Raw genomic sequence first — 288,358 nt, forward strand, 5'->3', positions numbered from 1 at the left:
GTTGTCAGTAGGAAAAGCAGCTTCTCTTGCAAGAGGGAGAACCTAGCACCTTCCTTCAAAATAGCTGCTTAGTTATTGGAAATAAAGGGGGGAAGCCCATGCATTTATTATTACTGCTTGTGAGGGTCACCTGGATGCTCTTAATCAATTGATTACTACATATTTTTCTACAGAGTACAGTGAACCTCAACCAACTAAAGCAAACAACCCAATAAAATATCCACAAGAAGGGAATCCCATCCCTGAAGGACATCTGATCCCTACTGCACCCATTTTTCCCTCTTGCTAGGGCTTTGGCAAGGCTGAGAGTGAAAATGGGAGAAAGAGGTGGCAAAAGAGAAACATCTTAAGTGTTTGCCATTTTTGTTGTTCTTCTTGTTTTGTAGTTGAGGGCTTTTAAAAGCCATCAATCTATTTCAGTGTTCTCAAATTAACCTACAGCTCTTGGCTGTACATTCAGCATTTCTGCAACTTAGGCAGCATGCCTCTGTCTGAAAACACACCCCAGTTCTTAAATGATGAGGTAATGCAAGGTAAAATAAAGTTTTATTTTGGTTTTTAATGGAATACTTCTTGGCTTGCTTTCTGTGAAAGTGGACAACTGCTTGTCCGAAAATTGATGCCCTCAGTCATCTAAGAGATGACTTCAGAGTTGATATCAATGACTTTAGGGCATTCAGCAAAACGGTCCCTTTTGCTGGAGATGGGACATGGAGAGAAAAATAGAGATGGTGGAAAACTGAGTAGGGAAAGATTTTTTTTTTTTTCTCTAAAGGTTATTTGTAATAAATAAGTATGGATCCTACACGTAGATGAAGATCCACAAGTGCTAAGCAAACAAACAAACAAACTTAAAAATTCCTAAAGGTTGATGAATCCTTCACAGGGGAAAGTCACACTCTTACACTATAGTATTTTATGGCATCTGGTAAATACCAATGAAATCCCAGCTAACTTTTGTGCAGACTCTCTATTAGCAAAGAAAATATGGCAGGGCATTCCCCCACCTCCAATTTAACAGTGACAACAGTGTGTTTAGTTTTGGCTGTGACTACTGAAGGGTAGTTCAAATTGAACTTGGTCCTACCATGATTCAGGTTAAATTTTAAGAGCAGAATTTACTTCTTGGAGTTTGGCATGGCTAATCTATTAATAGGAAACCATAGTAGTAACCTTGACCATGAAGGGGGGGTGCGAGGGAAGGCTTGAACTAGATGATCTTTAAGGTCCCTTCAAGTCTAAGGCATTCTGTGATTCTATAAGATTCTATGACCTCACTTTCCTCCTCTGCTCTAGAATCAGTCAAAACATTGTCACCAACCATGAGAAAAGCACAAGAGCCCTCTGTATGGATGTCAGGATTTGTACCAAACTATTTATTTGATATGTCTTGTCTTATTTTTAGTTTTTTAGGGAAAGTTAATCACGTGGGTACCCTATCTGTTTTGGAAAGAAAAATAATTGCTTTGTATCTTTGTATTTTTTCATTTTAAGTTGTACCTACACAATCAAATTTCCTACAAACAAAAGGCGTTTATGACCTCGTTGTCTTCAGTGTAGTCACATCCACTTACATTAGTAGGCGATTTAGGAGCTAAAGTTAGAAATCGAAAGATGAGTGGACAGCTGACCAGTCTTACTTTCAGATTCTGAGTGTGCGTAGCTCTCATTTCTGGCAGGAAAAGGATCGACACCTAGATGATAATAGATCTTTTTTGTCTTTAGGAATCCAAAAAGCTTTAAAGCTGGCTCCCTTATTTGAAGATCTCCAAAGTTCCCTCCAAAAACGTATAAAACTACTTCTTCAAGTCTTTTCAGATGTAGAACTCAAACCTCTTTGTTTTTATCTCCACAATTCAAATAGCAGATCACAGATGAAGCTAATGCTTTGGAAAAAGAATCAAATGATGCAGTCCAGAGCTCTTGAGCTAATTAATAACAAACACACATTAAAACTGAGAAGATATGCTGATTTTGTTTTAAAGGAAGCACTTAACTGACCACAATCACACAAAAATTTTGGATTTAAATCATGTCCAGGTCTGGCACAACCCTGAGCCCAAGTAAACCATGCATGACTGATTCATCTCCTTGCAGTTCTGCAATGCAACTTGTAGTACTTCTTAGGAATGCATTAGAGTAAGCCCTGTGAATCACTGAAGCACTACTCTATTTATACCAATTGCAAATTGTAAAAACAAGTGAATTTGGGGACTTTTAGGACCCTGACTGTACACAGGATGAGGTCATTGTAAGGTCAGATTTTCCCAATCTCAAAATACACCAAATTAATTATTTGCAAGCTTTAATGTATTATTTTGTCTCCTGTTTTACAATGCAAATTCAAAAGTGAACCTCCTTTTTAGGAAAATGAATGCTCAGCACTAACACAGTTTCTTCTCAATTGAAAGAAATGCATAAGCATGTTGCGCTTCCATAAATCCTACTCTCTTTAGACCAGTGATATACTTCAATGGGATGACTAAATTCAATGCCTGAGTTAACTCTTTTGTCTTCTTCTTTGTTCACTATCTATGTAGTTACTGACTTCCCCATGACAAGATGAGCTTAACACTCAAGACAATGGCGTCTATGGACTTGAAATTACAAATTCTGACATTTGTGAACTTACTTTGGACTGGTGTACAGCACACCTTAACTCAGAGCTGGCCTTCCATCTATATATGCAGGTAATTCTGGTGCTGCAAGGTGGATAAATATGTACACCATGCCCTGCTGCAGGTCTCCAATTTGTAGGTGTAGCCTTTCCAGGTAATCAGAAAGGTCCACGAAGGTACCCCTTGGTCCTGAATACATCCCTCAAGGGCACATACACCCTTACACAAAGGCTTAGAGCAGAAAACATGAGAAGTTTGGTGGGAAGCAAGAAGAACATTCTACTTGTGTCCTGCAGGTGCTTTTGAAAGCATAGAATGAGAGTAGGTCATGCATTTTTCAGCAGTGGTAGCTCCGGGTTAACAGTGATAAGACAAAGAAGCAAGCTGGCAAACCAAGTGGGGAAGGAGCTGATTTCGAAACTCTAACTTGTGCAAGCTGCCTGGCAGGAGGAAAAGGGACCGCTCACACAGGTCACTGGAGCAGCTGGCCCTATGAGAGTGATCGTGCAAGAGCATAGCTCCTCTTTGTGGTCTTTGACATGTCTCATTGGCTCCTAATCACATAGGCTACAGTTTTTAAAAACAAAAATCCAAACCAGTAAGCAAAAGCATAAAACCCCAACCCACTTTACAACCTAAATTTTATGCAAAGCACCTAAGATGGGTCCTAGATTCCACCAACCACAGGATATGAAGCCACAGGTTGAATAAATAAATAAATAAAAACTAGGCTGCAACCTGGAAAACACAGCAGGAACGCAACACCATAATGTATCTGATGGGAGAAGCTGCGCAACAACAAGTAGGTAATGAGTAGTACATATGCTGCGGCATCAACCCTTTTGTTTTTAAGCTGGGAGCTGTAACTACCTGCAAAACTGTACAGCTGCATTTCTAATTGCATCAGTTCATCTTGACCTAATAGAACCAAGCCTCTCACATCCACTCAAACTGATGGTTTTGAAGCAACAACCAAGAGAGGGGAAGCGTAAAGACAGCCCTGTTGAAGAATTTAACCTTAACTTTCCTTTACTTAAAAAAAAGACATCATCTAACTTTTTTTTAGTGGGCTTTTTTCCTTCACATACAACTTCTCCTCCTACAAACAAGTGAGCACAAAACAGGAAGGCTGTTACGTGTGAGTAAAAGGTAGTATGTATTGCATAATCAGTGCAAATAGTTGAAGAAAATTGCCAGAGTCCTACAAACTAGCTTCAATTAAAAGTGTTCAGTATCTCAGCAAGCAGCTGATAATTAGCTTTATTATTACAATTTAATATGCTACACTTCACAATCTCGTGAATGACTCTACTTTAGAATCATTTTAATTCTATTCTTAATTTCCGCCTCATCACACTGCCCAATGTAAATAATAACTACAGAGATGAAGGGTGGTCCTTTCTGAAAACTAAGATCTGAGACTGATAATAAGCACATCGGTGTCTTTCCACTCCTGTTTCAGAAACACTCTTGAGGTCCTTTAAAAAGTGCATTTAAAACTAAAAATGTTTAAATGAAGTGCATTGGTATTTTTTCTCCCTTTATTCCTCTCCTTCTCCATTAATTCCATATTCAGCACTTTCTGTGAAGCCTACGGAGATGTTTAGTTTATTCAGTCTCTTCTCTAGTGTAAATTCTGGTTAACTACATGAACTGACAATACAATTATAAGCATACAGTCAAATTTCAATGGAGAGCTCCTGTCTGCAAAATGAAGGAAGCACTGTAATTCAACACACAAGATTAAGAAAAGAACTCTGCTAACAGTACAGATTTGAAACATTTATATGTCTGGCGCATGTAAAATTAATTTCCATGTTAGTGAACAATTGTGAGGGTGTAAGAAAAGTCGTCTCAGAGATCCTACATAATTCTCAGTTCTTTGGGAATTCTTTGTACAAGCACCATCAAATGATAAAGAGTGTATTTTGCATGCATTTATGTGTTTCCCATATGTAATCCTATTAGCATCTGACTGTACTGACCTATATTCAGGTAACAATTCCTAGTTAAAGGAGATTTTGAAAAAGTCTTTCAGTGACTGTGTGCAAATTACTCGATATCACTGCAAATATGAAAAAGGTTCTTCTTTCAAGTTTTCAAATAGTAGCCAGTCATTAAAATCGGTTGCACGATATGAGAAAAATATGGAGGTAATTTTCCTAATTAAGGCCACATTTTATTAACTCATTAAGCTCTGTCACCTTTTTGCTTGATTTTTAGCGAAGACAAGAGGAATAAATTCACCACGACAGAGAAAACGCACACATTTCCATCATATAAATAAGATGACTAAAAACAGTGAGATCTGGAAATTGAGGCACTCAATCTAAGAGCATGGCACGTTCTCCAGTGACCCAAATGAGCTTCTGGGTATTCTTCCAGAACTCTCACTCAAGAGAAACCAAGGAGCAGATGCAAAACTGCACTTTATGTATCCCTTTAAATAAGTATGTGTGATTTAAAGGCACAGGTTGTCTTCAGAACAGCCTATCTAAATATGCAATAGAGAAAAAAACAAAAGGATCTCTTTACATCTAGAATTGTTATTGCCAGGTATCCCCAACAATATATCAGTAGCTGATTTGTCCAAATTATAGGAGGTTTCAATAACTCTGCTTCACGATCTCAGAATTGCTTCCTAATTTCTCTTCTAACTGTTCAAGCTGTTACGGATTATTAAAGAACATTATCAGCCTGAATGAGCATATTAAAGATCCATGTGATTTTTTCTTCCCCCTAAATAAACCTAAGAATATCTCCTAAAATTACTATAATTGAAATGAATTAGTAAGTTTCTCCACGCTACGTTTCAGTTAACTCACTCTGCTTTTGCAAACATTTTGGAGCCAATCCACTACTGATGATTCCAGCTTTATCATGCAATTGCTCCACTGTTCTCAGTGAGTTGACACAAGTGGAAAAATGAAGCAATGCAACGAGGAATCAAACCTATCATACAAAAGAAGTTCCTCTTTTACTACGAAAGCCTGAGCAACTGGGATCAGAAGAAATTTAGATCACTCATATGGAATATATTCTTTAAAAGGTGAAGTAGTAGACATTCTCCATGCTGAAAAAATAAAAGGCACTTCTAGTGTAAACGCTCTTCCAAATATGCAATCTGAGTGGCCTTCTCAGACTTTCACACCAGAAGCAGGAGTGCACCATGCATGTCCCAAACCTGTGTTGTCCCATTCACATGAATTTTCAGTGGTACAAATAAAGTTCAGAACGTTCACCTATCTTTCCAGGACTAGGACCTACCTTTGCAGTCATCGCACTGTGCTAGCAGTGACCTGCCCAGTACAAAAAAGCAACAACCCAGCAGTCTTTTATCCACGAGCTTAAAGCATCGAGGAAAGTGAGTCTTAAAGAAAAACGGTGAGGCAGATGCTGGGTTTTTAATAACGATACATCACAGCGTAACCTCTGGGACCAACATAATTCTGTTTAAATTTAGGGAGCAAACACAAGTTTTGCTGAGTCCAAGTTGTAGTTATGTTTATGTACAGATTACAGTCTTAGGAACAACACATCACAGCTGACCTGGAAGCAGGGAATTTCCCAGCTGGAGTCAGTTTTGCTGGATAGCCACCGGGGAGGTGAGACATGCATAGCCTCTTTGGATGAGTGGAAGGTGCTGCTTAAGAATCACTATGAAACTGAGAAGATCAAGGCTGCCTATCTGGCCTCAGATGCAATTCACACTTTTCTCTGAATGCTGTATCTCTCCAACAGGAAAAAAAACAGAATATGTGCATTAAGGAATAAATGCCCGTGAGGAATGGCTCTTTCATCTTCTGACTCTTGCACTCAGTTTCAGGCACCTAACAAAAATATTTCCTGAAAAATCATATTCCCAGAAAAAACTTTAGGAGTCCTTGCCTTCCATCAACATAATCGATTCCTGGCATTCCTTAGAACGTATCTAGCAAATACATTTAACCCAATGATGTATTTCCAGCAGCACAACCTCCATTTCTCTTTGTTTCTTGGGAGAAGGATTCTGGGAAGGAAACATCATTCCCAAACCCTTCTTCGGTGGAATTTTTAACTTCCTAGAAAAGCATGGTTTGTCACTTTGAAAAGGGGAATTCCATGGGAGTCCACTACCATGTCAGCCACGTATCCTTCTTCACACGCATAAAGACAACAACTTCTTCTAAAGACCCCATTATTGCTACACTACATTTTACTACTTTATTATGTTTTCTTTGGTCTAATTCTATTACTTTTAATAATAGTAGAACATAATGACTGGTCAAAATGTAATCAAGTACATATGTGAGTCTTGACTGTAAAACAATAAAATTCACTGTGGACCCAGATCTTTTTACACATAAAACATATTAAAAAATCCCACAAGTCCTCAGTGGAAGTTTTTCCTGACAAAGAGCCACACAATTAGGCTACGATCCACGACTTTTGATATCCTTTGGACTGTAAAAAAGTTGCCAAAAATGATCTGCCAGAATAGTATTCGATTCATTATGCCTTTCCTTATTTTCCATCGCCTGAATGCAAACTGGACCCATTTCCTTGTTTTCTGTAAGATTGCACTGATAGTCTAAGAAGTACCTAAGCTCAAATAAAACAAGCCTGGAAATTTTTTGGCTTGATTTTGGAGTTATCCAATTTTAATGATGAGAAGCAAGCTTTGCATTGCTGTAAAACTCTGTGGATTGATTCTCCTCTTACATTTTTGCATAGCTATGCAGTCAGTGGAAGTGGCAAGCAAACCAGGTTTTTGGTATTAACCTCCACAAGGGAAAGGAAAACTGCTACGGTAACACTGAGATGGGGACTATTGCATTTTTATTGTACTCTGCATGTAGCACAAATGACAAACATGTCATTGATGCTTGTTTAATGAAAAATACAGCTATTTCTAGGTGGGAAATTGCAGGTGTATGGCAGCACTCTGTCCCCTTTACTACTCATACTGACTCACTTTGCTTACCAGGAGCTGGGCGAACCAGTCTGGGAACGCTCAGCTGGCACAGGGAATGCACACAGGACCTATGTCAAAGCATCACCTAGTCACTGTGAGCACGAAGGGCAAAGAGAGATGCAAGCCCCATACTGTCTCCCCAGAACTATGCTAGGGTCAAGAGATCAAAGCCTCCTTACCGAGGCCCACCACTCATTCCCACCTGAATTAGGGCACTAAGCGGAATTCCATGTTATGCCACTGCCTTCCTGTTGCTTTCCTGGAAGTCATACCCCGGAGATGGGTGACTCCTTCAGATAGTGCAGCAGGGTTGAAACCCCGGCTCTGGAGGATGACCAGCACTGTGCTTCCACTGACTTCCATATGGTTCCCATTCCCACTCAGTGTATAAGTTTGCTTTCTCCTTGGCTTTTTATCCTCAATTTACCTCATATTAAAGGACATCTCTCACAATTCTTCACATATTTTCAGATATGCTGTATATTGAGTTCCAGGTTTAGGTTAATTTATCCCTTTCCAGCCTGTCCCTTACTCCCCAAAAATAAAGAACATTCAAATCAGTCAACAAGTGTAATATTTGTGAGAAAATCTTTAAGGCTGGAAGTGAGTCTGGGATAAGAGAAAATGTGAACTAAGGAAAGTGCAGAGCTCTGCAGTATTTTGGACACTTCCCCCATGCAGTTCTGCTAAGGACAGCTATCAGTTTAAGAGTGGTAGCACATGGTCTGTGCTTGGTTTCTCATGTCCACATGCAGAAGTTTCAAAGGCTTTTGATACAGCAGTAAGGCACACAGCCATGTAACTCCAGCCTGGGAGAGCTCTGTTCGGGATGGAGGGATCCATTTTGGGGAGTGAGAGGGCTGGGAACAAATATGCTGCACTCTAAACAGCATACCCTGTTTTTCACTGAGTCATAAAACAAATGTAAGTTAAAAATCAAAGGAAAGCATATTGATATTAGAAAGAAGCTCCTCAGTGGGAGAGATGACACCTTTTGGAGAAGGCACATGCTATGAACTACCACTGTATGCTACTGTTACATTAACCTCGAAAGAGGAATATTGGGCTTTTGCATGGCAACATAATCAAATCTATTTTCACTTTTTTTTTTTTTATCTTAATTCTTCCCTCACTACAGGAGAAAAAGAATAAACAAAGTTACTTGAGGCTAAAAACTTCCTCTGTATAATCCAAAAGCAATGACATTTTGATGTTAGAAAGCCACTCCACCCCTGATTTCTCCATTTCACCAAGACTCCGAACCCTTCAGCTATGCAGTTCACCAGCCAGGCGAGAGCAGTGCAGTAATGCAGCCACAACATCCCCCGGTAGAGTTAATTCAGACAAATTCTTTCAAAGTATTTGGAAGATTTTAACAGAGTATTTTATTATTATTTTTAAACACGTTTTTCTTTATATTTCATTTAAAATGTTTAATAGACAGCCACACTATTTGGCACTCCAGTGTGCATGTGAGCAGTCAACTGAAGCTAGCAGAGTGCGTCTTTTAAAGGATTTGGCCCTTACAATGCACTAAAGCCTTTAATTTTAGAACTAGATTATTAAAGTCTAGCAAATGACTTGTAAAGGTGAATGCGTGAATTAGAATCAGAATTAGATATCTCCTTTTTTTCCCCCCCTCCTTTTTCTTTTGGACTGCTGGACAGTAAATGCATATGGATGTAACATTTGTGGCATCCAGTTATTGAAAAGAAAAACATGTGGTCGGGAAGGTCTCATTCTAACTTCTCATCCCTGCCTCAAAGCCTTTGAAAATGCCACTTGCAGTGCTGTGTGTTAGCAGACTTGATGCAGGACAGAAAAGAAAAAAAGGGAAGAAAATAAAAGAGGAAAGAAAGAAGAGGGGAAAAGAGACAAAAGGAAAGCAGAGAGGAAGAGAAGAGAAGAGAAGAGAAGAGAAGAGAAGAGAAGAGAAGAGAAGAGAAGAGAAGAGAAGAGAAGAGAAGAGAAGAGAAGAGAAGAGAAGAGAAGAGAAGAGAAGAGAAAGGAGAAAAGGAAAGGAAAGAAGAAAAGAAAAGAGAAAAGAGAAAAGAAAGGGAAAGAAAAAAAAGAAAAGAAAAGAAAAGAAAAGAAAAGAAAAGAAAAGAAAAGAAAAGAAAAGAAAAGAAAAGAAAAGAAAAGAAAAGAAAAGAAAAGAGCCAAAATTATTTTCCTTTTCCTATTCACCCAGTATAAACCAGTGGCCATATTAGTCTAAGAATTCTTGCATTCCACAAAAAGTCAGTTTTTTAGGGTAATTTCAAGCCTAAACTCCAAACGCTCACTGACACGGTATTACCACCATCCCATCTTCCAGAAGTTTTGTCAGCAGAACACTCCGCACCACACCTGGCAGCATTACCATACCTTCCAGACCAAGGTAGGAAAGTAATCCAAGAAGCGATCAGGTTTCTTGAAGCACAAAATTAAAAGTTTCCTTAGCACCAAGCGCTGCAGTGGGAAGTCGCTCCTTCACACGCGCGGTTCCTCACTACACACATCTTCCTTAATACTTCCTACGGAGTGAAACAGCCCCTTCGCAGAAGGGGTAACTTTGCGGAGCAGCGGGAAAGGAAACCTCCGGCTGTGACAGGCTGTGCGCCAAGACAAGGAAGGGAACTTCTGGCGGCCCCGCTCTCTGGGAGGCAGCCAGCTCTCAGTGACACCGCTTCCCCAGCCCCGACCCGGCCGGTCCAGCCGCTCCCAGCCCCGCGTCGCCTCCACTCCCGCAGTTAATACAGCCGGCGGCGAGCGATGGGGCTGGGGCAGCGAGCGAGAGCGCAGCGTGGACAGAGCTCTCGCCGTCCCCTGCCCTGCAAGCTTATGCCCACCTCGGCTAGCTCCTCGCTTCTCCGACATTCAAAGCAGCCTCCATCTCGCCCAGCCCAGCGCGCGGCGTTTTTAAACAAAAAGCGGGGGAGGACGGGAGCGCACGGGGAGGCAGCACGGCGGGCTCCCGGCAACTTCTCCCCGGCCCCTCACGGGCACCCACCCGCTCCCCGCTACCTGCAGCTCCGGGCGGGCGGCGCTCCCGCTGCCGGCGCTGCCCCCGGTCCGCTCCCGCCCGCCCGCAGGTGCCGGTACGCGCCCGCCGCGCTGCTCATGGACGGAGGCGGCGGGGGGTCCCCGAGAGGAGGTCAGGGGGTAGAGACGCCCCGGCGCACCCCTCGTCTAGCGGCTCGGGGTCGGAACTTGAGCAACTTACTTAAAAACGGCGGCGGCTGAAATCCAGAGCTCCCGCTTCGGTCCAGAGAGCACGGCGGACCCGGAGGGGATTACTCAAACGCGCAGCGATGAAGCGCGTCTACCCACTGTGGTGGTGGAGCAGGATCTCATTTTTGCTGTGCTTCATTCAGTTCCTCATCTGCAAGATGAGGATAATGGTACTTCCTTTCTCACATCCTATCTTCATCTGCGCTTTCACAGTGCAAGAAAATTAGGCACGGTGATAACTTTACACGTGTGAGTCACCTCACTGACTTCAAGGGGATCATCCAGAGATGCACAGTTAAGTGAGCATATAAGCATGTGAAAGCCCAGGGCCTGCCCTCTGGGCTCTGCAGAACACGAGTCTGTTACTAAAATTCTACAATGAATGGTAAAATGTGGTCCCCAAGGCAAAGCCGGCCTTCTTTTAGAGCAGGAATGACAAGGCTGCACCTGGGGGATTCTTTCAAGGCCTCTTCCCTCTGGAAAGCCCTGCAGATGTGTCCTTCACTTTCCAGGTAACGTCTAGTCACACTCCAGATGAACCAGGTACACTCTATTGCTTCGCAAGTTTGTGAGCCATCATTTTTTCTCACTGCAGTTTTGCAGAAGGGCACAACACTCCTCATATCACAACTTCTATGCGGACCTTATGGATCTGATAGGATTGAAACCCAGAGCCAATTATCAGTTATTCCAGAACACCTCTACATGTTCCAGCACAGGGAACGAGCAGCATTTTACTTGCAGAATCACACATGTGAGAGAGAAAGAAAGAGAGAAAGAGAGAAAATTCACAGAAAGGTGCCACCATAGGCTCAGCAGGCAGTGTCTTTCTCCAGGAAACTCAGAGCTCTGCCTTAGTGAGACCAGGAGATAAAGGCAGGGGGAACTTCGCAACCACCCTTCAGAAAGGGGAACCTGTTTGCCTCGAGGACACAGCAGATTTCCACAGATACGTGCACTCCATCCAGATGCTCTGAAGCAAAAGGAGGAACATTTCTCAGAGTGGTTGTGCTTTCAGAAGGTCTTGTGTCCCTTCTGCCTTCCAGCTTCCATAGGGCCTGCGGGCCAGTGGGTCTGAGCCCTCTCCAGCTATGATTCCTCACTACTCAAGCCACAATTTCTCATCAAACATTTGATAAGAGTTTTTAAAATCAGAATCAAGTTGCCAGACATACACGAACTTAGCTGGCTGATATTGGGCTTTCTGAGATGTTGAGCATCTTCTGCATGTTGCTGTGTTGCTATTTATCATCAGCCCATAGGAGCTCTCAAGACACAGATCTTGTTATGGCTGGAGCCTGTGATAATTGCTAGCAGTACAGCACAGCAGCACTGAGCTTTCTCTTATCCGTAGCAAGTTCCTTGCTGGTAGCAGTGGGCAGTCAGCCCAAAGAGAGCTGTGACGCCCCTTCAAGCAGGTCTGTTAAGGTGTAGCAGCAGATGCACACTTATGCCCTGGCTTTAGGAGCTGCATTCTACAGCTGTGCTTCTGGCAGTATTTTGGCCACAAAGATGATCAGAGAGATGGAGCACCTCTCCTATGAAGATAGGTTGAGGGAGTTGGGCTTGTTCAATCTGGAGAAGAGAAGGTTTTGGGGAGACCTCATTGAGGCCTTTCAGGACCTGAAGGGAGGTCAAGGAGCAAGAGGCAGACTGACTTTTTACGTGGTCTGATAGTGATATGAGGGATTTCCTTCAGGTTCATTCATAACTGTAAAGAAAAATTGTTATTAGAGGAGGTACACTGTTTCTATGGACAACATTACCATTCTCTATTCACTGCTTTTCCTATAGCAGATTTACCAAACTATGAAACGCAACATTCAAGCTGCTGCACTCTGTTATCAGGCAGGTGATGACGATGAAACAGAAAAATAAGTAAGTTTTGTAAATTGAGGTTCAACAGAGATGTTTTATGCTCAGAACGTTCACATTCTTTGTAACTACCGGAATGCAGAGGGCAGGTGCTTCTGTAGCTACTCTGCCACAAGATTTATGCTCCAGTCTTATTTTTTCTGAGGAAAAATGGAAACTGTGTCCGCAGGATTTGCTTGTGGGATTGTAAACTTGTTGGGTGAGCAGTTCTCATTCGATTTGGAAAACAGAAGGTCTGATCAAAATTAGGATCGTAAATCACTCAAAGCATGGGAAATTTCCAAAGGCACAAGTGGCCAATTGGTGGTGTTTTCTATGGTCAGAAATCTCCCTCAAACACTGAATTCAACCACAATGCTAAGTATGACAATCTTTGTTTCACAATCTTGCATGTAGCGCACAGAGGCAGCAGTTATTAGGTGTCACTGTTTCCATCCCACATAATGTCTAGCATTAAATGGATTTTCCTTTGTTTTTAAAGTCTTGATCCACTAAGCCGTAGTCTCAGTTTCTTAAATTCAGAGCATATCTCCTTCACCTTTTAGCAAAGTTGGAATGCATTTACCTCACTGGCACCATGATTTCTTCTCCTTCCAGATCATGGACATACCACCTGTGCTACTGACATATAAGTACCAAGCACTAGCACTGAGGCACTGAAATCCTCTTTCTTTTACAGCAGTCTGCATCATTTTCCTCCTTGCACTGCTGTGCTGACTTCTCAGCTACTGGTGCCTCAGATTTATTGTTCACCTCTCCCTTGTCTTAGTTTGACTTCCCCCCTGTCCATTACTTCATCTCTCCCAGGTTTGTGTTCTTTTTGCATATGAGCACTTTAGGCCATTGCCTCTACGCTTTTTTCCACTCAACTTTTTTTTCACTGACTGCCTTCCTTAAACTCAGTGACAAGTCCCTTGCTCTCTCTTGTCTCTCTATTTTTCACTGACTTCTACCACACTGCCTATTTTGAATCACCTGTATATAATTAGAAGCCCTCCTTGTTGCACCTGGGCCTCTCAGTACTTTCTCTGCAAGCTTCTTATCTAGAGGCCAGAGGAACTCTTAGTGCCATACAGATGCTACCATAAACAGAGAATAATTAATTGTTTTTAGCAGTACAAGGAAATGTGGATGGCAGGTGAGAACAGAAATGCCTAAGAACAGGACCACAGACTTTTCTGCACTTATACATATCAGCTCAGCTACCAGAACACTTTGATCAGACATAGAGAAAAACATGTCCAGTCCAGCATGGAGTGACCAAGATGATTAAAGGACTGGAGAATCTTTCACAGGAGGTGAGGCTGAGAAGTGGAATGGCTCAGCCTGGAGCAAAGATGGCTCCAGAGGAAGCTCATAAGTGTGCACCAACACCAGAAGGGTGTGAGCAGGGAAGACAGAGCCAGACTCACCTGACCACAAGACAGTAATGTTTTTTTTACTGTGAAGATCATCTAATGTTGGAACAGGCTTTCCAGAGAGGTTGCAGAGTCTCCATCTGCAGAGAGATTCAAAACCCATTGGGGCGTGTCCTGGGGCAAATTACTTTAGTTGAACAGGACTACATAATCTCAGGAGTCTCAACAGTTTGTGATTACAGAAGGGCAGTCATCTACTTTCTGGATATCACTAAGCCTATGTATAAATCTTAAAAAGGAAATGCCCCACCACGTTGGTTCTGCTGTTACTGTGAATTAAGTGTGGTGATAGCTGTACTTCAGTTAGAATCTCTTAAGTCATTGTCCTTAAAAAAACAAAAGAAGAGAGTTAAACATTCCTGCCTACATAAAAATGGGCTGAGCTAAGAGGGATTATTACACTTCCTTATTGTTATCCCTCACATTCGATGTTCAAGGGATTTTATTTTTTCTCCTATACATTTTATATTTTGGAAGATGATGGAGGTGCTATGGCTGTGTGCCCACCAGGTGAAGATCACAGTGGTTAGAAGCTAAGGTAGCCAGGCAGAAATAAAGACAACTCAGTAATAGATTTAGATAGGAGTTTACACTTGTTTCTCTTGAGATACTACTAAAAATATTAATCCCACCTGAAAAGTTAACTGGAAATAGAACAAAGATAGGCCTATTTTTGTTGTATAGCTTTCATCTTGATTTAATAAAGAAGGAATTAGAAATTCAGAACGACAGTTGACAGACAAACGGAACTACATCCTTTTCCACAACTACTCTTATGATTACTACATAAAAATTCATAGGGAAAGGTTTTAAAACGTGATGGTAGATAACTACTGGATTTTCCAGCACATGTGAAATGAAACAAGCCTGCTGTCATTTTATTACTGTTTACCTGAGGAGCAGACGGACAGAAAGGAAAGTTGTGTTAATGAACAAATGTACTGGATGCAGAAGTTTACTTTCTCATTACTATATTTAAAATCCATCTCTTAGAGTCTCCTGGCTGTATCTTCAAATTACAAAGCTCCATTGAAAAGAGATTAGAAAGATTCAGGAGGATGTTATTTTTGATTTCCAGAAAGAGTAGACTAATAGGATTGCTAGTACTTTGAAGGACTGATCAAACTCTACTGCTCAAGAAAGCCTCAGTAACAAATCCTGATTGTATCAAGGTTAATTTATTACTGTTAATTATTTAGGAAACATCTCCGATCACTTGCATTGCATAGTGATTCAACTCATGTTATTTGAGTATGTAAATCATGTAATATTGTTTCTGAACTGCCTAAAAGAGGCAAGAGTGTTGATGTATGAATCTGGTATTCATTCTGTGAGAGATCTGCTTTCACTGAACATTTTTGTTAGCAAAATACAATTCAGATTTTCAATAAGCATGCTTATTTGTCCCTAGGAAATGCCACTAGTGCCTCTGAGGTCTGCCATCTTCTGCAGGCCCACGTTGTTCAGTGTCTGTCCATTCAGCTCTCTGTAAATATGTAGTTAGTGAGGAATTATAACTTCAGATACTCATTGCACTGAATAACCTGACTGGAGAAACAGACCCATTGAAAAGTAAAGTCCTTATCTTTGTGCCTTCCTATTCCGATGTGTTTCAGTATAGCTGAGGGTACACATCTCCTCTCTGGATTGTCTTATGTATAGTTAATGATGACAGGTATGTGGTCAGATTGCCGTTGTGGTCAGAGTGCCGTTGTGATCTCTATCACTTTGAAACCTTTTTTTGTTTAATTGCAGTTTGAAATGTCTGTTAAGGGATCCAAGGGAGAGCTTTCTTCTATAACAAACAGAGCGACAAAGAGAGCTCTATAGATTAGGATTCCAGTTTACGAGTAAAAGGTTTATGGTAGGTTCATGGTGCAGTTTTAAGTGAGCCATAGTTCTCTGGGGAAAAAAAAAAAAGGAAATATTAACAGTTCTTATTTCACAAGGGTTCTCACAGGACCCTATAAATGCTTTGAAAGTTTATTAAGTGTGATGAAGGAGTCCACTATACAAGCATGTCTGCAGGGCAGGATCCAGTTTCTGTGCCATCACTGTGAGCTGGCCAGCAGGCCAGCCTGCTGGAAAACCATCACCTTGCTGAAGCTAGCCTGAAGGCACCGACAAGGCTGTTTGGCTCCCAGTGTGCAGCTGCTTGCTGCAGTGAATCCACACTGTACCTCTTCCCCTCATCTGGGTGCTTTTGACTTGTAAGCAACACTTAAAAGCTGGGTTTCTAAAGAGTTGTGCTTACACATGGGCTGATTGGAGCGGTCAGGGATACAAGAGCTTCCCAGAATTATGAGTAAGTAAAGAAAATCTTAAATTAGCCTGAGGAGAGAGAACCAGGAACAGACACAGAAATCCAAACCATGTGCTAAGGCAATGTTTTCAGTGCTTCGAATGGGTAAGGACAGGACAAGCTTGGGTCTGTCAAGAGAGAGGCAAGGCAAAGGTGAACAAGACACAAGATGATGAGAATTCAAACACGAATTTCCACTATGTGACGGCTTAAGAAAAGCCCCACATGGGTAAAGTAGTGCAGAAAGAATCCGCAGCTTTCAGGCATATTCTTTGTAAGGGGAGACTGTAAAAGCATTTTAAAGAGAGCCGTGTAATATATGCTGGTCTGAAGCAACATGTATTATACATTTTTATTATAGAGTTGATCATGTCAAGAATAAATATTAACTGCGTAGCTGTCACAGCTTCTCTTTGTCCCAAGCCTGCCCCTTCCCTGGGTGTGTCCTTCATTGCCTCAGGAGACTCAAGATGGAGACGAGTGATATTAGGGTGAAATTAACCATAAAGAAAACATTTAAATAGAAATGATTAACCCAGTGTTAGAGCTATTATGGGACAGAAAAGAAATGTCAGAGAAAAAAAATGCGTACCGCAACTGCCCCATTACTCTATAATTAGTTTATCTTTGTATAATTTATGGTTAGTTCTATGTCAGTGAATTCCAGCAAGAAGAAACTCCTGGCTTATGATGAGGCCAAAAGAAATGAAGTGGTGACGCCTGGATTGCTCAGAGTTTAAGGATATTCTGGGAACCTAGACATGCTCTAACTTTGGAAATTAAAAGGAAACCGCTCCTTTCTGTACCAATTGACACCGACATTGAAATAACTACAAGTTACGCACCTAAATGTCTTCATATGTGTGCTTAAATTTCCAAATTCACCTCAGTGCAGGTAAGCACTCTTAGCATTTGGCAGAATTATAACTGTTTATATTATATAATCAATCCGGTGGCTCTTGATAGGCATTAGCTGAGTTTAATGAAAAATATTCTTTATCTCAAGGGAAGTGAACAATTATTCTTTTTCTGGTCCTTTACTCCTTCTTCCCTTTAGAGACTAATATTTGACCAGAAAAATAATCATTAGGAGAATTTTTACTGTTAGATGGAAATCTAGCCCGGTTACCTGACTTAATGACACAAACATGTAGTAATGTGTATGTATTGATGCCTTGAAGTGAATATCAGGATGTTTTGTCCTACAAGTTAAGTATTGATCAACATGCACAGTGTATTTTCCCTTTGGATCGATATGTCTGCTTGTTCTTAAATCAATAAGTACTTATTGTTACATAGAGAAAAACTTTGGCTTATAATTGGATAAAAGTGAGTATGCAGCAAATGAGAATATTTTTCTTCCTTACCTCCAGTAGTTGTGGGGCTCGGGGTTTTAAAAGAAAAATAAAAGTCAAACTGAACATTTAGGATGTTGTACAAGAATTTCAGAAAACAGCACTACTCACAAGTGCTGAGCTAATATAAAACATCCGCGTATATGACTCAATTTTCTAATTAGAGAACAGTGGTTCTCACTGAACTCAGCTGAAGTAGTCGATATTCCACATACATCGCTCCGCTTTTTGGTTATTTTTTAGCTTCTTGGAGAGTACCTGTGTGTGTTTAAATAATAGGTATGCACATTCAAACAGTTATGGGACCTACTTTGTAATTATACATCTTTGCTCTACGTATCATAACCAACTACTGCTCAATTGTAACTAATAGCCTGCTTTTGAAATAAGAGAGATTTGAATATGACCATTATTTCAGAATCTGAAGTTCTTCTGAATTTGGGAAATATATATATATATATATTTCTCATTTGCTTCAAATGCATGCAGAAGTCCTACATTCCAATTTTTAGTTACTAAAAAAGCTTTTTTTATACCACTTTTTTTTTTTCTTGTGATTGCCAGTACAGAATATTAGTAGTAATAAACTTCAACAAACTCTCCACTCCCAAACTCCAACACAGAAAATAAAATCCACACAAGTAAGATGAACGAGCCAGCTGTAAAAGTGCTAGTCTGATCTACCCTAGGTGAGAATTTGGCCTAGTAGATCTCAGTCTGAATACTGCAATATTTCATGATAAACTGCATAGGGAAACAGAGTTAAGAACATTATTTAAGCATCCAAAATTTTACTAGGAAAAAAAAAATACTTTAAGATTATTCTGTCAGATATTTGTGTGTGTGTCACATGAAGAGTCAAGAAGACAAACTATTATCAGAAGTATTAACACATTTTACCATTTCTATAAATTAAAGAACAGAAATGCATTACAGATTTAATGTAACTTAACATTATTAACTACATTAAGGAAAGGGAATTTAAAAGTTCTTAAACATACACACCTTGCAATATATCTTATAAATAAATGCACAACTAAGTAGAATAATCAAAACTCTACTTTTACCCACTTAAGAACTGAAATCAAGGTTTTTATTTCTCTCCTATTACAGCAATGCGTAACTGCAGTTAGAAACTATTTGTTGAGTTTGGCTCTTGGGGGAATCCTGGATTTTCAATTTCCCGTACTGACACATGAAAACACCTCCCAATTCATCTGATACGTACGTACTATTACACTGCAACTTGCATTCTGCATCCAGAACTGGGGCCCCCAACACAAGAAAGATGTGGAGCTGTTGGAATGGGTCCAGAAGAGGGCCATGAGGATGATCAGAGGGCTGGAGCACCTCTCTTATGAAGAAAGGTTAAGGGAGCTGGACTTGTTCAGTCTGGACAGGAGAAGGATGCAGGGAGATGTCACTGCTTCTTTCTAAACCTAAAGAGTGTCTACATGGGAGCAGGAGAGGGACTCCTGATCAGTGGAGTGTAATGATAAAACAAGGGGGAATGGCTTTATATTAAAAGAGGGGAGATTTAGGTTAGATGTTAGGCAGAAATTCTTTACTCAGAGGGCAATGAGGCGCTGGCACAGCTGCCCATAGAAGCTGTAGTGCCCTATCTCTGGAGGTATGCAAGGCCAGATTAGATGGGGACCTGGGCAGCTGAGCTGGTGGGTGGCAGCCCTGCCCATGGCAGGGGTTGGATGATCTTTAAGGCTCTAACTCAAGCTATTTGATAATTCTGTGATTCCCTGAGTTAGGATGTGAATGGATTTTGCATAGTTTTGATTGACTGCTTTGTGATAGAATAAGGAGCTCTTATTATGACCAGTGTGCTATTAATTTACAGTTTTTTGTCAGGAAGGAATTTTCAGACAATGTAAATTAGTGCCAGAGTACAGTGGTACAGGGTTCCTAAATCTTTTACATCAATCTAGGCAAAATGTTCTCCCTAAGTATTCTTTTACCAACAATTTTATGCTGCTCCATGAAGAACTAAACATAACACATCTTCCAGCCCTTGCCAGATGCCTGACTCCTTAGACCACACTGCTTCATATTATCACTCTGTGATCACGTTAAATGTTTTTTGATTCAACACGTCTTTCCTTTTATACCATGGGTTTTTATGTCTTAGACTGTTCAGATCTACACAAACTGTACACCCAGTCTCCTGCTGGCCAGGCAGGTGGAAAATGAGAGCAGAGAAAGTTGCTGCAGTTGCTGCAGGGTTTAGGAAAAGAGAGCCCCTCCAACAGTCCCCAGGGTAAATGGGAAAACACTCAGAAAACTGCACTTCCTTTACCAATTCAGAGGCCACGGCAGCAATTGATCATGTGCAGTTGGTTGCAGTGTAAGTACATTAACATTCTTCGTAATGTGTTTGTAATTTCACTATTGTTACATAAACAAAAAGGGTGAAAAATAATAGCTGATGCTTCTTGCACCTTGCTTTGCTACTCCACTTCAAAGATGTAACAACCTCAAATTGACCCAACATCACCCCTACTCTTCTGACAGCACCACATTTTTTCATTCATGTCCTGCAAGTCTCCTTCACCACTCCAGATACAGGAATTGTTCACTTATTTTTACAGTTTCCCAAGGATCTCCATCTACCCTACTATCTCTCTATCTATCTCCCTCACACTCATTCTGACTCCCTTCATTAAGTTTCTGTATATGCCCTCTCTCCCATTCCCATGCCAGTTTGACAGCAATCTCCCCCGTCCCTGTCTTCTCTTGCCTGTCCTGCTACCTCCTACATTTCTTTTTCTATCTAAACATGGAGCGCACTGTCTCCAAACCCCAATAACATTTCCTGTGATCCATTTCCAACCTAGAACATTTAATCCAGTTTCTGCACCTTTTTACTCCACTGAAATTAAGAACAGATGAACTTGGTCAGACCAAAGGTTCATCTAACCCAGTACTGTGTCTTCCACAGTGGCCAAAACCAGATGCCTGTGAAGTGTTATCAGTATAGGCAAGTACAGGCCAGCTGTTCTGGTCAAAATCTCTAATGATCACTTCCCAGCCAAGTTTCAAAGCCAGCACTTACTTGTTCTTACTCTTCTTGTCTGCACCCTTCTAAATAATCTGTTTTTTTCTTGATGACTTGAAAACCAGTGCTGATTCTTGGTTCTCCTCCTTGCTTCATCACACTTTTTGGAAACCCCTGTTTTTCTGGAGATGCTGCTGGACTCTATCCTAAGCCTTTTTATTTTCCTCCCAGAAAAGAAACTGCAAAATGCTCTTGCAATGGCAATTTCAGCTACCAATCCCGTGTTGGTTATTGACAGACTTATCAAGCACACCTGTCATTTTCTTTCAAAATTGAAATTTATCTAATAAGTCTTCGTGGATATTTCTATATGCTCAAGTACAGCTGTGCCAAAACAGGTGTCATTCCTTCCTCTGAAATACAGCAGACAAAATAAGTATCCTGCCTTGTTACTCAGTCCATAACCCAAAACCTCCTCCTCAGCTCAAAACTCTGTTGTGTTTTTCACATTTAAACTATTGCCAATTCTTGAAAACTTCTTTTTTAAAGCGTTTACAAAAATGGTCTTTGCTATGCATCCAACTGATAAAATAGCTGATTTTGATCTCTTCTCCCCTTGTATCTTGATTACTGTAATATTATTCCTTCTCACCATGACAAAAATATGGTTAGGTTTAGTTGTGTTCACTCAGAATATGGCTACAGAGAACACCATCCTTGCCCACCCCTGGATACATCCTTCCATTAGCTATTTCTTGTATCAGTTGAAAAAAGAGAAAAGGTATCTGTTATTTGTTTGAGTCTCTTCTGGCCTATAAACTGTCATTCTATCACAACATAAACTCTGACAATCAATGGGCCTTTAAATTTGCTTCCAGAATCCCACAGTTCCATTTTCAAACAAGAACCCTTCTCCTCTCCACACTGAGAATGGCTCCTGAAATCCTACCTGTTTTTTGCAACTCCACCTTGGCAGGTGATTTGACACATATTGTGTGCTGTGAACAGGTTGAGAAGATAGCACTCTGAAGGGTTTTATCATTTCTCAATACTTCCTCTTCTCTTTAGGACTTTAATAAACAATTAAAGGACCCAAATACTTAAATGTCGATCACATTCTCTGAGAAAAAGTTCTTCTCTTCTAAGAAATGTAAGCCTAAGACATGTATGCCTGAGGTAGCCCTTAGAGTCTAAAATGGATAGATTTTGAATGAGAAAAAAAAATGTGTTGTAGACATCTTTGATGAACTTGTTCTTTTAAATATTGATTTATTTATTATTTTTATTCATTGAAAACATCGAAGTATTATGCTGCATACCATATCAATCTAGAAACAATGCACATCCCTCATTTAGAGTTAGGGCATGGTATTTAATAAAGTTAATAGGGTTAGGAACAACAGGCTATGTTTTAAGAACAGACCTCATGGTTCAAAGCAGAGTGAGTATGAGCAGGTTACAACTCATATCGTTACTACTGAAAGGTTTGAAAACAATGAAGTATTTTAAGCAGGCAAAGCCAAATTGGGCTGTGAAATCCTTGCCCCAGAGAAACCAATGGGAATTCTGCCTTTTCCTTCACTCTTTCCAGGTTCTCAGCTGTGGCTTCGTGTGAAACCTGAATCTTAAAGTTAAAATTAACGACCTATTTGTAACAGTCGTAAAAGCACTAGAATTTATAGTTCCTGTATGATAGGGAAGGCTTCATGTGGGATGCAAGATTGTTATTTGAAGAATAAACTGTATGGGACTACTTATCATTAAGAAATTGATTTATGGATGCTTTCAATGTGGTGATGCTTAATTCTCTTAGTACAACATCTATTATTTCCAATATCTATAGACACATAGGCAGCATTTTAAAGGCCTTCAGCAGAGAATAGTGATGATAAATGAAATGAAAAAAATCTTGATTTAAATTTTTTTTTATTGCAGTATGTGAATGATTTGCTTCCAAAAGTCAAAGATTTTCTACTGGCCTAAGGACAGATTGTATGAATTCCACTTCCTTTTTTTTTTTTTTTTTTTTCAATTAATGAGGGCACTACTAAGTAATGAGACAAAAGATAAAACCCAAAGCAAGCAAGAAAATTGTGAATGAGGGTGACCTTTCTCTGAGGGCCAACATGTAGCCTCCAACTGCTTGTCCCAGCATTGCAAGAATCACTACAGGAGGAGGAGAGGAGCCAGTACTGCCTTGATTAAATGGGTGTGTAGAAGTTTGGGTACTTTTCTTGAAGCATGCGCACAAAACACAAGACAGAGGAAATCATATCATTACCCACATGAGCCTGTGGTTTGGAAAGACGAGCAGTTGGCTTCCGGCAGCTGCAGGGAATGATGGAGAGCCAGATAGAGTCCTACCTGTCACACACTCCATACACTTTTTTGTAACACTTTTTCCCCTCATTTTTTTTTTTTGTTTGTTTTTTGTTTTCCTTTTCTTTTGTGTGTGTGTGTGTTTTTTTGTTTTTTAATGCAGTAAGCATGCTGTTCAAGGCTGCCAGAAAAATGAATTACATAGGTGTCCCCTCACTCAGCTATCAAATCCCTCTCTTCCAACCTACTAAATAAAGAGAGGGGCTGTTGAATTCATGTAAAAAAAAAAAAAAAAAAAAAAAAAAAAAAAAAAAAAGAAAGAAAGAAAGAAAGGTAAAATCATTTTTATGCAAGCCCATACCAGAGAATCGGGAAGGTATTCATTTTATTTTGTGTATCTAGACAGTGATTTTAATGTTATGTAAATGCAGCAGGCAATTCCTAATCTATCCTGAAATGTATGTGTCAGAGCTCTTGTGTAGTACAGGTTACTGATGATAAAAACAAGATGTGTTTTTATACAAGGAAGGCGCATGATTACCAGCTTTAGAATTTTTTTTCTTTCATTGCAAATTTAAAATAGAACAAGCCAGAGCAATGGAAACCGAGCAGTACCACTGCAGAAAAAGCTAGTATCTTTTCAGAGAGTCAAGTTTGACAAGCATTGTTTGCCTCTGTTCTTGAAACCAGAACAGCTAGACATGGTATCACAGCATTTTAAACTTTAAAACTGTTTAGGTTGAAAATCTTCTATTAATCCTTAGAGTATCAGTGTTCCTCATTTCTTTTCTTTTCTTTTTTTTTTTTTTTTCCTTGCAAAAAAAGGAAACTTATCTTGTCTAAAGAATATTTCCAAACACTCAGTTGTGTTGAGGCTGTCACGATAAGGCAATCTTCACATCAGGAGGCTTTTTCAGAGAGGAAGAAGAAACACAGATACAAGTAGGGTCCAAGCTTCAGATCCAACTGTCAAGGAAGCTGATGCACACAAGATTTTAAATTGACAATTATGAAGAAGTTACATGCTTAGATATGTTGGCTGGACAAGATCCTCAGACTGAGCCTCACCTGACACCTCAAACTGGCAGCATCGCAATTTGTGCACCCTGCTGGTTGAATGCTTGCAGCATCAAGGCACTCTTGAGGATGCATGAAAAGCACTTTTATTGAGCCTAGGTTCAAGCCACTTGAAGCATTGCCCCAGCTGGTCATTATCTCAGCTGTTAACCAGCTGGCAGTGCTCCTTCATTGCAAGTGTGGGCTCTGTCCTACAGGTAGATGGGACATTTGAACTCAGGTGTCCTCTACGTAGCTCTAACAGGGATTGGCAGATAAAAGGTTGCATGAGGAGAGCAGGAAGCAGGGTGAAAGGAAGAGCTTCTGCTGTGTTTTGTCAGAAAAAGCAGACAACATAATGCAAATCTAAACTATCAAAGGGGATTTCAAGACTGCAACTATCAAGTACCAGCTTGTGTTTCCCAGCAGACTGGAGTTACATGCATGACTGACTAAGAGAGGGATCTTGAGTTAGTCTACATGAACAGTGCTGATATGCTGCCCTCATTGTACCTTTTCTAAGAAGTGCAGCAATACTGCCCATACCTTCTGTGCCTTTTGCTTTCAAATGATCCTACAACCCTCCCCAAAAACTAAGGCTCATTAACCTCCGAGGCATCCCAGAAAACCTCCAAAGAGCCCTGATACTAGAACATGATGGTGTCTTCCCTACCTCCTGGGAATTAGACAGCATGGCCCAGAGGCAATATTTTCTTCAGCAGGCAGCAGTACATGGAAATTTAGATTTTTCAGCTATGTTAATTCAATACTGTGACATGGTTCTGTTGGAGAGAATTTCCAGTAAGGCCAAAGTAGGCCAAGGAACCAGCTATTAATTTCAAATCCAATTTCAAACTACAAGAAAACCGTGCTCTCGCATCCACTACCCTTTATCATGAGATAAACTGGGAGATTGTACACAGCAGTACCAATACAATCCAGAATCAAATCACAGAACTGGAGGGGTTGGAAGCAACCTCAAGTGAGGATTATCCTCTTGTGAGAATCAAAGGTAATTTTACTGGTTGGGTTGGAAAGGAAGTCTGCAATTCAGTACAAGTTCTGTAACTTTTGTTACAGAGAGAAAAGGCAAGATCTTGAATTTCTCCTCTGCCATGCCATTATTATAGACAACTAATTATTGCTCATGTTAAACTCATGTTAGCTACCGTTAGCTAGTTTGTTATCAACCTATGCCTTTTTCTTATGCATGCAAATGGCAACACACACTGAATATTTTTTTAGAAGCGTGTAGGTTAATAGTTAGTGGGAATTCTTTCACATTTTGAACCATAAGTAGACTCAAGTCATTTCCTTTCATATTTACACATTGTTCCATATACTGACAGTTCTGCACTGAAAATTAACTTCTAAGCAATGGTCTCCAGAAGTTCCTTATTCTCTCCAAAAACATTGGCTGCCAGTCAAAACTCGTACCAGAGAGTCATAGAAAAACTGAACAGCTTCAGTTGGAAGGACTTGGGAGGCCATCAAGTCCATTCTGCACTCAGAGCAGGTCCAATTTTAAAGCTAGGGCAAAGATGGTCATCAAACAAGGAGAAGAAACAGCACAAATAATCAAAGTTTAATAATACAAACAGGCATTCAAATGTTTATGTGATTTGTCCAATTACAGGGAAGGTAGCTAGTTCAGCCATGGAATAACTCATTACAAGGTCAAATTAATTCTTGTAAAGGCAATGCAATTTTCATTAAGTTCCATGGGGCAAATCAAATTTTAAGTCACAAAACTTAGATGCTAACAAAGTAAATCAATAGAGTAATTGTTACCCCAGGCATTATCAATGCATGTGGATGTTGAAGCATGAAGTGTCATAGAATCAATATGCAGACTAGAGCTTTGATTCCAGGTAGTAACTTCTGCCACAGTGTTTTTATATTAATATTTCTTGCTTATTTGAATTTCGACCTGAGTGTTTCTGAGGATCAGGTCCATACATGGTGTGAGAACCAGCTTCATTCCATCCTTGCTACACTGGCACCATCTGACCTGATCTGTTGCTATTACTGACAAACCAGGAAAATACTCTTCCTTCCTTTAGCAAAGCAGGTTACATGCTTTCACGTACTTACCACAAATACGTATGCAAGACCCCAAATTATTGAGGAGTAGGCCCCAAAGTAGGTTCCAAAGATTCTACCAGGTACGTTATACAAATGATGCAGAAGAGGCTTAAGCAGTCATGTGAGACGGTGAGACTGACCACCCAAGACTAGCTACAGTCTGATCCTGGTAAAAAAGATAGAAGAAACAAACCTCAAGAAAAAAGATCTGCAGCACAAAGTTAATGAAAACCACTATTTTTGCAAATTGCATCATCTATCTGATGCGTTCACAAGACACTCAATTGGTGGCCACAAGACAGATCAGTTCTGAGTCGTATTCATCTGGCTCCCACCTCTTTGGGACACTTCATTCTCCAAATTCTGCTTCTTGAAGTGACCATGGAGTTTTTGTTTGTTTGTTTGTTCTCATAGAATTAGAGGTATATATGTAAGATAGGGTCACTCGCTTTTTAGACCTGTAAAACCAGTAAGTAGAAAAAATAAAATAAAATGAAGTTCTTCACAACTTTGAGTTATTCCTGAAAATGTCATATTATGAAAAATACTTGAGGAAGCACAATTCCCTCTCCTCCTCTCCTCTCCTCCCTTCTCCTTCCCTCTCCTCCCTTCCCCTCCCCAGATTCCAAAAAGTGACAAAGGACTAAAATACAAGCTCATATTTAAAACAGAGATTTGTGAGACAGTTTGTATTGTCATTTGTTATGACATCTGGTCTGTACAGAAGTGCTAGCAAAGCAGTAGAGAAGCACATGGAAGACATATGTATTTACAGAGCAAAATTACTTGTGAGTGTATATCAACAGAGGCTTACTAAAGCAGCTTGAACTGTGCAAGGATTCTGTAGGTCCTGTGCCATTAGGAGAATTCATACTTCTCTAGCCTAATTCCTATGCCAGAATTGGGCACAGTATCTGCCATAGCAGAAGATTTGATCTATTATGTCCCATGTCTGTGAAAAGAAAAAACATATCTGTTCTTAATCTGAGTGAGAGTTTCAGTCTTAGGACAAAAGAAGCTGGTGTGTAAACAAGCAGGCACAATTCGAAATTAAGAGGCAGGAAAAAAAAGCTTTTGTGAAAGACACAAAAGACGTTTTCATTTTATCAGAATGATGGTTACTGTTTCAGTTTTAGATCAACACTTAAAGTATTTACACAGTATTAACTTTTGTAATGTTTTAAAGGGGTTTTATGCAAGGCCAAGTAGAATGTAGATATCTGCAAAACAACCCGCCAACATGGCCTCTGTGGTGTGTTTTAATAAAAATGTGAAAATTCATTTTAAAAAGTCCAAATGCAAGCTTTCCAGTACAGTCAGTAAAAATTTACCCAAGCAAAACCAGTACATTTGATTTCAAACAAGCTGTAAATACACAGTATCTGGGGGGAAGCTGTAGAAGCAATATATTCTATTGCATATGTTAAAAATTAGATGCTTTGGGGAAGGTAAGGCATATGGAACCTGTTATTTTATATGAGTTCTGTAGCATGGACGACTTAGTTTGGCTGATAGTGTCAGTGGTGTTATCAGAAATACAACCATTCATCTACGTAATTGCACAGAAGAAAACATTAAGAACTTGGCACACGTTAAAAATGATTCCTAATTAAAATGTTATTTAATAAACAGGCTCATTTTATTACTCAAGGACCTAAAAAAAAATTTAATAAGTGACTGCTAAACAAGTAATTATAAGGGTAATAAAGCTCTCCACTCTGATTAGGGAAAATATTCATTTCACGACCATCCAACAATCCATTTTCTAGCACAGCTGTCAAAAGAGGCAATCTGCAGCCATTTAGAGATGTACTACTGTTATTATGCTTATGTAATACTGCTATTACATTTTGTAACAGTAATAATGATCTGAAACTAGTTCTTAGGGTAATTATAGACCAGTTTGCTAATACATTAACTGCTCCTGATTCTTCGTTCAGTCCCAGTAAATTGATGGTGTTTCACGACTAGGGTTGTGAGGCACAGGGGTGGATTTATGGCTTTCTGCCTCCTACCAACATCACTCAAAGCACTGTGCACTCCTGGCCGGGTTGTAGTGTAAATGGTTTCCACCTGCTCACTGTCTCCAACCATTAATGTCTTGGTAGAAGGGACTAAAACTGTAAGATGCTGATCACCCACACTTCTGTTAGCTGAAATGACTCACCACCCCCTGCATGCAGCCTGCAGTATGCTCTAAAACTATGAGATAATTAAAATAGTAATATTAATTTAAAATATATATATATATAAAGAAATTGGGTTATAAACAGAACAGGGCTAATAGCTGGCAAACTAAGATATTTTCAAGCTAAACAGAAATCAGGGGGCCTCTAGGTTCCCTTTCTGTCTCTAGTTTAAGACCACAATTCTATTCAATTTTCCCCATTCTGGACAAACCTCCAGTAATGTGCACATTTTTCCTTATCTTTTCTTTCTCTGTATAGCTTGCATCAAACTATGGCAAAGGAGATCTATATGATACTATGGTAGAAAACATCTTAGGCTTCCAAACCTTTTTCCACCTTGCTTGTTCTATCTACTCTTGGACTTCCTGTCACCAAGAAGACTGATTTCATTTACAGACAGATTTTTTGTAACAGGCTGTGAGCTGCCCATCACATTTGTCTGCCCTGTTAGAAACCAGTTCAACTTCAGGTATCAACATAGATTTCACAACTGAGATTGCCCACAAAATGTTATTCTATCCTTTTTTTCCTAAGCATCTTACTTATGGTTCAATATATAACACAGGCAAGCAACACCTCTTAAGATCTATCGACACTCAGCACTGATGCTGTACTCCTAAACAGGAATAGTCACTGCCCTTTTCATGGCAGTGTTCCAGAAATAGGAGGTGTTACAGTAGGAGGCTATTTTTCTGATATCATTATTAAAGAGTACCTGAATATTTCTTGACTTTTGTATTTTGCTGTTGGATTTGGTTCACTTGAAAAATGTTGCAGTGTACTTGCACTTAATGTAACCTCAGTGATGTTAGAATCTAGACAGCAAATGTTATGCTTCCTCCGCAGTTAGTCCTCAGCGTACAGGAACCTATGTAGGCTGACGGCCTCTCTCAGCATGAGTGTTCAGCTATGCCACATGAAAGAATCACCAAGTAGAGGAAGCCAATACAAAGGTTCTTACTGCTCCAGGCGGTACAAGCTCAGTCAGTACTCTCCTTTGGTATTCCCAGTTTTGCATGGCCTCCAGACTGCTGGTTAAGAGATAAAAGCTAAACAATTACTATTTTACCAAGTAAAAACAGTGTTTTTCATTCACAAGGTTTCATTTAATCTGAGAACCACAAGGTCATCCATACTTCTGGAAAAAAAACCCACTCAGTCTAAGATGGGATTCTAGGAAGTCGGTCTTCAAACAAGATTAAAATTCTGGAAATAAGCCATTTGTTGCTCATGGTTCAACCTACCTTTCTTAATTCTTACTTATTTGGACAAGTAGGAACAGGGGGGAAAATAAAAAAGATTAAGAAGAGGTAGAATGTAAAGCCCTACTATGTCAACCCATCCATGTTTGATACGGAAATGATAGCATCTGTAAGGTTAGTTCAGAACTTGTTTTTTAACTGAACTACCTTAGATTATTAGTCCTGCTACCACACTTAGAAGGGAAATTAAAAGCGTTACTATCTTTGTTCTGAAGCACAGGAAAAGGGAAGAAATTCTTAACTATAAAATGCAGGAGATGAGTTCTCAGAATTAATAACTTCTTGCCCAATGTCCTGATTCCCAGTATTAGATAGTATTGAGGAAGTGGCTGATGATATTTACATGGTTTTTCTTAATGTATTTACCTGTGTTCCTCTACTGTGTGGGCTGTCAGTTTTGGCATTCTGAAAAAGTATCCTGAAGATCAGCAGCATTTCAAGGGATTTAATAGCAAGATACAATAAATTTGCTAGTTGCTTACATTTTTGAGTGATATTTGTAATTTTGGTTGTATTTTAAAAGCACTACCTTTCAAAAACAATTTAAGAAGGTGAAATTTATAGAATTACACAATTGTAAAAGTTAATCAAGAAATTTAGGCAATAAAGTGAAGAAAATAAATAATACAATAATTACATCGTATCCTATGGGGTGATCTAGAATCCTAGGGGTATCCGGATTATTTATTTTTGTCTTTTTCTTTTCTTTTTCTTTTCTTTTCTTTTTCTTTTCTTTTTCTTTTCTTTTTCTTTCTTCCTTTCTTTCTTTCTTTCTTTCTTTCTTTCTTTCTTTCTTTCTTTCTTTCTTTCTTTCTTTCTTTCTTTCTTTCTTTCTTTCTTTCTTTCTTTCTTTCTTTCTTTCTTTCTTTCTTCCTTTCTTTCTTCCTTTCTTTCTTCCTTTCTTTCTTTCTTTCTTTCTTTCTTTCTTTCTTTCTTTCTTTCTTTCTTTCTTTCTTTCTTTCTTTCTTTCTTTCTTTCTTTCTTTCTTTCTTTCTTTCTTTCTTTCTTTCTTTCTTTCTCTCTTTCTCTCTTTCTCTCTTTCTCTCTTTCTCTCTTTCTTTCTATTTCTTTCTTTCTTTTTTTATTTTCTTTTCTTTTTTAATACTGTAATGAAAAATATTCCATGTGAGGAATATGCCCCAAACAGTATTCCATGCAAGATGAACGCAGGTGCTCAGTTTCTCACTCTGATGAGAGAGCAGGAGACAATTAGCATTGTCCTCTCTACAAGAGGATTGTTTATTCCTACTTGTTTTTAATCCAGCACAAACCTGGAAGACCAACTCACCTTCTTTAAGAATTTTCAATTTAACAATTTTTAATTATTATTTAGAACATACTGTATTTTGCCAGGTAAAACTATAATGAGAAATTTATATCTCATTTCCAGGAGCATCTTGGAAACTAAAGCAATTATTTCTCTAAATAGACTCCGGTTCTCAATTGTATAACAGCAGCAGCTGCTCACAGTTTGATACAATAGATGCTCTACCCAAAGATCCATGCTTATGCAGTTCAAAAGGGACAAGAGAGGTTCTTTTATTTGGACTCCCACATACCTATCATTGCATTCAGCTGGTGAACTTCTATGGAAAAAAGTATATGTAGCTAGAGCCCACCTCCTTTGTCCACTTATTGCCATAGTATTTCCTCCTCTTTGAAGTACTCGATGTTCAAATGCACTGGAGGCAAAGAGACCAAATACACCAAAGAATGGGAATTTCTTGTTCTTCAGTCTCTATTCTTAGACTTGATCATTCTGAACTCATGCCTGCTCACCCCTTGTAGCACCAACAGAGCTTGAAGGCAGAAGGGTTCACTCACAAAAGCTGTCCCAGCTACAAGGGCTGGGCATGCGCTGGGAAGGCCACCTCTATCACCCTTACCATCAAGGCATAAGTCTCACTAAGCTAAGGTCCAAATGCCAAAATGCCACATATTTCATGTGCAGCACAAAAGGAATCTTAAAAATTATACAGTGGTAATGTGTCACAATTGTTTCTTTACAAAATTTTTATCCAAAATATTGTATTCTTAAAGCAGAGTTCACTAGTTTAGCTGGTGCGTAATGTGATATCATCTACAGAATATAACCACGTGTTTCCCTAGGATTTTGTCTGGAAAACAGTCAAGAACGTAAGTCATTCTCTGCATTCCCACACAGGCACTTCCCACCTATAATCACTTCCCTTAATAAGAAACATAAGTGAGAAGGTATGGATCAGTATCTTTGCAATCAAAATAGAAGGGTGCACTTAGCCATGTGAGAGTATACTGCAACTTGTCTTCCTCAGAAACCAGCTTAAAAGAAGGGAAATTTGAGACTTCATAGAACCATAGAATCATTTGAGTAGGAAAGGACCCTTAAAACTCCTCTGATCCAACCCCCCTGCAGTGAACAGGGACACCTACAACTACATCACATTGCTCAGAGTCCCCCTCCAACCTGACCTTGAATGTATCCAGGGACAGGGCCTCCCACCACATCTCTGGGCAACTTGTGCCAGTGTCTCACCATTCTTATTGTAAAAACTTCTTCCTCATATCCAATCTAAATCTTCCCTGTTCTAGTCTGAAATCATAACCCCCTATTTATTAAGTTATACTTAAGTTCCACCTCCTGGTAATTTGGTAATCGGTGATTTTTTACAGGTTCTTTATACACTACAAGTAAAATATCATTGTTTTCTCTAGACATGAGTGCATCAGCTTCTTGCTCTCTGTAGTGATGTCTGACAGTCATCTATTAGATCTCAATTCTTTTGCAGAAAGTGTGATCTTCATTAGTGTAGGATCTATTGGCAGTCACTTAAATACCCACCTCAGCATTTCTTTAGCAAACACTGCCAGGACTAGTGCCTGAAGAGCAGGAAGTTCTGGTAGTATTTTTGATCACTGCAGTAATCACTGGAAGAATCAGGCATCCGAATAATCTTTGAGACTTTAAAGAGGTTTTCTTAATTTTAAGAATCATACAAGAAATGAGCCTTACTTGAGAGTAATTCCAAATAACAAGTTTATATGTGCTGATCAAGAAAATGCGAACTCCAACAGGGACTAACTCACTCCAGACAAAAAAGAAGCCCTTGTAGCAGGGCAAATGCAGCCTGGCAGAGAATGTGTGTATATGAAGTGGAAAAATCATGAAAAACAGAAAAAAAAATATTGGAACCAAACTGCTCTAATATGCGGGTAAGGCTCTGCCTTGCTAAGCTAGGAGTGATGACAGACACTGTGGGCAGGACACACTTTGTGGGCTAAGAAGCAGAGGGCTGTGGAAAAGGAGAAGGATGTGTTATCTTTTGATGACACACCTCTGTGTCTCACTTAGGAGTCAGGACAGAGTGCAGCCATGTGCTAGAGCAGCTTGAAGCTGGTAAAGTATCTGCGGAACAGAGATAGCTCCCTATATGGATGCAGCAGGGCCTCAGAAGAACAAAATCTGCAGGGAGAAAGGGAAGCCATCTTTCCAAATTTAAGAGTGGATGTAAAAAATCTGTCAATTAAAACACTGGCACAAAACGATTTCCCCATGATGCCAGGGATGGCACGGGCTGTCCCACACAGCTGGCAACTCACACAAAGGTAACAGCTAAGAGTGGCACTCAGTCCAAAGGCACACCTTGAGATTAATTGCAAGGAACATCTACTGCTCTTTGGTGTATAATGTAGTGATGGGAAGGGGAAGATGTCTTCTGCTCACGGGGGGCTGTTTTGAAAAAGACCTGATATCAAGTCATGTGAAAACAAGCAAAGAATGTCAAATTGTCCATGATTGCCAACAGACATGCAAGATGTGTTCTGTAAAATGCTTGGGCAACAGGAAAGGAGAGAACATTACACTACAGTTAGGAAATAGGAGGTAATGAAATAGATGCCAAATAAAGAATGCAAGTTGCAAACTAATAAAATGGTTCCTCTTTTCCACCCTCCTTTTCCATTTTTCTCTTCTAATTCCAAAACACGATGTTTTGATCAATGCACTCACTCTTACTTTCACTCATTGTGAGTGTAAGAAACACTTGTGCAATTAATGCATAGATATTCTTCTGAAATACAAATTATGTGAAAGTTATGACTGTTCTCCCCCCTAATGGTGCTTCAGGTTCCTTGAGTTGGAAGTGGGCACTATTTCACTGGATGCTGGTTGAAATATAAACCCACAAGCATTCCTTGAATGCTAAGTGAACCTAGAAAAGAAGTATTTTTCAGTTAAGGAAACCTGCATCCTGTTCCTCACTTAGCCTTCCTTCTGTGAATGCAAGCATGTTCCCATCATAAAATTAAGATGATACACATTCCTTTCCCACAGAAAGAATCTTATCTACCTGAGAAAAAGAATATGTCTGAATGCCATGTGACAGGCTATGTACAAATTGCTTTAATCCTTGTTCAGTAGTCATGGTTAGCCATCAAGTTTAACTTATCATCTACAGTGAGAAAAAATGGCAGTTGCCATACAAAGCTGTGCTAACTTTCCCCTGCAGCCCCACTGTTTATTATATCTTTAATTCAGACTCCTTATTCTAAAAGTTAATAATGCACTGCTTCTTTTCCCCTTAAGTGGAAGCACAGTTTGTCTCTGATTCTCAAAGACAGAGATGCTCAGAGCAGGGATTCATCCTTTGTACCTATTTATGAAACAATTGTCCCTTTCAGCTAGAAGAAACTCAGAGCAAATAATAATCATTAGCACAGGTAGAAAACTGGCAATTTAAAACTTTGTTTGTTTATTTGTCTAGTACACAAACACACACACACACACACCATACAAAACCCCAAACAAAAAAGCCCTGTTCAGAAAGAGAAGTATTCAATAAAAATTTGTGTTGTTTCCATCAGATTTCAACTTGAAGGGAAAGGACTTGTCAGAGCTGAGGAACATTGTCTTATCAACTATTAAGGTGTTAATGATAACACGCATTACAAATGAAATATTAGCCCAGCTTTCAAGCATGGGAACCTCTCTGCCACATATGGCTAGAGGAACATATGACTCTTTTTTACATTGTTCCTACACAGCCCATATGGATATGGTCCCAGCACATTGCCAGCTCACAAAGAGAGCTGCAATGCATTCACAGTTTCCCCCAGCCCGCCTCTTTCAGCCCCATGTTTCCCACACAGCTCAAGCTTCCCACTAAAGCAAACTCCCCACTCCACCTCCACACCAGTACCAGCTCCTTTTCCCTTGCCTCATTCTCTGTCTCCACTCCTACTGATGGGCTGTCTGGATGACACTGCCCAACACGACCCACCTCTTCCCAGAGCTCCCCAGCTCCAGGACGTGCCTTCTCACTCCCACTCATTTCCCCCATGAGGGTTTTAGCACCTCCCACTGACCTGCGCAGGGGAGAACTGAGCCTTGACTACTAAATATAGCAAAGCTTGGGCAGCTCTTGCACTGCTGGGGTGGGCAGCAAGTGGGGGTAGAGAACGTTTCCACCATGTGGGGCAGGGAGCATGTTCAGAGTGTTTCACACAAGCAGATCAGCAGTCTTGCCATAAACATTTTTGGGTTTACCCCCAGCTACTGAGTACCTGTTCAACTCCAGCTATCGTGCATCTCCAAATGGCCTTATAATGATGAACACAGCATTCTAATGTCTCCAAAGGGAATATGTAGTTATACCAAAAACTATGCATTGCTCTAATTATGAAGATGCCATTTAGACTATGTCTTAAACATTGCTTATTGTACTTATCATATCATAATAATACTAATTGTCTCACTTCCACTCAACAAAAGACCTTGGAGGAAAAACATTCTCTCAGGGAACTAAGTGAAAAGACACACACACATACAACCCTAAAGCTTTTTACTAACACATTGCAAAATATGGACTTTTTCACATTATTTTTTTTTTTTCTAATCCATACTCTAAATATATACCAGAAATGGACATTTTGTGCAGACATATTTTATCTCAATGAGAGAAATCCACACTTTTCTTCTTTTGTCGTCACTTTCTCCACAGTTCCTCTGATCATTCTTTAGATGCTTCCGCTGCACTATGGGCAGTGTCTGCTGATGGCATCTTGGTGCTGGCAATTTCAAGCTGCCTTCCCCAAACCCCACACGTGTCACCATAGAAGGGTTGGTGGTGGTTGTCTGAAGCACCCTGACACATGTGGCACCACCGTGGCTAGTTTCTTGCCCTTTACTAATGCAACAATACCAGCAAAATACAGTGGTGAGTGCACTCACAGCCCAAATGTGCTACCATTTAAATAGTTTTGCCACTGATTTCATTGAACCTTTCTCAGGCTAAAATTCCTTCTCTCAGCATTACAAGCAGAACTTCAGCCCCCTACTTCATACAGAGGGACTTGGGGGAGGTGACACTGAGGAAGAAGGAGGCCTAGCTTGTGTTTCAGGAGGAGCCGAGGTGGCTGGGGATTACAGCCTCATATCTGAACATAACTGACTTTCTTGAGGTGAAAGACAAAAGCCACCCAGGGACCTGCAGACCAGAAGGTGGGGGCAGGCATTCCCAGAAGTGCAGATGCACAACTAATATCAGCACATTAACCATATCCCCTCAGCGACCTGTGCAACAAACACTAAGCAGTGCACAGATGCTGAAGATTCATTCTTAAAAGTGTCAACCGCTGTCAGTAACAGTGGTCTGGATTCTCTAAGAAAAATGCAAAGCATAAAATTGCACTCTTTTTTCTTTTTTCTTTTTTTTTTTTCTTTTCTTTTCTTTTTTTTTTTTTTTTTCAGAAATCATGATCAGCTATCCTGTTATAAGCTGATCTTATCAAGGTTGAGTCATACTGACTATAAACTAATCTCCAGGAAACAAACCCCCCCATTACACTTACCCTGGAAACTATTTGTGAGCTACACTTCATTTTTGCCTGCGTAAGTGTCACTTAAAGACCATGTGAAACAGTAGGGAAAGCAAAACTCAATGGCAAGGCAACAGACAAATGAGCTCAATGGAGCAAGGTAAGTTCTGAATTACCAACATGTTATTCTTCAATCAGATCTTCCTCCAACAACACAAAATCTGGTTGGATGGTCCATCCAGCAACACCCCCTGACCCTACACGCATAGCACAGGGGAGCCACAAACACCTGCAGATTCTCCCCAAAGAATGAATGTCTCTTTCCATGGGGGCCTTCTGCAGCTGGGTGCTGGTAGAAGTTTCTCCACATCCTACTGCAGCTTCACTGCTTTCTGCACTGGGTCCAATTCTACAAGACATGAGGAAAATATGTACTAGGTAGGAAGCACTGCAAGAAGGAAGCATAGGCTGAAGCTTTTCAAAGGTAAAGAGAATCAAAAAGCTAAGTAGCAGATCACTAGGGAAGAACTTGCACAGTGGTTTTAGCTTTTTATATGGTAAAAACAATGTTCAGAAGCCACAGGGCTGTAACTAACTGCTTTCAAAGCACAGATGAGAGTTTTAGGCATTGGCTGCTGTTTAGAGCAGTTCCCGACAACCAGTAGAAATAAAAGCACTGCTATAACCACAGCAGAACTCACGTGTTTGAAGAGATTACACTGAAACATTACATGGTGGGCAAAGAAAGAATATATTTGCCTTAGGAAGATAAGGTCAAGGGCACAATGGCATAAACTCTGTTACTGCCATACACTCGACAATTCTATACAGGTCAGATCCAAAAAACAGTGCTCACTATGTTTTCTCAATTAAGTCATGGAAAGAAGACACTACGCCCACACAGATCTTTGTTTTCCCCACCTCCTCTGAATAAAATAAACTGGTATGCTATGGATTTAATACTGAGCTGATGTTTCTGCTGCTCTTCTGAGCACTTGGAGGCAGGCAACTGTTCCCCATTGTCTTTCCTCCTAACAAACTCCATGAAAACCAAAAGTAAAGATCGCACAAACCGCCTGAGACTTAGCAAATAGCTGAGCATAAAATACTTCTGACAAGAGACTGTCCCCTGCTTATGTATCTCCTACAGTGGATTAGTTGGTTATATGTTGTATTCTGTGGCTGAGTAATTCCTTCCATACAGTTATACAACTACAATTATGTAGCACAGACATACACAGGGGGAAGCACATGCCTTTATTCGTTTACAAATTTATTTAGTTCTGGATAAAATCCCTGCAGCAATGCATTTGATCTTCAAGTTCCATCCAGTTTCAATAGAAAGTGGTTTTTCTCCTCCTTTTTAGATACTATGTGTCCTCAGGAATGTGCAATAGAGGCAATTAGGATTTAATTGTTGGGTTCCAAAGCCAGACTTTGGGGTCCGTGGAAAGAAATGTCAACAGACAAAGCAGAGCTGCCTATAGTGTTAAGCCTCACTAGATGTGTGAATTTGGGCAAATATCTGCCTGTTGCCTTAGTTTCCCTATTTGTCAGGCTTAATCAGCAAAAAGTACAGAAAACAGACCAAGCAATTATTATTGCTATATGCTAATTGACCCTTCAGGGAACAGTAAGCAATAAGCATAAAAAGAGTCCCATCTCTCACTGATTTGACTTGAGCCACTTTGGCAGGGCATTCTAGAAAAGCTGTGAACTCACCAGAGGTTCAAGTGAATCCTGCATTTATATGCCGGTGGTATCCAATCCACTCAGCAGCTGCCTAACCCTACAAGTCTTTCTGTTTATTCCAGAAAAATCCAGTGTCTCCAGCCATGGCATTACTATTCAGGTAGCTAAGGAAACCTGCATCCTGATGCTTGCTTAGCTTTCCTTCTCAGTCAGCAGTATAGTGAGGCCTAGAGAAAAAAAAAAACAACGGATGGCATTATTAAGATCCTTTTGCACAAACTGAATAAAATGCTCAGCTGGGAAATGGCAAACTCAGGTTTGGGCCCTTCTCAGTAAGATGAAAAATAAGTGCTTTGAATCCGCTGCCAAGTCTGCTGAGGAGACAATTTTCTACCTATGAGGCACAGACACTGGCCTAGAGGAAGAACGAGTGCAGTACTTGCAAATTGTCATTGCTCGTGGTTTCCATACCTGCCCCACCTTGGTTTAATTTCCAAGAAATAAAAGTGGTTTTGATGTAAATATTTTTTAACCTATAGCAAAGGGCAGCAGCACCACCTGTTCCTATCGTGAGAGTTCTGAGAAGGTTGTATCAATACTAATACTAGTCTAACCCGTGTCTTTGCTTTCAGGTCCTTGCAGTGCTTTTGCCCAAATGAGTTCTGTGAAAGCAAGCTCATCCTTTCCAAGACATTTTTAGAGCCAGATGAGGTGACATTCTTGCACATAAACTGAATAGCAGGTGTCTCAGGTGGACACAATGTTGGCTTTTAAAAAGTGCCCCTACCAACAGGGCAAACCCAGAAATGTTTAGCCACCATCTCTATCCAGTGCTTCTTTGGCATCCATTCTACTGACTTCCTTAGGTACACTGTGCTCACACAGGATCAGCCCGTGTTTCCATATGACACCTAATATTATTGAAGCTGAAGTCAACCTTGGGCTGTGTGGAAGTAACTGGAGGGATGGGTGGCCATATGTTGGAAATGAAGCATCACTTGTCCAGGATAGAAGAAACAAAGCACAATGCTGAATAATGCATCAGCTGGGACTGACTGTCTGAGTACTAATCACAGCTTAATTTGCATTTTCCTGCTTTTTAGTGCGTGCACTGTTAGGAAATCTAAAGAAAATGACTCAAGGTTGGCAAGTTATTTTTGATGGAAAAGCATTAATCTCACATAAAAACCTTAACAAATGCATCAGAATAGACATTTACTGAGTTCAGTAGATCTCTGCAGGGACGCACATTATCTTTTTGCTGCCATGAAGAAGAAAAGCTGGTTCTAACCAGTTGGTTTGCCTTAAAAAAAAATATGAAACAGCAGGAAGAATAACTCAAATCTGTCTGACTGCTTCCTTTCCTCGTCTCTAATGGCTCATCAGGATGACATGCAAAGTCTGATCAGATCATTCTCCTTCAAATAAGACTATTCTCACTGCCCAGCAAAAAAGGAAGCATCCAGAATCAAACAAGTTTTTTTTCTAGCACCTCTCTTGTTATCAATGAGCAGTTTTATTACTGAAAGCTGTCCATAATTCCCAATAGGCCAACCAGTTTTGGAGAGCATAGAATCATTTGTATTCCTCACAAATACTTGTGACCCTTCTTTGCTCATGGTAACTACCAATAGTAATGTCTAAATCTTTCTGGAGGAAGAGAGTGACGCTTTTTGGCTGCTTTGCCACTGACATGCAATTAGTAAATGAATCAGCACCTTCTTGTAAAACAGTAGTAGCCTCAGCGTGCTGAGTCACAGTTTCATAGGTACTCTAAAGTTCTCCTATCTGCACAGCCAACACATTTTCTGTTTGCTTCAGCAGTGAGGCTATTACTCTGAGACTTAAAAAACGGGTTTTGTGGTCTCATGCCTTATTCTGAGATCAGCATGTAACAGTTTCAGTTCACTGCATCTACACATGAGAATTCTAATTTATTTTTCCAATGGTAAGAATGGCTAAAATCTTCCTGAAGGAACCGTACAGCCCACCCAAGCTGCTAACTCCATGTTGTCATAGGCATGGCTAAGACAAGTGGGCAGGGAAAGGTCATGCAGAAAAGAAAGCATGAAAAAGAAACAAGAGGTTTAGTTTGGATTTTTAAAAAGCATTTCAACAGTTTCCTTGAGCGTGAAGCATCGTTTCTGGAATTAAATATCCTGTTCTACGAACACTCCGCTCTTAAAAACCCCAGCGCCACTGTATGCCACATAGATTCTCCTGCTCACCTCTCCATCACTCCTGCTGCCATTAGGCAACATAATGACCCATTTCCCTCTGTTTTCACTTCAGGCATTAACCTGGAGCTCTTTTCTCTGCACAAGCATGAATTCTTCAGAAAGGCTTGTAGTAGTACAGCTGAACTGTAGTCCCTGCATCACATCAAGTTTAACTGAAAACCACCGATGGTTTGCATGCTGCCTGAGGTGGTGTAAGAGCACAGCCTCAGAATCCTCATGTCCTTAAGGAGGCTGAAAAGTCCAAAAGACCAACTATAAAATCTCTACAGATAGGGTAGGTACTGGAAAAAAGAAGTTGTAGCAGTGTGTTAATCTTACATTGGCTAAACCTGCATTTTACAATCGTTTTGCATAGCTCTACAGAGGAATCAAGAGAAATAATTGCACAGACTGTTTTTACTTTTTTTCCTACAAACTATCCAGTTCCAGATGAAAACAAATCCACTTTTTTTCCACTTCATAGTGGGACTTCATTATATCACAACTTGTCCTTTCCAAGCCAAACCCCCCTTGTGCTGAAACCACTGGCAGAAGAGTCTTTGCTGGGAGTAAGAGGTTCTTAAGTCTACACTGCCAAATGTATCCAGAGTTCGGGCTGTGAAGTCATTCTCAACACCAGGGCTCATTTCCAAACTCTTGAAATCAATCCCATGTAATTTTCCCACCATCTTCGTGTGTGTGAAAAGAACAAACGTTTATTTCCCTATAGAGGTAAAAACATGCAATCACCCCATCCTCTATTCAGGTACAATAGAGCTCGTTCATTCTGTAATCCAAAGCCTTTGTATTAATCATTTTGTTGCCTGTTTTTACTTAGGAATCTCTTTGGTAAAACTTTTCCTTCATATCCTCAAAGGAAACTGGAATAAATGATTGCCAAATGTGACATCTCCCAATGCTGGGAAACAGCATTCTCAACCATCTAAACACTGTGTACCACTGAACAGCAAAGTTACAATTCAGATAGTATTTGTAGTACCTTTTATGAGACCAAAATGTTCAGTTTAACCACTGGAAACTAATAAATGGGCCTGGTGTTATTTTAGCTATCAACAGGATATAAGCTGATATAAGGGGAACACCTACATTTCGTAGAAACCTTTTGTAGGAATAAATATATAATTGATAGTCATGCTTGACTTTCAGGGAGTATTTTGAGTAAAGAATATATTAATTTCCTCCACTGCATCAATAAGGATTATCACTTCCCTAAGAGCCATTTGTTATATAGGTATTCTTGAACTTGATGATGCGCAGCACAATAACATCTATTTTAGAGTATGTCTTCCCACATGTGGCAATTTTGTTTAGTGAGAGAACTAAAAACAGGAATTTTGTTGCCATGTGACAGATGGCAGCAGAGGGGCAGTCTGAAAGAATGGCGTCTGAATTAGAAGTGCATATGGAGCAAAATTGCATCATTGAATTCCTCAGTGCAGAAAAATAGGCACCTACTGACATTCACTGACACTTGCCGAACGTTGATGGAGACCAAACAGTGGATGTGTGCACAGTGAGGTGGAGGGTGGTGCGTTTCTGCAGAGGCAATAGCAACAATGGGTCACTTCCACTGGTGTAGATTATTGCAATTATGACATGCAGGATCCTGCTCATTGCTGGCAAAAATGCATAGCTAATGGTGGTGACTGAGCTGAAAAATAGTGTTTCATTGCTGAGAAGTCTCTCTATCAAATAGTGTTATTGTGCTCTTTGTTTCAGTTAGAGTTTCCATGGAAATATATATGAGACACTACTTTCAGAGCAACCTACAGCTCCTCTATAGAAGTAGATCAGTATCAGAAACAGAGGTCCTGTCTCTGATAGCATCCTTCTATCATATAAACAGAGCAACGAGAAAAGGGATGAAATGGAAAGCTAACCAAGGAATAAAGCTTGATCACACGATTTGAATCTGCTAGATAAAGTACTCTCAATGCCAAGATGTGAAGCTACTTCTTTGTTCATTTCTATTTATGTTTATGATAAACATTTATCTACAGGATGAAAGAAAGTCAGTTTTAATTCCATATTCCCCAGGGTAAAATGCATTTTTATTTTTATTTTTTTTGGTTTGTGGAGATGGAAAATCCTCAAATTTTCACTTCAAGAATAGCCTGTCACTCATATTTTAAAGTTTTGCAAGTTTAACACAAACATTTAAGTGTACCACATCACTTCCTCGAGTTTCTAAAGCGCAGGTGGCACCCTAAAAATCTAAATGACTGTCTGCATTTGCTTTTGAATGAAGGCAGGGATTTCCCTGAAGAAAAAAAGAAAAGGGCCAAAGTGATTTCCTCTACTCATACTTCTTGAGAAGTAATCTGTGCTGTGCTCTTCTTGGTTTAGGAAATATATCTTAAAAATACTGTGGGAAAGATTTTTCTAGAAATATATCAGGTTGTCAGAAAGAAGGAAATAGTGAGAATTTCAGCAGGCAGCAGGATTTTGTAAGATTTCTACTATTAAAATTTAGATAGGGTTCAGAGTGTCCCAGGAGCCCTTTAACTGTTCCTCCATCATCAATTATCTTCAATTCAATATACAGAGAGGCAAAACACTACATTATTCACTATCAACTCCAAGCTTATCCCTGGTTATCTAAAAAGAGAGGCAATTTGAGGAAATCGGTGTTTAGAAATTATTCCTAGGTCTAGGAAAAGTTCAGTCAATCAAGGGAATATTGGGGCTGCAATCACACACAGCACATCCAGCCTTCAATGCACAGCATCCATTCAGCTTGCGCTGGGCTCAACTGATTTTCCTAGCAGGGAGGAATCTTCTTCATACAGCACTTCTCCACCCATGGCCCTGCTTTCCCAGGGCAGTCAGCACAACTTAACTACTTTACTGGATTCACTGCAACTTAGGGCTTCTCTGATGTAAAGATTTCAGTCTTTCCTTGGTGCTCTTGTGCAGAAAAGTGCAAAGCAGCTTGATCAAGAATGCAAGAATAGATATATACAAAGGCAAGGTGCTTTTCAAAGCAGCTTCATGGGAAGCCCTGCCAGCTTAGGTTAGCAGTGAAGCTGGGTGGCCATGGATATTTGTGCTTTGCATAAATGTGTAATTTTGTCATAGTCAAATAAAGAGAAATGAGTATCGCTAAATATATATCTCTTTTTTCTCTCTTATATTGCTTTGATTCTCTTTGCTCTGGAATGAACACAGATGCACCCATGTCAGTAATTTTGAAACTAGAGATATTAATTACTGAATACAAATGACTGATCTTTAAAGCTGCATACTACTCCTCATTGAGTACCCAACTGGAATGAGTCACCATCTAGGACATTTATCCAACCTCTGTAGTCTAGTTTCAGTTCATAAAACCTCAGGAAGTAATAAGCTTCTCTGAAAAAAAATATTCAATACCAGGAAGTATTTCTATCAGCAAATGGAGAATCAAGACACACAGATGAAAGGATTGAGTTACAGAACGAAGGCTCACATTGCAATCTAGAAGTGTTTACGGCTCTGACTTGTCCACCTCAAATCTTTACAAAATACATGCAGAGAAATCAGGTGCTCTTGCACAGGACTCCACACAAAGCAGCATCTACCAAGGGCTTGGAAAAATCAAGGAAGAGAGTGCAGATACGACCCCAGGCTAGGAGAGCATAATGCATTTTTGCTACATGGAAATTCTGTCTGGAATTCCAGAGTACTCTGACTAGTTCTGAATCAGGGACCTAAGAAGAGCTTCTCTACAGAAAGTAAGCAATGTTCTTGCTAACTAAATGCTTACAGGACTCTGCCAGAACAGCAAAGTTTTCTCCACTTGAGGACTTGAACCCAATTCTCAGGCTGAAATCCCTTAATGATAACAATCAGTTCCTTCTCGGTCCCGTCTTAATCACATGCCCCATTTTTTAGTGGACTCTGGGTACACTTATTGACTAGATTTTTTCTTGTCAGGCTCTAAGACATCTACTTGAGTTCATACAAAGAAACCTTTCTGTGTTGTTTTTTTTTTTTTTTAAGATATCTGCAAACTGAAGGCTATGACAATGCAATTTTACATCTTCATTTGCAGGACATTTCTTTGAAAATAAAAGTAATTAAGATCATGGATAGATAAAATTTCCTACAGAAGAGGAAGAAAGTGAATATAAATGTGAGTGAACGCTTGTTCTGAAGGGAAGTAGCAAGATAACAGAGAGCAAGGAGAATCTTAGTGTGTTTTAATCTTTTCCCTTATTTATTTATGAAGATGTATTAACTTTAAAAAATAACAGAGTATTCCTTGGAAGGACTGTCCCAAGCAGTTCTCTATCTGTTACTTACTACTTGGCTATCAATCATCTATTTGATTCCTTTTTCACCTCCCACTGTCAAACAACTGCACTTATTTTCATGACTTGTAACAGAAAGACTATTTCAGTGATTTCACTGCTTGAATTTTGTGCCTTTGGTGAGAAACTAGTTGGACTGTCTTCTTTATCAATTGGTTCCATAGCATGACAGTATATACCTTTGTCCCTGATCTCAGTGAAGTTCATGGTTCTGGTACCTGATCTGCCTGCCAGCGAATAGGTCTGTTCCAAGCCCAATGAAAACAGCACTATCCTTTCTACTTGTTGACCACGAGTTAATTGCAATTAAATCAAATCCTGTCTCAAATAAATGAGAATATTTAACTGGATATGTGAATGCTAAATAAGGACAGACCTCTCTTGAGGAATTGTGTTTTTTCATGATTATAAGTCATCTCTTTGTATGAGGAAGAGATAAGACTTTAGGCCACAACAATGAAGACTATATTACATCAAAGTATTAGTCATATAACTTATTTGAGCAATTCTTCTTCCAGCTCCTACGTACAGCGCATGCCTGGATGAAAAGACTATTAGTCATAGTCTTAGCTTTGACTGATGGAGTTCAAAACACAGGCACACAGTTCACTGCTGCAGGTGTTACAGAATGATGGCTACTGTGACAGAAGTATAGCTATTTCCCCTTGTAGTTCCCAGATGTATGATATTCCTTTCCTCTACTTCCTGAAGCTAATATCCTATGTGGAAAAAAACCCCAAATCCCAGACCTCTTTCTTCATCTAGCTCCATGAAATTTTAGGCAGCTTAGTGAGCTGATTTTTTACTTTTATTTTCAAGTTCTCAGTAGTTTTCTCTAGATAATGTGTGTGTGATTTTCAGTCAGCTCCTCACTCATTGTTTACCAGTGGATTTGACAGTAGCAATGTTTCTATGTATCTTTCCTTATTTTTTTCCTGCAAATCTAAGACCATCTACTAGTAAAACCATGCAAGTTTTGTCTGTGACCTTAGTAGAATCAAGATTTCCCCTAATACCCCCTACACCCATCTTTTCCTTCCTGTTCATACACTCAGACACGAACTCCTCTCCTTTGAGGAAGAGATGTTTGTGCTCTAATCCTTAATTCACATCTAGATCCCTTTCCTTTACTGTTTCACTGCTGTCACTTTTATCCTCATCTCCACTTCTTCCTCCAGTCATACTTTCCAACCACATCTGCCTCTCTCTCAAAGTTGTCAAGGTCCCCAGTTTTGGTTACAATCTCTCCCACAATGTTAGCACGCTCATTTCCTGTCCTACTCCAAACCTTGATCTTCCCTTACTGCTTCTTCCTGGAGCAGGGAATTTAATTAACTACAAATTGAGGAGGAAGGCCATGTCAAATGTTTGCCATAGCCAAATTCCCTCCCTTATGTTTTGTTGCTTTTCTGGAGCAACTGTGTTTGGTGTGCAAAGGCTTGCCAGCCTGGCTGTGCTGATAATGTCATGGGAGAAAGCAGCAATGGTTCCCAGTGAGTAATATTAGCACAATTATCAGAAACAGCTAATGTGGTGTCACTAAGCACGTGAAACATGATTTGTAGTATTAGATCCAGTGACTGATCGCTTTGAAAAAAGGACCACGTTTGCCTGTACTTTACCATCACCACCACTGCTGAAATACCAACAGCAGAAGATGTCACAACTGAACTTCTGAGAGGAATTAAAAAAAAAAGCCCACCCCATCCTCTGTTATGCTGGACAGCCTCAGTTATAATCAAACATAATTATTAAATCAAAAACTGATTTACTTAATGGCAAGAAAACAGAGTCAAAATATCTATTTAACTTTGAGAAAGCCTTAAGGACAGCTCTGTTACAGGGTCTTTTCTCTTTTTTTTCAAAACAAATTTAATCTTTTTGCATGCCCAATATAAAACACGTACCTTCCAACAGCACGAAGATCTGTGCTGTCTGCAGAGCTTAGCTGTCAGATAAAGCCCTTCACTTCTGTTTGCCACCCCCAGACTGCATCCTGCTCTGTGCAGCTGGGGTTGAAGCTGCTCAGAGCTCCCTGGGTCCTCTCCCTGGGCTGTGCCCTCGACCTGAATCAGTGACAAGGTGACACGAGGGAATGAGGTGTCCCCTTGAGGCGGCTCTCAAATTTTATCTTCTTTCCAAAGTCTCAAAGGCAATATTTGACTGAAGTAAATAAAAATTAATTTTACTTTCTATGATTCATAGGTCAAAAAAGGGAGAAAGACACAGAAAAGTAAACTTTCCTTCCCTGTCTCTTTCCTTTTTCCAAAACTGAGGCACATAGGAGTCTCCATGTGAGGCTGCTCATGGCCATTACGTGCTCTCTCTTACAGCTTTCAGGGCCCAGGCACCACCTTACAGACACTCCCCTAAAGGGAGTCCCTAAACTCATTCTGTACCCAAAATGGAGCTTTCTCTCCTGGATGCTGCTGCTGTGCAGTGATAAGATCTCCCCCACACAGCTCTATCAGACAGCATCCTGGAATACAATCACTCACAGTTAAAGTACGTCCAACCTTAGTTGGGGAAAGATGACCATGGCATCACTTTCTTCAGAGCGGTGACAACAGCTTTTGCTCACAAGATGTTAAACCCAGCAGAAGCCTTGAGCCTTATTTTTCTATGTTTCCCCCCATTTTGGGTGTGCTCTGCCTGCACCGTAGCAAAACAGTTGCTGTTTACTTGCTTAGTGTGTGATACACTGATGTCTTCTGAATTCTAATTGCACAAAGGCCTTGGGTGGTAAGACAAGAAATATTTTTTTCCTGTCCTAGCTCTGTCCAGGCCCTGTGGCCCATTCAGGGGATAAGGCTTTTCCTGCTTTTACTGAAAGAAGGGGCATTGAACTGCTCACCCTTTAAGCGAAAGGAGAGGAGAGGAGAGGAGAGGAGAGGAGAGGAGAGGAGAGGAGAGGAGAGGAGAGGAGAGGAGAGGAGAGGAGAGGAGAGGAGAGGAGAGGAGAGGAGAGGAGAGGAGAGGAGAGGAGAGGAGAGGAGAGGAGAGGAGAGGAGAGGAGAGGAGAGGAGAGGAGAGGAGAGGAGAGGAGAGGAGAGGAGAGGAGAGGAGAGGAGAGAAGAGGCCTGTGATCTTTCAGTTGAAGTTCAGGTTTTTGTTTGGTTTGGGTATGGCACGCTGTGCTAAATATTCACATTAATAAACCCAGTCTATTACATCAGTGGCACCCCGCTACGTGTCTGCCAATGTTGCATAATAATTTCCACCCTAACCCACTCTTCTCCATCAGTCACCCACCAAAACCACTCTTAAACTCTCACCATTCAGGTTAAAAATTTCCATACCTGGCCTATATCTGAAGCTACAACTTTTTGGAAATGTGCGGTCAAACTGCCTTCTGAGTATAAGGGGAAAGGAAAACAAACTTCTGTGTGTCAAAAAAAAAAAAAAAAAAAAGAAAAAAAAAAAAGAGAGAATAAAAGAACCTCACTTTTTTTTTTTTTTTTTTTTTTTTTTTTCACAGCTTTTGGGATAGCACAGATGAAAAAATCATAAGAGGAGGTCTCTTAAAAGAACAGAATATTTCCTACGTTCTGAGGCTACTGATTCAGATTCAACAGTAACGAACTTCTGAGCAGGCCTTAGAAAACAACTGAAATGGGTGTGCATTTATATGAATTTCTGTATATCTTTTACAAAATATACGGTTTACACCACATATATACATCTGTATTAATGTATAGTTAAAACATGTATGACTATGTACGAATATGCAACTACAGACATTTTACACATAAGTTTACGAAGTGGCTAGAGTGAATCATAGGATTGAGAGGAGGTGGTGCTTGGCAAAGACAGATCTGGGATGTTATAGACTAGGCAAATTCCTGTCCAGACTGTCTAAGGTGAAACATGATTCAGAAGTTACAATTATCACTACTGATTGAGAGCCCATTTAATTTCATAGTTTTCCTCCTACTTATTTTGAAAGTTTTAAAACTGTTTCTCTTTTGTTCAAGTTTGCAAACACTTGTACAACAGAAGCCTAGGTGTGCTTGCACAGATGATAAGTGCATCATCCCTGTTCACTAAACTCCTCAGCTGTGAAGGCTCCCTTCTGAACTATGGACAAGCCATGCTCAGTGTTTGGGCAGGTAACTCTTAGGCAGGACCTCTTTTCAGAGCAGGAGATTTTTATGCAAGATGTGGGACATTTGGTAAGCTTCAGAAAGAGAAATCCTTTTAAGCTATTGATTTCTGTTTTTTTCTTTCTTATCTTTTCCCTTTGTTTGTTTGTTTGTTTGTTCCCCCTAAGAAATTCTGTGGAAGAATTTTGCTAATAAGATCACAGAAACATAGAAGGCTTGTGCTGGGAGGGATCAAATGGTTCCAACCACCTTGCAGTGGGCAGGGACACATTCCACTAGACCAGTTTGCTCAAAGCCCCATCCAACCTGACCCTGAGGGTATGTGGCATGCACAGTTTCTCTGAGCAGCCTGTTCCAGTGCCTCATCACCCTCATCATGGAGATTTTTTTCCTTGTTCCTGATCTCGATCTATTCTCTTTTGATTCACAACTGTTGCCCCTTGTCTTCTTGTCACTGATGGTTCTTGTAAAAAAGTCTTAGTGGTTTTTAGGTACTGAAAGGCAGCAATGAGATCTCTGTTGAGCCTTCTCTTCTCCAAACCGAACAACCCCAACTCGCTCAGTCTTTCTTCATAGGAGAAGTACACCATTCCTCTGATCATTTTTGTGGACTCACTCTTACAAGTCAATGTCTTCTACTGGGGGATACTTTCCAGTATGCATGGACCTACTTCCTTTGATAAGAAATAACCTGAATAGAGTATCACAGCTTCCTGTTAAAGCCACTGACCTTTCCACTTTCTTCCTCCAACCCCATTAGCCATCCTCCTAAGGTAAGCCATGACCTGTGCGAGATGGTGACTCAAGGGATGTGCAGATGGCCTAAAAACACAGCTTCACATCCTCAGTGCTTCCGCTGTTATTTACAGATTCTTTTCTGTATTTTGAGGCATTCTTCTAAGCGCAGTTCTTCTCAAAAACGACTTCTTCAGAGTGAGTGCTGATGTCATTGCTGACATTATACTCTTTCCATTTAACATCTGTGTAACTATCAGTGTAACTAAAAATGGCATGACCCTTTATTTTAGAAATAATACTGAGTCATATAATTCTCTTATCCTATTTACAGTTTCTTACCTTCTCTTTTGCAGATATGAAAAGTGCACATTCGGCAAAGATCTTTTAAGAAAATACAGAAGCTATTTCAGAGTTGATTATCCGAAGCATCAACAACTGCACTTATTCTCTCCTTACTGAAATAATTCTTTATTTATTGAAAGCCTTTTATTTAAATAATTCAGAATAAGAGAAAACTCTGCCTGATGAGAAGCCCTCTGTGGAGCACCTAGAAACGCTTGTCAGACTGCTGGTGACCAGGTGTTCATCAGCTCTGTTCCATTTGGGAGTAGGGCAAAGACTCTTGTCCAGACTTCCTTTCTGGGGTTTGGTTTTCAAAAGACTCAGCGTTTTGGGCCTTCCTTGTTGCGTTCTATGCAAGAAGGAAAATTTTCATATGGAAAATAAACAGTTTCATAGAGATCGAGTTAATATAATGCTAAACCCTATGGGTTTTGTTTTGGAAGTTATCAAATGCTCCAAATTAAGCATGAGTTAAATCATCTTGCTTAATTGGGATCTCAGCAACTCCTTCACGGTTCTATCATTTTTTGAATTGTTAGAGGTAATTTGTGTTTGTGAATAGAACTAAAGAATCTTTCCTGACCAATGGAGTGGAAGTGGATTAGGCTGATAACAAAGGATCTATTAAAACATCATTGGAAAAAGCTCTATAGTTCAAGTATTGGCTCAGTTAATCTCTATAGATTTTTTAATGCTGCTGCTGGAAGGATGGTGTTTGAGAGGGGGAAAGAAAGAACGCAACTCTCCTTTTTCATATACTTCATGGGTCCTTAACCCTTATTTAAAGACAACTTTGGATTTTAGACCAAATAACTTTTCTTGTAATTATATCAAACAGTTAAAAAAAAAAAAAAAAAAAAAGCTAGTTAATGATGTTCAACATAAGTAATCATGTTAAATAGTGAAATTTAATTTCTTAAAAACTTAAATCCTCATATCTTTTGGAATGCATTGTACTGTAGGATGTCTGAGTAAATTAAATTCTCCCCTGCACACTAAAGCATCAATTTCCTTATGGTAATTATCTGCTAGATTGGATCTGTCAGTAGCAGGGAAGCATGCCTGACATTATACCCTCTTTACAAAAAATGATTACAAAAAATTAAGACGAATGAGTAAAATTAAGGCTGCGGCTGGTAAGCCTATATAAAGCTCTCATAGATCACTTTACATAAGCTACCATTGTACTGGATACTAAGCTTTTAATGACTAGTTGCATAATGAGGTGAAGGCCATTAAAGAACAGCAGAGGTAACTGATCAGAGAGATAAGAGCTAAAAATGATTTTCAGCCAACTAGAAGCAATTTATTATACACAAAAACACAGCTCGAACTGAAATGTCTGTATAGATGAAGAACTTTTGAAAGTTGACAGGATTTCCTTCCTGGGAAAGTTTTACAAATATGATGGGAGACCGTCTCTGTCATATTAGTGTTTTTCTCCTGGCTATTCACCACTCAAGGCTTGGGGTAGTTTTCTTTAAAAGTCTGGACTGTAGCACTGCATTTCATTAGCTCACTTGAAAGATGGATTAGAGTGAGGCATAGCTGATAGGAAGGGAATTCATGGCACACTGCCAGTGAGCGGCGCATGGAAGCAGGTCAGTTGTTGCAAGTCAATAGATACCTTGTCCTGGGCTGAAAAATAGCATCCATGCAACAGAGCTGCCTCTTGGGATAGAGGTTTAGGATTGCAAAGTAACATATGGCTCCCAGGGCAGTTAAAAAATGAGTATATAAGTAACTTCGCTTATAATGAGCACTCTCAGCCAAATGAAAAAAAAAAAAGACCAACAAAAACAAAAACAAAAGTGTAAGTGCCTTAAAATGGGGGATCGAATTTTGAGGCATTCCCATCTCATAGGGGAAATTGTATCCCTGATTTAGGAAAAGGGAATGTGGGACAGAAAATGTAAAGAAAGGCAGGAACTGCAGGGGCGGGTGAAAGCCTGGGCTGGGCTGTCTTTCAGACACTTGGTGTGCAGGCACTTTAACCAAGCCAGCAGGATATACAACCCCTACATAGATTCACACACAGGCACACATATGCGTGTGTGTGTGTACAGTTATTGACACACGCATGTCGGCATAAAAGAAACTTATTGTTTATTGGTGAGTATAGCCTTTAAGACAAAATAATTCAACAATTTCTAATTGACAACAACTTGGGGAAGCAGCTTTCCCTTCTTCCATCCCTCTTTCCCACCTTTAATTAATTTTTGTGGTAGGAATGTTCTTTAGTGTCCTGACTAAAAGGATTCAGCAGGACATGGAGAAAAAGGAGGTCAATACGGACAAGTTGGAGAGGATCCAGGGGAGAAATCCTAACTCCTGTGGGGCAGGCTGATTTGGAGCAACTGTTTCTTTACCATCATTACTGGTTTCTGGAATTTGTTCTGGATCATGCATTCATTATGCCAGCTAATTCTGTGCAAGCTCGGAAGCAAATTTCTCTGTGTTTATGCAACCAAATTAAACACTCTCAGGGAATATTCCTAACTGTGCAACTGCTCCAGCAGTACTATTATTAACAGTTAGCATGGTCCCTGGCATAGCTTCGGTTCATGCTCTACAGCATCTCTCTCCACCCACCCAAAAACATCTCAGATCAGACATAAATTTGGAAACTGGAAGGAGTAGCTGATTCTTCTTATGTGTGGCCTCCTTGTTTTGGAGTCTCTTAGAGTGAACAGTATGGATTTTGGTGTTCCTTGACCCTTGTCCCTGACACATTTTAATTCACCAGTATGGTGGCAGCCTCAGTGCCTAAGGAGGTAGCAGGCCAAAGAGTCAGCTTCAGGATGCATGGGCAGCTGTGCAGATTGATCTGTGCTCTGGGGGGAAACTAGTTTTGGTTTTTGATTTGAATAATTACATCCCATCTGACTTCTGCCTTAGGTATATATACCCTTCAGTTCACCTAGTCCCTGGCCATTAGGAAGCTATAACCTAAACTATATAGCACTGAAGTCAGTGGATAACTTTGCATTTTTTTTTCTGGCTTATTTTATTTTTGCCTGGCTCCCATCCAGTTTACTGACAAAGTAAATAGACTACTTCAAATTTAGGCATCTTTATCAGGGTTTTGATTAAGAGTTTTTAATCGTTTATATTTGTGACGTGGTTTGCATTCTAAGATATCTTCAGTCATTCCAGTCATTTCTCCTTTATTGTCTAATTATTTTAAGTATAAATTAGTCAGATTTACAGCCTGCTGACTGAGTCATTATTTGAGAAGTGTACATCCTAGAGTATTTACTGTATCAAACTGATGGTGGATAATACAATTATATGCTTTTTTTCACTCATATCTGACCTGCTAATTAACTGGAAAATATTGTGATTGGGGTGACTGCTTACCCAAATTATTTAATTGTCCCACACAAAGCTGTCAGAAAAAATAAATAAATAGTAATGATATGGAAATAAGCCTAGGAAGCTCAGTGAAATTTCACACTAACAGTTCTTCAGGTTAGGGGTGGAACTAGATCATTGGAGAAACTGTGAGAGACACGTGGAGCCTGAAAGAAAAGAAATTAGCGCCATCTTAATTTCAGTAGGGAATAATAGTAACATCACTTAGGTCTTGTCTATCGCTTTTTCTCCTTGATTTTCTTGGGGTTTTTTTTGCAAAGCAAGGTGCTCATCACTGTACTAAAACTGTGTGCATGGAATGGGGAGATAAACGTAAAGAGAACTGAGAGCATGATGCAGGTAAGTTGGAAAGCCCTAATTCTCAGGTCTGTGTCTGGTTACTAAGACCAGACTTCTTTCATATCTTGGGTACCACTGAACAAAATAGAATGCTGCAAACAGCTATCGGTTGAGAGTTTGATTTACATCTTGTGCAGAATATGGACGTAAGTCACACTCAGATGTTCTTATTGAAGAACCCAACTATGCATAACTTCAGCATTTGCATTTTATTATTTTTCACTGGTCACTGACATAAAATAAGAGGTTTACATTAGAAGATTCAGCAAGGTATACACTGTTTTAAAACTGAGTGCCAGCAAAGTGCTGGCGCCTGGCTTTCTAAGTAATTTGTTACACAGGGATAATTTTTTGAATCAAAGGCCCACATCAAAGATGAGAGGAGCACAAATGTAATTATATTCATGTCAGTAGTTCCATTGAATTCCTTCTTACTGTTTGCGTGTGTTATTTCCTTATTAGAAAGTCCTGGGAATTTCATTTTGTTGTCCAATTGTGAAAATGCTGAAGGAATTCATGGCAGAAGCTAAACTTAATGTCTTTACATATCATTTACACGTACAGAATTGTTTCATGCAGAATGACAACAGGGAGGCATACAAAGCCTTTTATTTAAAGACAGAACCTGATTAATATCTTTGTAATGGCAACAGAGAGAAGTTGCTGAAGTGTGCTGTCTAAGGTATGGTAAAAGGGATGCCACTGACAGCGCTCTGATGTTATCCAGCTGTTGAGCCAGTGATGCTCCCAAGGCAAATGAAAACACTGGTCAGTGAAAAGGCCTTTGACTTCAAGGTTCTATATGTGTATCTGTGTAATAAATACACTACATATGATTGTTACTAGAATTAGTATGTTCATTACTTCACATCCTCATTTCTAGGCTTAGTAATGAGCACACAATAGCAACAGTGTTTTTGTCAGGTCCAGTGGACAACTACAGTTAGGCCTGATTGATGTTCCTCTGAGAAGCCTCCAATAAAAATAATGAAAATCAAACATAACGAATGAGGGATGATTTGGGTGCTTATTTTCCTTATCAGCTTTTGCTGAGACACATTTCCTCGGGTTGATCTCAGAGAAAACGTGAGGTGCAGTCTTGACTTCTTACTGTCAGCATAAGGGATGAAGTAGTCACAGTATTCACAAGAGAAGGAGTGTCCTCAGTCCATACTACAAAACCAGCAGCTATGATTTCTAAGTGCACATGGACCTTGGATGAGTCCTGCTTCACTGAATAGGATGTGTCAGTATTTTGGAAGCAAATGCATCTGGGACATGCACTCCAAATATACTTAACACCATTGTTTTAAATTCTTTCACTTCAGGGAAAACCCAGACAAGGTCCCTGAGCCTGGCATTGGCTGAGGGAGAAAAAAGATGGCAGAGGCTGAGAGATGCTCAGACTCCAGGTAAGAGGCTTTTAGCCACAAGCAGAAGGGAATACTCCACTTAAATGCTTCACCCTCTGCTCCAAGCACATCAAACTCTGTCTTAAACAATTCCTTAAAGCAGCAGAAATTTTTGTCTATAAGTATTTACGTATTTATGATGTTTTTCTGTTCTTAATTGCATTTTATTAAATGAAAAATGCTTCCTTCTACAGTTAAACAAAACAAAGTTTGCAGTTATTGCAGGCTTTTGCTTTCTGTCTCCTCTCTAAGTGCCTATTTTCTCCAGTCATTTTCAAGATTTCAGGCTAGGATCAACACAGCCTTTTACATCACAGTATTTTCCTACCATGAAGTTGTTTGTGTGCACTGTTTACCCAACAGACATTTCTCTTTCACTTGCTATATTCATTACTAAATAATTCTGTGAGAAGATACAGGCCACTGATTTTTTGCAATTTGCATCACCATACTCTAAGCTATGCTGAAAGCCGAGCTTTTTGGTCCTCTTGCTTTGGAAGTACATTAATATTTCTATGACCTTTACTAGATGGCAGATGAGAAGCATTAGGAATAAAATAACAAACAAACCAAAGGAAACCAATTTTTTAAACTGCGTATTTCTGCTCCTTGACTGGAAAGGAGCAAAAGAGGAAAGAATCTAATCTGAGGAGAATATTACCTTTAGTTAGAGTTAGGATAATTGTTTTATGTAGACTATTTTTCCACGTTAAAATGTTTTTTGTTTGTTTGTTTGTTTGTTTTAATTACTCTATTTGCTATAATGCAAATATGTATTTGACTGCTTTTAATAGCTACGCATATACAAAACATATAGACATGATTTAGAAATATAAAAAGCAATAGGAAGGTTTGACAAGTTTCTTTAATGTGCACATGGAAGACAGACTATTAAAAGCACAGTCGCTGTTCTAACAACTACTTTACACAAGATTGTTTCAAATCAGTTCCCTTTCAAACCTTGTTATGAAGAGAAATTCTGTGAAACGAGCTGCAGATGTAGTACATTTTTGTGTGGCTTAAGTGATCTGCTTTAGAAGTCTGCACCACTGCAAGTCTTCAGAAGACTGTAGAAGGAGAGACAAATACATTCTACCCAGGAAACCATTTCTCTCACAGCAGCATTGTTTTTCAGTGGTTTTACTATAGAGCGGAAGCCACCTCTGTTCCTGTCATCTAGATGTCAATGCAATAACTCACACAGAATCACAGAATGGCCCAGGTTGGAAGGGACCTCAAGGATCATGAAGCTCCAACCCCCCTACCTGGCAGGGCCACCAAACTTCCATGTTTACTAGATCAGGTTGCCCAGGGCCCCATCCAACCTGGCCTTGAACACCTCAGGGATGGGACATCCACAACCTCCCTGGGCAGCCTGTTCCAGGACCTCACCACTCTCCTAGTAAAGAACTTCCCCCTAACATCCAACCTAAATCTTCCCTCTTTCAACTTAAAACCATTTCCCCTTGTCCTACTATTATCGGCCCTTTCAAAGAGTTGACTCCCCTCCTGTTTATAGGTACCCTTCAGGTACTGAGAGGCTGCAATGAGGTCACCCCGCAGCCTTCTTTTCTCCAGGCTGAACAAGCCCAGCTCCCTCAGCCTGTCCTCAGAGGGCAGGTGCTCCAGCCCCCTGACCATCATCATGGCACTCCTCTGGACCTTCTCCAACAGCTCTATATCTTTCTTGTACTGAGGGCTCCATACCTGGACACAGTATACCAGATGGGGCCTCACAAGAGCAGAGTAGAGAAGGTCAATCACCTCCCTATCCCTGCTGGCCACCCCTCTTCTGATGGAGCCCAGGATCCCATTTGCTTTCCAAACTGCAAGAGCACACTGCTGTCTCATGTTAAGTTTCTCATCTATCAGGACCCCCAGGTCCTTCTCTGCTGAGCTGCTCTCAAGGACTGCTCCTCCCAGTCTGTACAGGTGACTGGGGTTCATCTGGCCCAAGTGCAAAACCTTGCACTTTGCCGTGTTGAACCTCATTAGGTTCACCTGGGCCCACCTTTCAAGCCTGTCAAGGTCCCTCTGAATGGCATCCCTTCCTTCCTCTGTGTTGACCGCACCGCTCAGCTTGGTGTCATCAGCAAACTTGCTGAGGGTGCACTCCATTCCATCGTCGATGTCACAGATAAAGATGTTAAAGAGCACCAGTCCCAAGACAGATCCCTGGGGATGCCGCTTGTTACCAAACTCCACCTGGACATAGAGCCATTGATCACCACCCTCTGTCGGCAGCCTTTCAACCAATTTCTTATCCATCGAGTGGTCCTCCCATCAAATCCACACCCCTCCAATTTGGAGATGAGGATGCGGTGGGGGACCATGTCAAAGGCCTTACTCAAGTCCAGGTAAATGGCATCGGTCGCCTTCCCTTCGTCAACCAATGCCGTCACTCCATCATAGAAGGCCACAAGTAACCACTTCCATCAAACCAGAGTGATGCATTAGTTTCACAATGAACAGGTTATTGTCTCCCACTATTTTTATATATTTTGTTGCTCTCTCTTTCGGAGGTATTTCAATGAAAACATAAAGAATCTGTTGGTTGAGTACACTGGATACATTACATGTATTATATGCAGCCCAAAACAATTCTTCTTCACCAAAGAAGAAATCACAGCCTGTGATGTATGTATGTTTTATCATCACTCAAGGATACCAAAGCCTGGAGACTGAGAGAAAGGAGGCAATGCGTCAACCAACAGAGCCAAAGTCAAAACAGGAATGGCGCACTTTCTTATGATAGGTGTGGCAGGATGTTGTAGATGATGAATACCAAATTACAGACTGAACGTGAAACCTTTGTGAGATTAATCTGATAAAGGAGAAGAAGAATTCTTGGAATGGAACCCAGAATGGCAAACTGCCTTTATTCAATTGAAAGCAGCTCTAATGTTTCAAATCTGGAAAAGCCTTTTGAATGACATGTGCACAGAATGCGTCACACTGTTCTGGACGTGCTAAAAGAACACACTGGGTCCTGGAAGATATTTCAGGCCTGTGGGATATTTCTGCAGACAGTTGGATCAAGTGGTGGGTGGTCATCGTGTGTACAAGCAGGGTAGCAACCATGGTGTTCATACAGGAACAGAGTAGTAGAGGATTCTGCTCCTCTACTCTCCTCTTGTGGGTGTACCACACCCAGTTCCAGGGCATCCATCACAAGGACATTGGAAGAGGGCCACGAAGATCATCAGAGGCTGCAACACCTCCCCTCTGACAACAGGCTGAGAAAAAATTGGCTCCTCAGCCTGGAGAAGGCGCTGGGGTGGACCTCATAGCAAACTTCCAGTACCTGAAAGGGGCCTACAGGACTCATACGGGAAGCATAAAAAATGACTGTGGTACAGAACTTAGTGGTTCAGGCACACGACACACTGTAGCATCCCCAAAGCAGAACCACCACTCAGAGCTGCTGCCACTGCAGCAAGGCCATTGCAGGCGTAGAGTCCAGGCAGGCACTGGCCCAGCCCACAGCTGGCTGGTGGGGTGGGGTGGGAGGCAACTTGCATGCCATGAATGCAGTGACAACCCCAAGGCCAGAAGCACTACCAGAACAGGACTGCCCCTTCTAGCACAGTCTTGACCTGTGTGCACTGGAGATATTGAGACCCAGTGGAGTTGGGGCTGGAACCCAGCACTGCCTAGGCCCAGGCACGGGAAGGAAGGTATGGGGGGATAGGTGCCTGGAAGAAGACAACCCTGTGCTTTCTGCCCCAGAGGCATCACACCTTCGGAAAAGCGGAGAAGTACCATACTGAGAAATGTCTATGAGATCTTCAATTTTTATTGTGCTGGCCTCTGAGGACCAGAGCTAGCATGTGGGGCTCACGTTCGCCTACTTCTGCATCTCTGGGGCCGGCTGTGGGTATTCTCAGCCTGACGTCCCCAGGTGCGGCTTTGCACCTGAGCTGGCCCTTGTCGCCTGGACTGGCTCCTGTGGTGTCTCTGGAGCTGGCCCCGGGATTCTGCAGGCCGACGTTCCACAGGGGAGCGGCTTCGTATCTGGGCCCGCTGCCTGGTCTGGCCTCTGCAATCAGCCGCTGGGGAATCCCCTGATGACCTTAGTGCTCCCCGTCTGGTGTAGCGTTGGGAGCCACTCTCAGCCCCTGCAGCTGGTACCTGGCTCCTCCTGGAGAGCCTCCGGGGATGGCTGTGGGAATCCAGGGCCTGAGAATTTATTGGGGAGCGGCTTCGTGTCCGAGTCCGCTCTCCCAGTCTGGACCTGCGGCTGCCAACTTGCAGGGAAGCCCTTGAGGTCCGTGATGCCCTCTGACTGGATGATGTTGGGGGGCATCTGTCAGCAGGGCTGCTCCCACAGCAGCCTTGGGGATGATTACAGATGTCTTCATCCATTTGGGCTGTCCCAGGCAGGCTGGACTGGCTGCTGCTCTCAGGCACCTGGGAACTGTAAACAGGTCCTGTTTCTGCCTGGCTGGCAGTGCTGGGGCTGCTGCTCTCAGGAGTTGTGGAGCTGTGGGATGGCAGTAGTCCATGTTGGCTGGCAGTGTTGGGGCCGTTGACCTCTGAGTTGACACTGGAGGCTGTAAGTGGAGGCAGGAAGGTCAGCAGGATGGGCCTCTAGCCCTGGTGTGGTCAGACTTTGGCCAGGCTGCCCCACACACCCACTGCCAGGCCTTGTGTGGCCCTCGCCTGGCTATTTGCTTCTTACCGGTGCCCACGCCAGCACAGGCCTCGCACTCCCAAGCGTCTGCGTTGTTGCTCAGGTAGGAGCAGCGCCGGTGAGTGCCTTCTGCAGCACAGGAGCTGCACAGGAGCAGCTCCCAGGGCCTGGGGAAACAAACGGGTTGTGTCTGTGAGGACAAAGGGAGCTAAGCCAAGGAGTGCTTGTTCCCGTAGCCTGTGGTGAGGCTGAGATCCCATGCGTAGCCCAAGAGGGCTGCTGAGGTAACTCACCCCTCTCCTTCTGCCTGCTCCCTGCCTAGTGGGCAAAGGCACTCACTGGCATCGCAGCGCTCGTGTCTCAATCCCAGCGATGCGTATGCATCGTCGTCCTCCCACATTGGCCCACTGCCAGAGAATGGAGAATACGTGATGAGCTCCCGCTGCCTCTGGACTACGGCTGACCCAGAACAGCACTGTTCTTCTACCTCAATCCCATTTCCAGCTTGTCTGTGAGGCTGAGGGCAGCCAGGGTTCATGGGCAGCCAAGGGCCCAGCCTGCCCAAGCACTCCCTGGGCAGGTGCAGCTCTGGTGCCCTCGTGTCTAGAGAGCCGGCAGAAAAACACCAACCTGAGCGGGATTCGGATGCCCATGACAAGCATGTCGGATAGAAAGGCATCCGTATCTCTGCAGAGGGGGCACTGAAAGCAGTTGATGCCTGCACGGATGGCCTGTCCCTGTAGCATAGAAGAAACACAGTCAGTGGGAGCGGGAGCAGGCTCAGGTGCTGCTGATTGCCCACTGCTGCTTGCCCAAGGTTAAGGGGAGGGCTCCTACCTGGATGCAGGCCCGGTGGAACCAGGCGTGCTTGCAGGCTGGGCATACCAGGGTGAAGTAGGACTTCTTGTCCTCCACTGGCTCCATGCAGATAATGCAGTTGGTATTCTGCTCTGGAGCCGTCTCCGCAGCCTGCTTAGGGCTGTGCTTCCGGCAGAATGAACTGGGGGAAGACGGAAGGGACAAGCAAGGTGAGAAGAGCTGCAAGGAGGGCAGAAGAAAAGGAAGGAGACCTGGGCCTTGGCCCTGGCTCTGCAGGCTGCTGAAAGGTGTCACAGCAGGTTCCTTACTGTCTTGGCTGGTACTGACAGCAGGGGTTGCAGGCGAGGCCTGGCAGCCCTTACCTGTACTCTCCAAAGTACTGGGTGACACATTCACCCTGCCGGGTACAGGGCAGATGGAAACTCTGTTCACAGCCCATCTCTGCACAGGTGATGGGTGCCCCCAGTTCGCCACAAATGAAGCAGTGCTGGAAGGAGCAGAGCAGCGTCATCAGGAGCAAGCTCAGGGCCTTTGCTGCTGGCCCCCATGCCTCTGGGCAGGGCTCAGGACACAGGATGCAGGCCGGGATTGCTTCCTTGGGCTTGAGGAGCCTCTCCTGGCCCAAACCAACCTGCTCCAGTCAGGTCCTCACCTTGTGCTCTGCTTCCTGGATTACACATTGGACGTCCTCTGGGGTCACCTCTGCCGTTCTGTCGACTATTCTTGCCTGCTGGAAAAGGCCGTTGGAAAATGCCTGTTCAAGAGAAAAGAGCAGGATCGTGTGAGGACAGAAAGGAAGGAACCATTGCTTGGAGGAAGGCGAAATAAGGGAGCCCCGGGGGGAACTCACCATACAGAACACATGAGCACATATCCCAAAGTCCAGCTGCTTGGACCCACAGATGTCCGGGTCGGCATCTGTCTGGCCGCACAGCATGCATGCTGGAGGGGAGAGAGCAAAAGCAGTGAGCACGGTGCAGGGCCAGCTGTCCCTGAGGGCTGTCCCCAGGGGCCTGCACTGTGCCTGCCCTGCTGGATGAGGGGTAGGGCTGAAGGCTGTGCAGGGGAAGGGGGCATTGAGAGCCCATTGGTCCCAGCAGGCAGCCACAGGCAAAGCGGGTCCCAGCACACCCCTGCCGCCCCAGAAGGCCTGTGCCAGGCAGCATGGAGCTGCAAGCTGGGATACTTGTCTCTCACCAGGTTCCCTCAAGCTGGGAGCCTCCTGCATCCTTGAGCACATGGCGCAAATCAACAGTGAGCACTTGCAGAGTTTCTGCTCCGGCAGCGCTGGGCTTTCACCTCTGCACGCTCCTCTGCCAACTCTGAGGGAGAAGCAGGACGAAGGTTAGTTTACAGCTCAGGCCTCTGAGGGATGGGAACCCTCCTCCCACTATCAGCCTCAGGCAGCCCCTTCGTGCCTGCCCTCTCCGCACCTCACCAAGTCGCACTGACACAGGGCCTGAGCTTGGCAACGTTTGTTCTGCTTGCAGGCCCTATGGTCACAGTGGCCGCTCCCTGCCACCCACTGTGACAGAGTCACCACTGCCCAGGGGGGTGAAGGTGAGGGCCCTCAGCACCCAAGCAGGACGCTGTCGGCTCTGCCTAGACTGAGGGTTGGGCTTCTCCCTGATTTCTGCCCCGATGGGCCCAAGTGTGTTTGTGCTGCTACAGGAACTGCGTGACTCACGCACCCTCCTGACACATCCAGGACGTTTTAATAAAAACAATATTAAAAAAATATCGACATTTCTTCTGTAACCCACCTAGAATGTGTATTTTAGATGTGGTGAAAGACCATTCTTCTTCACTCAGTATGGATTAAGCAAGTCTTGCATGGCTTAAAGGACGGACATGCATGCTTTAAAGGATTATGGCTGCACAGAGCAGCAAAGTCTGCTTGTTGTGTGCTTGATTTTCATTGCAATACCCATGCAGGACCTCAGAAAGCCCACTGTTTCACCCAAGGAACAGAATATTTTATAAATAATGTGTTTTTACTTGGTTCCATTTAATGAGTAGAGCTCCTCGTGGTTTTATTTTATTTGAAACGTGTTGATTTTCCAGTGACAGAGTTGGAAGAGGTTCCTTCCTGTAGGATTTTTATTCTTCCCCAAAACCTTGCCAGGAATGCCAAATTTCAGTAGTGGAGAGCACCTGTTAAAGTTAGGGCTGAGGCTTTGAAAGTGCAAAGTTCTGGGTTACCAATTTTAGATTTCTGTTTGGTAATTTCTGCATGTGAGTACTGCGTAAATATGAATTACATAGATTTGACAGATTTGGTTGAGACTTCTGCTGTGTAAAGCAGCTGCTGGACTCAGTTATTCCCTTTACTGTTGTCCAGTGGAACAATGCCTCTGTGCAATGACTCGTTTTTGGGATGCTGAAAGAGCTGGTCAACCGTGTTCCATGGAAATCTGTGTAATACAAGCAAACACAGACCTAGCCTCTATTGGTGCTGCATAGGTAACATCACTGTATGTCGTTAAAGAATGAAAGACCATATTATCTTTTTCTTCCCAGTAAGTTAAGATTGCTGAGAATTGCCTATTTTGATCATTTTTAGAAAGATGTGCTTACATAACCAGAATTTGCTGTTTTTGATCTTTCTGAATCACCTCTTCACCTCGGGTCTATATGATTATTTCTGCCATCATTACGGTTAGTTTCCACAGGAAGAAAAGAGGATGCAGCATTCTTACAATATTTTCTCCTTTTTAATTTTTTTGTTTTTCTTATTTATTTATTTTCCCTGAAATACAGCTCCTAATACATTAGGTCTAGTCCCTTTATTAATTTATTTTTTCCTTTTAATTAATTTTAAGACATTTTCGGGGTTGTTATTGTTGAATGGAATGACATCTAGTACTGTTTTGAACGTTCCGTAAGTTCTTGTCAGCAAAGTGGTAGCAGAGAACTGGCTAGGGCAAGTTATTTGATGTCCTTAAAAATCCACACATCGTGGTGCTTTACATTATGATACTTAGTCATGGGTGTTGGACCTGAAGTGTTGTCATTATGTATGTAGCCTCTGTTAAGAATCCATGAATTAAATACAAATCTAAATGCCCAGTAGCATTGCTGAGGACTCCCATTGTCTATGGCAGCTCGTAGTTGGCAGTGTTCACTTTGACAGTGAAGAAAAAAAGAACAGATATTTTGAAGAATATTAGAAGGTGCTATAGAAACACAGGCCAGGTGGCTGGAAAAGCCTGGGAGAGCTTTCATTCAGAGCACTAACTGTTCACCTGTGACCAAACATTGACGTGTGATCAGTACCGGCTGGGCTGCAACCAGGGCATGAGGAGGGCGCAGTGTAGTGCTAACTCAAATAGTGGCAAATCATTTTATGAATTCTGATACACTGGATGAACACAGTCCTGTGAATAGCAAAACATACACACCCGTGCATTCCATTTTAATTAAGGAATTTGGGAATGGGTTTCAAGAGTGCCTAAAAAATAACGGATGTTTTTGGAGCATTTGTGTCTCCATTGTCAGTTGACTTAAACACATTCTCAAATGGAATGTAGGGGGTTGCCATCAGATATTCAAATCAAAAAATTGCTTGTGTCTCTTTACCAGGTTCCTATAAGCCCCATCCCACCAGAGAAACAATCTTTGGCCTCCCAGTTGTGCCTTATATGTGTCATCGCTTTTTGACCTTACGTACATTTGGGACTATTTTCAAAAACGAGGCACAGAGAGAGTAAAATCTCATCAAAGATCTCTGACCAGCAACTCCTTGAGACCTGCCTAAGAACTGTAACGGAATCACAGAATCACAGAATGACCCAGGTTGGAAGGCATCTCAAGGATCATGAAGCTCCAATCCCCCTGCCTGGCAAGGCCACCAAACTTCCATTTACTAGATCAGGTTGCCCAGGGCCCCATCCAACCTGGCCCTGAACACCTCAGGGATGGGACATCCACAAACTCCCTGGGCAGCCTGTTCCAGGACCTCACCACTCTTCTAGTAAAGAACTTCCCCCTAACATCCAACCTAAATCTTCCCTCTTTCAACTTAAAACCATTTCCCCTTGTCCTACTATAATCGACCCTTTCAAAGAGTTGACTCCCCTCCTGTTTATAGGTACCCTTCAGGTACTGAGAGGCTGCAATGAGGTCACCCCGCAGCCTTCTTTTCTCCAGGCTGAACAAGCCCAGTTCCCTCAATCTGTCCTCATAGGGCAGGTGCTACAGCCCCCTGACCATCCTCGTGGCCCTCCTCTGGACCTTCTCCAACAGCTCCATATCTTTCTTGTACTGAGGGCTCCATACCTGGACACAGTATTCCAGATGGGGCCTCACAAGAGCAGAGTAGAGACGGTCAATCACCTCCCTATCCCTGCTGGCCACCCCTCTTCTGATGGAGCCCAGGATCCCATTTGCTTTCCAAACTGCAAGAGCACGCTGCTGTCTCACGTTAAGTTTCTCATCTATCAGGACCCCCAGGTCCTTCTCTGCTGAGCTGCTCTCAAGGACTGCTCCTCCCAGTCTGTACAGGTGACTGGGGTTCTTCCGGCCCAAGTGCAAAACCTTGCACTTTGCCATGTTGAACCTCATTAGGTTCACCTGGGCCCACCTTTCAAGCCTGTCAAGGTCCCTCTGAATGGCATCCCTTCCTTCCTCCGTGTTGACCGCACCACTCAGCTTGGTGTCATCAGCAAACTTGCTGAGGGTGCACTCCATTCCATCGTCGATGTCACAGATAAAGATGTTAAAGAGCACCAGTCCCAAGACAGATCCCTGGGGATGCCGCTTGTTACCAAACTCCACCTGGACATAGAGCCATTGATCACCACCCTCTGTCGGCAGCCTTTCAACCAATTTCTTATCCATCGAGTGGTCCTCCCATCAAATCCACACCCCTCCAATTTGGAGATGAGGATGCGGTGGGGGACCATGTCAAAGGCCTTACTCAAGTCCAGGTAAATGGCATCGGTCGCCTTCCCTTCGTCAACCAATGCCGTCACTCCATCATAGAAGGCCACAAGTAACCACTTCCATCAAACCAGAGTGATTCATTAGTTTCACAATGAACAGGTTATTGTCTCCCACTATTTTTATATGTTTTGTTGCTCTCTCTTTCGGAAGTATTTCAATGAAAACATAAAGAATCTGTTGGTTGAGTATACTGGATACATTACATGTATTATATGCAGCCCAAAACAATTCTTCTTCACCAAAGAAGAAATCACAGCCTGTGATGTATGTATGTTTTATCACCACTCAAGGATACAAAAGCCTGGAGACTGAGAGAAAGGAGGCAGTGCGTCAACCAACAGAGCCAAAGTCAAAACAGTAATGGCGCGCTTTCTTATGATAGGTGTGGCAGGATGTTGTAGATGATGAATACCAAATTACGGACTGAACGTGAAACCTTTGTGAGATTAATCTGATAAAGGAGAAGAAGAATTCTTGGAACAAAACCCAGAATGGCAAACTGCCTTTATTCAATTGAAAGCAGCTCTAATGTTTCAAATCTGGAAAAGCCTTTTGAATGACATGTGCACAGAATGCGTCACACTGTTTTGGACGCGCTAAAAGAACACACTGGGTCCTGGAAGATATTTCAGGCCTGTGGGATATTTCTGCAGACAGTTGGATCAAGTGGTGGGTGGTCATCGTGTGTACAAGCAGGGTAGCAACCATGGTGTTCATACAGGAACAACAGAGTAGTAGAGGATTCTGCTCCTCTACTCTCCTCTTGTGGGTGTACCACACCCAGTTCCAGGGCATCCATCACAAGGACATTGGAAGAGGGCCACGAAGATCATCAGAGGCTGCAACACCTCCCCTCTGACAACAGGCTGAGAAAAAATTGGCTCCTCAGCCTGGAGAAGGCGCTGGGGTGGACCTCATAGCAAACTTCCAGTACCTGAAAGGGGCCTACAGGACTCATACGGGAAGCATAAAAAATGACTGTGGTACAGAACTTAGTGGTTCAGGCACACGATGAGCGGTAGCATCCCCAAAGCAGAACCACCACTCAGAGCTGCTGCCACTGCAGCAAGGCCATTGCAGGCGTAGAGTCCAGGCAGGCACTGGCCCAGCCCACAGCTGGCTGGTGGGGTGGGGTGGGAGGCAACTTGCATGCCATGAATGCAGTGACAACCCCAAGGCCAGAAGCACTACCAGAACAGGACTGCCCCTTCTAGCACAGTCTTGACCTGTGGGCACTGGAGATATTGAGACCCAGTGGAGTTGGGGCTGGAACCCAGCACTGCCTAGGCCCAGGCACGGGAAGGAAGGTATGGGGGGATAGGTGCCTGGAAGAAGACAACCCTGTGCTTTCTGCCCCAGAGGCATCACACCTTCGGAAAAGCGGAGAAGTACCATACTGAGAAATGTCTATGAGATCTTCAATTTTTATTGTGCTGGCCTCTGAGGACCAGAGCTAGCATGTGGGGCTCACGTTCGCCTACTTCTGCATCTTTGGGGCCGGCTGTGGGTATTCTCAGCCTGACGTCCCCAGGTGCGGCTTTGCACCTGAGCTGGCCCTTGTCGCCTGGACTGGCTCCTGTGGTGTCTCTGGAGCTGGCCCCGGGATTCTGCAGGCCGACGTTCCACAGGGGAGCGGCTTCGTGTCTGGGCCCGCTGCCTGGTCTGGCCTCTGCAATCAGCCGCTGGGGAATCCCCTGATGACCTTAGTGCTCCCCGTCTGGTGTAGCGTTGGGAGCCACTCTCAGCCCCTGCAGCTGGTACCTGGCTCCTCCTGGAGAGCCTCCGGGGATGGCTGTGGGAATCCAGGGCCTGAGAATTTATTGGGGAGCGGCTTCGTGTCCGAGTCCGCTCTCCCAGTCTGGACCTGCGGCTGCCAACTTGCAGGGAAGCCCTTGAGGTCCGTGATGCCCTCTGACTGGATGATGTTGGGGGGCATCTGTCAGCAGGGCTGCTCCCACGGCAGCCTTGGGGATGATTACAGATGTCTTCATCCATTTGGGCTGTCCCAGGCAGGCTGGACTGGCTGCTGCTCTCAGGCACCTGGGAACTGTAAACAGGTCCTGTTTCTGCCTGGCTGGCAGTGCTGGGGCTGCTGCTCTCAGGAGTTGTGGAGCTGTGGGATGGCAGTAGTCCATGTTGGCTGGCAGTGTTGGGGCCGTTGACCTCTGAGTTGACACTGGAGGCTGTAAGTGGAGGCAGGAAGGTCAGCAGGATGGGCCTCTAGCCCTGGTGTGGTCAGACTTTGGCCAGGCTGCCCCACACACCCACTGCCAGGCCTTGTGTGGCCCCCGCATGGCTATTTGCTTCTTACCGGTGCCCACGCCAGCACAGGCCTCGCACTCCCAAGCGTCTGCGTTGTTGCTCAGGTAGGAGCAGTGCCGGTGAGTGCCTTCTGCAGCACAGGAGCTGCACAGGAGCAGCTCCCAGGGCCTGGGGAAACAAACGGGTTGTGTCTGTGAGGACAAAGGGAGCTAAGCCAAGGAGTGCTTGTTCCCATAGCCTGTGGTGAGGCTGAGATCCCATGCGTAGCCCAAGAGGGCTGCTGAGGTAACTCACCCCTCTCCTTCTGCCTGCTCCCTGCCTAGTGGGCAAAGGCACTCACTGGCATCGCAGCGCTCGTGTCTCAATCCCAGCGATGCGTATGCATCGTCGTCCTCCCACATTGGCCCACTGCCAGAGAATGGAGAATACGTGATGAGCTCCCGCTGCCTCTGGACTACGGCTGACCCAGAACAGCACTGTTCTTCTACCCCAATCCCATTTCCAGCTTGTCTGTGAGGCTGAGGGCAGCCAGGGTTCATGGGCAGCCAAGGGCCCAGCCTGCCCAAGCACTCCCTGGGCAGGCGCAGCTCTGGTGCCCTCGTGTCTAGAGAGCCGGCAGAAAAACACCAACCTGAGCGGGATTCGGATGCCCATGACAAGCATGTCGGATAGAAAGGCATCCGTATCTCTGCAGAGGGGGCACTGAAAGCAGTTGATGCCTGCACGGATGGCCTGTCCCTGTAGCATAGAAGAAACACAGTCAGTGGGAGCAGGAGCAGGCTCAGGTGCTGCTGATTGCCCACTGCTGCTTGCCCAAGGTTAAGGGGAGGGCTCCTACCTGGATGCAGGCCCGGTGAAACCAGGCGTGCTTGCAGGCTGGGCACACCAGGGTGAAGTAGGACTTCTTGTCCTCCACTGGCTCCATGCAGATAATGCAGTTGGTATTCTGCTCTGGAGCCGTCTCCGCAGCCTGCTTAGGGCTGTGCTTCCGGCAGAATGAACTGGGGGAAGACGGAAGGGACAAGCAAGGTGAGAAGAGCTGCAAGGAGGGCAGAAGAAAAGGAAGGAGACCTGGGCCTTGGCCCTGGCTCTGCAGGCTGCTGAAAGGTGTCACAGCAGGTTCCTTACTGTCTTGGCTGGTACTGACAGCAGGGGTTGCAGGCGAGGCCTGGCAGCCCTTACCTGTACTCTCCAAAGTACTGGGTGACACATTCACCCTGCCGGGTACAGGGCAGATGGAAACTCTGTTCACAGCCCATCTCTGCACAGGTGATGGGTGCCCCCAGTTCGCCACAAATGAAGCAGTGCTGGAAGGAGCAGAGCAGCGTCATCAGGAGCAAGCTCAGGGCCTTTGCTGCTGGCCCCCATGCCTCTGGGCAGGGCTCAGGACACAGGATGCAGGCCGGGATTGCTTCCTTGGGCTTGAGGAGCCTCTCCTGGCCCAAACCAACCTGCTCCAGTCAGGTCCTCACCTTGTGCTCTGCTTCCTGGATTACACATTGGACGTCCTCTGGGGTCACCTCTGCCGTTCTGTCGACTATTCTTGCCTGCTGGAAAAGGCCGTTGGAAAATGCCTGTTCAAGAGAAAAGAGCAGGATCGTGTGAGGACAGAAAGGAAGGAACCATTGCTTGGAGGAAGGCGAAATAAGGGAGCCCCGGGGGGAACTCACCATACAGAACACATGAGCACATATCCCAAAGTCCAGCTGCTTGGACCCACAGATGTCCGGGTCGGCATCTGTCTGGCCGCACAGCATGCATGCTGGAGGGGAGAGAGCAAAAGCAGTGAGCACGGTGCAGGGCCAGCTGTCCCTGAGGGCTGTCCCCAGGGGCCTGCACTGTGCCTGCCCTGCTGGATGAGGGGTAGGGCTGAAGGCTGTGCAGGGGAAGGGGGCATTGAGAGCCCATTGGTCCCAGCAGGCAGCCACAGGCAAAGCGGGTCCCAGCACACCCCTGCCGCCCCAGAAGGCCTGTGCCAGGCAGCATGGAGCTGCAAGCTGGGATACTTGTCTCTCACCAGGTTCCCTCAAGCTGGGAGCCTCCTGCATCCTCGAGCACATGGCGCACATCAGCAGTGAGCACTTGCAGAGTTTCTGCTCCGGCAGCGCTGGGCTTTCAACTCTACACGCTCCTCTGCCAACTCTGAGGGAGAAGCAGGACGAAGGTTAGTTTACAGCTCAGGCCTCTGAGGGATGGGAACCCTCCTCCCACTATCAGCCTCAGGCAGCCCCTTCGTGCCTGCCCTCTCCGCACCTCACCAAGTCGCACTGACACAGGGCCTGAGCTTGGCAACGTTTGTTCTGCTTGCAGGCCCTATGGTCACAGTGGCCGCTCCCTGCCACCCACTGTGACAGAGTCACCACTGCCCAGGGGGGTGAAGGTGAGGGCCCTCAGCACCCAAGCAGGACGCTGTCGGCTCTGCCTAGACTGAGGGTTGGGCTTCTCCCTGATTTCTGCCCCGATGGGCCCAAGTGTGTTTGTGCTGCTACAGGAACTGCGTGACTCACGCACCCTCCTGACACATCCAGGATGTTTTAATAAAAACAATATTAAAAAAATATCGACATTTCTTCTGTAACCCACCTAGAATGTGTATTTTAGATGTGGTAAAAGACCATTCTTCTTCACTCAGTATGGATTAGGCAAGTCTTGCATGGCTTAAAGGACGGACATGCATGCTTTAAAGGATTATGGCTGCACAGAGCAGCAAAGTCTGCTTGTTGTGTGCTTGATTTTCATTGCAATACCCATGTAGGACCTCAGAAAGTCCACTGTTTCACCCAAGGAACAGAATATTTTATAAATAATGTGTTTTTACTTGGTTCCATTTAATGAGTAGAGCTCCTCGTGGTTTTATTTTATTTGAAACGTGTTGATTTTCCAGTGACAGAGTTGGAAGAGGTTCCTTCCTGTAGGATTTTTACTCTTCCCCAAAGCCTTGCCAGGAATGCCAAATTTCAGTAGTGGAGAGCACCTGTTAAAGTTAGGGCTGAGGCTTTGAAAGTGCAAAGTTCTGGGTTACCAATTTTATATTTCTGTTTGGTAATTTCTGCATGTGAATATTGCATAAATATGCATTACAGAGATGCGACAGATTTGGCCAAGACTTGTGCTGTGTAAAACAGCTGCTGGACTCAGTTATTCCCTTTACTGTTGTCCAGTGGAACAATGCCTCTGTGCAATGACTTGTTTTTGGGATGCTGAAAGATCTGGTCAACCATGTTCCATGGAAATCTGTGTAATACAAGCAAACATAGACCTAGCCTCTATTGGTGCTGCACAGGTAACATCACTGTATGTCGTTAAAGAATGAAAGACCATATTATCTTTTTCTTCCCAGTAAGTTAAGATTGCTGAGAATTGCCTATTTTGATCATTTTTAGAAAGATATGCTTACATAACCAGAATTTGCTGTTTTTGATCTTTCTGAATCACCTCTTCACCTCGGGTCTATATGATTATTTCTGCCATCATTACGGTTAGTATCCACAGGAAGAAAAGAGGATGCAGCATTCTTACAATATTTTCTCCTTTTTAATTTTTTTGTTTTACTTATTTATTTATTTATTTTCCCTGAAATACAGCTCCTGAAACATTAGGTCTAGTCCCTTTATTAATTTATTTTTTCCTTTTAATTAATTTTAAGACATTTTCGGGGTTGTTATTGTTGAATGGAATGACATCTAGTACTGTTTTGAACGTTCCGTAAGTTCTTGTCAGCAAAGTGGTAGCAGAGAACTGGCTAGGGCAAGTTATTTGATGTCCTTAAAAATCCACACATCGTGGTGCTTTACATTATGATACTTAGTCATGGGTGTTGGACCTGAAGTGTTGTCATTATGTATGTAGCCTCTGTTAAGAATGAATTAAATACAAATCTAAATGCCCAGTAGCATTGCTGAGGACTCCCATTGTCTATGGCAGCTCTTAGTTGGCAGTGTTCACTTTGACAGTGAAGAAAAAAAGAACAGATATTTTGAAGAATATTAGAAGGTGCTATAGAAACACAGGCCAGGTGGCTGGAAAAGTCTGGGAGAGCTTTTATTCAGAGCACTAACTGTTCACCTGTGACCAAACACTGACGTGTGATCAGTACCGGCTGGGCTGCAACCAGGGCATGAGGAGGGCGCAGCGTAGTGCAAACTCAAATAATGGCGAATCATTTTATGAATTCTGATACATTGGATAAACACAGTCCTGTGAATAGCAAAACATACGCACCCGTGCATTCCATTTTAATTAAGGAATTTGGGAATGGGTTTCAAGAGTGCCTAAAAAATAACGGATGTTTTTGGAGTATTTGTGTCTCCACTGTCAGTTGACTTAAACACATTCTCAAATGGAATGTAGGGGGTTGCCACCAGATATTCAAATCAAAAAATTGCTTGTGTCTCTTTATCAGGTTCCTATAAGCCCCATCCCACCAGAGAAACAATCTTTGGCCTCCCAGTTGTGCCTTATATGTGTCATCGCTTTTTGACCTTACGTACATTTGGGACTATTTTCAAGAACGAGGCACAGAGAGAGTAAAATCTCATCAAAGATCTCTGACCAACAACTCCTTGAGACCTGCCTAAGAACTGTAACAGAATCACAGAATGACCCAGGTTGGAAGGCATCTCAAGGATCATGAAGCTCCAATCCCCCTGCCTGGCAGGGCCACCAAACATCCACATTTACTAGATCAGATTGCCCAGGGCCCCATCCAACCTGGCCTTGAACACCTCAGGGATGGGACATCCACAACCTCCCTGGGCAGCCTGTTCCAGGACCTCACCACTCTCCTAGTAAAGAACTTCCCCCTAACATCCAACCTAAATCTTCCCTCTTTCAACTTAAAACCATTTCCCCTTGTCCTACTATTATCGGCCCTTTCAAAGAGTTGACTCCCCTCCTGTTTATAGGTACCCTTCAGGTACTGAGAGGCTGCAATGAGGTCACCCCGCAGCCTTCTTTTCTACAGGCTGAACAAGCCCAGCTCCCTCAGCCTGTCCTCAGAGGGCAGGTGCTCCAGCCCCCTGACCATCCTCATGGCCCTCCTCTGGACCTTCTCCAACAGCTCTATATCTTTCTTGTACTGAGGGCTCCACACCTGGACACAGTATTCCAGATGGGGCCTCACAAGAGCAGAGTAGAGAGGGTCAATCACCTCCCTATCCCTGCTGGCCACCCCTCTTCTGATGGAGCCCAGGATCCCATTTGCTTTCCAAACTGCAAGAGCACACTGATGTCTCACGTTAAGTTTCTCATCTATTAGGACCCCCACGTCCTTCTCTGCTGAGCTGCTCTCAAGGACTGCTCCTCCCAGTCTGTACAGGTGACTGGGATTCTTCCAGCCCAAGTGCAAAACCTTGCACTTTGCCATGTTGAACCTCATTAGGTTAACCTGGGCCCACCTTTCAAGCCTGTCAAAGTCCCTCTGAATGGCATCCCTTCCTTCCTCCGTGTTGACCGCACCGCTCAGCTTGGTGTCATCAGCAAACTTGCTGAGGGTGCACTCCATTCCATCGTCGATGTCACAGATAAAGATGTTAAAGAGCACCAGTCCCAAGACAGATCCCTGGGGATGCCGCTTGTTACCAAACTCCACCTGGACATAGAGCCATTGATCACCACCCTCTGTCGGCAGCCTTTCAACCAATTTCTTATCCATCGAGTGGTCCTCCCATCAAATCCACACCCCTCCAATTTGGAGATGAGGATGCGGTGGGGGACCATGTCAAAGGCCTTACTCAAGTCCAGGTAAATGACATCAGTCGCCTTCCCTTCGTCAACCAATGCCGTCACTCCATCATAGAAGGCCACAAGTAACCACTTCCATCAAACCAGAGTGATGCATTAGTTTCACAATGAACAGGTTATTGTCTCCCACTATTTTTATATATTTTGTTGCTCTCTCTTTCGGAGGTATTTCAATGAAAAAATAAAGAATCTGTTGGTTGAGTACATTGGATACATTACGTGTATTATATGCAGCCCAAAACAATTCTACTTCACCAAAGAAGAAATCACAGCCTGTGATGTACGTATGTTTTATCATCACTCAAGGATACCAAAGCCTGGAGACTGAGAGAAAGGAGGCAATGCGTCAACCAACAGAGCCAAAGTCAAAACAGGAATGGCGCACTTTCTTATGATAGGTGTGGCAGGATGTTGTTGATGATGAATACCAAATTACGGACTGAACGTGAAACCTTTGTGAGATTAATCTGATAAAGGAGAAGGAGAATTCTTGGAACAAAACCCAGAATGGCAAACTGCCTTTATTCAATTGAAAGCAGCTCTAATGTTTCAAATCTGGAAAAGCCTTTTGAATGACATGTGCACAGAATGCGTCACACTGTTCTGGACGTGCTAAAAGAACACACTGGGTCCTGGAAGATATTTCAGGCCTGTGGGATATTTCTGCAGACAGTTGGATCAAGTGATGGGTGGTCATCGTGTGTACAAGCAGGGTAGCAACCATAGTGTTCATACAGGAACAGAGTAGTAGAGGATTCTGCTCCTCTACTCTCCTCTTGTGGGTGTACCACACCCAGTTCCGGGGCATCCATCACAAGGACATTGGAAGAGGGCCACGAAGATCATCAGAGGCTGCAACACCTCCCCTCTGACAACAGGCTGAGAAAAAATTGGCTCCTCAGCCTGGAGAAGGCGCTGGGGTGGACCTCATAGCAAACTTCCAGTACCTGAAAGGGGCCTACAGGACTCATACGGGAAGCATAAAAAATGACTGTGGTACAGAACTTAGTGGTTCAGGCACACGATGAGCGGTAGCATCCCCAAAGCAGAACCACCACTCAGAGCTGCTGCCACTGCAGCAAGGCCATTGCAGGCGTAGAGTCCAGGCAGGCACTGGCCCAGCCCACAGCTGGCTGGTGGGGTGGGGTGGGGGGCAACATGCATGCCATGAATGCAGTGACAACCCCAAGGCCAGAAGCACTACCAGAACAGGACTGCCCCTTCTAGCACAGCCTTGACCTGTGGGCACTGGAGATATTGAGCCCCAGTGGAGTTGGGGCTGGAACCCAGCACTGCCTAGACCCAGGCACGGGAAGGAAGGTATGGGGGGATAGGTGCCTGGGAGAAGACAACCCTGTGCTTCCTGCCCCAGAGGCATCCCACCTTCGGAAAAGCGGAGAAGAACCATACTGAGAAATGTCTGTGAGATCTTCAATTTTTATTATGCTGGCCTCTGAGGACCAGAGCTAGCACGTGGGGCTCACGTTCGCCTACTTCTGCATCTCTGGGGCCGGCTGTGGGTATTCTCAGCCTGACGTCCCCAGGTGCGGCTTTGCACCTGAGCTGGCCCTTGTCGCCTGGACTGGCTCCTGTGGTGTCTCTGGAGCTGGCCCCGGGATTCTGCAGGCCGACGTTCCACAGGGGAGCGGCTTCGTGTCTGGGCCCGCTGCCTGGTCTGGCCTCTGCAATCAGCCGCTGGGGAATCCCCTGATGACCTTAGTGCTCCCCGTCTGGTGTAGCGTTGGGAGCCACTCTCAGCCCCTGCAGCTGGTACCTGGCTCCTCCTGGAGAGCCTCCGGGGATGGCTGTGGGAATCCAGGGCCTGAGAATTTATTGGGGAGCGGCTTCGTGTCCGAGTCCGCTCTCCCAGTCTGGACCTGCGGCTGCCAACTTGCAGGGAAGCCCTTGAGGTCCGTGATGCCATCTGACTGGATGATGTTGGGGGGCATCTGTCAGCAGGGCTGCTCCCACGGCAGCCTCGGGGATGATTACAGATGTCTTCATCCATTTGGGCTGTCCCAGGCAGGCTGGACTGGCTGCTGCTCTCAGGCACCTGGGAACTGTAAACAGGTCCTGTTTCTGCCTGGCTGGCAGTGCTGGGGCTGCTGCTCTCAGGAGCTGTGGAGCTGTGGGATGGCAGTAGTCCACGTTGGCTGGCAGTGTTGGGGCCGTTGACCTCTGAGTTGACACTGGAGGCTGTAAGTGGAGGCAGGAAGGTCAGCAGGATGGGCCTCTAGCCCTGGTGTGGTCAGAGAGACTTTGGCCAGGCTGCCCCACACACCCACTGCCAGGCCTTGTGTGGCCCCCGCATGGCTATTTGCTTCTTACCGGTGCCCACGCCAGCACAGGCCTCGCACTCCCAAGCATCTGCGTCGTTGCTCAGGTAGGAGCAGCGCCGGTGAGTGCCTTCTGCAGCACAGGAGCTGCACAGGAGCAGCTCCCAGGGCCTGGGGAAACAAACGGGTTGTGTCTGTGAGGACAAAGGGAGCTGAGCCAAGGAGTGCTTGTTCCCGTAGCCTGTGGTGAGGCTGAGATCCCATGCGTAGCCCCAGAGGGCTGCTGAGGTAACTCACCCCTCTCCTTCTGCCTGCTCCCTGCCTAGTGGGCAAAGGCACTCACTGGCATCGCAGCGCTCGTGTCTCAATCCCAGCGATGCGTATGCATCGTCGTCCTCCCACATTGGCCCACTGCCAGAGAATGGAGAATACGTGATGAGCTCCCGCTGCCTCTGGACTATGGCTGACCCGGAACAGCACTGTTCTTCTACCCCAATCCCATTTCCAGCTTGTCTGTGAGGCTGAGGGCAGCCAGGGTTCATGGGCAGCCAAGGGCCCAGCCTGCCCAAGCACTCCCTGGGCAGGCGCAGCTCTGGTGCCCTCGTGTCTAGAGAGCCGGCAGAAAAACACCAACCTGAGCGGGATTCGGATGCCCATGACAAGCATGTCGGATAGAAAGGCATCCGTATCTCTGCAGAGGGGGCACTGAAAGCAGTTGATGCCTGCACGGATGGCCTGTCCCTGTAGCATAGAAGAAACACAGTCAGTGGGAGCGGGAGCAGGCTCAGGTGCTGCTGATTGCCCACTGCTGCTTGCCCAAGGTTAAGGGGAGGGCTCCTACCTGGATGCAGGCCCGGTGGAACCAGGCGTGCTTGCAGGCTGGGCATACCAGGGTGAAGTAGGACTTCTTGTCCTCCACTGGCTCCATGCAGATAATGCAGTTGGTATTCTGCTCTGGAGCCGTCTCCGCAGCCTGCTTAGGGCTGTGCTTCCGGCAGAATGAACTGGGGGAAGATGGAAGGGACAAGCAAGGTGAGAAGAGCTGCAAGGAGGGCAGAAGAAAAGGAAGGAGACCTGGGCCTTGGCCCTGGCTCTGCAGGCTGCTGAAAGGTGTCACAGCAGGTTCCTTACTTTCTTGGCTGGTACTGACAGCAGGGGTTGCAGGCGAGGCCTGGCAGCCCTTACCTGTACTCTCCAAAGTACTGTGTGACACATTCACCCTGCCGGGTACAGGGCAGATGGAAACTCTGTTCACAGCCCATCTCTGCACAGGTGATGGGTGCCCCCAGTTCGCCACAAATGAAGCAGTGCTGGAAGGAGCAGAGCAGCGTCATCAGGAGCAAGCTCAGGGCCTTTGCTGCTGGCCCCCATGCCTCTGGGCAGGGCTCAGGACACAGGATGCAGGCCGGGATTGCTTCCTCAGGCTTGAGGAGCCTCTCCTGGCCCAAACCAACCTGCTCCAGTCAGGTCCTCACCTTGTGCTCTGCTTCCTGGACTACACATTGGACGTCCTCTGGGGTCACCTCTGCTGTTCTGTCGACTATTCTTGCCTGCTGGAAAAGGCCGTTGGAAAATGCCTGTTCAAGAGAAAAGAGCAGGATCGTGTGAGGACAGAAAGGAAGGAACCATTGCTTGGAGGAAGGCGAAAGGAGGGAGCCCCGGGGGGAACTCACCATACAGAACACATGAGCACATATCCCAAAGTCCAGCTGCTTGGACCCACAGATGTCCGGGTCGGCATCTGTCTGGCCGCACAGCATGCATGCTGGAGGGGAGAGAGCAAAAGCAGTGAGCACGGTGCAGGGCCAGCTGTTCCTGAGGGCTGTCCCCAGGGGCCTGCACTGTGCCTGCCCTGCTGGATGAGGGGTAGGGCTGAAGGCTGTGCAGGGGAAGGGGGCATTGAGAGCCCATTGGTCCCAGCAGGCAGCCACAGGCAAAGTGGGTCCCAGCACACCCCTGCCGCCCCAGAAGGCCTGTGCCAGGCAGCATGGAGCTGCAAGCTGGGATACTTGTCTCTCACCAGGTTCCCTCAAGCTGGGAGCCTCCTGCATCCTTGAGCACATGGCGCAAATCAACAGTGAGCACTTGCAGAGTTTCTGCTCCGGCAGCGCTGGGCTTTCACCTCTGCACGCTCCTCTGCCAACTCTGAGGGAGAAGCAGGACGAAGGTTAGTTTACAGCTCAGGCCTCTGAGGGATGGGAACCCTCCTCCCACTATCAGCCTCAGGCAGCCCCTTCGTGCCTGCCCTCTCCGCACCTCACCAAGTCGCACTGACACAGGGCCTGAGCTTGGCAACGTTTGTTCTGCTTGCAGGCCCTATGGTCACAGTGGCCGCTCCCTGCCACCCACTGTGACAGAGTCACCACTGCCCAGGGGGGTGAAGGTGAGGGCCCTCAGCACCCAAGCAGGACGCTGTCGGCTCTGCCTAGACTGAGGGTTGGGCTTCTCCCTGATTTCTGCCCCGATGGGCCCAAGTGTGTTTGTGCTGCTACAGGAACTGCGTGACTCACGCACCCTCCTGACACATCCAGGACGTTTTAATAAAAACAATATTAAAAAAATATCGACGTTTCTTCGGTAACCTACCTAGAATGTGTATTTTAGATGTGGTAAAAGACCATTCTTCTTCACTCAGTATGGATTAGGCAAGTCTTGCATGGCTTAAAGGACGGACATGCATGCTTTAAAGGATTATGGCTGCACAGAGCAGCAAAGTCTGCTTGTTGTGTGCCTGATTTTCATTGCAATACCCATGCAGGACCTCAGAAAGTCCACTGTTTCACCCAAGGAACAGAATATTTTATAAATAATGTGTTTTTACTTGGTTCCATTTCATGAGTAGAGCTCCTCGTGGTTTTATTTTATTTGAAACGTGTTGATTTTCCAGTGACAGAGTTGGAAGAGGTTCCTTCCTGTAGGATTTTTATTCTTCCCCAAAGCCTTGCCAGGAATGCCGAATTTCAGTAGTGGAGAGCACCTGTTAAAGTTAGGGCTGAGGCTTTGAAAGTGCAAAGTTCTGGGTTACCTATTTTATATTTCTGTTTGGTAATTTCTGCATGTGAGTACTGTGTAAATATGAATTACATAGATTCGACAGATTTGGTCGAGACTTGTGCTGTGTAAAGCAGCTGCTGGACTCAGTTATTCCCTTTACTGTTGTCCAGTGGAACAATGCCTCTGTGCAATGACTCGTTTTTGGGATACTGAAAGAGCTGGTCAACCATGTTCCATGGAAATCTGTGTAATACAAGCAAACATAGACCTAGCCGCTATTGGTGCTGCACAGGTGACATCACTGTATGTCGTTAAAGAATGAAAGACTATATGATCTTTTTCTTCCCAGTAAGTTAAGATTGCTGAGAATTGCCTATTTTGATCATTTTTAGAAAGATGTGCTTACATAACCAGAATTTGCTGTTTTTGATCTTTCTGAATCACCCCTTCACCTCGGGTCTATATGATTATTTCTGCCATCATTACGGTTAGTTTCCACAGGAAGAAAAGAGGATGCAGCATTCTTACAATATTTTCTCCTTTTTAATTTTTTTGTTTTACTTATTTATTTATTTATTTTCCCTGAAATACAGCTCCTGAAACATTAGGTCTAGTCCCTTTATTAATTTATTTTTTCCATTTAATTAATTTTAAGACATTTTCGGGGTTGTTATCGTTGAATGGAATGACATCTAGTACTGTTTTTAATGTTTCATAAGTTCTTGTCAGCAAAGTGGTAGCAGAGAACTGGCTAGGGCAAGTTATTTGATGTCCTTAAAAATCCACACATCGTGGTGCTTTACATTATGATACTTAGTCATGGGTGTTGGACCTGAAGTGTTGTCATTATGTATGTAGCCTCTGTTAAGAATCCATGAATTAAATACAAATCTAAATGCCCAGTAGCATTGCTGAGGACTCCCATTGTCTATGGCAGCTCGTAGTTGGCAGTGTTCACTTTGACAGTGAAGAAAAAAAGAACAGATATTTTGAAGAATATTAGAAGGTGCTATAGAAATACAGGCCAGGTGGTTGGAAAAGCCTTGGAGAGCTTTCATTCAGAGCACTAACTGTTCACCTGTGACCAAACACTGACGTGTGATCAGTACCGGCTGGGCTGCAACCAGGGCATGAGGAGGGCGCAGCGTAGTGCTAACTCAAATAGTGGCAAATCATTTTATGAATTCTGATACACTGGATGAACACAGTCCTGTGAATAGCAAAACATACGCACCCGTGCATTCCATTTTAATTAAGGAATTTGGGAATGGGTTTCAAGAGTGCCTAAAAAATAACGGATGTTTTTGGAGTATTTGTTTCTCCACTGTCAGTTGACTTAAACACATTCTCAAATGGAATGTAGGGGGTTGCCATCAGATATTCAAATCAAAAAATTGATTGTGTCTCTTTACCAGGTTCCTATAAGCCCCATCCCACCAGAGAAACAATCTTTGGCCTCCCAGTTGTGCCTTATATGTGTCATCGCTTTTTGGCCATACGTACATTTGGAGCTATTTTCAAGAACGAGGCACAGAGAGAGTAAAATCTCATCAAAGATCTCAGACCAACAACTCCTTGAGACCTGCCTAAGAACTGTAACAGAATCACAGAATCACAGAATGACCCAGGTTGGAAGGCATCTCAAAGATCATGAAGCTCCAACCCCCCTGCCTGGCAAGGCCACCAAACTTCCACATTTACTAGATCAGGTTGCCCAGGGCCCCATCCGACCTGGCCCTGAACACCTCCAGGGACAGAGCATCCACAACATCCCTGGGCAGCCTGTTCCAGGACCTCACCACTCTCCTAGTAAAGAACTTCCCCCTAACATCCAACCTAAATCTTCCCTCTTTCAACTTAAAACCATTTCCCCTTGTCCTACTATTATCGGCACTTTCAAAGAGTTTACTCAAAGGAAGAGTTTTTTCAAAGAGTTTTACTCAAAGGAACAGATCCAGAAATGATTTTCAGTGACTTGAAATTTGTCTGTTTTATTGAGACCATGTATAGATTGACAGAATCTGTGATTCAGCAAAGTGTTCAGCCGATGCAAGGCAGAAGTTATTCCATGAACTGAAGTGTTTCTTCTTTGGTTTCCAGTTGGAGGAAAAAGTGAGATTCTTTAATAGCCATTTTCTTTCATTGACTTTATACCATATGCCACAGCACTAGGTAATTGTAGACATTACTTTCTATTTCTCTTTAGGATGGTGAAGAAAACGCGAAAGCTTGAAAATAATAATAGCTAATACATTCTACCATAAATCCCAAGACCTTAGAAGGGTTCAGATTAAAGCGGTGCTCTTTATTGGATTGACATAATGTCAAGAGCCCCCACCCATCTTCACTAACAGGAATGATACCATTGTAGCCAACAAAAGCAGATATAGGCCTTATACTGAGAGTGTCATACTACTCTTGTAAGGTTTTGTTTCAATACTTCAAATTTTGTCCTCCTTTGGATTGCAAGGCATACTGTGTCATAATTGTAGGATCAAAAATACAGATTTGTTAAGATCATAAGAACTTCTTAATGGGAAAAAGCTGTTTGATAACTTGCATGTTATGGATTTAGTTGATTTAATTTAAGTGGAATGAAGAGCTTTCTATCTTGGATGCAAGCATTTCCCTTCCATTTGCTAGTTAAGCCCAAGTGCTTACTGCTCTTTGTCCAAGCCTCGCAGAAACTGAAAGTAAGTAGGAACTGACTTTTGAAAATGCCTTTCCTCCTCCTTTTAAATAAATAAATATTTATTTAAAGAAATTTCCTCTAGCAGTATGGAGAAATATAAAGCTTTTTTCTTTTTCTTTCTTTCTTTTTGTTTACAATTTTGATTTATGTAAAGGTGTTCTGACACACAGCTTTCACTCATTAAAAGTAGAGATTCTGACTCTTAGTCAATCTGTACGGTCAGAGAAAACTGCACTGAGTTATCTGCATGATAACCCTTCCCATTTTAAATGCAGTTCCCATCTCTTTAGATTATTGTGCTTTAATTATGCCACGTGTAAAATGTTTTTATACAAAGCATCCAATCTGAACTTACTCAAGCGATGGCATCTCTTTGCAGTCAACGTTCTCAGCCCACTGCTGGCTTAAAATGTAATCAGTTTTCATCTGCTCGTTTGAATGAAATTTAAGTCTCTGTTCAGGATGCAGCCTGTGATGCTGCATTGTGCTGCACAAAGACAGTTCCTAGATTATTAACCAAAGCCAGATCACTCCCCCTGCACTGCTGAGTTGGGACTCTGAAATATTTGAGTTCTTCTCAGGCACATAACAGTATAACCTTTGTATCCAGTAAAAAAAAAATTGCAAATATTTGTTGATGTGGTACCTATGTAACTTCCATGAGACACAATATGCCAAATTTGCAAAAGAGTCCATGTTCTTATCTAAAATGTTCACCAGCTTATATGAAGTTACTTACATGCATCTCCAAAATGGGCAAGCATAAAAGGCAAAGGCAGATTGCATCCTTTCTGTACATCTATACACATGCCTTAATTTCACATGCATAAATAAAGTTCTAATTTAATGCAGACAGAGAAACTGGTTGGATGAGAGCCTCTCTTTAAAATAATCTGGTATCTGTGATTTTTATACAATGAAAATACAGACAGCCAGAAGTGATAGAGCTTCCATGTTGGGTCAGACACTTTAAGAACTGGTGTCTTTCTGCTCTGCTTTGGGATAAGCAATCTGCTGCTGTCTTACTAGGAAAAATTGTTTACTTTAGTGTCAGTGCTTTCCTTGCTTAGCTGTCAGCTTCCTTTCCCTAGTAGTTTGTATATCCTTTATGACTGAGATTTGCACAGAAACATTAGGTATTTGGATGCTCAGTTTCCACTGTTGTTGCCAAGGACCTAATCTTTCTGCTGATGGATGTTCTTTTCTGAAGAATTGCTTTTTTTCTGGCTCTGTGTATTTTATTCCCTACATACTTTTCAGTATTTCCAGTGAAGTCGTCATTCTTCTCTTGAAAAGGCCTTTGGCCATAGCTACATGTTACAGTCATTCACTGAAAGCCCTTAATTGGGCTGTTTCTTATGCACACATGTCCATCAAAAGCCCACAAACAGGTAACTGAGTAGCAGTATAGATAATTTGGGTAATACAGCACAGAGACCTCAAGATAGTGGCTGTCCAAATTACAATAAACTGTTCAGCATATTCTGACCCTTGGCATTTGGTTTTCTCTTTCTCAGGAATGCAACTCCCTCATGCTGTCTACACCAACATGGGAAAATAAAACAGAACCATGACAGAGGCTTGAAAACTGGTGCTCCATCTTCTCTGTTTAATTACTTTTAATTTTAGCATGAGAGTTTAAGAATGGATGTGAGATGCATGGAATTAATTAGCCTCCAGACCAGAGAACATAATCTGACTCCTTTTACTTGCTACTATACACGGAGTTAGCACATATAAAGTTTAAAATCTCACTCTGTAATGATTAGCCATCTTTGCAAGATACAACCTGGTGAGAGGGATTGCTTCTCTGTTATGATTTACTAGTCAATAATACATTTACATAAGTGTGATTACATTGTGTTTCTATGCGTATATATATCCAGATATATGTGCCAATTGATAGAACTTTTACACCATCAGGTTCTACCTTAGTTTGTAAGGCAATCCAATATAGAGAGCAAGTTTCAAACCTTTGACTTACAGTTCCTCTTGTTTTTAGTACAGCTTTAACTGTCAATGGTAGGAGGTCACATATCTGACAACAATGCAATAAGACTACCACAAACACCCATTGTATGTTATTTTTGTTCTTTATTTAAAATACCCACACATGTCATTCCTCCTTGCTTTCAGACACCGCAGCTTAGTAAGGCAGGTAAATATGACTAGCCCTTTTTAAACTGTAATAGTTTCTCGTTGAATCCTGTTGAAAGGATTCTGAGGACTAACTGGAGTCATCACCTGAGAAAGAGGTCCCTGGTGATTATACTGAGATGATCTTCCATATTTTGCTATGTATCTGCAATTACAAGAAGAGAAATAAATACAAAAAAAACCACTTTAAAACGAGTTCTCATGTTGCTAAACATTCCCCCTTCTTCCCTCTCACTGCATTCTGAATAAAGACATCAATCTGCCTCAGAAATTAACAACTTTCAATATCCTGTATTCTTGGAATCAGTCACTTTAAGAACAGTGGTGAGAAATCTTCCTAAGAGTTTTAAATCTTACTTTTTGTGATGCGCTGAAAGATTGATCCTTACAAGAACTGTAAGAGGGGTAAGTCTTTCCTTTTGCCTCTTTTCATCCTTTTTTGGACGTAGAGTCCTTCACAATTAATATACGCCGCATGTGGCAAAATGCTATGAGTAAGCTGAATGCATCCAGGCATGTAAGGCCCTACAGCTTCTGGAGGGCTAGCCCTGGTGATATTGGAGGTTTGGTTAATTTGGCTATAATCTTCCCTCTTAACCAGTGGACACTACCTTAACATTTAAGTAGCCACAAAGAAGGTAAAAAAATGTCCCTTATAATGTTGCAGCCAGAGCTTCTAATCTCATGGGAAGGTACCACACAGCTCAGAAAAAGAATGGAAGAACTTTGTGGGCAGTTTCTGAATGTGATTAGGCATGCTATCTGTTTACTATATATCCATCTTCGAAAGACCAGAGGATTCTGTCTTGATTCTAGAAAGACTCCACTAGCACAGAAAAGAAAGTCTACTCTTCCTCTCCAGTAGAAACTAACAAAATTTATCATCTATGGAACACACTCACACTAACACCTGTAGAAAGTAAAATGAAGTAACAGACGTGTTTTCCTTTCTTAGATCCTACTGGCATCTGTCTTTTTGCTTTTGAAATTTGGTATCTGTCTAAAGCCTGTAAAGGATCTTTGCTAAGATGCCTTTGCCTTTTCTTTTTGTCTGACATTTAGAAGCAAGTTAGTCTTGCATCAAGCTGAGTTCAGTTTTATTAGGTTATACAGCCTTGAGACTGCTGCGTATTTTCATTCCCTGTCAACAGCAAACTGACTACTGGTGACTGCCTATTTTCTAGGGATAACCACAGGAGAAAAAGAGCAGAAGTGAATAGCTGGTAGACAGCAGAAATGGAAGTCAGTGCATTTTGTACAGTGATTAAACTGTTGACGTGTTGATTTCTTCAAAAGTCAGGCAGCTCCCTAAAGCTTCTTATGGTTTTTTTTCTAGGCACTCATCATTGTTAGTAGTGAAAAAGACTTTAAATGTGTTGTGAACAGAATTCCAAGGGAGAATTAAACTGTTTAACTGAAGATAAATTTATAAGGACTACGCGGAAACTTGGATAGTGTCACCATGTCCTAAATCATTCTGGAAAATAATAGATCAGAAACTAATGGGAAGTACAAAATCATAAAGGAGGAAGGGAAAACAAGTAGTGACTAGCAGTTCTGATGCTGGGAGAAAGGCCAGACTGGCCATATGCTTCTGTCAGACTCTTTGTACTAACTGAAGGAACAGAGTTTTTCAGGTGCACTGAAGAGTCCAGTTCTGAGTAAACCAACAGGAGTTAAACACATACATACTTCAGAAATGTGGCCCATAGTTTTAACAAGCGTTGTACAGAAGAGCAAGAAAGTATAAAGATTATTAATTTCTCCACGATTTCATGGTTACAGAATCTTGAGCTGCATAAATGTCGGGCTGTGCCATGATTTATCATCTCACTGCCTTCTGAGTAAATCTTTTTGTAACAACCATTTCTGTACAGCAAATGCCCATTTCATGAGAATCTGCCAGTGCCATGTTGGAAGTGCAATACCACACTTTAAAAAAAACAACAACAATTTGCCTCTTTTGGTCAATTTTGGTCTTCTTTCAGAATGTAAACAGATCAATCAAAAAATAAAGTTTTCTGAAGCCATGACTTCGTCATCTTAGTTAGGGAAAATATACATCAACGCAGAAACATTTAGGAATCATTATTTACCTCAGTGCTAAGTTATCTTCCCAATATGCACCCTATGTATGACATTACAGGAAATTTAAGAAATCTCAAGATGATTTCAGAATTACCACCACAGTAACGCTGTAGGATCCAACACAAACTGTTCTGTATATATATATTTTTAAGCCAAGGGAAAGTAACACTTAACATTTAATTGTTCTTTAATTAAATAAATGCAATTAGGATTCTCCCTGTAACCTTTCTGAACATGCCGAGAAATATACCTCATACCTACCCATGCATTTGTGAAATTGATGGTGATGTTGATGGAAGATTAGAATTTGCCGGATGGGTTGCCAACCAATGAACCTTGCCAGTATACCCATGGATATTTGGAGTCCTAAATAAATAAGTAAGTAAGTAAATAAATAAATAAATAAGGAAAGGGTGAGGGGCAAGAAAGAGTAAATTAAATGACAACAGACTTGAAATATGATTTACGGATCGTCTTAAAATAGCTAGTGCTTCTCTATCAAAAGTGAGTAGGGTAAAAGACCATTATAATGCAGTAAATAGTCCTTAAAATATGTAAACTGGCCTAGCTTCCTTAAGATCAATGAGACAAATTCATGCTAGTCTTGCTGATGATCTGACCCAAAATACTTGTTAGACATGACAGTATCTTTTTTCCTGATTTTTTGAGTTCTTGGAATATCTGTATAACATTTGCAATTATAAGCAACAGTTCATTATTTCATCTCAATGAAATTATGAAGTCATGTGGTTCACAAAAAAGCAAGGAAATGTTTTTTAATTGTGATACAGATTTATCCAGTATTTACGTTCCAGATCTAAACGTGGGATTGTGGTAATAGGCTTTCAGCCAACAGGTGTTATTTCTAGTGACCTAAAATGCAAATGCAGGCATTCTTAAAGTTTTCTGAATTCACATGTATGTACGATATCATTGACAACTGCTCAGACACATACACTTCAAATCTAGCATGAATGCACAAGAAGACTGCAAGTCTATCATATCTTGGAACACTAAATACTTTCCTTAATTCTGAAGTAATGTTTTAATGTGGAATTCAAAAATAAAGTTTCTTAAAGAAGCTTTAAGAGGATTCTTTCTTTAAAGAGCAAAGAATTCTACTTTGTTGAGGTAGTGCACAAAATTTTACCAGTATTGGATAGGAGATAAAACAGAGATGGACAAAATTAATGAAAAAAAGAGAGAAAGAGAGAAAGAGAGAGAGAGAGAAAGAGAGAAAGAGAGAAAGAGAGAAAGAGAGAAAGGAAGGAAGGAAGGAAGGAAGGAAGGAAGGAAGGAAGGAAGGAAGGAAGGAAGGAAGGAAGGAAGGAAGGAAGGAAGGAAGGAAGGAAGGAAGGAAGGAAGGAAGGAAGGAAGGAAGGAAGGAAGGAAGGAAGGAAGGAAGGAAGGAAGGAAGGAAAGGAAGGAAGACAGACTTAAGGTACTAATATGAATTCAGAATGACAATCCGTGAAGATTAATAATGAAATAATCTAATGCCCCAGTTTGACAGGTGTTTTTTTTTTTTTTCCCTGCACATTATTCAGAGAGTACTGACAGTACTATTCTATGTTGGCAGTTCAGAACAGGATACCACTGAATAATAAACATATTCAGACTCCCAATATATATGTGTTTATAAGTGGTCGTGGCAAGCTGTTTCATCCATTGAATCAACATAGTAAGGATTGCTAACCTAGACTGTATTATACTTTTGTGAGCCATTTGACTGCAAGAACAGCGAGAGTGCCCTCCTTAAAATAATCTCTGAGATATTTCTTTGTTTCCTTGTACTCTGGGTAAACATAAACAGTTCCCGTATTTATAACGCAGATAGAGCTGTTAGTTTTGGTATGGTTGATTAGCTGTTCCCCCACAGTCAAGTACAGCACAGGACGCAAAACTGGACATGTGCTGTTTTATCAGGTACTTTTTTGACTGGTGTGCTAGGAAACCCAGCTCTGAAATTCCTTACCACAATAGCTGAGGTAATGACAAGATGCTGTATTGACCCTCCTTGGCTACAGCAAGGAAATGTGGGTGAGCTATCCACAGCTGGCAGAAAGACCAACTAGTACTTCGTCCAATTTTAAAGTAACCTTGCACCAACCCAAATATTCACACAGCGCTACATTCCTTGGGCCATACTGCAGAGCGTGACCTTCCTGATGTTTTTGTAGAATCAGTACTGCAGTTTTGTAGCTTTTGAGAAGCTGTTCTCTGTAGGGAATCCCCAAGTTGTTTGAGCAAGTAACAGACTTAACTCTCTGTCTTCACACCAGCCACACAATGGTAACAAGCAGGACCAAAAAATATAGTACAGCAGTGAGACACTGTGAGACAGTGAGACAGAACTGGCCGACATGGCTGTCAGACAAAGTTAGGTTATATGCTGATGAAGTAACTTTGTGTAGGAAAGTTCATTTTCATACACAGGGATCCCACTGAGGTGCAAAACAGACATTTAACGTGTGCTAGTATTAGTCCATGCATTTAGTCAAATGAAACCTGAAAATCACACTGAAGGAGTTAGACTATGAGCAGAGATGTACAATCTTGGCATTGTCCAATAATCAAGATACAACTCTCATGTGTAATAAAGAAATTCTGTTCAGTTCCTTGAAATTTTATGAGAGATGCCAAAGAGGAGATCACAACAAGAAGTCCCACACTAACTTGCAGTGTTTTATAAGCTCATTAGGAGTTAATTCACAGAATAACTACACAAGTAAGATATTAAAATAAATTTTGCCCAGTGAAGTATCTGATTGATAAATTTTTCCGACTTGAATGCTAGCAAAACTAGAAGAGAGAAAAGCATCATAAATGACCAGGTGTGACCCAAAAGTCAAGTCTGAGAGATGACCTAAGTTGAAGATTTTAGACTGTCTGTCAGAAAGGTTTCACAGAAGTTGGCAGCCCCATAATGTGTGAAAAGGATGTCACTCTGAAAGAGAAGAGAAATGTGCAGAGAAAAGCTAAAAGCACCAGGATCATAAGAAAGCACAGACTACAGTAAAGCAGATGCTCTCTTGGGAACCTGCAAAGAAGATGCAAAAAAAGTGCTGTGGTTATGTATGTGATAAAGCAGAAGAAAATTAGGTTAAAAAAGTACCCCCTTTGTTTTCTGGTTTTGGATCAAGCAGTTTGGCTCTTGTGCTTTTCCTCTGATGAGTTGCTAATGCAGACTATTGCTGCTAAAGAAAACAACTAAGTAACAAGCTACCACTGGGCAGCATACTGAAGGCTTTATGGCCACTGATGACTTTATGATCTTGACTCCCTAGAAGCCTGCAGCTGGGTCAATTACTGAAGTGACACCAAGGTGGTGAGCAGTAAAATGGCGATTTATTAAAGCAAACACACATTTATATCAACTATGCCCTTTGTGTATGGCTACTGCATTACACGTCACCGATCCTTCCAGAAGTGGGGAAGGGCCTGCCTCATAACATCACGATATTCCCCGTATTTCGCCTAATACACAACAGCATACAAAACCCTGATGCATGCTGTTGAAATCAGGCTTCCTTTCTGTAACCAGGACATCTCTGCTGTTCATATATTTCTTTATTATCATACTAGAAGCTCTCAGTCCAGTAACAAATATGCTGTGTTAACATATGCACAAACTGTAAGGTTTTGAGAGCCACCTGAGATGCCTTAAGGTATCTAAGATATCCCTGTACAGAGTGGGACCCATATAACACCCCATACTGTTCTGAAGCAGCAATTGGAAGTGATGTTGTAGAATCTACAGGAGTTTGGATGCTCAGCTTTGCCACATAAATTCCATCCCAGGTGTCTTTAGAGGAGCAAAATCAATAATGCCTCAAATCATTTGGAAGTATTGAAAGCCTTGGATCTAGCACCTCAACCTGAGTGAATCCATAAGTTGAGCCAACCATATCCTACCAAAAGAAGCATGGCCAGCGGGTTGGGGGAGGTGATTCTGCCCCCTCTACTGTTCTCATGAGACCCCACCTGAAGTACTGTGTCCAGTTCTGGGGACCCCAATTGAAGAGCTGTTGGAGTGGGTCCAGAGAACCATGAAGATGATCAGAGGGGTGGAACACCCCTACGAGGACAGGGTGAGAGAGCTGAGGCTCTTCAGCCTAGAGAAGAGAAGGCTTCAGGGGGACCTTATAGTGGCCTTCAAGTATCTGAAGGGGGCCTACAAGAAAGCTGGGGAGGGACTTTTTATAAGGGCACATAGCAACAGGATGAGGGGAAACAGTTTTAAACTGGAATAGGGTAGATTTAGATTGGATATTGGGAAGAAATTCTTTACCATGAAAGTGGTGAGACCCTGGATTAGATTGCCCAGAGACGTTGTGGATGCCCCCTCCCCAGAAGCATCCAAGGCCAGGCTGGATGGGGCCGTGAGCAACCTGGTCTAGAGGGAGGTGTCCCTGCCTATAAGCAGAGGGGTTTGAACTAGGTGATCTTAAAGGTCCCTTCCAACCCAAACCATTCTATGATTCTATGAATGAGTTTTACAAATTGTTTGTGCAAAAGTTATGTCTCATAAAAGCAGTCCTGGAGATTCATATCTTGCACTTAAGAATGAAGGGTCCCTAACACCTTACTCATTCTTAGAAATACTTGCACAAATCCCAAATAACCAAGTCACCAGAAAAAGTCATAAATTAGTTTTTTTGGTTAGTGCAATTACAAAACAGGTCTCTCAGATCTCAGTCACGATACGCAAGTCTTGCAAATGGTTTCCACCTAAATTCCCTGCCAGGAAGACCTACATGTCATGCACTTGTGGCCCTTCTTTTACTCCATGACCCTATTTGCTTAGCAGAATATCCTGTGGCAAAAATGTCTCTGACGTGATCTGTAAAGAAACTCAGTGCATATAGTTCTTAGCGTTGGGTAAGAATGTATTTCAGAGAGCTTATGAAGTTAGAACAAGGTGCTCCACATAGAGCAAAGAATGGAACCAATAGGATTTTTGAACAAAGCACTCTGGGCTGCATTTTATACCCTCAGCCATCAAAGCAGGATAAGGCGTGGATCTGGGATTTCTAACAGAATAAAATCACCAAAATGTTGTTTTCCCAGAAATAGTTTGGACCAGGTTGAACTAAAATATTTTGTTCCTACAATTTCAAATAATTTCAATTCTACTTTCAACTTTTTCAAGCCCTTTCTTTAAAGTATGAGTAATTTTATTTTATTTTAATTTATTTTATTTTCAGAAACAACTATAAAATCTCATTTGGTAAATGTCAAATGAGGATATTTAGGCACCCCCTCCCTCCACACCCTGCCACCCACAGCATGACTCAAATTGGAAAACTACTGAAAATGCATGCATGGATAAGCTGTCAGTTTCTGAAGTAAAGATACACTGTGAAGGACCTCACAGACAGCCCATGTAAATGACTATGCAAGGTGGAAAGCAGCAGAAGGTCCTGTCATCAGCTAATTGTGGCCTGTGAGGTTTCTGTGGTAACTTAAAATGCTAAGGGATGCATGCACACAGTCAGTTGGAAGCTGACTGTATACCAAAGAAATATGACTGAAGACACTACAGATATACTGGTACGATAGTGGCATTTTGCCCAGCGTGCTTGGGGAACCGAGAATAAAGAATAGTTTCGGAGAACAGTTTTGTGCAAGAACAGTAGGACTTGAAACACACAGGTCTTGATCTTCCTGGAAACTGTGTGCATTACACCAAGTAACTCACATTTCAAAGTTCACCTTCTAAACAACTGCTCCCAGAAATGGATTTGGGTGAGATCCTAGTCTCTCTCCAATAAAGACAACCCCCAAGGCCTTGAACAAGTCAGTTCATATTCCTCAGTCTTTGTCTTTCCCAAATTAATGTCATAATCTACCTTGTCTGTGTTGTGAGCATGAACTAGCTGACACTTCAAAGTGTTGCTGAGAAAACAGAGCTCTGCTTGTGTAAGCAGTGCCCTCTGCTGAGTATTATGAAAGCTGATGAATTATGAGCATCAAGTTATAAAACGTGAACAAATGCCAGATTTTTGTTTAATTCTGGAGTCTGAGGCTTTCAGTGAGGAAAAAGAAAATGTAATCTCTGTCCTAACTGCTTTTGTCAGATTTCAAGAGGTCGCAGTAAGGAGCTACTGTGATACAAATAAGCAGATATAATGTTTGACTGATAGGAGTAGTTGCTGTGTACGCTGGAATGCGCTAAGTGTGCCACGCTACCACAATAATAAGCAATGCTAACTTGCAGAGTATGTAAGGGAGTTCAAGCAGTGCCAAGGAGGAGAGTTATTTGAGTCTGTCAGACTGAGCGTTTAGCAGAACTATGCCCATGAATGTTACAGAGGAAATCCCCATCACCGGTGTGGGAGGCTTTTTTTCCATTGACCCTTAAAACACCTGCAGAACTAAAATACCACATCAAGCATAACCTTGTTTCAGTAGTTATCGGGGAAGAGGTCAACTGAAGGAAAAATCTGTTGACTAGGGGTTGAAGGAGGATTATACAAAACTGCATGCCGATAAAGATGTTTAAGAGAACAGCAGATGGTTGTGTTGGGAATTTGTATGAAGCAGTAAACCCAGGTTCCACCTCGTTTTCAGAGTTATTGAGTTCAGGATACACTTCTGAATAAAAAGGAGATTTCTTTTTTTCCAAAGTGATCATTAATAATAATATGAAAGAATGATTTGGATCACTTTACACTTATTAAGATAGATCCTTTCAGAAGTGCTTGGAGGTTTTAGCAGTCCGAACCTTCCTGAAAGTCATGGTAACTGTGTAACTTTGCCCAAGTGGTCTGAAAATAGCGTGTATTCTGTGAATCCTGACCGTCCTCCTCTTCCTTGATACTTATGTGGGTTGAAGCAGCAGTTACACATGGGGCCAGATTTTTTAAAAGCGCTCTATATCTAAAAGTTTCATTGTGGTGTTTGTGGCCAGATTTTTGCAGGAGCTTACCAATCAACATATAGGCAGAATGCGAGCTCTTTCTGAACTCTGGTTTTTAAGTGTGGTTGCTGAGCTATTTTTGAAAGCCTGGCTGGCTGCAGAAAACACACTAGCTCTCAGCTGCTTCCCTGCCTGGTATATGGTTAGCCATGTGACATACAAAATCAGGTGCAGTATTCATCTCCCACAAATAATTACTATGAGCAAATAATAATCCAATCCGTAAGAAACAACAGTACCACCACCAACAACAACAAAAAGGAAGAAAAAGAAGAAAAAAAAAAAAAGGCATAATCATTGTAAACTCCAGAGTCTACTACAACAAATAGCAGAGGTCTCAGTTCTGCAAAGTGTATGACTGCATAATCAATTCCATTCCAGTTAGGAAATCTTGTTAAGCAAATATCTTCAACTCATTAATTCCACTGGAATTTGTGTTTCAGTAGTTGGAAGGAAAAGAAATCAAATACAAGAAAAGATCTTAAAGCAGACAGACAAGGAGAGAAAGTGGGAACAAAACAACGATGAAGAAAGTTGAACAGTAAAATGAGAGCAGGATGTATTTTATAAGGTATCTTTTGAAATGTATTGTTGGAAAAGACTATCTAAGAGTGGGACTATAATTATTATAAATTATAACATTATGAAGGATGGAAAAAAAATTCATTCTAGAGCAAACTGAGGAGTGAATACACAAACCAAGGATGATAAGAATGACACTGGAGTGATTTTGGAGCTGAAACAGAAAAGATGATACATTCAATCCCTTTCCCCCAGGACAGGCTTTAATGAAAGCATGGAAGAGAAAGAGAAAAATTAAATTACCATCCAGGATCTTTGGTTAAGTATGAAGATGATGAGTGCGACCCAAGAAAAGTATTTCCAAAGCTCCCCTATGGAAATGCCCACTGATTACCCCAGACCACCACCAGAACACAAGCACGGTTTTGATGAATAAATCCAGGTTTATCAATTTAAAACTTCTAGCTGAGTCGCAACACTTATGATATGGCTTTTTACATATGATGAATGCTCCCATTCTGTGACTGAATTGCAGAGATGAAGAACTGAATAAAAGATGACTTAAATTCCCGTCTTCAGTTGTGTTTCAAATAACTTTTAAGATCTATGGTGAACTTTCCTGCTAATTATTACTGTTTAAATCAAGCTTAAGCTGATTAAACACTGTTTAATAGATCAATGCTCAAAATTTGGTAAAAAATAATAAACAAAATGATACAGGTGAGGTTTCGGTGTACGTGAAGTTTCATTCCTAACTGTCCTATAGATTCCAAATGGGATTTGGCAAACCACTTAATCCCACCTGAATTCCCTTTTGCAAAACCTCCAAAACACATGGTAAGGACTTCAGTCTATGATCAGGAGTTCTGTGTACTTGCTCAGTGCCTCTCCAGAAGGCTGATCTCAATTCAGCCATAAGCCACGACTTTTATCTTTTTGTAATTTGAAAGAGAGAAAGAGAGAAAGAGAGAAAGAGAGAGAGAGAGAAAGAGAGAGAGAGAGAGAAAGAAAGAAAGAAAGAAAGAAAGAAAGAAAGAAAGAAAGAAAGAAAGAAAGAAAGAAAGAAAGAAAGAAAGAAAGAAAGAAAGAAAGAAAGAAAGAAAGAAAGAAAGAAAGAAAGAAAGAAAGAAAGAAAGAGAGAGAAAGAGAGAAAGAGAGAAAAAACACCAAACAACAAAAAACGAACAAGAAGATGGTTTCCTGCTCTGTCAAGAGGAAGAGAGGGCGGGCACAAGGGTAACATACAAAACATGCCCAGGTTCACCACTCTTCCTGTTTGTCTGTGCAAAATAACATGACAGATGACTCTTAGCCAGTTTCAGCTTTGTTAATTATTTGACTGGCAACCACTTTCTTGCATGGTCTGGGGATGAAGAGTGGCTCCCTCCGGAGTACTGCCTGAGTGCTGCTGCCTAAGTTCGAGAAGCAGGAAGTGCAACTGCTAGTCCATGAAAGAGCGAAAGTGACTGACTATCTGCAAAGAGATTTTTACACTTTACAGATTTGCAGAGCAGACACAGACTTCTAAATTGAATCATGAATCTAACTTCTCAGGGATTCCGGCAGGATCCTAGAAGCCTTCAGAATTTTATACATCTGTCCAGAACAACTATCAAACACACAAAGCAGTAAATTAATTAACAACAATCAAACAAACAAGAATCACATTTATTTCTTCATTTCAATGTGCTTTTTTGTTTTGTTTTGTTATTTTTTTCAGCTTAAAATCATAGCAATCTTGATATCTGGCAGTCATAGACACAGGAAACAAATATACCTTATGTATAGGTATACTTCTTTTCAAGAGTAGAATTTTTCAAGTGGAATTGAGTTTTTCCCAGCTTTGAGATATCAGAATCTTCAAGATGTAAGAGCTCTTGGTCTCTTGCTTGCCAGAAATCAATAGAAATCATCATCTCACTCACTAATACCCAAGAAAATAGAGAATATTAGAAAAGATAATATGGACTTTGTTGCTCAGACATAAATTCACTGTGGTACCATATGCTGCAAATAGCTTCAGACAAGATATCTGTTTGCAGCACAGTGTACAAATTAGCTTCTATTTTCTGAAGCTCAACAGCAACAGCTGCATAATATAGCAGAATTAATAGTTAACAGGTCTGCTAACTTGCAGTCAAATTTGGCCATGTTGCAATGCTTAACACTTCACACTGTCTATGGGCTACTACCATAATGGGCTCCCAGCAACTATTAACACCCTGCATGACAAAGGCCCAGCATTCCAGAGAGAGAAATGACTTTACAGATTTTCTCCCTCTGCTTTCTCCAGTGCTGTAACTCTTCTGTAGTTTTCTCACAAAACTATGCAAGATTGTAGACAGGAAAAAGAAAAAAAGTCATGAAAAGAGGAAAATGTGATAAGGTAAACAGAACTGTCATTTGTTCTACAGTTTTTAGCTCTTGACGTTGTATTGCTACTCTCACCACTTTACTGTGTAAAATGTTTGCAAATAAAGGCTTCACATCATCTCAAACTACTAAAGACAACGTTAGGAAAGACTTAAAGTGAAAACTTTTAAACTTTTAAACTTTTTAAATATCAAAGTAATGATCTAAGAAAGAACAAGGACATGCTCCTAATGGCACTCAGGGAACTTTTGCAAACCAGAAGGCCATCTAGTGGCTAAAGTTAAAAATCACATTTTTAGCATTGCAGCGTTCAAGTCATCCTATGCATCAAAGCATGCTGTAGTTCATTTTACACCAGAAGACTTGCTCACGAATACCAGAACAGAAGAAGTGTTTAAAATATGAAAATATACCATATTTTTAAAATTAATGTAACATTTTGGGAGTAAGGAATCTACTCAGAATGGCATCAACAGAAGTTCCTGGGGTGCTGTGAGCTCAGAAGTTTCTCCTCTATGTCCTCTTGATTTGAGCCTTGAATGTAACACAGATCTTTTTCCTGTGGCTGGACATTTAGAGGAATGCCTGTTCTGGGTGGTCTGAACATTAGCAGGATGACTTAGCAAATATCCTCAGAGTAGCTTCACATTTTACTTTTCTCAAATGAGAAAAAGGGAAAGGTGTCTGCCCAGTTCTTAGACCTTGAATGTGTAATTCATCTGGAAAGGTTAAGAGCAGAAAAGAGAGTATACTCTGATTTCCACCCCAGCCTAGGTTACAGCCTGCTGACCATGAAAGGTTCACCTGACCAAGAAAGGATATTGTTACTACAGATAGCCTGTATTTCCCAGGATAATGAGCACTGAGGGTACATTTTGGTTGGACAGTAAATTAGTCAGTTAGTTATGTCTATTTTGTACTAAATGGATGGCAGGATCACTTGAGCCACAGCACAACTCCTAGATTTTGAAACTCTATCTTCAATAATAGTAAAATGATACTGTCATGTGAACATACAAGTTGAATTCACTTTATTGCTAACATGTTCCTGCAATTAGTGTTTTTCATTGAAATCCATAAAGTAAATAGATGTATAAAATCTTTTATACCATGATCTTCATAGACATTTCTCTGCTCATCTTGGACAAGCTTCATTGACTGATTTTGAGTATCTAGACTGAATGGTCCCTGAGATCTATATAGACCCACTCTAATCACAGTAGGAATTTACTACGGTAGGCCATTTACTACTGACAGTTATTATGAAGGACCTTTTAAAGTTCAGTCTTGCACCTGAAAACCCACTGTGCTTCTTGTGTAAATATAATCTCCTTCAAATTATCCAAAAGTATAAGGAGTGTTTCTATCAATTTTTAAAATTCTTCTGGACCCAGACTGGATCTTAAACAGTTTTTTTCCCTTCCCAAGTATCTAGGACTCAAGATGCAGCATCAAAATCTTTCTAATAAGAGAAACGTACTGTGCAGTCCTTGTGTAGCGAGGCTTTGAGGTCTGTACATGGTTAAACATGATTAAGTCCACACTGGGATTGTCGATGTCTTCAAAACTTACTGCACCAACACAGCCACTGTTAGGATAGAAAGGAAATCAAATACATGTACATTATTTATAAGACAGATGGTGGAGGCAGCTGAACCATACGCCGCTTACTCCAAATTCTAGTTATTTATTAAAATGGTCCACAAGAAAAAAATGTGGAGATGAACCATTCTGCATGCTAGGCATATCCCAAGATGAAAACCATCATTTGCTGAACTGGCAGCATATAACAAATGACAGCACATAGTACATATGTGTATAGAGAAGGTTTGTGAAGAGTGGCAATAACATAGAAATGTATAATCCCTTGTCCTTCTGGTTATGTCAGTGATCAGACTGAGATATTCTTCCAAAGAGGATATAGCAAGTCCTGCTTTCTGCTTCACAGGTAAAAGGCTTCCTCCACAAGCAGAGGAAACTCAGCACACCCTTCTCCCTGGCAGCAGAAAATACCATGAGAATAGATCCCATATTCTACATCTTACTTTTTGCTTCATATAAAATTCTTCCTTCAGAAAATGAAAGACATGGATTGCATGGGATAAAAAAAAGTAGAAAGGATTCAAGGTCATTGTACTTACGTATACAAAGGGATCTGACAGATTCGAGAGCTTCGGCTTACGCTGTTAAAGACAAAATATCACAATCATTTTTATTTTTATTTTTTTCTATTTTTCACCCAGCAGAATATTCTGATAGAATATTTATGAAGCCCCAAAAGAGAGGTAGTGACAAGTCAACGTTTTGCTCTTGGAATGATGCAATGCTCATTTGAGTTGTGGTAAAAGACTGTGGTAAATGATTAGGTTGACATTTATGCTAAATGACCCAGTTTGTCGTGTAGAATATTTCATTTTAACTCTCATCCTCAGATGTTTGGGCTTCAAGTATTTTCCTGCAATTTGCAAGTTTTCTTTAAACATGAACTGCTTTTCTGCTTGTAACACTTCAGTCAGTTCTCAAGAACATGGGAAAATTCGACATCAGGTCTGAATGCCTCTCTTGCTCTGTCCCATTTTATGCCTAACTGTCCAGCAGTAAATTTGAACAAGCAAATCAAGCTCCACTCTGAAGCTGTTTTATGGAAAGCAGACAAAATTTAGAGTTTGTAAATGTCTGTGACTACTGTGGGATTTTCATAAGCGTCATGTCTCAAGGAAAACATCAGATACATGCAATTGTGATGGTCATTCACTTCTTCTGTTCTGCTTTTTACATTTAAGTCTCTCAAGAAAAGCACATTGGAGTGTACATTCCATATAGGCATTGACTGAATACCTTAACTTCTCTAGTTTCAGAATAACCTGATAAAGAATTGTTCAGAGGACTTTCATAGTAAACAAACAAAAAAAGAAACTTACAAATTGACAGGTCTCTGTGAAGAGTTAAAATGTCTTCTTTGAAATCTATCCCAAAGGGTTCCAATAACCTAAAATCATAATCAGATGCTTCTTGTAAGACATCATTACTTAATTTGACTTAATAGATTGTTATGCTGCAATTCATCACTGAAACAAGCTGTTACGAAAAGGATGACCTGTGCAGAGCCAATCTCAAAACTGAATTTTAATTCAGTAAAAATAGTAATTATTACAAATAATAACAACAAAGAAACCTAACATAGAGTTTCCCATGCTACAGTTTTCTATCGATATCTTTGTCTTCTCTTTTGGTAATGCACATGCATGCCTTCTGTACTAATTTATGGGGGGAAAAGAGAAAACATATGAGAAAAAAAGAGAAAACATACAGTGTGAGGCAATTTCTCAAGTGCGATGACCTTAAATGCTCATTTGGGAATGTTTTTCTTTGAAACTATTACTATGTGTTTATCTGTGTGATCTACACAAAACTTAGGCTACATTCCCTTATCAAAATCTAAGAAGAGTTGGAAAGAAGTTGCTCACTGACTTGGCTTATTTCTGGTTCAGGATTGTATCTCCTTTTTGTGAAACACTGGGAAACAGGATCAGCCATCACTTCCACTGTTGATTCAGGAGGCTGAATTTTGGATGGCAATATATTATCCCATGGAACATCTTCATATGCTCTAGGTAGCCAAAAACAAACAAACAAACAAACAGAAAAAAGGGAGATTAAAGAAACAGCAATATAATCTGCACTGAATTACAGCTGTAGCTAGTTAGATAGGAATTCTGTGACAAGGATGTGGAAAAAAACACACAAGTATATTTCTCATTCAAAAGGAAACAAAGAGACTGGAATTACATGTTTCCTGTGTGTGAAAAAGTTGTTATGGCAGAGTTTCATAGGCTTCTCTTATTTAAACTTTCTCACTTATTAACTGAAAGTAGTAATTTATCTTCCAGAAGTAGTTTATCTTCCAATTAACTTATGTTGATACAGGATTTATTTTATCTGTGTTTGAGAAATCAGCTAAGTGATGTAAATAGAGATTAGGTGCCACACATATCATGCCTATGGCAGTTGTTAAAAACAGATGTACAGAAGGTCCTTTAGGAAACTCCAGATTCTCTTCACTGCATATAGAGGAAATAGAGATGAATGGCACAGACTGGATACAAACTTTTAGATAACTGTAGGTAATGAGATGAATTGAAGTAATTGCTGCTGCTGTACCAGAAGTTCTGAAGTGGCAGAAAAACTAATCGTGGTCTTATGTGGCCTTACATGTTCTGCTACCTAGAGGATCATCAGAGCAAAATAAGATGGAAAAAACCAATAATGAAGCAAAGCACAAATGAATCCTATTTTTAAAATAAATGATGTCTCACTTTTGAGTACTTGACTTGCAGAAATAGTCCCTTGCTTTTTCTTCTCTCCAACTTGCAGAAGGATCATTTGATTCCTAAGAGAAATCAAAGAGATGGCAAAAAGCAATGAAGAAATGAAAAAGCCCTGTTTCATCACATTACTGTGATCACTGCAAAAAGCATTCTAAATGGAAAGCAGAGTTAGAAAATAAATAATTTAAATATGTTTTCCATTATTAGAACAAGATAATGAGACACTTGCCTTGAGACTGGGATCCATACAAAATGCAAAATTATGGTGTTGGTCAGGTGGAGCACGAAAACCTTTCCCTGGAGTTGTCTGACCTGAAAGAAAGGGTTTCCTATTGTGTTAATCAATTAGCAGCAATCCTTACAGTTTTAAACTGGATAGAAAAAAACTCATGGTTTCTCATTAGAATCAATAAATAAGCGTTCAGCTACCTGATAATACTCTGAAAGGAATTACAAATACCCACAAAAATACATTTTTGTATACGCATAATACATGTTCTTAATACTTATAACACATAAAAATATTAGAGAACTATTAAAGATAATCCAAAGGAGGGCTAATATAATCCAAACAAGTAATTATGTCTTGCATTTCACCAACATTGTTAGCAACAAGCTATTCTGTGAGCAGCTGAGAAATATAGATAATATTCCTTTCCACTCATTGTCCTCCCAACTTCATTTTCCAGTGAGCTCACCCTAACCAGGTCCTGAAAATTTGGCATTCCTATCCAGAGGCCAAAGTCTGCAGGTACTCTTGAAGCATATTTCTACTTACAGGTAAGCCAGTGTACACATACTGGTAACAAAGAGAGCTGCTGCCAAACAGAAGGATGGTATAATGCCCAAGATTCAGCTCCCTCAAGAACATCAATTTGTGCCTTCCTTCTCATTCTGCTTTTTCATTCCAGATCCCCTAAAAATTTCCAATATATGTGAATGTGTATGGAACCTAACTTGTAACGGAGTTACTCTTCCTAGCTATTTTTGGAAAAAAAAGTAATCAAAACCTGAAAGCTGAAAACTACTGTGAAAAAAAAAAATAAAAAAAAAATAAAAAAAATGAAAAGCTATTTCCTGTAAAACTTGTTAAGGTTTTAAAGAAAATTACAGTTTAGTGCCATAGTGCTGTATGTAGATAGTGAAATAATATGACCAATATGACCTGCTTCTTAAAAGAGCTTTTGCCCTTCCTCCCACCCCCCTCCCACACACACAGTGTACTATAACTTTAAGTTGCTGCTTTTGCAAAGCTTGAAAGAATTTATGGATATTTGCACTGTGAAGAAAGCTTTCAAACTGAATCCCTCTCTGATTAAAACAAGGCAATTGGAAAATGTCTCCTAAATAGGCAATGTGCTTGTCATAAAGATGGTGTCTGAATCTTCACTGCCTCAGCCTGGTGGAGACCTTAAATTTGATCTGCAAATATATGGTTGTACTCAGGTGGGAATGTTTCCATTAACTTTTATATTTTGTAATTACTTCATACTATTGTATCAGTGTTCTCTACAGTAAATTGGCAGATTGCTCATCTATGCATATGTATGAGTTGTTTCATAAAAATAGTTTCTTTTCTTGTTCATTGATTAAATAACTAAAGGTCGCAAATATTTTTCCTTGTGCTGTATGTGTAAAACTCATTTCAGCTACAGTGTCCCTAGAAGGATCTGTATATAACTTTACATTTGCATTGGTAACTACATATGATTTTCTATTAGAGTTCTGTTCTTGGCATCTTACGCTCTGTTTTGCTATCTTCGTCCTACTGCCCTGATGCTGGGATGATGAGTTTTCTTTTTGCTTTCAGTGGAATGGTCTAGCATAAAAACTAGAAGAACGCTTTTTCCTTTAGTCAACTTTCTGGGGGTTTCAATGCCCCTAGGGATTTGATTAGCCCTCAGAACTGAAAATGGCATGACCCGTTCAAGTTGGGCACTCAGTGTCTTGACTTTGTCACTCTTAACTATCAAGAGTTAAGAGACAGCATCTTAATGATGCTGTCAGTTTCAGCTGACTACTTAAACTAGTCCCTAATCTGAGAAAGAAGGATTCAGTGATGGATAATGAATTTTGAAGTTTTTCTGGTTTGTATTCTTGAGTCAGAAACCGAAGATGTACTCATTCACTTTTCTAACTCATTTCTCAGAAATCACAAAAGCTAGAATATCTTTTTGTTTTGTTTGTAAAGGAAAAAGTGTGACTTTTATGTCATCACATAAGGTCATATGCAAAGTGGTTTATAAAACCAGCAGTCTTACAAGCTTCATTGCACTTCACTGTTGCTTGAAGCCTGTGTTCTGTTTTTGACTTTTGACATCTTAAAACTAGTAGGAATACTGACTTCAGTGGGTCTAACAAGAGATAATAATATCAACTGAAGAGCATACATATAATTGTTCCAAATTCTTTTGCTTAGCTCTTTGATGAATTATTCTCCTTCTCTTTATATATGAAAAATAAATATAACCAATTAACATTACTTCTGTTTGGTTTTACACCCATAAAAAAGGACTAGCTTACTCACTGAAAACCAACTTAATGTAAGCATAATACCAACAGTTTAGATTGGAAATGTATGGCAAAAGAAACAACAGGTAAAGAACAAGGCTGTTAAATAAACCTCTCTGCTACAGGGCATGTGAAAAACAAGTGTGCAGTGAAATATATAATTGCAGAGATGATAAGTATCAAACCCTTAGTGAAACCACAGAATCTATTATTGCAACAGAACTCAGCCCTCAAGAGGTTGCTATGGGTTTTTAAGTGTTATTTTCTGGATGACCTATTAGCCTCTTAGACCGCATGCTATTCTACACTCCACTGTGCTATGGATTACTTACTCAATAGCACTTCCTACCAAAGGGAGATATTCTTGAGTCTACTGCAGACTGATCTGCATTCTTAGTTGACTTTTTACATACTGAAAAAGTTATGAGCTATGCATGTTATTTGTGAATACCCTTGAACTGGTATTTTTATATGTTCTAAATTGCACTTTTGTTTTTGTTTGTGGGTTTTGTTTTTTGCTTGTTTGTTTGTTTTTGCTTTTCACCATTCATGTTGCTGACATTGATTAGTTTTTCTTCTGTTGGCCGGCAACAGGTTCTGTCTCACCAAGTACCAATATTACAAAATGAGGCAGCACAAGTATTGGCTACAGTCATTTTCTAATTTCATCTTTTGACAGGTAGAAGAGGCTGACACGTCTCATACTCAACGTGCAGCTTAATCCTGGATAACAATTCCTCTGGAGAAAATGCTTCTTGTTTTATGGATGGAAGCATTGTGAAGAGAAATCTCCCTGTAAAAGGGAAGAAGAACAATGTGACCACAATTATTTCAACAAGTTCTGCATACAATTCTTCAATGGAATCTCTTAAAGCAACAACAGAATAAAGAATGCCCAGGGCTCCAACCCACCTACAGGCTGCTCAGAGCCCCTGAGGCCCTTTTGACATCTTCTCACCATGCTTTGGTATCCGAGAGCTTCACTGTTCTATTAACATGCTCTGCCCAGTAGTTGCAATAGGCTGTGTGGGGACATTTAAAGTTACCAGTGTTGATTGCTAAAGTCACAACAGAAGACCTCCTGTACATTGCAGATACTTCATATACCTCAACTCACACATCTCAAAGGTTGCTTCTGTCTCTGTTTTTTCCCACTCATCACCAGCACAGTGAAGAAACTTAGTGCAGAATTTGCTTGCAAAATGCCTGACCTCTCTTTTAGCACAACTTCCCCAAACAGCTAAGCTGGGGAATGATGTTTCAGGACTGATGTCTAGAAAGATTAGCACTTTCAAAGCATCATGTGCCTGTGGGCTGCTAGCTGGGCTCTGACTTGAACAGCTGAAATCTGTTTATGCAGTCTCACTGAAAACAGCATCTTAAAGCTCAACTACTGTTTTTTGTTTTATTTTTATTAATCTTTATTTACACCTCTGTAGTCACCATTCAGCATCACAGGAAAACCTGTAAAAGAATACTAGGTTTGGAAGAACATTTGCAGAGTTCTCTGTAATAAATTTATGCCGGACTCTCTCTATTTCAAGGTTTAGTGCACAACTTAAGTTTACCTTTTGCAGATAGCTTCACTGAAGTTGGTATTTCACACTAATTGTGAACTTCACCCAATGGTACATCAACAGGAAGCCACCAAATAATTTCTATTCGACTTCTGGAACTACTCTCCTTTCTGGACTACTTTCTTAACTGTAAAACTGATAACTGATTTGATAACATTTGGTTTCAGTTTTTGTCTGAGTTCATTTCAGGAATGTCTCTAATCTGTCACCATATTTCTATCTTTGTCTGCTCGCTTTTCTTTGTGTTGGAAAAATTAATGATCAGACAGAATATCACACTTCCCCCTTCCTCTTTGCTTCTCCATAGGCTTGTAGAAAAAGCTAATTACTTCTGATTGACTTCTCAGATCTAATTTAAGAGGGACACCGAGAGAAAATAGCAAAAATAGTTTGGAATGAGCAAGAAAAAAAAAATAAAATTATAAGGACTTATTGTTTTATTCTTTATGATCTCCTGGGTTCCTTTGGTTTCTATTACATGACTTCAATAGGCTGAAAGTGATTTAAGGTGAACATTTCTAAGACGGAAACAAGGAGCCAAAAATAGTGCTGGAATATATTGTATGTAGAGACATCGTGGTGACAATATAGATAAAGTACAGTAAAGTGTAAGGATGGCGTGCTATCTCTGTATGGTAAAATGGAGCCAATCGCTTATTTACATTTCTTTATCTTGTTCTGAGTAATGCCCTTCCCATCTATGAGAGTTTAGTGTGTTGTCTGAGTTATCTTCGTCTTCTTTTTTTTGTTGTTGTTGTGGTTGTGATGAGCATTTCTCTATGAAAACTGTGGGAATTGGCTTAATCTTTAGAACAGTTCCACCACTTTGCTTACCACTAATAAAGCCTGACCTTAGAAGTCCTGGATAGATATTCCTCCTCCCCAGAAATATCAACAGACTGTGGTTTTGAAACTTTGCCATTAGGAAGAGTAAATTTTAGTTCTGATGCTGTAATTGATACGAAATGATCAGACCAAACTTCAGGTGTAACACATTTAAGTACATTAAGGTAATATGTAACTGAAAAAAGATGTTATGGCAGTCATGAAGGGCTTCTGTTCTCCCATCAGCTAGATATTGGACAAAAGTCTTAAGTGCTCTGCACAGCTGTTATTCAGGAAATGCTTAAAGACACAGAAATATTCAGGGGATTTCCTGACACTTTGCATTTATTTGTTATTTCAGGTTATGTTAAAACAGGTGCTCATTTCAACTATGATATATAACCTCACAATTTATTTAAAATGTTATTTAATTCAAAGATTTTTCTTTCCTTTTTTTAAAATTTTTTAAAATTATTTTTTAAAATGCTAATTAGAATTTGCTGACTTGTACCTCTTTGCTACAGCAAGGACTGTGAATCACACGCTCTACAGCAGTGATTACATTCAGTTCAAGTATTCAGCACTGGTGTTCAGAAAAAGACCTGTATTTATTTATTGAACATCAATGACTTTTCTTTAGTGATTAAGAAATAAAAATAGTAGCTTGCAATACCTCTGAGTTTTGCCCTGATTGAAGCAGCTGGCACAGCCCTGGAATTCCACCGTCGGTCCTGGCTAGTTTCCTCTAGGAGGATCATATGCCTCTTGTGGGCAGCCCGGGCCCCCTTTCCTGCTGTGGGAATTCGCTGGTGAGGTTTCACATCACTGTAGTCCACCAGGGATTCAATAAAATTTCCAACACCAGGCTGTAGGTCAGCATCCGCTCCTGCACTCACAAAACCTGAGCATGGATCTACTAAAGGCACATCATCTCGGTGTGGGAATAAGGGGTAATTCGGCCTAAATGGAGGGGTGTCTGGATGGAATTTAAGGAAAGAATTGCTGTCTTTTTCTTCAAAGCTGGCAAAGTTATGTCTATTCTCAGGACCTCTCACAGATGGCATGCACATCTTCTTTAACAGATTTTTATACTGTCGGTGATTCAGCTTCTGAACTGATTCAACTGACATGGCAGCCCTCCTTTTAGCTCCATAAGAAATCATGGTCATTCTCTTCTATTCCTCTTATGTGACAGTAAATTCAAAAGAGTCTGCTTACTCTTGCTTCTTCATGTTCCTGAAGTCTTAGCCAACAAACCACAGTAAAACTATGGTTCATCTTCCAGAACGTCGGTACAAAGAATCCATAAAGACCAAAGCAGTGGTTTAAGTGGTGAAGGCTTTCCTGAAAAAGGGATTTATCAAAAAGGTGCAAAAAGGATGGAGCTGCTGAATTAACGGTGAATCTTTTTGTTGCTTGGTGACTACAGAACCTACCTCACAATGAAATGTATCCTAGTGTGAAAGATGGTTCACATGTACCACGGTAACGTCACTCTTCACAAGGACACAGACAACAACTTGAAATGACACTGCCAGTTACTTATTCACCTAGAAGAGGCAAAATTAAGAACTTTTCAAGTTTACTACGGGTTATCTTGTATTTTCATTGATTCATATTAAAATAAACTATTCTTTTGATATCTAGAGAGTGAATCTGAAAATAAACTGAAACACTGACTTAAATATGTTCGCTGTGGGACTTGGGTAAGGCACAAGATGGATGTCATTCCAAGGATGAGTCCTGTGTTGATGTTTTATTTCACAGACTGAAATGCAAGTAAGGCTTAACCTGGATTTCATTGGCAGAGATTCAGTCTAAATCATCCTGGGAAACAGATGTGCCAACTATGGCTGAATGGTTTCTGCTGTCAGTTTTCAGAAGTGATCTGTGAGAGAAGGAAGCACATGGAGGAGCAGGTCACCTGTCTGTGGTGGTCCTCTCAAGGGTTTAAGATTCATACAGTCATTAAGGCTGGAAAAGACCTCTAAGTCCATCCAACCACTGGCCCATCACCACCATGTCTCTCAGTGCCACTGTGGAGCAGTCTTTCTTTGATGTAAGCAGCTATTTTTCATCTCTGCCATAGTAGCCACATTGTTCCAGTAATGAAATTTTCCCGTCAGACTTTGCTTGCTTCCCAGACAGCCCATTTTTTCCCTTCCCTATTCTTTCAGACATTGCTTTACTTAACCTAATACGAGTTAAAAACACTCGTACACCACAGAAACACGTCAGCGTCTTGGGATTCCAGACACTTTGTGAAGCAGCACAATGAGAACCGGGCGGTACCCACTCGTGACACTGATGTGCACAGTTCACTTTTACAACGCAAACCTCCTCGCTTTTATTTATTTGTTCGTTCACGTGTTTCTTAAGGGACAACGCGCTGGTGCGTTGATAGAGCGGGATTAATCGCGTACCGCCCGGCAGCGGGAAGGTCTTAGCTGGAGCTGGAGCCGCCGCAGATGCTTCCCCTGGGTTTGAGGATGTGAAAGGATGTGAAATGCTCGGCTCTGCGGCCGGGAAAGCCCCTCCGCAGATTTCCCCGCGGCTGGTCGCCCAGCGCTCAGCCCGGCCGCTGGCTGCCCGGTGGGGGTCGCTAACGGCTGCCGGGCAGCGGCACGGCGGGAGATGGCGGCGCAGCGCGGGGTTGGTGGAGGGCCGCTTGGCCGCCCCCGGGCAACGGCCGCCGCCATGCGCGGGCTGGGCCTCGTCCTGCTCGGTCTCGTCATCGTCCTGCTGCAGGCGGTCCCGGCAGGTACCGTGCGTCTTTACCGTACGGTGACAAAACCTCACAGCCCATCTACACCCACCGGTAGACGCAGGAAAGCTAAAGGGTTATTTGCCTCAAAAACGAGCAGTGAGTGCTGAGGAGAAGGGTGTTTCTCCTTTCTGCACGCCAGAGGAGCGGTGTGCCTGCGGGCAGGCGGGTTGGGGAGGCATCTGGCGGCTCGGGTACCCAGCTGAGAGCTGCAGCAGCTCTGAAGAACAGAAGTAGTTCTGTGGTAGGACACCGACTGCACTTTTTGGGAGTAATTCTGCTGATTTCCTACCCAGCGCGCGTGATTGCAGCTGTCAGCTGACACCCGTTGGGAAATTTGGTTGTACAGCCGTGATGCTGAAACTGGGATTGCCTTGAAGTTACAGGGCTTGCAAGGGACTTCTGCACATCAGCGAGTCCACACCCTGCTAGAGCAGGTTCCCTACAGCGGGTTATGCAGTAAAGTGTCCAGGCAGGTTCTGAGTATCTCCAGAGAAGGAAACACCACAGCCTGTCTGGGTAGTCCTTTGTGAGGTTTTGAAGTCTGTTTGTAACAAGTAATTTTAAACTAGATAATTCATTTTGAACATCAGCGTGCTTAGGTGCCAGATCTTTTTGTTTGCCAATCTGCCCATGGCCAAGTTTCACTAATTCCTAAGGACTTTTCCATGAGCAAGATTAGTGGTGAAGTTCTACTCTGACAAAAAAAAAACCATCATTAGCAGCATTTTAGTATTTATTCACTGAAGCATTGCTGTTATATTATTTCCACTGTCCTAGATTTTACTAGGCAAAATAGACATGGTAAACTCCAGAAAAGACATTTGTTTTTATTTTGTATCACTGGGAAGTTATTATTATACTCTGGATTCAGATAGATGTAAGGAATACGAACCTTTTAACCTATTTTTCATTGTTGTTGTTGTTTTTTTAACTCATGCTTGCATTTGGGGTTTGTGTGGTTTTCCTTACACAGCACTTTTCATCAATAGTCAGCTTGGATATGCCAGCTGACATTAAAATACTTAGATACAGAAAAACATTTGTCTGTTAGCACCATTGGGTAAAGATGAGTAGCATTGCTGTTTATGTCTTCTTTTGGTACAGAAACCTCTTTACAAAACTTACCTCCAAACATAATTACTTGTAAAAAAAATCAAGAATCGCCATTACTTAAATCTATTCCTGTTATTTTAGAAGTTTCATTTATAAATGAATTGAAGCTATGCCAATTGCACATTCTAGCAGAACAGCATTAAACTCATTAGTAAATTGTTTAAATACTTAAGACTCATTTTAAACTCTACTTCCTGCCATTGCACTTTTCAGACAAATATCATTTTCTGATTAACTATTCTGAAGCTGACTAATTTTGCTACCATAGTGTTAATTTTAAGACTAAAACGGTCAGGGTAAAGTATTTTATGAAATGGTTGAATTACTTCACGTGAAATTTAGAGCTGCAAAGTGGCATTCCCTTTCAACTCAGTGCTCCTGTAGTCATTATTAGCCTAACCAGATTCTTCCTTTGGACAGGGAGTGAGAAGGGACATGATGCTGTTGTAGTGCCCATGGAACAGGGAGGAGCAGGGGGGCTTTGTGTGTATGCCAGTACAATCAATTTGCTGCTTCTGGTCTAGTGCTGAGGCTTTTCCCCTGCAGACAGAACTCCTTAGAAGTACATGAGTGTCATCTCTCTCTTACTTTGGGTACTTTTGGATAGAATTTATAGTTCAGACGAGTAGATTTTCAGTGCAAGAAAATGGAGTGTTAGCATTTTGCGCTTAAACTGAACTCCCTACACATTCTGTTGTGTAAGTTAGAAGGAAGGCTGTTGAGTTTAACTCCAGAAGATTTTAGTGTCCATTGATGAATAACATACAGATATAGAAACCTGAGACTCAGGTAACATATACCACATATATCACCATAGACAAGGAAATGAATTCCTTCAAATTCCAGTAATAGTTCTTTGCATGGCTCTTCAGGAAGTTGGGAAGTTTTCACCAGCCTTGGAGACGAATGACTTGACTTCTCCATGTCTGATAGTGATACAAAACTAGATTTCTTTGTATTCATCTGCAAAAGGATCTGCTGCTCAAAGCTTATGTTATGCCTGCGACGAATGCAATACAAGGAAGATTCACACCCTGTGCATTGGGCTGCTTAAAAAACTTATGTAGAGAATTAATAAATAAATCACCTTTATTTTCTTAAAAATGAATGAACCTTAGCTTTTCCCATTGCTTTGTAAGTGCTGTTGCAATTTGAGGAGATGGAATAGTGTATTTAATGACTTTAAAATGCAGTTTAAGCTCTTATTTTGTTCTGTCTTTATTGTGTTTTTGCTACATTTTCTTTGGAATGACCTCTTAATACTTTTTCTGTGATAGGAATCTGTTTAAACTGATCGTATGCACTCTTAAGCTACTGAGTGAAAATGAGAAGATCATTTGAGCTAGAGACTGCCTGAGGAAGAGCTATTTGAAGTGATTAGGAGGAGAGGAATTCAAGTAGGAAACCTTAAAAAAAAAGGCTTAAAAAAATTTAAAGGCAGTATAGGAAGTGAGGGAAAGAGCATATTGAGGTCAGATTCATATGTGGACAGAAGCACTTACGGACTGAAATGACTGCCATGCAAATGAAGTGTATGCACACGAAAGAGCAGGCAAACGTGCTGTCCTTAGTGATATCAAAACAGTAATTTCAGTAGTTTTTTTACACTGCCTTCCTTCAGCAACTACATTCTTTCAACTTCTTCTAATATGTTTAATGTAAGCAGTGCAAGAGCTCCATCTTTGGGTTTAAATTATTATTGTAAAAAATCCCTCCCGTGAAAGAGCTGTGTATAACTGCTCCAGTGCAGTAGAGTTCTGGAAGACAATATAAATATTCCAATTCGAATTTCAAATCTGTTCTGTTTTATAATTAAAACCCTCCAATCCTTCAAGGAGGTCTTTGGAGAAAAAATCAGTTATTTGAATAGTTTTTACTCCTCAAAATCAATTTAAAAAATCAAAAAAAGTTGTGAAGTGGTACTTGGTGAGGCAGCGTTACAAAGTAAACCAAACTGTTTTCTGCAGAAATCCATCCTATATGATACTATGCGTTATTTTCTTTCAATTCTCTTTTTCTATTCCATAAGTATTTTGAATAGAATAGTTTGCTTGTATCCTCAATTGGCAAAAATAGGCAGTTCTTTTAACTTACCTTGATTATCTTGTCCTGATTGCTGGAGGGTCTGATTTCCTTCTGTTTTCCATAGCAACAGTGTATGGTAAGGGAGTACAGTTACAGCTTCACAGTAGATGCGGTGAATTGTCGATTTCCCATCAAAGCAAACTGGGAGTCAACTCAGTCTTTCTCGTGTACCAACAAATGCCTTAATGGGAAATGAACTTACTAGCATATCTGCTGCTGGTTGATAACTATTGAATCTAAGTTAGCAACAAGCACACTTCTGGTGCCACATAACTATTTAGCCCATCTTTGTAAAAAAAAAAAAAATGCTACTAATTATATGCTCAGTATTTTATTGCCATCTTTTGTGTTCAAGATGTTATATTCCTCTGTTATTTACTTGCTTTCCCAGATTCCCCTAAGGAATTAAATCTCACAAGCACGCTTTAACTCTCAGTAACCCATGTTCTTTCTTAACAGGAGGTGGAGACAAAGAACACAAAATACTGAGAGGTCTACTAGCGGGCATTCTCTTTCTGCTGCCTTTCTGCAGCATATCTGGAATATCTGTAGAAGTTGAATCTGACTTGTGCTAGAATGCCCACCTGATACTGTGCACTGAAAGATCATTCAGTTTTCTTTCAAAAGCCTTGCATGTCTTACAGAGCTTTTCAGTTGTTATGAGAGGTCTTTTAAATCTCTATTTAATGTAGAAGCAATGCAAATTAACGCAACCATTAAGAGATTGTATTTTCATTTCATGGAGGAAATAAAGAAAATCACAATAATAGCAGAAACTACGTTTGTTACCTCGTTATTGGGCAGTACACAGATTGAATGACATCCAGACTGAGTGCACTGTAACAATGCAGCTAAATTTGATCCCCCGTTTGGACAGTGTCTAATCCCATTACCCTCATAGAGAGCCTTCATTTAACATGTGACAATTCTTATGTAAAAATTAGAAATATATTTAAGCTAAAAATGAGATACATGTCCTGCATAAGACATCAGACAAAGTTAATACCTGTTGAAGAACAAATCCATAAAGGGTGTACATTGACCTGAAGCGTGCCGTTTGCTTTTTCAGAGAAATGTAACAGTTCTGTTGATGTAATTGCTTTATCTTTTAACAGTTCAGTGCTCAGGAAGTGAAGAGTCAGGAAGCGATAGCTTAAAAATAGTGGGATCCACCTTATCTCCAGGTATTTTTCTTTAAATGTAATGTAAACAATTTCAGTTAAAATATGTCTTCTGACACAAAAGTGCCTTTCTCCATCGTATTCCTTGTTGTTTAACTATTTAAAATGCTTTAATGAATTACAATTCTGTACTGACTTATGTATGTTTAGTAGGCCACAAAAGCCTACTTATATTCATATATTCTACGAATATATGTATATATATTCTATATATATATAGAATATATAGTATATATTCTACAAATATATACTGTATTCGTACCACTGACTTTTATTCTTGCTATTTTTATAAATCAAAGATCATTATTTTCCAGAATTGTTCTAAAAACAACAGCATTCTTTGTACTCCTCATTCTGGCTGCAAGACATTTGCCCCGAAATATTGCTTTCTCCCACTGTAGATATTCCTGCTTCTTTTTACTTTCTGTGTACACAGAAACTGAGTCTTATGTTACGTTCTACAACAACAATTAAGAAATGTTAATAATTAATTGCTTATTAAATCTGTCTAACTCCACTACGCAATACAGTCACTTTATTTTCTTAATAAAAAAAACAATTGTTAGAAAATCTGACGATTAAAGAACAGGCTGTTCCTCATTGCCACATACTTACTTACACTGCCATCTCTTAGTGCACATTGTGTCCTTGATTTTGATAATACCCTTCGCCTAGTTTTCTCCATCTATGTTTACACTTTCAGCTTTACTAATGGCATACCTAGAAGCATTAAGCTGTAGTCAGTGCAAAATGCAATGTTTGCTTTTTTCTACCCTAATAATAATAACATGTATGCTTCAGCAGTAAGTTACTGAATAAGAAAGGAGAACAAAACTGAGACAAAATAAAGTTCTGTTCTAGAATATGCACACTCAGCTTTGCTGGATATTTCTCCAGACTGGACTAACATGGAAGTTAGTGCAAGTCATTTTTTTCAGACTGTTCCATACAAAAACAAAACAAAACAAAAAGTAGTTTGTAAATATAGAATAGCTTTTGTCAGCTGAGGGAAACAAACAAACATGGTTGGGGAGTTTTGCAATGAGATGCCTTTAGATAAAAGTTCTTTTTTGCAAACCTCTGTGGCAGTTTACCTCAGATTCAGAACAGACCTTTTGGCCACAGAGCTGCTTCATGACTATTGTGCTCAGCTGCAAAGTGAGAGATAAGCTTTCAAATTCATGGTTAAACTTTGAAAATACTTGTTTTCATTCAGTGTAAATGGAGATGAGCTCAGAAACCTGCATAAGTTGTTTCCCCTTTGTGAGTTCCACTTGAAGTATAATCCTTTAACTTCCCACTTGTTCGTTGCATCATGCTGCTCTTCCCACCCAGAACAAATGAAGGCATGTCTCTGCAAGGTGAAAAATAATAAATGGCGCTATGACACGAGGCATTTCTGATTAGAAAGAGTGAGACGTCCTCCTCCCCTCACCCCTTTCTGGGTTAAAAACTGAAGTAACACCTGCAAATGGTGTTTATTTCCATGATACTCTATTGTACAGTTAAAATGATACACATTTCTGTTTTCTGCTGTACAAGCCACTGTAACAAGCTTATTAGCTGGGATGGATATTCCTCCTGTTCTTAAGACTATGAAAATTCTGAATATATTTTTCTGTATCAGATGTTAATATTTACCTCTGTATTCTGTTTAAGCAGTCTAATACAGTGCTGTGATGTTAAGAGGCTTTTCATTTTTTAATTAAAGGAAACAATCGTGCTTGAAGGGGAGAGAAAACTGGTGCCATTACTGCTCCTTGACATAATGGAAAAGTGAAAACTGTTTTTCTAAATGTTAATTCCTTCCTGCATCAAATATCTAAACAGTTTTCCCCCTGCAGGGAGTCTGAATGGCATGGTAAAATAAATGGTAATTTGTATATTTGATTCAATTTCACTTATTCTTTAGATCACAAATGTAGTGGTTGTAGTGTTTATACTAGTTGAGGCTTTTCAACAGCATTAGGATAGCACAGTATACTCAAGTTTGGAGTACTCTAGAGTCTAAATATCTAGCATCTCATGCTTCTGAAGAACACAAATGTTGTGCCATTAGGAAGGGAAATAAAATGAACTGTACACAATGAAATTACATTTATTACTGTCTTAAAATTATATATCTCACTGGTAGGATAGAAGTGCTAAGTATTTAAAGCTAACGATAAACTTTTTTTCAGTGAAAGTTTATGTTAAGCTGGATCACAGCAGTCCACATATTCTATGTGTTACTGATCATCTGCGAAACTCAGAATTGATTGATCCAGTATTCCAGTGGAATGGACCACGTGGTTATCTTTCTTCGGGTAAGAATTTATTTCCTTGCATGGCCCTCTACACTCTCTCTCTTCCCCTTCTCCTCCCCCTAAAAAGAAGCAAGATAGCTAGACAGACAGAGAGAACTGTGAATGGAGGAGAACTGAGAAGACTTTGTGTTTGTATGTATATTGTGTAAATGATATACAATGTACATGTAAATGATAAACTTTCAAGTTTTAAGATAAAAATTCAAGATAACATGAATAAAACACTGGAGATCTGTAGAAAATGGTGCCATCTCTAAAGAGTACTAGACAAGGCAGGGTGTAATGAAAGCAGCAGAGGCTGAGGAGGACATTCTTTGCTGCACTGAGAGACAGCTGGAAGTGTTCTATAGGGATAGAATAATAGAGTCATAGGCAGTGTGGTCTAGCCCAGCCTCTTGCTTAGTGACAGGCTACCTTCAGACCTGAAGTTGTGTATGACCTTGACTTCTGGAGTTCAGAGAAATCTCTATTCATGAAGATTTTCTGCCCTTTCTCTGGAAATTCTTCCGTTTTATTTCTCATTTTCACGCAAAATATACCTTGTTGCAATTTTTCATTATTGCTGCTTGTCTTTTTGTGATGCACCTCTTAGAGGATATGGCTTATTCTTTCCTGTAGCTCCCCTTAGGTAGTGAAGCAGTGCAATTCCCTCCCTAGATTTCACTGAGATACAAATCCTAGTTTCCACTGCCTCTTGTCCTTTGCTCCAGTTCCTTAATCATCTTAGAGGCTTCCTACTTGTCTCACTCCACTTTGTTAGCATCTGTCTTGTACTGAGGACTTCTGTAGTGCCCAAATGAGTACTGAGAATAATCACTTTAAACTGCTGGCTGTGCTATTGTTGATGCAGCCCAATATACAACTAGCCTTCACTGCTGCAAAAGTGTGTTCCTGAGTCATGTTCAGCTCCCACTTGCATTCCCAGGTCCTTTGTTTGTTTTTTCTTTTTTGCAGGACTGCTACCAAAAATCTTGTCTGCAACAGTACGTTGCAACTGTATATGCTACTTTTCTCTGTTCCAAGTGCAATGTGATCTTTTTTGCATACATGACAAGAAGGCATTCTGTCCTGTGGTGTAGGTTGGTGGTAAAGATTCTAATCAGTACTATTGCTTGTAGCGGCCCTGAGGAAAGTCCCTCATATATGGCTGCTAGTTACAATTTGAACAATCAAGCAGTCTTCTAAATGGAGATCCATCCACTTTTTCATGTATGCTGCCTGTTCATAATCACAGTTTTTGCATTCATGGGCTTTGAAATGGCTTCCATCAGTTCCATCTTTTCATGGTATGAGGTGAGGATGGCTGATTTGTAATTCCCTTTGTCGTCTGGTCTGTTTTGAAAATGGGTGTATTATTTGCTTCTTAATGATCACTGGGGCCACATCACCATCAAAACAGACAGCCTCATTCTGGTCTCTTAACTTGTGGATATCCAGCTCACTTCAGTAAGTCCCTAAAGTCATACTTCCCTTTTCCTGTAGCATCCCCCTTAAGCTCTGGTAGAACCTGGGGCAAAGGCTGGAACTACTTCGTTGTTTCTGTGTCCTTTGTCACTAATGTCATTCAACTCCCTTCATTCTTGGGTCAGCATTTCTATTGCTCTTCTACTACACATGTCCATGTTGGCTCTTTGCATCCATTGCCAAGGTCAGTTTCTGATTAATCTCTCCATGACTAGTTTAAGGCTACATTTTTCATAAGCATGCTTCTAATGAAACCATTGTCGCAATCTGCTAGCATGACAGGAGAACTACTAATCTGTTTCTTTGTGGATTGTGTTGAGCTACTTGTACATTTTATACAATTCTCACATAATGCAAAAGATTTCTTAGAGATCATGAGCTGCTCATGAGCAACATCTTTCCAAGTTTGAGCAGGGATCCTAAGTTCTGGTATTATTTCCCTCCATCTATGTCTCCTTTATTCTTTAATGTAATTTCTGTATCTGTTTGTTTTTTTTTTAAGTACACTGTGATTAACTTTAAACCTGTTTAATCTCTTGGTTTAGTTTATAGTTTAGGTTATTATATTATAATATAATATTATATTATTTCATAATAGCAGTGTTACTAAATGCTGTTTGCTTTCTTAATCTGTACTGGTGTCTGTCAGACCTCTGTCCTTGGTGTTTGTGTATTTTCAAGTAGCTTTTCCTATTTCTTGATATGAAGTACTGTTGATATCATAGTGATTCTTCATTCTTAATCCGCTACATGCCAGCCTTCATAGTAGAGCATTTCAAGTTTCTATAGCATCTGACACTACACTGGTTTTGCTCTCAATCTGATAACAGGCTTAACCTTGAGGATGAATTTATAACATTCTTTGCCTCACAGTTAAAGATGTTTTTGCTTATACTTAAGCTTGTGGGCTATGTCACTTTACATGGAAATGTTAATCTCTATTGAAATGAATATGTAGTGGTTAGCTGTGTGTTCCGCATTGTAAATGATATATTTTGATGCCCAGTCTGTGATGCATGACAAGCACGTAATCGGATATATTGTCATGTGTATATGTCCTGAGCTTAATGTGATCAGACAGAAGGCAGCCTCCTGATTCACAGTTAAAAATTGTCCTTTTCAGTCCTCTGGCTTCTGCTTACCCAAATGGCAGTTTCGACAGTGTTAACTATGCAGAAGTGAAAACCATGGAGACCTCAGACTTTCATTTGACAGGTTTAAATCTTTTCCTGAAGACTGCTTCAGTAATATCTCAAGTTGTTGTGCCAGACTTGGATGACTAGCAAAAAGCTAGGGTGGCAGGGATTCTTGGCTCTGTGGAAACTTTAGGTATACTAGAATCAGCAGCAGGAAGGCAAAAACCATTTCAAAAAGAGAAGAAAACGTGCAAAGCTTTCTATAGAGATGTGAAGGTTTGGGGGAAAAAAATGTTGAAAAAATGTAGTAATGAAAGGACTTCAACTTCAGACACAAAGATGTTTCTTAGTCTCCAGGGATGTTGTCACATTCATTTTCTTTCAACTCAAGTATAAACAAACACTTAAGTTTCTAGTTTATGAACTGTTTGTTGTGCAAGATAATTTTTTTGCTGGGCCTTCTTTTATAATGGGTCTTATTCGCTCTAGGTGGTAAAAATCATGTGGGCTTTTGTGTGTTCAGTTAGTCTCTAATGTCTATCATAGTGAATCACCATACTGGAAGGAAATTAGCATTCATAAGCATTACACGATTCTTTATCTCAGTGTGTTCATATAAAAGAAAATAATCCTTTCAGTGGAAATGTAGAGTTATGAATCCAGTTGTAGGAAGAGTAAGAAAACGCTGCTTCTTGAAATACTTGAAAATAAATGTACAAACTGTGATAGAAAAATCAAATTATCTTTCAGGCAAACCACCCTTTGATGCCGACAATAAGATGTTTTGTGCCCCCCAAATTTGTCTAGATATACACATAGAACATCACGACTACAAGAAAAAAGGAGCAGTAAACACTCTGCATTCTGTAGTCATAAGCAAGCAGTTCTGTTTTTTGAATCTTTGTTCACAGTTCTAGTCCACATTTTTGTTGTTGAAAGTGTAATGAAAAACAAAATACTGCACAAAATGTCCCTTTAAATGATTACAATTGTATAATTTCCAATTTTTCTTCAGTTAGCAGAGTGACTCTTTTTTTATTATTATTATTATTAAGATCTGGAAATTTTACTTTGAAGTTTTTAAACATGCAACTGAGAATAAGAGTACTTCAAAACACACCTTAAACAGAGGAAAAATGCTTTTTATGTTCCGCATTCTAGAGTTTCACTGCATGAAACAGAATTTTGGAGGGTGTTTAAATAGAAATAGTTAAATGGAACAGAAAATATAAGAAAGTATCTCATGCTTTTTGCTAATGAAAACATTCAAATAAGTTTGTTTTATTTTGATGAAACCTAAGGATTTGTTGTTATAGGAAAGTTACTGCTTTTCATACACATTGCCACCTAATGTACTCATGGAGCCTGGAAAACGATCTAACTTCCTCTTATAGGACAAACTAAAAAATAACTTCTCTTTTATTTCATATCATGCTAGTTTATGTTGACCACAAGGAAACTCTGAACTTGAACACATCCTTTGTGCATAATGTATATGAAATGCCTCTTGTGTAAGAGAGGCACATTAAACCATATCATGTCATTTATATCATAAAATGTGACATGAAATCCTAACTCATCTTGTTGCAGCAGAGTAACATTGAAAAAAATACTAGATTTGAGAGTGTATAAATTGCTTTTAAAGTTTCATTTAAAGGCAGTAGTCATTTTTTTGTGAGTAGGCAATATGCATCCAGATAATCCCACACAGCAAGGGAAGATTAGTGTAGTTTTGTTTATAACACTGGGAAGAAAAATAAAACAAGCTTCTGATTTTGTGATCTATACAGAGATTCCTCACAGACAGATGTATCATTAAAGCAATTAATGACTACTGTTTTAAAGTTCTTTTCCTTTCTGCAGTGGAAATATGTATTGTTCAAGGTAGGATAAAATTCTAAAATAAAACCAATGACTTCATCCATCAGAAGAACTGCTTAACTTTCCTAGTTCTTGTGATGCATTTTCAAAAATATCTTTGTGATCCAATCTCTTCACTGGGTGTCCAAGCTTTGTCCTTTGTGGACTTCTTTGTGATCTTTGAAACGTAGTAGTGGATTTTGTAGGTATAACAAAGCTGGCTGTGATATGTCTTAAAGGTGCTCCAGCTAGGGCAGCTGAATAAGACAAAGATCTGAACTATATTCTTAAATCTGTGCCGGTTTTCTGACGATATCAATCTGCTGGCTATTTCAGCACTCAGTAGGAACCGACATCCTAGCTGATAGACCTAGCATCCTGTTCATCATCAGATTAAAAAGCTCTTCCTCCTCCTGAATATGACAGTGTCTCATTAATGTGAGAACCTAAATTTTTATGGAAACCCAAATATTTCTTGTAAGAGAATTTGTACTTTCAGTCTTTTTAATAGGTTTCTTTTGTTGTTGTATTTTACTAGCACTTGAATCACCATCTCAATAAGCACGGTTACATATGAGACAAAACTAAATTGATAAAATGTTTGAATTGACTCTTGAGGAACGAAGTTATCCCACACCCTCCTGCCAGGTGTGTGAAAAGAAGCACTTTGGTCAAGCTGTTTTTTGTTAATAACTTTCTTAAAATTGTATAGTAGGAATGTGAGCGTGCATCCAGAGTAACAGTTTGTTAGACTGGAGTGTGGCTTGGGAGTGAATTACTTTGGATCACAGGCTGGTGGTTGGGTGCAGAAACTGGATTCCTTTTGGATAAAGCTAATTGGAAAGGTTAGCTTTGAGAGAGAACACGTGTTCTGCCTGTAAAACCAGGTTAGGACTGGTCTAAAGTAAGGACCCTAACATGCGTTTCATATAAATCTCATGCCCTTAGGATTCACTTCCTCAGTCAAAAAATATGTTTTTCACATCACAGTAACTGTCTTTGATTTCATACCCTAGATAAAAGGTCTAAAATACTTAGAATATTAAAAAGATTTTTTTTTCTTGGGGTCCCAAAAGCAAAATAATCTGTTCTCAAGATATTTTATCCAAGTGAGTATTTTACCTTCAGGTCTGTTACAGTCTGTGCTAATCCAGTGGTTTCTAAGGTTTTCTTTGACAGCTACCAAGATGAGCTACTATTTATGAAATCCTCAGGCATGTTGTCACTTCCTGAGGACTCTTCAAGATAGGAAAGCACTTGTCAGAAGTTATCACGTAGCCCACAAGCAGGCTACATGGGAGAACTATGTGGCTTAACATCAGAGCCCAAATATCTCTTTCCATTTTCTTTAAAAATCTAACTGAAGAGACATGTTTATGATATGTACTTTAAAGTAGGATTTCACTTCTTATCTGCCTTGAAATAAGCTGCATTAAGATTTAGGGCACCACCCTGAGACTCTTGATCTTGGAGACCAAAATGTTACTGCTCACTTTGAGTATATGAAATTAAAGTTATAAAGATTATTTTCTCACTTTTTCCTTTTGTATATGTGAGATTTCTGCTCTTGGAAGTGGGTATTGGTGAGAACAACAGACACTGGAGGTTAAGTAGAAGCAGAACTACTTTGTGAATTAGTAAGTAAAAACAGCAGCAATAAGCAGTATAAAGCTGAACTGTGTGACACCTTGTCAGCCTTAGGTTCTGAGTCCTGAGCCTTCAGCTGAGTCCATAATATTATTATACTGTGCACTTTTTAAGATTAAATAACCATTTGTACCCTTTCTGCATTTTCTCATAATGACTGCTACAGTTATTTTATTACATTTTACCAGAAAATACCAGTGTGCAAATATCACCAATGGGAACTTTAATATTTGAACACTTCAGTTCTGACCTGAGTGGAGTTTACACTTGTTCTCTTGTTTATAAGCTTATCGCTGAGCAACCTGATAAAAGACTCACAATACAATATCATATTTATGGTAAGTTATTAACATTGGTAAGTGTGCTGTTACCTTGGAGAAGATTTTCTTCTTAAATGTGTTGCTGCTTATAAAGAAGTAGTGCTTATTTAAAATTTAACTTGGAGAGGTAAAGACATTTGGTTTCTCTGGATAAATTATTTTCAATAGCAGTTGCTAGCAGGCAGCTCATTTAATGTCATTTACAGAGCCTTAAATGAAGGTCATTTTTTGACTAAGAATTTTGTGAATACAATTCTTTCTAAAAAAGAAACATAAAACATAGTGGAATGCAACAGATTGAATAGATAATAGGCCTTAGTAACATAAAAACAGTATAATTTAAAGTGAAAATATTCTTTAAGAGATGAATTTCAGCAGAGCCATACGGATTTATTTCACACAGGTTAATGACTTAAGCATTTATTGAATGTGTTTTTGAATTTTAAATTATGTATAGATTGATTACATAATTAATTAATTGATTCCTGCATAGCTAGAGATGGGACTAGCAGGAATGGCCTCAAGTTGCGCCAGGGGAGATTCAGGTTGGATGTTGGGAAAAACTGCTCTTTTGAAAGAGTGGTCAGGCGCTGGAATGGGCTGCCCAGGGAGGTGGTGGAGTCACTGTCCCTGGAGGTGTTCAAGAAATATTTGGATGTTGTACTGAGGGATGTGGTTTAGTGGGGAAATATTGGTGTTAGGTTGACAGTTGGATTGGATGATCTTGAAAGCTTTTTCCAACCTTATTGATTCTATTAATCTATGATAATGCTGTTAGCTTATTCTTTCCTTCTATGATTACAAATCCATCTGTTAAGAATGATGAAGTGCAATATTATGAAGGCAATATAATTTATATGATTATTATATGTTTTGTTTTGTTTTCTTTTGGCTGGCTTGGTTTCTATTCTTTCATTTTTCTTCTCTGCAAATCTCCCTCCTTATTTCTATGCTTCTACCCACACCTTGACCCCTGTTCTTCATTCTTCTACTTCTGTTTTCTGTTTAGCATTCTATTAATGTCTAGCTAAAAGTAAGCTTTGGGTAAGCTGAGTGGTTATCATGAAATAACTAAATTCTGTGATTCTGTGATTCTGTGATACCCATATATTTCATGGTATGTTATATTTGTGAAAGACGCCCAAGTGTGCTTGTTGCTTTGCAGTAAAGTTTAAATAGCTGATCATTCCTTAAAAGTAAACTTCATGTACGCATGATAGCTTGTTCGGGTACTTACATTAATAGAGAAGGAATTTCTATTCAGTTTTTACATCCTTTAAAATGCTTTTTAGTGATAGCTGACTAAGAAGAATAAAATACACTACTGAATATAATGTGTCAATTGAAATACTACACCATATACTAGAGGATATTTTCTAATATACTTCTTAACCTTAGCTTTCATATTCTCAATGCTTCCACTGTAGTTTACTGTACCAATAATAACTAATAATGAACATTAAGTGGCGTATGGATTTAATTAAGAATATGAACATGTAAAAGTCTCTGACTAGCCCAGCATACATTATTTTATCATTGAAAATTAGTTCAAATTAGTTGAATTTTGTTTATAAGTTAAAGATTTGAATCAACAATTCTATTTGCAAATATGTGAGTAATTCATTTTTTTTTTCATGCATTTTCATCATCATCTTATGCTTTTTTTTTTTTTTTTTTTTTTCCTACAGCTTATTCTGATCCTCAATATCACTATGAATTAACAGTGAAGTACCATGCAGCACCCTGCAACAGTTTTCATAATATTTCTTTTGGGGAGGCATTGCTTAAGATACTAAGCAAGCTTGTTGCTAACCTTTCATGTAAGGTTTCATTAATTAAGTCAGAATGCCACCATGTAAAAATGCAGATAGGAGGCCTCCAGAATGAAATGTTCTTTATATTTTCAGGTAAACATCTGTCTTGGATTTAGAGAATGGTTAGATCCTTTATAGCTAATGCAACTTACTGCTTCTATGCAGAAAATGTTATATGTATTTAATTTCTCTGACTATAGGAATGCGTCAAAGTATTGTATGTAAAGTTGCTGTCAGTAACAAAAAGTGAGATGATCTACTTAAAAGTATCTTTTACATTATTTCATTAGAGTACCAAAGTTTTTATAGCTGTACATAGATCAATATGTATTTTTTATTTTGTATCATAAAACTTTATCATGTTCCTTGTTGCACGCTATCATGGGAAGAAAAGTGATGCACTGTATTCCGTAACTCCCTGGATGACCTTCCTCTTGTCAACTATTATAGATGTGTAAATCTCTCTATGGATGTGGTCTGGAGTTAAATGAGATGAATCTCAGTGCAGTTCTTTCTTTAAGTGGCAACAGTAAAAGAGGAAAATTTAATATTTTTCCATTTCTTCTAGAAAAAACAGGAGTATAAAGGAGAAGTGGGTAAAACTGATTTACAAAAATGCTGGGTTGACTTTGGTATTTTTAGTTTCCTTAAATCATGATTAAAAGCAAATAATTAGGTGGCTTTGTCAGATGTCACTAAGCTATGGGATATTTAAGTGTTCTTCCTCAGTGCCATTGTATATTGTAATTATTACAAAACATTATACCTGATATATATGATATTCAAATCTTTTTATACATAAATGATCTCACAGCATCTCACTTACCATCCTCTCATAAAATTAATGTACCACAAGTACATTTTATCCTTAACATACAGTCATTTTCATAAAATGTTTCTATTAACAACTTTTCACTAAATGCATCAGTTGTGGAAATCACAAATCTTAACATTGTGTCAGTCCAAAGGAGATATTATTTTACTGATAGATGATAGGAGAGTATTCCTTCTAAACACTGAAACCATTTGAAAAAAGGTCATAGATCCATTATACTGTGAAAGAAGATGGAAACAGCAACTAAAGCAGTTCCAGGATATGTATAGTTCACTTGAAAACTTTGTTATTAAGAGTTATCTGGTTTGTGATTGCTGAGCTGAATATGGATAAGGACGTACCTAAAGTTTTCTTGAGCTTACTGTTTTTAATTATTTTGTATTTTCATATATATTACTACATTAGTCACTGCATATCAACACATGCAGTTTAAAAATACCAATTTCTCAAGTGTATCAGTTGCACTTTGTTTTCCACTTTCCAAAACAGTGAAACTATTAGTTGTGTTTCCCTAAAGATGGTATTTGTAGTGGATAGCAGTGACCTGAAGCAGGTCATGAGTTTAGGTTAATTCTAGGTTTGTTGAAATGACATAAATGAGGTTTAGCCAATGTGCAGATCTTAGAAAATGTTTAAGTAATACTTTGAAGCTTTTCTACAATCAGGGAGAAGAAGTTCTCCAGTTAGAGATTTAGGTGGATTTTAACTTTGGTATAACCCAATGGTAAATTATACATTCTTCAGCACCTTGAGGTGTCAGTACTTTTTGATTTCAAAGCAGCTTTTATTGTTTCAGAATTACTTGTATGACAGAGGTAGGTGAAGCTTAGGAGAGGTGAAATTAACATACTAGCAGATAATATTATTCTTACTATGGCAGATTAATCAAGTGCCAGTTCTGGAGAGTAGGCCAGCAGCTTCCTAAGCATGTCTCAGGCCTTCACCATATCATGTTAGTCATAGTTGATGAGGTGTGAACTCATGCAAATAAATTACTGAAGTGTAACCATTTTTTCTTGAATCCATTCTCAAAGTTTTCCTTTGGTTCAATATCTCATAGAGGCTCCTAGGAGGATGGAAGGGGTTTAGTGGGTGAGTATATGAACTGAGATGTGCACACAGGAAGAGACCAGTGGGGGATATTGGGAAATCTTTAAAAATACTGATATTGCTGAAGTTGTTCTTGAGAGAAAACTCAAGTCCATTTCTTGAACAATCAGAAGTTTGAACTGTTAGGATTGCTGGCTGACTGTTTCAAGATCTGTCTTTATAAAACCATTACGATATCTAGATAACACAGAGAGAGTAAATTACTTTATTTTATTGTGTTTCCCTGTATTTTTTGAAAGGACTTAGATATCTTTATGTCTGGGAAGTATCCAAGATTACATATTTCTTTGCCATCAGAATTTACAAATAAAAATGATTTCCCAAGAAATATTTAAGTACATGCAATATACTTTGATAGGCATACTGGTAATGTCTATAGGAGGTCAGATTAATGTTTTTAAAATATTGCAAGCCAGATGTCTGAAATGTGAAATTCCCAAACACTTGCATCAGAAATGATTAGAATCTTGTAAGCAAGCAAATAGAAATGTTAATTTCATTGACTTTGTTCTTCTGTAAACAGATTCTATTTTGTTACAGTTACTTGCTTAGAAACAGAAAACAACGAACTATGTTCGCAAAGTGCTTGTGATGTACCTCATAGATCAAACAAGGTAAAGTAGATAGAGGAATAAAACTGCAACTAATATAATAGACTACTCTCATATAGCATAGTATGAACATAAAATATGAAACATAGTGTGGTTAGTAAATAAACCAATATAAAGTTTTAGTGGTTCTAAATCAATAAAAATTATGAAAATTAGTTAAAATTGCCAATATTCTGTTGCTCATCTGGGTAAGGCATATCACACTATCAGTCTGCATTTAAGAAAGTATTTTAAGAATATGAAGGGTAGCAAGACAGTTGGGAGCTTTTGGGTGTGTCTTGCAAATATTAAACATGCTATTATTTCAGTGGCATGCCTTTCCATCACTTGTGATGGAAAGTGATTCTGTGATCTGCTAAAATAGTAACTGCTTGAAGATTTTCGCTCTCACAGTAAAGAAAGAGAAGTCAAACTTTTGCTTATTAGGTTAAGTTTGATTCAGAGATTCTTGAAAGGTGAAGGAAAAAGAGAAAGGAAGGACAGGAGGAAGATAAGCCTCCCCTAGGAGAGGAACACCTAGGACATTGTCTATCATGAATATACTGCTCTGCAACCTGGACTAAGACACTTGTAAACGCAGTGTTTTTTCTGTGGCCTAGTTCTAAGTAGCTCCCTCACAGTATGTTGATTATAGATACGCTCTCTATTCAGTTTAGTGTTGTTCTTTACTGCTATTCCAAAGCATCTACTATTTTACATCTACTGTCAAGAAATATCAGGTATGTAAATCGTGCTTTGGGATTCAACTTGAGCAGCAAGGGAGTAAAAAATATGCAGTATTCATTAAACAGTTTCCATACTGTTCAGTGGAAAAAAAAATAGATGTTTGTGCAAAAGCTCATAGTGAAGGTTATCTTCTTCATGCAGACAAGATCAAAATAATGTATAAACACATTTGGTTTTGCCATTTTTTTTGTAATTTGTGTGTGTGCTTTTTTTGTGTGTGTGGTATTTTCTGTTTATTGCACAGAGATATTCAATATGCATGGAAAGTATGAAATATAATTGGACCTAAATAATAGTAAATAGTACTAGTATAGGAGGGAAAGCTGCAAAACTATTGACGAGCTACAGATATCCAACGCAGGATAGCTTTAGTGCTATAATCCAGCTTTAGTTAAAGCTGAATTACCATTAATGGTTGTATTTATATAATCCTGCACACATTTAGAGGTATTGCAGTAATGGAGCAAGTTTTATCTAAATTTAAGACAACATATCAAAGAATATCAGATTACCTTCCTGTTTCCATTCTACCTACCTGCTACCATCAAAAGATTCAGAAATACGTCCTTTAAATCTTAATCTCAACTCACACCCACTTTCCTTTGCCTTATCTTCTGTTTTGACCTCTTTGCATCACTGATTCTAAAAAAAAAAATAATAATTTGTTTCAATTTAGGCAAAGAACCTCATAGAGAGATTTTTTAAGCGAGAGGTGGAAATTAGGAAGAAAAGTTCTGAACCGTTGCCTGAAATATACTACATTGAAGGCACTCTGCAAATGGTGTGGGTTGATCGTTGCTATCCAGGATATGGAAGGAATGCTGCAACGCATCCAGACTGCCCAGAGTGTTGTGGTAAGTGACAAAAACTCGTATACCTTACAAGCATGAAATACTGTTGCAATGCTGGTTGTTGTGTTTTTTTGTTTTGTTTTTGTTTTTTGTTTTTGTTTTCAACAAATCTTGTTGATTTATGTTATAAATGGCTTCACCAGACTGTATTTCCCCCAGGAAAAATAGTCACTGATATGATTCCCATATAACTGAGACTGAAGTCTCAAGGGAACATCATGAGTCAGATACATAGAGTATAAAGCTGTGGCCAGGCTTTTTATGTAGATAACTCTCTACAGAGCTAGAATTGGTGAAAGAAACACTGGATTATGTATCAAAGACTGTTAACAGAATGGACTACACTTTAAAAAATAAGTATTAAAATATGGGAGAAAACAGACAACAGAAGAGACTGTTCTAAAATTGCAAGACGTAGGAAATGTTTCCATATGCAGTTACTTTTTCCCATTTCTTGTCTTTATGGGACAGGCATAATTTGAGTAAGGACAAGATATGTACCAAATTAGTGCATTTACTGCAATATGAAGTGTCAATGCACAGTATTTCAGGAAAAGATATTTGAAAATCAAATTTAGAAAAGCATATCTTCTTTTAGGATGATCTGTTCAGTTAAAGACTGCTGTTTTGTTTTGGTCTTCTGCCCTGCAATATCTTAGTCCATTCTAAACTAATTTATACTACTTTTTTATTCAGAACAGAGCTTTTGTCTTAGCTCCCTCTGATGGCTGTTTAATATCAGTAGTGAAAAATAATACGGTTGATTTAGCTGCCACAATCCCATATGTCTCCTGCTTTAGACAGAAGTGTTACACAGCTCTACACCAGTGTCAAACCAAGAAGCTGATCACTGTTCAGCTGTTCATAATAGGTGCATCTTTGGCAGATACGGAGGCATGATTTCATATCTGAAGTACCTAAGAATCTGAAACACTCCTGAAAAGTTAGTCTGCTTACAGCTTCCCATAGATGCAGATGTCATCCTGTCAGTATTCTCAGACATCTACTCTTCTCTTTCATTAACCTATATAATTAATTAACCTTTCCTTTCGCCAGAATCCCAACCATGTCATGGGCAATATAGCTGAAAGAATCCTCTGCTATATACCTGTATATTATTCTGCCTCAAGACAGGATAGGAGCTTCAGTTTTTCCTGATGGATTTGTCCTTCATGATCTTAAAAACCTCTTAAGGACAGACTTCACAGACTCCTAAAGATGTGTAACTCAGTACTCAAAATCCTTACCATTGGAAAGCTTTATGTTAAGGATTTCATACTTTCCCTCAATTTTGTTTATACCTGTTAACTTCTTGTAATGTGCCACCAAATCTGGAAACAATTCTGTCAACTCTGTCTTCGCAATAGCTTTTGCATATCCTAGAAGATTCCAACTGTTTTGTCTTTCATTGAAATAAAGTTCAGTCTTTTGGGTCATGTTTTGGGTTATGGCCCCTGCACAGCATTACTACTATCTAGTAAAAGTTCTCTACATTTCTTTTCAATGTCTCAAACTTCATGAGTAGTTCTCAAAAGACCACGCTAACATGGGAGAATTGCTTTACATATCTTAGATACACAGCTAGTTATACTCACTGTGACTGGTTGTTTTGTGAGTTTTCTTTTGGAAACATGCACGCAGTCATGGAAATGTATTGATAAATGTATTTCCATGAAACAGTGTTCAGCTTCTTGGGCAGTCCACTACTTTCCCTTGGAGCTGTAGGAACCAGGTCATGTCATCCAGTTAAGAGATTTAAGGTCCATTTTAAAACTGTTTGGAAGTATAGTCTCAGTTGCTTTGTAGTTAAAAGACCCACCTTCTAATGTAAGGTAAGTCATGGAAAGTTTCTAATTATTTGCTCTAGTATACACACTGGCCTTTAGCTTATATATATATATATATATATATATTATTCTCCTATTTTATGGTCAGAACAAGTCAACCACTTTTTATCTGCTTTTATAAGAAACTGTATTTGACAAACCTTAATCTCACATGCTCCATTTTGAGTTTAATTTAGAATAGAAATCTGATCAGCTGTTCAGTAGTTTGCTTCTTTTTCTCCTTTCTGAAAAATTTATAATGCATTTCTTAATTACCGGCCATAGGTTAGCACCAGCCATATTTTATCACCACAGAATGCATCGCAAACCTCAGATAATTGTGCTACCCGTGCATTTGCCAGTTCTATTTTGGAAGATGGAAACAGATGTTTCTAAGCTTCTGATCTCAATAAGAATGTGACAGAATTGGAAAGAGTATGGCATAGGCCCTTGAACATGAAGAAAAAAAATATCCACTGCTTGATTCATAAACAAAAACTAACTCTAGTTTTCACACATCAAAACAGGCGGATATTCAGTTTTACCTTTCCTGTATCCTCTACTATTTTTATAGTACTTATTTTCATGTCATGCTAGTACTTTCAAAGTGATGGTTTACTACCAATAGGAGTTTTCTGTCATTGAAAAGGATGTCATTGGATGTCCCATCCTTGAGGTGTTCAAGGCCAGGTTGGATAGGGCCCTGGGCAACCTGATCTAGTAAACATGGAAGTTTGATGGCCCTGCCAGGCAGGGGGGTTGGAGCTTCATGATCCTTGTGGTCCCTTCCAACCCGGGTCATTCTGTGATTCTGTGATTCTGTGAAAAGGATTCAGAGAAGTTAAGTGTATCAATTAGTTTCCAGCAGCTGTGTAAGTAAGCTACAAGTCACCTAGTTAAGGCTCCATTATCCTTCTCATGCTGTCCCTGAGATAGCAGATTGCACAACAGTGGAACAACCTTTTTATCCTGTTGCAATAGAAGGCTACCTTGTTCCAATTGAATAAACAAAACAATCTGTATTATTTCCTAGAAGTGAATCTATAATCTTTGATAAAAAGATTATATGTATGTGCATTTGTAAAGCTTTCTTTTTCCTATAAAGCCATCTTGAATTGTCTAAATTAATGTACTAAAAATGCAAGGTGTAGATGCCATCTGCAAAGGATTCTCTCTTGTTTATATTTCCTAAGACCTCTAAAATAGCAGTGGCAAAAATAAAAATAAAAAAATGCTAGGTAAGCTATTAACAGCCTACTGAGAATCAACAGAATCCTGCCAGCCTCAACAAATGAAGGTAATCCAAATATTGAAAGTCCTGCTGAAGGTTTGGGCAGTAGTAACTAAGAAGTTGTTATTAAACTAGGCAAAACCAAATAACCAGTTAAACACAGACTCTGTAAAAGGATGGAACGTCTTAAATACCACCACATACTGAATTCTAATGATGTTCATTAAAGATCTTTCCTAAAGAAAGGCTAATATTGCCAAATTGAAGACAGCTGTAGAAGATAAGTTTCAGATGTAACCAAGTAGCTCGAATTCTGTTTCATCAACTAGCAGAATACTGATGAAAAATAAATGGTCTTTTTCTTTTCAAATAGATAGAGATGCATTCTGGACATTTCAAATGTAAACAGTTCTATATTAATACCATTGAAATTCACTGTTTTTTTGTGTCCATGTAGTTATCTGCAGCCCAAGATCTTACAATCCTAGTGATGGAATTCACTGTCTTCAGTGCGACACCAGTTTGATATATGGAGCAACAACGTGCTGACGGTAGAGGAACTGGCAAAGCTGCAATAGCTCTCACGCGTTTTAACTTGGTAATATTAATAAAGATTTTCATTTAAATATTTACCTGAGTACAGTTTGTTTTGGTTATATCCATAGCATACACTTGTTTTTAAGGAATAATGATTCATCTGTATATTCTAGTTTGTGTCCCTTAGGTGTATTTTGCTTTTGAGGTCTTTGTAATTACCCACTGTGTTAAGAGCAGTAAAGACAATTAACTATTTAAATCAAAAGAAGAAAAAGAAAAAATCTGGAGCTATTTTGCATAGATCGTTCTTTGTTCCAGTCATCTCCTGTTGACACAGACTAGTGTAAGAACTCTACATAGCAGTTTTTATCTACCTGACTGTTCAGTCTTTGGTTAGAAGACCTGTACTGACCAGCTTAATATAGCACCAAGTACAAAAACTTTAACAAAACTTTCTTCTAGGGTGAACTATAATAGTAATACTGACCACTCAGAAACTTCTTTCCAAATAATGTAAAATTTCACATAGGTTGTGCATCTGTTCTACCTTTAAAAATACCAGTTTCAGCTAACACTTACGCTTTTACCTGAAGAAAACAAAAAATATCATAAAGCACCATGACAATTTTTATGACACTCATTCTTTGCTTTTGTAAAAGTGCCAAGAATTAGTAAATTGGTGGCTTAATGAAATCCTTGTTATTGTTACTTGTTAGTGATAATCTGTAACAGAATTCTGTGTTGTATCCTGTTTATACATTCCCTCTCTTAGTTGCATGACCATGAGCTAGATGTGTGGAGATCATTTTTAGCCCTTTGCTATCTGAAAAATGGGGTTTGCATGTAATTGTGTTTTAAAGCATGAGTATGAACCTCAGTTTTAAAAACATCTATCTTCGCATATTTTCTATTCAAAAAAGGACTTAAAGAATCCTGTACTACTAAGAAGTAACTTTTAATCGAGACACTGCTTATTTTTTGAACATTAGCATAAACAGCATAACAGAATATATAAAATAGCTATTTTTATCAAATACCATTTGAAAATAAATAGCTGAGAAAGAGCATGTTTAAAAAAAAACATTCAGTATAGTTAGGAAATTCAACTCTCTTAACAGCAATCCATAGAATGACTGAAGGCTACCCAGTCCTTATTTTCACTGGGTAATAAGAAATAAATGGACCGCAAATGAGAGGAGTCATTACATTTGGTTGGAAAACTGCACATCCTTATGTTATCTTCATAATTTCCCAATCATGACAGCACTAAATTATTTAGCATTAGTTTGAAGTATCTCTGGCTAAAGAGAAAGCACATTATGAATTGTTACTTTCCAAAAACATGGAATTTCTTTTGGTAAAAAAAACCAACAACCTAACAAGTAATAAAGGCACACAGAGCTTCCTACAGTATGGGTAGCAAATCAGTTTGAAAATTACCCTCTGAAATGAATGCAGCTTTCTTAAGGCAATAGAAATACAAATTAAGCAGTATTTTTATACATCTGCCTTTCTATCGTACATCAAATCCAGAAAGCTCTGGTTGGCAATTTCCATCCATTCCAACAATTAAAGGCATTTATACCATCGTATCTGTACTGTGAAGGAGAATAATAAAAATGATGTGCTTTTAATTGGGGTATTATACACACTAAAATACCAACTTTCTTGTCTAGGCATATATATGCATATTTAGCAGAGTGCTGAAATGATATATTTTGGTCCTCTTGATAAGTAAAATTCATTTTAATCCACAAAGTTTGCACGGCCTCTATGACATTCTGGAAAAAGTGAAAGAAGTGGTTATAAAGTTTTGCCTTTGATTTTGCCTATTACGAACAAAAGCACTTCACACGAACCTTTGGAAATGTTCTCTCTCATTCACTGATTGCAGTCAAGTACAGATGCTTTATTATGTATATATTATGTGAAGCAAATCCTGACCTCTGTTAATAATATTAAACTGGACTTCTAATTTCCGCTTGCTGTCTTATCTAAGGTTTACGCTCTTGTATGGCTGGAGCCAGGAGAAAGAAATTTCTTTCTATATATTGCCAAAGAAAAAGGGTTTCCTTATTTTTCTACTGTCAAAATTAATTGCTTGTTAAATTTATTTGTATTTCATGATTTTAAATCTTCTTTAGGTTTGCTGTTTTCCCCACTTTTTATGAACTGATATATGCATTCCTGTTTTCAAAGCTTTCCATAAATTCACCTCTTTGCAGTAAGTTACGATCTCTGCAGCAGTGCCCTGTTTTGCTGGAACGTTCAGTGCGGCAGGCGGCATTTTTCCCTTTTTGCCAAATAAACGTGAAGCAGGCAAACTGCCCGAGTTCTAAATGGACAAGAAGATTATTGGTAAGTCTAGGTGGCAAATTTAACATTGACCACCGATACCCTCTAAATAATTACTTCAGCAAGATCAACTTCCTGTTCATTATTGCCTTATTTTCAACAAAAGCTTTTCTTTTATGCCATGCGTTTCCTAAAATTCAAGAACTTTTTAAAAAGCAGGAGACTGTTATGTGTTACAGAAATAGGATGGCTGTTAGCTAACAGCCCCAAACGAACTTCATATAACAAATATTTATGGTGAGTTGAGAGCTGACTGTTTTTAAACATTAGCTTTTGTGCGGCTGACTATGTAAATGCTTTTCTATTACTGATTAATTAATACACGATTTTCACTTGTCTGTAACTGATAAATGGCATACAGGTTTGGCCTCTTCCTGTATCTGTCAAAGCCTCCTAAGTATTACGGAGCTATCCAAGTATAAATACTGAAGCTACCATCAAAAGTAACATCAAATATTACAAATCTTGACAGTACTGTTCACATTACATGATAAGAAAACAGAAGAGATTGTTTTCTGAAGTGAGAGAACCCTTCATCATACCTTTTTATTTGTACTAAAGAACTTAAGATCTGAATTGAATTTCATTTCAGCATGGCCTTCTGTTTTCAGTGTTGTCCAACTCTTAGAAGCAGCAGCTAGAGCACAGTACTTACGGTTTTGAACATCTTCATGGATGAGTCTCTGCTACCTGTCAGGGCAATCTCTTCCAGTAATCAGTCTCCTTTTACACTAAGATTATTTTTTTTATCATTTCCAAATGGAATTTCATAGATTTCAGTCCATGCCCAAATGCATTTCTAATGTACTTTCCTTAAAATAAGCTTTGAAAATATGCCTGTAAAAAGTCTTTATGACATTCTAGGTCTGATTTTCCTTTTTTTAACATTCCTGCTGTAATGCTCAATTTCTCTGTCTCATATCTCTTATCTTTTCTTTCTATCCCATTTTCCCTTTAAAATCTTGCTTAAGTATTTAGGTGAATAACTGCCCTTCCCTTTTGAGCTTTAAATGAGTAACAGTATTACTGTTGCACACTAACTGCAATTCTCTCTTCAGGCACCTACTTACACTGGTTTGAAGCCAAATTAATGTACAGTACACCGTTATAGAAATGGTCAAAGCCAAACAAAGAATTAATTTGGCATTACTTCAACAGGGAAATAAGCAGAAGCAATAGAAGTAGGAGCAGAAATCTCATACTCATGTCAATGCAGCTACATATGAACATCTGAGAAGAATATTCATTTTTCAAGAAACAGACTTCAAATACAGACTTATTAATGAGCTATCACTGTATCCCAAAATGCAGCTTTTATAGACACAACCACCTGCAAAGTTGAAAAACTCCTCAGGTAGGATATATACGTAGGTCACTCTGAAAGTAATGCATCCTATCTATTTCCATTGAGGCTACAACAGATACAAAGAGCACAATGAAACTATTTGATACAGCTCAGCTGCAAAACACTGTTTTTCAGCATAGTCACCATCATTAGCTAAGCCTTTTTGTCAGTGATGAACAAGAGCCTGAATGCCTCACCAGTGGAGATGACCCACTGCTTCACAGCTGCTATGACAACATCGTTGCTAGCGGAACGTTGCTCATGCAGTTCATCTTTCATCAGCCTGAACAGATGGAATTCAGAAAGCACCGAATTCAGACTATACAGTGGGGGTGGTAGGACAATTCAGCCAAGATGGGCAGTGTGCTCCACATGCTTCAAACTGGTATGGGACCTGGCATTATCATGTTGCAAGAGGGAAGTTTTCATCTTTTCTGGCCTGATTCTGGAAGCTTAAGCCCTAGGTTTAGTCAGTGCCACAATGTACCAGTCTGTGTTGATGCTTCCTCTGGGTTCCAGAAAATCCAGAATGATCATCCCTTTCTTATCCCAAAATAGAGTGCACATCACTGTACCTGCTGAGGGCTGCATCTTGAAGGTATTTTTCTATGGGGAAGTCACATGCTGTCACACCATGGACTGGCATTTTGATTCAGGCTCACAGTGTTGACCACATCTCATCACCTGTAATGATGCCATCCAGGTCACAGTCACCTTCACCAGTCGGTCTTTATAAATTTGCATATGGTGTTTGTTCCTCTGTGAGCATTCATTTGTGAGATTCCAACGTTGCCATCATCATTTCCAGTGCACTGAAGATGATACTTAGCCCTGTGTACGGTTCCCTGGTCATAATCTGCTGATTGGTGAGGATGCATTGATTGATAGTGGGAATGTTCAACTTCTATTGAAGTACCACCAACATTAATCTCTCAGGTTATGGGCCAACATCATAAAACAGGAGGCATTACTTTCGGAGCAGCTCTCATAATAGCATTTACATTGGTGCTAAAAACAGGTGAGTAAGTAGGCTTCAACTATGCCACCTTTAGGACAATATACCCAACAGGCAAAACCCATTATTAGTTACCATTATTTTGTAGCCATTCCTTACTTATAACTGAGCTTTTGAATTTGCTGAAGTGCACTTTACTTGCTTGACTTAATAAATACATGTAAAATTCCCAATAGCAACTAAACTGACTGTTGAGAGACACCAAGTCTTTATTCTCCTTTCCAGGGTTTTTTCGTGTCGGTTTCTTTTTTCTGCTGTCAGAAGAATATTCTCAGTAGGTCAGCCAGCGTTCATTTGAATTTGGTTCACTGGAAGTGGTGCAGAAATAAGACGGAGCGGAGCAATATTTAGGTTCATTAGCTGTTTTTTGTTCAAGGACTGGCTAGGAATCAATCCACCTATGGGAGATGGTGAGTGACTGCCTTTTCATCACTTGTTTTTTCACTTTGTTTTTTCTTTCTTTTCTCTGTCTCACTGGGAACAGAGCGGGGTGAGGTGGGTGGGTAAATGAGCTGCTGCATGGTGCTGCCTTGCCTCCTGGAGTAACAACAAAACATGTGTGAGCTGGGTGAGGCTGCTGACATCTGCCCATCCTCAGGAATGGCCAAAAAGCTCTCATTGTAACAATACTAGAGGACTAAACTGGACGTGGCCAGTGACCTTGGCGTGAAGACGGTCCAAAGCTTATCCACTGCTACCTTGCTACATATAAAAAATAAAGAAGTTGCATCTCAACAGACTTGAAGATTATATCTCAAACAGAAAGAAAGACAGGTTACATCTCAAAGCATCTTCAAGAAATAATCCACGGATCTGTCTGTCAAGAGGAATTTGTCCAGCAAAATCCATATCAAGTAGGAATGGGCCGACCTATTGCTAAACTAAAGATAACACGAATATGTTGTTGGTGCCAGGACTGAAAGATGAAAAATATCATTTGAACCAAAAAATACGCAATAGGAATTAGTTATAAAAGTTACAAATAAAACAGCCTTTAACCTTGTCATCAGTACTTCAAGAGAGAGAACTTCCCAAACGAACATAAATTCAAGCCCAAGGAAAGATGATAAAGCTTAACAAGAGCCTCAGTGAAGCAGAAGCTACAAATGAGAGACAAAACACTTCCTCTCCTCTTCCAAGAAACAAAATAAATCTGCAGTCTGTGTCATCCCTCACAGCCAGCGGCTGAGTTAGTGACAAGCCGGGTGTAATACTTCTTGCATCCCTGCTAGGAATGCAGGCAACCGGAGAACAGCGATCTCCACACGGTGTTTACATACATGCACATCCACTCTGGAGAAAGCTATTTGCTGGATTTTGAGTGATTTAAACCATTCCAATCAATAATGTCTTCCCCTCTTCCACTGTTCTGTGAGTAGGCCGTGTCTGACTGCCACAGGACTGACTGTCTGTGAAAGAGGCTGTTTCTTCATTTCTATCACTCCTCTTTTCCCATTCCATCACTGGGGGAAAAAAAATCCCAGCAATAGACAGACACACACTCAGAGTACAGACTGGAAGAGAGAACTGTGGCTCACTGAAGTCACAGGCAAAACCTCCATGTTCTTCACCAGTACCAGAAAATCACACTTTGTATGGATCCAAACCTGGAAACCAGGTTACTGCATGGCAACGAGTAGCAAGGAGTAAAAGGGAATTACAGCAATGTTTTGTATTTTTTAATGTTTATTCATTACTTTCTTTTTTTTCTTGTTTAGGAAAAGCTTAAAGTAAGCCCTTGTTTGTGTTCTCTCAAGCCACTGTCTTAGCAGGTATTCAAAGCAGATGGAATCCAGGAGTTGGAGATAAGCTAAATTAAAACCAACGTGGATCAAAACAAAGGCTATAAGCATCGGAAGCAGGCAGATGTGATTCACTCCATGTGTGTCCAGAGTCAGCTTCTGTGCTATAAATCCTTTGATGGATTCAAAGAGCTGGCTCAAAACATTTCTCGACAACACACAGTGTTACAGAGCCTGTGCAGACAGCCAGATTGAGATCAATCAAAAAGCTGAACAAGCACCAGCAAGGCAGAAACAGCAGGGTTTAGGGGGTGGTGCTCTCTTGCCTAAGGATGTGCATGTGCAGCCACAGCTCATCCACACCTCTCCATATCTACTTTGTGTTACACTGATGATGCCACCCACTGACTTACCCTATTTCCACCAGCTCAGCGGCGCTGTATTGTTTATGTCACAGAGGGATTTGCCCTGCTGCAATGTGTTATGTCTGAACTTCGTATTATGAACTGATTTTGTCTAATTAACATTTTACAAAAACAGATAAGAGACCAGTTTTGTATTACTCACCGCTCCAAGTGATCTCAGCTGTGCACCAGCAGACCTACACCACTGCAGCCAAGAAAAGGAGCCGACTCACTTTTACATTACAGCACTGCTCGGAAGTGCGTAAGTGAGCACGCTGTCTGCAAGCATGCTGGACTACATGCTTTTCCAACAGCGAGGATGTCAAACTTTTGTCACATACTGACTCCTTCCTGGGCCACTAAAGTCAAAACAAACAAATGGGAAAAAAATACCAAACGCAAGAACCCAAAGAAAACTCTACCATGATAAAACTAGAACAGAAACGTAATGTTTAGTTATGGTGCTGGTACACAACAGGGCAGGCAATGATACAGTACTTTAATCTGTATTGTCTATATAAAACATTTATTTTTAAGCTCTATAACGGTATCATAGAAATACATAGAATATTTCATAGAGTGTATTTTAGTGTACTCACTGTGAAAATAACACATTTATTAAGACAAGTATTCTTATGTCCAAACTTTATTTAAATATACGCACTGCTTTGCCTTGCAGAATTACGTGACTGTGAAAAACAAAGTATCCATAGTCTGTTTGCTGCTCACCAGAATCTTCTCGTTCTGATTTCCCTGGGTCATCCACGGCACTCACTGCTGTGAGATAAGTCTATAAAAACCATGAAAGTTCTTGGACTGGTAGATTTCCTATATCTGTTTGCATTCATGTCTAGTGCACATAGCTTGTCGTTCAATTCTCCACGTGCCTTCTTCGTAAGTGCAGTGACATATAGTGCATTCGTCAGTCTTCACCTCTCGGCCTGCAGGAATGACGGTGGTTTCTGCAAAGCAGTTTGGGCCTAAAGAAAGGAAAGAGTTTGTTACGTGACACCCACGGCACACCATAATCCAACACAGTTCGGTTTTAGTCTCGAGCGCTGAAAATGTAACACAAAGTCAGTAACACTGGGCACAGTTAACAAACAGGATCTATGTGCACATCACATAAAAGAGGCAAAGAGGAAAGGAGCCCTGCCTTCTAAACTGGATTCTGATTTTCTTCTGGTTTCAGCAAGGGCTGCCCTGGCCACTCTGCAAGTGAGGGTGAGATACATCCCTTGTGTGAACACAGCTATGACAGGCACAGACCGGTCAGCCCGTCTAAAAGAGATTTAAGCAAGAGAAAAACCTGATCATCAGTGATGGAGAAGCGCTATCATGGTGCAGATTGTAAGTGTGATTAATTCTCCACTGGAAGCATACATTGCATTTTGTGTAGTAGTCAAAGAAGCAGATTAGTTTATTTTTCATTTCATGAGAAATTTCAGGATGCAGAAGTACCGGCCTCTTCTGAATAAAGTCTCTTTTCATGTACAGAATGGAGCATCCCATTTTATATAAGTCAGCAAGTCTGCAAACGCTCCTTTTCGTAGTACATTGAAATGACTTCGTTTCCAAGGAGGAGGCAGGAGAACAAGCCACCGGCACTAAGTTCACAGCACTAATCTGATTCCTTCTAACAGTGACATCCTCACATCTCTCCGCTGCAGAAGGCTGCGCATGCTGCATTACCTACAGCTCCGTTCAAAAGAAGGATCTATTTCTGCCCTGAATATCCACACACATTTGTAAAGCAGCACTGAACCCTACCAATCACCTGCTGTTACTTATGTTCTCAGCACGACCGGGCCCGCTATTCACTGAGCGCACAAAGCTGCCCTGCAGGGCACAGCCTGGCTATCCTGCAGCACCGTGTGCCACCAACCACCAGGTGGGACGTGCAGCGCGGGACAGTGCGTACCCACACATTCTGATATTCTGATGCAGCTGAAATTCTGGCAGTCAACTGCCAGCCCGTCTGCCGCGCCAGTATACACATCATAGGTGAAGTTCAATCTTCTACCTCCAGGAATTAGCTGTAGAAACCGAGCCACACGCTATTATTGTCTGAAAACCGGAGGTCGGTGCTCGCTCCCAGTTTTAAAGAGCAAATCAAATAGTTCACGGATCAAATTTAATAGCTGTTTCTGTGGTTCAGATTGTGCACTCATGCACTGATGGAGCAGCCGGACAAGCAGTTGTCAGACTGACAAAAGTCAGGCGCTTCCTCACTGCTAAGTAATCCTTCTTGAAGAGACCTACAGGATGCGCAGAAATTTGATTCAGCAAGTTGGGCCCATTAATTCTCTACATATTGAAGCTACTGTTTGTTGACAAACACCTTTAACATGTGGTAATTTTGAGTGGATTCAAATGTCTGTGGTTCTGGACACAGAACAGACAGCAAACATTGAGTTCAGTGCACTCCACAGAATCAAAGAATCATAGAAGGCTTGGTTTGGAAGACATCTAAGAAACCAGCTAGTTCAAATTCCCCTGCCATGGGCAGAGCTGCCCCCCACCAGCTCAGCTGCCCAGGGCCCCATCCAACCTGGCCTTGAGCGCCTCCAGGGATGGGATAACACAGCTTCTATGGGCAGCTGTGCCAGCACCTCACCACCCTCTGAGTGAAGAATAACCTCCCTAACATCCAATTCAAATCTTCCCTCTTTCAGTTTAAAACCATTACCCCTTGTCCTATCACTATCAAATTGTGTGAAAACTCAATCTTTTTCTTGCTTATAAGCCTCCTTTAAGCACTGGAAGGGTGCAGTGAGATCCCTCCGGAGCCTTCTCCATGCTGAATAAGCCCAGCTCTCTCAATCTTTCATCACTGGAGTGGTGCTCCAGCCCTTTGGTTATCTTTGTGGCCCTCTTCTGGACCCACTTCAACAGCTCCATGTGCTTCTTGCACTGGGGGCACCAGGCTTGGATGCAGTGCTACAGGTGGGATCTCACACACACACTGCTGGCTGATGTCCAGCTTCTCATCCACCAGGATCCCCAAGTCCTCCTCCTCAAACCTCCTGTAAAGTTACTTGCATTACTACCATAACATGCTTTTGTGTTTGCCCATCCCTCAGCCTGTCCCTACAGCACACAAAGAAGGAGAGAGGTCCTGAGCAGTGTAGGGGAAGGATGAGCTGCTGGGCACCTCTGCACACAGGGCACCGTAATGCTCATAACTGAAATGAAGCGGTTACTGACTATGCCATTCTCCATGGAATTTTGAGAGATTTCCACTGTTGCATAGCTCTGTATCAGTTAAATACACTATTCCTCTGGTGCATAATAAGCTTTCATCCCAAGATGGGCCCACCCTCACTTTAAGAAGATACCTGAGTGTTTTATATACCAGCTCATAGTAGCTTTTTGATGTAGGAAGCTGCATGATATAGTTAAAATATTGAAAGTAGAATCCACTTTCCATGAAGAAATTCTCCGTGACACCTGCAAGACCACTTGAAATCCAACCACTTCTTAAAAAGCATAAGAAAAATGTACGTGATGACAATCCCACAAACAGGGTTTAATTCATTCTGCAAAAATCGACGTTACAGGATATGGAGACAGAGAACAATGTAAAAACTGTGCAACACCCATAATGTAATTCGCTAGAATTCAGACAGTAAATGCTGCTACTTCAGTGGTAGTACTTCAGTGCTATGAGTGACTTATCTTTCTTAAATCAGGAAGTCATTAAATGTAAAGAGAGCAAGTTCATCCTAAACTGTTCAACTATTTCATATGGGGGAAACGCTTCTGTTGAGAAAGGAACAGAAAGGCAACAGCCATCTGCTGGAGAAAGCAGCCTGACAAAACCAAATGACAGCAACAAAGCGTGCTGTTGGGCAAGTCTCATGCAACTGTTCTACAGAAAATCGGCCATTTCCTGATTCTGCATTCGCACCCATCGTTACTGTAACTGCAAATGCTACCCTGTACTAAGACTGGCAATAGCCAACTGGCATCCCTGCCTTATCTTTTTTCTTTGTGCGTGCACAACATTCTGGTTAATGTGACAGGTAAGGTCCCCAAGGAAGAGTCTGAACTGACAGTATTACAGCAACACTCCACAGGTAAATGCCAGTACAGTACGGTGCTCAATACTGAAAACAGTTCTCCAGCTCTCCTTTTATTGTCCCTCCAGATCCTAAGGCCTCTTTTCCTGCCTCAGCCTCTCCTGCCCGTGTCATGGGGAAGGCAGTGGAGCGTGGGGAGCTGCCCATCATGGGTACGGTGCTCATGAACCAGTGACTGATGCCATTCTCCTTCTGCCTTGGAGGGAACACTGAGAAATTAAGGATTTTAAGGGGCAGTGGGACACGAAGGGTGGTTTTAGACCAGCAAGTGCCATTATTCCCTCACTCTCTTTTAGGAAGAAAACAGAAGCTGGTGTCTCCTCCAAACTCAGAGTGGATATGCTACCCCAAAGACATAGCGTTTGCTGGAACTTCTGCTTTACTTAAAAATGAGCAGTTCATGGAGATTTAGTGGGATTTACAGCTTCCTGTCACAAAGGGCAAGATATTTTGTGAGTTCTTGAATAGTTTTCCAAATTATCTCATTTTGCACATGAAAAGCATTTCAAAGTAAGTGGGGGCTGCTCTAATGCCAAAGTGTTAGTGGACTTTCTGGCTGGATTTTACTGGTGCAAGGGCAGTACAGAGTGCTGCTTCTCTCTGTCGCCTACTAAGCAGGCTGCCTGCTCCCTGTGTCGACCTGCAGTGACACCACTGCAGTGACATCTCATGTCTATGCCTCCTAGAGCGGCAGTGGCTTGATGCAGCCTATTTCATCTATACCACAAATGTCCCGGGCCACATCCCTGTGTACGTTCATATAGCTCTAAGGAAGCTAGTGGTGCTGCACATCTTTGCAGTGGATTAAGATCTCACCGTATCACTCTTAAATCTGGCAGAAAATTCAATATGACATATTGTACCAATTCCAAGCACAGTTTGAAATCTACCACGACATCATTTGTTTTCCTAAAGTATGTCCTGACGCTGCCAGACTCCGTTTCAGCCATACCATCCTGGCAGCCATGGAGATTTCTTTCCCAGGGCTAAAGCATTGCTGCTGCTGCGGTCTCAGCAATACCTCAAAGCAGCAAACTGAATGCAAGCCTTGTGTTGTCACACTGAGCACCAGACTGGAGTGCTTGAAATGTTTGAAACAGTGAATCACAGCTTCCGAGACAGCGTTTGTGCTGGGATGTGATCAGTCAAGAGAGCTTATCTGGTGGTTAATTCATGGAGAGTTTGGAACGGGAGTCTCATTTCTTATATATTTTTAAAAGTTTATAAATATTATCGGGGTAAATGCAACAGTTGTAGGCTTTTTTCCTCCAAAAAATCCTAATGCTGATACTTTGCAAAGCTTCCGATGACTAATGTTTTATGCTTTAGCATTGATAAATGCAACAATTCCATTAAAATGCAAATTCTGTTATCTAAGAAGAGAACAGCCGATACCAATTATCAACAGAGAATGCCCAAGCCACTCACCTACAGAAGCAATAGTATCTGTAACCTTGACAACCTTGCCAGAGACTCTCTGAAGCTTCTCCTCCTCCTCTCCTTCCACAAAACCACAGCTGCACTCTATAGAGTTGTGTCTATTTTCACTGCAGCCCGCCCCTGATTTTGCATAGGCACATGTTCCTATTAGTTCAAAAATACAAGTCAGACACAGTAACGTGGAAAATCGTGTTTTAATCAACTGTTTTCATCAGGTATTAAACCAAATTATGGACAAAGAAATCTGTTCAACTGCAAGTTAATTTGTTTGCCTGGAGAATAAGTCACGGCAAATTTTAGCTAATTAGAACTGCAGTGACAACCTCTGCAATATAGTACTCTGATGTAAGACTGCTCTGAGCTTTGGTTTTACTACACTCCCTAATAGCTGCCCTTTTAATAGCTCCTTGCAGCAGTCAAACAGGTCACTTCCAAGGTGTCTGATAGCAGACCGGTCTACGTTGATAGTTACATTACGGTCATCACAGTGGTATTACAGCACTTTCTAAATGATATAACCTCAGCATTTAGCATAGCACTTCTCTGATTCTTTTTCTTCCCCTTCCCTTCCCTTCCCTTCCCTTCCCTTCCCTTCCCTTCCCTTCCCTTCCCTTCCCTTCCCTTCCCTTCCCTTCCCTTCCCTTCCCTTCCCTTCCCTTCCCTTCCCTTCCCTTCCCTCCTTTCTCTCTTCCTTCCTTCCTTTCTTTTTTCAAATTTAACAAAGATTTCCAAGTTAGTATGTGAAGACATCCCCTATCCTGGAATACTTAAGAAGCACAATATACCTGCAGCAGCCAGAAGGTGCAGAGGGAAGTGCATGGGAACAGAGCAAACATGCAGCAACAGTTCCTAACATACAATCCCAGTTTCCAGAGTTCTGAATCAGAGGAACTGTAAATGGCTCCTGTGTGCCCAGTGGTCATTAATATATTTCTCTACAATTACCCTCTCCAAAGCCCCAGTGAACCTATAAAAGCTTCTATTGCACTTGGTGCCAAGGAGATCCACAGCTCTTGTGTACAGCATAAAAGCATTTTTTTTTTCATTGCCTTCTGCCTTCCACCCGCTACCTAAATTTGACTCCCCAGATAGCAGTAGTGGCAGAGGCAACAACAGCCATTCCCCGTTTGCTGTGTCATTCCAGGAGCCCTCCATTGCATTTCCCACCTCCCCCATTACCACACCTGCAGACTGAGGAGGCCAGCTCTGTAATCGCAGCCCCTGCTGATTACTTAAGTTCTATTCTGTCCTTTCTGGGCTTTGTGGAACAGCCATGCACATGCTGAGCAAGCTGCAAAAACACCAAAGACTTGTGCTGTGCCACAGTGATTCTCCCTGCAGAGCTTCCTATCTCCCTCTTGTATCCTGACATTTGACTGCGTGTTTTGACTCCTGGTGGTATTTTCACAAAACTCTTGATGTCATATCAAAATGAATACCTACAGAAATGAATGTTTGGCACAGAACTATGGAAAGTTTTTGGTTGGAAGGGACATCAAAGCCCACCCATCCCCAACCCCATGCCATGGGCAGAGCTGCCCCCCACCAGCTCAGCTGCCCAGGGCCCCATCCAACCTGGCCTTGAGCACCTCCAGGGATGGGGTAACACAGCTTCTATATGGGCAGCTGTGCCAGCTCCAGCACCTCAATAACCTCTGAGTGAAGGCACATAATGCAAATTTCCCCTCTTCTAGTTTAAAACTGTTGCTCCTGTTGCTTTTAGTTTTTACAAAAAACTTTTCCTTTCCAGCAAATTACTTGACTGCCTTCCACATACCACTACAACATTTGGTAACTCTAGGAACAAGAAAGAGAAGTTTTCCTCTCATGGTTCAGATTGTTCTTCCTGGCTTGGTCATCCCTCAGGTGTCTGCATGGATCTGCAGCAGGCACAGAGAGACCAGCATCACACAGACCTGCAAAGAGGAGCAGACAAGCTTTCTGCCTCCACTCCTCACTGCACTGCTGGGACCCAGTATGTCACAACACAAAGATGACTTTTATTCAGCTGCATCCCAGCTGGAAGCCAGACCTGGGGCCTAAGATCTGAGAAGCAAACAGGGGTACAGGCTGACCCATGCCTGCCTTCCAGCACAGCGTTGATGCAGCCAGGTTTGAATGCAGGCCATGCCTCCCTCATTCCTCTCACATCTAATCGCGTTCTCTGAAGATGGTATCTGCACGTACTTTGTGCCCTTCCAATCTCTAATCTCTTCTAAGGTTCCGTATCTCTCTGACTTGATTTTGTTTCCCTCTCATGTGGATATATATAATACATTTATCTCCTGCCAAACGTCAGCCTGGAAGATAAAGCACAAAAAGCAGCTGGCAAAAGCAGTCCGTGACGAGCGCAGCGGAGTCTCATTCCCTCACAACAATAAGTTCATCACCCTGCTGCTGCCGACACGCCGACAGCTCCCAGCCCAGAGCAACCTTTTGCTCGCCTCGGTACCTTTCGGTGCTGCTGAACCAAATCCAAAAGAGAGTTTTCAATTACAGAAGAAGGATTTGGGTAGACCCAATTTTAAGAGCAATTTGGGACCCCGAGGAGCCGTGAACTGTTTCTGTGCCTTATCAATGCCTTAAGATACTGGCAGCCAGAGGACCATAGCAAAATATCTTAATAGACACTCGGTAAATGTGTATGTATGACAGGGAGAATAAAAATAAAGGTATTCACCCATTTGTGGTTTCACCTAGCTGCAGAGGGAAATAATGTGCTATCTTTCATAAGTGCAGTGCTTTGTTCACGCTAGACAGAGCCTTTGTGCTATTAAGAATAAACTCCCTCCCCTTCTTAGGGTCATATTTTGTTAGATGCGCAGCAAATTGACAGATTGCAAGAAAATATGCCAAAGGCAAAACAATTAAAAACAGTGTTTTGCCATGTACTTCAGAAAGAGTGGGTGTAAACAGCATCTGCTATGATGGGACAGACAGAAGATGCTCAATGAAGTTCTTATAACAAAATGGGACTGATCACGTTCTCAACGGCATGGCTGTCACAATGGGAGTACCACAGCCAGGCACCTGCTACAATATGTGAGTCTGTATGTGTGCATGTGTTGCACATCTTAATACAGAAGATAATAAAGCCATAACCTAGTCTAGAGCTGGGTTTCTATACCCTGCTTATGAGAATCACAAACCCTGCTTATGATTACATTGCTTTCCTTTTAACTTGTCTTAACTTTAACTTGTGGACCGCAAAGCAATCTCAGACCCTGGGATGATCCTTGACAGCACTGACCTTTCCCAAGTCAAACTCTCTGCCACCGTGCACTTTGTGATGCCATTAGCACCTGTGGAACAATCATGCAAGATGCTGCCTACCGCAACCACGCCTGCATAATCACTCCTGCACAGACAGAAATGGCTAGCAAGAAGGGAACAGTGTAATCCTGACAACGCTGCTGTCCCTGTGGATCTTTATGTGTATTTGGAAAAGAGAAATTTAGATATCGGCGTTTTGTGCACAGAACAAAAAGCAGCCCAGGCACATCGAACACTGCACAATCAAATACTGCACAAGGCAAACAGAAAGGCTTGGAGCATAAAGGGCTCAATTAAATATGAAGCTTGAGTGCCACAAAAGTAAACTGCATCAAACAACTTCCTTTATCCCTGAAAATATGGGAAGGACTCAAAAACTCTACTTACAATGGTTTTCAAAAGTCCTACGGCTCATAAAGGAATATTGTGTTCTACCCAGAAATGGCACCAATTAGACATGAGCCGAGCACTGTGTGTATCTTGCAGCAAATCACACCAACACTCTGAAGCCAGCAAGTGGCACATAAGTTCTGCACAGTTTCTTGCAGATTCACCACCACCCAGGTAAGTGGAAAATGTGAGATGGGCTGTAACACTTTGGGAAGACTCACACTGGAGACCTTTGACAAGGAAAGACAGATAGAAAGGCTGCCAGGAGCATGGTGTTAACAGGGTAAATCCTGTCCCCTTCAGCTGTTTCTTTACCCAGTGACTGCTGCGTCTAGTAAGGTTCAGAGACTAGTGAATGATCACACACCTCTTGACCCCAAACTCTTAGCCTCACTGGGACACATCAGCCTGTCCTTCAGGCTCAGAAAGCTGTGTGAAATACCTCTGCTGAGATCCTGAGCAAGTTACCCTAAAAAACAACTGGGTAAATTAGAACAAGATTTGCACTTTTGAAAGCGTGCGCTACAGGCCAGTAATTTAACGCATCAGAGCACTTCTAACATAGGAACTAAAAGCATTTCTAATCTGACAAACCACTACTGCACTGGTTGCCATACAGTCCATCAGCCAGGCCGGTTAGGTCACCAAGAGTTGTGCAGTAACACACAGGGTTAGATGGATCCGGAAAAGTGCACAAAGTGCAGCATGCTAATGGGTGTTTAAGGATTCTTATGGAAAAATGCCTTAAACCTTCAGCTATGCTGAAAGCTAAAGTGGTACTCAAGTACAGTATAACACAGCTTTGGCAGTCAAGTGGAATACAAATCTGTGTTTTTCTAGTTACTGTAGATCACTGGAAAGTGAGAGTAGGTACAGAAGGTTACCGATGGCTGCCGATTGCTACAAGGAGTCAATCAAAGCAACAACAAAACAGTACTGGTCAAGTGTCAATAAATACACTGCACAATGTTAAATCAGGGATTGTTCTTAATGAGAACTACTTATAACAAAGTACTGAATCTAGAGCAATCCAGATCCAGAAAGACTGTTCCATCAGACAGTAATTACTTTCTCAACTAAACAGTCCTCTTGCCAAATTAGGTGATTTATATGGGTTTGGTTTGGCTGTTTTGTTATTCTTGATTTCCCAGGAGCTTGCCTACACGTATGGATTCCTAGGCCCTCATTCAGTTTCATTGTTAATGGCTTGCTCTGGTTGTACTTGTAGAAATGCAGCTAATGTGGCTCTCTAGTTAATCTACTGAAGTGACACAAACTAAACTTAGAAGAAGCAGCTGTACCAGAGGACCAGCAGTTTGGTGTCACAGATGCCACTTGCACTGTAATCTTAGCTATACTGTGAGAAACCTGTGAGACATAGGGATTAGGAGTTTGGACTCTTAAAGGGAGTAAAGTTTGTGCACTGACAGAAATAAATGATTTGGAGTAACAGCAGTGACAACTTCATACCAAGACACTTGTCCTATAACTATTTCTAGAATGTATTTACAGAGTTGTGCTCATTTTACCCATTTCCTCTGAGCTCCATGACAAAAGGTGAGCATCCAACACAGGCTGGCTGCAGTGCACAAATATCATCCCTCAGTTGCAGTTCCTTGTATGATGAAGCACCACCTCAGTCTGTGGTGAACTCTGAAAAAAGGCTTCCATGACCAGAGTGGGAGTTCATTTAACTGAAGAATGACCAATTCCTCTCCTCCTTCCACCTTTCATACCCCCGAGCAGCTCTGTACCCATGAGACCTTGATGAGGCCTGGGGAAAGCCTGGCCTGAGTCCCTCCTTCAGGAAGTAGCACGCTCCTCCTGGACTGTGAAGTCCCTTGGCACCTAGCTTTAGCTTCCTAAAACTGAGGAATCTGGTCCAAGACAGCCATCCACAGTCCCACCGTGTGCCGAAGGAAAGAAAGAGGCATCTCTAGAAGACAGTTAATCTCACATCCTCCAGGAAGTGCTGAGATGCAGTGACCACTCCAGCAGCTCAGCTGACCCCACACACCTCGTTGCCATTCCAGGCCAACTCACATGGCACCTCTTCCTCCAGCTTTGTAGGGACACCGTTGGGTGCTGCCGCAATGGTTCATCAGTCTAGGCTAAAGGTTCTCCTCTTCCCCAGCATGCAGACCCACTCCTCATGTATGAGCTCCTGATTTCTGACATGAGTTCACATCACTTTCTTACCTTTTGGATGTTGTGCAGAAAGACTGAGACTCTAAAACAGGACAGCAGTTTTTACCACATAAATACTCAGGACAGAATCATACAATGTTAGACAAGACCTTCAAGTGAAGGACCTTGGGGTCCCAGTGGGCAGCAGGTTGGCCATGAGCCAGCAGTGAGCCCTTGTGGCCTAGAAGGCCAATGGGATCCTGGGGTGTATTAAAAAGACTGCCTAGCAGGTCGAGGTGAGGTGATCCTCCCCATCTCTTCTGCCCTGGTGAGGTAGCATCTGGAGTACTGTGTCCTATTCTGGACTCCTCAGCTCAAGAAAGACAGGGAACTTCTAGAGAGAGTGCAGTGGAGGGCCTCAAGGATGAGGAGCGGCATGGAGCATTTCCCTCATGAGGAAAGGCTGAGAGAGCTGGGACTGTTCAGCTTGGAGAAGGCTGAGAGGGGATCTCATCAATGCTTTTAAATATTTGATGGGCAGGTATCAAACGGATGGGACCAGGCTCATTTCAATGGTGTCCACTGACAGAGTAAAGAGCAATAAGCACAATTGGAACACTGAAGTCCCTTCTGAACACGAGGAAGAACTTTGTTACTTTGAGATCCTGTGCAACCCACTGTAGGGAACTTGTTTTGTCAGCAGTTTTGGACTAGCTGATCTCCAGAGTTCCCTTCCAACCCCTTCCATTCTGTGATTCTGTGCCACATCCACACATCTCCTAAATGCCTCCAGGGGTGAGGACTGCACCACATCCCTGGGCAACCCACTCCAGTGCCTGACCACCACTTTTGAGCAGAAATTCTTCATGATAAACAATCTAAGCAACCCCTAAAGGATAGGAAGTTGCACACCAAGTAATAGCTATTATTCTGTTAATCAGAATCAGAACTGCAAAATTAAGGCTTAGTTCCTGACAAGATTTTAGGACCGTGTCTACAGGCAGCTACTTAGAAATGCAACCAACAGCTAAATAAATCTAAATATGCTAAGTTGCAACTTAATCCATCATCGTATTACAGAAGGCAATTCCATCATGTTTCCATTTCTATCACCTTTACACAATTCATGAATCAATAACTATTCAAAAGAGATGCTTTAGAGTAGAAAGAGAGAGAAACCAAAAGACGGTTGACTCTCTGTGAGGCAAAACAATCAGAAGCCACTGATGTTGGAAAAAACCAAATTAGTGGGAACACAAACTGCAAGGAAAAAGGCAGATTTTAAAGGATCATCTATGCTGACATGGAAAGACAGGTGATTTGAAGCGAGAGATGTGAATTATGAAAAATTCAGGAACAGGTTTTGTTAAATACTGAAATTGACTCTGGGAGTTATACAAATCCTTTCATCTTAGATGAGTACTGCAGCACGGAAGCTGCACATCATTTACAGGTGCAGACACGGAAGGTTATGCACTAGCTAACATAAATTTTCTACATAATATTGCTCTACTTCTTCATTTTTGGTGTCAGAGTTCAGTGCTGATTTTTACATGTGCAAAATTAAGGCCATCATTTGACACTGTAGCATTCTTCAACTGTCACTGGTACACACTTTTTTTCTCCATTACACAGGCCTGAAACTGGGAGAAAAGCAGCAAAGGAGTGAATACCCTTAGAGTAGCCACATCTGCATACGTGAATGTATTTTATCAGGTCTTGTGAAAGAAACTTAACATGATGATAAGCCAAATGTTTCCACCAACATTCCCACTGCAACTTTTAAAGAGATAACACTGGATCTATTTTATGTATTTAGCCACCAATCCTAACATCACCAGGAGGGCTGTTTTGGCTAATGTGAGGCAACAGCTGAGACCAGTCAGATAGTAGGATACAGACATATCTTCAAAAGAAATCAAGGCTCACGCAGCAAATGCAAGACTACAATCTAAGCAGCAGAAATTCATATATGAAAGTGATGAAGTGGGAAGAGACAGGACATTCCCTGTCACTGGCTGAACGTTTTACCTATCCTATCACTAAGCCATGAGCAGGCACTTACCAACATTACATCATCTACTGTTCACAGGAGCAGTCACTTCAAGCTCCAGCAAAGATGCTCTGGAAAAAGTAACAAATCAGGCCTCATTGAAGTAATGGACCAGAAAACTGCCTTGGCAAAAAACAAACTGCCTACCAGACAATGAGCCCCAAAGCTGGTCAAGCTGGCAGAGGGTTAAGCTGGTCTGCTTCCAAGATTTCTCTTGCTTTTTTTCCCCGGCACATCAGACTTCTGGAGCAGTTACTAAGGCACAAAAGCCAGTCTTTGTGTTTACAGTAATAGAATTATTGTAAACTTATTCTTAAACATTTCCACACATTATATGTTTCTTCTTGTAAAATTATCTCCATACTTTCATCCCCGGTATTAGGGAAGAAAAAATTCTGGAAGAAAAACAGCTGGTGCTTTTATGTTTATCTGAAAGCTATGTTTGTTTTCTTCTAGGCAAAACTGGAGCCTTAGGAATTCATAAATGATTCCCAAGACACTTTGAACCGATTTTCATAATACTCAGATTAGTACACTAGGAAAAGAGTAGTAAATAAAATGAAAGTGGCAAAACTAGAAATTACATTTTATTTTTCTACTGAAGTTACTACTTCTAAATATCCTATAAACAGCAAGTAAGAGCTCAATTTATGATTAAAATGTTAGCCACTTCATCTGTCTTTAGGGCATTCTCCTACTCTGCGGTAATAAAAATGATCCCTCCTCATCTGTAGTACATACAGCATTTGCTGATGGGGATGTTAAGTTATTGGTTTACAGAACCCCCCTAGAAGACAAAACTAAACTAAAAGCTGGAGCTTTTAATTACAGAGAGGATCAAAACATTGTAAAGTACATGAGATTATGAGATGTGGAAGGGGAATGTTTCCCAGAAAAGAAGCAATGTCCTGTTGAAGGGGGAATAAATATCAGTCCAAGGGAAATAAACCAGCAGCTTCTCTGAGTCATTTCCTTTCGAACTGTATGATTTATTCCTGTCTTGTACATGGACTGACCTTGCAAATATTCCTTTTGCACTTGACACTGGAAGCTTTAGTATCACAGTATGTACTTCACACTCTACAAACACTAACGGGATAGTAATTTCTTCTCTAATTCTTTATTCCAACTACACGTGCAGTTCATGCACATATGGCATATTTTTGCACAGGACCTTACATAGTAGAGTCCCAATCCTAATTTGGAAATTAATCATCATTACAATCAATATTTTTATTGATATATATATATATATATAATCCCATAATATATATATATTGATTTTTATATATATACTTTCTATAGGAGCACTCAGGATTTTGCTTTAGAGTCCTAATACTAAATGCTAGTTATTTGACATGGCTGTTAAATTACAAAGTAACACCTCATTAAACAGCGAGGAAAAGTTACTGGGAAGACTCAGAGCTCTCACATGAATAATAAAGACACGCACACAGTAGCATTGGGAAATAGAAAGGCAGCTCTGCAGTGACTGAGTTTCAGACATACCTCTACCCACGAACACCAAAAAACCACTGTTTGCAGTGCTGTGGGATATGGCCAATAGTAGTTGTGACTTCAGCTTCCCCACTGACCTTCATGACTCTGTGAAATTTGACCCATTTCCCCTCTTCTGCTCACAAGCGGTGTCCCTCTGGGGTCAGTCTTGGGACTGGTGGTCTTCAACATCTTCATCACTGACACAGACAGTGCCATTAGGTGCACCCACAGCAAGTCTGCAGATGATGACACCAAACTGAACAGTGCAGTGGAAGGGAAGCCATCCAGAGGGATCTGGACAGGCTGGAGAAGTGGAACCATGGAAACCTAATGATGTCAACAAGGCCAGGTGCTGCACACGGGTCAGGGCAATCCCAGGTATTTATATAAACTGAGGGAATATCTCCTTGAGAGTAGCCCTGTGGAGAAGGACCTGGGGTTCCTGGTAAATGAGAAGCTGGGCATGATCAGCAGTGTGCACTTGTAGCCCAGAAGGCCAACTGTGTTCTGGGCTGCATTAAAAAAGGGATGGCCAGCAGGGAGAGGGAGGTGATTGTCCCCCTCTACTCAGCTCTTGTGAGGCCTCATCTGCAGTACGGCGTCCAGGCCTGGGGCCCCCAGCACAAGAAAGACATAGAGCTCTTGGAACAAGTCCAGAAGAGGGCCACTAAGATGGCCAGAGGGCTGGAGCACCTCTCCTGTAAGGAAAGGTTGAGGGAACTGGGCTTGACTAGCTTAAAGACAAGAAGGCTCCGGGGAGACCTCATCGTGGCAATGCTGCACATAGCAGGGGGGGTTGAAACTACACGATCTTCGAGGTCCTTTTCAACCCAGGCCACTCTAGGATTCTATGATCTGTTCACTTTCTTAAGCACAAGAATAACAATGATTTTTAATACATATCTCCCCTTGTATGTTGAAAAAGGAAAAATGATCGATATCCTTCAGAAGAAAGTAAGTTTCCCTTATAATTGCAGTACAGAGGCACTAGCCAATTTCTAACAAGCATTCAATATATGCTCGCTGTCTAAAATGCATGTGGAAATAATGTTTCTTTATTATTATTTTACAGACTAAGAAGGGATTATTTTATTTCTAAGTAGCAATCGCCAAAACAAAACAAAAACAAAACAAAACAGAATAATTTTTAAGGGAAGCCTTGACCATAGTGCTGTGAACATGATCACTTAAAACAGGTTAAGGTACTTTGGGATGGAAACTGAGATGTAATTTATAAGATTTCAGGCAAACTGCATGGAGTAAAACATCATGGAGTCTCCCCTTGAGCCTGAGTGTCAGTTGATTTCTACTTTATTAGGAACACTGCTCCAGGTGCCCACACTAACAGCAGGGCAAAATAATCCAGACGCAAAGATAAGATTCTCTGAGGGAATCGTATGCAAACACAAGCAGCTCATCTTCAGAATGCCTGTCGTAAACCCTATACTTAAATGCATCTTCAGCTAATGCTGCAAACACTAGAACTGTCAAAGGACACTGGGACAAAGCCAAAATACCCTGACCATAGTTGAATAATCAGATTGATAAGTTTGGATTCCTAGCTTTACGCCTTCCTGGCATGTCGTGTCATTTTCCCTGGGCACAAGGTCTTAGCAAATAAAGCAACTCTATACCTGTAATTACGAGACTCGTACTTTAGCTAATTATGCTGTATTTATTCACACTAAATAAAACTACATGGACAAGTCATGACTGAACATAGATACTGACAAGTCAGATAGGCTAACTCTTAAAATGTCAGATACAGTGGAAGGCAGCAAGAGAAACTTTGCTTTTCATCTTTTTAGTGCTTCTTCTTCGCAGTCTTCCTATCTTTTCAAAGCACAGCTTTTAAAAGCTGCACTCACTTATTTTCCCCAATAACTAATCTATCACAAGTTCTTCCTGCAGAAGACGTTGTTTCTAAAAGAACATTTCTAACAAAGGATTCTGGTTAAAAGCCAGGCTCCACTTCAAGGCAGCTAAAAAGTAAGAAAAAACATCTAAAGGAAAGCAGTAGCCTGCCTACCTATCTTTAACAACATTCAATTTCCATTACAGACTCCCTCAGCCTCGTTTTTTTATTTGTTTTCTATTAATCAGGTGATTTTAAGAGAAGCTCCTGGCCTCACCCCCAGGTGTTTATTTTCTCCCTTGAGATGGTCCTCTGCCCTGTGTTTGGTTTTCAAGTGTTAGCTACACAAAAGGACAGCCAGATTGAAAGACAACATTTAGCCACCTAGATCGACTGGAACAGTGTGCAGTTCGGCCATGTGGCAAGATGAGGAATGAGAAATGGTAGAAAAAAAGAAATGTGAAAAAAACAGAGCCGAGAAATCAAACAATCCTCCTCGTCCTTCAAAAGAAATAGTCCTTCTTTCCTATCATTTTGAAAGACAAATTTTCCACGTGCTAAAGGTATTTATATTTTCCAGAAAGCCACCTCCTTTAATGATAAAGAATGGGAGCAAAAGGGCACACTTCCATTAAGAAAGCATCCTGAATGCAGCTGGCACTGCAAAGCCCTATAAAGACTTCTGCCTTTGAATCTCCCATTACTCACTCTAGGGAAGAAAGAAGGTTGGCCTCCCCCAGGGGTCTCACCCAAGGCCCTTTTGGGACGTGTTGTCCAGCAATGCTTGCAGCCCAGTCTGAAGGACCAACCAGGTGCAAGGGCTGCAGTGCTCCTAAGCTGAAACCTTCACGTCTGTATGCTCCCAAACTAGGCCCAGGGCACTAGAAACACTTCAAAAGAGTTCATCTAATATAAATCAAACACACTGAGGAACACCCTTTCTTCCTCCAGGTATCAGAGGGGGCATGACAGCGCCTCACATCAAAGCAAGTTTTCTCAAGCCCACCTCAATGTCAGGGCTATTTGCATGGCAGTCCTCAGTGCCACCTTGCTTTCGTAATTTTTCTGGCTACACAAATCCCCCACTCACCACATGCACACAAGAAATATGATCTGGTACGCAATTTCTCTGTCTTCTAAATACGTGTGTTTTGTAAAATAAAATGAACGTGACTGAACAGCTCAGTTGTCACTGCACTTGACATCCTCTCTCCGCCTCTCCTCGTACAGTCTGATCCCCTTCCTGTCATTCTGTCTCTCTTTCTCACCCTCAGCCCCTCCTGATTTCTGACATAGCTGCAGGAGCCCATCTGTTGTACAGCAACAGAGCCTTGAGATACCTGTGAAGTAGAGGCCCTGAGCAGCAGGCTGGGACATACTTTACCTGTTTTTCCCTTTCTTATATCTCAAACTGCCACAAACTGCAAAGGCATTACAGAACTGTTGTAAAACTGTCTGAAGGAGATTATGATTGCTCCCCTGTGCAGAAAAATGCTTCAGAACATACTAATTAGCAAGTTCTTAAGGATGGGGAGAACCCCACATATTTTCCAGACTTTTGGCTTGGAAAAGTTGTACTAAGCTGGTGAAGGATTTGGAAAGTTTTTTAGTAAAACAACAACAGCAACAAAAATAGCAAGTTTTCAAGGCTTTTAAGGTATTTTTTCAGATAAGGTTTACGTAGCCAAGCTTCCGCTTTTAATGTATGAAGCAGTGATGATCAAGCAGAGGACCTAGGTATGTGAGCAAAATCAATTCCTTTCCTTTGTTATGAGTCTGTATGAGAGAGCAGGGATGTCAGCTTTATGCCTTGAGTCTGCAAAATGGGAACAATTGCTGTGGGCTGGATGGAGGGGTAGAATCTCTCTGAGGTGAAACAAGGGCACACAGCAGTGGGGAGCTCTGCAGTTTCCCGCAGCAGGTGGCTGGGAGAATGGACATCCTGTGCTGAGTACCTCTGTAACTTTTAGTATGAACTAGATAAATCTGATAGGCCTGTGTTGGTTTCTGAAAGAGTGGCAGTCGCACCAGGACTTACTTATTTTTTGGAGGGTAAGGCCTTGAGATGAGACTTCACTATCAATTCCTTCTTCAAGCAAATACCAGCTGCTGCTGCAAAGCTGCAACCCAGAGGAGCTGTCACCTGACCACTTCTGTCACAAAACCTCAACTCTGGGGGTTATTATATCTGTTAGATACCCTACCACAAGTTTATATCTATCTGTGAGGGGAGGCAGATTCACTAACCCATAAAAGAAGGAAAAAAAAAGTGCAAATGGTGTTAATAATAGAGCCTAAAACTATTTCATCCAAGCATTAATTCTTTTAGAAGAGGATCATCTTTAATTTGCAATGAAGTTCATTGTCAGAGCAGTATTTCCATCTTCTTCTGACCATTACCGCATAACTGAATGAACAGAGCCACAGGCACCCTCACATTTCAGACCATCAAAAGCCTTTGGGAACACAAAACTGGGGTTACTGAATGTTCAAGGCCCTGTACCACCCAATGCTCCACAGGCAGATGTTGATTGACACAAAGAAGAAAATGCAACTGTCCCATATTTAATGGCATAAATCATCAAAATGACTCTTATTACACATCATTCTCATACTCAATATTCTTGTTGCAATATCACTAACAGGACTTTGCAGCATTCATACAACTTCTTAGCATGCTTGTGAGTATAAGACTAGAAAAGGTATTTTAAAACATCAGCTTCAAATATAATCTGCTGTGTTGAGGAAATTATTTCTAGGTATGGTTTATACAAGTTGAAAATATACACGAATATACAACAGAACCAGTGCCTTTCTGCACTGCCTCAGCTCATCCTGTATGCCTCTCAAATAAGTCCGTATTTTAATGCCTGCTGCCCTACAAGACCTTTTGAAGCTCTTACACAGAATGGCTTTATACTGTAAATCCCAAGGGTCTGAGAGGTTGGGAAACCATCACGTTATGCTGAATATGTCTTCCCCAGTGGTCTAGACTTCCAGAGATCCCTCCAAGGGTGTTATTTTCTGTGTAGGATTTTTGCTGCTTTAACAGTAGGAAGACTGAAACCTTTGCTCTGTGATATGTTAATCATAGCTGTAGCTTACATACTGCTGTGCAGTATGCTGTGTCCAAAGGATCCAGTTCTATGATCATCCAGGCCAGAGCTACACGTGTGTCATGCCATGGATCCCACACAAAGAGGAATGCATATTGCTGCTTAACACAGTTATAGTAATTTATATATGTATTTGAAACTTGCATTTTCAATAAACCATATCAAATAAATTCTGCATATACCAGCCAAAAGCATGATCAACTGTAGAATAACTAAGAAGCATAGGGTCATTCAGTTTACACAACATTGCCTTCTACATAGGCTTTGCATTGCTGAGAATACACCAGACATCCAAATGTGCCACTCAGAAGAGAGAACATCACCACACCCAAAGCCCAGGTCAATAAGAAGATCAGTCCTAAATAATACATGTATCTTCTCTGTTTTTTTCTGTGCTAAGGTGATGTGCACACATATATATAGACATAGGACCTTCTCAAAAAGCAACTGTAATAATAAATAGTAATATTTATTTTTCCATCAAAGACCCTGATCATGATACAACGCATGACTAAGTAACAAAACTTGCTCTGTCACAATCTGCTGTCAAGCAGGAAAAAAAAGATGGGTAAGAGAAAGGGAGTACCATTCACATCATTCTAAATACAAGGGATTCCTACAGTCTCATTTGTTCAAGGCCACAAAGAAATTGTGCCGAAGTAGAGGGTTGTATGAACATGCTTAGCAGCGTTCAGTGCATGTGAAAAACGGGATAGATCCATGGCTGTTATACACCAGACTACCTCCACTGACTTCCAAACAGGAACTTGAACAACATGTATTATTTCAGCCCTGCTGAAAATGTGGATGGATTCTATACTGCTGCACAGATAAATATATAAATGTAAATACAGGCTAGAATTTAAGTACTTCCTTCATGAAGGCAGGCCTAAACTTTTAACATACAAATAGCAACTCTGTAAATGGAAAAGAAGTGAAGACACCAGCCTGATGGGGACAAACCTGCTAGCTGGAAAGACGCCTACTTGTACAAGAAATAAGCATTTCTCATCAATCACAGGCACACAGCAGGGCACAGTGGGGAATGTGTGATGCAGAGACACTTGTTTTGTGTCAGGAGATAATTTGGAGGAACAATTGGATCAGGCTTTGAAATGGATCAGCATGAAACATGTGATGACCAGGTCAGTGGTTGAAAATATTTCTGAAAACACTTTGAAAACATTGCTGAAACATCTTCTGAAGCAGACTGAAATATAAGTCTCCAGTAAAAAACAGCTGAAAGTTCCTCAGGGAACTACATGCACCAGAGGCATCCTGCAGTCCACCCCAGTGACCGCTGCCTCTGAAAGAAAGAGCAAGGCTTGAGATCACAGTAACTGCCTTGCCAGGCACAGCTGGAAGAATACAAACTAAATGTGGAAATGTGCAGTGAGAAACAAACTTTCTTTCTGAAGCTCTTGCAAAATTGCTCTCCCTTCCCATCAGAGCTTTATACTGGGTACAGAAACTACATTAAACAGTAGATTCTATAAAGATGGATAGAAGCTTAGGGGGAAAAAACAGTAGTCACTCAGAACCTCATCTCTGGACATGCTGGACTAGATGGGCATTTGAATTTCAGTTCCTGCTGAACCCGGGAGATGGTGCAAGCAGGCACAGATGCCAAGCAGTTCTAGCCATTGACTATATACAAGAATGGGCTGTTTAAAGGATGAACAGAGGATAAGGAGATGAGCACTAACGTGCCTTAAATAACATCACATCATTTAAGCTTCATGAGTCCAATTACAAGCCAGGGACTTTTAAAACTTGAGGAAAATTCTATTCATCTGGACGTGTAATTAAATATATTGGAAAAATACATTTTAAAAGCACCTAAAGGACTGTTATGTCTTTATGAATTTTGTCTATCCTGCTCAAGACATGGAAGTTGTCTAACTGCTTTCAGAAGAATATAAAGGACAAAGAGTCTGCAGACTGGCTACTTGCAGATCTTCTCAATGTGAAACTTCAGCTTCTAAAGCTCTATGCTGGATCATGATCTCACAACAGATATGTACACACAAAACCACACACTGAAGTTCTTCACAGTGGAAAAATGTTGTACTGAATGCTAGCATCTCTACATCTCATGCTCTTCTGTTTGCCACAAGACTAGCTTTTCAAGATGGTCACTGAGATGAAAGCTGAATGTCGTCAGTTTTGTTGGCACTTTGGTTACTACAGGTCCACAGGTGTTGGAAAGTCCTCGCATCATTAAAAAACACAGAAAACAAACAAACAAACAAACAAAAACAAAACCCGAGACCTTGCTGAAGTCAATCACACAACCATTTATCCAAACAAATATGCTGGACAGCGCAATGCAATGCAAACTACAGAAGAGCCAACTTTCAGCTACTGCCACCAGAGGACATGCTGTCATGGAATACTCTTCTGTAAGTCGCCCAGGTCTCTATGCAAACTGCTAGTCTAGCTCCTGGTAAAACTCTGAATTATTGTGAAATATCAGTGAATAAGGATGTTGGTATTACCTCCTGAATTTACACAGTTTTTAAATTACAAAGCACTTGTGCAAGACTGCTGATGGGCAACTGAGAAAGCCCAAAGGATGGGCGTAAGTCAGGCAGATATTGTAGGATCCAAAAAGATCACTCAGCTATTGAGGAGTTTTTCCTTGGAGTTCTTAAGAAATTCGTAAAAAATGGACAAGAAACACCGCACAAACAGGTCTTGATAGTCCGCTGATCACCTGCTGGATGTTACGGGTGATGCACTGACTACACAAACTACAACAGCAAACATTGAGTACATCTGTTAAAAATCACCTTGAAAGCAATTTCCCTTCTCTTAAATGTCATGATCAGGAGTTCCAGCAGAAAACAAACGTGCAGAGCTCCACAGAAAATGCTCTGCAAAGATCTTAAGAAACTAATTTGGACCAATTTATAATGCTCTAAACAGAAAGAACTGGATATAAGAGAGTCTCTGACACTTGACTCTTTTCTTACATTGCTGGTAACAAACGAGACTCAACAACAACAACAAAAACCCAAAAAAGAGCAATCTTCTTTAATTTTATTTAGAAGTATAGCACAGTACAATCCCTACTAAAAACCTTACAAGACCATATATCAAAATTATTGATAAATCTGATCCAGATAGTAGTGTTACCACTAAATTTATAGAATGCATCCAGTTATCAGCTCTACATGAAAGTGCTGAACCAATCTGAGCTCACATAATGTTAAAAGGAGATTTTTTTTTAATGACTTAAGATACAGGATGGAGCAAAAACATTCATATGGAGCATATAGCTGCAGGTTACAACAGAGGAAAAAAATAACAGCCTCATCAACATTTACCAAAGGCTCATGAGCATGTGGATCAATGAAAGCAATCCCAACCAATCTAGCAATAGATAGACTCTGAAGAACAATTTTTTCAAGTCTTTGGTTACTTTTTTTCCTTCTGGCAAACTAAAGACAATCCAGCTTCTCAAATAACCTCTCCATCGCAAACAAATGACTTTGCTTCTTCTTCAACCTCCACACAGCAGATTAAAGCCAACACTGTTAGTGCTAAATGCTGACACATATGGCATTCTGTGGGGGCTCAGAAACGATGGAACTTTTCCGGCGCACAAGGAATTCAGAACATGCAACACAATGTAAGCACAGATTAACAATTAGTTAATGTATGGGTTGAAAGCTTGCACAGCACTGACAGGTCTTTTTGATGTGACACCTGATAAATGCACTTGCAGGCAAAGAAAGCTGGGAACTCAAAATATTTGGACAGATGTTTGTGGGCGAACGTATTCCTTTTTGTGTGTGTGAATGCACACAGTGCTTTTACTTCTCTCTTTCAGAAACGTCAGGAATACATGTGCCACCTCCACATCCCTAAAATCACGTAACTGTTACCAATTAACACTGACTGTTTCCAAACTAACATTACCGTGCCAAAGCAAAAACTGACTGACTCTGCCATACAAAGACTGCCTCACTCAGCATACAGAAGAAGGAAAGTGTCAGCTGGAAACGCCCACTGCAACACAAGCTTTTGCTGCCAGGATCAGAAAGTTGCGGATGGATAGCTATACAATAAAAGGAAGACTAGAAATTCAGTGGATTCCAAAGAGGTCTGGAGCTTTTGAATTGAAGTTTGTGCCTACTCTTGTCAAACCCATTAAAGAATTACTTAGCTCCTCCATGGTATTTCAAAGCCGTTATCCATAAAGATGGTATTCTATAAATCAGAGAGAAAACATATGTACGCAGATAAAATATGACAGTATACTGGGAAAAAGAACACTCTCAGTGACAGTAATTTCTTCTTTTACATAATTGCCAAGATTGAGGTGTTGTGTACAGTGCTTCTCTAGAATCAATTGAAAAACACACATATGCAACTGATATACATGCACGCTAGGTGTCCATTAACGAGGTGGAGAAGAGGAACACCACACTCCCTGGAAAGGTTGCTTCAGGCAACCAGCTCTTCACAGTTTACTGCAGTCACTAATGCAGGAGAGCTCAGCTCCATCACAGGCATCTGTCCTCACTGCTAGCTTAGTACTTGGTCTGGTAGTGAATGGCACTGGTTCATCTTGGATGAAAACCCACAGCAAAGAAAAGCCAAAGACAATCTTTACTCTGCAAGATGAAATTTAAGGCTGTAGGTCTTATTATGGCTTGTTTTTTGTTTGCTTGCTTGGTTTGTTCTGAAAGGCCCACGAAAGCAGGAGTTTCAGGACCTTTACAAAACAACTTAGTGCAGAAACGCAGACTACATTTTCTCTAGCTTGGGAATGTTGGCTACTTCCACGCAGACTATGTCATACTGGAACAAAACCAACTGCATCTGAGTGAGTAACAGGAAGACAATTTAGACAAACCCATTCTTACTTCTTTAGCCCCTTCACTAAAGCATTTGCCAAGAAGTGAAAACAAAATGGCCTTTTGACAGCTGTTTCGAGGAGCAGCAAATCCTTCAGAATCATGGCAGCATCTCTTATATCTGGCTTAGGATTTCCTTGAGCTGCCCTGGCAGGCAGCTGGGATGAGAGGGGAGTTTCACTGCAGCAACCAGTTTGCTCCTCAGATCTCAAGAAAAGGGATAAACTGGTTCAGAGCACTATTACCATTGGGTGTGTGCTTATGGACAACTACTACAGAAGAGATGGTGTCTTAAGTGACACCTACTGAGCATCACTACCATCCCTAAAAAAATACTAGTGGAATCTACGGTCATCTTACATTACTTATGAAGTGTACAGTTTAATTCCCTTATCTCCTTTAAAGGCAAACCAGCACATGTACTCTAATAATCAAATTAAAGGAAATAAAAGAGTAGTGCAACTGTGATCACAGTTTGTAGTGAAACACCGGTTTGTGGTTACTCACTTCTGAAAGACTGAAAATTATTTACTAATGTTTAAACCACTTCAACTGTGATTTTCACACAGGATTTGAACACAGCAATGCCACTCAAAGGCAGCTGCAAATAAAGAAATAATAATTCACAGGCTTCCAAGTAATGCTTCCTGTCGCAATAATGAAGTGTGGCCAACCAACAGAGTTTCACAGTTCTTATTTCTTACGGTAGCTCTTTACCAGGTTTTACAGTTGAAATCATTAATTCAAACCTTTAAAATGTCGACGTGGTATGTTTACTACCAAGTCTTAAAAATAATTGGGTCATTATCATTAAAGCTCCTTAACTGACTCCAACATGAAAGTGCTGGGAATGGTTGAGATGCGATGTTAAAAATGAACATGTTTTTAATCCCATTGTTAATGCTATGTGATCTAAACAACCAAGACATTAAAGACTGCACACTTTTTAACAGATTTTTCACTTTAATCACATCCACATTTCCATTTTGTTTTCCTCTCCTGTCCCTCTCCATTCAATGTTCCTTTTTATTTTAAATTATATTAAATATGCAGCAAGGAGAGATGTAAAAACCTAAATCTGCTCCTGGGGGCACAATCCCTGCAGTGGTAACCCCCCCCTCACTTACTCAGAGGCCACTCCATTGCCTTTTTCAACGATCATTAGCTTCACAGCACAGACAAATGAATCAACATATCCTCTAATTATCAGTAATCCAAAGATGAATTCCATTCACAGAGAAAGTGACAAACAATTCTGGTGTGACAATTCTCCTAGCTTCATATGCTGTGAGTGCGAAAAGCATCACTCATATATTATAAAGGATGCTGAATATGAATGAAGAAGACAACAGACAGGGGAAGTGATATCCTCTGCTCAAATAGTATGTTGGCATTGAGCTTCTGGAGCACAAGAACTGTAATGAAGCCTCACACTCATTTAGTCCACGTCCTCTATTAGTGCTGTGGTGATAGGATAGGAACAGCACGTCCAAGGAGGGCAGTGGATAGGTATTTACTTAGGTGCATGCTCACGCTCACAGAGCTGGCAATTAAGACATTAAGTGCTTTAGCAATTAATGGTTGATGGTTGGGCTTGATGATCTTAAAGCTCTTTTCTAACCTAAACGATTCTGACTCCATCATCAGTTCGATCCTGCTGACTTCCACCCAATGCTAGCAAAGTTTCAGATGACTGAAGTACCAGTTGGCTTGATACTACACCTGACCATCATATTGTGACGTACTAATACATATCCATTAAATCACCAGGTATTTTACAGATGACACACTTCCACAAGTGCGTGAAGCTTCCTAGCACTGCATCCATGTCCTGCTCAACCCAGAAAGCCAGACTGGCTCGGCTCCAGCATGGCAACAGATTCTTTATTTCCTGCACCTGGCAAGCGGGTACCGCGGGTGAGACTGGCTTTCTTCCCTGAAACACAGCCATTCTAATTTTCACTGTGGCCTGCTTTTCATCAGCTCAGCAGCACCAGCGATCAAGCCAGGAAAAATGCTAGGTCCTAAATGTGCTCACCTTGGGCACTGTCTGTTGTTCTGCTCCCCAAAATCCTTACACCCCCATCCTTCCCTTTCTCTTAGTTCTCAAAGATGTGGTTTCTACCACCTGGGTGAGAAGAAGATTGGAAAGTATGGAAAACTGCAAGCCAAAGATAGGGAACTGAGAGGTTTGGATGTCTTGGAGAAGACTGAGCAGCACCGGAGGGAATGTGAAGCCTTGCTCAAAGGGCGCAGGAACTTCTCCATTAAACCATTCAAAGCCATTCACACCATCTCAGCTTGGAAGGCCCTGAAAGACACTGCTGCCTCCTATGGTCTGACAAATTCAAAATCAGTTCTTATCAGGTAAGACAACAGCTCAGTACAGATTTAAACCTACAGGCTTTAAAAGAGACCTGAATATTGGAAATGTTCAGCACTATGGAGTACTGAATTATGGAGCACTTTCACACAGCAAGTTGGTACCTGCACAGACTTCTTATTTCACCCTCTTCCTTCTCCCACTCTCCGTACATTTGTATAATTATTTACTTAAGATATAAGCAGCTGTTTGACATCTTACTTCACAGTTAATTTTCTATGTTACTGTACCGTTCAACAAATAGGCAGAAAATAACACAACTTTGTCTTTCTGGAAAGTGAGTGTAATACACAATGCCATGAGTTACCTCCGTTTTTCCCATAGTGAAGTGCAACTGTTGATATTGATTTTGAGTATCAACAGGAGATTGTGTCCTAGATGAGGATCCTGCTGCAGTGCTGTTGTACTGTCTTGCTGGTTTTGTCTATATTTTTTCTTCTTCTTTCCTTTTCAACCAGAAATAACTTCAGAAAACAGCCTATCGTTGTTTCAGTGTGTTAGGACTGCATAACCACAGACTGTGAAACAGAACCAAATCAGACTTGATAGCTCAAGACTCTAGTGTTGTATCTATATGTCTATACACCGATCAAGGAACTCCTCCCTTTCTTGCAGCTGTGCAGCAACATCTGTAAGATTGTGACAGTGGCAATTTCATTTCTCCAGTAATTTGTAATTTCTTAGAGCAGAAGTCCACAATAAATAGTTATAACCATACGCACAACTCAACACCTGCTCTACGTTGAAAATGCTAAAAATAGGCAATGACCCAAATCTAGCCCAGCTACAGTTCAAACCAGTGAGTCAGATGATTGGCAATTAAGGTTATATAAAAAAACAACCCAAGAGACACTTTAGCTTCATTTGGATGTAAATCCTCATCTAACAATAGCTTTTACACTTTTTTTTTGTCCCTTCAAAAAAATAAACAGACAGCAAGGCAATATATCCCTGCATATACATATTATTAATACATCAGACAAACTGCCTGATTTACTTCAACATTTACACCTTCTTTATTGTTCTAATGTAAACAATTAAAGAAATTCAAGGTAAAATCACATAAGCAAACTTATTAAACTGAAGTAAGCATTTTAGTGAATAACAATTACATTTAAAAGTATCCTGAAGACTCCTTGCTTCGTTAACTGGCCAAGCCTCTAGATTAACGTTTGATGACACCCTCAGTTTTCTTCAGTACTTTCAAATCTCATGTTGGTGCAGGATCACTAATATACTGTCCTGAACTGTACCATTCATTAATAATAACCATGATTGGGAATTTTCCATCCATACTTGACACGTTTGTCAGCGGTAGCCAAATCCCCTAGTTTTGTGGCTGTAAGAGGTGTCATGTCAGGGTGAGAAAATCAGAGTGTACAAGAGATAGTTGTACAGTGTGTACAAGATATCGGAGGCATTCGAGATTTGGGGACTGTGGTACTGAGAACTTCATTCACAAAAAACTGCGGCACACACCTTATGTGTGTGATATTTTGATAGATATTTTGACTGCAAACTTGTATGATTAAGGCTTTGCTTCTCATTCTTCATTGACTTAATCATTACTACCTAATCTACACCCAGGCCCTCAGATTCAGTGTCTTTACTACTAATGACAACAGAAACAAACTTTTGTGACCATGTGGATTGAGGAAGGAAGCCCTGAGAAGGAGTCATGATAGATCCCTTGACCTGGGGAACTCATTCTGAAGCACACACACATAAACGTAAGCTGACACAAATGCATCTGGGAGGGAATCCTTTTACCCAAACAGTGAGTCCATTACCACTGCCAAAGCTTCACATTTTCACTTTGCAACCTGCAATGTTTCCTTAAGATGAAAGAGGAAGAAAAAGTAAATAACTCCCCAACCTCATACGTTTTCTCCAGCTGACACCAACTTTCTGGCAAACAGAACTGGGCATCACAGCCTTGCCTCAAACAAAAGAGAACAAAGACAAGACTGACATGTACTGGGCAGCCCTATGATTGTTCTGTGAATTTGACGCTTGCCTTAGCCACAAAAAGCCTGTGAGTGCATAAATTACATTGCAGGATTTGAGTGCAATAGAGGAAGTTTTACCGCACAGGTAGGACTCCATCTTAAGAGCTTTCTCTTCTCCTTCCTCCACTCTTCTAAAAAGGAACAATATCCATGTGGCTCTTGTACTTAGAAAAAACAAGAAGGTATCTTTACAGACTTCAGAACTGACGCATTATGCCAACCTTGAAAAACATCATCATGCCTGCGCACCCTGGAAAAACAACTTAAAATTGAGTGATTTCACTTCTGAGTTCCTTAAATCCCTCTGCTGCTCACAATTAGCTTCAAGTTCATGAAAAAATCTATTATGACTAAAGGCAATAACTAATTAAAAATATATTTATAGCAATGAATCTTCATCTAATAGCTCTATTTCTAGAATACTCCTGTGCCCCTGGATTACAGATTACTGATTACAGATACGTACCATCGAATTCTTTTCTTTTCTTTTTTTTTTAAATAAACACTTGGCAGTGCCAAGGCCCCACTTTGTTTCATACATTTTAGATGAAATTTTCCAGCCAAAGCAACAGAACCATGCTGTGATGGAAGCCACCATCATATGCATATAAAATCTCAATAAGTACATCATAAAATGGCCACTTAGCTCCTACCCGAGGAAGAAAGTTTAGAGACACTGATGGATGACTTTGTTGATGATGATTAAAACAGTGAGCTGGATGTGTGCTCATACAGTGCAGCATGCACCAGGCAATTTGCTCTGCTCTGCCCTGCAGGGTTATAGCCAGTCAAGGAGGCACAGAGGCTCTGCATGATACATGGCCACCACTGCTCTGCTTTCCACACCTCACAGTCTCCAATTCCCGACTTGCAGACATTTCCACTTGACACTGTGACTCTGTTGATTCCTTCTCCACTATTTCTTCCTCTTCATTCTTCTCTTTTTATCCACATTCCTATAACTTCCATTTGCTGTTTGTTTGTTGTTGTTTTTTTTTTTTTCTCTAAATCACTAACCCCTAAACCAGAGTTTTTATTGAAAATTTTCACATTTCAGTGATTATATTAGAAAAGTACTGCCATGGTCGTTCCAGACCAGAAGAGATGCGCTTCCAGTATCAGCAAGTCTGTCTATTTGCAAACACAGACATTACAAGGACTAGACAAAGACTAGCACTCTCTGGAAAGCTCTCTCTGTAACTGCTGTTTTGTTCTTTTATGAAATTAGTCTAGACAGAAAGGGGGGAAAAAATCCAAGCTTTTCCTTTGTGATACATCTTCTTCATTACAGTATTAAAAATATAAACCTGAATATACCTAGGCACAAGCCTGGGATACAATAATATTTTATTTTATAGTTCTAGCACATGCAGACTTTATCACTGTTCAGCACCGCTTCTGCTAACAGATAATAGTTCGTACCATTGGGAAAACAGCCTGTGACAGAAATCAAGGTACAAACCTGATACTTGCAGACCTATTTAGGACCAGAGATAGGTCTGCAGGTATCACGTTTGTACCTTGATTTCTATTTAGGACCAGATTTCTATTTAGGTATCAGGTTTGTACCTTGATTTCTATTTAGGACCTTGATTTCTATTTAGGACCAGAGGGAATGGTTTCAAGCTACGGCAAGGGAGATTCAAGCTGGACATTAGGAAGTATTACTTCTCAGAAAGGGTGGTCAGGCGCTGGAATGGACTGCCCAGGGAGGTGGTGGAGTCACCGACCCTGGGGGTGTCCAAGGAAAGACTAGATGGTGTGTTGAGGGACATGGTTTAGTGGGAGCTATTGGTAATACGTGAATGGTTGGACTGGATGATCTTTTAGGTCTTTTCCAAGCTTGGTGATTCTATGATTCTATGATTCTATCTCAGTCCTTCCAGTGGTCACAGAGGAAATACAAAGACTGCACACCTGCTCCCAGTTAAACAAAGAAAACTGGATTTTTATCAGTTTGATGGTCACCTTTTACGCAGTACAGTTTTGTCAAGATCCACTCGAGAAAGTGCTTAACAGCAGGTAACGGACATGTGGATTTGACCAAACTCAGAGATTTATCTACAACACTTTACAGTAAGAATTATATTCCTTTGAAGAGCTGAAATATGATTACAAGGCATGGAAACAGGTATCTTAAAATATCTATCTATATGGTTGCATATGACTGAGCAGCTTCATTAACAATGTCTCAGAAGATTTCAGTTTTGCATATAAAGCTGGTGGAACTTTAAATATACTGCCTGTCCGTAATCCATACTAATTTTGGCAGGCATTTTGAATGGATGATCTAGGAAAAATGGAAAATGTCAGCAATTTGCATGCTATTATCTAACTTGAAAGTTAGCATGACTGTTTCCTTCTTCATCCACATCCTATACATGCATGACCATGGACATTGTACCTCCTCTACCCATGTTCCTCTCCTCTTCCATGTGTTACAGAGGTGCTGTGAGCCTGCACTGCCTTGGAGGCTGTGAGCTGACCACATACCTGTAATCATGAAGCTCTACATGAAGACTTCAAAGAGACAAGGCCAGCTTCACGATTCTACATGATGCAAGCCTTTCTGGAAACACCTAATATTTTTGTGCTATCAGAAGAATGTAAAAAACTTTTGAAAACTTCAACATGCTGCTTTTCCTCTGAGACAATAAAGTTCAAGTACAAAAGCAATGATGAAAATGGCAGTCGTGACAGCAGAGCAGCAGAAGAAGCTTTATCCATAACGTTGGAGGTGCAAACCCAAGTCCTTTTCAAGACCCATACCCCAGGCTACCTTAGAAATGTAGCTGTCAGCAGACACCTTTCAGCTCAGCTGAGAAGTCGGAGCTAAATAAATAACATGCTAACTACGCTTCTGCACATGAGCTGCAGGAAACTTGTGTGCCTTAAGCACAGTAGCCAGATGGGATAATTAGACACAGACAGATCATTGACCTTCCTAATAAAAACACCCCAGAAATGGAAGCTGACTGAATAAATCTGTGTCATGTTGAGAAACTGCCAAATAATCCATGGAAATCCATCTATACCGACTCACAGTGTCTTAGTGAGTACATCTTGCTAGAGCTTGAACACTCAGTTTTGGGTTTTCTTCAGTATTTCTGGAATTTTCCCTATGGAAAACAGCAGTGAGAGTTCACTGCTGTGAACTACTCAGCTGCCTTTCTGTGAAAATGTTGAAACCACATATACATGCATTTATGCTAAGCTATTCTCTCTTTAATTATCACTGAGGCTGGTTTGTCACAGTAAAATAATTTTGGGGAAGTAAAGGCTTTGAGACAGCACAAAATGCAAATGTCATCATTTCACCTTTTATAAATGGAAGGCATGACACCCATTTAAATCATGCTATTTTATCTTCAATCATAAAGGCAAATATAATCTATTAATCTTCTGTTTGAAAATAAGTTCATTATTTCACAATTACAAAGGCCGCATGAGACACCACAGATTCCCTGAAATCAAGCGGGGCTTCCTTTCCTTCCTGCACCATCTATTTTTTCTTCCTCAGTGTGTATCTCAATGTTCAGACACACACTGATGAAGAATCACGTCCACAGGAGACTACTCTGTTATTTTCCAGGCATTTTCATGTCATATAATTCATTTCCTAGCCAATATATCCTAAAAGAGAAAGGATTAGACAGAGTTCCAATTATTGCCAAGCACAATCTGTTATGAACAAAGCACATATCACAACCCCAAAGACAAGCAACTCTGGAAGAAGTTCACAGGCAGAAGATAACAGCAACTCCTCAAGAGTCCCATCCCTCCCAAGGAGATTAGAGCTGGCTCACTGAGCTGTAGAGACTGGCAGTGTTTTCCCTGTATCCCTGAGGCCTGGCATTCTCAGGGAGCCAGAAAGTTAGATTATCCAGCTCTGTAAGTGCACATTACACATCCCAACACACACTGTTCCACTTGGCCATTCACCAGGCATTCCTGCATAAACAGATCCATCTTGTTATTTGAGATTTGTATCTATACAAGCTACGTCCACAAGGAAAATCGTGCATCAAAAGCCAGTCTTTAACAAGAAACACATTTTCAAAAAACAAAAATAAAACTCCCTAAACATTCAGATAATTTCAACTCATAGCAAGACTTTGAAATACCATTATTTTTTTGGGTTGGGATATTCCAAAGTGATTGAAGTGACCCATGCCAAAGTTACAGTCAGGGCTTTGGTAAGGCAGTTTTATGTCTTTGACTCCACACAACATGCACTCACACATATAGATGTTACCCAGCTACCAACATATAAGGACCAACAAATCTCAACAGTAACATAACAGTATCTGTATCTTATTCTCTTTTCAATCCCCTGGCTGAACATGACTGGCTGAACATGGCTGCTATTCAGTTGGATTCCTGCTAATGAATTAACCTACAGATTTAGAAAGGAACACAGAGTTTTAATTATTAAACGGGGAAACGAGGAGAGAAAGAGAAAGAAGATAACAGATCAAATCATCTTGTGATTTATGTAGAGGTAAATTAGCAATCACTGTATTAAAACTAGAAGGAGTGCAAGGATGTATGAAATGTCTCAATCAAACTACTTAAACTCTCTATTTTATCTACTTAGCACAATTCCCATGCTCTCATTAGCGTACTATTTTTTTCTCAACAGCAGTATCCATCAATACCAGCTTGCTGGAAGACACTAAACACTGTAATAGATTTCACAGTAGACAGTCCAGTAACATCACACTCCACAGACAAAGAATTCGTGGGATTAAATCATTTACAACATTGATGCTAAGCTTCCTGAAAAGAGCGTTCACAAAAGTTTCCCCAGTGCCCTCCTGCCACCTAAGCAGGTGTCACATTCTCAACCCACCTGAGCCACAGCCACCCAAAGTCTGTCTGTGTTTATAGACCATCTGCTACAACGTAAAAAGAGATTTGACCTTAAAATTACTTTAACACTGACCTCTAGTGTCAAGAGATGGGAATTTAATTTCTTATGGAGTAGTTAGGCAGAGCTAAATCTTAAATCTGAAGAGATTCAGTAGGTCAGGTTAATGGCTGGATTTCATGATCTCAAGGGCCTTTTCCAATCTAGATGACTAGGTGGTTCCACAGTTCCACTCCCACTTCCAACAACATGAAGCTAAAGATATATCTCCAATTCAGGTACATGAGCTATAGACAAGGGTGAACTATGGGTGATGTACCATGTCCTGTAGCTATTTTACAATTAAATCCAGATCTCTGCTTTCATTTATAAAACAGACAGAAAGGAAACTACAAACTGAAGAATTCAAGCCTTGTGACAAATGTATTGCAACATAAGCTAAGCATACTTGATGATGTGACAACTGCCCACATCTTCACACAGCCAAACAAAATGCTCTTTCTCATTTTAGCGATTATAATGTAAAATGAGGGTGCAGTGGCCAATGGCCGATGAACTCACAGGGCAGGTATTCTGACCATGCATCTATTTCATTTCTGTACTACACTTTCTAAGCTTACCTATGAGGAAGTTATGAGAGACAGCATCAAAAGCCTTGCGGAAATCAAGGTAGGCAACATCCACTGCTCTCCCCACATCTACCCAACCCCAACCAGTCTGATTTCACAGAAGGATACCAGATTAGTCGAACATGATTTCTTCTTGGTGAATCCATATTGACTGCTTCTGATAACCTCCTTCTCTTCCAATTGATTGGAGATGACATCTAGACTAAGCTGTTCCACTGTGTTCCTATGGACAAAGGTGAGACCAACTGGCTCACTCCCACTTAAAGTGGGAGTCCAGATTCACTTTACTGCTCAGTATCTCCAAAACTTGCTTCAGGGATGGCAGAAGTTTCCAGAGGGCTCCTCCAAACAGCTGACATCATGGAAATATATATGAAAGTTGCTTCTGGAGCATGGGTTTAGACTGCACAGACAGCTGGAGAGTACAACAGCCCTGTGAAGGACTAGGCAACACAGCAGACCAGAGAGCCCATATTTTCATGTATTGCTGGCACATAGGTGGTACACTCCAAGAAGTTGTGCTTGTCACCAAGTCAGGCAGCACACAAAGACCCCATTTCTTCCATCGTCCATGTTAGCAGTCTCCTGTCTGCTAGCAGCTCACCTGATCCCAATAGAACACGACAGCCATGCCTCCAGGAGGGAAACATCCCTTATTTAAACACAGTGACAAACACTGAGCCTGCAGATTGAATGTTTAGGCTACAAACCAGGTAATGAGATTTTCTGATGTGTTCCAGCTGTATGCAGAAGTGCTTAGGGATGCACATGGATAATTAGATATAAATACCTATGGGACAAAGGAGAGAGAGTGATGCACTAAATAACAGATGCAGAATGGTCTCTGAAAGTTGTCATAATCTTTACTTCGCTTGGACCTCAGCATCAGGGAACAGGTCTTAAAAACAATCATTTGCTCACGTTAGTGGCTGCCAAGCCTCCATCTAATTCGTTCATTAGCAATATATCAGGTTAGCAAGCTGCCATGGCAGGAAAATAATTAGCTTTCCATTGCAGGGTGGCACATTTCTCTATTGCACTGACACAACAAATAACTCCATAAACTGCTATCTTTTTTTTTTTTTTTTTTTGCTCTTGAGGCCTATTTTTATTTAATTAACCCTTCCAAAGACTGCTTTAAACATACACAAACTGCAACTACAGAGAGCTTTGACCAAGCACTGCCATCTTAGCATGAATGGCTGTTATACAAGCAATTCACGGGTGACCTGTCTTTAGGCCATTTAAACACAGCTTCACAGAATAGCTGAAAGCAGAACATGCCAAAAGGCATCCTCATTAGTTCTTCTCTCCATCATCTGCATGTGCTGAGTAACTTGAAAGCATAATTTCAGATGGTGCTATTGTGTCCCAGCCCACTTCAAAATGGTTGTGCAACAGCTGTGTGGGAGATGGATTGCTACTGTTCTGAAGATTTCTTAATTAGGTTTTGTTGTTTGCCTTAGCCAGAAGATAAGCGTACTTCCAGGATACTTTTGGCTGGGCTAAAGTCAAAGTAGCCTAGACCTTTTTCTGCGAAGTGCTTTGAAAAGAGTTCAAAAAGGGAATTCTAAGACGTGGACAGCAGGAATAAACACTAACACTGAATTCTGCTCACGTAAAAAAGAACTCCTATAACCAGGTTTCTTCCAGACTACAGTATATAACTCCAAGGAGTTTCACTGTAACTAGATTAAGTCTGGTATTTTATTCCTCTTATCAAAGATCTGATCTTTATTTTAATGCTGGGAAATGATGTATCAGAACCATCTTGTGCAGCATGTTACATGGGTTAATTACATGGTGCACTAAAGACCTTAGTATGAATGATGACTTCTGATTTTCTTGCTCCTCTCTTGGTTTTGCCTTATGAATACAGAAGATGTTTATTGGTATCATGCCCTTCCCTCAGTACAGCACTTAACCCTGCAGAGTCTGATTCAAGTACTAAGAATACCAGAGCCCTAACCTATAATCTCAAGGGAAATTTCAGTGGGCTTCAAAGCTTTCTTGCTGCTCCTCTCTGTAATTCTGCAACCTCTTCTTGCTAAGTGCTCAGCAAATGCATAGCACTATACAAGTCAGGTGGGAGGAACCACTCTTTGTGTAACAGCGTACTTTTAACAAATGCAAGCTTTTCTTAATGAAGCCTGACAGATGTTTACAGAAAGCATTTCACATTGATATTTAACTAAAACCCTTTGGCAGAAATTTTAATAAGCGGTCATCAAAATTCCCAAGCAATTTCTCTCACTACCTGACATATGGGTATGGTCAATTACATTTACCATTGTGCTGTCTCATTACTCAGCTTCATAAAGTATCATTAACAGTCACGACTCCCTCTTTGTGTTCTATCTTTAATTGGACTCATTAACTGCATATCTCCCCCTCAATTGCCCAGCTTAACCTGTGATTTCCATTCTGATCTCAAAATGTTCCACGGGGCTTTTGACCATAGAGTTTGGGTTAGTATTATCAAAAAGGAATGAGAACGCTTTCAGAGCAAAGGAAGTAACAACTTTATTTTTTCTGAGAAAAGCAATTAACACCACAGACCTGCAGAACTACCTTTGAGAAAAGACAGGACTCTTTCTAAGTAAATATTTCATACAAAAGAGGTCCCAAAGCAATTGTTTGGATATACATGTTCCTTATTTGAGGCTACTCACCAAATAGGATTTCAAACCCTGCTACAATGTATTGCTTGTTCTTTTTCCTGCCACTACCGCATCTGATCAATTCCACTGGAAAACAAAAGAAATAAATGACACATTATGTGAGCCTGAAATGAAAAGATGCTTCCCTGGTATTGTATTGTCTGAACACAGGGACTTGTGGAGGGCCTTCTTACAAGTGCTTCAAAGTAGTGTCACCTAAAGCCACTATGCAACAGCAGTGTGATCCAACAGCACAAAACACAAGCAAGGGTCAAGAGGAGAAGAATACTTTTCATCCCAAAGACTGGTTTTCACATGTGGAATTTTACACAAGCCAGAATTACTCCCATCCAAGGGCTACCAGCACAGAAGAAAAGGCTCAAGACTTGCCAGAAGAGTGTTTAGAAGAAAATGAAGTTTTTCTGGTAGAAAATCATTCCTCTATTTAAAACATTTTCCTAAATGAAAACAGAAATCAATAAGTTTGGTTGCCAGTCATCTTTGGAATGCTAATCATGATGGTAACTGTGCTGGTAAAGGAATTATGTTAGAACTATTATTTTCTGTTTATATTTTTAATAGCAGCTACACAGCTGAATGTGCTCAAGGAACCAAAACTGCATGGATAATTGGAACTGCATGGAAACAATCTAAGGGTTCACAAAGTGAAAGCTGCTTCTAACTTAAAACCCAAGGTTTTAAATTAGGGCAGCATTCGAATCTCCAGTTGATAAAGATGGTTGACCTGCTGAGCAAAGGTAATTGTTGGGGACTTAATTCAGGACTCTCACAGCACATAACACAGGGGAGTTCCCCACTGCGGTGGTTTGAAACAGTAAGACGTCATTTACAGCCACGAGACTAAAATTAGCAAGTAGTATGATTTTACATATATTAATAACAATATCAGAGGCTTTCAACCTCTTGGGTAAGAAACGGTTACTCCTCTTCATTCAGAGTCCTGTTCCAAACATGAAGAGCCATACACGTCAGCCCCTGGTCAACATACTGTCAGGAAAGGAAAAAAATGTTCCTGTTCTCCATCAGATCTGTGCTTCATCCACAACTGAAGTTTAAACAGGACTGGAAACAAATTTCTGAGATTGCTGTCATGCTCTATTAAAACTGAAGACATCCCAAAGGAGGAGGAGCTGCAAGGAGTTAGGGCAGCACACAGATTAGCAAGGCTGCCCTGTGTGGAAAGGCCACCTTGGGGGCACAAAACAAATGAGAGAATAGCAAAGCACTAACAAACAAAGTCTGGAAACCTCAGTCAAACAAAATCAGCTTCCATTAGGCAATAAGTCATCCAAATCAATTTATATCTTCCTTAACCCTTACACCCTAACTACCTGCGGAAAAACAAGCACCGAAAATTACACTGCACTGAGAGGTAAAAGGAGATTTTGAGCGTATCGCTTACCAGAGAGATGCACTGCCAGTATAATGTACTGCAACACCTTACTACAGGACTCCAGCTCCCCCTGAAGCCAAGCACTCTTGGATGTCTAATTTAACTTAATGAAATAGCAATGAAAAAAAAAAAAAAAGTATAAAGACAATACACAAAGTATGTACCTTTCTTCAGTGCTCCTTTTAACTGCATTGCAAAATACCCTGCAGCCATGTACTCCTAACACTGTATTGCTGTAGTGCCCAGCTTCTATTTGCAAGGGGTACTATCTTCAGAGAATACAGCTGAAAGCCAACACGGACAGTCTCTGCGGCTCAGCTAATGTTGGGCAACACACAAATTTACTGCAGCTCCATCTTAAGCAAGGTAGAGTTTCAGAATCGAAGAGATCAAGGTTTAATCAAACACTGTGGTATTCCACTGATACAGAACTTTATTCCGAGGATATGTAGTGAAATGCACTTGAATTTCAAACTTCGGGTTCACATATGCCCTCCAAACCTTTGCCACAATTCCAGTTAGTAATGTATACAGAATTAAAATAGACATCCAAGAGCAAAACACGGGAGCAATATTAACACTGGAAATATATGAATCAGCATAAAAACCAAGACCAAATGCAGGAAGAACTTCTCTTAATACTAATTTTCAGAACTTTCTCTGAATAGCAAAGAAAGAGCACTGGATGCAGCATATGGGGCACAGTTAAGCTCCAGGATACCTTAATTTTAACATCTTATCTAACTCCATATGTATGTGCAAATTAAACTGTAACACAAACTCAAACGATTCTTATGTGAAAAGCTGTTTTAAAAAAACAAAAGTAACTGATGAGTTCATTATGAGGGAAGACGGGATGCTCGTTTCACTGGAAAACAAGAAATCCCCCAGTGTGCCTCCGTGTGAAAGAGAAGCTGTCAGACACAACAGATCAAGCGACAGCATGCTGCTTACCGCAGTATCTCGGTGGATATTACCATGAAGGCACTGTTCTGTCTGAAACACATCCAGGACTATACAGGATGGTAGGTACATAAGGAGAGCAACATGAAGTATGTATATATATATATATCATATATATATAATACATGTAATTTGTCATAGAAGTTTTTCTCCTCCCCCACACCCCCAAGAATATCAGATGCTTTTTTTGTGGGTTGGTGTTTTTTTGTTTTTTTGTATTAACAAAGGGAGTGTTTTTATCTTTCTGCCCCTGGAGCTGAAGCTAAATGCCTCTGAAGGAGCCGTGACACACTGAAGCAGGGTCCTGACTGCACTGGGAGGAGTGCGCAGCTTGTTCCCCTAGGACTCTCCCTGCCACTCAGCTCTATGCACACTTCCTCACCAACTTGTTTAACCCACAGCAAAGAGGCAGTCCCTGCCAGCAGCTGTCGTGGATGACTGACAGGGCAGAATACAGCAGTAATACAGCGGCTAAGCCTGCAGCATCAAGTGAAGAGAGAAAAAACCGGCTGCTGAAGAAAAGCTGCTCAAGCTCACTGCAGCAGTCTGTAATGAGAAAATATTGCAGAGTGAGTTCCAGAAAACCTATAGGATACACTGCCTTAATATTTTAATAGGCTACTCTGCATCCTCCTGCCTTAGTATATATGCACTACTTTTAAGCATTAGTATAACAACTGCCCTCACATGTCTGAGCAAAATGATAGTATGCTATATACTCAAGCACAGTTATTGTTGCCTGTCAACAGCAGAACACCCACTTGAAAGCTTTTTGGCTTATTAGTGATAAAAAACAACAACAAAGAAGAGTATATACATGGTACTTTTATGCAATAAATATATATACAATATATAGAGATTTGTTCTGCTAACAGATTAAGGCTCAGTATAACTGGATAATTTTGCCATGTCTTCAGACAGATCCTTCTCATCCTCTGATAACTGTCTATCATTAAATAAACCAAATGCTTTGCGTGCCACTGTAACATACACACTGATGAAATACACTCTGGGACAATTACAGCATCTTCAACTACTTAGCTAGCTCAACGTGAAAATACCAGTCAACAATGGATCTCACTGCATGTACATGCATAGAATCATAGAATCATCGAGGTTAGAAAAGACCACTAAGATCATCTAGTCCAGCCATTAACCAATGACCACCATGCCTGCTAACCCATATCCCTCAGTGCCACATCTACTACACCTTTCCTGAAAATCTCCAGGGACGGTGATGCCCTCGCCTCGCTGGGCAGCCTGTTCCAACACCTCACATTTTTCCTAATATCCATCCAACCCAAACCTGTCCTGGCACAACTTGAGGCCATTCCTTCTCATCCTACTGGTATTTATGTGGGAGAAGAGGCCAACCCCCACCTCACCACAACCTCCCTTCAGGCAGTCATAGAGAGCGGGTAAGTTCTCCTTGAGCTCCCTCCAGACTGAACAATCCCAGCTACCTCAGCCATTCTCCATTAGACTTGTGCTCCAGACCTTTCCCTTTGTTGCCCTTCTCTGGACACACTCCATGGCCTCAATGTCCCTCTTGCAGTGAGGGAATACACATATATAATTGAAATCAACAAGGACTACACCGATTTGGGAAAAGAATTTGTTCCATCCACTCTGTAGCGGTAATCCATGTGCATTACAACAGGTCTGATCCACAAGAAAAAAACATGACCCAACAAATAAATCCTGCCATTTCTGCACTGGAACCACATGTGGCTTGTGTAGCCATCAACCTTACAGAGTAAAGAGGAAAAAATGAGAAACAGAGAGAGAGATTAGTGTTAAAGGAGCCCCTTGAAATAACATGACTCAGACTAATTTCCTTGCCATTTCATTAACAGAAGATACAGAAGCAATAAAAATTACTATAACTAGATTACTAACCTCACCTTCTAGATTTGAAGCCACTCTAAATGCTCAGTGCAACCATAAAGGAACAAGTGTGACATTTCTTTATTTTCCATAAGCAGTTGCCAAATTTTCTGCTACAGTTTTTCACCTACCTGCATATTCACTAGGCAATTTTAATCACATACAGCTGTTCATGAAACTTTAATGGTGTTTTTCCCACTGAAACATTAATATTTTCTGGTTAACAGCCCCATATTATAAATCATTTTGTGAAACACAGCCAATTAAAGCACAAAGTTTCTGCAGAAGTTTTTGCTAACTGACTGAAGATCACAGAAACACAGAACAAAAACTATCCACTCCACATAAAAGCATTTGAGTGCCTGAACTGAACTCAGCAGAAAGGAACAAAACATATTGGTGTACACAGCATGGACAGAACAGGGATTAGGGTGTAAGGATTTCTCATCTACTAGGTTATTACTTAATGAAAACTCCTTTTTTAATAAAATGATGTACTGTTTCAATCTTAGCAACTGGACTTTACAGTTACTTTGTAATCCAATCATTACATCCAGAATCACCGTGACCACCTGATTTGAACCCTTTCTTAAGTGGGACCAAGAATTACTCAAAGACTTTTAAACTTCTGTGTCTTCTCTGCTTTACAACTGCCTGTATAAGGCTGGGGCTGCAGGAAGAACAAACACCCAACTGCTATGATACAGTGTCCCTGCACCTGCCTGAAGAAAGTTCCCTGAACCTTGTTATGGTGGGATGGGTCTCCAGCCCACAACTCACACATTCTCCACCATTTTTATATAGATCTGAGTCCCACACTGAGGCAAAGCCATGTTGTACTTCATTCTTTTCTCCCGATGAGCTGTAGAAACATTTGTGCCTGATTCTGAGCATATTGATACTGATGCAAAGAGGGTCTGCCTCTACAGAAGCAACCGCACTGCCAGCGCCACAAAGGAGGAAGGAGAACAGGACAGGGCACTTGTTACCCAGTGCAGTTCTCTGAAGTGCAATTTAAGTTTGTAGGTTTTTTGTTTGTTTGTTTGTTTCCCTACTGCTGCTGTTGGTTACCTGAAGCTCAACCTCCACAAGAAGAAAGCCTCTCTTCCATTCCCCTCTGACCCCACTTTGCATCCTTGCAGGGCATATAGATATGACAAAAACAGAATGGCTCCCTTCTTATAGTGCCTCAAGATATAAAAAGGAGGCAAAATCTCCCTAACCAAAGATTTTCTCAGTGAAATGCACCTTTCATCCCTCCTGCAAGCTACTTTTCTGAACAGACACTTCTTTGAAGTACTGTCTGTCCTTGCCCACAAAGAAGAAAGTGACATCTTCAGCTATGAAGGTACCTCTTAACAGACAAGATGTGATACAGAAGATAATGAGATTCTATATGTAAGGCAGTTCTTGGCTCTGCAAGTTTTCCATTCTCTTCTTTGGTTGAAAATAAGCATGAAATGATGTACATGCAGAGCTGCACAACAGCCTATCCCTCCTTCATTGAAGAGCTGCCAGCACTTTTGTGGAATTAGGATAAAGAAGTCACTCTTCCTTTCCTACAAGAGAGAATGTACACTGTCCCACATCTGCCAGGTGACCGGGTTCACTCATTTCTAACCATGGCTATCTTCCACTGAATTTCCTCCATGACTCTTAATCAGGCATTTGCATGAGTTCCTTATTGGTGATGGATGCAACTGTCTAGCTCCAAACCTGCTGGTTCACCACCAGTGATCTATAGGTCAGGCAGGTCGGGAAAGCACTGTAAGGTATAAAGTGCCAGGAATGGGAGGCATGTCTAAGTAGGATTGTGCTCGTTTATAGTGCACAAATTTTATTCAATACACAGAACCCAAACTTCACCTTCTACCTCTTCTTGTTCTATCTATGGTAGGACGCTGAGTATGAAAGCAGTCACCTCACTTGCACTCTCCGTGGCTCTCTAGAAAGGCAGGTTTTTACCTTTCCCACCACATTGGCTATGTGGCTGAGCAAGTGTACATCTCCTGAGCTCCTATGGGTTACTAACATGACGTTGTTGATGTCATCTCTGCTGCAATCAACCCTGTAGCTCAGTGCTGTGATTGTTTCCTCTGAATCACATTCACAGCGAATTTGTTCCAGTAGGCTTGAAAATGACGGGATGAGGCAAGCTAGGCTTTCCTGCTCAGTAGGTTTGTGCTCCAATCTAATTAAAAACATTCAATAATTCACTAGAGTTCCTTGCAAACTATGCACATTCCACGTTTTACAATGAACTCTGAAAGCAAACTGCCTGATATTTTCCCAATCAACTCCTTAAATTGAGAGGATTCCTCAGGAATTTCTTTACATTAATATACCAAAGCTGTCTGTTGAACCAGAAAAGTCAAGATTCTTTTGAAGCATCTTCTTTTCGCTATTATTGTTAATGGCTTTATTTTCTTGTCTAAAAGCTAACAAGGAAAACCACTCTCAGTTCTCTGACATGCACAGAAGTGACAGGACAGCTCACTGGAAACAGTCAGCTCTGGTCACCTTGGTTTGAAACTGGGTCAGTGATGCCAGCTTCTGGGTATACTGAAGGAATATGCAATTAATTTTGGGATTCAGAAGCTGAGGGCATGAACACTCTGTGCTTGCAGGCAGAATTCAAGTAATCCAGCTTTTGTGCTTAGAGAGCAGGCAGTCATGTTGTAACTAAGGCGTGTTTACATATGGTTTTTGAAACAGGCCTCCTTTCTGGGAAATGCATCAAGGGATCTTTGGAACCAGTCAAGCCAAGCCCCACAATGTCACACCAGCTTAATTCAAAGGCAAGTGACCGCTGGGAGATGGTCTCCACCACAAATGTAAGAGAACATGTACTGGCAGGAAAGTCCTTGGAGCTCCAAACAGTGCAAGCACCTCTGGAGACAGTCAGAGGGAAAGACCATGCAGACGTAATACACTGTGCTTCCAACTCCATCCCTGGCACTGAGAACAGACCTTACCCCTGCCAACAGTCTCCTAGTCCTTGGTGCCTCATGAAATAGCTGTCCTCATCTCCAAAGCAGAGTACACTTGAGCTGTACTGACGGGAACAAATTCCTTCAGGGTTCTAACAGCCAATTAAGGGATGGGAAGCAATTACTTCTATGTCCATACAAATGAAACTCCTGCAATGCAATTAACTATCCCTTATCATCTACTGTTGAATTTCTGAAAAGCACATGCTGCACATTCTCTCCTCCCCTAGCTTTTTCACAAATTTAATCAGTTTGTTTTAGCTAATGCAGTGAAACCAGCCTATTCTAAAGAAATAATATATGGCTGCAAATTACCTGAATATTTTCAAATGTTTTTTTACATTTAAAATATAATTTAATGCGAGATTCTGCAGTATTCATTTCTATTAATAAATTATCATTTCTTCTTTATAAGTGATGAGCCAGTGTGTCATGTAATTTTTTTCTTCTAAATAGACCAAGACTTTGATCTAATGCAAGCCCTTGCTGGGAGTAGAGAGACTTTCTGTCTAATTTAGTTACGAAAAATATTCAATTAAATTTGGAAGTATAATTCATTTAGTTATGAAAATTAAATGAGTTCAATAAGGTACATTTGATTTGCCTCAGGGAAAAAAAAAGGGAGAGGAGAATCTCTGGAAGGGGAAATAAGGAGGGGAAAAAAAAGTAGCTTTTACTTCTCAAAGTGAAAGGTGTACAACATAAAGAGACTGCACACATTTTAGCGTGGCTATATAAAACATATCTACAATGAGTTTATGTGCAGTTTCTATCCAGAAACCACGTGGATAAATGACTTTAACACTCTGTCTCCTGAGTAATAAAAATACTGATAGGTCATATTAGAGTCCACCTCAGTCAGTGGGAGACTCCTCACACTGGGAAGGCACCAGTCACACACAATCTTTCTCCATCTCCCTTTGGAGAAAGAGGAAACAATGGAAATTATTCTGCAAAAACGGAACAGAGCCACTTCAATCCCTCTGAGAGAAACCCCCTTCTAGTTCTGCAGCAGTCACTTACCATTTTTGCAGATAGGACAGCACTGATCAGGCTCATATACTGGATCCACGCACTCAGTCTGGGGACAAGCTGACACAGTGCACAGCACTTCACCATTGGCTTCACAGCGACACTTCTCACATGGAGAAACCTGAAAGACAAATCCACTCATCTTTTAATTCTTTCATTTCTTCTTTCCTTTACCTCTTATTCCTCTCCCTATAAAACAAATGCTTTTTATGGTCTGAATAATGCATAGGGCAAGGCTGGGCTCCTGCAAAATTACAGGTCCTCAGCAAAACGAGTTGCAAGCTCTGCTTTGAACCTGTGTCCCAAATGGAACTGCTGGAGGGATCTCAGGAGCAACAACTGCTTAGATTTTAACACAAATAAAGTAAAAATATCCCTACTGCATTCTTAGTGAAATTCCAACATAACGGATTCCTAATTCAGTTGAAATTAATCAATAAGTTCAATCTTATTAAGCTGTTCAAAAAATTTAGCAAAAAAATAAAAAATACTATGTTAAAAAAAAAAAAAGGAGACTTTTTTCTAAACAAAACACAAAACTCCTTTTAATGGAAATCTTCACTGCATTTTTTCCAGGTTTGAAACCTCTTGGTGGTAGGAAGTTGCATTTCACTGAATGCAACCTCACTGAAAATGATCATTCTCATTATGAAGTCAAGAAAAAAACCCTGTGAATTCAGGTATTTCCCAGAGGTTAACTTCTCTTTTGTGATACGAGAAACTTTCTGAAAAGAAATTGCAACTCAAAGAAAGGGGTGAAGCCAAAAAAGAAAGAAAATGGGTCATCCTTTTTTACCTATTGAAACATCATTGGTTTTGAAGAACTCTGCAGAATAGAAGTGCCAGGAGATAACGACTTAAATGACCTACTTCAATTAAATTAATTTCTAACAAAGTGGAATCAAGGCTCCCTTTAGGAATGATACGGACTTTAAAAAATCTGTATTTGTTAGATGTATCATTTCAGTTGTTCTTTTCCCCACAAGGTGCTGCACGTGGCATCTCTAATGTCCTTTAATTTCTAGAGAAGCTGGAGGTAGAGGGAAGGAGGGGTGCCAATTCTTTATTAATTAAACATTAAATCGCATCACTATTCTCAAAAAAGCCCCACACTGCTATCTGTACTCAGAGTGCAAGATGAAAATCTGGCCGCGTGTTAATAACAGTGATCCTCTAAATCCATCATCCGTGCACATTCCAGGTTTACTTAAGGTCAACAATTTGACAAGGCTGTTTTTGCTTGGAGTCTTTCCCATTCCAGATTCCAGCTGATACAAAACTACCATCTTCTGCATTTCTCCAACGTGACAGAGCTAAAAAAAAATACTCATTGTTATGAAGAATCATGCAGACCTCTAACTTGCAGATCCTCTGTTATCTTCTCCCTCTTTCTGAAGCAGTCTATCACATTTTCTTTCTCAAGTCCATTCTTGGCTTGCTTGTCCTGTTCACATCTTTCTCACTTCCTGAGTTCAAATACATTGATGCTTGCACAGCATCATCTCCAACTAAATGCTCATCCATGCTTTGCCACTTCTCTTCCCACCTGCCAGGACTGTCATTTCTTTATGTGCTCATGTATCTTTTAACACCATCCCCTCTACTTAGAATGCCTAAATAGGGTCTCTTGCTGTGTTGCTTTCTGCTTTTATTACTATTATTTATTTCAGCCTTCCTTTGCTAGCTACTTGCTTCCCAATTTCCCTTTGCTTTGCACTCCACTCAGGACAAAAATACATCATGCATTTATAAAATGCTACATGGAAGCTGACAGCCCACCACTGCAGACTTTTTTTGCAGGCTTTGGGACAGGAACTTTGTCTTGTAATTGTTCAAAGACTGCCATGTTCACTTGCAGAGCTGGAGTGTCAGCAGATGAGATCTCTCATCTAGTGTTCAGAGTCAGCTATTTCAGGCAGTCACCTGAATTCCGTGTGAAAGTTTGAATGTAAGCAAAAATGAGCCCTTGCAAGTCATTAGTAAGAAGATTCTTCCCTCTGGACTTAGGTGATGAAAAAAAAACTTGCTAAATTATGAAAAAATAATATTAGAAATCCTACTAGATCAGTACTACTAGAACTCTGTTCCAAGGATAAGGCTCAACAAGTATAATCCATTGCTTTCAACAGGCTCCAACATTTTTTTTAGCCTTATGCATAAGTCTAAAACTTCTACAGCAACAAACCATTAAGTAAAGCACTGATAATACTCAAAATGACAAACAAAATGGATCAAATCTTTGTCTAGTAATGATGATTCAGAATGATGCTCTTTCCTCTTATACAATGTGTTCAGTCAAGGACTACATCCTTCATGAATCAAGTACTCTACTGCTCATGCTACACTGCAATTATGAACACTCTTCCTGTGTGACGATGGGCCATTTCAGTAGAGTGCATGTAGAATACCAGAATGGCTTGGGCTGGAAGGGACCTCAAAGCCCACCCAACCATGCTGTGGACAGGGTTGTACCCCATCAGCTCAGGCAGCTCAGGGCCCCATCCTACCTGGCCTTGAGCACCTTCAAAGATGCAGCACCCACAGCTTCTCTGGGCAGCTCTGCTAGTGCCTCACTACCCTCATTTAGAAGAATTTCTTCCCAATATCTAATCTAAACTTACTCTTTTGTAGTTGAAAGCCATCGCCCTTTTTCTAACCACTACAGGCTCTGGTAAAAAGTTTCTCTCCATCTTTATATCACACCTTATATGGTGCTGCTTAGTAAGCACCACCAACTGTTAGGCCCTGTTTTGCCTTTTGTCGTGCAGAGATCAGATTCCAATGCTTACAAATCCTGTTTTGTTTGACACTGCTGCTTTCCCCCAAACTTTTACAAGGTTGATTTTTCTACCTCAGGGTGCTCCTGCACTGACCAAAGTCAGTAAGACCACACATGCAAGCTCAGCCCACCTTGGTGAGGAAGGGCATTGGGGCATCAAGGAGGTTCTGCATACATCTGTGCTCACAAATCTCTTTTCCAGACTGTAAGTGAACCACAGTAGCCGCTAAAACAGTATTAGTGTCAACCTTTATCTATCCATCCTTGGACTAAATGGTAGAGCACTGCTTTTTATGTATTATCATGATGTAGCAGGAACTGTAGAAAAACAATTTCTTATCTTAACGGCAGCAGGATACTTGGAGACATAATCACCATTAGAAAGAGAGACAATAAGACGGTGTATTACAACAGAAGTTAAATAAATCAGAATGAAAGGCCATTTTTGGTCCTTCATTTCCTCTCCTCTATTCCTGTAACGTAAGAACATTCCCTGCAGCACAGTCTCTAATGACAACCAATGCAATGAGCAACCTACTTGTTCATCTGGGAAACCACCAGTCTCGCAGAACTCACACTTAGCACATCTGACAGAACCAGGCTGGACTGGAGATGACATGACCTAGTAGTCTCTCTCTGAAGACTAACAATGCCACGTCTCTCTGGTCTGCAGATAAAGTTATTAACTATACAGCAGCAGTAGCTCTGCCTATGCAAAAACTGTGCAAAGACAACAAGAAGCACAGAAGTCTGAAGTATTCTCCAGGTAGCTGTAAAACCTGTAGAAAATGGAGTACAGATGGCAAAAATAAAAACTTCTTTAGAATTGTTTACAGGCAAGTTTATGAGCAGATGCATAAATGTTTTGCTATCAAGTTGCAGATGTAGGAAAAAACACATGCACATAATTGTGTAAACAGGTAGATTTCCCACTAGTGGGGCATGAAGAAAACTGAACGTTAGTAAGGGTAGTAGGTTTATCAAGCAACTTACAACTTAGACTGTTGTAATGAAGAAGTGAGAAGTCATTTACGCTAATTAAAGTTCTGATACAAAGTAAGCTGAGCTTTGTCTTTTCCCTTTCCACACGCCAAATAAAATATTACACATTACATGTAATCCACATTCGCTCCTTGAGCTTTGAAAACACAGAAGCTTAAAAAAAAATAATAAAAATCATAATCCCAAACTGATTTGCTATTCTGCTGGAATCTGAATAACTATTTTCTTTCACTTACACAACTTAGATGAACATAAACAGAATTAGGCTGACAAGAATTAAAGGTACCAGTTTTGCTTTTATGTCTCTATCACTTCACAGTGCCACAGATGTTTCACAATTCATTTGGGTTTGTTGACTTCCAGATTCCCAAAGTATTCACTTCACCCTCAAAAAAATATATAAAATAAAATATTTTTTGTGGTAACACAGACATTCCAAACAAAATCCATAAAGCAACCACTTCCAACAATGTAGCTCTTTCCCATGGAATAATACACTTCTGAAGATAATTTATGGTCCCTGTAAGGCTATTACTTTATATGTCAGCCTGCATTTCCAAATGTTACTGTAAGACTGAAAAACATCTCACGGAGTACGTGTTCAGCAATCTCTAGCTCCAGTGCTGAATTTTATCCTAGCTGCATTTCACCAGCAGTGCTAAGGCTTTTGCTCCAGTTTCACTTGTACGGATCCTGCAATGATGCCTCTGCCAAACAGCATCACGATACCCACAGGAGAGCAGAGCGGTGCTGATGAAAACAGCTTCAGGAAACCTCATCCTTGTGATTTTGTATCGATATTCCTATCCTTTTTGAAAAGCAGAAAAACACAGGTGTACACACGCACACACAGAGCTCACAGGTTTGACTGTCAATCAAAGAAGAAACACAGCGAATCTCCATTCCCTGGCAAACTCAGCTTCTGAGTTAGCACTGGCTCTTTCCAGGGAGATGTTTTGCTGTGTTAAATTATATACATATAACTGTATATAAGGAGACCCCTAAACCTGTATGTATATGTACACATCTGCACCTAAGTATTTGTGTAGGTAACTTCACTTAAAAGTTAAGTCACCTTTTTCTTCCTTCAGCGATGTCTGATGAGTGGTGATATACAGAAAACAAAGGTGAAGACAGAATAAAATCAGTCTTATATCCATTTATAATTCCTTCCCTGACCTTCATCAAGAGGTGGCATACCAGAAAGTTCTGTAAGACAGCCAGCTTTAAACTTATAGCAACAGCCTTTGTGTGCAGTGATTTGCATTTGCGCTTGTTTCCATCCAGCAGCAATCTGACCACATCTGTGCTCTCCTTTGCCAGGCATCGCAGCTAATTGCGGTGGCATGGGCAGATGATTGTGTTTACAGTTTTGTGCCTGTATTATTGGAACCAGCGTGGGAGCCTGACTAAAAAGCAAAGTCCTCACAAGTCAAAACGAAGCAATTGCAAACCCACTGCCATACTGGTAACTTTCCTTGTCCACCTGGAGCAGGAACCCATTCTTCCTCCTTTCCAACGCCTACTAATCTAAAGCAGTAAAGGAAATGCTATTTCATTGCAGGTGGGCATCAGTCCAACTACATAAAGACCGAGCAGGGTTAAAAAGGAATTTGGAAGCCAAAGCCTGTACCAACATTTTTATACACGCCACTCTTTGCACTCCCTTTTTGCTAAAGCTGCCGTCCATGTTCAAGGATAACAGAAGTCCTAGGGTTTTACCATCTCAGTGTACACTTTACAGACAGTAGTAGGACATCACTGCATACAAAGAAAACCAGCTTGTTAGAAGTTGGGCTAACAGTGAGGAGAAGCCTATCAAACCTGCATATGGAGACCTGCACAGAGCACATGCAAAAGCATCACTGCTCTGACTGCCCTTCAGAATTAACTTTGCTGGAAAAGAAGGAATCTTACAACCTATCTCTGAAGTCTCAACAAACTGTCCCTGCTACAGCAATCTTCCTTTTAAAGGGGAGCCACTGCCCCAGAGCTGAATGCCATCTTTGACATGATGCACAATGTTTTCTGCCACGCTTTTAAAACAACCAGTGCTCTGCATATGAAATACATAAATAAGCTTCTAAGAGCACACAAACACTACAGAGAGCACAGGGGACAACTTATTTACATCCTTCACAAATGCAATTTCTCTTCCTCCACCTTACAAGAGTCTGATGGCTTCAAAGAGTCCTCAACCCATTCAAGGCAAAGCCCTGTGCTCTCATGAAGGTGCTGAACCAGATCTGCACCTGCAGCCATTCGCAAGCAAGTCCTTTACAGCCTGCCTGCAGAGCTCAGCCGCTACAACATGTGAAAAGGGCAAGATAAGCAACCAGGAAACTCCAAAACTTTTTAGTTCACTGCAATGAACAAGATGCATTTTCAACAGCCATGACCTTGCACAGCAATGTTTAGGAGGTTCTGCTCTGAAAAGCTTTCTCTAAACACAGCTTTTCAAGTCCTTTGTTTCAGCACCACTGTAAGCCAGACCATAACCCCCTCTGGTCTCATTAAAAGGCAGGCTCATCCTTCTTCTCTGAAAGTATTACACAACCTTTTCAGCTCAGATTAAACAGCGTATAAAACAGGGTTAGAGTTAAAAAAGGTATCATCACTGCCTGATTGCTGTGAATGAGAGTCAGGCTGCAACCCCTGCCTGGTCCCTGCATGGCACAGGTGTCACAGGGAACGGTAAAACAAGAGAATAAACGCAGTGCTGGAAACCCTCCTCAAATCCACCCCAGTGCCAAGCAGCATCCTTTCAAGTAGCATTTTTTACTGTAAATACCAAAGGAATTAATACAGAGCAGCCCCCTCATTTAAAAATGTTACAGTATCACAGCACAAGAAAGGTCATGTTTGAGGGGAATATTTCACAGCACCGCAGAAGCAGCGCTAAGGCAGAAATGAAAAGGGGAGGGGAGACTCAAAGAACCCTCCAAACCCCCTGTGTGGCTCCGGGCGACCGAGGCCCTAAGAAACACCCTTCTGCTCAGCCCTTACCATGAACTCCTCGAGGCTCTGGTAGGTCTTCCCCCGAAACTCGCAGTAGTTCTTCCTCTCCTTGCACTGCGGGCAGCACTGCGTGGTGTCCACATGCACGCACCGAGGGTGGAGCCTGGGGCACTCGGGCTGCATGCACAGCGGGCCCTCCTCCGTGCACAGGCAGGGGCAGGCCGAGGGGCCCGGCGCAAACTTCTCGCCGATGGCGTAGACGAAGCCGCTCTCATCCACGCAGCCCTTCCCGCGGTAGTCCGGGTAGGCGTACTCCTCCAGAGGCTCCGGGGTAGCGCTGGCCACCGCCGCCGGCAGCGACGAGGCCTCGGCCGGACGAGGCTCCTCGGCCGCCATGTCCTGCTGCTCCTGGGCCGGCACAATGGCGGGCTTGCCACCCGTCCCTTGGCTGATCCAAGCCTGCTTCTGCTTGGTCCACGACTCCTTGTTGGAGTAGTTCCTGCTGCCTTTGCCCTTCCAGTCCCTGCTGCCCTCCTCCCTCCCGCTGCGGCCGATCTCGCCCACTTTCCCCGTGCCGGCCTGGCTGTCCCTCGCCGACGCGTGGTCCCTCTTCTCCTGGCTGGCCTTGATCTCCTGCTTGTCCTGTGCCCTGGCCAGCTTCTGCAGGGGGATGGTGGAGCTACAGAGGGCAACCATGAGGCAGCAGGTTACCAGGAGAGAGCTGGAGAGAGCTCCAATTGCCATTGCAGTAGAGCTGGGCATCACCTACTGCATCCCACAGGGGACACTGCGCTCACATCGGAGGGAAGTGCGCGGCGGATCCGCAGCCCCTAGGAAGAGAGAGATTAGAACACTTCAGCCCGGGCACCTCTCCCCCATCCCGACGCAACGACGCCTCGAGCACCGTGCGAACCGCAAGCACCGGGCAGAGCACAGCCTGCTGCTGCGGCCATCCATCCATCCTCCTCCTCCTCCTCCTCCTCCTCCCCCCGCTCCGGAGCGGATCTCCGCCCGGGCCGCGCACGCCGACCCCCGTCCCGGGGTCACGGTCCCCCCCAGCGGCAGCCCCGGAGCCGGGGCTGAGTGACAAGCGCTGCGCGGCGTGGAGCAGAGCGGAGCCGGCTGCGTCCCGCTCATCTGCATGCACGGTGTTTTTCACGAGCCTCCTACTCAGCCTGAAGTGCTGGTTTGTTTGGTTGGTTTTTAAATGCTTACCATCGCATCGAAGCGCCCCGAGCCCAAACTACATCCCTCCCGAACTCCCCAAACGGACACGCAGCATCCCTTCCTTCCCGTGTTTTAAAGGCACAGCGGAGCCCGGAGGACTTCCCGCGGCACCGACAGCGCTCCAGGCTCCGTCCCCAGCACACCGCGCATCACACCCCGAACACACACACATATACGTACGCTGCTCCGGCCGCGGCGAGCCGAGGCGCTCCAGCTCCCGGCGCAGCCCCACCTCCGAGGTACGGCTCCTCAAAGCCATTTAAAAGCCGCCCCACCGCCCGCCTCCCCGGCCCTCACCGGCGACCCGGCCCGGCGGGGGCGGCGGCACCGCGGGGCACCGCGCCCGCTCCTCCCGCAGCCCCGAACTTTCCGGCGGGGCCCGGCCCGGCGCCCTCCTACCTGCGCGGAGCCGGGCTCAGCCCCGCCGGCGGCTCGGGGCTGCCACGGCGGGGCTGCGGGCTGCCCGGCGCCCGCCGTCCCTCCGCCAAAGCCAACGCACCGCCGCCCAGCCGGCCCCGCCAGCCCCGGGGGCGGGCTCCACTGCGGCCCCCACTCCCTCACTTGGCCGTGGGAAGCGCGGCACGCCGCCCCGCTCCGAGCCCCGCAGCGGGAGGGAGGAGCGAGGGTGGAGGTGCGGGAAGTTCGCCGGGGTGAGGGCGTCGGGCGCGGTGCAAAGCCGGAGGGGGACCGTGGGTGGTTGTGGGGCCGGCAGGTTCAGCCTGGCCGAGGCTGTCTGCATCGATCGGCTCCGCTTTGGCTAGCGCGCTCCTTAGCCCCACTTAGCAGCGGTCCGGTGCGTGATACGCGAGTTAGAAAATGTATTTGAGCTTTCGGATGGCTGACAGGTGCTTCTGTGCTGAAATACCTTGGCGTTTTTCTCTGTTACACAGAAAGTGGGCAAAGTGGGTGGCTTTAGCAGTGATGGCTGAAGTGCAGGTAGTCAGAGCGGCAGGACAGAAACACAGAAGAAAAGCCCGAGGGAGATGTTTGCACATGATGCTTTCCGTCTGCAACTGAGCAGGGGCTGGGAGCCCAATTCGGTTACTTACGCGTTTGCTTATCTGTGTAATGCTAACCTGCGTTAGATGCCATCCCAGGATAATCTGCAGTGGGTTTTGCCTTGCAGATGTCCCAGTGCAATCCCACCTGCACTAGCCCCAGTGCTGCAATAGATCTCCAGCAGCCCACTGTGCCTAGCTCAGGGCTGGGCTGCATTGCTGGGAGCACTTCAAAGTTCTAGGCTAGGTAAAGTTTTCGGAAGTGTTGTAATTAAAATGGTAGCACTGCAGTATGGGTGCTCAGGAGAGCAATGGAGATTGGCTGGTTATTAATGTTTCAGTGCTAAGTACCTTCCTGAGTGCCTGTTACTTCTGAAAGCCCAGGCACTTACACTCCTCCAGGGCAGGATGCAGGTGCAGCTCTTTTGGCTGCTGGGTTCTCAGGATGAACGTCCATGAGCCTGGTTTGGCTTACAGAATGATTTGTTAATACCATCTCACATCTCTCATAACAAGCCAAATAAGGGTTTCATTTTCTACAACTTTAAAATTCAAGGTTAACGTTTGGAAGAAAAGCAGCCAAATGGTTACACAAGTAAAATGAAGCTCCAGATGCCATACAGATTCTAGGCTACATCTCATAGAGATAAGCCAGGTCTTTCTCATTATTTGATTTGAAGTACTTCTTGATGATTTACTCAAACTGGGGGAAGATCTCCTTGAAAGCAGCCCCGAAGAGAAGGACTTGGGGGTACTGGTAAATGAGAAGCTGGACATGAGCCAGCAGTGTGCACTTGCAGCCCAGAAGGCCAACTATGTTCTGGGCTGCATTAAAAAAGGGATGGCCAGCAGGGAGAGGGAGGTGATTGTCCCCCTCTACTCAGCTCTTGTGAGGCCCCATCTGCAGTACTGTGTCCAGGCCTGGGGCCCCCACCACAGGAAGGATGTGGAGCTTTTGGAGCAGGTCCAAAGGAGGGCCACTAAGATGATCAGAGGGCTGGAGCACCTCTCCTGTGAGGAAAGGTTGAGGGAATTGGGCTTGTTTAGCTTGGAGAAGAGAAGGCTCCAGGGAGACCTCATTGCGGCCTTCCAGAACTTGAAGGGAGAACATAAACAAGAGAGGGAATGGCTGTTCAAGAAGGTCAATAGTGATAGGACAAGGGGGAATGGTTTTAAACTGAGACAGGAGAGGTTTAGGTTAGATATTAGGAGGAAGTTTTGGTGATGCACTGGAACAGGTTGCCCAAGGAGGTTGTGGATGTCCCATCCCTGGAGGCATTCAAGGCCAGGATGGATGTGGCTCTGGGCAGTCTGGTCTGGTGGTTGGCAACGCTGCACATAGCAGGGGAGGTTGAAACTACATGATCATTGTGGTCCTTTTCAAACCAGGCCGTTCTATGATTCCTTGATTAAAAGTTATCCTCTGATTACCTCTGAATAAAGAATTGAATCTTTGCTTTTTCTAAAACAGTAATTCTGTGCTTTTGTCGCTTAAACCCTGAGGTGGGTTAGGATTGAGTAACCAGTAACCAGTAACAATACAGCTAGTTCTAGGCGAACAGCTTGAACTTTGCATTTCAAGTGCATCAGCTTGACATTTACAAGTGCTTCCAAGCAGCAGTTAGTTGTGCATAGAGAAAGGCAGAAGGCAGTGGAGGACCTGGGAAGGTAAGGCAGAGAGAAGCAAGTTAATGGCTCTCACATGTTCCCAGGTGAAGCTCTGGTAGCAAGGCTGAGAGGACTATTAGAGGCCTGTGCTTCTCCCTGGTCTAATTGCACATCACATGGATCAGCCAGGGTTGGAGGGTCGAGTTAGCACTGTGTAAAAAGGAAGGTGAAGTCTCAGAGCTTTCATAGCAACAAACTGCAGCTGATCTGAGCCTTCATGACAAAGTGGGAGGTAAATAGCCTCATTCTTTATCTGAAGGATTTCTCATTGGACTTAAGCGTCTGTGCATTCAGATTCATAGGTATATCAAGTGATGAATGGTACCTGACACTGGGACCCTTCCTGACTACTTTGTTAGTGTCACCGAGTAAAATTGCAGAATATTATAATACAAATGGTCCACTGGCAGATATGGAAGAAATGTTGGGTGTTTTCTTCAATATGTATCCTGGAACTAGAAGAGAGAAACGTGGATCTTATTTCAGGGCCACTTTCTTTAATGTAAATTTGAAACCCTTGGTGTAACATAGAAAGCCCTGGAGTCTGAAGCCCTTCTGCTTATTCACAGGACGGATATGGCATAAGAAGCACATGTCCAGCTTTTCCCATTCTGGTCTCCTACTAGCAAGGACCAACTGCATATCTGGGTGAGAACTGAATTCTACATCTCCCTTCAAGACACTTTCCCTTCTGCTGTGTCTTGTCTATCTGGGAATTTTGCACTAGGCATCCTTCTTTTAAAAAGGCCAGTGCTAATTCAGCTTAATTCAACGAGGAACCAGTTGGAGTTAAAACAAAGGCTTCAGCAGCTGAAAGGGAAATGGTGTTGGCAGGGAATGATTCAAGTTAAACTAGTGTGATGGCTATCTTCATTAGACCAGGCTTGAGTGAATGACATTCATGCTGGAGATCGCTGACTGTTAGTCAGGAAACAAACCTCAAAATGAACATAGTACTCGAAGTGCAACCTCATCAGAGTGTAGAGGGACAATCACCTCCCTGGTCTTGCTGACTGTATTATTTCTGATACGAGCCAGGATGCTGTTGGCCTTGTTTGCTATGTGGTCACACTGCTAGCTCATGTTTAACTGGTTGTTGACCAGCACCCCCACACCCTTTTCTATCATGCAGTTCTCCAGCCCCTCTTCTTCAAGCCTGTAGTGTTGCCTGGGGTTGTTGTGACCAAAGTGCAGGACCTGGTACTTGATCTTGTTGAAACTCATAACTCATAACCTCAGTCCAGCTATCTAGCCTATCTAGATCCCTCTGCAGGGTCAACCTGCCCTCAAGCTGATTGTCACTTCTTCCCAACATGTTGTCATCTGCAAACATACTGAGGATTTCCCCCAGTGTCTGCTGTCTTCAATGAGAAGATGGGAGAGAAAAGAAGCACCTCTGTGAACCTGTGGATTTTCTGTATTCAGGAAACCCCATGCAATATTCAGGTGGGCTTTGGTGACGTGGTTACTTGTGAATACAAGGTGTGCTCAGGATGAGTTATACAGAAGAAAACATACCCAAAGAGTAACACTTCCAGCTCTGTGTACCACCAGATTCACTAGCTGGGGAAACAGATGATCATTCCTTTTTATTTTACTTTGTTTCATTATTCTCACTGAAAGGAAGAGCATTGTTATATGAAAGGTATTTTTTATTGTGGTGCTAAAGTGGCAGTTGTTCAGGCAGGTTCACATCACTGCTTTAGAAAGGTAGCAATTTATGGAATAGCATTAGTCCAATCGTTTGAAATGAGGCTTCCAAATAGCAGTCAGTCTGGAAACTAAGGGAGACAAAGCCAAGGTACATATCACTCCAACAATTCATCTATATTTGAGAGGCTAAATTATAAATAAGCAGTTTAAACAGCACATTATGAAAATAAAAAAATAAATAAAATAATAAAATAAAGGAAAAATAAAATAAAAGCAAGCTTCCATAACTATTTTTAACTAGGTTAGCTTTCATCTTTTCATTTTTATTTCTTCTATTTTCTTCATCCCAGCTGTCAAAGACTACTGAGCGCACACTGCTCCAGTTCTTCCTTTCTTTCTTGCTCTGATGTCTCCAGCTGACTGGTAAGTAGTTATTGAAGAAATATTACACAAGCTGTACTTACAATTGTCTGTCTTCGTTAATGGTTTTTAAATTATTCATTTTATCACCGATAGTGATCTGTTGCAACATTTATTTTTTTCTGCTTAACATGCAAGAATGCAAAACTTGAAAATCCCTTTGTCATTTAGAGTTCAGGCTCTTCCATGCAAGCACTCTCCATATACTTCTGTAAATCACATTTTTGCAGGCTTGGAAATGTGTATTTATTTATTTTTTCTTATTATTGTTTCTTCTAATAGAAATAATCTCCATAGACCAGAAGGAATAGTAAGCTTTAGAAGTCATAAGTTTATGAAGCATCTTTTAAAGGTGATTTTTGCTGCTACTGAAATGTTCTAAGGAACCTGCCTTTAGCTTATGATTTGTCTCTTAGCTTAAGCACGTTCTAAATATAATAGAAATAAAATACCCGTGTCCTTAATTAAATGTATTCATAAGGAGAATCATTCCAAAATGTAGGAATTAAGTCTGGTTTTGTTTTAAACAATGCCTATCTTGAGTAATATTGTGAAGAGTAAAGCTTTCTTTCTATGGTGAGATCAGTTTCTCTGCCCATCTGCCCCTTTAAGCTTTGAGGAGACCAGTGCATATATTCTGACTCAGTAACAGTTCCCTTTATGGACAGTAATCCCCATTAAAGAAAAAGGGAAATATATGCTACCTTTTCTTGAACACAGAATCACGGAACGGTTGGAAGAGACCTCAAAGCCCACCCAGTCCCAACCCTGTGCTGTGGGCAGGGCTGGCCCCCATCAGCTCAGGCTGCCTAGCTCCCCTTCCAGCCTGGCCTTGAGTGCCTCCAAGGATGGGGCATCCTGTGTACATGTCGAAAATGTGTACAAATTCTGCCACTTAAAAACACTTTCTATTTTTATATGCTTGTTGCAGAGCTGTACTTGAGGTTTTCCCAATGTAAGCTTCAGAGAAGGATTACTACCATCTTAGCTGCAATAGTTAAATAGTAATTGTGCAGTGAAACCTTTGGAGAAAGGAGAAACTCAGCCCAGGACCTGTGCATATGAGCCCATTCTGAGGAAAAATAATTGTGTATTCAAGGTGTAATATTTTGTTCTTTTAATTACTCAAGAATGATTATAAATGGATTTTGAATTACCTATTTTCACCTGAATTTTAGTAACCCAAGGGAAATTGGATTTTAATCACGTTCACAATCTTATTAGTCATTTCCGCCTTTTTGCTTGAAAAGAGGTAACAAGGCATGTTTGCATGTATGTGGTCATGCACAGAAGGGCAGAGGATATTTAAATACACAGTCTTTTTCAGAAACTTGTACTTAGCAGTATGCCGTGCTCTTCCTTTTTGCAACCCAAAAGGGATGCAGCACTAACCTTTTTAATTTTTTCACTGTCATTGTGTTAGAAAACGGAACAAAGTATTTCTGAAGCTTGTGCTTAGCTCTGTTCAGTTGGAAAATGAATTTCAACTGAAAATTCAGATTGGTGTTAACATTTTCCTGTAGTATTTATAACTATCTTCTTGTTTTATTTGTTAAGTTGCTCTGGATACATTTGTTTTTACAGTAAGTTTCTTCCAATAAAAGAATTGACTATCACAAGTTCTAAGATGAAGATAAAAAATAAAGGCTGTTGCTGCATAAACTGATTGAGCACTATAAGTCTAACAAGTGTTGTGTCATATTTTTAACTTTCCTTAACACTAATGTAACAGGAGTTGTACTGTTTAGAATTTGTTCTTCTTCAAATAGGTTAACAGGAGTTTGTTGTGGTTTAACCCAGCAGGTGGCCCAGCACCGCAGTCATTTGCTCACTTTTGAGAACGATGGATATGTATGCTTGTATCTGAAGTAAGCATTTCAAAGAGAGATTTTTCTCATTCAAACTCTTGTGTTGACATTATTTGTGTAGAGTGAGGCTACCTAATGTATTGTTGGCAATTACAATCTTGTCTCTGATGACAAGCCCTTAAAAATAAAGAACCAGTGTCTTACATGGCCTCATCAAACATGCTTGGTATTACGTCGGAAGTTTTTCTTCTTTTTTTCCTGTTCATGCTCATTCAATAAGTGAATATTGCAAAATCAGATATTAAAAAATTAAGGGATTCGTAGTAATGTGTGAAAAAGCCCTCATTTCTCTCTGTGGTTTAAGGAATTAGACTGTAACCACCAGACAGCCGATCCTGTAATATAATGGTTATCAGACTCAGAGAGCAGTTGTGCCTCCAAAACTCACTTAGTATCAACCCCTAGATGGAGAAGTTTTAGTGAGATGTTTCCAAGAATATATGTTCAAACTTTTCCTATTCTTTGCCCTTCCTTTGTTTTACTGTTATCTTGCACTCTGTAGCAAATTACATTTTTGCAATGACACATAGTAGGTATAAATAATGCATCTGCATCTTATTCTGTTGCCCTTCTTACTTTTGAACCTGTTGGCCAGGCTCAACCAAGCTTGGCAAAGAAACTGAGTCCTTGAAGCTTCACAAAAATAGGTGGCTTGGTAGAGAACTGCAGCATTGTACTGGCTGTCCCTGAAGATGTGCTGTGACCTCGTCCCTTACTGCACGCCAGCAGCTCTGGGTGAGACAGCACCTGCTTTAATACCAATTTTACAATTGACACAATCAAAGCTTACATACTCATGAACACTGGAACTAACTGATTTAAAGGGATCAGTCTAGAAGAAAATGCTGCCAATTCTGGTGTTCAACCCCTCTGCTTTCCTTTCATTACCCTTCTGTACATTGTTACAGAATTATCCCTTAACAAACCCTTCTGATAAAGTAGTGGGTTGGCAATGGATTATTTTGTTTTTCATTTTTTTTAATTAAAGGCTTCTAAATTAATTCATATATGTTTGATAGTATCATGGTTTAAAAACTGGAGAAATTACAATTTGTGGCATATTGAAAGTTTCATGAATTTCACATTCCCAAGTGTTCTGTCTTTAGATCTAATTACTGGAGATGATTACATTCAGGAAGTTCTGCAATCACAGAGGGTGGTGATACAGTTTTCTGTCTGCCTTTAATGAAAAAAGTTATATAGCTCAGAAATTATGATTTAGATTACGAGCTGTCAGAGCTGAGCAAAAAGAAAAGGAAAAAGAAAAGAAAAAGCAAGATTGTGCAGTGTTTGAGTTAATACTTGAGTTGTGGAACAGACAGATGAAAGAACTATTTTTTCATTTGGCTACACATAGGGTCTAGAGACCCCAAATAAACTGGGCCTCCAACATGTAGGCACTGCACAAATACTGAATGAATTACTGACTATCTCTAGAATTGGACATCCTCGAGTGAATGGGAAAGAAGGGAAGGGAGAGCAGCAATGAGTGGCTTGAAGTCTTACAGTGAACAACTGAGCAAAGAAGGTAACTCAAAGCTCTTAGTTCTCTCTCTTCTTCCAGTACTTCATTTGCTAGTCTACGTTGCCTTTGTTCCTCAGTAAGATACTAAGTCCACAGCTGAACAGCTGATACTGTAGATTCCTTTTACGGGTACAAAATTGTAGGTGTTCATTCATGCAGAAACTTTGCGCCTTGCTTAGTTGTCTTTGCCATATTTGACGTCATAAGAACATGTACAGTAAGCAGGGTGCTAGTGGTAGCAGGCTGAACGTGAAAGAAACAGATGTGTTATGTAATTTTGATAATACATGCAAGTTGGTTGTGCTGGTTTATTTTATTATTTGTTGGAAGAAGGTAACAGGAAACAATGCAATTTATGTGGCTGTCCATAGTAATGCTTGAGAACTCTTTCAGACAGCTCAGACTTTTTGTATTAGGTTCCTACAAGATAAATGAAGAAGGAGACAGGTTAGGTTCTGACAAAATCTCCCCTGTAGTGCTGGTGACCAGTAGATGAGGGATTGAACATTCCATGAGAAACAAGATGACTCCCTCCCCTGCCCGAGCATATTTAATGCCATGGTTCTATCTTCCCATTAAAACAACCTAGCCACTATCCTACCAGTAATTAATTTGTTTCTGTTTGGTACACATAACAGATTTTGCTGAAGAAGGAACTATCACTGCAGTTGAATCAGAACATCTCCAGCAGGAAGAACTAAGCAAACCACATCTCATGCTACCCTACAGCTCAATTCAGGGCTTAGAAACAGATAGGATTTAAGCCATGTTTTCTTCTAATAGCTCAGTCAAAACTAGCCCTAACTAGAAAGTATTCCAAAAACAGAAGTTTTCACATGAATGGGGCCTTGCGCTCTATGATTTCTGTCCATACTTTTGCAAGCCTATTTAACTTGTTTTCAGAATAACTGCTGTAGACCAAGAACTGCCCAAAGCTCTAGCAAAGAAAGGTAAAAAGTTAAGTCTTGCTGTAGGGTTAAAATGGTTCTTGAAGACTTTTAAGGATATTAAACTGGATTGGCCATGAATTGGTTTGGCTGAGCCAACCAGCCCTAACAGGGCTATCCTCACAGGTCATTAAACTCTTACCTTCTAAGGTTTTCAAAATATAATCTTCCTTTCCCCGATAATAAAATTAAATGAGGTTTTAGCACAATTACTGTCTCCTCAAGCAGATTTAGACTACTGAACAAGTGCAGAAATTTCATAAATAGCTGTACCTCAAAATCTGCCCAAGAACAGAAATAGTGGAGGAATAGAACAGGCAGATCAATTCTTCTGGTGGCTGTAAGACTCAGGAAGCCTTTCCACAGTCCTTGATAGACAAGCACACAACTATGATATCAGGGAGCCAGTTTGTCAAAGGACCTCAGCATACTGGGCACCAAACTGCTCTGAAAAACAATGGCAATTAGTGCCACAGTGGAAACACGAACATCCAGGACTTCAGAAAATTTAGCACTTACCATACCCTAAAAGCACTGCCTAACTCTTTTCCTTGCTTCCTAGCCACAGTTCTGTCCCCATCACTATTTTCTGCAAAATAGCAGTCAGCTGAGAAAGCAGTCTAGGTGTTGACATTTGAAATAAGCTTTTTTTCTGCTAGCTGTTTGATTTCTGAAACTTAAGTAATTAGAGGTTTTTTTCCTCATGTCATTTTTTGTCTTCTTTTTATTACAAGGCTATGCTTAAATTCCTTTCTCATGGCAGATTCAAGAACAGATCTTTATTTGCACATACACAGTTTTCATGGATTATTGGGGTGAATTCTAGAACTTTCATACAATAAAATTGGTTTTGTTTCATGTTGCTAACTTCTGCACAAGAATCATTCAACAAATTGGGAACCAGTTATTCCCTAGAGCTAAAGCTACCATAGCATTCACTCTTTTATGGCTGATATCCCATTGGGGTTTCATTTTCCCCTGTATATACTGGATATCAATCAATTCCAATTGCCTTTTTTTCTTTTTCTTTTTCTTTTTTTTCTTTTTAATTAAGAAGGCTAACAATTTATATGAGTTGTCGCCACAATGCTAAATGTCTTACTTTCACTCCATCAAGCACTGCTGAGGCTCTAAAGGCTGCTGAGGCCTTTAGAGAGATCCTCACATGCAACCTGCAGCCACCCTAAGCAGTCACATTTCTCTCTGTAAATTACATTTCTTTAAAAAGTCTCATTTTGTCCTCAGGCTGAATTTCTGTTCCAGTAAATTCTGATCTGCAGAGGTATCTACTTCCCATTGAAATTGATCAGAGCTGCCAGTGACCAGAGCCTCTGTAGCTCAGGCCCTCCGGTTGCATTTATCTCAGAGTACAAATGTTGTTAATATTATGGCTATCTTTGGGTCAAAGCCTGGTGAAAAACACTTCTCTGCTTCTCACAGAAGTGACATGGCTGATTATGGCACAATTTCCCAGTGCTCTTTCTCAAAGACTTTTGCCTGGAGTTTAATTTTTTATTCCTAGTAAAGCATGTAAGTAAGGAATAGGAATATGTATAAGAATAGACTCTCAGAAGTTTTGTACTTTTTCAATTAAACAGAATTGAACAAGATAAATGAAGAAAAAGACGCACTTTCTCCAGCGCTTCCTCCCCCCCCCCACCTCAGTTGGGATTAATTTTTCTTTAGAAAAAATGGAGAAGTTTATACGTGCTTTTGGAAGAAGAAAATATCAAGTGCACCTGAGGTTTTAAACAAACAGTTGCTGCTGTTAAACAAATCCACGGTGAATCATAGATGGAAGAAAATCCCTGGAGCAGAGGCAGAACTCCAGTAGTAGTTCACTGGGTCTGTGCCTAGGCTCTTGCTTTGGTGCTAAGGGGATTTCTCTGACAGGTTGATTCAGGCTTTTGATAGAAGCAAGATTTAATGAGAATACATTCACCGCTTCCTTTGCTGCCTTAGTAGTTGGCTTCCAGGTTTGGTGTTAAATGTTGCTCTTCAGAGCCTGCATTGCACATACCACAACTGCAACTTAATTTCTCCTTCCTGCTGAGATGCCCAGACTGCACAAGAAAAAGCTGCTTTGTTTTGAGATGTCCCTGACATATTATTTTGCCAGGAGTTGGGCTCAAATTAAAAATAACACCCTCATGCTGTACAAGTGTATTGGGTTTATGTGGAGAGGATTTGATAGCAGGGTGCTGCAAGGGTGCTCCCTGTCCTTATCTCAACCTTGAGCTTTTTTTTTCCACTGTATTTTCTCCCTGTGTCCTTTCAAAGAGGGGGAGAGAGGGTCATGGTGTTCTGAGCTACCTACCAGTGTAAAACTGCCACAGTGATTCAAGATTGCCAGAGGTACCAGGGGGTGAAGAGGCCATGTGGATAGATAAGTTACTCTTTTACTTGCCACTTGGCAGTTGGACAATCAAGGGCTCCTGTCTTATTCAACGTGCTTTATTATTTAGTTGTTGAGCGTACGACAAATAGGTCCCACAATTTTTCATCTTGAAGAGAGGCTTCAGTAGGAAGAAACTTGCTTCAGATGATCCATTAAATTATTGTCTAAAGGACAGAAATCTAGTGTTGTGCTGGAGTGAGGAGCCCTGAGTCCCCAGGGTTAATTGGTACAATTGCTGAAAAGGACTGTCAAAGCCAGTCAATTATATCAAGGCTGTAGGAGCTTGATGACAAGCCTCAGGTCAAATCTCTCGGCACAAATATATGCAATATTTTATAAGTGGTACTGATGTTGCATCAGGGAGAAAAAGTAGTAGTAACACGGACAGAGCTGAAGCGCTGCATCCGCCTTGCTGGGGAGGGGTAGCAACTTGGATAAGGAAGGACAGCAAATTGGATAAGTATAAGGAAATAGATATTTATTTTAGCAACAGTAATCTAAGAAGAATCCTGGAAACAGACCAGAAGGGGTAAATGCCATCCCAGAACTGCATTCTTTAGAAATAAACACAACACCTCAAAATGCAGAAGCAGACACATACACACACACACACAAGCCAATCAGTTCACTACCTTTATCTGACCTGTTTCTACCTCCACACAATAAAACCTCATTGGGATGAGAAAAAAAAAAAATAAAGAAAGAAAGAAAAAAAATAGATGTCTTAGCTGCCTGGAGAACTGGTCAGGCTGTGCAGCAAGTGACCTGCTGAGGAGAAAGGCAGGGAAGCAAGAAGAACGTGGAGAGCCGACGGGCAGCTTTTGTGGGGAGGGTTGGCTTGGAATTTCAGTATCGTTAACACTGTGTATGCAAAAGCCTTTGATTTTGACAGGTACGTCCATTTACTGAAGTAGCCCGATCTGCTTTTAGAGATTTTAGATTGTTTCTAATTAGACTTCTGCTTGAGATCATCACACCACAAAAGAGTTTGAAAGGATCTGCTTAGAAAGGAGAAGGCGTATGAGAGAGACTTCTGCAGCATTTCTGGATCACTAACATATGGCAGGTAAAGTGATTTTCCATTCTTTTCAAGAAGTAGGAAGTTGAACTGAGATCAAAGTAAATAATTTATATGAAATTGTATTTGGTGATAAAGAGCTGAATGACAGCCCAGCGTATCTAATTTTCGTTCCCAAAAGAGATAGTTACTCCGGTATCTTTCTCAGTGCTGCATCTTTATACTGTCCAGCTCATCTGTGATCTATACATTTCCACATCTCTCTTAAGGATTGTTTGCTTAAATGTGGAAAACAAAAACAAAACCAAACAAATAAACAAAAACCATGTGTTAATGATCACCCAGTGGAAAAGGTTCACTAGCAACCTGTAAGGGCAGTAAAGCATAAACATGAAAATTCCCTGTGTCCTGTTGTATTGCCTCAACCATTGGGTAAGAGTTATTCTACTGCTGCCCAGTTCCCCCCTGATGAAAATTCCTGTGAAACGGCTACACTGCCATGGCTGCATCTGCTTTGATTCAAAGAATATTGCTTAATATAAATTTCTCATTAAAAAACAGCAGAATGCAGAGATACGGGCAGCCTGTATTATAAGTCTTAAAATCCCAGGTGAAAAATAACAACTAAACAAAAAACCCGTCAGACTCATCACCTGTGTACAAACCTGTTTTAAATCAATACAGCTATCGGGAAGTTAGAAAATCTGTTTCCTAAAGTACTGTCTACAGCAAAAGTACATCATAAACACAACCTTGTCCTTGCATGTTCATGTTGTTCTACTTTCAAAAGGACTATGCCAGTGAAAGCAAGTTATCACAGCCGGTCAGTTGCTGTTGAATGTTCTCATGAACTCATGAATGAGAGGCTTTGATTTGATGAAGAAAATAATCAATTCTGCTGTTTGCTTTCACTTTCAGCTCAGCTTGGACCTACTAGCCTGTTTTTCTCCTCTGCTGTTCTTTGAGTGCCGAGTCTTCTTTTCCACAGCATCCAATATTCAGCCCAGGAGTGCACACGTATAAATACAAATATGTTCCTGGAACCAGCCATAAGAGGCTAACACTGCATGTTACATTCTTCAGTCCCTGTCATTGAAGAGCAACATAATTCAGTTTTGCAAAGCAATAAGAAGCCCGACCATCTCTTTGAAACAAACTACATAAGGATCTCTTAGAGGAAACCAGGCTATAACAGAGAAACTAAATGAATTTTTCCTATCTGTTCACTGTGGCAGAATTTTTATGGCACCACATCAAAGCTTGCTTCTCAAACTGAAGGTTTTAAAATGCAATTGATAAAAAGATCAGCAATAATTTCTCAGGATTTATCCAGGTTTTTTAGCTTAATACTGAACTACAGTTGGGATATGAACAAAATAATGTATTATTGGGGTCTCAAGCAAGACAATTATGACTCACAAATCTCTTGGCCTTCTTTGAGGAAACCAACAAGGATGTGGATAAATGCAAACCATTCATTAGTCTGGAGGAAAGCTTTCCAAAGTATTTCCTAGAAGATTTTAACTAAAGTTGGGAAAGAGGGAAATTTTTCTCATGAAATCACAGAATCACAGAATGACCTGGGTTAGAAGGGACCTCAAGGATCATGAAGCTCCAACCCCCCTGCCTGGAAGGCCCATCAAACTTCCACATTTACTAGATCAGGTTGCCCAGGGAAATAATAAGTACTTATAGATGAGCACCTTCAATTTGTCTGACATGGAAATGTGGGGAGGCCATAAAACTTATATGAATTTACGAACACGTGGCAAACATGTTGAGGAATGAATCGTGCATCACAAATTAAAATTCTCAAATCACTGAAAATATGGTGAAGAAATGGTGAAAAAATTCTTGTGAGTTTAAAATCTAGTGCCCCAAACAAATTGACAGTCAAAGAGAAAAAAAGGATATTTGGAACTATTAGGAAGAAGTGGAAAATAAGTAGGAGGACCATCATTATGACTCTGTAAATTCATACCCTGAACATTATGCACAGTTCTGACCAAAAGTATCTGTGAAGCCAAACAGAAGAGCAAAATGAAATCTAGAGGTACTGAATGATTCGTATCTGATGGAAAATAAATATCAAAGACCACAGAGAGCAAGGAGAAACAGAAATCTGTCAGATAAATATGAAGCAATGAAGGAGGAGAAAGGGAACAGTTTTTCAGCGTTTGTTGTGCTACAGCAATGAGAGGTTCCCAATGATCAATAAGCAAGTCTAAGGCAAACCAAACTCGCTATTTTTATTTCATACTTATATGGTAAAGTTTGTTTCTAAAGAATATTTTGCATTTAAAGGGCAGTTAAAATTATGAAAGAAATCATAGAATCATAGAATAGCCTGGACTGAAAAGGAACATAATGATCTAGTTTCAATCCCCCTGCTGTGTACAGGTGTGAATGTCAAAGGTTATTAAATAGAACAGTTCAGGTGCAATCCTTAGGAAAACTCTGAACTGCAAACTACCAAGAGACAACACTAGGAAAAGTTTATTCCATTTTTGGCCTGTTTTCACATTTTCTTTCCCTTTCCACCTGATATGAACAACTGTGAGAGACAAAAAAACAAGTCTAGGAATGGTCCTCTGTCAGGTTTCTTATGTAAATTTGCCTCATAGTTTTCGGATTACACATGGCATCTCATTTCCTGTAGATGTTTATTCTTGAATTCTATTGGATAGCACCTTTTCTGCAATGTTCAGAGATTCACTGCAGCTAGCTACCAGTTTAATTAAAAAAAGCAACCTCTACTTGATATTATTTCTTTCCCACTGATTTTTACTTCTTGATATTACTCACATTTGTATTACAAAATGATAACTCTAGACCATTTTTTCCCTAGAAGGACATGGCCAACTTATATTAAATAGTTTTAATTTGCTCTAACTATTCCCTATTGTCCAACACATTTTCTGAGACACTAGAAAATACTATTTCTTTCCTTATTGATTTTTTCTTTACTATAAAACAAAGCATTGATTTTTTTTTTTTTTTTCCCTTCAGTCTTGTGTTCCTAATGGTACTTAAATTAACATGGTTCATTTGTATGCCACCTTACCAGAACAGATGAATCCTTCTTGTCAGGCCAGCATCACTAATAAAAGAGTGTAGGAGCTTCCACTTAATCAGCAACCTGATAAATGCTGCCCCAGTTGACAAGAGCAGTGGTTAGACTCAGTCTTTTTCTATGCCCTTGGGCAAGTCTCTTAATCTAGCCTACCTTTCAATTCTATGAGTAAAGAATAGGGAAATTCTTTATCTATCCCATATATGTTTGAGGGTGATAAAGACCCATTAGGGAATGTTATGTATGCTCAAATACCTCTTGCAAAGACACAATGCACGATCCCATTCTTTGGATTCAGAAGAATGAACAGGTCAGGGTTTTGCTGCCAAAACCTCTTGTCACTGCAGTAATAAATACATTCCTGAAGCTGTAATATTCATTCTCTCTTGCTGAAAAGTCCTCTGCCTTAAAGGTGCTATTCAGTGTCACTGAATGGAGTTTGTTTTTACAAAATAGGCAGGCTTCTGTAATTGGAAAATAATTTGCTACCACTTATTTTCTTTCCTGTGAGTTTCGTTCAGCTTCCTTGCTCTGTAGTATCTGCCAAATAGACAAACCTTACAGTTATGCCCTGCAGAATTTCTAGAAACACTCAAGTTGTGCCTATTCTCCAAACAATTCTGTGTCTCTCCAATAAAATCTTAGATAGAACTTATTCTTTTGTTTCTTTGTTGCTTGAAGAAGCTAGTATTTTGATATGGTTTTTGCTGTTGTTTTGGTGATGGTGTATATATATATATATATATATATATATATATATATATGTATGTATATGTATATATTTTTTCTGGTGGTAGTTTTATTTATTTATCTGCCTGTTTGTTTGTTTGTTTTTGGTGATGGTTCTTTATTATTATTTTGCATCAGTGTTATTTCAGCTTTGATTTGTATTTTTTTTCATTTGATAAGGTAACTCCAGAGCACACATGTGAAGGGGTTTTGACACAGTCACAAAGGCTACCCATTGATTAAGTATTTGACAATAAAGTAAGGAATTTCTCATCTTACAACAGTATTCCATAAACTAAAATGTCAGAATCAAGTGCTGGGAGAAATTTCTTTGATAATCAGAATTATCTTTCTGTCAGTGCAAACCCTGCCAGTAGAAAACATCTGCAGAGCTGGGCTGCACTCCAACCTGTGCTTAGATCCTGAAGGAATATCCAGTGTTGTGAAATTCTTTTATTTGGTACAACTCAAAAGCATAAGATAAGTGCAAAAAGAAATAGAATCCACTGACCATGGCACTGGGGAACATCCCTTTAAGTAGACTAGTCCCCCCTGTGGAGGAAGACAACTGTAGAACTACATGGGCTAGTAATAACCGAACTTGGAAAAACATCAGCAAATAGTACCACTACCAAGCCCCACAGGCCCAAAACAGTTTCTAAGCAAGTAGCCAGGATCAGATTCCAATAACTAACCAACTTGAGACTGTCTATTCTTTGAGTCAACTGTTTATAGAGGTGCATTTTCCTTATGCTTATGTCTTGCAGTGCTTTTATGCCTGCTGTTTATAAGCTTGTAGGTGTGAAAAAAACATGTCCTTTGTATTGATGAAAAGAATAAGCATGTTCTACAGTGATAGAATAAAAAGCGCTAACGTTTTCAGTTCATTGAATTCTGTAACAATTCAGAAAGAGAAATATTTATGTAAGATTGAATTTGGTGAAGAAAACCAAATTCAGAAGAAATCCAAGTTAGAAGTAGATTAATCTATTTATACACTGTTGCAATACAAAGATTATTGTATATCCAGGTAGAGACTCATTTGTACTCTTCAAAGACAAGTTTGGCTGTACAATTGACTATCAGAAGAAATGAGCACCACGCAATAGTGTGTATATGGGTGTAAGTGAATCATTCATACTTGTCAGAATTTGCTGATTCTGTAGAATGTCTGCTGAGCCTGAAAAGTGTTCTTAAAAAAACTCAGAAGTCTTAAATACTGCACTCAGATTGACAGTCAGCACATTGTCTATTTTTTTCTTCTTTGAGCAATAAAAGGCAGTTTAGAGCTCACTAGTCACAAGTACTTATTCAAAAGCTATTGCAAAAAAGCAGGCCTAAAAGTGCAGAAGTTTCTAAATACAAAGGCTATGGTTTTAAATGTATTTTTGCCTATCTCTCCTATGCACAGTGGCATTGACCAGCTAGGGCACATATGAACCTTTGGCAGTTATGAAGACTGCAGATAAGGAAAATAAACTTACAGTCAAGTATTCCAGAGATGTTCAGTCTTTGGGGTATGCAAGGGAGTGGGCAGAATGCATAGAAATTCTTCTCAGGATGGGAACATTTAACTGAAAAATGGGTATTTGTTGAATTGCATAAGGTTAACGTTGAACTGTGAGACTTATGCAGATCTCTTAATTTTTCCAGGAAAAATTCAAACCCGGGAAAAAACCTCAATTGAGAAACTACTGTGAAACTGGTGATTCTTATCATGGGAATGAAAATCCCATAATGGATAAGCTTCCATTCACAAAAACTGCCACTGACATTATCTGGCTTCCTTAATTATGGTGTTAGTAATGACAGTAGGGATTCAGCTGGCACTGGGAACTGAACAGCCTTTTCATTTTGTTCGTGTCAGCTTCATCCAGACAGAAGTACCGGGGTAAACAGCACATTGGCATGTTGATCTGTTACGCAGATTAAAAGGATTTTTCCATATTAGCTGGAATATTGCACTAAGACTAACTCCTTGTCAATAATTAATTAAAGGCAAGCCATATATGACAGCTTTGTTAATGTGCCACGAAACACCTCTTACAAGTGATTCTGGCTGCTATACATAAGCCCTAGGTTTTCAGATGTTTGTAGCTGCATAGAAAGCATCTGTGTTGATGGAAGGTTCTCAGCTAAACAACATTGCTACTGTTTGAAAAAGTACCACCTTGTACCTGCAAGGAATGAAGAAATAGTGCAGGATATTGCAGAATCTTAAGCTGTTTGCAGCAGCGACCAAATCATGTCTCAGGGTAGTAGTGTATAACCTCAACAGATAGTCCTGGGGAGGATAATATTAAATCGGTAGGAAAAAATATACATGGAGAGAGAGATGAATTAATTAAATGATGTTACACATCAGTAAGCTTACCTAAGGAAATCTCAGTTCTGGGAGCAGAGATGGTTCTGGCTAAAAGATCTTGAATCTCTACCAAGCAAACTGATTTTTTTCCTCCTCATGTTGCTGGTAAACTACACACAATCGTGACTTCAGTCTGGTTAAAGATGAAAGCAGTCGATTCATTTAAAAAGAATGAAGTCCACTTGGAGCAAACTTCACAAGCTGAAGTGAGAACATCATGTAGCACAGAGAAAGGATCAAATTAAAGTGACAGAATTTCCCAGCCAGCAGCTGGGAAGCCAGGATGCAGAAAAGGAAAGAATCAACACTTTTTCATCTGTGGGGGAAAAAGTTACATAATATACTGCAGTGCATTTGGGTTTTTTTCTTTATTTTTTTTTTTTTTTCTTTTTCCAAGCCAGAAATTCTCTGTGGGAAAACAAAAATCTTTGTGAGCTTCATCCTGCTTCTGCACATAGCCAAAATAACAGGGCACTGAAACTGAGATTAAGTCATAAAAATGAGGCATAAATACTTGGGTGGCTGTCTACTTTGGAGACCATGCAACTTAGACACCTCTAAGGACGCTTAATCAGCAATCATCTTTGAGAGAAGCTGATAATATGACGCTGGGAAAGAGAGATGAACAGAATAAACAGTGATGTTTTGCAGCTGGGCATAAGATAAGCTCTTTGCTGTTATGAGGACTTGTTATGGAACTTGCTTGCTTTCTAGCCAGCGGATTGCTAGTGGAAATGTACTGAATACGCATGTTAGATTATGAAAGGCTTGCTTGGGAAAGTAATATATAGAGAGATACAGCAATAAAGAATTCTTCCTTGCATGAAAACCCTGTGTCAGGTTGCTAACTTGCAACAGTCATCTCCTTGATCTTGTACCATGTAATATAGACTTGTCTTAAAATCTGTATACTCTTTGATGCTCGCCTGTCTACACTTACCATTTCCATGTTTAGTGGAAAGGCAATGTCACGGGAGCTCTTCTACAGTGTATGGTCACGGGAGATCCCCTGTTGCTGTTGCCAGGGATTTTGAACGTCTTCATACCTTTCCTTCACTTTGAGTTTGCAAAAAGGACCAGAACAAAGTTGCAGATTAGACTCAGGACTCTAGCAAGATAGAGCCTGCTGAAATTGGGTGCAATGCATGTATTTGCATTAATGTCTGGTATAAAAAGCACACATCTTGCTATATGAATGTGTTTGTGAAGTGAAATAACTTCCAACTGACTGACAAACCCTTTCTGAAAGAAAGTGCTCTGAATAATCCATTACATAAAAGGAAACAAAAATGCAGCATATAAAAAGCAACAGATTTAAAGCTTGTTCATTTGAGACATTGGAACAAGAGCATACATATAATACTTTAGTTTCACATCCAGCCAAAGACATTTGTGCTTTGATGGTGGTAAATAGTTTGAGGGTTCTCTTGAAGTGTCATTGATCTACGTCTGTAGCCCTCAGAAGCACAGCTGTCTTTCACTGCCTTGTTGGTTCTGGGAAACTGACTTCAGTCATTTACATTTTCATTTCAAGTGTCCAGACTTTAAGTTCACTGGATAGAATGTATGAAGATACCATGCCTTGAATAGAAAGCTGTAGCCATTCATTTTATTCATCAAGGCTTGAAGAAGATCAGCAAAGTGTTAACTGTCTTTCTTCAATATTGGGACTACCAGTATGCATAATGATGGGATTTATCAGCTTTTGTATAATAAAAATGCATTTTAAAATATGGTGCTTCCCATTTCCTATATATTTAGAAATTCCTAGAAAACTGCTTTATTTCCCTGACCTGAGCAGTACATGTCCTCAGTCAAGAGGTTCAGAAAAGAGAACTGAAATGAAACAACAACTAAAGTTAACTAACATAGACCAGAATTTGATTCTATCTTGTTATTCGTATTTTGCTTTCAACACAGCAATAGTGAGTCTAGTGGTATTTAATGGATGGTCTCATCTATAACTATGGCAGCCCACAGAACTCCCTCTCACTTGAGCAGTAAACAAGGACACACTAAATAATTCTCACTTTTTTTCTTGCTTAACCTAGAAAAATTTCCACCTATAATACTGAAAATCCATAGATTTTCAGTGGCTTAAATCTCTACCTGTTGTATTCCCAAGTCTGAAAATACCAGTTTAAGTCATTGGTGGAGGACAGGTGGAAGAGAAAATACTTATGTTAAATGAGCAGCCTTTCTGAGCAGCATCACAGATAAACTGTTGCTTGAAGAAGCACTTCATAAAGGTGAACACTTTTTTTTTCTGCTGAAGACCAGTATTTTGATTGGGGAACTAAGAGACTGTGAGAATTACTCATTACCAATGCACAACAGATCAATACTGCTACTTCTGCAACACATTGAAAGCACATGGCCATGGCTATCAGAAAGGTGCACGCTGTGTTTGGTACTGAGCTCCGTGTTCCATTTTCCTGAATGAAATCTCTGACAGCTTTGACTCCCTTGGAAAATATTCTTTCTGTGTTAGGCAAATATATGTGAATGTCATACCTGCATTTTGAACTGCTCCTCTCCTCACTACAGATGACACAACCCGAAACCAAGATGTTAATTTCCTGAAAGGTCAGGGGAATGAGATGTTTCAGGGATCCTGTATGTGAAACAAAACAGTGTTTTTCTCCTTCGTATGACTAAACAAAACCCTTGACAACTCAGCACTCGAGGCCATACACAACAAATCAGCTGGCACCGCAGGCTGGTTTGGCAACGATTTCTATGGATGCTACTGGAAATAAAACTGAGAAAAGCACAGCCTCAGCAGGCAAAGTCTTACACGTAACCTGGGTTAACAATCTGCTAGAGAGGGTCGTATTCCCTGGAGAAATTCTTATACATATGCCCACTTTCAGCATGTTTCAGTTTTGAAATAGACTGCTATTTACCCTGTACAATCTTGTTCTCTCTGCAAAAGTTAATCTAGATTCCCTTTTATACAAACACATTTTCCATATAAAACCCGCAGAGAGGGGGCAAAGGATGCCTTGCTTTGTTGGAAGCATCATCCTCCTGGTGCCTTGCCAAACCTTTGCTGAACTGATTACTTATTTTTCCTGTCAGTGGAGTGGTGAGGGGGAAGCTGATCACTCTTATTTGTGCTTTGCTCAAGAGAGGGCAGAGGGGAAGCTGCACCCCCTCATCTGGGCTTCTCCTTGGGGCAGGCGTGATGAGCAGCTCACACAGATTTGGGTGAAGAGTCACCAGCATGGCTGTAACTTATACTAGAGGAACAAATCTCTGCACTGTTACCATGAAGGCCAGCTTATCCAACTTGGTCTTCTAGGAATTCCAGGCTGCTTTTACGCTCTTTATTACATCTACTCTAGGCTGCAAAACTGGTCCTGCATCTCAGCAGCATCCCCTGAGGAGCTGATGGATTCTCAGAGTCTCCTTGAGCGCTCTGGGGACCAGGGCCAGAACAGCAGCAAACCACACTGCTTAGCTCCTGACTCCCAGCACAGCTATGAGCATGTATAATGAAAGCAGGAGATATCCTTTACTGCATGCAGGGAAGTCCCTGTTTTCAGTAACAAATTGCTCTGTGAGAAGCACTCCAGGCTTTGCCTTCTTTATACAAGAAAAAAAAACAAAACTGTTTTTGTAAGCGAATTTACCTTCTCCTTCTCGTAAATGCAGGCTTAGTCTAATATGTGTGTGTTTTAGCCCAGAGAAAGGCCCTGCCCTCTAGGAAATGCTGCTCATTTGTGCACAGTAAATTTTCTACATGATATTTTGCATTCTCCAAATGCTGAAATGCTATGGCTCCTCATTCCCTATTAACTGGAATGTTTTCTCTGGTTTACAAGACAAAATACTCTATTTTGCTCTTGTTTGTGCTTTCAGATTTAATATACTCACAATAATTGAATTGAAGCCACTATGCCATTGCTGAATATCCATTTTTAAAATGGCACATATAATAAAGATATATACATGGATTTATATAAACATAATGCATGCCTGCATTCAATACATGTATATCCATTTTTTAAAATTAATTGCTACAGATTCTTTTATTTCCTCAGCCATACAGAATACTCTGACTCTAATGAGTGCATTTGAGTAAAAAAAAAAGAAAGAATATTTTAAATAATACAAATGAATAAGTATGTTCCAATTTCAAAGCAGCATGGGACTGTGAATGTTGTTTTATTCAATACTAAACATGTGGTCGCACTGTTTCATATGCAGATCTGCATTTGTGCAATCTGTTTTTTAAGACATTGGCTATGATATTACCTATTCCCCAGCAATTTCTTGCTACCTGAGCAGAGAGAGAGGTGACCTTTTAGATAGAGGAGGCTGCAAACCACAGTTGCATTTGTCTGCTGGAATAGGGTACTGAAGAAAATATCCTTCAAGACTTCTTGGTCCAGAAGTCTTTTGGGGATTCCTGCAAGCAATGGAGATCCTCCTCTTCTGAAGCCTAAGCTCAGATGTTGATAGAAATTATGAATAAAACATGCTAAGCTCAGTCTACGCTGAAATATCCTGATTCTATTCAGTAGAGGTCAGCACATGGAACATCAAAGTCTTATACCTCCAACAGAGGGCTCATTTAGTTGTCCTTGTCTCACATCTCCCCTTCCCTGCCACAGGTACTCACAGCTGCTTTTGTGATCCTAAAGAAATAAAGGAACTACAGCTCTGTGTCTCAGGAGGAAGGTTTCCCTCATGAGACTTCCCACAGAGGAGTCACAGCTGGCTGGTATTTTTAGCAATAGCTGCACATCAGACATCCCACCCTGTTGCATTCCTCACTGTGAAGGTCTGCATCATAAAGCTGAGTTCTTAGGCAGCTGTTCGCCGAGACTTAAAAACTCTTAACATTTAGCCAGTCTGGCTCATGGTGGCATCAGGGCAGCAGCTGCTGAATCAAGAGATGCAGAGTTCAAAAAATGGAGAGAGAATGGACATTCATTCAGCTTCGCTATGTAACTGCTTTTGGGGGTCAGGGCTGAGGAACCCAGAGCTATCAGCTACATTCTTCTTACTTCTTCTTTTTGTTATTACAATTTTATGAACATGAGGTTGGTTCTAAGTAGGTCTAATGCTCACGTGAAGGAAACTGGTGAAAGTTCATCATAGTCTCTAATGACTACTGACAGAAGGATTAGAATGAGAAGAAAAATATAAGATAATTCAATGGTATTATCTAGATCTTTAAGTGAAAGAAATTATCTTTAATTGGTGACTTGCATATATCAGTCTTTAATTATATCAGTCATCAGTTCAGAGTCTGAGGAGCCTTATATGTACATAGACAAAAAGACACACAGCATTGTGGACCAAAACAAAGAGGTGCTGAGCTGCTGCAGGATGCAGTGATGTAAGGCTGGCAGGGCCTGGATAATTTGTCCTGGATTCCCCATCCCTGGATGCATTCAAGGCCAGGCTGGATGTGGCTCTGGGTAGGCTGGTCTGGTGGTTGGCGACCCTGACCATGGCAGAGGGGTTGAAACATTATGGTCCTTTTCAACCCAGGCCATTCTATGATGATTCTATGATGATGAACTCTGATCTGCAGACATAGCCCTTAACTGCTTGGATATCTAGCCTGGATGTTCCAAGCTACACAAGCTGTCCCTCCACTGCCCAATGGTCATGTGTCCTTCCTCACTCCTCCACCTTGTCCTGTTCCCTCTCTTGTCACTCATGCCTTGTTCAGAGAGTTAGCACAGGAAGAATGGGTAAAGGAAGAACTTTATTCAACCCAGCCTGATGAGGCTGCAGTCTGGGGAAGCAAGCCAAGGCCTAACGCAACAGCTGTGATGGCTGACCTGTCTACTCAAAGCATCCATCTGTGACTGACCAGCTGCCACTTACCCTGAAAACATGAGTGAAAGAACATGCTTCCCTACCTTTTGCTATGCTGCTTCTTACCCTTTCGTGTCTGTTTTGTCAAGTGCAAGAAAGTTACCTCTGCTCTTGCAAAATCAACTTGGAAAGCCAGCAGAAGTTACTTCTCTGCTTCAATGGAAGCCTGCAAGACTGCCAGCCTCCCTGGGTCTGAAGTAGTCTTCAGGAGCTCATAGCCTCTTTGCCCCAGTGTCAGGATTCTTTGTGATTTGGAGTTGTTTTTGTCTCTCTTATGCATCATACATAACATATTTCCCACATGTGACATGTCTTCTAGCATCTTCTGATGGAAAAGTTAATTGTAATGTTTATACTTAAAATCTGAGCCATGTTGATTGATGCTGCAGAAAAACAGGATTTCTCAATGACAACAATAGCCTTCAGGCTCCCCAGTAGTTGTCACAGCCCCAAGCTTTTGGAATTCAAGAAGTATTTGGATAGTGCTCTCAGACACAGTGTCTGAATTTTGGGCGATCATGTATGGATCCAGGAGCTGGCCTCTGTGATCCTCATGGGTCTCTTCTGACTTGTGGTATTCTATGATTCTATGATTTCTTTCAAATTTATTCCTCATAAGTTTCTAGACTACCCAGGAATACTCTAATAGGGCAGATGCAATCTCAGTTACAGAAATACAGTAACTAGCTATACAAAGCATGAAGCACACTGCTTACCAAGAGAAACTCTAGAAACACTTAACTCTATTTTCCCTTACAGTAAAGAAATGTCTCCTTGCAACATAATTTCTCTCTTCCCTGATTTGATGAAGTCTGCTGATGTGCTTCCATCCACTGGTAACAGCTACACGGATAAGAAGAATTTTCTTCCAAGTTAGATGCATGAGTCTGAAGCAGCTGCAAAAGCACAGTATGACCTGTCTGCAGGCAGGAAAGGTTCATGCACTGAATGAGAGGCCCATGGGCAGTAAGAGATAAAAGTCAGAACGGAAAGAGTTGTCTTCTCCTTTACCTCCCAGCAACTAAGTGAAGCACTCCACTGGCCTCTGTCAAATTTCCAAGACCATGACAGTCTCTTCTCCAAACCGCAGGGTGCCTTTTGGCAGAACTCCCTTGTGAAAAGTCTAGTTCACCTTTCACGATTGCAGCTTTCTATAGCAGCCAAGTAGGAGAGACTGACCCTGAATGTTAGGACGAACAAACAAACAAACAAACAAACAAATAAATAAAGGGGAGGGGGGGAAGAAGGGAAGGAGGGGAGGGGCATTGTTTTCTCATGCATCTTTTGCATCATTGGAGGAGTTTTGCACAGAAACCCAGCTCTTTCCAGTAGCAGAGATAACAGAGATTTCCTTTCCTTTCCTTTGCACCATCTGGACCTTTAGGAGAATAGGTCAAGTACTTAAAGAAGCTCTGTGGCTATTCTTGCCTTGTTGGCTAACATCATGTAACAACAGCAGCAAGCCTGGATCAGAGAGACTGACTCAGGCTTGATAGACTATCACTTTATTTTATGGCTTTTATTTTATTTCCATTTAAGCAAATACAATACATAAAGTATGAAAAGTATTGATATCAGTCTAACTTACTGGGTTTAATACATATACACTATTGAAACAATTCACTATTATTATTATTTTGCTTATATTGCTAACCAGGGAATATTTGATTCTCGTGTAATCTTCTAGAACATGTTTTCTTCTGAGAAATAGGTTATGCTACTGAAGGAACGTGAGATGCTGGAAAAAGTTTGCCCAGACAGGTTGTGGATGCCCCATTCCTGAAGGTGCTTAAGGCCAGGTTGGATGGAGATCTGGGACACCCTGGTCTAGTGCCTGACTTAGTGGGTGGCAACTCTGCCTATGGCAGGGGGGGTTGGGACTAGAAGATCTTGGAGGTCCCTTCTCACCCAAGGCATTCTATATTTCTGTGAGTCTGTTATTCTATAAAATAAGAGCATCAGCCTCCACTCATGGAGATGCTGTCCTACACTGTCATCATTTGTTCTCATTTGAGCTCATTCTGAATCCAACAGCATGAGGTCTTCAAGAAGTTAAAGGATGACAGTAACACTAACATGAAAAAACCCATAGCACATTCAACATTTCTTCCTTAAGGTAACATCTTAAGGCTAGCAGAGACCAGAGACTGAATTGCCCACAAATGTAGCCTCATAGTACCATTGGCATAGTCTTTATGCTTTGCAGTCATGGTTCGATGGAAACAGAGATCCAGACAACCCGACACTGCTGAATTGTTGACTTGGCACTATTATCATTGAACACTTTGCTTGTCCCACTATTTCATACTGTCTGTAGCAAACTGACAAAATATCTTGAAAACATTTAAGCATATGCCTATTTAAGCATAACATTTATGTATAACTATATTGTGAGATAGGAGACCAAGAAAATCCTGAGCTGTTTATAAGGTCAGTCTCTGGGTTAGAGTAGTGGTTCCTTGGTGCTGTTTTGGGCATCTCCGATATAGACAATGACATCAGCTCTGTTGATGGTGTCTCACCTGCAGCCAGGCTGTCCAGGTGTCGATCCAGGCAGGCATAGCTAATCCTACCTATCATTATACACGGAAAGATTAGTTATTTGACTGATCCTTCACAACCAGGACAAAAAGTACAGCGAAGTAATCACATTATTGAGTTACTGACACAAGATTTAAATGAATTTTATGTTCATTACTTACATTACATCTCTTTTCCCATTCATTACAAATAACCCATTTCTAGAGGAGCGTGGTGGCTTGGAAGGTCCCTGCTTTTTATCTTTCATTCTTTCATATTATTGTGCTTTCTTTTCTGATAAACCTGACCTAGGATAATTTGTATGCTGTACTACAGATGTATTTCTTCTTAGCTAGGCTATTTTTCAGTCTATAAAGTTGATGTATTTAGAAAGCAAAGGTAATGAAATAAACAAAACAAAAAATAAAAATAAACAATTGTGACAAAGCCTTATTAATAAATTTGAGAAAATGTGAATAAAATGAGAGACACTAAATATAATTTATTAGCCAGTCAGCTAGAATTTGGTAGCAATGATTTCAAATACCTGCTTCTTTTTTCCATTGGTGGTTCATGATAAATGCAGTAAAAAATCAGTAATAGAAAAAGCAGTAGGGCTTGATTAATATATCTTTAAAGAGTGGCAGTTCAATTTCAAGTCTCCTTTTTTAAGGTAGAAATCGTTTTCCCCTTTTGTTTCACACCTCATATTAAAAGTCGTATAAGCAAGTGTTTGGTATCTGCAAATAGTAGAAATATAACATTTTATCACAGACTTCATGGGAAATTACTGTCTGAGAACACTGTTAAACTAAATGCATATGCATTTTCAGTCAGTGCTTTTGATAAAAATTCAGACATCCAGTCTGCCAGCAATTTCTAAAAGCATACAACTTGTAACATTAAATCATATCTCTAGAAGCACACGTGAGCCTTAATGAAGACATGGTTTTATATCAAAATGAGATGAACATGTTCCAGCATATATAATATTTATTAGGCACCTGTATGCCAAAAACTTTAATCGATCTGTTCACAAAAACATGCCTTGGTAAGAGTGAGCTGGAACACTCTGCTCTTTGGCTTAGGTGCAAGCTTCATTTAAAATGTATTTAATGCAGAGGTGATTTCATAAATAACCCTTACAAAACATGTATTTTCCAACTTCTGTTATTTATTACATCCTGCTGCCTCCGGTGCTGAAGTTTTTGCTCTGCAGTGCCAGCTCACACATCTCGTGCTGGGGTTGTGCTGGCTGCTGTGTGGCCAAGCTGAGCACACCCAGTGACAGCTCTCTCCCAGCACTGTCTGCGCCAGGCAGCCCATGAGCAGCTCACTGAGCTGCACTGACACAGTGCTGCGTGTACCTCTGCTGTGGCCTTCAGCCGTTTTGCTGCTACTCAACATGTTCCACCACACAGTGCAAAGTACGTTTGCTGCGCTTTTTCATGTACCTATGGGGTCTCATCAGAAGAGGCATGCTACTCTAACTACCATCTGTGGGAATTCAAAGCCTGGTCCCACCTTTAGTCTCCATACCAGTCCTACCAAAGCCACCTCATTTACAAGAGAATGACTTATATTCTCTTGTCTACAGCCAGGGCTGTTTCCAGACACAATCAAAACTGGCACCAAGCTCTTAGGAACAGTCCAGGACGTCCTTTTGTCCCATTATTTATGATAGCACCTTTCAAAGCCAATGCCACCACTGTTTTGCTCAGATAAGCAACAAACACAATGCTGGGGTTTAGGACAGCAGTATCCCAGCAGCCATTGCTATCTTCCTCCTACCTCACATGGACAGGAGACACACACGTCTCAAGGTGTTCCCAGACCTTAAAATCCACAGCATTTCCACCTGCTTCTGTAGGACAGCCCCACTCAGGACTTGCCAGCAAGCCTCCTAATAGCACCTGTGCCTGCTCTGCTGCAGATTATTGAGTTTTACCATTCTGCTAAGCCAGTGTTGGCTTTGCAGACCAATGTACTCACATAAGGAAACTTTTTGAAATCCATCATTTTCATCTGGCAGCTCACATTTCTAATTAGAAATCAGTTTCTAATTAGAAATTAAACTCCTGTGAATGATCTAGGGGAGCACTGCAGTCTAGCTGACTATCCATAGCAGGCATTCCTCTCAAGATCTTTTTCTTTGAAGCTGAAATTCAGTAGCAGGTCACTTGCTAAGGAAGCAACTAATTTTTGAAGAAGTCCTTTTGCACACTCTTACTAGGAGAGACAACTTTTAGCTGCAAACTTTTTGCAGTGCATGCAGCTGGGTAGCAGAACCGGGTTCACCAACCTGCTGTGGGGAAAACAGTAAAGAATATATGACCCTGGAAGGGGGAAAGTGAGAACAAAATGCAGAGACTGTTTTCCCTCAGTGGTATATTACTGGCCTGACCTCAGATTTTGACATTATTGAGAGCTGAAACACAATTCTTTGGTCCCTCTTTTGGTAAAGCAAAACATGCAGCCTGCTGATGCATTAATAAGAATGATAGTACCATAGAGATAGAGGTTTTCATTCATCCTTCACTGCAAAGTCCTGCCCCATCTACCAGGCATATATCACCTACCACGACATGGGGAAAAGTTGCTTACACAGGATCTCAGCATGGGCAACAAACAGTTCCTTGCTTTTGACTCGAAAATGTGAGAGAGGAAAAAGGCACTGATGACTTGAGCCAAGCCACATACCTCTTGTAACTTATGTGGAATCATAGAATATCTTGGGTTGGAAGGAACCCACAAGGATCACAGAATCACCAAGGTTGGAAAAGACCTTCAAAATCCTCCAGTCCAACCATCCACTTACCACCAAGATCACCGTACTAAAACATCCCTCAGTACAACAGCCAAATGTTTCTTGAATACCTCCAGTGATGGTGACTCAGTGACTTCCCTGAACAGCCCATTCTAGTGCCTTACCACCATTTCAGAGAAGAATTTTTTCCTAACATCCAACCTGAACCTGCCCTGGTTCCTCCCCAACTTGAGGCCATTCCCTCTAGTCCTACTACTAGTTAGGCAGGAAAAGAGACCACCTCCCACCTCCCTTCAGGTAGTTTAGTCTTCTCCAGACTAAACAATCCCAGCTCCCTCAGCCACTCCTCATAAGTCCTGTGCTCCAGGTCCCGCACCAGCTTTGTTGTCCTTCTCTGGACACTCTCCGGGGCTTCAATGTCTTTCTTGTAGTGAGGGTCCAAATAACTGAACACGGTATTGGAGGTGCAGCCTCACCAATGCTGAGTACAGGGAGTGATCACTTCCCTGTTCCTGTTGGCAACACTTTCTGATGCAAGCCAGGATGCCATTGGCCTTCTTGGCCACTTCAGCACACTGCAGCCTTATGTTTAGCCAAACACTGACCAACACCCCCAGGTGCATTTCTTCTATACAGTCTTACCAGCCACTCTGCCCCAAGCCTATAGCATTGCCAGGGGTTCATGTGGCCAAAGTGCAGGACCTGACACTTGGTCTTGTTGAAATACATCCCACTGGCCTGAGCCCAGTGATCCAGTCTGTCCACATCCCTCCACAGTGTCTTGCTACACCCAGACAGATCATCACTTCCTGCCAACTTGGTGTCATCTACAGACTTACTGATGGTGCACTCAACACCCTCATCCAGGTCCATGCCATTCCCTCAGGCCCTGTCTCTGTCACCAGAAAGAGTTCAGCGCTGCCCTTCCAGTCCTCTTGTGAGCAGCTGTAGGCTGTCATGAAGCTTTCCCTCAGCTCCTCTGCTCTGGGAACAAACCCAGGGCTCTCAGCTGCTCCTCATGTATCAAATGTGTCTCTCATTTTGCTGCCCTCAAGTTAGGAGCTTACTGTAGTTCACTGACAATGTTCAGTATATAATAGAGGCATCTAGCTTCAGTGAAAGAACTGAGGCTGCTTACTGAAAGCATACTCTGCACTTCTGGGGGGGAAGAAGAACTTGTGTGCAAGACTGGGATGGAAGGCTCAGTGTAGGTTTCAAGACCATGTTAATAATTTTCTTTTCTATTCTTATTCAAAGCTTTCCTAGTCACAGAGGAAACATTCAATTAGGAAACCCCTATGGAGCAGAGGGAGAACCCAGCAGGCGAGGAGTCAAAATCTGTGCAATCAGCAGTGATAAAGGGCTGTTATTTTGACAAGCAGGATAAAAATAAAAAGCATAAAAGGCTGCAGCAGGAGGCCTGAAATGGACGCTGAGCTTTCTCTTTCCTCAGAGTGGATTTGTTTGCTATGGTAAGTCATGCATGATTGTTGGAGCTAATACTCTGATTTGTCACTGCTTTTATCATATTAGCAGTTACTGTAGTTTGAAATGCGTTAAGCAGTGGAATACTTGGTGTGTGAAATGCTTTCAAGAGTTTGAGTGCAGTGAATTTTGATTCATTTCACAGGTTTTCTGCAATGAAGGAATGGCTCTGATGATGTCAATAAATGGCTTCTTCGTTTGCAAATCAGCACCCACTCAACACTGTAGAAAAGCATCCAAACCAGATTCAGAATTTGGAAGCTCAGCAAAGCACACACTAACCAATGTTCTGTGGGACTCATCTTTGTGAGATGCTATAGGGGTCTACCAGACATCATACCTGATGTTTCACTCTGCACTGCCGTATTTTGGTGTGTAAGTTGGTAAGTAGGTTGCCAAAACTATTCCCAATGGCCAGTTGAAGAATGGTGACTGGAGAAGCAACCCACTGAAACATTACACAGTCACGATAAGCAAAATCAGCCCCACAACATGCAAACCTAGAACCACCTGCCACAGAACAAAAATTACACATGCCATAGGAGTTATTATAACCTAAACCAAACTAGCACAGAATAACACACACACAAACACACACACACACACACACACACAAATCAATGGAGAAAAGACAGAAAATCCAAAACACTGGATTTTTCCAGTCAATTTGAATACCTTTTAAAACTCCTCACATACATTTAATTCCAAAGAAATAAATAACGTGTTGATTTGAGTCTGCTTAGAACTCTGTAATACAATATTCATTACAAAGTGATCAAAACCAATCGTGGAGGTGTAATCCAATAAGGAGACAAAAGCATCAAAAAACAGAAAGAGATTAGTAGCTTTGCTATATATGGAGCCTGATGCTGAAAAAAGCCAGCTAATTATTGCAGTTATGCATCAATAATTTATAAAGCCAGCCATTACCTCAAGAGATCTATAGATCTTTTTTGACTTCTCAAGGGGGAAAATAAATGTATCAGAAATAAAGTGTCTTGATTCTCAGCAGTGTTTCAAATGTACAGTTAATGCAGATCTTCACTCCTTTGGAAAAAGATTAACTGAACACTTACTGCCTGAATTACATCTTAAAACTCACAATCAGAAAATCACAAGCAACTCTGACACAGGCTACACCAGTTTCCCAAAGTGTTTGGGATCAGGAAACAAATAAGTTGATAGTGAGGCTAACAGTTGAAACAAGACTAAAACCAACAGTGGTGTTAAATAGGTTTTGTGGTTTGGTGTTGTCTGATATTAGATACATATGAATTGTTCAGGTAGGAATTCTCCCATGTAGCACTAGACAGATGAGGCTGGGGTCTACACTGAAGCTTTTTCTTTGGATTCCATTTGTAGTCACTAGAGAGAAACAGGCACTTTCAGGAAATTATATGCCTAATTTATTTTAAATTTAGGAGATGAAATTCAGAAATAGGCATTTCATCTCACTGGGGTATGTGTTGGTTGTTCTAATGGGAGTGATGTTCACAGCACAAAGAAGATACTGCTCTGGATAGATGGGACTGAACCCACATTTTCATAATCCTTCAGGATCGAGGCACTCGTGTCTTCTGTTTGTTAGTGTATTAGGATGTCTTTCAGATCTACCAAAAGGAATAAGGAAAAATGACTTCTCCAAAACTTGCTATTGGCCACATTCTGTTTCATTCTATCCACTCTTTTCATAGTATCATAGAATCATTACTGTTGGAAAAGACCACTAAGATCACCTAGTCCAGCTGTCAGCCCATCGCCACAATTCCTACTAACCATGTCCCTCAGTGTCATATCCACATGACTTTTAAACTTCCCCAGGGGCTGTGACTCTACCACCTCCTTCCTTGGGCATTCTAGTGCCTCAACACTCTCCCCAAGAAGAATTTTTTCCTAATCTGCAACTTGAAACTTCCCTGGCACAATCTGAGACCATTCTCTCTTGTTCCATTGCTGTTAATGTGGGAGAAGTAGCACTATTCTGATATGTGCCATTTTGACATAGCTGTTTGAATGGGTGTCCTGAATTCTGGGGTGTTTCTCTGAGCTCCCAAAGGCTGAAAGGAAAACACAAAACATTTATGCATCTCAAAAGAGTTTTTCCCGATCCACTTATGACCTGTAACTATAATAGCCATAATACCTATTCCGTCTTGCCTCTTGTCTTAGTCATGCCATTTTGGAAGTTTTACAGTGTTTGTATTGTTGCTCTGTATTTTACTGGAGCTGGAGCAAGGAGAGTTGGAAAAATATCAGCAAGGGCAAAACCAAACACATTGACTATGCAGGATGGAACTAAAGGAGTTCACAAGATAGTTTGAAGGGTAATCTGAAGATATACCAGAATACAAAATCATGAGGTTTTAACACGGTTTTGTGATTCTATTTCATACTAATCAGTCACCTTTTCTATCTTGAAAAGCAGGCAGGAGAGTTGAGTGTGCAGTTATCAGGGGCAGAGGGAGGTCTCTTTCTCTTATTTTAGAAAAATATAGAAACAATTAAAATCTCACACCAGTGCAGACATTTAAGTGAATGCTGTCTGGGACATTAAAGTGTATGAATCCCCAAGGGACATTAATTTTCAGCAGTGTTTTTACCAGATTCACTTCCAGACTCTTCCCAGTGCCAGATTAGACTTCTTGTCTCTTGTGCTGCGTGTGCATGTTTGGCTGATATAGCGTGCAAACAAAGCTCCAAAGAAACATCAGGAATACCAAGAACCAGTTTTAATTTATTTTATTATTATTATTATTATTATTATTATTATTATTATTATTATTATTATTATTATTATTATTATCTTTTACATGCAGCAAAGGCCCTCCAGCAGCTGTATGCATTGTGGTTTTGTCCGTCTCCCTCACATTATCTCTGTGATTCCAAAGTGAAAAGGAAAGGTCTCTGACCAGCTTGCACTTCTCCCTAGAGGCATCCCTCCTGCTTGCTCCCTACTAGAAAGTGATTTATTAGCTTTGGATGAAGAGGCTTTCTCAAAGCCAGAGCTAAAGCTGTCACTGAGTTTCTTGATTAAATTCCACCAGTCTGAGTGCAAAAAATTGTGGAGCATAATTTAAAGAATAGTTTCAAATCTCCCTTTTTCAGCTAGAAGTTCTCTTTTTAGATGGGTGTCTTTTCATTCTCTGCTGGAAGTCCCCTCTTTCTTTACCATGGTGGAGATTAGGAAATTAACTTCCCCTTCCAGTCCTTACAGCTGAAGTGTTGTAAAATCTAAGTCTTTTTCCATGCAGAGCCTGAGAATATCTACATGATTGGTTGCTCTAAGGATTCAAATAACAAAAAAATTGTGAGGAAAAGTATAAACTATTAAAGTATGCTTGATGGGTGCCAGAAGTGATGGTTGCAAACAACATTTAGACATGAAGCCAGACAACCTGAAAAGTCAAAACTGTTAGCAAATGCAGCAGCACATCCTATTAGTAACAACCTACTAAGAAGGCTTCAGGTGGTGGAAAGCACCCTCGGGTGAAATGAACTTTCACAGATCTCCCCTTTTTCAGCTTTCCTACAGTTCTCCTTTGATAATTTATTCTCACCCAGCCTCCAACACATTGTGCCCAGTCATCCATACAGACTTAAAGCAAACAAAAGTCTATAATAAATTAATCAAGCAATTTCTCTTGTCTCCAAGGAAGAAGAAAGGGGAATAGTTGTTATCTCTATTTCAAACGCTTGGGTGACAACCACATAAGTATCTTATGGCAAATATGTGAAGTGCAGCTTCATAATAGGAATGAAACTATTGAAATGCATGGGTGCAGTCCAGGGCTTTCCAAACTAAGCAGAGTTTTTTTCAGCTCAGTATGAGGAACTTTAGCTGCAATGAACACAGATGTGCCGTGTCTTTTGTTCTTGTCACATTTATCTTTATCCTTTCTACCAAGCAGTACTGATGTTGCAGCAGAGAGAGAAGGTAAAGTTCTAGTGCCTAAAGATGCCATATCATCCCATATCCTAGAAACCAGCCTAGCAAACCAGAAGATACAGTCAGCACAGGCACAAGGTAAACTTATATTTGCAGCATTTTCACACTACAAAGAGAGCAAGAAAGGCAGTTATAAAACCCTGAATAATACTTGCTCCAAACACTTAGTTGGGCAAATATTTCAGTGATGCACTAACGAGAGGACAGTTATGGTTCAGGCTGTGTGTTCACCTGATTCTCAGGCATGCAGAAGCTGGATATTTTAAGACTGCAGCCTGCTTAGCCCCTGCAGAGGGAGCAGGAGTTCCTCATTATCAGAAATGGGAGATGTGCAAGAGGAAAACTGGGATGAGATGTACCTAATTAGACAAGGTGCTTCTCTCTCCATCGACAGAAAAAGAAAATAAGACCAAGGATTTCTACAGCAGGCAATTTCTTTTGAACAAAAAGCACCCAAACGTGCATTTTGTTGTAGTATTTTCTCTACGAAATTTGTAGGAAAGCAACTGATGGCAGCCAGTCACAGACGAGCAGGAACTCCATAATCAAGCCCAGAAATTCTAGGGATGTAACACCCAGTAGCTTAGACAAAATCCCACTGTATCAATGCAGCCTGAGGATCTTTATGACTTTAACTGATAATTTTGGCAAGGAAACCCCCCTATTATTTTCCAGTTGTTCCTGATCTTGCTGTTTTTCTTTTCTTTTTTTTTTTTTTTTTTCTTTCTTTCTTATTTTTTTTCCACTGAGCATGGTTCAGAAAGTAGGCCTTCATTTTAAATAATTCAATTACTCCTACTGCTGTGCAGTTTGCCTTAAACTCCCTGTTTCTATGCCCAGAGCTATGCTGAGGGCAAGAGAAAACTTCTAATTATTTGGACAGTTTTGTTCTTTAATTATAGAATATCTTTGGATAAAATGACATTTTCAAGCAATGAGGAGAAGCTTGTTAAAGAAAGATAATAAAAACAAGCAAAAGGCAAAACCCTCAAATCTTCATGTATTCCTTGTTCTGCAGTAATTCAACCCACTGTGATAGTGTTGAAGCAGGTTTAAAGCCTGAAGGGTGGGAGGGAGAACAGATAACTTGGCATAGTGGAGGGTGAGGAACAAAGCTGAAGTCAGTACTGATTTCTATAATCTCTAAGCTCAGTGTTTATCCTAAGAACTGTTATCAGTTTTCTTAATGTCTTTGCAGGTTTAGCCAGTTCTTAAAAAACAGAGTAAAATGGAGCTATGGAGTTAGGATGGTGACTGATATGTTTTCTGAGTAAGCCTTGCTCTCTTCTTTTTGGTGCAAGAGTCCTTCCACTTCCCAGTAGATCGCTTCTGGACTTACACTCTAAAACTGTCTAATTTGTTTTTGGACATCTTTCCCTTAGTCTTCGTCTCCCCAGTATCCCCTCCTCCCCACTTCTTAAATTCAGCTCCTAAGCCTGCTATTGTCCATTCTGTTCTACTTGTTTTTTGAAATACCCTGCAATGGAGCAATGAAGCAATGAAGCTTCCTTTACCCTGTGTCCACTCCAGGTCCCTTACCTTTCTTCTCTGTTTCTTTTGCAGGACAACAGCACTGTGCTCTGAAATACTGGTAATTCCTTCTCAAGCACAGATGTAGCAAATGCTTCCAAGCACAGCTCTGCACACAGCATCACAGTCAGTTTCCATCTGCAGAATGATTCAGCTCTACAAGAAATGCCCAGCTCTACAAGAAATGTCAGTTGCAGCTTTCAGCAGTAGCTCCCCATGGGTTATTTGAGTGTGGCAGCAGCTCCTACTTCTCAGGGAGATTCTTCAGGTTCGAGTAGCATGATGCACACATGGGTGTGATGGGGACACTTCCAAGCTTTGGCACCGTCCCTGACGCTGTGTCACAATTAACACTGCTTGTAAGAAAAAGGGCAAGACGCATGGAATGCACATCTCTGATGATGCAAGTTTAAGAATACCTGCCCCGAAGGAATTATTGAGTTCAGTCACCACAGAAATACCAGTGTGTTCTACCCCAAAACATGAAGAAAAATATATTCTGCTAGATGAATTAAGTTCACTTTCAAGACAGATCCTGAGAACATGGACTGCACCACGGAACATGGAGCCACTCGGTAAGTGAAGCACTGGAACAGGTTGTTCAAAGAGGCAGCGGAAGCCCCACCCCTGGAGACTTGCAAGGCCAGGCTGGATCATGCTCTGAGCAACCTAATCTGTCTATAGGTGTCCCTGTTCATTGCAAGGGAGTTGGACTAGATGAACTTTAAGGGTCTCTTCTGACCCAAATGAATCTATGATTCTATGACTCTGAAATGCAATTGAATATTGTTTGATTATATCAATGTTGGGAAACTATTAGCATTGAAGCTACCTAAGGCAGGAGGAAAAATTCAGTAATTTGTCCTAAGTCCAACTGGAATGGAAATAATACATTCAGACAGAAAATACTTGAGATTTACCGACTGCATATGTATTACACAAAGGTGCAGTGTCTTAATTTTAACTCCATAAATTATGTTTCAGAGTGCTATAAAAATAATCCGTTCAAATATGGAGTAAGAAAAATATCAGAAACAAATGCAGAATGGGGGAAAGGCATACAGACAATCAATAAGAGGTCCAAATTCTCGTAAACAACAAAGATTTTTGTCTACTGCTGAGGTAAATGAGGTCTCTAAATGCCCACAGCACATGGAACTTGACTTACAAGAGTAAGTGAATTTAAGTCATTTTTGGGTCATGAGCATTGAGCAAGTCAGAATTCTCATTCACTCTGGTGCCATGACAGCAAAACTGATGATGAAAAAAACACAACAAAAAAGATGCAGGACAGGCACTACTTTGAATTAAAATGTTCAACATTTTTCAGCTACTTATACTCATAGAACTGAAGGATGCATTGCAACACTTAGTCACAAGTCCAAGTATCTGCACAGCCCTAGAGTTACTGCCTCCAAGAGTTCCATGTTTCTTACCATTTACCATTGTGTACAAGTTCCTGACAGCCAGAGCTACAGGATCATCTTGCTGTGGTCATTCTAGTGGCTACAAGAATCATCCTGCTGCACCCACTGCAGTCACTCTCCCGGGAGCCATGTACCTGCCTTCAGGCTGTGGTCAGGATGATGTTAATTGTATCTTCTTCCTAGGAAAGGCATCTACCCCATGCTGTCCTTTGAGATCTTACTTAAATCTCATTACATGACTCATGTAATGAAATGTTGCTGCAAATATTGTTTCAAGTCAACATAAGCATCCTGCAATGAATCAAGCATTCTCCTAGCCCAGTAATGAGCACACATCCCCCAGCTCAAAAAAACCTAAGTTTTCTTCTGTTTTAAAGCTTAACTTTTAAAGGAAAAGTTGGTTGCTTGCTTTTTTCCTTAGTTTTTCTTTCTTTTTTTTTTTTTTTTTTTTTTTCCTGAACTGTTATCAGAGAATGAATCAAATTTGACTGCAAACAGCAAACAAAGATAACACTGTAGAAGTAGCCAAACAGCTGAACTTATCACCCCACACTTATCTCAGGAACACTGTTTTTTTCTGAGCCTTAGTAGTAGACTGTGCCCTTCCATAGGTTTTTCAACTGACATATATATTGTGCATTGTTTTTTTTTCATTATTATTATTTGCTTGTTTTGAGGTTAGTATTTTGTTTGTTTATTTGTTTTTCCCAATCTAATATACTTTTCTTAGCAGAGATGAGGAAGAGTTAACAAGTGAAGAAAATAAGCGGAGACAATTCCCCTAAAATTCAGAATTAAGGAGCCTTGACAACCACTCCTCTTCTCTTTCTCCCATCACATCATCAGGGATAGAAAAGATAATGAGTGATGCATGCAAGAGAAGCAGAGAAATAGGAAATATTTTGTTTGCCAAACCAGTACTTGCTGGCATGATTCATTTGAGATTACAAGTGGTTAAACTTTGCTGCTTATTTTAGTCAGCTCCTTCCAAACTGCAGTTCTGTTTTTCCATGTTGCTGTTATCCATAAAATCCTGAAATTTCTTTTCTCAGAAGAGTTGCTTTTGGAAAATCACGACTCAGCCAAAATGCCTGAGAAAATTAAAAACTAATGCAAAGGACCTTGAAGTATTTTGACTAAGCATATTGCAGCTAGCACAATTTAAAATGTTCAGAGACATAACCTCAGACTTGTAATCAGAGATTTACATAGGATGGAAGTGACTGTTAGGGATTTTCCAGTCCATCCTCCTGCCCATAGCATATCCCATTAAAACAGGCTTCTTAGAGATGAGTTTGAGTACTCCACAGAGTCCACAGTCTTGCTCTAAGTCACCTCTGCCAGTCTTTCACCACCATGGTGAATATGCGTTTCCTTCTCCTAATGAGTCACAAATTCCTGTCTTCCAGCTGGTGCTCATTTAGGCCTTTCCCTCTGCACATCTGAGAAGAGCCTTGTTCCATCTTACCTAAGCCCTCCCAGCAGGTAGTTGCAGACATCAGCAAAATCTCCCCAAATTCACCTCTTCTCCAGGCTGAACAAACCCAGCCTCCTTGGCCTACTCATGCATCCTGGGCTCCAGGTCCCTGGGAGTTCTCCACTGGTCCCACTTCAGATTGCCACCTTCTACTCAATGGGGAAATAATATTGTCCAGTATTCACTGTTGAGTCCACAGCAGACACAAGCAAAGTCTCAGAAATGACTGAGATTAACTGTCTCTGAAATGACTGACTCAGACTGACCTGCTTGTCAAGACTGACTACACAAGTAATAATAGAGACCAGGAGGTTGCTGGCTTGCTTTGAAGAGCACACTTCTGACCCAGGTTTAACGTGACCTCCAAGGAATAAAGATCATTTTCTGCAAAGCTGACACCATCCATTCAGCTCTCAGCACAGTCTACCGTATGTGATCATTTGTCTCCAAATGCAGGGCTTCATAAATGCCTCTATCAAATACTGACATCTTCTTGTAAACACATTTCCGAAGCTTCTGGAGGGCTCATTAAATAGCAGTCTTGCCCTAAGTAGAGTGGCCTGACACCCCTCTGCTCCTCCATTTTTATGTCATACACTAATCTGCAAAATTACTAAAGTAAACAATAAGGTTGTTAAATGGTATTGGTGTCAGTATTGATCTCTGAGTCATGCCACTTGTAAAAGGCACAGCTGAGTTTGTTACACTGATGAATGCTTTCTGAGCCTGACAATGCAGTCTACTTGCCATTACCTTATTGTCTGCCTACTGAAGTGACATTTATTGGTGCTTTTCTAGACAACAGTTAATCACTTTGGCAATAAGGATACTATGGAAGACCATGGTCTTCCTATAGATGAAGTAGGTATGTACTGTTTCTCTTCTTCACAGAGCTGTTGGTCTCATTGCAAGAGGTGATCAGCTGAGTCAGACTGGATTTGCACTCAGATTCCATGCTAGCCCTTCACACAGTCTTGTCCTTCACATAGGGTTTATTTCCCAGCCTTTGTAGGAAGTAATATTTATCAGAATTCTTGTTCTTCTTAAAGATATTCATAGCAATTGCTTTCTTTCAGTCTTTGGAAGACTGTGTGATTGACACGACTTTTGAAAAATATGAGACAGCAGTGTTACAATGACACTAGGCACTTCTCAGAGCCACCTCCCCTGTATGCTCACAAAATGTTTCTATATTGATCCCGGGGACAATGTTCCTTTTTCTACCTTTTGTGTCCCTTCATTTTGCAGGTGAGTGGCATTCCAAACACAATAGCTTTTTATGAAGAAAAGATTAGTTAACGCCATACAAGAGAGGTTAAATTGGTCTCCTAGAGGATGAGAAAAGCACTCATTTCTCATGGTGATGAGGTACTACAGATCCATTTAGAGAACTGAATAGAGAATATACTACTGGAAGAAGTCTGTGAGACTTGAATGACAACTCTTGGCATGGGAGTCTTGTTGCAGAAAGATAGAGTGTGTATCATGAGTTTATTTTTGATATCTAGGGCTCACACTCTTAAGCTACTCTTAAGTAATAAGGCTTTCTCTAAAACATTCTTCTAGCTTTTTCTGCTTTGCTGCATTCTCTCCAAAGGAGCCTCCTGTGATTAATGCCTCACAGATCTGCTGATGAACTTCATTTAGCAGATGGAGTCCAAGAGCAAGAAGGGGCAGAGGTGCTGACCTGGAAGCCACGTGGTGGGGGGGATCAGGGAAGTGGGGGGAAGAGTGAGTGTAGTTTCCATACTTAAATGTCACTCATTTTAACATAATAAGAGAAAGCTTAATGAGCTTGTGAAGGACCCACAAGCTCACAGAGGCTAATGAGATTAGATCACTGTTCCTGTTCAGACCATCTTTCAATTTATTTTAGCTGTTTAGGACTGGTCTCTTTATTACTTTCCCATTCTCTCCCCATGTTCTCCATTTCAGCAGAGGCCATGGAACACCACTCTCTTTTTGCAGAATATAAACTGATAAACGACATCAAGTGGAGAGAAATGCAATGTATTTATTTGGATTCCCCCAAATACAGGTGAGGTTGACTTCTGCCTCACCTTAAACACTTAACAGTGCTCAAGTAGAAGAGCAAAATTATTCAGTCACCGCCAGAGAGATTTAGGAAAGACTGTGACTTGCAGTAAGGAGTTAATCAACCGTAATAATAACTGTATAGTCAGAATCCTATGCGTCAATTTAAGACTTCACATTTACCATTAACAAGAAATAAAATTACTTGTTGAAACATTCATCTGTTCATTTCATTTATTGAAAAGTAAGTGCTCCTTCCATGTTCTCCTGACATGCTGCTAAATTTCACCCATTAATATGATTAGTTTTCGCATGTAACTGGGTAGCCCTGCAATCCAATATTGCCAATGCTAGTAACAGACCAGAAGCTTTGTACTGAGTGTGCAAGGCCTCCAGACTGAAGCTGCTGGAAGTTTTCTTCACCTGCCTGCAGCTTTATTTTACTTGCTTAACCCCTGACAGCAATTATTCTTAGCTGACCACGTTTCTCCTTGTTTGCTAGAACCATAGTTTTATAAAGAAAGTAGTAACAAGCAGTTGTTCTATATAGAATGAGGTATTTATGACCCTGAATTGAGGTTCCCTTTCTAAGTTTACATCCTTTCCAGATGATTGTTTCATAATGCATGTATCCTTGGGATATTTCATTAACAGCAACATCTGCTATTGAAGCATTTAAGAAGCCTTGTTTTTCTGAAATGAAGTCTGTATTACAAATATGTTGAGAGGGGAGTAATCGTTTGTTGTTGAAATGAACAAATTTTAATTACAATCATATCATACAGCTATAATTCTAAAGCAGGGGACCCAACTGGGAATCCTGGTTGTATGTGCTGAGACCCTGCTAAACTCCTAATCTCTAAGAACATCTATATGAAAGCATGATTTACCTTTAAATTAATGTAGATCATCTTCAAAGGCTAGAATTATATGGGTAATTCCTTTCCATGCTTGTACCACTCTCACTGTACAGGGCAATTTGGTAACTGTATTCAAAGAGTAAAAGGAAATGATAAATGTAATTGTTATGGGCCCAACTTGAGGTTCAGCTATGGGCTCTTCAATCTGTTTCCCAATCAGCAGTGTGGAAGTGCATTCTGTTCTGAGCTCTGGTCTAAATAGGATCGTCAATGAAACACCAATTACAGGCTTGCAATCACTACAGCTCTGAGGGTTCATTTCATGTATTCAATACCAGAACTCTGTCTCTTCAGCTCCATTCATGCTCCTAACCATGTCTTACCAGTACATTTCTCTGTGATGTATCTAGGAGCAAACTGTAAGCATGGATTGCTCATAATGGCCAGAGAACCATAAAATCAACATCAAAGATATAACATCTAAGATTCTATACTGTTTCTGCAAGGCACCTCCTGTTTGAAGACTGAAGAGTACTCACTGATTTGAGCCCTGCAGCTCTACAGAATATCTCCCCTCACTGTATGCCTGGAGGTCTGGCAAACATTCTGGGGCCTTGTATCATTTGTCACTTTTTAAGCTACCATGTAAGCTTTTTTTTGTGAATAAGTATCAATGATGAATTATTATTATCATTATTATGTTTATTTTTACATCTTTAATGTTTCAGTGCCCTCATATCTTCCTCCTTGTTCTCTTCCAGTATCTGAAAGGTGCTTACAGTGAGAGTGGGGCAAGTCTCCTCTCACTGGTGACAGGTGATAGGATGAGGGGAAATGGCCTCAAGTTGCACCAAGATAAGTTTAGGTTGGACGTTAGGAAACACTTATTTACACAGAGGGTAGTTAAACACTGGAATAGGCTCCCCATGAAGGTGATTGAGTCACCATCCCTGGATATGTTTAAGAGCCGTTTGGATGTGGTGCTCAGAGATATGATTTATCAGAGGGTTGTTAGAGTTAGGGTACTATGGTTAGGCTGTGGTTGGACTAGATGATCTTTGAGATCTTTTCCAACCTGAGTAATCCTATGATTCTATGATTCTGTTCAGTAAGGCTGTGTTAAAAAGAAGTGTGCATGCAACTGTTCATAGTGCTATAGAGAATAAAAGGAAAATGACAGCAATATTACACTTGCTGCTGGCTTATGCAGAAACAGCAGCAAGATGGGAGATTTAGACTGGACATAAGAAAAAAGTCTTTTACAATAAATGTAGTGAGGCACTGGAACACTTTGCCCAGAGATATGGTGGAAGTCCTGACCCTGGAGACACTCAAAGTCAGGCGGGATGGGGCTCTGATCAACCTGATCTAGCTGTAGGTGTCCCTGTTTATCATAGGGAAGTTGGACTAGATGGCCTTTAAGGTCATCCCTTTCAACTCAAACAACTCCAGCACGCTGGAGAAGAACAGCATTTTATGTCACTGCTGTTGCTGCTGCTGTTGTGTTGGACTAAGAGTAAGTGATGAACTGGGAGATGCTGACATAGAGAAAATATTATGTGTATTGCACACTTCCTCACTATGGACAAAATTTCATTTAAACAAATTTATGTTGATGATATTTTCACTGCAAACATAGCTAGAAGTATGTTCACTCTGAAAGACTTAAAAGAGATGTTTTGTTGGAAAACTGGGCACAGAAATCTACAGTCAGGATATATTGTGTTGATATCAACTGCTGTCATTAGTTAATGGCTCTTGATACATATCAGATTAAACACTGACCACAGCATGAAGCATGTGCAATCCATATTGAGTTCTTATTATGCTACTCAGGTTTTGACATGGGGCAGTTAAACACTGCTTGTGTATTTTCACCCATGTATCATAGGCAGTAAATAACTAAAATCCAGCTCTACAAGTGGAAAAAATGTAGTTCGCTGGGGATTTTCACATGTAGAGAGCAGACATCTTTCTTCATTCTTACAAATCACCGAGGTGAAAGATAAGGGAGTACTTTTTATTGTGTGAAACAGTTCACTTCTATGTACTTCTAAAGGGTCTTGGACAGAGGAGTGGGATTAGGATTTAGAAAATGAAAGCACATTCATTCAGTCTACATGTTGAAAAAAAAAAAAAAAAGAACAAAAAAAATGACACCCAACACCTGAAGCCCTGAGACATTCGTCAAAATAAGATAAAGGAAACTGCCTGTAATTGGTAAAGATTTTGGAGCTATAAAATCAGTTGTACTTGTTTTGAGAAGAATAAGCACAGTGGGCAGAGATAGGGTTATCACAAATTAGAGTCCCAAATGCATTAGGACGAATAATCGTCAATGTTTTGTGAAGATTCACAGTAATGTCAGCTGTCTTTCTGCAGACCCTCCCCTCTCTGAGACTGTTAAATTACATGTTTAACTTTCCATAAAACGAAACTGACATGGTCAGAAATCACATAAATTAATGAAAATTATGTAGAGCGCTGTCTGCCAGGTCACAAGCAAAACCAGCCCAAGGGTTTGAGGAATATACTGTGCTACATTAAGACTTCCATTTTATTTTTCTTCAAGAGGAATTGCTTCTTAGCTGGCTGTTGTTTGTTTTCATCTTTAAGTGGGTCAGTGCAAAGAATCTTAGTCATATCTCTGAGGCAGAGGAGGAGTAAATGAGTAAAAGAGCACAGGCTCTGGAAATGGAGGGTTAGTCAGTGCTTTTCAGTAGTTTGGTTGTTTTCACAGCTTACTTCACACAAGTGAGCACCTGAACAAGCAGTCATAGCCTTAGTGTCCCACAGCTCCTTCTTCACACGCCCATGTGCCTGGGCTGGAAGAGGCTTTTCTCTCCCCTACTCATTTTCCTTTTCTCCTTCTCTCCCTTAGATTTCATCCTACTCTATTTCTTATGTTGCTGTTCTACTTTTTATTTGACTTTCTGTATTATATAGAGAGAGTAAAATAACAGAAGCATAGAAAATAAAAAACCTCTAAGCCTACACAAGAGAATCAAGACAATAAAGAAGTATCTGCCCAATCAAGACAAAAACCTCAACAATAAAAATCCAATCCAACCTGATGAACTACACTAAACTGGAAGAGAAAATACAAAGGAGATGCAGTCAATAGAAGGAAATGATAACACTAAACATGCTTCGTTTAATCCTACTCTTATTTTTGTACAGCACAAAGGGAGTTCAATCATAAATATTCAGCCACAAGGATATAAAAATTTCTACAGAGTCTGCTGAGTAAGACCAGATACAGTTCATTCGTTTATTCTTTGGTTTGAATCTATAGAAATCCTTGCAACAAAATGCTTCCCCCTTCACACGCAGGAGTATGAAGTAATCTAGCATTTACTTTAACCCAAGGTAAATGATGCACATACAAACATGCAAAGCAAGTGTCCAGATCTTCTTGGAATAATAGCCACATACTTAAAGGTTGCAAGGGCATTCTCTGTAAAGAAAAGTGAAGACCTGTGGAAAAGCTTTTCATCAAACTTAACTAAAAGTATCAGAGTATCAAAGCCTTCGAACCACCCCAGGGGAAAATTCATCTCTTTCTAAAAATATCTAAGTAGCTATATCAAAAGAAATAGTTACCAGGGGCTGGGGATAAGAACACTCTCCCTCTGTCTCCCTCTCCAAAAATACCCCAAACAACAACAACAACAACAAAAAACCAACCACCATAATCAAACTCCAAGTATTATCTGTCAGAAAGTTAAGAAATCATGGACTCCACCAGTAAACGTTAAGAGTACGTAACAGCTCCCTATGGTCTGTAGCCCTTAGTCACTTCCAAATTTCAAGAGCTACCAAATGTCTCTAAAAGGAGAAGTGGAAAAGAAAGGGTTAATTATACAATCAGAATTATTAAGGTCAGAAAAGACCTCTAAGTTCATCTAGTCCAACTATCAACCCATTACCACCATGCCTGCAAACTATGTCCCTCAGTGCCTCATCTGCATGTGTCTTGATATACTGCAGTCTGGATATGCCAGCTCCCCAACACCTCCAGCATGGATTTGGGAGAAGGACATATTTTCTCTTGGAGAAAAGCTACAGTAGCTGTGTTCAAGGAAGATTTATGGAGAGGACTGGATTCTTGAGCCTGCCCATACCAGGTAAATGTGAAATAAACATAGTGCTCTGTTAAATTAGAGATCTCCTACTAGAGAATATTTCAAAGCATTTCAAGGAACATTAGGTCATCTTTGTCAGCTTGTATGTGACATTTTGGAAATACTGGATGGTCACTCTGATTCCAGGCAAAGAATGAGTAAGGATGCCTAATAATGACATTTTATCAAATTATTTTATTTTAATTGTCTCTCAATCTGCTGCAATTATGATTTCAAAAATACTTTGTTTAAGGAAAGATATATATATATATTTTCTATAAGCCTCATAATACCTAATTATGTAGAGAATTTGGTCCACCTTAAACCCTTTAAACTACCTTACCTGTTTATATTATGGTCCATACTTGTCTGCTCTCTTGCAAATGATGTAGTTTGAGTTGCACTAAATTCATTGGGATAGCTTCAAAAATCGATCTTGGAATTCTTCATGTAATTTAAAATAGTATTGCACACTTATTTACCCATTTTGGACCCACATTTTATACTGGACACCTGCAGCACATGAAATAACTGGAATAACTGTAAACTTAGTTAGCTGTGGTTTTGCAGAAAGCAGAGATCAGCATGGATTACTCACATGTGTCTTCTCAGGTTTTTCAAATGGATTTCATAAATGGCCCCAAGTACACTATTGAACTTTTGACATCACATTTTCTGTATTGAGAAAAGTGATCCACCACTGTCCATTTTAAAGGATTACCCATTTTGCATTAGCTGGTGAGAGTGCTTGAGGGAAGCATGCAATCAGGGCTTTTCTTTTTTGCTGCAAGAATGAAAAAAATGTATTTATAACAAAGTAAATCAGGGTTTTTGTTTGTTTGTTTTGTGTTTTGTTTTTTTTTTTCCCAGTTTGCTCTTCAAGTATTTATATTTACTATTCTCAGTAATCCACTTTGACCGTGTATTCACATTTTAAAAGACTGTCTCTTTGTAGAATCAGGTCTTTTATTTATTACATAAAAAGCCTTAAATTAAATTACCCAAATAATACAGGCAGGCGGGTTTAGAACTTAGCATCCCTGGAGAAAATTGAAAAATTCCTGTAACTTTCAAGGAACTATAGTCTTTAATGCAGCATTTTTGTATGTGCGTAGTGATCATATGCAAAATATGCTCCTTGGGTACATCCTTTCACCTCAAATTTTATGCTCAAGAAATGCAATCTGGCCACTGGCTGAACCTATTCTAAAGTAACTGGAAATTACATGCTTGCTAGAAACAGTGAATAACCATAGTAGTAAGTTGCCTGCTACATGGCAGGATAGCTGTTTGGTTTGTATTAACAAAGCATACAAACGTCCAGACTGCAAACCCCAGAAGGCAGTCCAGATTGTGTTCTCCTTTGTGTGGGTACAGCCTCAGTCACACCGGGCCACCGAGTGACTCAGTCCAGCAATTGTGGAAATCAGGCCATTGCTGAAATTAGAAACGAGCAAACCTCAGTGGGTTACTAGTAGACTTGTATTTCATACTTTGCCAGCTGAAATTTTTTGTCATAATAATTAACCTTAAATGGAGAATATGTTGGCTTTGAAAACAGGAAATAGCTTGGCTTGGAAAGGACCTTAAAGATCATCTATTTCCATCTACTAGTAAAATATAGTAATTTTAAAAAAACATTTGCCAAATTGTCATCGAGCAGTAAGAAGCTGCACGGATGGCCTAATAGAGTTCGAGACATTATTTCACAACAGGGTCCTAAAAGCCAATAAATGAGTTCCTCTTCAGTTATGATTTCAGTATTATACGAAAGACAACTTAAACAGTTGCTGTTGGGAATGGATATGAGGTACAATAGCACAGGTATTAGCATGCACACAGTCCATCCATGTCTTTCCTTTTAAGTGCTACCCATCTATCCCAATCACTTTCAGATAATGTAAATCTTCATTTAAAATGTTCAAGGGTTTTGTTTTGTTTTTCTAAACTGCTAACCTCATGAGCAGCAGACCATTTACATTTTAAAGAGAAAGCTCTACTAGTTGAAGGTTCTGTTTGAATATTTGCATGCATTTTAATGAGTCTGTTCTAAGGTTGTGGTTTTTGTTTTTTTTTTCAGTTGTTAGAAAAACATCATGAATTGAAACACTTTAAAGCTCTGGCAAGCTACAAGGTCTATCAGTTTGTAAGAACTCTCTTGGGGGTGGAAGTACTGTGTTGTCCTTTACATTTCTTGGCCAATGCAGCAAAATGGATTTTTTTTTTTTTTTCTTATTCCAATTCCTTTATGGTTAAAAAATAAATAAATGACACTTTTCATTTAGGGGGGCTGACTGCATTTTTATCTGTTGCATAGTTGCATAGTTTAGGAAAACATTTTTTGCTGTTTGCATGTCACAGTGTGCAACTGGCTTATTATTTGTGTGGCACACAAATGACCAAAGAAGTGCCAAAACCCGTAAATGCTGCGCTCTGTAAAATGGCACATTGACTGTTACTACATTGAAAATTCCTTTTGATCCAAAGAACAGCAGTAGGAATATGCTCTGTACAGCAGTACAGGATGCATTTTGATCTCCCTAGAGAGAAATATATTCTAAAATGGACTATTAGAAAGCTTGTAAAAACAGAAGTGCCTATCTAGTGAAGCAAATGAAAATACTCTTATTGATTTAACTAAAATCAAAGTGGACTCTCTTTACTCATTGTCAGTTGGTAGAAGAGGCTCTTGTTTGCATTAAAGTGTTGCTGCAAACCAGAGGTACTTTCAGTGGTATCACTATAGGAAGGCTTACACTGCACTTTATTCTACACAACTAAAAGTGTCAGTACCATCTTGCTTGTTTGATCTGTTTGGTTTGTATACAACTGGGGACATTTAAAGAAGCTATGGAAGAGATAATTGTATCTCGATGCTGGTACCTGAGATTAGTACTCTCACTTAGAACTTTGCAAACACGAATAACTAAAGCACCTTTTCACCCTCCCTGAGAGAAGCAGACAAGAACTCCTTGTTTCATACAACAGAAGTGAGAGCTGATCAAAAAAGGACACCAAAGTTTTACACACAGAAGATGAATAACTGTTCAGTTCCTAATGATTTAGACAAAAAGCAAACTGAAGTGTGGGAACTTGATATTTCTGTTATAATCCGTAGGAACTACAGAACATGAGCAGCTACACACAGGGTGCATTAACCCAAAGTATACAGTTGTGTCTCAGCAGCAGAGGTACTATGACGATTTGCATTCTCCTTCTGTCATTAGAGTTATCATGTGTGGCTCAGAGAAGATCTTACAGCAGAATAACTACAGTAGCATTAGTCTGGCAAGGATGAAATAGCTGTTGTGGCAGTTTTGAAATTTTTTCTAAAATGAAGACTTATGGTTGTTCTGAAACCTAGATGAAAGTGCTAAATAATCACAAGTAAAGCAGAAAATGTTTGAGATCTTCAGTAAGAGCCTATGGCACATTATCACTAATACTTGTGCATTTCACTCTACAGTTTCTCTGTGAGTCTGTTTTTGGGCTACCTTGACATGGCAAGGTGACAAATCTCACATCAGCCAGTGTTTGATGTTCACTAAAAGTTTGTTTCTCAGCTACCTGAAGATTCTGCAACTTTCACTTTACCTATAAGAACATTCAATTTTTATTATTATTTTTTTATTATTATTTTTTATTCAGGCTCAAACAGAACATTGAAAATAGCATATTTAGAGGCTTCTCTGGAAAAAATCTAGTACATAGCCAAGCCAGATGATGCAGTTCTGGACAAGAGGATGTTTGTACACAATATACTGCATTATTTTTGCTGGTGATTTTTAATAAGATGATGAGTAAGAACCGGAGAATAAAACAAGTGGAAGAAAATGTTTCCTTGAGTGGATGTGCGTGTTTATACATACATATTTTATATCTACTCATCTCTTGTCATGTCACTAAAGATTCATCAAGTGTTTGACATATTTGCTTTTTTCTCTTCATTATTACTATGTCTAAATCCCTTCATCTGCTATTCGATTTTCAATTTTTTTTTATAAGTGCTAGTTCCAACACAAATTCTTTCCACAGGTAGGTCTCTAAAACACCAGTTTCTGAAGGCTAACCAAAGCGGTAGAAAAGAATGAAACAGGATACTTCCCCATCTTTCTGCACTGCAGACAAGGCTATTGCTTAAGGAGAATGTTCATGTGTCCTGGCTCAGAAGGAGAATGAAGGAAGAACAGGAGAAACTGCAGAGATGAGTTTTGGCCAGATAAATCTGAATACACAGATAACATAAAACAAGGCAAGAAAAAGATTTTCTAAAATTTGATACAATTTGTTGGGATGTTTTTGGAGGTTTTATTTTGGATACTCTGAAAAAAAGTATAATTTCATTTCGTTATGCTAAACCATTCCATAACCTTTAATGAGGAAGATGCTGTTGGGTGGCCATAGGATGTTTCTTCTCATGTAAAATATACAATGTTTTAAAACTTATGATTTACAGAGCTACTGAGAATAACGGTAGCATATCTAGAAATATTTTTCTCCAGAAAATCCACTGATGTTTGTGTTTTCCCAGAAATGTCAGCAAAAGAGCTGAAATTGCTTTTTTTTGCAGTCCAGTGGCAAAGCTCTGGTGGTTAATTGTAGTTGATATTTTAGGGGAAGACTCTGAAAAAAAGATCTCCAAAATATGTGAAATTGTCTTCAAACTCAAAACAGTAAAACTCTAAATATGATTCTGAAATATGTATTCTTTTATAAATTTCAATATCTATTTAAAATGAGACTGTCCACCATCAACAATATCTGCCTAGTATCCTACTAAGCTTCTGACTTGAGTTGTCTTCTGAGAATGCATTCAACAAGCAAATGTATTTTCATTTAATTAATATAAAACTCAGGAAATTCATACCTTTTTTATAGGTACTGGAACTTGAAAATAAACTCTTAGCTAACCCAAAGCCTTTTATAACCTCATTCCTGAATACCACATATAAAATGTGAGGAAGAAAGAAAGATACAGAAGGTGGGAATTCTTAGATAATCTTACCTGTACACACTTCTTACTTCTATTCATACGGACTGAAGGATAAGTAAATGCACATTCTATTTATATACCAGAATTGTACCTGTATCTACATGCATCTCTTTTGCTGCCTTTCTTATGTTAGCTTGTGACTTGTATGAATCATCTTCCAAAATTACTCAATAGTGATCTCATAATATCTCTTCATAAAACAGTTTCCTGAATGCTATACACCTAGTAATTCTCATTGTTTGTTTTTGAACACTCTCTACTTCTTCAGTCTTTTTTGGATCGAATCTACAGGGAGCGTTTCATTGATTTTCAATATGATACTTATGTACTTTATATCCTGTTCATTATCCATCTTAGCAAGTTTGCGTCCTTTAATTGCTGCTGTGAAGAGTTCTCTTTAGCTTGAGCCATCTGCAATGATAATTACTATTTAATCTTTCAGCGAATCTTTAAATGTAGCTACCGTAAAGTAATTTACTTGAAAAATGTCTTAAGTAACAGCCTGGTCAATTTGTAGGTTTCAAACTAAAAGGAAAAAGTGAAATGTTTTGCCACCATCTTGGTAGCATATATCTAGAGCAAGAATCTTTTATTTTTGATTAAGTGTTTGCTTTTGTTTATTGCTGTCTCTGTCAAAAATCACATCAAATCTTAGAAATATTAGGTTAAGGTATGGCTTCTTTTATATCATGTGACATTCTCATGTTCATGTCCTCAAAAAGGGAGAACCCCAAAGATGTCACTTTCAGAAAGCCTAAAACTGCCTGATCTGATTGTCTACTTACAAGGCAAGGACAGGATTGACTCTAGAGTCCAGCTTTGATACTCTCATCACACAGCTAAAAAACCCGTCTTGACAATGACTTTTTGAAGGTGACATTCTTGACATCGTTAAAAGTATCAACAAATATTTCACATACTAACTGAGGAACAGCATGACCCTACAATTTCTTTGCAGTAAAATTTCACAAGATGTTAGTACAGTATAACATTCATCTTTGAGCTCTTCCAGTTTTTCCCTGTTAGCACAAAAGTGGCTCCGTGAATGAGACAGAGACCTCTATCTTCTTTGTTAGCATTTTTAACCAGGGCAGCCTGTACTGAAGACTAATCATCTCTAGAATTATACTGGGAAGTAGAGATTTATGGAAACTGGTGGTGGAAAGATTTTAAGCACCTCTGTGTATGTGTTGGCTCTAATTATGGTGAAATTATGGAATCTTCATTTAGAATGCAGAAGCCTTGCTGCCTAAACAACTGATTCTGTTCTGATGCAAAGAAGTTACTAACAGAAGAAGCAGCCACCCCTTCTGCAAGGTAGAATTCAACTCTAAATCATACAGCATTTTCTGTGTTGGCAAATATGTATATATGCTTCTTCTATCAAGCCCTTTAAAACATCAGCATTGTAGCTTAAATACCCCAAGTACATACTTTAAGTGGTATAAGCTAGCCATGTATGTTCTCACGCAGTGTCAGATCACCTTCAGATGTATATTAGGTGTAGTAGTGCCTTTAACCAGTATTATCAAGAGTAGGCAGGAGCAATATTCTGCATTTGGAGTGGAGAAACCACACGGAGCAGTGATTTGAAGAAGTAATTAGGGAAAATATTCTGTTAGTACTTGCTTGCAACACCACAGTAGTCTTTAGATGTTGTGATGAGGTATTGTAGATGGGGAGATGTGTTGTAAGGCTGTTCTGCTTTAACAAGGCAAAAGAAAAAACAACAGAAGGCCTAAAATGTGACAGACCGCATCAAGATGTTCCCCTTTGTCTTTCTTATCTGTGTGTGCAGAGACTTCTCCAATTGTTCTTGCATTCCACAGCAATCTTTGGGACAAAAGGAGTGTTTCAAGGAAGTAAAGGACCACCCCAAGAACTAACAGTGGACTGAAAGTGGATCATCAGGGTGCTAGAAGGCTAGATGACACTGAAGATCACCAAATAAGGCTATGTCTATTGGGCAATCATTGGGGGTGGATAGAATAATAAAATTGGGAATGTAATGAATATATATGTGAAAATATAACATGGTCATGAGTGATCAGCTGGTGGAACATTCTTGAAGAGTTATCTCGATGACGCTACCCCAGTGCTCCCAAGAAAGAGTATCTTGCTTAAGAGTAACAAAGCACTGCTGTTAAGTTTATATACATATCGATTTCTTTGATTCAGCAGTGTGGGCTGGGGACAGACTAACAGGAGTCCAACTACAGGAAGAAACCTCTGGATCCTGATGAAGAAGCAGATCAAGTTAACAATGCACCTTAATGATAAGAAAGGATATCCAGACATCATGTGTCTCTAGAATGTAGCCAGAAATTTGTAGGAGGTCACTCTTCTCTGACAGGCCCTTATAAGACCATGCAGGCAAGACTTTGTCTGTTTTGGACTTCTCAGTCAGTGAATGCCAGGAGGTGAATTCCTGGAACAAGACCAGCTGAGGGTGTCTCAAGATGAGGAGAGGTCATCCTTCCATCATTCCTGTGCCCTGTCTCCTTGTGTGGGAATCAAATGTTGTTTCTGCATTTAGAATAAGATAAGAATATTTAATTCAAGATCTCATTATATAAGTGAAGCAATTTGTAGTTACTAGGTAGAAGTCATAGGTACAAAACTGCAGCTCCTGTCCAGCTGTCTGAAATAGAACTACTGATTTTTGGTGCTGGACAAATAAGACCTGAGTAATAAAGGATCCAAAGAGGAGAAGTTAAAATAATTAACAATATACCTGTATAAACTAGCAACAATGTATGTTTTAATGTTTTGTTGTACGCATTGCAAAAGTATGCAAGTCGTGACATACCTAAGGATGTGCCTGAAGAGATATCGGGAAAGACTGGAATCAACCCCCCTCCCCGGGCTCTTTGTTTAACAAAGGTCTCTGAGACAGAATGGACGAAGCTTTGAAAGAAATCAACATATCAATACGATAAGAGCACCGAGACATCTTGGAAACAACAGCAGGATGGCGACAGACTGCACCTGAATTAACAAACTTCAGAATGTAATTAACAAATGCAAATCTCGGGTAAAATTGTAACCTCCAATACCCAACCAAAGGGGAAACGGGAGGGGAAAAGGTATGGGAGACAAGGTATAAATGCTGTAACATCGTGTCCTTAGTTGCGCTTCTGCTATCAGGGCGCCCGCCATTGCAATCGCGAATAAAAACTGCTTTTATCAGAGATACCGTCCTGACCAAAAATTATTGAGGATATTTCCAACAATTTGGGGGCTCGTCCGGGATCATTATCGCTTCTTGGGGTGTCCCCACTGCACTGGACAGGATAAGTGCACTCCGCTGATTTTAGCGGTCCTGTCTGGGTGGTGAGGTGACTTCTCAGGACAGCCGATAGGAAACCGAGATTGTTACAGAAAGGACGGGCTCTGTAAAAGCCAAGGGGCTAGGCAGGCACAGGTGTTAACCCTTGCAGACCCGGAAACTTCGTGCACGGATCAAGGTAAGGGAACTGAATCCTTATCTTGGGTTGAGACTCTTGAATGTGTGTGGCTGAGACGCACTTTTAGTGCGAAGTGAGTGCGGAGTCCCAATCCGCGGTTCCGTTGTCCCGCGAGGGGCGCGGCCGGAGACGGACGAGGCGGCTGTGGTGCTGAAAGCAAGAGTCTCGGGAGGGAGCTGTTGGTGTACGGTACCCTGCGCACTTGACGAAGATGCCAGCAGTACACCCCTATTTAATCCGAGAGTCGGAGCGGGTGCTCCGCAAGGATTGGGCCCAAAAATCCGAGAATCGGAGTGTGGTAACTTGTGAGCTGGGTAGTTCACAGTAGCACTCCGGAGGGATGGGTAATAGGAGCTCCATAAAACAGGGTAAAAGGGTCCCTAACACTGTGCCCAAAGATAGCCCCTTGGGGAAGATGCTTCAGAATTGGATCTGTTCTAATTGTGGGTTCGAGTCCCACCGGGATTACTGTGCGTGCACGAGGAGAGCTATTTTTACTTCCCCTTAAGGGGTTGGTTGGTAACAAAGTATAGTGAATATTGTCAACGTTAAACTTGGTTTTCCTAGCTGTATTAGCAGGAATTGTTGTGTATTTGGCCATTATTAACATCTCTTATTAGCGCTTGTTACTGTACATTTGAACTAAGTGTTGAACCAACAACTTTGATATTTTCCGAGAAATGTTGTACCTTGAACTGTGTAAAGACCGGTCTTGTGCAGTCTGTGTGAGTGTGGTGTGAGTGAGACGCAGCCCAACTGCGGGGCGAGTGCGGAGTTGCGACCCGCGGTTCTGTCCTGCGAGGGAAACGGCCGCGAAAGGCCTCTATGTTCTATATGTTACGATGTTTTTGTATATGTTGCGATGTTTTTGTCTTATTAATTGTTGTTAATATTGTGGCAACTGTAACGCACATAATAGTGAAGTGCATACGGAGTAGGGTGGTGGAAAGAAAGCCCGCAAAAGGCAAACCACAATTAGTATCGAGACCCTGTTGCTTTTGTTGTAGAGAATACTGCGGTTTAAGGGTGATAAAGATTCAGATTAGGGATACAATAGGGTTGTGTTACCTCCGCTTTAACGTGTTAACTTTACGAAATTTGTTTTGAACCATTGTTCCCCCTTGTTGTGTGTGTACGAATCAATAGAAAGAGTAATGGGGAACTCAAGGGAAAGAGATACCTAAGAGAACTCCCTTAGGATGTATATTGGCATATTGGAGGGATATTGCTGGGAAACCGGGAGGGACTCTAAGCAAGAACAACTTCATCAAATACTGTAATCATTGGTGATTAGTGTATATGTTGGAGGACAGGGAAAATGATCCCCAAATCAGGAAAAGAGGATAGGGAAAAGATGTTTAAATGTTGTGTACAGATATGGCCTAGAGAGCCACTACAGGGAAAATGAATATTTTGGCCAAAATATGGATCTGATGAAGATTGGGTTTGTCAGATCTTGAATTTATACGTATATATATATAAGAACAAAACCCCTTTTCGAAGGAGGAATCAGAATATGCTGTCTGTTGGATACAAGAAATCAGCCTGTTACCAGTAAAAAAAGAAAAAAAAGGTCCAGACCAGGAAGGAGAGGAACTACAAAAGGGAACTAGTCAATGGGACCCTCTAGAGAGTCTCCCCCTCATATAACTCCAATGTTGCACAAAGGGAGGCAAAGGGAGACAGGCACTGCCCCAGTAAGAGAAAACGGAAAAGCACATGGGGTCATTTAACAGGAAGGGGGCATGTTGGGCTCAGGAGAAAATTAAAACAATGTAAAAGGGATAAAAAAAAAATTTTCCTTTCCCAGACAGGTGTACCAGCACCTCAGTGTACCCCTTATGGGAGGTCCCACTGGGACAAGGGCAAATATGCTATGTAAACTCCCCACTCATTAGTGGAGAAATTAGAAATTTTAAGAAGGAAATGAAATCTTTATTTGAGGATCCAATAAGAGTAGCAGAACAATTAGATCAATTTCTGGGGCTTTCAAAACTTTGGTCCCACCAGGAGCTTCTGGTAAATATAAAAGTGGGACCTGAGGGGGAAGAAGTTGTGATTTTAGTTGATACTGGGGCAGCTCATTCGTTGCTGGCCCATAAAGTATCAGGACTCAAATTAACAAATGAGGCCTTAAAGTTATCAGGGGTAGAGAGAACCTGGATGACAGTACCAATTTTTGAGAATATTAGTGGATAAAGATGAAATTTGGAATCAAGAAAAACATGAAATAAGGTCATAAAGATAAGGGTGGAACAGCCCAGGGAACTGAACAATATGGATTGCTAAGAAAAAGTTGTATGGTATTAAGGGTGTGGAAACTGAAAAACTGTATTGCTTGATCTGTGGGTTTTGAAGGGAATGGGACAAACTGCTTTGATGGTCTAAGAAAGAGTATTTGCTAATGGCATACAGGAGTATAATTGAGGGTGTGTGGAAGTGTATCTGAAGGTACAAATAGTGGAATTGTGTACAAAGGAAAAAGGGTTAAAGAGAAAGTGCGTTTATCTGTGCTGGTATGAGAGCAGCCCCCTGCACTGTCCCCCCCCCGCAAGAACTCTTGAGTGAGAGAGAGCCGGGGATGGAGACTGTTGCTGTAAACAGCAAAGGGGGAGGTGGAGAGGAAGGGGCAATGGAAGTGAGAACAGCCTTCATGTGCAGAGATGTAGGAAACCTGAAATCCCAGTGTTAGCACTGGACACCTGGAGAGAAGGAGGTGAAACTGAAATAGAATGTTAGTAGTTTATGTAACGATGAGAGTTTGGAAAGTGAGAAAGTTTGGGAAAGACACAGGCTGAAGGAGGCAAGGACTGGCAAGGTATAACAGGGATGGCAGGACTGAAGACAGGTGAAGGATAAGAAAACAAAACAAACAAACAACAACAACAAAAACTGTTTGACAAACAGATAGAAAAGGAATTGGTGATAATAACAGCTGTTACTGTGTTGTGCTAAAATAGGGTCGTAGGGCCCAGAGATCCCCTCGGGAAGAGGTGGGGGGGGGGGGTAGGAGCTTGAAGAGCCCAGGGATGGCTCTGCCCCCACTGGAAGGAAAGCAGTGTGCAAACTGCAACGGGAAATTGCATTTAGGGAAGCTGGATAAAGAGGTTTATTTTCTGGTGGATATGGTATTCTTCTTACCACTCATAGATGGCTTTATAACAGTAGTAGAAGTTACTGCCCAACAAGAAAATGTTTTTTTTAATTAAGTAAATATAAGCTAGGAAAGCAAGTAGGAATACAGGAGTTCTTGTACCTGCCAGGTTACTCGGCAAGAAATTTAATAAAACTAGAGCTAAGAGTCCAACAATATTGACTGATTAAGAATTGTAAGTTTTAACACAAACTGGGAAAAACAATGTTGTACCCCCAGGAGTCACAGCAATCTGAAATATGATGCACTTAGGGGTGTGGGCATCAGGGGCAAACATGAAGCCCTAAATAGAAATTAAAAGCAAGAGCTTGCCCAGTCAAGGTAAAGCGATGCCCTTTGAGGATATGTAACTGTAGAAGGATAAAAGAAATAATAGATAACTTTTTGGAGTTTGGATTCCAATTTTGCAAAAATTTTAGATAGCAAGTGCAATAGTTTGGTACAAGACTTGAGAGCAAGTAATGGAATTGTTGAATGTGTACATTCAGTGGTAGCAAATCCATGCATTTTATTAACCCAGTTAAGGAATGAATAGGTGGAGTTTACCTTCTGGATTTGAAGGATGTCTCTTCCGCCTGGTTTGGCCAAAGGAAGCCTAAGGTTATTTGCCTTTGAATAAAAAAATCCCTAATAGATGGAGAATAGACTCAGTTAATGTGGACAGTGTTACCCAGGATTGTGAGAACAGCTTAATGATTTTTGAGAACTGGTCAACTCGTGAGCCTGAGACCTGGGATCCTCCAGCCCAGGGTGGAACTTTACTGCAGCACCTGGAAGCCATAGCAACAGAAGAGAACTGTGTAATGGACTGTGAGTTTGCTGAGTTTCTTGATTTACAGAAAGCACAACTAACTCAACAGCAAGTGACATATTTGGGAGATTACAGCTGGACTTTGAACCTTAAGGACTGCCAGGAAAGAAGCCATCTGCCAAACCCCTGAGCTGTAAATTGCCAAGGAACTCCATACATTCCCAGGAATGACAGAGTGGTGCCGACTGTGGATACAGAGCTATGGACTGATCGTAAAGCTCCAAACAGCTTGATGAAGTGAGTAAGGGATGGCCAGGGTGTCTGAGGGCGGTGGCTGCACTGGTGCTCAATATTCAAGAAGCCTGTAAATCTACATTGGGTCAAAGGATCCCAGTTTTAATATTTCATACAGTGTTTACTGTATTGGAGGCAAAAGGGGGACATTGGCTCTCACCCCAAAGATCCCTGAAATACCAGGCCCATCCTGACAGAGCAGGATGATGTAGAAATAATTGTAACTAATATTGTCAACCCAGTATCTTTCCTTAGCGGAACACCTGGAGAACCAGTATCTCCTGACTGCTTTGAAACAACTGAAGCTGCACATTTCAGACGGTCAGTCAGAACTGAAGGACAAACCCCTAGAAGATGCAGAAGTTCCTGGTTTACTGACAGCTACAGTTCTGTGAGACAAGGAGACTGTAAGGCAAGGAATGCAGTAATTGCTACTGACCAGGATCCAAGGACTATTAGCACAAACATCATCCTTGAAATCTCCAATTCACCCATTTCAAGCTGGGGACTGGATCCTGATCCAGACGGGGAAGGAGACAAAGCTGCAGCCTGACTGGGAAGGACCGTTCCAAGCACTTATAATGACTGAAACAGCTGCGAGGACAGCCGTGAAAGGATGGACTCACTACACACTGGTAAAGGCATCCACTAGCCCTGAGGCGTGGGAACCGTAGCCACAGAAAAACCTTTAAAAGATAAGAATTAAAAGGAAATAATGAAAAGTTTTTTTTTATATATGCATTTTTTTTAATTATTATTTTAACTAACCTTTAACTTCTCCTTGAATAAGTGAATAAATTGTATATGTAAGTGGGAGAGTATTATAACCTATATAGAACTAATGCTCACAGAAAGTTTTCCATGTCATGACAAGAAGTTTTTACTGCTGTAACAGAGTGTATCCCATTTATTACCCTGATAATTATCTGGAAAATGCAAAATTTGACAACAATGCAGGGGAGGGACCAACTGGTAGTTTTGATATGAATAAGGGACTCTCTTGTAGCGTATGGAATGATGTATGGTGGATAACTGCCTACTGAGGCTGGACATATACACCTGGTATATTTGATACTTCATGAGCACATAAGGGAGTTGTCCAGCCAGATTGCAAACCGTTGCAATGTTAACCTGGTAGAAATAACAATTAACAAGACTGACAGCATTTGTAATACCACTTTTGGTCTTGGGATAGATATGCATGGAAAGGATCCAACAGCGAGATTCCAGATAGCTGTGCGGGATACACTTTGTGAAAATACCCAAATTGTCCAGGATAAGGAAGAGATTAAAAAGGGGTTAGAAATCTTCCTAGAAACCCTGCAATTGTGACAGCTAAGGAGATAAAAGATCTTAGATAAACATTTGAAATCAAAACAGGATATGGGGACATTAATGCCTGGGTAGAATGGATTAAGTATACTGTCCAGAGTCTCAACTATAGCAATTGCTATGCTTGTGCATCTGGATGGCCCATAGCTCAGGTGGTACCCATTCTGCTGGGATGGACCAAGGACCTCAAGGGAATGTGATGCATGATTGCACTGTACCAAGAGAAAACTGCCTGGGGAAACAGAGACTGCTGATCTCTCTCCCTCTTGTTTCCTCCAATGCTTGATACAGGTGTCAAGATCCCTCCTGCACTCTCTACAGTGGTAGGTAACCATACATCTTGCCTCTCATGGCAGGGTGAGAAGGCTGCCAGGCCTATGGGAAACTTTTCCTTATGCAGTGAGGTCTTGAATGTTACAGAAGATTTAGCAGGAAATTATTCAAGATTGGGAATCTTCAGAGCAGATCTCTGATGGTACTGTGGGGGAAAGATTTTATGGTCCACCCTACCTTCTAACTGGGGAAACACCTGTGCACTTGTTCAATTAGTTATACCATTCACCCTGGCATTTGAAAAAGGAATATCCAAAAATTCTGGAAGAACCAAAAGGAGTTTAGGGTTATAATTTGATGATGCAATATATATATATTCAGTCAGGGTACCAAGAGGTGTCCCTGATGAATTTAAGGCAAGAAATCAAATTGCGGCAAGATTTGAGTCACTGTTTTGGTGGGTGGACAATCAACAAGAATATTAGAGGAGATGGTTAATGAAGGAAGTGATGAATAGGAAGAGGTCTACAAGATAACGCCTTAAAAGAAAAAGCAAAACTTGCAGAAATCAACAGTGTATAAAGAAGAAAAGGGGGGATTGTGGGAATCAAATGTTGTTTCTGCATTTAGAATAAGATAAGAATATTTAATTCAAGATCTCATTATATAAGTGAAGCAATTTGTAGTTACTAGGTAGAAGTCATAGGTACAAAACTGCAGCTCCTGTCCAGCTGTCTGAAATAGAACTACTGATTTTTGGTGCTGGACAAATAAGACCTGAGTAATAAAGGATCCAAAGAGGAGAAGTTAAAATAATTAACAATATACCTGTATAAACTAGCAACAATGTATGTTTTAATGTTTTGTTGTACGCATTGCAAAAGTATGCAAGTCGTGACATACCTAAGGATGTGCCTGAAGAGATATCGGGAAAGACTGGAATCAACCCCCCTCCCCGGGCTCTTTGTTTAACAAAGGTCTCTGAGACAGAATGGACGAAGCTTTGAAAGAAATCAACATATCAATACGATAAGAGCACCGAGACATCTTGGAAACAACAGCAGGATGGCGACAGACTGCACCTGAATTAACAAACTTCAGAATGTAATTAACAAATGCAAATCTCGGGTAAAATTGTAACCTCCAATACCCAACCAAAGGGGAAACGGGAGGGGAAAAGGTATGGGAGACAAGGTATAAATGCTGTAACATCGTGTCCTTAGTTGCGCTTCTGCTATCAGGGCGCCCGCCATTGCAATCGCGAATAAAAACTGCTTTTATCAGAGATACCGTCCTGACCAAAAATTATTGAGGATATTTCCAACACTTGGAAGTTCCATAAAATAAAGATAGGGAAGCTCCACTGTTCCTGCAGGTGGATTAGGTATAGCATGTGCATGTGCACAAGTATGTCTGGGGGAACAGATCACAAAGTCATCGCAGTCTTATCCAACTCCGGGAGTTGTGAGGATAGTGAGTCTCTGGAATTCACCTTTATTCAAATGAAAATAGGGCTCTCATTGCTCTCCAGGGGTCATCAGAGCAACAGAATCAGACCATGATGCAGAGGAACAATATAAGACAGTTTACTGAGTTTTCTAACAACCACTCAGCAGCTACTTTGAGTCAATATTAGGCGATTTTCTAACAACATTTAGTGAGCAACTACTTTAAGGCTAATTTAGGCAATGCTGTTAAAGAAAAGTGAGTAAAGGAAGATTGAGATGAAAGAGGAGAAAGAATCAGAGAAAGAGAAGGCAAGATTTAGAGACAGAGATATTTCAACACTCCTGGGTCCAGCACTGTCTTGATCCATGGGTGATGGGTCAACAAAGGTAAACATGCATGTTCATAGTTATGTAGTCTAGTCAGTCTGAGACTGCTTTTAGGGGTGGTACTCCACTCGTGTCTAGAAGATTCTTTGATGTCTTTGATGAGGGTCCTTAGTGGTTGTGGACCCTCTTCTCCATTTACTGATGTTTATCAGCTGTGAGGAGCCATGACTGGAAGTGAAGATAAACAGTCTATTACTCTGCCTTTGCAGAATGGTTTTCCTTTGGTGTTACAGCTCCCAACTTGAGTCACTAAAGTTCTGTTCCTTCATTCTCAGACAGTTGTTGAGGTTAGTCGCATGAGTCAACAAGTTGCTTGCACAGTAGTTAAGGTAGGTTCCATTCTGAGTTTGAGTCAACAAGATGCAACAAGTTCTTTATAAGGCTCAGATTAGTATCGACTTATCTATATGTCCATGACTCGTCACTGAAGCCAGCAGTGTGATTTTGCAGCAGAAAGAGGAGAACTGTTCCCCACTACACAGTCCTCCTCAGGTCTCAAATGGAGTACTGCATCCAAGTCTGGGGCACTCAGCACATGAAAGATGTGGAGTTGGAGCAGGTACAGAGGAGGTCCATGAGGATCAGAGGGCTGGAACACCTCTCCTATGAAGAAAGGTTGAGAGGTGACTTTGAGTAGATCTGCAGAAAACTTTAGCAAGGACATATTTCCAAGCACTGAATTTTGGCAAATGGATGTTTTTCCTAGAAGTGCAAATTGTCCAAATCATTTCTGATTATCTTCTTACTATCTCTCTGGGATTGTGCTTGTGCTGCCTTCAAAACACATTTTCCCAAGCATAGAGTTGTTTCTCTTCAAAGAAAGAGCTAAGGATATCTGAAGTTTTAACGAGGCTGTATTCCTATAAACTTATGTTCAAGGATGGCTTAATTACTTTCAATGAAATGATTTTAAAAAATCTACTTACTACAGTCATGACAAATTTTCATTTCAGATAATTATTATGCACATTACAAGCATATTTCAAGCATTCTAATAGAACTGAGAATGAGGTTGCATGATGAAAAGTGTTTGCTATTTATCACTTTTTTTTTTTCTCTTCAGCGGTGTATCTAAATGCCTAATTTATTCTGTGGGTAGAACGTCTTTCCTAATAGCGGAAAACTTCATCAGATATTACATGATTTTTTAAAGCTTAGTTTGAGCAGCGTATTATCTATGGAATGCTGTTGGAAAGTTAATTTGCTAAATAAGCAGATTTTCACTGACTTTTTCGTATCACAAACAAGACAAAAAGAAATAAACTAACTAAAAAGGGATTTATACTGCACATGGGGGACTTGACCAAAGAATGAGCAGGCAGTATTTGTACTAATCAGGGAGGAATTGGATTTAACTAACTTATAGAGAACATCTGCAAATTTTGGTGAGTGGCTTTCAAGTTTGCAGTACACTTGGCTGAATCTTCCTGGATTTTCTGCTTGAAATGCTTTACTAACAGTCCACTGAGGTGTGAAAGTAAAATAAGTCCTTAGTGTGGGAGGGAAGATGTATTTCTTAGGAGCATAGTTTAACTAAAAATAGATGACTTTTTCTCCCACATGGAGTATGCTACTCTGTACAACAGGGTCAAATTTATTTTTAAGTCCTATCAATGTTCCTTCTTATCAGCTATGGCAAGTCTTTGTCACAAACATGGATTTATAAAAGAAACCATGAGTGCTATGATCTCTTACTGTCAAATACACTTTAAAGGAACAATTTTGTGAAGAACTTAATTTTCACTCTAAACTAACTAAACAAAAGCCCAACTGATACAGCATCCTGGTTTGCTTTTTCTAACCTGGAACTTACTTTAATGTGTGGTCATCTTCTGAGGAATGGCTTTATAATTATGATTTTAAAAAATCTTTTCAGTGGAATTGCTCTTCAGGCTCTGGTCAATTTTAGGCAGACAGTGCTGTACCTGAAGAATACCTGTATCAAATAATCTGTCTTTGTTTATGTCAATGAAACATTTCATGGCTTCCTGGCAAATTCATGATGTTGTGTTACACATTATTTCAAGACTTTATTTTACATAAAATAATAGATGGCAAAAGCAGAAGCTTTATGCTTTCTGATCCATATTACAATTATAATTAAGAATTGGAAATATTTGGATCTGTTTTAGCAGTAGAACTAAATTTGTTTATACATGGTTTCAAAGAACTGAACTATGCACGCCAATCCTTTTCACGTTGCTTTGCCAGCAGCAGGTCACCTGATTCAATGAAGTGATTTTCAAAAGCAAAGTACATTTTGTTGAGTACAGATAATGTTTCTGTGTCTTTAGATAAGTGACGCTGTGGAAATGAATACAACTCTGTGTTGTCTCAATTAGAGATCAGAGAATGTGGAGGAAGCCCACAAGGGCACCAAATCTGTGTGTGTGTGTTTATCTGTGTATGTTTTATCAGAGTGTGTCTGAAGCTGGTGGCAAGAGATACCCTAAGGGACAAATGCTTTCTGTTACTATCGTTCTTTCAGTTGCATATAACTTTAGCACAGTATATCTGCTTAAATTTAGTGTTTCATGTTTAGTCTTCATTTATTGTTCTCAGCTTTAACAAATTTTGAACAAAAATTATTCTGCTCTCCAAGAAGATGGGTTACTTAGGGGTGAGGCTTCAGCAATGAAAGGAATCTCTGTTCTTTCCTGAAACAAAAGAGCTGAATTGTGCAATGAATCTGGGCGCACTGCAGTTCCTTTCTATCTTGCAGCGTGTGCAGCACAAAGCCTTTTTAATACTGGGGCTACACTCATCTTAATTTTCCTTCACCAATTTTATAGAGTTGTCAGATGGAAAGTCTGAAAAATAGGAGATCTCAAAGTCGGTCAGAGACTGTTCTTGTTGGTAAATATGCAGGAGAATCTGAACAGTGCTGTGGAGTTACTGAAGATACCTAAAATCATGCCAGAATGCACACACAGGCTCTAAAGCAGGCATGTCCAGCCTGTGGCCTTGCCTGCTCCTACTGCCTGGAGGGTGAAATACTCCTGTATCCTGCATTTGGAACCTATGCACTATTTGAAACTAGTGGTTTTGAATTCTATAAGTGGCAGGAGGTAAGTTGAAAGTATTAATCACAAACAGCTGGTCATTAAGAATTTGTATTCATAAGTACAATATTAACAATGGTAATGTTCTTCTCTGTGAATTAGAAATAAAGCCCAAGAATCCCCTTCCAAAATGTGCAGGCTGCTTTTTCAGATAAACTACCTCAAACACACTTCATTCATGTGCCCACAACTTTTTGTGAGCTGCCAGTCCGAATATCAGAGAGAAGTGAGTAGAGGCTGGGTAGAAACATCAAGGGCTGGATGAGGACAGAGGGATTTGTTTTCCATTGCCAAGAATCAGTTTTCATTCTGGATGTTTTCTGTTTTGTCTACAGTCTTATTCCAGTTCTTTCCTTCAAGGGCTCTTGTCATCAGTTTAAGTCATTTACCCTTTGCTGCTGTCTGTTTTGTCTCTGCTGAAATCACAATATTCAGTATCAAGACATTTGCATTAGACTTGCTCGACACCATATTTTTCCCTCTGCTCAATCATAAACACTTTTGCTAAAGCCCAATAAATTACTTGTCAGTTCAACTGCTGTGGATGAAGACAATCAGTTCAGGTTTATGAAACCTGAAGTGCCCAAAACAAGTGATGTCCCAGTACAGTTGAGGCTTGCAAGTAGTATGTAATGCAAATAATAACATGAATAACAACAGTAAACCAGTATCATGACTGCTTTCCAAAAAATATTAGTTTTGAAGAATGCTGAGTACAAAGTAATAGAGAAATTTCTTAAAAATCCTTGCCTAGAAAAAACTCATAGCAGATCCTGTGTGTCATCTTGTCATTACATCCTTCATTGCTCTCTTTTGGTAGGAGTTTAGTGAAAAAAAGATTCAGTTATTTATCCTCATCAAAACCAAATCTTCTTTTAAGGTAGCTTCATTTTACAATCCTAACACAAGTCTAGTTCTTTCATTTAGTATAATGTTCATTTTTTAAATTCTTTTTTACCTGTTGTGTGCCACTTTCAGAAGATGCATTTCATATACTATTTATTGGGTATAAAAAGAAAATAGACATTGATTTTTTGAGTACATAAAACTTTTTTCCCTACTTGATATTTTGTGAAGTTTCTATGCATAATATCCAGGCCTGGTGAAAGTCACACTATTTGTTTAAAACTTGCAACAATACTTTGTGATTGCCTTATTCATTCTAAAAAGAAAGGATTCACAAATTTTATTATTTTGTTTATTTTACTTATTTTGATCTTAATTGTTTATTTTGACCTTCACTGAAAAACCACTGGTAAATTATATGGTTTCATTTGACAGAGAGCATGGCTTGGTTTCTTGTTTGGATAGCATTCTGAAACCTATGGAAATGAGCTAATTTAGAAGAAAACTTCTTCAGAACACAGATATTAACCTAAATCTGTCTCAATATTGCACGATGTCAACCCTCTAAGGAGAGCTAAATAAATAAATCATATTCAGAGTTGCAAACTACCATTTCAAGCACCAACAAAGTCATTTATGCAACCAGTTCAGCTAATAGATTTGTATAGAGCAAGTCATTAAATGTCCTCTGCACAGGCTGAGGTCGATGGTGATTTAACAGACTCATAACTGTGGCATAACATACTGGCCTGTGATGGTCTACTTCAGACAAAATAGGTGCTACAATGATAGGCATTTGTTTCTATTTATGCAAAAGTACTGTGGGATATAAATGCAGAAGATATGCTGTGAAAACCATGGTAATCATCTGAGCTGACGTACTCACTGTGACTGTAGTTCTACTACTTTCATTTTTACGTAAGTGAGAATGCCCTTTAGATAAAAAGTTCACTCATCAGCAGCACTTTCCTTTTTGTAATCTTATTTTCCATAACTCAGTAAGTACTGAAAGAGAGAAAAGGAGAATTATTCTCATTTTAAGTTGTGGCAGTGTGACAGACAGCAGCCATTAGGCCCTACAACTATTCTCAGGCATGCTGCTGTCACTGAGAGCAGAACCTGACCTTTATAAAATGTACGTGTGCGGGATTCTTTGCCTGACCTTAATTTAAAACTGGGATGGGGGGCAGCATACTGAACACCTGCTGAGAGGCTAGTACTGTTTTGGGTATGCAGTGAATGTATCCAGGTTTGAGAATAAGAAAATTACGATAATGTAGGGATTACCAAGTAGACTGACTAGACTGCATGAAGTAATTCTATTCAGTTGAGTTTATGTGAATGTATACTAGCATTAAGGTGGGACAGTATTTCTATGAAGCAGTCACATATTATGAAATAGCACATGCATGAAAAACAAGGGCAAACCTTAGGCTTACCACAAGATGAACCCAAGGCATCTGCAGATTGTGGTTGGGTTATTGCAAAATGGAAGCACATTCAACAGAACAAACAAAACTGATTATCCATCTGACATACTGGTGGACTGGTGGACTGCTAAATAATAAAGTACTAAATAATTAATATCCTTTCTTGGTTATGGCAGCTGTTTTTTTTTTGTTTGTTTGTTTTTGTTTTTTTGTTGTTTTGTTGTTGTTTTTTTTTTTGCTTGCTTGGGTCTTGTTTTTGTTTTGTTTTTGTCACTTTAGCTCCCTTAGAACGTTCCACTGATTCTTCAGAATATGAAAGCTTTCCTTAAGTTTATAGTTCTGGTGATGCTCAGGTGAAAAGGCAGAGAAGAATAATTTGAGAACATCTCATTCAAATGCCACAGTTCCAAATAGAAGAATCCAGGATCACTCTCTTAGTTTCCTCATTTGCATTTTTTTTTTTTCTTCTGTCTGTACCTTATTAATCAAAGCATGATTTAGAATGTGCATTTTCTTCTTAGTTAGTACACATTGTACTACAGCATCAGTGCTTCAGCATAAATCTTCCCTTTTGTCAGCCTTTGAGAAGATGGTCCAAGCTTTTATACATAAATCAATACAAGCTGATCATCAATTCCAAAGATAGGTCATATAATATTTTAAATACAAGTGCTACTTTCACTGGACAGCAGCTCAGAGAATGCCTTTGCATACTTTTGGATGCATTGTCCTTGAAATAGTGAAATTATAATAAAGCATTCTAGAAATCAGTATCATAATTTAGGTTTGTCGGAAGACTGGAGGAGCTTTCAGGGCAGGTTTGTGCTTTGGATATGTCTAAAACTGAAAAATCCAGGAGTTTAGTGCAAATCAAAAAGTGCTTAACTGAAGGCCTTCTTTGGTAGAAATATTCACAGATATTCACAGAATCACAGAATCACAGATCACAGAATGACCCGGGTTGGAAGGGACCTCAAGGATCATGTAGTTCCAACCCCCCTGCCTAGCAGGGCCACCAAACATACGCCTTTACTAGATCAGGTTGCCCAGAGCCCCGTCCAACCTGGTCTTGAACACCTCCAAGGACGGGGCATCCACAACCTCCCTGGGCAGCCTGTTCCAGGACCTAACCACTCTCCTAGTAAAGAACTTCCCACTAACATCCAACCTAAATCTTCCCTCTTTTAACTTAAAACCATTTCCCCTAGTCCTGCTATTATCAGCCCTTTCGAAGAGTTTGCTCCCCCCCTGGGAGTAAGTTCCCTTCAGGTATTGAAAGGCTGCAATGAGGTCATGATATTCATATTTTCATTCAGCCTGTCTCTCCGAGGAATCATTAAAACTTGATTTTACCAGTTTATTCTTTGTGAAGACTTCATGAGGGCTGATCCAAACCCACTTAATGACTTTACCAGAGTTGCTGTAGATTACTGATCATGCAAGTTATGGCAGACTCGATGCCAGATGAGGTTTCAGTACACAGAACATGCTCTCTGTAAAAGTACTGGTTGCCCTTAGGACAAAGGTAGCTATGCTATACCTTGTCTACATGGAAGGCAGTAATGAAAGTGGAACACATACAATCATAGTACGTTTTCACAAACCTACTTTGCATGATAAGAAATTCCCTGGAAGAACATGCTTGACCACCAGACTTTAAGTAAGTGAAATTCTGAGTACCTGGAGTAAGGCACAAATCCCATAATTTTCCACCTCCATTATTATTGCAGTTGTTATAGCCACAAGTCCTCTGTGGGGTAGGGGGGTGGGGGATGGGGGGACATCACAGTGGGACTGTTCTACTGGAGTTAAAAGAGTTTAAAAATGCATTAATAACTCAGGTATTAAAATTATGAGATCCAGAATTTTCCTGTTAAACTGTAGGTTGCACAAAAAGATCACAGTTTGAGTCTCTTGAGAAATGCATTATTCAAGTTGCATATCGCTTCCAGAAATGCTGCAAGGCTTAATTAATTAGTGATTATAAGCTGCTTCAGGTCTCTTTAGATGAAGGGTACTGTATGTTTTCTTGAATTTACTATTGTGTTTACTGATGATAACTATGTTTTTCCTCTTTCTTATGAGAGTGAAAACACACAATAACAATTACAAACTTGATTTTCTGATTGTGAATATGGGGAATTTCTTTGCTCATTTTTAATTTCTTCCTATGTATCTTTGAATTCAAAAACCCATTTTTCTTCACTAAGGGAATATGAAGAATTTGGTTGCTGCTAGATCATGCACAGCAGATTTCTTTTCATCCAGGCTTTCTACCTACAGTGGAAGTGAATACCCCCAAGTGGGCTGTCAGGGATGCTCCTGCTATCAGACCTGATAACAAAGCAAATCCAGCATTTGAAAATGCAGAGAGATGTATCTCCACCACAGGTCTGTAAATTATGACAGGACTGCAGTATTTCAACTGAGCTGAGTTCAAGTGTACATCCACATAGGAGGCAAATGAGATAGAAGCTGATTTTTATAACTTGGAAATCATTGTTCACTTCCATCTAAGGAAAGTTAAATTTGTTCAAGGTGAAAGGAACAAAAGACACAGAATATTTCCTTATTGACTTGTTAAAACAAACAAGCAAATAAACAAAACAATTTTTAAGGGAAAGGAGTTTCACAATTAAATCAGCAACTTAAAACAAATCTAATAGCGTTTCCTAGTTGCTGCCCATCCAAAATGCAACAATATATTCCTGGACTGTTAGCCAGTTTGCACAAAATAATATATGACAGTGTCAATTTCTGAAGTATAAATGCAGCTTGTGGTACACAGTTCACCTGTTTCTCCGTACTGGCCTAAGTGACTTGAGAAAATATAATGAGAAAATATGAGAGGAAACTTTGAAGTAGCTTTACAGTTCACAATTTGAGCTATCTTCCCTGCATATGTATGAGCTTTTCCAGTTAATATCTTTATAAGGTGCTCAATTTTATTTGTGCGAAATATTCACCTTAAATAATTAAATACACTGTTTTTTTTTTCCAACCCTCCAACTCCCCACATACCCCCTGAGGCTTAGTGCATGTACAAGATACTCTGTTTATTTCAGGACAATAATATTTATGTCAGTTCAAAGTTGCCACATCCCTGGATGTGTTCAAGGCCAAGTTGGATGGGGCCCTGGGCTACTTGATTTAGTGGTTGGTAACTGTGCCCACAGCAGGGGGACTGGAAGTCATTCTGTGACTCTGTGATTCTACAGACTGAAATGAACAAATTTACAAGAAAAATCCACCAAGCTCTATTAAACATAATGATGCCATTTTCAGCTCACATGTGAGCTGCAGACTGTTGAAGTATAAGCACAACACCTATACAGTCATACTCTTCACTAATTACCAAGTCTTAGGTGATGTCAGTGGCAGGCTGCTGGCTTAGAAACATCTTTGCAGAAGATATAGCTCTTTTTCTGGCCTTATGGTTATTCCTGTCAGGGTCTGTAGAGACACCTCCTACGCTACAGGGGAGAGAAGCTGAGGTCTAATATTCAGAATTATTTTGAAGATTTTCCAACAGAGTGTTCAAGTTTTCCAAGCAGTTTGTCCCAAGCTTAACGTAATCACAATTTTTCCTAAGACTGCATCTCACCCTTCACAGATTTATTTACTTAAGGGGAATATAAATATTGGTTTAATTTGTTGGGCTCTGGCTTGCATAACTGTGTGGAAGCCTGCTGTGTGAAGTACTGTGCCATAGCCAAAAGTAGATGTAGGATAACAGTGTTTCATTGTTAGCTCCCAAAGAAGATACATTTGATGTGTGGAAGAAGCAAATTTGAAGTAAATGTGCCGTTTAATTGCTTTTAGTTCCTCAAATGACCGACCAATGAAAAAGGCATTTTGTATTAAATGTGGATTTTGGTGAACCCTATCCTTAAAAAGGAAAAAAAATCCTAGGCTTTTAATTATCTCTCCCTCTGGCTTTTTATTTCTCTGGGTCTGCTAAATCTCGTAGTATTCAGCTTGTCAAAGAGACCATATGAAATGTTACTTTTAAAGCCCCTTTAAGTATTTGTAAATCAAAGCTGCTCTATAATTTACAGAACATTGATTTTAATAAATTATATTTTTATACCAAATTTCAACCCAAGAGGTCTCACAGCATTTTACAAACTGGATTCACTTTCATCAGCATTGAGATTCAGTCATCTCTCAGCCATCTACAGTAGGTCAGAAAACTGGCAAAATCAAAACTTCAGATATTGCTGGAATAAACAAATGTTATGACTATGTTGAAGCAAAGTCTCATGTGGGAGCAGTTGTCACAAGGAATGCTGGTCTTTTTGTTACCTCACTTTATGAGTGTCCTCCTTATATCAAAAGATTATATCATATAATCTGTTCTGTTTGTCTGCAGCAGATGAAGTAGTGAATGGAGTTTCCTTCCAAGTTATTTGACAAAACAGGTGGTGACCTACTGGAAAATGGATAGACTTTGCTCTATCAAAGCTTTCTCTTCCAGTGCCTTACTCCTTGATAATGGAGACATGCACAAAAGAAACAAATTTCCTCAGCTCTGATTCTCTAGACTTGCAAGATCAAGTCCTGGTTGGAGGACCCACGCCAGCTTCAGTGTGCCCCTCCTGCAGTCAGAGGGTGGTTACTTCCTGTTGCTTCCTCCTTCTGATCTTCCCTGTTTGGAGATCTGCCATGTGAAACTGAAGAAATCTAGAGAAACTGAAATCTACACCTCATCCCTCTTGTTTCTCTTCACTCTGGGGTAAAGAGAGTTAAATGAAACAACACAAAATGCCTGAGAAACATCAACTGAAAACAGCCCTTTTTATATCATCAATTAATGATGTAATTATAAATAGAGACAAAGCGATTGCAACACTTATTCTGAGGAACAAGGATAGCCATGTCAAGCAAATTAATTCATCTTATTCTCTGATGTGAAAAAATGGAGTAATTTTAAAGAATGAAATATGATTAAAATGAAATGAAGTTTGAGTTTACTAGATCTGAACAGGCACACAAGTGCTTCCACTTATTTAGATACCCTCAGTCAGCAACATTGATTTATATAAGACATACAGCAACAGAAGATTGTGGATTTGAAATTACAGCTTTTCAACCTTCTTTTTTTTTTATTTTTATTTTTATTTTTTATTTTTATTTTTAAAGCTTCTAAAAGATACTGCAAACAGTGGGCAATGAATTTGCCTTATGCAGCGTGTTTCAAGAATAATGGAACAAATAATTGTTCATCTATGAAAGCTGGTATCAAAGACGAGTATCTCATTGACTGAGATTTGTCATTCTGACAAGAGCAGAAAGGAATGGTCATGGATAGCAATTAGTGAAAATCCAATGTATGAATTCCTTGCAGAGGTAGCCTGAACAAAATATGTAACAAATGCAGTAACAGAAATCAGTGCATTTTATCTTCACTTTCAGAAACACATCAAATGAAAAAGATATCAAAATAACTCATACACAGTGGACTGCTAGAAAGATGGATGACCCAAGACAACCATGTCTGTTCAGGTAGGATTTCAAATGCTTCCCATAACCAGAAATAATACAGTTTCTTGGAATGTGTAGGGAGTGTAGGGTAGTTCTTTTACTTTTTTATTTTATTAATTTTATTCTTTTGATTTAGGTTTCATGCATACATGTCTGGTCACTAATTTACCTATGAGTTCTGATATTGATAGGTGTGGGAATACAAGAAAAGCTGTTCAGAGCAGCAGCTGTGAAGCCAGATAAACAGCAGATAGGGTATTGTGTCAATTTGAGAAAGAGATTATAGTGAGCAGAAGAGTTGAAAGGTTGTGTACTGAAGAGCCTGGGCTCCATCAGAAGAGGCGATTGTCAGCAGCTCTCTGCTCTGCCCTTGTGAGGCCCCATCTAGAGTACTGTGTCCAGGCCTAGGGCCCCCAACACAAGATAGACAAGGAGCTGTTGGAGAGGGTCCGAAGGAGGGCCACAAAGATGATCAGAGGGCTGGAGCACCTCCCCTACAAAGGCAGGCAGAGGGAGGTGGGCTTGTTCAGCCTGGAGAAAAGAAGGCTACAGGGTGACCTCACTGCAGCCTTCCAGTACCTACAGGGAGCCTATAAACAGGAGGGGAGTCAACTCTTTACAAGGGTAGATGGAGAACAAGGGGAAATGGTTTTAAGTTAATGGAAGGAAGATTCAGGGGGAAGTTCTTTATGATGAGATTGGTGAGATGATGGAGGAGGCTGCCCAGAGAGGCTGTGCATACCCTATCCCTGGAGGTGCTTAAGGCCAGGTTGGATGGGGCCCTAGGCAGCCTGGTCTAGTATTAAATGTGGAGGTTGGTGGTCCTGCCTGTGCCAGGGGGATTGGAGCCTGATGATCCTTGAGGTCCCTTCCAACCCAAACCATTCTATGATTCTATGATATTAGGAGATTTGAAGAACAACAGCTGAGAGATAACAATCTCAATTTTTTTTTTATTTTTTATTTTTTTATTTTTTTTTACTGGAATACCAGCTAATGGAGATTTCCCAGTTAAACCCTGTTTTGCTTGGTGTTCAGCAGTATGAGACTGCTCAGCCTTAGTCACATGGGAGAGCCTCAGTGTGATTCTTGCTCTGGAGTTGTCCATGACAGATCTACTGGATCCTCAGTAGATCTACTGGATCCTCAGTAGATCAGAACAACTGTGCAGTGAGTGGTAATGTCCTGCCTTTTAACCTTTTAGACAGCCTGTGAACAACAAATCAGTGTTTATTTACTGTTTTAGATAACCTATTTATTAACATGCTTTATATAATCTCTCTTGTTTTCTACTGTAGGATTCACTCTGTCTTTCAGAATACCTGAAAAATACAATAACTAACTTAGTTGCTTATCCATTTCAGAGCTGCATCAATAAACACAATTTTTTATTTCACACTTTCTGCTGATCTGACCACTTGTCTTTCACTTCTCAACCAGCCATTTTCATTCTCTCCAGCTATTTTTTTCCCTAATATGCTAAACACAGAACTGTCTCGTTCTTGAGATGTTTCAGTGTTCTAATAACACAAAAAGTTAAATATTGTTTAAAAAATATTAATCCAGAAATGTACTGTGGTTAATTGTGGTTTTCCGTATGAGATGTAGCTGTGTATCTGTTCATCTCTTTGTATGTGAGATGTCACCCATATTTGCCACCCGTAACTCTTTGTTCATCACTTGGTAATTGCGTGTGTATTTTATCTGACAATTTTCAATTGATTTTCTAACTCACAGCACTCTTGAGCTGCAGTTCTGTTTGTTTGAATAAATTCTGTACGCTCTGTGAAGAATATTTCTTTCAGCCTAGAGAAAAAAAATCATATAATTGAGGGCATTTTAAAATGTGAATCTTCTGATTGAAAATATGAGCATAGGAAAGCAATATTTCTCCAACTGAACATATTGTGAGTGCTCTATCTGGAACACATCAGACATTTCCCAGTGCTTACAATGTTATGGGCACATGCATTTAAAATTTTAAAAGTTTTCTGTATACAAAATGTGTGCATAAATGATTAAATTCATGGAGGAACTTAATAAATAAGAACAAGTATCATTATATAATTTCCATTTGCCATGTAGGGGATTTTCAGGCTTTTCTGCTTATAGGGAACCTTCGTATTTTTAAAAGCGCTTTTCATCATAAGACATCATTTGTGTATGGAAGAACTGATACTTTTGGAAAAGTAGATCTTTTATTTTAACTTTTTATTATTATTATTATTATTATTATTTAAAGAGCTTAGTGTTCATAGATAACTGATATACTTCTTAGTCTTTTTATTTTCAGGGATCAGTGCATTTTTCTTGCCATCCTTTTCCTCATCTTTTATTTCCTTAACTTTTTCCTTTATTTCTGCTGTGTTCAGAGAATCCCTCCCAGTGTTGATGCTCAGTGGAAGAGACGGAGCTGTCGAGTGCTGCCAGGAAGCTGTAAGGGCAGTTACTCTCACAGGGCTCTGTAGTTCCCTCATCAGTGGTCCCACATTGTCTCCCAATGGGAGGATTTTCGTGGAAAGATCAATTTATTTTATTTTGACTTTCTCTCTACTTGGATATTAGTGTTTGCAGAATGTTAGCTAGCATAAAAAGGAGCGGAGTTTCATCCTCTGTGCTGCTCTTGTAATCCTTTGTCTCCCTGTTAAATATGCTGTCCAGCACAGCTGAAACCACAAGGACATCTCCCTGCATCAAACTGCTCTAGAAATGTTGAGATCAGCAAAGATATGTTGGGGATTGCCCGTCTAGGGTGATCTGAGCTACAGAACTTGAAGAAGGTGGTCTTCCTTCACTACCAGAATGCCAACAGACCTTTGTGTATGTGATTTTGTTTGGCTAATGTCACAGGTTAACATTAGTGTGGACAGGTATGGACTGCAAAACAAACTGACCATAATGTTCCCAAAGAAAAGCAAAAAGTGGCTTTGAAAAGATAACCAGCTTCCTATAGCACATGGTCTGAAGAGTGCAGCTGGAATGATTATCGAACTTGTGCATTCTGAACTCCCTGTTTAACAATAGAATTAAATCTGCCCTTTTGATCATTTTTGTCTGTGAAACAAACTGCAGGGGGAAAAAACAAAGCACCATGCTTTTGCTGCACCTGACATAAAGAACGTACCAATTTGTTTCATGGTGCATCTAAAAAGGCTCTTTCTTTCTTTCTTTCTTTCCTTCTTTCTTTCTTTCTTTCTTTCTTTCTTTCTTTCTTTCTTTCTTTCTTTCTTTCTTTCTTTCTTTCTTTCTTTCTTTCTTTCTTTCTTTCTTTCTTTCTTTCTTTCTTTCTTTCTTTCTTTCTTTCTTTCTTTCTTTCTTTCTTTCTTTCTTTCTTTCTTTCTTTCTTTCTTTCTTTCTTTCTTTCTTTCTTTCTTTCTTTCTTTCTTTCTTTCTTTCTTTCTTTCTTTCTTTCTTTCTTTCTTTCTTTCTTTCTTTCTTTCTTTCTTTCTTTCTTTCTTTCTTTCTTTCTTTCTTTCTTTCTTTCTTTCTTTCTTTCTTTCTTTCTTTCTTTCTTTCTTTCTTTCTTTCTTTCTTTCTTTCTTTCTTTCTTTCTTTCTTTCTTTCTTTCTTTCTTTTTAACCTGTCATTAACACATTTTTTGTTATAGCATACAGTGCTAATTCAACAGTTTTAGAGTGTGAAGCCTTATTCATGTTCACACAGTGCACCCAGTATCAGCTCTGAGCTTGGAGAAAACCAATGCCATGTGCTCTGTAATCTTTACCTTTTCACAGGAGCACACAGACATTTCACATGAAGAATGTGGAGAAAAGCATGGCATAACAGAAAATGAGCAATAGTGTTTTTTGCCTAATCTATTATACGTTGTTATTCCAGTGGTTTATACATGTCTTGGTTTATGGCAGCTCAGTCTGAAAAGGACTACCTCCCTCTTCAGCCTCACCTTCAGACATGGATCTCACTCTAGGACAAAGCACACTGAAGCAGTGAGTCTTGCTGTGAGGATACAGCTCTAGGTGTGGTACCAGCCTTCAGTCTTTACAATCTGAGCAGCTCTGGCAAATTATTGTGCCTCTGTATTTTCTAATTTCTGCTGAAACTGACAGTCACTTTATCCCCGCAGTGCCCTGATCCTCTAGCATTTTGTGATATGCTTTCAGTCCTGCATAGTGCATGAGCTCATTGACAGGATGAGTGAAGAATGAGGAGGATTATTCATTGTTCCCATTACATGTAAATCCTCTCAACAATAGCTTAGCGGGAAAGCAGTTTTACTTCACTGGGAAGTTCACTTTGGACAGCTGCTTTAAAAAAACCGCACTTCACACTTGAGATATGCTGAATGGTCTCATTTTCTTCTTTTCCTTTCTCCTTCCCCCTGTAAGAAGCTTGTTTACTTTTTGTAAAATAGTGGTATTCTTCTGATTTTCACCATGATTACTAAAACTGGCAAGGCCACTGAAGCATTAGATCATGAGAGGCAGCTGACACCTGGGAAATGTGGGTTGCATGACATGGGTGAGGGTACCAGTAACTGCAACCATGGTTTCACAAGCTGGTTAAATGCACATCCCCATGAGGAACCAATCAAGTATGGCTTTAGTTTGCAAGTTTGATGGACACTCTGAGGATTAACAAACTGAACTAGAATACAAGCAGGTTTTAGTTCAATCTGTTCACATACTGAAGGGTAGGTCATTCATTTTGAAGCTAGACTCTGGAATACTTAAAAACCTGCTTCAAAAGCAATAATGTTGGCCTTCAAACCCTCTGAAATGCATTTGGCAGGGAAACAGTACTGTATCTGAAAGAGATGAAAAATCAAGCATGCGTTACCTAGAAAATGAGGGTAGGCAGGGATCCTAAAAATCTCTGAAGTTACTTGTCAGTATAGTTAGAAAAGAGCTCAGGTGATTACTGTGTGCTAAATGTGAGCTGCATTGGTTAAGGCATAGTTATGATTTTCTGTGTCATTTTCGCTAGCTATTTATGAAAATGTTGAATTGTGTTTATTAGGCTTCCTACCTTGATGGGAGATGAACTGAGTGAATTAATAGGCTGCTTTCCATTTCTGTTTTCTGATTCCATGAATAACATTTTTTGTGATGGAAAAATAGAACATCAAAAGATGGCTATGCAGGTAATCAAAACTTCATTTTATCAGATAATAACCGTACATGTAATATAATATTGAAACATTTTCAGAAGATATCGCTACTACTGTATTTCAGAGTGATAGTTTATCAGTTAGTTGGAATTTAAAATAGATTCAAGTACTAATCTAGATGTGGTGCTCTGTTTCTCTTTAATAGCAAGTGGAAGGAGAGATAATGGTGGAAGGTGGCCTGAACTTGTTTTCCTGATTCAGATACAGGCTTACTCTATTGCTGACTTACATAACCTCTCAGTTTTATCTCACACATCCATTTTAAAAGTTAGTTAAAGGAACCAAGCAAAAAACCCCAGTTATTTAATCTCTGTTCAGTGAGATTGACAGCTTCAGTAGAACTCCATAATGACCAGCATTTTGTTGAAGCACGCTTTCTGCCAATTACAACAGTCTCCACTAACACTGTATATTTCCAAATCTGTTTCAACGCCCCACACACATTGATGCTGAAAGAAATGCAAACTAACAATAAGCTAACAAAAGCTTTGCAAGGTATTCCCACAAGATGTTACAGGTAAAACCAAGAGTGAACAGTCTTCCAAATTTGAGAACATAGGGTTGAAATAAACTAATGGCTGGGAGAGGGAGATGGTACTGCCCAGATCCCTGAAATAATTAAAACTGAGTAGCCAAGGACCTGCTGTTTATTGTTCCTCTCTTTGTAAAAGTGATCCCTCTTTCTCTTCCAGTGAGCTATATGTCATCTTATTTTGTTCTTTTTTTTTGTTGTTGTTGTTCTTTTTTTTTCTTTTTAAGGAAAAATCAGATTTGTACTGGGATAATTCTAGATATATTTGCCAGTATGAAGAACTTTTCAGCGGGACTATGCAATACAATATGGATTAGAGGTTCCATTCAGATGCTGGGTTTCAAGTGTTCCTCAACACCATATCTGTATTCCATATCTCCCCATCTTAATTTAGACAAAACAAAGGATTTGCCAAGAGCGGTGTGAAACAATAAAAACTGCCTTCTTTGGTTTGTAGTATACACAGTTTTCATTGAGAGTTTCACAGTATTCTCATGAGGGTCATTATAGCTCTAGTCAAGTACAAAAGATACACATACACACTAAGTGTAAGGCCATATAAAACTAGTATGGATTTGAAACTCAAGCTCATAATAACATTAATTAAAAGAACTTCTACTTCTCCATTTCATTGTGTTATTTTTTCCTGTAGTACTAATTTTTTAATAAAAAACAAGTATTATAGTGTTCTGGAAGACTGAAAATGGTCTTTATTTGCAAAATTACTTAAGCACAGAACTTTAATGGGATCATTCACCTGCTTCAGGCTAATGTGCACCTAAATACTGAACTGAATCATGGTCTCCAGAAGAAAGAGAAACACCAGCCACTCAGACCCCGATTTTCCCTGCTTGTTCTGATAGTTGAGCAATTTATAAATGACCAAGTAGCACTCAACAAGGCAAAAAAATACAACACACATGATTTATAAGGTGCTCTAGAAGATGCATTAGAAAGCATTATGAGATGAAATCAATCAGTGACTAGACTACTCACAAGATACTAAATGTTTTTCTCTTTTCTACTTTCAGCAAGCAAGAGGACAGATCAGGTATCAGTACTGCACATTTTTCTAACTGATGGCATCATTTTCTAGTGCCTTTTCCTGATTTATGTTTCAGTGTTTATCCAATTTCCTTTATAACATCACCCAAAGCAGAAACATTAGCTATTTGTTATTTAACCTCTATGACACCTTCAGAAATTGGCAGAACAAACTGGACTTATATTCTTATTGTTGCTTTAGATGACAATTTGGAAAAACTGAAGAGCTCCAACTTATTTGCTGTTGTTACCATAAAATTATGGAATTGTTAGTGCATTTTTGGCCTGAGAAGAAATTTGATTTTTCTCACTAGCTAGCAAGGTCAAATGAAAAAGTCCTTCTTCAGTTTCCAGTAAAACATTTAAGAATATTGGCACCAACATATAGTGGGAGGAAAAGTATTTAGGGATGTTTTTTGGTATCAGACTGAGCTGCAGAGGATTCTGAAAACTGTGGATGATTATAGCTCATAATTTATAAACAATTAAAATTTATACTGTGGAAAGATAATTTTGTTCCCTGCTTGAGGGGTTTCTGAATGCTTCAGAGCAAATGTGAAGAAACTGATTTCACTGGAGCCTGTTGCTCATTACTAACTACAATCAGAATAATAACCAATGAATAAAATGCACACTGAAGAGCTAATGTTTCCTCTGAATCAGCCAAATGCTCATGTTTCCTTCCCCAAAATATTTCTTTCATTGTATATGCAGTGTATCTGGTGGCATCATTACATAAAATACAGTATAAGAAATTACTTGCAAAATGTGCGAGTTAAACTGAACAGAAAGGATACGACCAATCTGACCCCAGCAAAAGCATTATCTTTGCTTTAAAGACAACCAAAGTTACAGGCTGGGGATTGGTCCTAACTGTAGTCCACACACACCTGAACCCATGAGCATATTATGGCTGTTTTACTCAATCCAATGGCCTGTCCCTGGGTCAGCAGATTTTGATCTCATCATAGTTTAAAAAGACCACTATAGTGTCAATGCAGATGAAAAGTTATCAAACTCTATTAGCCTCCTAATGCCTCACAGCTCCCACGTGTGTCCTACAGGACAGAAAATTCTCTCTTCAGTATTAGCACAAATGAATTTCTAATGTAAGTCATCTTATTGCAGCAATAAAAATGATGAGGTGTCAGCAAAAGGTCTTAGAGCTGTAAGTGAACTACTGACACTAGTTTGGACTTTGTAGTTCAACTATTATTTTACTGTGATGCAGATATTCTGACTAGATTACCTTAAATGTAGGCTAACATAAGCCAAATTGGCAGTGAAGACATAACCTCAAAGAAATATTTTAAGAAGTGGAAAGCCTTCCCTATGGGCTGATTCTAATTTGCTTCTGATTTTCATATTTACCAAAGAAAAAAGATAAAGCAGTTATTAGCCTGCTCTGCAATAAGTGATTCAGCTCACACGACTGGCTCTTAGGGAACAGAGCCGACTAGTTCAGTGCAGGTGATAAATCAGGTTTGGGCACCAAAGAAGAGACTGAAGGATATACCAATTTGTTCTGCCATCAGTGCACAATGTCACTTGCACTGTTATCTAAACAGCCACTGAGGGAACCTGGTGGCCTGGAGTAATGACCCTGATTGTAAAGTCTAGACCTCTGGTATGTCATTCCTCTTTAGCAGCTGAAGTGCCCAAAGAATTCATCGTTAGTTTGTGCACCACTGCAGTTCACAGCTGTAGGACAAGAGCTGAAGCATGGGATGTCTAGGGTTTGGGCATCTGTTCTCCATTCTTCAAATGTGTGGATCTTAGGAGCACATGGCTTTGTAACTGGTTAGAGTGCTTGAGATCCAGATCAGAAACCATCGGTGGTGGTAGTAGACAAGTATTACATAGGAAACTCAGAAATTTAAATCTAGGCTGCATCTGATAGAGCACCAAAGTAAGGGTGTGAAAATGTTGCCCCTCACTCCCCTGATTATGCATGTGGTTTTATGAATCTAAGCCCAAACCCACAAAAGTCAGAGGCCCTTGGATAAAGTGACGAGTGGTTTGTGTTGGTTCACAGAACACTTAGCTAGGAATCCAGTGCTAACATTTATATTTCTCAGAATCCCTCAATGTGCTTTATTCACTGGAATAAAAGTTGTATATTTTTATAAAAAAAAAAATAAAAATCAATAAATGTCAGATATTTGTTTGCCTTTATTAACTTGAGTATATCTAAACTTCTAATTATGGGAGCTAAAAACACCAGTATTTGTCAGGCTCACATCAGACTGACAATATTGTGTGGGAAATCTTTGAACTACCCAAAGTGATTGACACAGCCTTGTTGCGCAGGTGACCAGCATTTTGGACTGATCCATTTGAAACTCAGTTTTCTGTTATTTCTAAAGAAAGATGGGTCAACCTTTTGGGTCTCAGAGTTACATGGATGTACTGACGGAGAATTCAGAAAATGCCTTTAAACAAATATGTTCCTAGCATTAAATCTTCAACAGCAGTTAAATATAATTTACTCTAGAGTATTCATTCACTCTAAATCTGAAAAAGGCAATGTATTACACTGTGTATGACTGGATAGGAAGCTTATTATGACAGGACAACCAGGAAAGGAACAATAAGATCACACACAGTGGATAAGGCGTCATTCTCACAGAAGGAATTGCTTGAGTGAATTCAAAGTAGTGACTGATAACCTTGCTGCCCTTCACAGTGAAAGAACTTTCAGGAATACAGCTTGTTTTTTCTCCCCTTGAATGAGCTGGTAATTGCATCCTGAAAGTTTCTCTAATCTCGGTCCCAAAAGGACATAGGATGATTTAAGGGATTTATGCAAGTTAAGCCTGGTGCAATAGCAACTGGCCTTATAGGAGAAAGAAAACATTTAGACTTGTCCCTTCAAAGCTCTTGATTCCTCAGGAGAGAAATTAAGGACAGTTTTTGAAATCTCCTGCCAGATCTGTTCAATCATAAGGGAAAAGAAATGAAGCAGTCTTTTCTGAAAGTTATAAACTTTTCCAGAGGAAGCCTTAGCCCACTTCAAGAATCAGGACGACTGTTCTCTGGTTTGACAGACTTAGTCTCTATGCTTCACTAGTCCACGAATAAAATGAAAAAGGTTCATTTTCTGTGTGACCAGGCTTGTCAAAACATTAGAGGCACCTGAGCCTAATGGTAGATGCAACATATGATATCGTACGCTTTATTTATTTATTTATTTATTTATTTATTTCCCAATACACATTTGTGTCATATTCTGTATGGAAAAACACTCTATCTGGTTTCTCTGCATCTGTTCTGTAAGTTTTGATGGAAGAGCTTGTGCAGACAGAGGATGCAATTGCCGTGTTTCTAGACTTCATAGCTAGGAGAGCAGTATCTTGCAACATAGCCTAATTCAGGGAGATATTTTCTAATTTCCTGTCTCAACATTTGTCCCTTCTCTGTCTGGGTCAGAAAGAAAGCTCTCTCTTCCTAGCTAGCATTTTTCTTTGGAGAAAAAAAAAAAATCCTTCCTCTAGCAGGGGTTTACAACTACACCTACAAAATGAAGACCAGCATTCTTACTACTGGCAGCTTTCAAAAGAATTACTTGAAAAAGATAATAGAATAATAACCAATAATTTTCCTCCCATCACACAGTCTGTGGTGGGATTTATGCATTTTTCTAGGTATTTTTTTGCAAAGCAGAGGTCAGTGCAAACTTCGGATTACTGTGGTGGAAGGAAAACATCATATTGTGTGAACATTCAGTAAATCATTGCATCTCTCGTAGTACTTCTGCAATGATGATAAAGCCGTTTGTCCTCCAGCTACCTTCAAGCCATGCTTTTCTTTTAGCGATGTGCTATCAAACGACTAGAATACTGCTTGGATTGATGTAATTTGACATGGTTCTGATGAGATTCTGGAAATCTAATATGACAAATAGACATAAACCACACAAACCTTCCAGCTAACAAGTTTTGAAAAGAAATAACTAGAGAGAAGAGATGTCTTGGGAAAAAAAGAAAGATACATTGAAAAAATCATAAATGTCTTAGCTCAAAAACATCTCTATTAAGTAAAGAAGGAAAAAAAAACAACCCAACATTTCAAATTAGAAAATAATAATGAGATAATATGAAGCCTATTAGTTGTGACCATATCTTAGGTACTGATAGTAAGCTTTCATCTAAGGACCAACACTTAGTTAAAACAACATATCCAATACATACGTATCTGAACCCAGAATCTTACCACAAATAACTATAACAGAAAGTAATGCCAATATTGGAAACAGCAGTTTTCTTTAAAATAGTGAACTCAACATCACCTATTTTGCACATTAAGAAATATTTGACCTTAAATGGAATTTCCATTGTTTCCTCTGAAGCTATTCACTAAAAATATCTGTTGAGGGAGAGTCTTGAATTTCAATTTTGCAGTCAAAAACAAATAAGTTATGCTTATTAAAACTATCACTTTTAAACCTATGTGGTGGTACACTTCCAAACCCTTAAATTTCAGTAAGTACTATTATTATCATGTTAAATGTGTTCTAGAAACTGAAGCAAAGAATGTTCATACTCCTTTTGATAACATAGATAGCCTTAAAAATATGAGCTAAGTATACATGATGATGCTATTTGATCCTGAAAGATGAGCTGGTAAATGTGACCGTTCATCTCAATAAGCAGCTAAATCTGTAGTTACATGGTGACAATTTAGTTATCCCCATTGTTGAATAACTGCAGAAGAAGTCAAGTACAATGCATTATTTTTCTATCTACTACTATTTATGTCCTTTCCCAATTAACTTTTGTGTTGTCAGATATAATGAATAACCCTGTGGTTCTCAAACTCTTTAAATAATGTATTTGTTGGTTTAACAGTGTTGTAATGTATTGATAACAGAAATCTGTAATACACTGAAAACAGGCAACAATGGAATAAGCAGTAGAAAACACAACTCAGCAGTAAACAGAATGCAGCTTCTATAAGCCTCCCTTGTATAAGCCTCTCAAATACAATATATTAATGTATTTGCCTATGTACATGGTTGGTTGCAAGTAAAGCAATTAAAAGAATTGCAATCAAAAGAAAGCTGAAGAACTTAAAGAAGGGTAAAAATAAAAAAGAAACTGTCACAAAAAAATTCATTTTGTTGCAGTATAGCGTACAAAATTTAGGTCATAATTTATTTAAGAGGTTTTGGAAGTATGTATCTCAAGAAGTTTTCTGAAGAGTTCTTTGGCTTCCTTTCTACTAGTCACTTCACATGCTCTTGTGAGAGAACTACGACTATGTTATTTCGAAAAAATGAATCGGAGTCTTTTGTGGCTTAAGAAAACCAAGCAGATTCTGGATAACCCAGGATTTGAGCAAAACCAGTTTTGTATGTGTTGTAATTAGTCATCTCATTTAGGATATACCTGATTTGTTTTTTATTGGACAGACAACTCAGTGAAGTGGCCTGGCTAGAGAAATTAAATGTAAAGCATAACTTATCCTTCCCATTGATCAACGGTACATGTGATGGGATGAAGTACAAGGCTAAGAGAGACCCGTGGAAAACTAAACAAAAAACAATAATGAGATGAAGGACAGGAAATCTAGGTGAAACATACTGTAGATAGCACTGCCAGCAGAACTCTACAAGCTGCGCATTTCCTACAAGATTACAGACCTAAGGCAATATTCTCTTTCACCTCACTTTTCCTGAATTGATTATTATTTCCTCAAACCATTACTTTCCATTAGAGATACCAAAAAAATAACCCAAACCAAACAAACAAACAAAAAAAGCCCACCACCACCGACAAAAAACCAACAAGGCACTTTGTTCCACATTGAAAGAATGAAGAAGATTCAGAAGATTTAAATTTTAAAGCATTGCACTACTATATATCCAGCTCTCTTTTGCTACTTCATTTAGTGGTGAAAAGCAGAAAGGCTGTAGCTGACACCAAACTAGAGGTAAAATTGAGTATTTTTGGAAGATTCCTGGTGAGGAAATTGAGAAATGTAAAAATCACTACTTTTTATTCCAAGTAACAACATGATAATACAAAGTTAAAGAAGGTTAGTACTTAGATTTTCTTTCTTACTTATATATTTTGTTGGAGTGGTGGCAAATATTATTTTTAAAATATGTCTTTTTATTTCCTTCCAATTTTCTTTCCATGGTTCTGCTATAGTGCTTGACAATGGTATTTATGCTTGCAGATATATAATAGAAGTTGTGATTGGGATGCATAATGCAGGCAGCAGACAGGCTTACCAGAAAAACAATGCCATAGAAGTGAAACTGTAACATTTCCATTTCATAAGAAATCATCTTATTTGGTACATTTTGATAAAGCTGAAATGAGGTATTTTCTCTCAAAAGCACCTAACGTGTAAACTTCCCAGACTTCCCTGTGTGGAACACATGCAACAAAAATGTTTGTTTATAAATGAGATAAGATGTGTGTGACCCTTAAAAAAGTCATAGCACAAACAACATTGATATGATAACATGAATTATGCAAAAGTAGAAATCCAGCCTCCCCAAAAAGGGCAAAAACAAAACAACTCTTCCATATTCACTGTACATGGTTCATAAAATTGTAAAAATATCTGCTTTTCTAATCAAACTCATGTACTGCAGGAAAGACATTATTCTTAGAAACTAGAACTTAATTTTCTCCAGTGTGCTGCAAATGTGCAGCCAGAGTCATTTGACAAAAAATACCTAGGATGATCATCAGATTATTCTACCTGTGTTATGGAGCTTGATTCTGTACATCTGGGGGAATGCTACCTTTGAGGATTATGAGATTGAATACAATCTTCAGTACAATCTTGCAATTTTCTCCAGACTGCAGAGGCATAAACCTTTAGTTCAGGACCAAAGATGCTAAGTTATGTACTGTTAAATGAACTTCTTAGAGGCTGATAAAATTGTCACCAACGCCAAGCTAAGCAGTACTAAGCTGTTGAAGTTTCTAACAAGAACTACAATGAAATGATTTTATAAACATCAGTGAGTTTATAACAACATAATGAGTGACAAAATTAACATTTTCAGAAAGGTATATCTTATATTTATTAATATCTAAGGTGATGCTGTTTGAAAATACGTTCTGTCTTTTCCATAGGAATATTTTATAGATAACATTTATTTCTGCTGACACCTTGGTTTTCTTCAAAACCTGGCATTTCTTTGGCAGTTGTTATTTTTTATGCTATAGTATTTCAGATAAACAAAGAATTCAGCTCAAGGCATTTTTTGTGAATTTTGACAGCTTTTCCAGATTTCATTTCTTTGACGTTCTTTATACTGGTAACCCACTAACATGAGGAACTACAAAACAAGGAAGTTCTGACAAAGTATACATGGTGTTTGAGCCTTCTGTAAAACGCACCTTGCTTTTCTTTTTTTCCTCCCTGAAAATTGCTGTTTTAGTTGATGTTGAAGCATTTTATAAATGTATCTGCAAATGCAAACATGCTCCATCTGACCTGAGCTACCAGATATAGAAGACTGGGTATATGAAATGTCTGATTTTTATTTTTTTTTTGTCCTTTATTTGTTCAACTGCTCCACACTGTAGAAAGAGATGTGAATATAGTAAATAGGGAAAGATAGCTTGCAAGTTTTTTTCTTTTTTTTCTTTTTTTTTTTTTTTCTTTATATAAAAACAAAATACATAAGACAGGAAAAAGCCTTTAAATGACTTTAAAAAAAAAACAAAACTTTTTTTTTTTTTTTCAGAAATCACCCTTCTTTCTTTCTTTCTTTCTTTCTTTCTTTCTTTCTTTCTTTCTTTCTTTCTTTCTTTCTTTCTTTCTTTCTTTCTTTCTTTCTTTCTTTCTTTCTTTCTTTCTTTCTTTCTTTCTTTCTTCCTTTCTCTCTCTCTTTCTTTCTTTCTTTCTTTCTTTCTTTGTTTCTTTCTTTCTTTCAGTCTGCATCTAAGACCTATATCTAAGACCTTCATTTTCCTTTTTGTTTTTCAAAGTTTAATTTCTCTTGTGAAAATCCTTATCATAAGAATCTCTTCTCAGACATTAAAACACAGTATTTCCATGCTCTGATCTGCCATAGTTTTATGGCTATTTCCTCTCCTCAAGGTTCTTGACTCATGACTGTCTGATCCTTAAGGCCGTCCAACTGACTGGAGATCAAATGTTATATTTCCCTTAAATGCTGATTTATCCTTTTGTGATAGCCTCACAAATCCACAGTTCTTTATGTTACATTGGAAGTGCTAGTCTCAGGCACAAAAAGATTCAAAATGACAGCAGTATTTTATTAACTGTTGTACCACATGCTATATTCTTTCAAAAGAAACAAGATTTACTTTATGCCAGGGCAAAGCTATTTTTTGAAATCTCTTTTTAGAATGTTGTTTGGCTTCTGTGGAGTTTTTCATCTGTCCACTTACATATTCTGAGGCAAACTCCATTTTCCTTCTTGTGTTCACCTGAAGAAAGAGAAAAGGAATTGTAGAGGTACAGAAGAAACAAAAGAATAAGGGTCTTACAAAAAATGTTCAAACCTACCTGCTTTACAGCAGATAGCTGTGATGTTTAGGCTATTTATTTGGGTGGCCTTTGTTAATGGACTTTTGAAGAAAGTATCCTTCTTGTCTTGTCATTGTTTAGACACCTAGGGGAAAAAAAAGGTAGTGATACAAAGCCACATCAATTGCTCTTGAGCAGCGAGTCTGATATATCTTACAGTTGCTCCTATGTGAGTGATCAGTAAACACACAATATCTTCTTTCTGAATAGATTCTTGCAAAAATTGCTATCAGAAGAAATTGATGGGAGACAGCAAGAAAACCTTCCTTTACAGGAATGTTTGTATCAGCACTCTGTCTTTTGCAAAAGAACATTCTGCAAACTCCATTCTGTCTGTACTTCACATTTCAAAGCTGTGCAAAATCATTCTATTTTCTCAGTGGCTTTTACAATAAAGCTTCCATATAACTGTTCATTTGTTGTAGCTGATGTGCTAAAACAAGAGCAAATTTACGTGCAACTCTCGTTTTTTCACTACTTCTAATGAAGCGTTATTATTTTATTTTAGAATAACAGAGACAGCATAGCACAAACACAGTTAGTAATAATATCTTCTCACTGTTCTTAAGGAAAAGCCTAAATTCTCATCCTTACAGGAGCAAAAAATGATGTACCAGTGCCAAGAAAAAGATTCATTATCACTTCTATATTAGCAGGTGTGAGATATCTAAAGATTTCTTCATTCTTTCCAAGAACCTGAAACGACTGAGTTGTTATATTAACCAACCTCAATAATTTACCCCACCTATCAGCAGATATTGTTATTCCATGATGATTCCTGCTGTGAATTCTTATAACTGAATTTAAAACATTCATTCCAAAACTTAATCAAATTCTTCCGAGGCACAGGCCTAAAAGGGCTGTTTTAGCAAAATGCTGCTTTGACAAAAAATAGGAAACAGAAGACATTTATTAGTGTATCTGTGCTAAGTGTATACCAAAGAAGCAAAGGGTGGCTAAATGAAGTTGAGGCAAATTTCTTTGAATTTCTACTGGATATTCACAACAAACATCTTGCATCACTTACTTTGCTTTCAACAGTGTGAATATGAAGATCTCCAAATTTCTGTTCAATAAAAATTTTGGAGATTCTGAATTAGCTTCAAGCAGAAGCTTGCATAAATATATATATATACATATGCACACTTAATAGTACTTGAAGTGGCATTTGCTGATAGCTGTTTGTTAACATTGTTTTATTTAACTAGGCAAAAAAATTAAAGTAAATCTAAAATCCAAATAAGTTTTCTTTTTTGGCAGCTTCTATTCCACCATGAAAGTCATTACAGACTTCAAAACAAAGGAGAGTCAATAACAATATCATCTGTTTCTATGCTGTCTCACTGATAAAGAGGTATACAGAGGTGATTACTGAAAGGTTTTCTTTCTTTTAAGCAGAATATATATAGTAGAGCTAGAAAAGAAGCATAAATGTGGACCAACTCATGTAAGGATACATTTTCTATGAGAAGAAATTTTTATATGATGTTAATCTATGTTCAAGATACCACTTTCTGAAAATAAACTGAGAAGGTGTGTGATATAGGCCTATAGAATCAGGGATTTATAACTCACTATTACTTATAATATGAGAAGCTAGAAGCACAAGGTGACCTTATTGTCATTTTTAAAATATGATTTTCTGGCAAAAGAGCACATATCTTCATACTGTTTGTACTGTGGCACTCAGTGCCACACTATTTAGATGGAAACATACAAAGGGTTCAAAAGTGAGGTCAGAAGATTATTATTTGAAGTCACTGATGCATTTAAACACAGTAGTCCTGTAGTGTTCTCTGGTTCAGGAGATCTTCATCTTTCTATCTTCTACAATGGATTGCACTGGAGAAAGGTTTGAATCTTAAACTTCTCCCTCGTTCTCATCACTGTCAAAAGAAACATAATGACATATGTATGCCTTTGGTCTCATCCAGTAGAGACAGTGCAACAGGATTTTACTTAGCTCCGTACAACAAGAAGTTGAAAACTGTACACTGTTTTTCTGAGAGAGGAACGTGCTGTAACATGGTTGAGCATTTTCTCTTAACAAAACCCTAAACATTTTCCTCTTTCTTTGTGACAGAGGAGAGTAAAACAAGTTTAGCAATAACAATTTTATTCCTTATTAGGCAACTAATATTCTTAACTCTTATCTGAAGATGTAAGAGCAGCTGCAGAGAAATTTTGCTACTTAAGCCCCCAAGTCTTAAGCCCCCCTTACTAGGCCATTCTTAGAACATTAAGTGGTTACAAGAACAGCAACAACAGGTTCAAATTTTACCCTTACACCTCTTTTCATACTGAAAATACTTGAGGAATGGCGGTGGTGATATGTGAGTTTTAAACTGCTTTTCATATCAGTTCTGGTGATAGAATTTCATTTTATCGCAATGAAACTTCAGTGCTGATAGAACTTGTTTCTGCTGTAATTTAATTTTTGCTTTTTTGTTTGTTTGTTCATTTTTTTCCAGTTTTGCTTCTTTTAAGAATACTAAAAAATCCCATTTCTTTTAAGTCTAAACTGCATAAGACAAGTATATGGTGAAGAAAAGAGTTTTCAACTAAGTACAAGATTTTGTGTGGCTGGTTAGCCTCATTGAAAAGTAGACTGTGGAGTGAGAAAAGTGTTGTCTCTGCAAGGCATAGGAAAAATGGAATAGAAAACAAATATTTTCCAAACAATCTGCTGCATTTATAAGATATGTCTGATTGATTACTACATCTTCTTGTACCTGTGGAACAAGAGGATGGAAAAGTTTCTGCATCACATGTTGAAAGCTTTTGATGGTTTACACTTCTTCATCAGCTGGTTAGGACTGCAGAGGTTTCAGCAGCATTATGATTCCAGGTCAACCAAAATAATATCACGAGAAGCTATGCAAGCTCCTGCAGTGTATGGTGAAGAGGCTCTCAGGCCTTGTTCTAATGAGGATGTGATCATTGACTGCTCTGGTGAAACATGGACTGGTCACATCCTCCTCAACCAGAATACCCTTTTACCACTTCCCTGATTCTTTTTAGGGTGCATGCTTATGTCTTATGCTGTGTATTCATATATTTATAACTTGGATGAAATAATCAATCTTATACTCCCGTTAAAGCAGCTTGCTCTGCTGTTTACCTATCAGAATATCTCAATGGTCTCAGGATTCCACAGTCATTTGCACATTTGCTGAAAAACTGATTAGCACCTAATTTTGGAGGCACAACCATCTCTCAACTACATATTGGTTTGTCAGGCTCAGAGGGCTGATTTGACTCATTTTAATATCATCCATATTGCAAATTACTTTATCTGAGTATACAACTGGGACACAAACTGAATTAAGTACCTCTTTTAAACTTGTGGCTCATCTTTAATATGTAGCCAAGGCCTTTTTGAAAGGTACCATCTAATGAAAGATGGAATCAGAGAGTGAGGGGAACTCAATTCAGTAAAGATGTCAAAAGAAGTAACTCAAAGAGGGGGAGAGGGAGGAGGTAAAAACCTTAGTTCTGTAAAGATCAGTAATAAAAATAGCCACTGGGTTTTGCATTATTTAATGATATAAAAAATTATGCTACTCTGAACAAAGAACTGAAATTTTACAAGCCAAATATACATGGTGCATGTTTCAAAAAGTAATAGTGTCTTTTTTAATAAGCACAGACCCATTCACCCCTCTTTATCAGTTGTAACTCAACAGAGGTAGCAGATCAGTGGGTATTTTCAAAGATCCACAGTTCAAAGTGAGTGCAAAACGAAATGCAATAATAGGTACCAGCTGTTTCTTCACATTAAATATATTAGAGTGACTGCTCATGAAGACTATTTTTTCTTCCTAATTACCAAGGTATAAATAAATCCAGCAATCAACAGATAGTCTTGACATCAACATGTGAGCCCTTCTGGTAGGACTGTATGTCAAGTAAAGTCTTAGTTCATATTTTACTGACATGAATAAGGTGTGACTGTGAAGTGAAGGATATTTTTCTCTGTTAAGAGAGGTCTTATAAAATCTGGTAAAGAGACATGATCAAATATTCCAGTTGAATGTGATGTAAAGTGTAATGCAATGTTTGCACAGTGCTCAAACTATGTTATTTAGATTTTAAAACTGTGCTTAATTCTCTCAAGGTCTGTTCAGTTTTATTAAACTTCATTTTGGTAATGCTCTTCTCTGCAAGAAATATTTTTCAGTAGAACACAATGTACATAAAAGAAAGCTGCAACAATAAAATACATTATTTATGTTAGATGATGAGTCCAAAAGCATCACATGTTAAAACTGTGAACATATAGTGAACAGAAAGAGACATTTCAGTTGTTCACGAAAGGTTTGAATAAACCTCCGGCTAGAAATATCAATACTTTACAAGAAAATTATAAAAAGTTATTACCAGCTTTTTCTTTCATTAAGACCAAATGCTGTAAGCCCTTAACCACAGTTGCTCTGATCTGTACAGTTTAACTTTAGGCATTCAGCTTTTAAAGAATGCACTTTTCCTTGTCTTATCAGTGGTGATAGCTCAACATCTCCAAAGTGAAATCTTGTCCTATTGGGATCTGAAGGTTCTTGTTCAAGGCACCTCTTCCTTTTCAAATGCCAGGATGACTAAGCGTCTAAGTTAGATGTCTCAACTGGATGCTTTAAGTTAAGTAAGAATTAATCTAGGTTGTAAGAGATCATAGAAAACTTTACACTATTTCACATAGGGAGAAATAATTTTGTTCACACTGTCTATGTTCTTGGAAAGATGAGCTTTGTCTTCCTACAAAAGTGTTTTCAGAAATGTCTGCTACCCCTCCTTTGATGGGTTGGCCTTGGCAGCAGTCACTCACTCCCCTTCCCCAAACAAGGCCAGGAGAGAAAATCAGAAGACAAAGTGTGTTGGTCAAGATAGAGGAAGAAACATCATTTAATTATGGTCATAAGCAAGAGAGACTCATCTAGGGGAAAATGAGTTTAATTTATCTCCAGTGGATTTGGATGTTGAGGAACAGTTACAAGATTGAAACACATTCTCCCTCACCTTTCTTTCCCCAAGCTCAGCTCCATTTATGACTCCTCTCCCTCCCCACATGCCATTCAGCATCACAAAGGAGACAGCGAACAGCGGATTGCAATCAGATTGTAACATTTTCTCCCTGCCCATAGGGTGCAGTTCCTTCAGGAAAAATCCACCTACACCCCTCTTCTTCATCCTGTAGTGTTCTGCGCTTTCAGGCTTTGCCTCATGTCCTCACTGCTAATGCCTTGCCATACAAGCACAGAACATCTCCTTTCCCAAGAACACACAAGCATACTTTGTGAGTCACAATGAAGTTGTAGGTAAAAGCTTTGTATTATTCTACAGAAGAAATTAATGAGTCAGGTGTAAGACTTTCCTCATTAATTTTCTCAGTGATAATTCAGTTGATTGTCAAGGTAAGAGTTTTTATTCTCACCAGTGGGACTTCTTAATTCTAGATGAAATAACTACCCAATTTCCCTCCAAAGACAGTTCTTTGGGTGTAACATTTAACTAAGAGTATTCACTTTTGCATTAAACAAGCAATCACTTTCATCCAGTGATTCCAAAACTGATGAGCCTGTTTCTTTCAAAAGGCTGTTCAGATACACCAGGGATCTAGTTCAGTGCAGGTACTGAACCACTACTCCACAATATGTAATAGGTTCTGTGTATGAATGTTTTGGCCTATAGAAATACTAACTTTAATCTGAAAAGTGTCTGATACTGAGGGAAGAAAGAGGCAGTATGCAACCTTCTGCATGTGTAGATATAAAATCATAGACTCATAGAATCCTCAGAGTTGAAAGGGACCTTTAAAGATCTCCTAGTCCAACTCCCCTGCAATGAACAGGGACATCCACAGGTAGATCAGAGCCTGGTATAGCATGGCTCCAGAAACAGGGCTTCAACACATCTCTGGGCAACCTGTTCCAGTGCCTCACCACTCACTATAAAAGACTATTTCTTTATATCCAACCTAAATCTACCTTCTTTAAGTCTGAAATGTGAATATATTTACTCAAAGTTGCTTAAGAAAAAGACCTGAAATGACTCCATTTGTACAAGGGAAAATAAGGTAGGTAAATTTGTCTCCAAGGTTATGTACAGACCTACACATAAATGGAATGAATGAAATTAAAACCCTTGAAAGATTAAATAAATATCTAATCTACAAATTTCACCACTGATTTACTGTTGTTTTCTTGTGCAATTTTTTGGAACATTTTGTTGGATGATTGATAACAAATCCCTTCTGTTGTTGCCCTGGAGCGTTTGTTGGTCTCAAGACTGGAACAGTCTAAATCTAGAGGTCTACCCTGCTGCAAAACTCTTTTCTTCCTATTTATGTCCTAACACTAGGAAGGCTATATTCCATCAGAGCCAGTATTGACTAATGGATCCTAATTTCAACAGTACTCATAGTTTAATTTATACCTTGTTGTCAGATAGACAATTAAAGCAGCATAATCAAATAACTATTTATTGGAGACAGTTCTGGTTTTACATGAAAAGTGTTTTGTGATCCTTAGCTTATTACAAAGGGATTCTGCTTCTTGGAGGAACTAGTGCAAGTGCATGGATGTCTGGTGAACACTCTTAGGTGTAGCACTACAGCAGTGAATAGTACTTTCACAACTGCTACAGAATCGTAATGTCATAGAATTACTTAGGCTGGAAAAGACCCATAAGATCATCAAGCCAAACACTACCACTAAATCATGTCTATAAAAGTAGACAACTGCCTCTGCTGAAAGTTGGCTTCTAAGCACACCACATAGCAGCTTATACTTTTGGGTGTGGAATTACCTGGAATATTGTTAAGGCTTGGAATTGTTACCTCCTTCAGAACGTCCCTTGAATCACTGCTAGTGTTTACCAGATGCAATGAGAACTCGTAGAAACTTTCCAGTTCTGAAATCTTTGTTCGACTCTGACTACTTTTGAGGCTACTGATGAGATGATGAGAAAGATACAGACTTTGTGCCTACTTGTTCTATTGATTCTTGAGCTGTCATTGGCATCTACATTGGTACTCAGTTCTTCTCATAATGGTCTATTTTTTGCTCTACCTTGTAAGTTTATGTTAAACCCTGTTTTCTTATGGCACTTCTGTGTTATAGCTCTTTTGTGTGATTTTCAGCATCCAGGTGAAATCATAAGGTATGCACTTAAAGGAGATCCACTGTTTTCTTTACACATACTCACTCCAGCCACTAGGTCTTTTAAGAATTAGATACTGGGATAGAGAACAGAACTACTTGGCATGCATTTCACAAGCCTGTACACCACCAAAGAGAAAAAAAATATACATGCCAGAGCTCACTCCAAGGCCCATCCTCTTCCAGCTGGGCTTGTAAACAGATTACAGATTCCTTGAATAAATATTGTTGAGAAAATCTGTGAACCAAATGTCCAAATAACCTGAGGCTTAGTTTGACCAATGACCACATATAAGTTCTGAAGCTCTGTTCTCAGCTGAAAAATGATACAAAACAAATTTCCTGTGGCTTTTGCCACCTGTGAACCTAGAATAAACAACTCCTGTTAATTTCACTGACTGAGATAAAGTAAGATCAGATTTATTAATGTGGTTCCTAAGAAAACAGCTGAGGAAAACAGTTGGCAACTGACTGCAATGCCCAAAAAGAAGCTGTGACAACTTTTTCTAAATAAATCAATCACTAATCAGTTGCTGAGGTAAGGCTGTAAAGAACCTGCTTTGGTGGATATGCTCCACAAGTGAAAACTATGTTCTAAGGACTCCTTTATGATTTATTTCCCCTTACTAATCTTCTGAAATAAGACTCACTCTAAAAACCTTGATTCTGTGACAGAGTCTTGCTGAAAGATTATTACTGAACAGTAGCTCAGGATAAAAATGATTTTACATCCCATTGTCACAGTGAAGAAATCCCAAATCAAATAATTAAATAGGATTCCAAATGAAAAAGGTGAAAATGAAGAGTGAAAAAGGGTGCGTGCGAAACTGAAGTCTTGTAAATTAATGGACCTTGATTTATTCCTCTCCAGGAGCAAAAATGAATTGATTAGCAACAGAGATTATTCTTTAATTTAGACTTGTTGGGAGAGGAATAGCATACAAACTGAATGCACACACTACCTAAAAAAAACTAAAAATAAGACTGGTGAAAGCATTCAAAATTCACTGCTCTGTGGTTGGGATCCATGTAGACATACTTTAAAGGCAAACAGTATTTGTCCTTCAAGAGTGGTCATTACTTTGCAAAGCTGGACTTTAGTTTTCTTCTACAAGATTGTTTTCAATTTCCAAATTAAAACCCTTGAATGAAAAAAATTGTTTTCCTCTCAGATATCCAAGCACTGAAACTTTCCACTCTCAAACAAAATACCCTTTTCTACAAACTGATATCAGTCTAAGGAAATAATTACATGCCATAGTGACTCACTTTCTTGAGGGCAGCATGGTTGACAATGGCGAACCCAGTGCTTGTTAAAGTAACCTGTGTTTCATGCCTCAAGACATTGCTGAGGGAACAGTGCTTTCACTCTGCTGCCTTTTGGCAAGGCAACAATTATATACTTGTATATACTTGGCATTGCACTTGAAAAAAAACATTGGCTCTGTTGAGCCGAGAAGGATTTGTCCTTCAGCCTCTGCTCTTTATGACCATATTTGTTATAATTTATTTAACTGATATGTAAGAGTTACAAGGCCAAATCAAAAGACAGGTATATAATTTTAGGTCATTATGTTTTGTTCTTGTTTCGTTTTAAATAGAAGTAAATTTTAGAAATCATGATTTTCTACAAAGAAAGTGATTTAGGAGCAGACTTTCAGACAGAAAAAAAACAATGAAACAACAAAAGCCCAAGATAAAACCACCTTTATTAGACTCAGAAGATAAGCACATTTGATGTAACATAGCAGAGAACCTGGCTTCTGTTTTCAGAACATCTTTAGCTATGGCAGCAAAAATCTTCAAAATGTGCTGTTATATATTATAAACTTACTGCTCTGAAAAGTCAAGGTAACACAGACAAGCAGCCTGGCTAGGCCTTGAGATCTGCCTAGATTTCCTAGATAGGACACCACTGAAAGATAAAGCAGGAAAAAAACTCTAAAAGTTTCATTTTC

The 288,358-nt window shown here is 40.4% G+C and overlaps 6 protein-coding genes across 9 annotated transcripts; 1 reads left to right on the forward strand and 5 right to left on the reverse strand.

Moving 5' to 3' along the window:
• Window positions 1–58,818: 58,818 nt before the first annotated feature.
• Window positions 58,819–61,673, reverse strand: LOC140247884 (PHD finger protein 7-like). Its single transcript, XM_072328087.1, is given in 10 exon segments — window positions 58,819–59,534; window positions 59,663–59,781; window positions 59,908–60,021; window positions 60,245–60,357; window positions 60,360–60,430; window positions 60,433–60,614; window positions 60,796–60,920; window positions 61,086–61,187; window positions 61,284–61,375; window positions 61,631–61,673. Coding segments are annotated over 10 exon segments (1,677 nt in total).
• Window positions 61,674–66,844: 5,171 nt separating this feature from the next.
• LOC140247885 (PHD finger protein 7-like) lies at window positions 66,845–69,699 on the reverse strand. Its single transcript, XM_072328088.1, is given in 10 exon segments — window positions 66,845–67,560; window positions 67,689–67,807; window positions 67,934–68,047; window positions 68,271–68,383; window positions 68,386–68,456; window positions 68,459–68,640; window positions 68,822–68,946; window positions 69,112–69,213; window positions 69,310–69,401; window positions 69,657–69,699. Coding segments are annotated over 10 exon segments (1,677 nt in total).
• A 5,162-nt stretch (window positions 69,700–74,861) lies between these two features.
• On the reverse strand, window positions 74,862–77,720 carry LOC140247886 (PHD finger protein 7-like). The gene is given in 10 exon segments (XM_072328089.1): window positions 74,862–75,577; window positions 75,710–75,828; window positions 75,955–76,068; window positions 76,292–76,404; window positions 76,407–76,477; window positions 76,480–76,661; window positions 76,843–76,967; window positions 77,133–77,234; window positions 77,331–77,422; window positions 77,678–77,720. Coding segments are annotated over 10 exon segments (1,677 nt in total).
• A 5,801-nt stretch (window positions 77,721–83,521) lies between these two features.
• On the reverse strand, window positions 83,522–105,815 carry SPMIP7 (sperm microtubule inner protein 7). Its single transcript, XM_072328091.1, has 9 exons — window positions 105,320–105,815; window positions 99,963–100,045; window positions 99,722–99,795; window positions 98,877–99,015; window positions 98,327–98,394; window positions 97,547–97,588; window positions 96,886–96,993; window positions 85,850–85,954; window positions 83,522–83,645 (listed from the first exon to the last, which is right to left on the reverse strand). Exons 1-9 carry the CDS (start codon window positions 105,813–105,815, stop codon window positions 83,522–83,524), a joined length of 1,239 nt encoding a protein of 412 aa, XP_072184192.1.
• Window positions 105,816–107,280: 1,465 nt separating this feature from the next.
• On the forward strand, window positions 107,281–130,110 carry ZPBP (zona pellucida binding protein). Its single transcript, XM_072330067.1, has 8 exons — window positions 107,281–107,509; window positions 111,727–111,795; window positions 113,973–114,098; window positions 120,394–120,543; window positions 122,214–122,432; window positions 124,825–124,898; window positions 126,298–126,475; window positions 129,987–130,110. The coding sequence occupies exons 1-8, from the start codon at window positions 107,281–107,283 to the stop codon at window positions 130,076–130,078; spliced, it is 1,137 nt and encodes a 378-aa protein (XP_072186168.1). The 3' UTR covers window positions 130,079–130,110.
• A 5,280-nt stretch (window positions 130,111–135,390) lies between these two features.
• On the reverse strand, window positions 135,391–191,301 carry VWC2 (von Willebrand factor C domain containing 2). 4 transcript variants are annotated; one of them, XM_072328759.1, is made up of 4 exons: window positions 190,831–191,301; window positions 189,253–190,034; window positions 182,457–182,586; window positions 135,391–137,907 (listed from the first exon to the last, which is right to left on the reverse strand). In XM_072328759.1, exons 2-4 carry the CDS (start codon window positions 189,964–189,966, stop codon window positions 137,756–137,758), a joined length of 996 nt encoding a protein of 331 aa, XP_072184860.1. In that variant the 5' UTR covers window positions 189,967–190,034; window positions 190,831–191,301; the 3' UTR covers window positions 135,391–137,755. The 4 variants fall into 4 exon arrangements, with proteins under 4 accessions (XP_072184860.1, XP_072184863.1, XP_072184862.1 ...); XM_072328762.1 differs by lacking the exon at window positions 190,831–191,301 and adding an exon at window positions 190,612–190,804; XM_072328761.1 differs by lacking the exon at window positions 190,831–191,301 and adding an exon at window positions 190,420–190,614.
• Between the last annotated feature and the right edge of the window lie 97,057 nt (window positions 191,302–288,358).

This window comes from Excalfactoria chinensis, chromosome 2 (assembly GCF_039878825.1).
Source record: "Excalfactoria chinensis isolate bCotChi1 chromosome 2, bCotChi1.hap2, whole genome shotgun sequence".
Classification (NCBI taxonomy): Eukaryota; Metazoa; Chordata; class Aves; order Galliformes; family Phasianidae; genus Excalfactoria; species Excalfactoria chinensis.

Coding starts and splice junctions, on each gene's coding strand:
- SPMIP7 (XM_072328091.1), bottom strand. CDS start 105,815: ATGACCATGATTTCTTATGGAGCTAAAAGGAGGGCTGCCATGTCAGTT. Junction 97,589..98,326: donor TCACAGAGACCTGTCAATTT/GTAAGTTTCTTT, acceptor TGTCTTTAACAG/CGTAAGCCGAAGCTCTCGAA. Junction 96,994..97,546: donor TGTCAGATCCCTTTGTATAC/GTAAGTACAATG, acceptor CTATCCTAACAG/TGGCTGTGTTGGTGCAGTAA.
- ZPBP (XM_072330067.1), top strand. CDS start 107,281: ATGGCGGCGCAGCGCGGGGTTGGTGGAGGGCCGCTTGGCCGCCCCCGG. Junction 111,796..113,972: donor GGGATCCACCTTATCTCCAG/GTATTTTTCTTT, acceptor ACTTTTTTTCAG/TGAAAGTTTATGTTAAGCTG. Junction 122,433..124,824: donor AATGTTCTTTATATTTTCAG/GTAAACATCTGT, acceptor ATTTTGTTACAG/TTACTTGCTTAGAAACAGAA.
- VWC2 (XM_072328759.1), bottom strand. CDS start 189,966: ATGCCCAGCTCTACTGCAATGGCAATTGGAGCTCTCTCCAGCTCTCTC. Junction 182,587..189,252: donor AGAGCCTCGAGGAGTTCATG/GTAAGGGCTGAG, acceptor TTTGTCTTTCAG/GTTTCTCCATGTGAGAAGTG. Junction 137,908..182,456: donor CTGTCCTATCTGCAAAAATG/GTAAGTGACTGC, acceptor TCCTTTCTTTAG/GCCCAAACTGCTTTGCAGAA.